Below are 277,647 nucleotides of genomic sequence, written 5' to 3'. Positions count from 1 at the left end.
TCCATAAATAACTAGCACGATGCGGAAAAGAAAAATTACTAGTTATACCTTCTAGAAAGACCTCTTGATCTTCTACCGTATTCCTCTTCTAACCTCGGACATTGTGTGGGCAACGATCTTCCGAGATGAGAAACCACCAACCACCTTCTTCTCCTCCTAGCTAGGTTCGGCCAACAATAAGGAAGCTTCACCAAGGAAGAAGATCAAAACACCAACCAAGCTCCAAGAGATGCTAGCTTTCTCTCCTTCTTCTTCTTCTTCTCCAAGTAGTATCCGGCCACCACAAGAGCTCCAAGGGGAGAGAGAGGTTCGACCACCACAAGAGGAACAGAGGGAGAGGATGATGGCCGGCCACACCAAGGAACAAAAGAGGGAGAGAAATAATAGAGGTTGTGTCTCATGAAGGCACCCTCACCCCTTCTTTTATATTCCTTGGCCTAAGAAAATTAGGAAATTTAATTACAATAAAATTTCCTTAATTTCCTTGACATGATTTAATTGAGAAAAATAAAATAAAATTTCCCCAATTAAATTCTAATGGCCGGCCACATCATGAAATCAAATTAGACAAGTTTCAATCAACAATTAAAACTTCCTAATTTGTTTCCGGAAATTTTAAAATTAAAATTTCTCTTCAAAATCTCTTCATGGTTGATAAAAAGAAATTTCCATAATTTTAATTTTACAACATGTGAATAATTTTTAAAGAGAAAATAAAATATCTCACCAATCTATAAATAAGGAAAGAGATCTAATCTCTTTCTTTAATCTTTTGTAGATCTTTTACAAGAGAGATATTTTAATTTTAATTCTCTTTAATAAATTATTTCTTCCACATAATAAAAATTAAAATTAAAATTCTTTTTAATTTAATTTGGCCGGCCCCCACTAGCTTGGGTTCAAGCTAGGGCCGGCCACCCCAATTTATACCTAGGCCGGCCCTAGCTTGTTTCCAAGCTAGCTTGGCCGGCCCCCTTTAGGTGGGTATAGAAGGTGGGTATAGGTGGGTATAGTACTCTATAAATAAGAGGCTACGATAGGGACCGAGAGGAGGAATTGGTTTTGGTCTCCCGATAAAATTAAGCATCCCGTGTTCGCCCCGAACACACAACTTAATTTTATCAATAATAATTCATTCCACTAGAGAACTATTATTGAACTACCGCACCAATCCCAAATTACATTTTTGGGCTCCTTCTTATTATGAGTGTGTTAGTCTCCCTGTGTTTAAGATATCGAATGTCCACTAATTAAGTGAGTTACTGACAACTCATTTAATTAATATCTTAGTCCAAGAGTAGTACCACTCAACCTTATCATCATGTCGGACTAGGTCCACCTGCAGGGTTTAACATGACAATCCTTATAAGCTCCTCTTGAGGACATTATCAACCTAGTATCTCTAGGACACAGTTTCCTTCTATAATCAACAACACACACTATAAGTGATTCCATTTCCTAACTTATCGGGCTTATTGATTCATCGAACTAAATCTCACCCATTGATAAATTAAAGAAATAAATATCAAATATATGTGCTTGTTATTATATTAGGATTAAGAGCACACACTTCCATAATAACCAAGGTCTTTGTTTCTTTATAAAGTCAGTATAAAAGAAACGACCTCAAATGGTCCTACTCAATACACTCTAAGTGTACTAGTGTAATTATACAGTCAAGATAAACTGATACCTAATTACACTACGACCTTCTAATGGTTTGTTCCTTTCCATTTTGGTCGTGAGCTACTGTTTATAATTTATAAGGTACTGATAACATCATCTTCTGCATGTGGCACCACATACTATGTTATCTACAGTATAAATTAATTGAAGAACTACATTTATCACAAATGTAGACATTTGACCAATGTGATTCTTATTTCTAGATAAATGTTTTATACCAAAAGCTAGGCTTTTAGTATACATTCTAACAATCTCCCACTTATATTAAAAGACTAAGCTGCCATATCTACTATCATACATATGATTCTCATGCCTTTTAAAAAGCTCTTGCCTTAAGGACTTTAGGTTATCATCTGATGTAATCTAGGCGGCAACAACTTCTCCTCGTTATACAATTTCTCGTATTAGGTAGTACTTGCGCTCTATTGTGTTTACTTGCCTTATAGACTCATGGTTTCTTCGAGTTTGCTACTGCACCATTATTATTACAATAAATTGTAATAATCTTTGGACAAACTAGAAATCATATCTAAGTCTATCTTGAGGTTATTAAGTCATTTAGCTTTTATGGCTACCTCAGAGGCTTGCCATATACTCAGCTTTTATGGTGAAGTCCAGAAAACACCTATGCTTATCACTCTTCCATAGTTATGACTTTTCCTCCTAAAGTAAACACAAAACCCCGAGGTTGACTTATTATTGTTCCTATCCGATTGGAAGTCAAAATCCATGCAACCCACAAGAACCAAATTAATTGCCTTGTGAGCTAGCATATAATCTCTAGTGCCTCTAAGGTACTTCAATATATGCTTTACTGCAGTCCACTGTCCTTGTCCAGGGTTACTTTGATATCTGCTAACTATGCCCTTGGCAAAACAGATTTCTGATCTCGTGCGTAGCATACATTAGGCTTCCGACAGCCGAAGCATAAAGAACTACCTTTATTTCCTTTTTATCCTTTGATGTCTACAGAGACATATCTTTAGATAAAGTTACTCCATCCTGAAAAGGTAAGAAACCTTTCTTGGAGTTTTGCATGCTTAAAACGAGCAAGGATTTTTTCGATGTATGAAGCTTGGGATAAGTAAAATATTCTTTTCTTGCGATCCCTTATTACTTTGATCTGAAGAATATATACATTCTCCCAAGTCCTTTATATCGAATTATTTGGACAACCATACCCCTACTTCTGACAACATTTTGATATTGTTTCCAACTACCAAAAATGCTATCTACGTATAGTACAAGAAATACCACCACGTTTCCATCACACCTTTTGTATACACAAGACTTATCCGTTTACTCAATAAATCCATAGGTCTGGATTACTTTGATAAACTGGATGTTCCAAGACCTTGAAGCTTTGCCTCAGTCCATAGACTGATTGAGCTTGCACACAAGATGCTCTTAGCCCTTTGCAATGAACCCTTCTGGTTGCTTTATATGGATGCTTTCATCAAGACTTCCATTAAGGAATGTTGTCTTGACATCCACTTGCCAAATAGATAAAAGAATCCGGATAGACTTAAGCATGGCTACCAGTGAAAAAGTTTCCTTTTTCATCAAGCCTTGCTTTGAAAGTTTACTACTTTCCTTTCTATCCCTCTTTTCCTATTATAGACCTTTTAACACCCAAAGGCTTTTACACCATTTGGTGGTTCTACAAGCTTCCAGATTTTATTAGAATACATATATTCTAATTCTGGTATTCGTTACTCTTTGCCAAGATGTTGCATCTTTATCTTGGAGTATTTCGTCATATGTCCGGAGATCAGGTTCATGTCCTCCAGGGATCGAGTCCAAAAACTCTCCCAAAACATGAATCTTTTTAGGTTGCCTAACAACCCTCCCACTACGACAAGACACTTTCTGCAATTGTGTATCATTTGTGATATATGTTGCAGTTTCCTTGTGGTATCTCATCTTGTACAGTTGGTACTAGATTAGACATGTCTTTTATTATTTCCTTAAGAACAAATTTTCTTATGGGCACATGGTTTATTACATAGTCCTTTTCTAAAAATCGGTCATTGATGCTAACAATGACCTTCTGATTTTCAAGACTATAAACCTACTTTCATTTCTCTAGGATAACCCACAAACAAGTGAATTCCTGTCCAACTTATCATTGTCTCTCTTCTGCATATGTGCTGGACTACCCGAATCCGAATATGCTTCGAAATAGGCTTACGCCTATTCAGCAATTCTATATGAGTAGAGAGTTCTGTCTTTGAAAGGTACTATATTCATTTCTGTTTCCAGAGTATATCCTTAAAATAATTTTGGTAATATTCTAAATAACTCATCAATCTACTTATTTCCATAAGAGTCCTATACCTTCCTTTTTCTATGTAACACCCCAAATTTCACGATTTGGAGTCCTAAAAGTCCTTATTAAAATCTATAAATATTTTAGAAAAATTCTATATATTTTTAGGAATTTATAGAGTATTTTTATGCAATTTTTGGAGTTCGTTTGGTATTTTTACCAAGAGGAAGAAGTTAAAAAAAAAAGAAGAAATAAAAGTGTTAAAGCTGAGTTTTGAACCCAAGACCTCAGACCCGAACCAGATGTTAACCGGACTCAGCCGACCAGCTGGTCTGCGAAAGTTTTGTTAATATAGTATGGAATAAAATCTATATAAGTAGTTTTTTGGGAATAGAAATACCAAAATAAAAGGGAGCCGAGCAGAGTTCGAACACGCGACCTTTAACTCGCGTAAAAGCCGGCTGACCAGGTGGGCAAGCCGTCTTCTGTTTAGAAAATTATTTAACAAGTTAACAGAATATGAAGATTATAAAGAGGGATAAGTTGAGGTGGTAAATTGGAAAACCGAAAACCCTTTTCCTCTCCTTTCCTCTCCCGATCGCGAGCGACGGCGTCGGCTTCTCTCGGGCAGAAACAAAGAAGAGGGCTAAGGGCTTCACCTCTATCTCCTCCTCCCGTGCGCCTTCTCCTCTCGAGCGACAGTGAAGAAGAAGCCCGTGAGCGCGGACACGAAGGGAAGAGGCCGAGATTGTGAGCTCCTCCGAAACCCTAGAGCTACCTTTCTCCTTCGGTAGTAAGCTCAAGAACAGCAAGGTAAGTCGCTTACTCACCTGCAGTAAGATAGCTTCGGATTTCTATTTCTTTTGTGTTCTGAACTTGTCCTGTGAAGAAGGATAGATTAGGGTTGCTGTCGCAAATCGTTTTTCTTGTGTTTTCGGATCATGTATTGCTGAGTAGTTGCAATTTGAGTGTCCTGTTGTAGCATTTCTAAAAGGGATTCGATTGTTTCTTTTAAAGTTTCAGCTGTGCCAAATTTTCAGTTTGTAGTTTAGCAAGCTAGATTTCAGTTTGTACCTTGGTTGTTTCAATGGCTATGATCCGAATTCTAGTTATCAGATTGTCATGTAGTATCAGATTTATATCCAAAGAAACTTAGTTAAGCATTGTCAATTAGAGGAGCAACATGAAAGAGGAACACCAATATAATATACCATACTGCATGTTCTTCACTTCCTTGATGCTTTAATTCTTCCAATAATATGTAGAACTATGGGTTAAGTATAGATAACATTCCAGGTGGCCTATTTCGTAATGTAAAGGACACACAAGTAGGATGGAATGAAATAAGTATTTAAGGAAGAAAGAAGATGATTGGTATAGCTTGAGAATGTAATTTGAATTCATTCACCTTTATGATTAGTACATCAAATTTAGACGTGTTAGGATTGGTTATGCTGTGGTTTCTTTAAGTTTCGGCAGCTTTCTTTTATTATAGTTTTGAATGCATGTGGGATTGATTAATAACACAGATTTAAGTTCTTCCTTGTCACTTTAATGGGCATGATCAGTTTAGGGATATTCCAGCAAATTCAGTTTTCGGTTTGATTTGCTTTATGGATTATTGTTTTAGTTCTTTTAGTATGAGATAGTTCTATGCTTTTAGGTTGCTTGTGACCTTAAACAGATTCAGTTTTGTTTGTTTAAGCATTCAATTCTAGGTTGTTTAAGTATTTACATTTCAGTTTTGTAAGAAGCAATCTTTTATTAGAAGTATTAATAAGAACAAGTATTTTACTTGAACAAGTATAAGAAAGCTAAAGAAAAGAAAGAAAAGGCCGAGGCCTTAAGTAGATACCAAAGTCGAGACTTTAGGGATTTTTAGCACACAAGGTGCCTATTAAAATACCAAGGCATTTAAAGAAGAAGTAATTAAGATTATAAGTATTTTACTTTTAAGAAGAGGCTAGTACCCGACATCCAAGAGCTTGTCGTTAAACAAATCCAGGTGACCATTTCCGAGGTCTTGGCCCTGGTAGACCGATGTCTGCTCTTTTAGGATTGGTGGCTCGCTACCCCAGCCTATTAGGGAACGCGCATAAGATGGTACTATGTCTGGGCCCAAGAAGAAGTTGATTATTATTTTGAAGTATTATAAGTATAAGCTTTTGAACTAATAAAACAATGTGTTTACAAAAGTTTACAAGCATTAAAGAATAAGTTTAAATAAGTGAAATAAAAGAATAAGTTTTTAAGTAAGTTTAATAAGAATCAGAAAGTGTTTAGAATTCAGAAAGTTAAATTCTTTATGCTAGCATGATAGTATAGACTTGTCTTACATGTTTAGCCTTTCAGTATGTTTCTTTACTATTAGAAGAGCATGAGTTAGCTTACTGTTATTTGCTATTTATGAGCATGAGTAGCTTTACATGTTAGCATTCAGTTTTAGCATGTTTTTATTTATATACATGCACATCGAGTTTTTGTGAGTTAGATAGCGCTTACTAAGCAAATTTTGCTTATAGACTACACTTCCTCTTACTGCAGATACAGGAAAGGAAAAGATATAAAAAGGAAGGCGACAAGGAGGTGTTCGAGGGATGTGTGATGCCAGGACTATGGAAGCCTTGGGACTTAGTTTAAGAATTTATTAAGAATGTATTAGATGAGTCATTTAGTCTTCCGCTGTTAGTTAACTGTATGTTTTTATTTTGTTTCCGCTATTTATTACTTGCATGCTTTGATTTCATTAAACTGCGTGGTGATGTTATTCCTTTTGGTTGTGAAAATATATGTTCCAGCCGCCTGTGGCTGAGTATAGTTTGTTTGTATTGTTGATTTGGTCACCGGCACAGGGGAGACTCTGCCGAAATTTTTCGGTAGGGTTTCCATGTGATTTTTAATCATACCGGTTAAGTAGAGTTAGTAGTTAAGTAACGGTCATCCTTAGAGAGTAGTAGTAGTAAGAAGGGTGGTCGTTACATTCTACACCATTCTGTTGGGGTATACCAGGTGCAGTTAGTTGGGATTGAATCCCTACTTCTGATAAGTGACTCCTAAATTCTCCCAAGAGGTACTTGCCACTACGATCTTACCATAGTGACTTTTACTTTAACATTTCTCCGCATCAGCCTTGTACTCTTTGAACTAATCAAAGTACTTAGTCTTGCGGTACATTAAGTAAATTTATTTGTATCTTGAATAGTTGTCTATAAAATAGACGAAATATTCAATACTACCTCTTGTCTGGATAGTCATAGGATCACACAAATCAGAATGAACCAATTTCAACATATCTTTGACTCCATACCCCTTAGACTTAAAAACTTCTTGGTTATTTTTCCTTCCAAGTAAGACTCGTAGGTTGGAAAGATTTCCACTACTAATAAACCCAAAAGTTCATCAGCTACCAATGAATCCTACTCAAGTTAATATAACCTAGCCTTAGAAGCCAAAGATATAATTGGTTCATTTTCGAAGGTTACTTTCTCTTAAAGTTTAGAAGATGTGTTACTAATTACATTTGTTGCATCGTGAGAATTATTGGATTTATAAATTGCCAACCAACGTACCAGAACAGATAACTTCCCTCTTTTTCTTAATAACAACTTTGTTATTAAAAGAGGCAGAATATCAAGTTCTTTGAATAATTTAGAAACTGAAAACTAGTTCTTTCTAAACTTGCTGCGTAAAGACAATTACTCAAAAATCCATGTTTTATTCTTATCAAAAGATAAACATCTCCCACTGTATCAGCTACCATTTTTACAGTAGTGCCCATGTAGACAGTGTTTTAATTTTCATTTAGTTGCCGGGTTTCCTGGAACCCTGCAATGAATTGCGGACATGATTAATGGCATCTGTATCTACACTCCAGGTTCTGGTAGATAACACCACTAAACATGTTTCAACTAATGAATTAAATACACCTATATTGTTCTTAGTTCTAAGAAGACAGTTTACCTTAATGTCCAAGTCCTATTTCCAATCATTACAATTGGGATTACTAAGTTTTTCTTATAGTATGACTACTAGGGGATTGACAAACATTTTAAATCCTAAGAATCACAAAAATACTTGGTCAAGATCAACTCCTTAAAAATCCCCATGAATTTTGTATGCCACGATAGTGTGGACGTATACAAAATCGAAGAGAAGATTTTATTCATTAATTTTATTATCTCGTCAACTTTACTTTATGACGAATAAAATTAATAGTTGATCTGTCTTTGATCAAATATTTGGTCAAAAACTTTTGAATTTAAAAAATATTGATTCCTCAAACAATATTATTTAAATTCACCAACACCTCAAACACCGTGAATTTTGTATGTCACGTTAGTGTGGACGTATACAAATTCAATATTTGTAAAAGGAGGGTTTTAACCCATTAATTTTATTATCTTGTCAACCTAACTTTTTGACAAATAAAATTAATAGTTGGTATCATTTGGTCACACAAATAATAGCAGTGACTCCGATGGGGAGGATACTATTAGATGTGTCTAAGTGTATACCATTACTTGACACTAAGTCCATTAATAAGATTATGCCCCTTCCGTTGGGGAAGATCACACGTTCTTAATTAACTTCCTATAGTCATCCAAAAATGGAAGTTTGCTCTAGTGATCCACAAACAAGCTCATCCGTTATGGAGGAAGGCACTCAGAGCCAACGCGCAAGCTTGTTTGCATCACTTACAAACCAGTAATGGAGACCATGGGATTTACTTAAAAATCCCTCTCCCACTTAGTTATTTATAAATGAGGAATTTTAACTATGCTAGCCTACTAAATATGTAAACTAACATGCACACACAGCACAATATAAAAGCAATAAATAGAAAATCTAATTTTCAACTATTATGACTTTTATCTCTTGTTGTCCTCCGTTTGTTGTCATCCCAAGCTGCTGCCATATTTGGCCACTGCCACCGGGTCTAGCTGTCGCATCTATCTTGCTCCTAGTTTCGCTGCGCCTCTGGTCCTTAGAAGGTTCCACGCTTTGCAAGATTCGATCTGCGACATAAATAGAATTTTACATTTTGATCCTATATTCCTCGAAGGAATGTACATGTAAACTAGATCGAACATAAAATAAAATTTACATCCATCGATCCTATATTCCATAAAAGGAATGTACATATAACTAGATCAAAAATAAAATCCTAATAAAACTAAATACAGCTCCTGCTGTATTTTATAATACAATCATGCACACACAATAAAATGCCATTAACATGTCCAAGGGTCCAATCACACACATAATAACTATAAGCCATAATAGTTGGATCCTGCATCCACAAAGTTAGCACATCCTACTATTATACCTCTATGTATGACAAGCATCTAATTCCAATACCAGATACAAAACCCCTGAGCATACCTTGTTGGTTGCTACTCGGAAAACCTAGAGGTTCCACTGTACAAAAATTTTGTACAAAGGTCTGAACCTTTTCCTAGCTACCATGTGTTCTTTTAAATTAAATTTTGGATCGCCTGCGGAATTTAACACGTTTGATCCAAAACTTAATCTATTTGTTCTTTTAGGTTTTGACTTGGATCTCCTACGGAACTTAACACGTTCGACCCAAGTCACCTTAAGTTATTAATTCCATTAAATATTAATTTCCATAATTGGTTCCCAGTACTGACATGGCGAGGCACATGGCCTTCTTGGATATGGGAGCAACCACCACCGACTAGACAAAACCTTTTATAGAAATCTAATATTTAATTTCCTAAAATAACTTTAGGTTAACCAAAAAGAACAATCAAATCACAAGGAAAAAAAACAAAACAAAAGAACACAACTTCGAAAAATATATTCGAAATACTAAAACGTAAGCCTCTTGTATTTGGTATTATTTCCATAAATAACTAGCATGATGCGGAAAAGAAAAATTACTAGTTATACCTTCTAGAAAGACCTCTTGATCTTCTACTGTATTCCTCTTCTAACCTCGGACATTGTGTGGGCAACGATCTTCCGAGATGAGAAACCACCAACCACCTTCTTCTCCTCCTAGCTAGGTTCGGCCAACAATAAGGAAGCTTCACCAAGGAAGAAGATCAAAACACCAACCAAGCTCCAAGAGATGCTAGCTTTCTCTCCTTCTTCTTCTTCTTCTCCAAGTAGTATCCGGCCACCACAAGAGCTCCAAGGGGAGAGAGAGGTTTGGCCACCACAAGAGGAAGAGAGGGAGAGGATGATGGCCGACCACACCAAGGAACAAAAGAGGGAGAGAAATAATAGAGGTTGTGTCTCATGAAGGCACCCTCACCCCTTCTTTTATATTCCTTGGCCTAAGCAAATTAGGAAATTTAATTACAATAAAATTTCCTTAATTTCCTTGACATGATTTAATTGAGAAAAATAAAATTTCCCCAATTAAATTCTAATGGCAGGCCACATCATGAAATCAAATTAGACAAGTTTCAATCAACAATTAAAACTTCCTAATTTGTTTTCGGAAATTTTAAAAATTAAAATTTCTCTTCAAAATCTCTTCATGGTTGATAAAAAGAAATTTTCATAATTTTAATTTTACAACATGTGAATAATTTTTAAAGAGAAAATAAAATATCTCACCAATCTACAAATAAGGAAAGAGATCTAATCTCTTTCTTTAATCTTTTGTAGATCTTTTACAAGAGAGATAATTTAATTTTAATTCTCTTTAATAAATTATATCTTCCACATAATAAAAATTAAAATTAAAATTCTTTTTTAATTTAATTTGGCTGTCCCCTCTAGCTTGGGTTCAAGCTAGGGCCGGCCACCCCAATTTATACCTAGGCCGGCCCTAGCTTGGTTCCCAAGCTAGCTTGGCCGACCCCCTTTAGGTGGGTATAGAAGGTGGGTATAGGTGAGTATAGTACTCTATAAATAAGAGGCTACGATAGGGACCGAGAGGAGGAATTGGTTTTGGTCTCCCGATAAAATTAAGCATCCCGTGTTTGCCCCGAACACACAACTTAATTTTATCAATAATAATTCATTCCACTAGAGAACTATTATTGAACTACCGCACAAATCCCAAATTATATTTTTGGGCTCCTTCTTATTATGAGTGTGTTAGTCTCCCTGTGTTTAAGATATCGAATGTCCACTAATTAAGTGAGTTACTGACAACTCATTTAATTAATATCTTAATCCAAGAGTAGTACCACTCAACCTTATCATCATGTCGGACTAGGTCCACCTGCAGGGTTTAACATGACAATCCTTATGAGCTCCTCTTGAGGACATTATCAACCTAGTATCTCTAGGACACAGTTTCCTTCTATAATCAACAACACACACTATAAGTGATGTCATTTCCTAACTTATCGGGCTTATTGATTCATCGAACTAAATCTCACCCATTGATAAATTAAAGAAATAAATATCAAATATATGTGCTTGTTATTATATTAGGATTAAGAGCACACACTTCCATAATAACCGAGGTCTTTGTTTCTTTATAAAGTCAGTATAAAAGAAACGACCTCAAATGGTCCTACTCAATACACTCTAAGTGTACTAGTGTAATTATACAGTCAAGATAAACTGATACCTAATTACACTACGACCTTCTAATGGTTTGTTCCTTTCCATTTTGGTCGTGAGCTACTGTTTATAATTTATAAGGTACTGATAACATCAACTTCTGCATGTGGCACCACATACTATGTTATCTACAGTATAAATTAATTGAAGAACTACATTTATCACAAATGTAGACATTTGACCAATGTGATTCTTATTTCTAGATAAATGTTTTATACCAAAAGCTAGGCTTTTAGTATACATTTTAACACTTGCATGCCACAAATGCTCCACAAAAAGAATAATCCTAGAACAAAATGAGAAGTTACATTTAATGTATTGCCCCTTGGATCGAGGAATAGCTCCATGAACTAAATGTCCTATCCAAGCCAAATAACTTACTCTAAAAAATCCTAACAAATGATGATTTAGACGAGATTTTGTATTTTTGAACCATGAAATACTTCATTTCCATTTCGGTTGTAGGTGTAACCAACCCGCTATCAAGGATATAACATAAAAATAAAAATAAAAAAGAGCTCTAATATAAAGATCTTCATTAATGCTTAATCCGATTGTATACCACCATTGATAAATATCGGAATAAGCTGTTAGGACCAAGGGGAGCTAGAGAGGGGTGAATAACTTGTTTGCTTCATTGATGATGATTTGTAGCAAATAATTGAAGTGAACAACTCTTCGATGCTAATACAAGAATTTACTTGGTATCCATCTCAACGAGCTGATTAATCCAAAGATCCACACTCCTCACTCATAGTACACAATGAAATCCTCCTTCTAGGAGGCAAAGAAGCCTCGTACAAACTCCAACACGAGAATAAATGAGAAATACAACAAAAGATATAACAAGAACAAAGAAATGAATACTATAATGAGAAATCTTTTCTCTTGTTGTTATGGATCGCCTCTTGATGCTTGAAAATGGCGCAGCACTTTGTTCCAAGAACCTTCAAGAACTACAGAGAGAGTCGGAGAAGAAGAGATCTAATTTGAACTCGACGAAACCCTTTATACCTTGCGATTTAGAATTTCTAATTGATTGGTCTTATCTTTAATCGATTGTCACGCCAGATCTGATCAAATTCAGCCGTCCAAACCTCTCAATGACTCTTTTCTTCTTCTCTCAATCAATTACTCAATTGATCAGTTGATCAATTAAGAAGCCCACTATTTGTCGTGAGTTTCCTCTCAATCATTACCTAATCGATTGGGAAACTCATTGTTCGTCGTGAAGAAATACTCTTAATTGATCACCTGATCGATTGACAGCTTCAAATGATCACCTAATCGATTCCAAAGCTAATTGTTCACTAACAAACTCTCCCAAATGATTGGGGAAGATATTGATCTATTACTCAATCGATTAAGATACTTTCTGCACTATTTTTCATCACCAATTGATTACCTGATCAATTGAGCCCTCCAATCGATTGCCTAATCGATTGGTAAGTAGTAAAATATGTAGAGCTCTAAACGAACTTTGTTTCGCATCTAAGATCACCTCATTCCGATATCCGAGTCAAAAGTTATGACCTTTTAAATTTTGCTATGTCGGAACTATTGGAGCAATCTGGGTACCCTAAGTTTTGATGTTTAGGCAAAAGTTTAAATTAGGTTTATTGTTGTATTTGATATGTATTGTGAGTGTGCAAGATACAGATACAACAAGGAAAGTCCAAGTGTGATCTTGGCAAAGGAGGATAGTCAAAGGATGAGTCTTGGCGGTGTAAGTCCAAGCATGTAGTCTTGGCAACATAAGTCCAAATGTGACTTGACAATGGATGAAGTCCCGGAGGTGCGACCTCTTGGCAAAGGAAGACCCGACAACAATGACAAGGCCGATGGAAGCTCCAGAAAGCAAGACGTGAAGGATGGAGAGACATCCGAGGGACGCAAGGCTGATGGAGGAGGCTAGAAGACTAGGTCTAGGTTAGTCGGGTGAGGACGAGTGCTGAGTGAATGTACTCGGGGGTTAAATCCTAGGATTAGGGTTTACTATAGCAGTACTGTAACAGTCGACTGGTGGTTTCATCAGTCGACTGGGAGCGAACAGAGGGCTGGTATCGAGCCGTTGGGCTGTAACGATCGAATTTCCACAGAGGGCAGTCGATTGATGATTTTGGTAGTCGATTGGTAGGCGAGATTTTCCAACTCGTGTCCTATATAACCAAGACTTGGAAGCTTGGTTGAGGTTGACGAAATAGAGATGGTTAACCCCTATTAGTAGTCTACCTGTGCCCTAGCGTCTCAAGTGTTCTTGTGAGAGTTGTGGTGAGTTTCTCCACCCAAAAGGAGCTACGTGAGTTAGCTGGAGTTTGCCGGGGAATCATCCATCGATGTATCGGGCTCGTTCACCTTACGGACAACTGTGGAGTAGGAGCCCTAATCTCTGAACCACGTTAAATGATCGTGTAGCTTGGTTTGCATTTCTTGTCTTGTATTTAGATTAGCTTTCTACGTGTTTGTTTGTATTTCCGCTGCATAACTAACAAGTGTAGGAAGAAGCGATCGATTTGGGTGAGACGCTATTCACCCCCCCCCCCCTAGCGGGCGTTAAGGTCCCAGCAGGAACTTCCTCGTTTCATGCTAACTCCCTGTTGGACTTATGACTGCCAAGTGGTCGATCAATCTTTGTCCCACTTGGACTTTCTCTTTGCAAACTTCCCGTTAGACTTTCGATTACCAAATGTGGTTCTCCTTGACCCACTTAAATATTTCTCTTGCCTAACCATAATTAGGATTTTACCTTACCAACATGGGGTCCTCCATGATCCACTTGGACTTTCAAACATCAGGTGTCTGATCAACCTTTGACCCACCTAGATTTTCCAATGTTTGGCTTCACCCACAAGGACTTTTCATCACCTAGCTTCACTCACTAGGATTTTTCAATGTCTGGCTTCACTCACAAGAACTTTTCATCACCTATCTTCACTCACTAGGATTTTCTCACCTGACATCACTTATTAGGGTTTCCACCACCTAGCTTTTACTCACTAAGATTTTCTTATTGCCTAGCTTCGCTCACTAGGGCTTCCTAATTACCTAGCTTCACTCACCAAGACTTCACTACCTGACTTCACTCACCAGGACTTTCCACACCAAGTATCGAGTTAACATGGATCCACTTGGTTTTTCTTCTTATGCCACCATCCCATTGGACTTATCCTTGTCTAACCTCAGTTAAGACTTTTCCAATCAAGTATCCAATCAACCTTGACTTACTGTACTTCTGGTCAACTTTCGACCATCAATCTCCCAGATGGATAATTGCACAAGCAATCTTCATATATTGTCAAATATTAAAACTCAAACATCAAGACTCAAGCTTAAGTCAACTCAAGTTTAATCAACCTGGTCAACTTTAACCTAGAAAAAAATACCCTAATGTAAACGATATTCACTTCCTTGAGTAAAATTTTCCATAGCCGATTGACTAAAATGAGGATCCCAAATTGTATGACTAGGGTTGTAAATGAGCCAAGCCGAGCCGAGATTTAAGGTGTTCAAGTCTGTTTGATAAGGTAACTGAGTTGAGCTGAGCCGAGCCTAAAATGAACCAAACTTTTAAAATGATCTTTTAAGCTTGGTTTAGTTTATTTTTTATGAGCTTGAACTTATTTGAAGCTTGGCTTGAGCTTGGTTCGTTTACGTGTTATCAAGCTCTCAAGTCAAGCTTGGCTTAAGCTTGGTTTGAGCTTGACTTGAGTTTGGTTCAAGCATAGTTCGTTTAGATGTTATCGAGCTCTCAATTCAAGATTGTTTGATTGTTTGAAACTTTTAGTTGTTTATTGGTTATTGAGTTTGATAATTTAAACTTATTTATTTATTTTATTATTTATTTAGCATATTGAAATTTTTTTATTAATGAATATGGTTCACGAACATTGTTCACGAATATTGTTTACAAATATTGTGTTGGTGCGGGTAGCACAAACGATCTAACCCAGGTTTTGATGAATGACAAATAGGTTAAGTTAGTTGTGTTGTTGTCTGACACTTTGATCAAGTGTGCAGGAAAAGTCCAGCTAGGTCGACGGGCTGACCGGATAGCTGGCGAGAAGTCCAAGCGGGTCGACGGGCTGACCGGACGCTTGGCGAGAAGTCCAGCTAGGTCGACGGGCTGACCGGATAGCTGGCGAGAAGTCTAAGCGGGTCGACGGGCTGACCGGACGCTTGGCGAGAAGTCCAGACGGGTCGACGGGCTGACCGGACGTCTGGCAGGTAAGTGAGGTAAGTCACTGGAGGGGAGTGACTGTGAGGACGCGTTCCCGGGAAGGGGACATTAGGCGTCAATCCGGCTTAGATCCATTTCGGATATCTAAGTCGAGATCGTGACTAGATTCCGGTCTCGGAAAGACGGAATCTAAGTCATACTCTTGATGCTAATTTTTATTACTTAGCGTATCTGTAAAAATGTGCTAACAAACTGTGCGCCGGAAGTCCGGTCCCTGGAACACTGTTTTGCAGGTAGGGAACAGTGAGGGTCCGGGCGCCCGGAATGGCTCCGGGCGCCCGGAAGTCCGGGCGCCTGGATCCCGCCCGGAAGGGATCCAGGCGCCCGGAGGCAAATTTTATCCCCAAGACGACGTTGACACTTGGAGCATGCTGGTTGGGAGTGTTACGTCACACTCCAAGCGCCCGGAAGGGATCCAGGCGCCCGGAAGGGATCCAGGCGCCCGGAGCAGCATATAAAAGAAGCCCCAGGCAGGAGCTTCAAGATATCAGTCTTCTGAGAACTCTGAGTCCAATCACTCTGCTGCTCTGCGCTCCAACAACGTTCACAAAGCTCCGACGACTCACTCCGGCTCTCTTTTTAATTCATTGTTTGTCGGTTAGCTTTGTTTTCTTTCTTTTCATTAGCAATATTTGTACGTAAATTGTAATTATCCGAATTGCTAGTGAATTGCCCAACCAAAGTACTCAAGGAGTACGGGCCTTCGAGTAGGAGTCGTCACAGGCTCCGAACGAAGTAAAAATCAACAGTGTTCATCTCTTTACTTCTTAACTTTTCCGTTGCGTCTTAACTCGAGATTTTCGAATCGATATTCACCCCCCCCTCTATCGAATCTAACGGTCTTACAAGTGGTATCAGAGCAGGTACCGCTCTGATTTGGTGCAACCACCAAACAGATAGGGGGTGAAATTTTTTAAAACTGATATTATTATTATCTTCTTGGAAGATTTTTTTGCATTTAAAATCTAAATTGGTGCAACACCAACTTAGAGTTTCTATTTCTCCCGCACTGCTAATCCAAGACGAAGTCTTGGGATTTTGTTTTCCAGTTAATTTAGTGTGTGCAGGATAAGATGTCTCAACAAGAAGGCTTCAGCACAGTACGTCCTCCCCTATTCAACGGGGATGACTTTTCGTACTGGAAGAGGAGAATGGAGGTCTACATGAAGACAGACTACGACCAATGGATGAGCGTCACAAGGGCTTACAAAATTCCAGTAGACAACTCCGGGAACATAGTAGACCCTGAAGACTGGACAAATGATATAAAGAAAAAGGCATCAATTGAAAACAAAGCCATCAATACTCTACACTGCGGACTAACACGAGAAGAACTGAACCGGGTCGGACCGCATCAAAACGCTAAGGAGCTTTGGGATAAACTGATCGAGCTGCACGAAGGAACAAGCGACGCGAAGGTAACAAAAAGAGATTTGCTGTTAAATAAAATTTTTAATATAAAAATGCAGGAAGGAGAAACGGCAAGTCAGCTCCACGCGAGGGTCAAAGATATCCTCAACGGTCTCCACGCGATAGGTCACCAAATGGAGAACCGAGACTTAATCAGGTACGCGTTAAATGCCTTTCCGCGAAACAATTTGTGGGCATCAATCGTAGATGCCTACAAAATTTCAAAAAATTTATCTAAATTAAAATTGGATGAACTCTTTTGTGAATTAGAACTTCATGAGCAAACTAACGCCGGGGTCGAGAAAGGTGTAGCTTTATTTGCAGATTCCTCTAAAGAAAAGAAGAACAAGCCCGAATCTGAAGAAGATTCCGATCAAGACTCTGAAGACGAAGAACACCTGGTGAACCTGGTAAGGAAAATGTTCACCAGGAAAAAGAGAAGCTTCAGCAAACAGGATCTTCAGAAGATCAGTTCGCCAGCCGACTCAAGAAATGTCACATGTTTCGGATGTAACAAAAAGGGGCACTACAAGAACGAATGCCCAAAATTGAAACTTGACAAACCAAAGTCAACAAAGAAGAAAGCCCTCAAAGCAACATGGGACGATTCCTCCTCAGACGAATCGGAAGGAGAAAAGCACTAAAGTCACCTCGTGCTGATGGCTCGTGAAGCAGAGTCAGAGGAGAATCGGAAGACGGGTCCGAACCCGAATCGAGCCACGAGTCCGCACTCGTTTCCGAAGGTTTCGAAGAGGTATACCTAAACTTAAATCGTAAATTCTTTAGAATTATCTCGTGTTTAAATAAAAAATTAGTTAAATTGGAAAATAAAAATAAATCGCTTCTTGAGGAAAATCAAAACCTCAAGGAACAATTAAAAAATTCGAATCCAACTCAAGATCGAACACTTGAGGAGGAGAATTTATCATTAAAAAATGAAATTAATAAGTTAAAGGAAATGTTGGAAAATTCACAACAAGATCTAAAAATTTAGATTTAATTCTAAATAACCAAAAGGCATGCTATAATAAAACCGGACTTGGATATAAGTCAAACTCAAACAAAACCTTTAAATCATTATTAACCCAACACAAAGCAACTAAACAAGCTTGGGTCCCGAAAGCGTGCTTAACCACGCAAGTAGGACTTAATCAATTCTATATACCTAAAGATAAAATACATTATATAAACTTGAATAAATCAGATCAAAAACTAAAATATAAATCTAAATTAAAATCAAAATTCAAAACTCAACAAAATTTAGATTATCACCAAGTTGATTATAACTACAAAAAGAATCGACACAAACCCAAAATCTAAATTAATGGCCAATAATTAGGGGAGGCTCCAGAATAGCGGCACCTCCAAAACTAACCCACCCGATGGGTAACCAAAACAAAACTAACCGGCAGGGTAATTAGGATTAGTTAAAGAGACCAAGTTTAACTTAACTCATGGTACTGGTGAAGTTTTTGGATGATAGTACGTTAGGGAAGCTTGGGCATCGCATGTCTAGAAAGATATGGCTTCGATCTGGTGCATTTGGCCAAGTGGAACTGACCGAAGCTACCCTTAAACGAATCCTAACCAGTTAGACAATGATTTAGTACTAAGTTCCGTGGATAGGACTATTCGGAAAACTTCGAAAGGTTGGTTACTTCTAATGATGTCCATGTGACTCACCAAGCTTAGAAATTTATCCGAAGAATGCCTATTTGTGGAAACCAAAACTAAATCTGAATCTAACACAAGTTAAAACAAAACTCTGTAATCAAACTAATTTCATCTCACAAAATCATAGGATTCCTTGATTGATAATATAGATCGGGTGAGATGAATAAAACTTAAAAATTAATTTCAAAATTTTAATTTTAAAACTTAAATTAATTTCAAAACTTAAATTAATTTCAAAACTTAAATTAATTTCAAAATTTCAAAACTTCAATTAATTTCAAAATTTTAATTTTAAAACTTAAATTAATTTCAAAATTTTAATTTTAAAACTTAAATTAATTTCAAAATGTTAATTTTAAAACTTAAATTAATTTCAAAATTTTAATTTTAAAACTTAAATTAATTTCAAAATTTCAATTTTAAATTTAAAAATTAATTTCAAAATTTCAATTTTAAAACTTAAATTAATTTCAAAATTTTAATTTTAAAACTTAAATTAATTTCAAAATGTTAATTTTAAAAATTAATTTCAAAATTTTAATTTTAAAACTTAAATTAATTTCAAAATTTCAATTTTAAAACTTAAATTAATTTCAAAATGTTAATTTTAAAACTTAAATTAATTTCAAAATTTCAAAACTTAAATTAATTTCAAAATTTCAAAACTTAAATTAATTTCAAAATTTTAATTTTAAAACTTAAATTAATTTCAAAATTTTAATTTTAAAACTTAAATTAATTTCAAAATGTTAATTTTAAAACTTAAATTAATTTCAAAATTTCAAACTTAAATTAATTTCAAAATTTTAATTTTAAAACTTAAATTAATTTCAAATTTTCAATTTTAAATTTAAAAATTAATTTCAAAATTTCAATTTTAAAACTTAAATTAATTTCAAAATGTTAATTTTAAAACTTAAATTAATTTCAAAATTTCAAAACTTAAATTAATTTCAAAATTTCAATTTTAAATTTAAAAATTAATTTCAAAATTTCAATTTTAAAACTTAAATTAATTTCAAAACTTCAATTTTAAATTTAAAAATTAATTTCAAAATTTCAATTTTAAACTTAAATTAATTTCAAAATTTCAATTTTAAAGTTAAATTAATTTCAAAATTTTAATTTTAAAACTTAAATTAATTTCAAAATTTTAAAACTTAAATTAATTTCAAAATTTCAATTTTAAAACTTAAATTCAAAATTTTAATTTTAAAACTTAACTCCAAAACCTAAAACCCAAAAAAAAAAAAATGTCAGTCCAAAACCAGGGGCGGGCGCCCCTGGTATTCCCCTCCGGGGCGCCCGGAGGGGATCCGGGCGCCCCGCCCTAAATCAACCCCGGGCGCCCGGAAGGAATCCGGGCGCCCGGAGTCCCCTATAAATAAGGGGCAGCAGGCGCCCCCAATTCTTGCACCACTTACTCTCACTTTTGCCAAGGTTCACTTCGAACCTCAGCGCGAAAGTATTTTTAACTAAAATTTTCTTACGGTGAAGACGCTGTCGCGATTCAACCGAGGTCGTCAGATCTACATTTATCGATGGCTCCTCGGTAAAACTTCTTCCCCTATCTGAAATTTTATTTGAAATTATCTTTGCAAACTCTCTTAGAATATTTTTTTTTAAAAAAAAACAGTAAGAAACGAACAAATACTGGTGCTGGACCCTCCAATGCTAGTACAGACCCTAGGTTTCCCACAGACGAACTTAGGATTAAGTTTGAGTCCACCATTTATAAGGCCATAAGGACTACCTGCATAGATAGATCGTTCTTTCTAAGGTCATGTCCCTCTGCTTTAGAAGTTATAGGCTACTATAACTTAACGAACCTTGTCGAATGTACCAGTCCAATAAACATAAGCCTGTGTGCCGAATTTTGCAATAACCTAGTAAAAGTAGACGATTTCACCTATACCACTAGGGCAGTAGGCACTGATATCGTATTTTCCCCTACGACTATCCGAGAGTTTTTAGAGTTGCGTCCATCTACTTGCTCCTTTTTGTGCTATCCTCCGAGGGATCTACCGTTCGAAGATCCCTACTCACATATTACTCTCGATACGATCTATTCGTATTTTTTCGGGGGAGAGAGAGATCCCACGGTGACACAGTTTAGGTCAGTAGAACTTCGAGTCCAGGACTACGCTTTTTATAGGGTTGTAGTCCTTTGCATTTTACCACTGACTACTCGGGACATCGATGTGATGCGCCCATTCCATTCGTTCTTACTTTATGCCCTGATTCATAGGTTAGACATTGACATTAGCCTACATTTCTTCTCCACCATTATCTATTCAGCTGGATTTGTGACTGACAGTCGAGTCCATATACCATTTGGTCACGTTCTGACAGCCTATATGTCCTCGCTGCACATTGATGTCACTAGGGGAGACGTTGCCCATATGACTGAGTTCGATGTTATAGCCGCTCGAAACTTTTCTCTAGCCGGCATCCACATAGATAGAGATGACGGGACTATGTCTTGGCGGAGGGGGGCACAGCACCAGCCCGATCCAGACGCACAGGTGGACGAGTTCATGCTCGCACTATTTCCAGAGGAAGCCGCACCGGCTCCACCACCACCCCCAGCTCAAGCACCACGACACGCTCCCCGCACTCCAGCCGACCGTATGACCGGACTAGAGAGAGCTATGGCGAGTCTCCAGCAGGAGAACTCTGACTTTCATCGGGACATGCGGCGAGAGGTTGCCGAGTTACGAGCTGCCGGAGTCACCCGACACACTGAGCTGATGACACTTCTTCTATCCTTGGGATCTAGACCACCCCCTTCATCATCTCAGTACCCTTAGTGATGACCTACGTCTGTAGCTACACTACTTGTAAAATATTTTGGATTTATCTAGTAGCGTTTCAAACTTACATTGAATATGTTCTATCTTAATAGGCTAGAATCTTTCAAAAATACTTTCAAAAATGATTTTACCAACTTATAGGCTAAAATTGTTTGTTTTTCAAAACTTTCCATTCTTAGACTTTCAAAAACAGTTTTGGCCTTAGACTAGTTTTGAATCCTTAGAAAGCATGTGCCCATAGGTCTAGTTCTTGAGCATCTCACCAACACCTTAGGTTTACCTTGCTTGTGTTTGATAAACATAGAAAGGGGTGAGATGCATAGGCCAACTGTCTGGACTTAAGATGCTAATTTCAGTGCATCAACATAAGTCTGGACGTTAAATACAATTCAGATATTAATCAGATTAAAGTTCATCAGTCAAGTCAAACACTGACTGGTTGTAATTAACTTAATTTGACTAACCAAGTGAAAGCTACTATCTTCTGATAGTTAGTTAGTACCTAATTGGTTAGACAGCTGGTTAAAGTTATGTCAGGTTCAGGGGGAGGAATTAATTAAAAATTTTCCTTTATATAAAATATTTTAAATTTTGTTTGAAAAATGTTCTCTTAAAAATTTCTTAAACCTACTTTTGAAAAATGTACTCTTATAAAACTAAGTTGTTTTTAAGAATTGTGTTTTACTTTTTATTGAAAATTGATTTTGAAAACTTAGTTTTGAAAATTGTGGAAAATTAGATTTTTCAAAACTTAAGTTTACAAACTAAGCTTCTCAAAATCATTTCCCTTAATTTTGATTATCAAAGTTTAAAAATCAATTTTCAAAATCAACTTGCTTAAAATTGTGAAAATTTTTTAAATCAACTCAAAATTGTTTCTTTTAAATCACAAACTTTTTATCCATTTTTCTTAGTTTTTGAAAACTCAACTTTTCAAGTATTTTAAACAATGGTTTTGAAACTAGTACTTTTGAACTTTAAAATTTTGATTTTTTGAAAATTAGATTTAATTATTTTACTCTATCAAGTGTTAAAAATTATGAAAGTTAGATTTTTTCAAACTTAAATCACTGTCAAAACTTAAGTTTTAAATTAAATCGTTTACAAACTTAGTGTTGAAAAATAAAATTTTCAAACTTAGTTTTGGAATTCTGGTTTTTGAAAACTTGTGTTTGAAAATGAAAACTTAGCTAGCTTTCTAAAAGCTAAAAGCTAATGCTTTAAACAAATTTTCAAAAGCTTAAACTCCCCCAAGTCAACTTGACTATTTTTTAACTTGCTGTTAAAAATTGTACTTTTATCAGTATCTTTGAATTTTTTATTACTCTACACTATGCTTGTTTACCCCTGCTTACTTTTTGATGAATGCCAAAGGGGGAGAAGGGTTAGGTGGTTAAGTTAGCTAAACCAATTTGAAAACACAAACTGACTTTAAAACCACACAAATGCATGTTGTTTCGTACATATGCTTTCACTAACTTAACCAAGTTGTCATTCCATCAAAAAGGGGGAGATTGTTGGTGCGGGTAGCACAAACGGTCTAACCCAGGTTTTGATGAATGACAAATAGGTTAAGTTAGTTGTGTTGTTGTCTGACACTTTGATCAAGTGTGCAGGAAAAGTCCAGCTAGGTCGACGGGCTGACCGGATAGCTGGCGAGAAGTCCAAGCGGGTCGACGGGCTGACCGGACGCTTGGCGAGAAGTCCAGCTAGGTCGACGGGCTGACCGGATAGCTGGCGAGAAGTCCAAGCGGGTCGACGGGCTGACCGGACGCTTGGCGAGAAGTCCAGACGGGTCGACGGGCTGACCGGACGTCTGGCAGGTAAGTGAGGTAAGTCACTGGAGGGGAGTGACTGTGAGGACGCGTTCCCGGGAAGGGGACATTAGGCGTCGATCCGGCTTAGATCCATTTCGGATATCTAAGTCGAGATCGTGACTAGATTCCGGTCTCGGAAAGACGGAATCTAAGTCATACTCTTGATGCTAATTTTTATTACTTAGCGTATCTGTAAAAATGTGCTAACAAACTGTGCTGCAGGGTTTATTTGCCTCGGACTAACACTGTTTTGCAGGTAGGGAACAGTGAGGGTCCGGGCGCCCGGAAGTCCGGGCGCCTGGAAGGGATCCAGGCGCCCGGAGGCAAATTTTATCCCCAGGACGACGTTGACACTTGGAGCATGCTGGTTGGGAGTGTTACGTCACATTCCAGGCACCCGGAGCAGCATATAAAAGAAGCCCCAGGCAGGAGCTTCAAGATATCAGTCTTCTGAGAACTCTGAGTCCAATCACTCTACTGCTCTGCGCTCCAACAACGTTCACAAAGCTCCGACGACTCACTCCGGCTCTCTTTTTAATTCATTGTTTGTCGGTTAGCTTTGTTTTCTTTCTTTTCATTAGCAATATTTGTACGTAAATTGTAATTATCCGAATTGCTAGTGAATTGCCCAACGAAAGTACTCAAGGAGTACGGGCCTTCGAGTAGGAGTCGTCACAGGCTCCGAACAAAGTAAAAATCAACAATGTTCATCTCTTTACTTCTTTACTTTTCCGCTGCGTCTTAACTCGAGATTTTCGAATCGATATTCACCCCCCTCTATCGAATCTAACGGTCTTACATATTATTCACGAACGTTGTTCACAAACATTAACGAGCTGAACACATATGTGTTCAAGCTTGTTTGTTTAGTTTAACGAGTTATTCAAGCTTGTTTGTTTAATTGATCTTGTATATATTGAACAGACATAAACAAGCTCTTACCAAGCCGAACACCAAGCTTATTCACGAACGACATTTACAACCCTATGCATGAACAGTGGGTCTTACATGTAAAGGGTCATGTATCCATAACTCAAAATTTCCTTGCCAAACTACATGAAAGAGATTTCTGGACGTCCATAGAAAAATTATTGTTAACTGACCAAAGTGAGAAGTAAAAATATTCTGATAAAGACATTCCTCGATAATATCATCATGACTCTTAAAGTCATGTGTGGTAGCAATGTCAAACCAAATATGACAAGTGGTGGGGTGATGAGCTAAACCTTTGAAATCTTAATGTCATAATGTCTTTCAAATCCTCCTAGCTATTATCCTATTGCAATAATTCTTGCTAAGAAGAATGCCCATGTTGTGGCAATTCCACCCAAAAGGTAATGAGTTACTCCTGCAACACATCCTTATATAATGCTCAAGGCTCTAGGTTAAGTAGTAGGAGCAACTTTTAATTTGTTATGAACCCAAACGATAAATTCAATGAATTATTGCCAAAAACCATGGTCGGTCGCTGAATAGAAACATTAAATTAAAAGCTCATACAAAATGAGCATCCAAGAAAAAAAAACCATATGTAGATAATGAAGAACCATAAGATTGAATTACCTGAGATGCTCGTGCCCATAAGAAATCTCAGAGCCACCCATTAATAGTAATGGAACTATACGCAAAGTTTCCTCCTATAATATGAGTTACTACTCCTTGATCACTTATAGTACCCCAAACAACTGAATGCATTTTTCAACAAAAATGGAAAATAACTACTGAAATGAAATTGTGCATATAGAATAGACCTAAGAAGACATGATCCCAGGCGGATACTTGGCATGCCCCCCCCTCTTCCAGGTCCATCACAAGGGAAATGAAAATCAAGATACGCTTTATCAGTGATCAAATAGGAACTACGAGCAAATAGAACATCTTTCAACAGTATCAATATAGTTACGTGGATCGTAAATGCATGAATATGATGGACCAAAAAGTCCACGGTTCCTAATGGAATAGGTAACAAAGTAATTTTGCCACCTAATGCTACCAACTCATCATCTCCCCAAGTTAAGCTTGTACTTGTTGTTGCACTAAGGATGTGTTTGGTTCAAGTCATCGTCTATAACCTTGGTTATGTGATTACCTGGTAATCACATAACCAAGGTTATGGGGAATACAACATAACCTAATGTTATTTGGTTCAATCATAGATTATGTAATAAAAACTTGTTTGGTTGGAGGTTTTGATGTATAACCTAATTTAATATTTACTTTATTACCCCTGATTAGATATTTTTACCGCTACATTTTCACACACCTGGTTTTGTTCTTTCCTCCTTAGCAATCGATGGACCAACTTCCAGAAGTACGACTCCTGAAGAACTAGTTTGTTCCCCTCCAAATGAATCAACTCTACCAACTTCCATGCCACCACCGGAACAGATGAGGCTTTACCCTGCTGATGCACCTCCTTGTGAATTGTGATACTTTACCCTGATGTATCTATTTTGTTTACTTGTACTGCTCAATGAAAATCTAAAAGATCTGGGGTTCAATACGCCACCTCAAAAATAAACCTTATTGCATTGTTTTTTTTATTATTGAGAAAAGAATTACTGGTTTAGATCGAAATACTCCATGTTATTAATCCTACTGAAACATATTCAACATTGGTACCCAAGCATGAACCAAATTGCAGAAACATATGAAATATAGAGCAAGTTATTTTCTATTGAATCTTTTGTGTTCATTGCAGACTACAAATACTTCATCATGTTTCACATACTGTACTACAATTAAGCATCAATTTCATTGAGTGGTATTGAACAGTTCACATTTCACCTCATCACTACAACCAAAAGTTCAACAGGAATGCTATAAACTAGCTTGGTTGATAGCACACATATTAAGCCTATTTTGGTATATCTCTAGCCTCCATGTTTTAGCTCCAATTCTTCACTGGTGGTGGTTGCCCTGGTTTTATGATTAAACACAACTGCATAATGGCTATCAACCTGCTAGCTGAAGCATCATCGTTCCTTCACATCATCACTTTTCTTCAACGCCTACTGCCGAATTGACTGTCGCAATTTGGGCAAAAAATGCCTTGTAGGTAGAACCAAGGATACTAGCACTAGCGATTGCCTAGCCTAAATTTCAAGCATCAGTGTCATCCTTTAGTAGAGCTATTTAAGCAAAGTATAAATAAAAATCAATGCCCTTTTAATGATGAATAAATGGAAATGTTCTAACTATTTGAACTCTACACTATTAGTTGCAATCATCTATTTAACGATGAATCACTAGAAAATAAGACATCTAAATTAGAAGCACAATAAAGAAATATACAACAAGATTCGAATTATAAATTACTATATCACACAAATTTTATCCAAAATAGAAATCATCCAATAAGTTCAATCCAAAATGACATTCATCCAACAAGTTTGTCTTAAATAATATCATAATTGTTCAAAAACATATCAAAATATAATATTCAACGACTTAATTCAAATATCTAATTCATTTTCTAATTGGTCACATATGGGTTGATCTTGGAGAGCTGCTTCATCACATATTCTCTCCTAAATGTCTTTGGCAATACAAAGAAGTTATCAACCTTGTGTTCATCCTTGAGAATGTACTCCTCGACATCCATAATTTCTTGTTGAGAAAAATTAGAAAGTTCCATTAACTCATCATATATCCTCATTTTTCTATCACTGTTCTCAGTTTGTTTCTTGAAGTAGGTGGAAATTCCCTTCATCTCCTCATTCGCCTCTGTAATAACAGTGACATACTTGCTAATCTCTCATACCAAGTCACCTAGAACATCATCAAGCTTCCTTTTTTTTTCTTTCTAGAGGTTGCCTTTTTGTTTGATGGACAAACTGAATCTTGAGTCTCTATCTCAGATTTCTTTGGTTCCTCTCTGATATATTCTTCATCATTGTGAAATTCAGCATGTTCATCTATTTCACACTCAAATGTGTCAGTTTCTTCATCGCATAAATTGATCTCTTCTACTACATCAGCTGGGGTTTCTGCACCAGCTCCTGTGGCACGATCTTTCCCCCACACAGACATTAAGTCGTCAAGGTGGGGGAACTCTTTATTCCTTAAACCGATAGCAACCGGATGATTCTAATTAAAAATATATTATTAGCAAAAAAACCCACAATCATCAAAGAAATGAAAACCTTATGAAATTATGGAAAAAGTTACCTTAACTCAATCATCAAACACATCTGATCCGGTGATAAGGACGAGGGATCCTCGTTGGCGGAGGGTCAACGGCACGTGGAGGTCAAAGGTCAAGAGATTCAACCCAGAGACTGGCCGACCGGACGAAGCAGGCCTACCGATCGAGCACCGCGGGCCGACCGGCCGTGAATCCTCCGAACTGAATGAAAGACAACCCGACTAGGGGTCGGGTTTCCGATGCTCAAGGTAAAAAGGTTTCAAGGGTCGAGCGGGTTGTCCGTTCGTCCAGTGCACAAGGCAACACAGGCAGGAGCAGTCTCATCCGAGCATATGACCGATGCAGAAGTAATATGCCTGCCGAGCGGCCCATCCGCTCGGCCCTGGAGCAGACAAGGAACGCAAGAGGACAAAGGAGACAGGGGATAACATCATCCTCGAGACACCTGCCGCCGACAAGCAGCAGAGTTGGCGGCCGAGCCGTATACAGAATCATACGGTGGAAACTTCCACCGTCACATCCGGGATATGCTCGGACGATTGCGGAATGGCGCCAGAGGTACTTTTCTGACACAGGCTCGTTAAGGCATGTTTGGGGAAGCGTGCACGCATCGGGAAGCGTGCACGCATCGGGAAGCGTGCTCGCGCTTCCCCAGGGTCCTATATAAAGACCCCTAGACGTCGACGAAGGTATGCACACATCTCCACTATAGCCTCGTTACTCTGCCTCTCTCGTTGTCTGACTTGAGCGTCAGAGGGCCGTTGCCGGGAAACCCCTCCTGGCTCGGCTTCCTTGCAGGTTCGTCGAAGGACTACACCACCAGTCGGAGACAGCGGAGCGTGCCACGTCCCCAGCGTCCGTCGACTCAGCGCTCTTACAGGATCAAAACATTGTTCCACCCAAATCCACTGTTATGATTTATCATCTCGTTGATAGCGTGGAACTGCCTCTTCAGTAGCTTGTACCTTGACTCGGTATGAGGGGTAGCCTTCAGATTGCTTGATGACACTTTAACAACCATGAGTTTCTCTAAATGCAACAAGTACTCAGTTCTAAAACCATTCTCGCTCTTCCAAGCTAAATCTTTGCTCAACTCAACTAGACAGTCAACTAATGCAGCATCCTCTTGTTTTGTCCACAAGTGTTTGGTGCTATGAGTTTTTCTTTTAACCTTCATTGGCATTGAACTTTCTACAAGTTCAGGTGGGCTTAATAGAACTGGTTGTGAAGTTGGTACATCCTTGGCTGTTGTTACACCCTTTAGTCTCTTTTGGCTCTTTCCTTCCATTGGAAACTGAAATTAAACAATTCAAATACAACATTGTGCATATGGAAAATATAATATAATTGTTTAAATTGATAATATATAAAACTCAGATACAATCAAATGGTTTAGCATAAACAAAATGTTCAAACATAAACAAATTGTTCAAACATAATTAAATTGTTCAAATTGTTCAAATTGTTCAAATACAAAACAATCAAATAGTTCAAATACATGGAAATGAAACTCAAATTTCAAGAAACAACACTATATCTAATTAACTAATGACTGCCAACTCATGAACATATCATCTGAAAGCTTGTCTCTCCATTCTGTCCAAGCAACACTTGTCTCACAATACCTTATCAAATTATCATCATCGTCATCGTAATCATCATCATCATCGTGACTTTCATTTGACTCAAGGACACCTACCTCAGTCTCTATTGGATCAATTGTCATTTCAAATCTTATGAAATTATGGAGAATACAACAAGCAAATATAATCTTACATTGAGTCTTTGATGAATAAAAAGACCTATCTCTCAATATAGCCCATCTAGCTTTTAAAATGTCAAAACACCTCTCAATGCAATTTCTCGTTTGGGAGTGTTTCATATTAAAGTACTCTTTGGTTGTAGTTGGTTGGTAATCTTGCCTCCATTTGGCCAAGTGGTACCTTTGACCTCTATATGGTGCTAAAAATCCTTCCCCATTTGTGTATCCAACATCACACAAATAATAACAACCTATAAATATTACAAGTGAACATGTATTAATATATAAAAGAAAAGATATACAAACAAAATATTTGTTAACTATATTACAAGTGGATATTCTTTTATGACCATTATAACTTAATTACCTTGAGGAATCTTCAAGTCATTTCTCCTACTAATAGCATCCCTTAAGACTCTACCATCTGCCGCAGATCCTTCCCAACCCAGTAAGACATAGTTAAATTGCATGTTCGGTGTGCATACACCCAAAACATTGGTTGCAATTTCACCTTTTCTGGTTCGATACCTAGGTCTATCATCTGCTGGGACTTTGACATTAATATAAATCTCATCTAATGCTCCCAAACAACCCTACACTCAAAGAAGTATCATAAAATTAAATTAATTTTATTACGTACATTAAAATAATTAAAAACAAATTTATGGAAATTATATACTTATACCTTAAACCATTTCCACCTCTCGTCCGTGTGATTTTCTGGTATTGGTTCTGGTTTCTCAAGCAAAATATTGTGTAACCTTAGAACGGAGTTCAAAACTAAATGAAATTGTCTACTAACTGTCTCGCCGGATCTAGATGTTTGCTGTTTTACGACCCTGTTCTTCACATTATGTGCAATAATGTGAAGAAAAGATATTACAAGTTCACTAACTGACATATTTCTGGTTCCTTGCAATTGTCCACGAGTCATTAGCAAATAACAAAGTTTGCCTAAGTCCTTCTATCCATCCTACAATTATCCACGCATTGTCGATCACTACGAAAAATCATCTCATTTAGGTTTATAGACCTAATATTATATCTACATAATGGTTGATCACCATATGATATGCTCCTCCTGAACCTAGCATTTCTTCTCTTGACAGTTAAGAAAATTGTCAATAATAAAAACAAAAAGATCTTGCTTTCCATCATCTTCATGTGTATAATGAATACATGAATCATTTTCATCTCTTGTCTTACTGACAACCGAGTCATTACAACCTATCATATAAAAAGGACAACGAACTAAATAAAAAATCAACAAGGCGGAAAATCCCAATAACTGATAAGCGAAAAACAAATACAAACATATTGTATTGACAAAGATCTATTAGGCATAGATCACAAAACTGAATGGGATGAGCAAGTAAATTAAAGGTGGGCGATGGAGATTTGAAATGGTCAGAGTAACAACCATTGGACACAAATACAAACACAGTTTATTCATTCTTTGCTTTCGAAGAGAAAAAGGTTGCCCTTAGCAAACACATAGAAAATAAAAGGACCGGCAACAATGTAATGAAATTCCGATCGTGAGGAAGATCTCAAGATTAGCTAATAACTTGAAAACAGTTCGTCAAAAAATTTAACAATTAAATGCAAATAGAATAGACCAACTAGAATTTTTTTATCTCTTTAAAAATAACTTATTTTTACCCGAAAGTGTGATCCTCTTGACGTTGGACTCCAACCGAGGTGGAGAAGCTTGTTGTCACCGCCGATTTGAAGAAGACGAAGCAAGAGAAATTTGTCGCCGTCGATGAAGAAGGCGAAGTGGGAGAAGTCTGTGGTTGCTGCCGATTCGAAGAAGACGAAGAGGGAGAAGTCTGTCGTCGTTGGTTCGAAGAAGACAAAGTGGGAGAAGACAAGCCAAGATCTCTCTCACTGCCGCCGGTTCAAAGAGGATCTGTCGCCGCTGCTCTAGGGTTTGCAAAACAAGAGAGGGAAGAAAAGTGCCCCGATAGGTAGATAGGTAAACAACGAAGCGAACGAAGGTTATATTTGAGAAAAAAAATATACTTAACCCCGGAATCGTCCAAAACCTTACAATATGGAGATTTTCTGATTCAGGGATATAACCTCATTTTGCTAACATTCCGAGAATCAAATATAACTTTGGAATTCCTCATGACCCTGAATCAAACACGGTTAAATAACATAACTTTGGTTGAATAACCAAGGTCATGGAGAATAACCCTGAACCAAACATGCCTAAGAGTTGTTATACCATGTGCTAAAGCATGAATGTTTTGTACCCATTGAGCAAGGATGGATTGTAATTATATAGCGATATCTAAAAATATATCTTGGAAACGTCCTAAAGCACTCTTTATATCATTATAAATATACAAACCAAAATTGCAAAAGCCTAAAAATATACATACCCAATTACGATTTTAGATGATTACATCATGATTTAATAGATTATTGTATATCATAATCTCTTATCCCACCGAAAATTGATCTCTTATTCCATTATAATAAAACAGTCACATTCTAGATAACTGGACACCCTATGGAACATCAATTGACTTGACTATAAAGCAATATGCTAGCATTTGAGAGGGAAAAGGATGATTAAACAAATCAAATAACATGAATAAACTTAAGATTAATCTAATCATTATGATTCACAAATACTAGATTTTTTTTTGGACAAATAGTGGCAAAAAATTCGACCGAAATGTAAAATCTGATGATTTTTTTGGACAAAACGGTAAAATAAGGGTTGATTGGGAAGCAAAATATGCCTACTTCTGTCCCATTTGTTCTATTATAATCATACAAATACAAACATAACCACTACTGAAAAGTCGAAAACTTACATATACTGGTTTCTTCAGCTACTTGCACCTTCTCGCACACGTCAAAAAAAATATATAAAAATAATAAAAGGCGCCAAACCATGACATGCAAACTCAAAGCTTACCAACACCACATTGACATGAACCCCAATTGGTTTCTTTTTTTTTCATTGAACAATTGGGTCTTATTAAGTATATGAACCAGTGAATGAAGTGCGTCGAGCACGGGAAGGTTCATTGGCAACGTCAGAATCTGCAATAGCAGAACTTAGGAAAATCCATGATAATGTACCCGACTATATCAGAAGTGTCTTCCAAATTATGTCGAAGCTGCTGACTGATGGTGTTCTAGATTCCTTAGAACTATCCTTGCGTACATTTTAGCTTCAATCGGGGCAGTGGCTGCTGCGGCAGAAGCACGAAGGACACGCGATGCTCCAGCTTTCTGCAATAAGCCTGCGTGGTGCATTGCATGCCGACCTCCGTGAATAGTGAACTGCATTTCAAAGTAGATAGCAAGTCAAAAAAATTAGTAGGTGAAGGTGGCCTGCATATTATGAATTGTTAAAATCAACAATATTGCTGTGCTTATACGTGAAAAGCAGTCACCTATTCAGTATGTCTAGAGAAAATAAATCAAAAAAAATCCTAAAAAGAAGAATATGAAGAAAAAAAATATTAAAGTTGGATAAGCACACAGTTTTCCACGAGCTTATATGAACGAATACAACCAATAAAGCATAGCCTACCTGCTCTCTCAAAAACAAAAGAGCAATGGTTGTCTGACCATGTCTTTATTATGTTCTTTATCACTTGTCATTCTGCAACTCATATTTGCGGCTCCAAGTGCAAAACAAGAATGTCTATGGTAAGGTCCAGAGTTTCAATAAGTTTATGATTATAATGTTTAAAGAATATTAGTTCATTACGAAGAAATCCATGGGACATGCATTTCTAGAAAAGAATTAGTATGGTTAGGGAACGAGACGAAAGGCTGGAGAGGAGCAGCAAAAAGCTGTGCAATCTGTTCAATATAAATACCAAATACACCAGAAACATGCAGCAATTACCTGAACAAGAGCAAAAGCAGCACAGGCTCGAAGAATAGATGAAGGATTTCGAAGCATTGCAACATATCTCCCGATTTCAGCAGCACTGGAATACAATAACAAAAGGATACAGGCAAAGTAAATTAAGATTTCACTCCTAGGGAATCATGTAAACATGCAAAGTTGAAAAATAGAAAAGAAAGAATTCATGATGCAAGAAAGCAGACTGAATATATAGCGGCATAAATGACGGTAAAAAGTATCTGAGATATGCCCAATCTAAACATCACTTCCAAGTTGAAGGAGATAGTCCTCAAAGCAAATATGGACGCCAGTAAAACGCTAAATCATAATCTTCAAAGCAAATATTTTATCTTTTCATTTCGGCACATTAAGAATTTTTTAAAATTTTTGCAATTTGTTTTTCTGAGTTGCAATGTGAAATATGAAATATTTTGTTGTTATATATATAATAACATAAATTAATATTATTCATTCTTAACTAAATATGTCTCTCTTTTTTATTTCAACATTTTGATTATAGTGTAATTCTTATTCATAGCTATGACACCATGTGTTACAGTTGTCAAACCAAGTTGTTAACTTCTCATCCAAACCTACTTAAAAATTTTAAATTAGTAACAGGAATCAAATGCACACCTGCATCTCAAGTGCCCTGCTTCTTGTATTTGAACTGCTTCTACTACCTGTGCCAACGTTGCAGGAGCTGATGATGTAGCAGTCACTGAGAAAATGTGTGGATCTGAAAATGACAGCAAGAAATCTTCTATCTGCTTCAGAGCCATCCTTCTAGCACCATCGAAGTTAACACTCTTTGAAGAACCTTCTAGTAAAGAACCCACAAGTGCCACTTCATCCATTCTGTGAAACCAATTCAAACTAACGAGTATAGATGCAAACATTAGACACTTTAACATAACTACAGCAGCACAAGGAACTTTGTGCACAATTAAATGACACTTAAGAAAAAATACAAAAAATTATTGTTGAACATCTGAGAATGTTAAGTTAGATGCAGAGTTACTAAATATTTAAATGCACAAGCAGAAAGGTGTAGCCCCATAGACCATCAAAATGATACAAAGTTAAAGGTAGTATACATATGTTTAGTTGGTTCATAGATATAATTAAATTTGATTCAATGATGATTAAGTATATGAGTATGAAGAAAATAAACAAATAAAATGACATCTAATGTCCTTGCATGGAGCTAGATGGCAAGATAACCTTTCTACACAATCACAAAAATTTGTGACTTAAGCTGTCTGTCAATGCTGAATCTTGAAAAAAAACTTCTATTTGTTTGTTCAATATATTAGGAAATTCGACTAAAAAAGCCAACATATTAAATCTGCAAACGTGGTTTTTGAATATCAGGAATGACCAAAAATAAAATTTTAGTACCTCCCATCAAACATGTAAGCAAGTGCCAGTGCAGCCATGAAACGAGCCATTTTTGATACAGATGATGAACATAGTTGTACTAGAACTGGGACTCCCCCTTCTTCAATTATCCGTAGAGCGTTACTAGAATTAAAAGCAAGATTCCAAAGTGCCCCGGCAGCAGTCTCATGAACATCCTGTGCACAAAAGATAACTAAGACTTGGCTGAATTGTACTTCCTTTACATTGTCCATGATGCTCAATGCTTCCTATTTTCTATTAGTTCAATAATTAAGATACAACCACAAGAGTTAACTTTGCAGACAAATTGTTACAGAAAGGAATAGCTTCACATACATATAGACATTTATATCAAGTTATCAAATTGTTCAAATGCACATTTCAATTTCCTATAAGCGATGGGCCAGATTAAAAATTATAAGAAGAGTAACTAGATTATTTCTTATCAGTCAGTGAAAATGAGAACAGCAGAATGCACAAGAGTTAGGCATGTTCGAATGCAGTCAAGGGAGAGGTTAGGAGAAGAAAGCACAGTTTTTGAGGTGCTTTACCTCAGTTAAAAAAAAATCTGAGAGGATGGAGCCCACACACCTCTTCGGAGATTGGTTTTGGACCAAAATCATGTTCATCCCAATAGTATCCATCGAAGGGAAAAAGTCCTATTTATCCCATCCCTTTTGGTGCAACATGGAGTAGCAGGCAAGGCCACTATGACACTATGAAATAAGCAAGATTGTAGCAAGCACGAGAAAGGAAAGTGCAGGCAGCTTCTACAGCAAAAGCAAGATCAACAAGTAGCAGCTATTGGTTAGCCATGAGGATGAGATAGTGCAAGGCAGGGTCAACAGCCAATAGGCAAACTGAACCAGGAGGGCCATAGGCAAGGGTCAGTGGGAAAAACAAGGGTGACAGCATGCAGCTTGGCAGGTACAAGTGCAGCAAGGGCGAGGCACAACAACACAAGCAAGATGAGGTCAATGAAGATAAGAATAATCTTGTAGGTGTCCCTTAGTGTTGGCACACTTACTTGGTATCAATACTGAGCTGTTCCTGACTGAGACTAATGATTCCCAACACTGGATCTTTAAACCTTGGCCTGAAGCATAAGCCATAACTTCCCATCATCTCAATCAGCATGAGCAAAACTTGTTTTACTCGTTGAGTAAAACAAACACTAGGTGCACACAAAGAGATCACTAGTACGGGCCGAAATCATGATGTTACTAGGTCATACTGACGTTGTCTCATCCATATTGGATATTAGTCAAGACAGGAACTTAAGGATACTTTGGGTTTCAAAGGGTGGAGGCTTCAAAAGCATACAAGAAATGTTAACTCCTTGGCGGACTGGAACATTCCAAGTGATGTGAAGGCTTCAACTCAGAAAGAATGTGGAGGTCAAGGAAGTGGAAGCAGCAGCAGCTAAGAATCTTTTGCAGCTTCAGCTGTGTCAGGAAACTTCAGCACCTCACAGAATAACTTACTAAGTTCCTTTGTACGAGCAGAGGGAATAGACTTCGGTTGCAAGGGTGAATAGTGTGAGGGGTGAATTAGTTAACAATTTAATAACTTAAATAATTATATGATACAAGGGAGTTAATAAGTTAACACATAACTCCGGTAAATAAAATTTTAATATACATTACTTATGTTTATGATAAGTAAACAGATTAATAACTTGCGTAACACACATTAAATATTAATAAGTTAGGCTTTGTAAATACAACAACAACAACAACAACAACCAAACCTTATCCCACTAGGTGGGATTAAGTTAGGCTTTGTAAATAAATTATATTAATACTATAGTCAAGTTATGAGGATGTTAATAGTAGAATTTTTTTCTAAAATTAATTAGATAATTAAATATTAACTTTTAAAAAAAATCTTAAGCTACATTATTTAATATCGATAGACTTTAGAAATCATCCTGGGACACTTCGACCAATGCTAAAATAAGCATAAGTATTAGCACGATATAACAGTGAAACCATCTATCCAAAGATCAATACCCTGTCATGGACTAGTACTTTAAATCTTGGTCAAAATAATGATGAATATTTACAACTATGTTTATAATCTTGTTACCCACTACATATGCCCCCGAGGGCATGGTGTGATGGTAAACGGAAGGACGAGTTTTCGAAACAACGAGGGTTCAATTCCCACACAACGCAAATAAAAGCCTACGGTGCTCGAACCACTCATGGTGCTTACCTGATGGCCGGTGGGAAACTTCCGGAGGACCGCCTCTAAGTGAATGAAGGATAGAAATACCGGACACCTAGGCTTTCTTTCTTTGTTACCCACTATATGTGGTCAATCAATGGAAACCATGCATAATAAATTTAAAATGTACGGCATACCAAGTTTCCCATTGTTCAATTTTCATCAGGAATATTGTGCTCTAATAGTGTTGACTCTTGTTTCAACCAGAATATTTTTGCTAGTGCCTTGCAAAGTGCAGATTCTTGGGAATTGGGATGGAAGAAAAAGGAGCTCAATTCATAGTAGTATCAATTAATATGCCACAATCAATAGTCTGAGACAGGAAATGAAAATGCCATGTAAGATTCACAGACACAAGAGCGACTAATCTAGAAATTGCATCTCAAAGCGTTACATCATTCTAGTATAAAAGAAATACTCCATTGTTGCATGCAAGTAAAATTACCTTGAATTAATAGTAAGTAAAGGAAATATATTAAGAGGAGAAGGATGATAGAATAATATTAAACAGAAAATTAAATGATTTCAAAATAATATAAATACTTACTTCAGTATCAGAACGTGCCAATGCAATTAAAGGTGCTACACCTCCTTCCCTTCCAATCGCAATGCTAAATACCAGAAGAAGAAAAATAGGGAATTAGCAAGAGGAAAAATTGAACCACAAAAAAAGGAAATTGAGTTGGCATTTAATAAATTTGTTTAGTGTGAAACAAGGCCAATGAAGCAGTCTAGTATTCAGCTCTAGTCCAGTTACTCTAGTTATTAGCACCAACATGGTTTTTAGTATCAGTGATGTTGGCATTTAACGATTGGTATTTGCCAGTTTTACTAAGAAGGCAATACTGGGTTGCACTTCATAATACCAACCAGTTCTTGGCAAGTCAAATTCTCTTCAAAGACAGTAAGTCATAAAAGCACTATGTCATAGTTATGCTCCAGCCAATGTTGAAGCCAGTAAAAGGGCAAGAGTTTAAATTCTTGGAATCCAAGTTGGCCTATGCTAACGAAACAACTAAAAGAATCAAGATAATAGATAAAATGAATAGGCATGAAATTTTTGCATGTGAAATTTTAGATATATTGGATTTATCATTCAACAAAACAGAGATATATCATCAATAGGATGAAGAATGTGGTTGAAATAAAGAGAAAAATTATAAAGTTTGCATTATTGTCATGTACCTAATAGTATAAAATAATTTTTTCAAGAATATGATACAACTTGACAGATTTTATAGATCAGAGTGTTAGAATTTTAAGAAGCAATACTACTAAAAATATTAAGATGGATGTGTGGGGCCATTAGAACAACAAAATAAAAATTACTAATATTCTAGAGAAACTGGGAACTCTGCCCATGATGACCGGTCATGGTCGGTCCCAAACCTGGATAAAGGAGGAGGGTTGCGTTAGGTTGCCCGCCAGCGTTAAAACTATGATAAATATTCAATGAATGAATCCATTAAACTATTATGCTAATGCTAGGTTGTTCCACGGAAGGAACGCGTTGCAGGGTCCGACTATAACGTCTCGGCAAGGACTGCTACATCTTCATAACTCAGGTGCAGTGCTAAATATGCAAGAGTTCGCGTTACAAGGTCCGACTGTAACATCTCAGCAAGGACCGCTACATCTCCATGAGAACTTGGGTGTAGTGTTAAATAGGCAAGAGTTTTCACACCATAGGTTGGATAAGAACAAATATGATAGGAAAACTAATAATTTAAGATTTGAAACATGAAACATAGGAACTGTCACTGGTAAATCAATGGAGGTAGTAGATATGATGATTAGGAGAAAAATTAGTATTTTGTGTGTACAAGAGGCAAAATGGGTAGGTGAGAAGGCAAAGATGATAGAGAACTCGAGTTTTAAGTTATGGTACACTGAAAAGAATAAAGCAAAAAATAGAGTGGGTATTATTGTAGATAGTTTGTTAAAGGATGAAGTTGTAGGAGTAGTTAAAAAAGGAGATAGAATTATAGTCCTTAAGATAATAGTGGCGAAAGAAACTATGAACATAATTAACAAATATGCACCACAAGTAGGATTAGATGAAGCTACCGAATCAAAGTTTTGGGACGACTTAGATGAAATATTATAAAATATTCCACCAAATGAAATGATTTTAATAGGTGATCTAAATGGGCATGTCGGAGTGAAAAATGAGGAATATGAGAGGGTACATGGGAGTTATGGGTTTGGAACGCGAAATGAGGAAGGGAAAACTATATTAGATTTTGCGATAGTATATGACCTTATATTATCTAATACGTTTTTCAGATCTATTATTGTAGGTAGGCATGTATTGTATATAGATAGAGCGAGAAGGCGAACTCGCAGACTAGCTTTTCGAAAGCGTGGAAGGCCGAACGACACACACCTTCGGGTGCTGCTGCCACACGGGCCTATACTTTAATATTGGGTCAATTTCCCACGAGTGGAAAAGCTGCCATTCACAAAGCGGTTGGCTTGAGAGTGAATGGTGACCGCTGTTAAACGTGAACTAGAAAGGGTGGAGAATCTCGCCTATTGGGATTTGTCCCAACACGAGAACTTTTGTCTCCTACTTACCTTTGGGAGGAGGATTGTAGCTGCTAATGAATAGACGGACTCGTGACGCCTTCCTACAGCTTTGGCATTTTTCCCAGGAGTGAAAACAAAGCCTTCATCCAGCCGCTGGCTTTAGGCTTGACATGGTGACTACTGCTTAGATCAGAGGGAGTTCAACACTTAGATACTGCTAGCTTGCCGAGAAAGGCTTGACTTTAAAGTAAAGGGCTTGCTTCCTTGTCCAGCACTCAGCGAATAATAAATCGTAAATTGACTTTCTTATGATTAGGAAGAAGGATAGAAAGATTTATAAAGATTGTAAAGTCATCTTGGAGAAAGTTTAACTACCCAACATAGGTTAGTAGCGTTGGATATACGTCTCAAACATAGTATCAATAGAAAAAAAATATATACGATTCCTAGAATTAAGTGGTGGAAATTAAATGATGGAAAACAAAATATATTTAAGGAGAAGGTAGAAGTACAAACATTAGGTGAAATATACGATGACTCTAATACAACATGGGATAAGATAGTATCAAAGTTGAAAATAGTAGCTAAGAGTGTATTCGGTGAGTCAAAGGAACATGCACCACTAAGTAAGGAATCTTGGTGGTGGAATAAGAAAGTACAAGAGAAAGTGAAGGAAAAACGAATAGCTCATAAGAAATTTTATATTTGTAAGAACGAGAAAAACTTAAAAAAATATACAATAGCCAAGAAAGAAGCTGAGAAGGTAGTGAATAAAGTAAAAAAATAAAACTTTTGAACGATTGTATCAAAAATTGGATACAAAAGAAGGGGAAAGAGACATTTATAGAATAACTAAAGTGAAAGAAAGGGAAACAAGAGATCTTAGCCAAATAACATGTATTAAAGATGAATGTAATAGGGTATTAGTAAACGATGGAGAAATAAAGAGCGGTGGAAGAGGTATTTTCATCAACTATTTAATAAAGGTTTAGGTGACCAACTTAAATTAGGTAATTTAAGTATGTTAAATGAGCATAAAAATTTTAATTTTTATCATAGAATTCAAACTTAATAAGTAAAAGAAACTTTAAATGAGAAGCACAATGGAAAAGCAATTGGAATAAGAAAGTACAAGAGAAAGTGAAGGAAAAACGAATAGCTCATAAGAAATTTTATATTTGTAAGAACGAGAAAAACTTAAAAAAATATACAATAGCCAAGAAAGAAGCTGAGAAGGTAGTGAATAAAGTAAAAAAATAAAACTTTTGAACGATTATATCAAAAATTGGATACAAAAGAAGGGGAAAGAGACATTTATAGAATAACTAAAGTGAGAGAAAGGGAAACAAGAGATCTTAGCCAAATAACATGTATTAAAGATGAATATAATAGGGTATTAGTAAACGATGGAGAAATAAAGAGCGGTGGAAGAGGTATTTTCATCAACTATTTAATGAAGGTTTAGGTGACCAACTTAAATTAGGTAATTTAAGTATGTTAAATGAGCATAAAAATTTTAATTTTTATCATAGAATTCAAACTTAAGAAGTAAAAGAAACTTTAAATGAGAAGCACAATGGAAAAGCCGTTGGACCAAATGATATTCCGATAGAAGTATGGAAGTGCCTAGGGAAACAAGGTATTGAATGACTTACAAAATTATTTAATATGATATTGAAAATGAAAAAATGTTCGATCAATGGAGAATAAATACTCTAGTTCCCTTATATAAGAACAAGGGAGACGAATAAAATTATGCAAACTATAGAGGTATTAAACTAATGAGTCATATTATGAAATTTTGTGAAAAAATAATAGAAAAAAGATTAAGGAAGGAGACCACAGTGACTAAAAATCAATTTGGGTTTATGCTTAGAAGGTCGACAATAAAAGCAATACATCTTCTTAGACAATTAATTGAAAAATATCTGGAGCAAAAACAAGATCTACACGTGGTATTCATTGGCTTAGAAAAAGTTTATGATAGAGTCCCAGAGAAATTATATGGAGAATTCTAGAAAAGAGAGGTATTAACGTAACATATATTGAACTAATTAAGGATATGCACGAGGATGTAACGACTAGAGTAAAGACTTCAGGCGGAGTAACTGAAACATTTCCAATAAAGATAGGGTTACATCAAGGATCAGTTCTAAATCCCTATTTTATTACATTAATTATGGACGAACTCACTGCGCATATTCAAGATATAGTACCGTGGTGCATGTTGTTTGCAGATGATATTATTTTGGTAGATGAAGCACGTGAAGGAGTAAATGTTAAACTAGAATCTTGGCGGGAAACACTAGAAGAGAAAGGTTTTAATCTTAGTAGATTAAAGACAGAATATATGGAATTTAAGTTTAGCAATATTAGAAGTAATGAGACAATTGTTAAGATAGGAGAGGACGAGTTGCTTGGAACCGAGAAATTTAAATATTTAGGATTATTTTTGCAAAACAATGGAGGGATTGAGAGAGATGTCTTACATAGAATACAAGTAGGATGATTGAAATGGAGGGGAGCGTCGAGTGTTTTATGTGATCGTAAAGTACCTCTTAAACTAATGGTAAGTTCTATAAAACCGCAGTTATACCTGCTATGTTATATGGAGCTGAATGTTGGGCTATGACTCGAGCACATGAGCAGAAGATGAGAGTTGCAGAGATGAGGATGTTAAGGTGGATGTGTGGGCATACAAGAATGGACAAAATAAGAAATAAGAGCATTAGAGAGAAAGTCGGAGTTGTATCTATTGAGGAAAAACTCTGAGAAATGTGTTTAAAATGGTACGAATATATACTTAGATGACCAATAAATTCTCCGGCGATGTGAAACTATGATAAATATGCATATCAAACGAGAAAGAGGAAGATCAAAAAAGACTTGGTTAGCAATAATAACAAGATAAAATTTATTTAAATATAGATAATGATATAGTAGGAGATAGAGTTCAATGGCATAAAAGGATTCATACAGCCGATCCTACCTAGTGGGAAAAGACTTGATTGTTGTTGTTCTAGAGAAACTGGGTGGCTCCAATAGAAGATAAAATTATAGAAAATAAATTTAGGTGGCACAAAATTGTTTAAAGGCGACCAGATATTTGTATATTATGAGTTGAATGTATTAAAGGAGAAGGAATAAGGAAGATATTAAAGATTACTTTAGTTAACATCATGAAACTACTAGATTTGACAATAACTAGTGATATAATCTGCATGTAGCTATCCTCAAATAATTAGGGCACAAGAAATTTGACGATGCTTAAATGGATGACAATTCATGGAATTCCTCAAAAAGGGATTGCATGGTCAACATGCTACTCGACCAGCAACTCAGAATTTCTTGTTGCCCACGTTATAGAGTCACACTTATCAAGATTTGTAATCCTTAACCAAGAAAAATGGATGGAAAAATATCTATAGCTGGCTTCATTAGCAGAACTGGTAATCTTCACCAATCTCCTTTCTCTAGAGTGCATTATTGCTCAAAAGACCATAAGCCACTCTTTGATATTAAACCTCACATATCACATATTAGACAATATCAAAGAGTGCATTGCTATGACCATTACCAAACACAAGCTGCAAGTAACATTTCGTCTATTTGTAATTACAGAATCATCTGGAATAGCTAATAAAACAGAACAAATTACCTATTAGCCTCTGAAACTGATAAACCCCACAAAGCCCCAGCAGCCCTTTCCTGAAGACCTTGGGAAGCATTTGAACAAGAATGTGCAAGAGCTACCTGAAAATTTCAACAAAATAAATAACAGTGTCAAGATTTATTATGAAACAACATTTTATCCTTCTGCAAAGGAAAAGTAGCTAGTGGGACAAACCAAAAGTTTGCAAACAGTGTTAAAGACAATTTGAATCTTCAAATCTAGGATCTACCAGAGAAAAAAATAAATCTGTTACCTAAAGACCATTGTATCAACGAACAAAAATGAGTAGCCACCCAAATGAAATAGAAGGTTTGAATTTAAGGCGAAAAGAAAAATTGAGAACCGAGACTGTAGCCCTTGGCACAGAGTTCAACTTCCAGCAAATAAGAAATTCAAGAGATTATCATTTGTAGATTAGAATGGCATGCTCATGCAGTCAAAAGAATTCTTAAGTTTTATGGTAATATTGCTCTTCTTCCATGTCGACAACATTAAACTATTCAGCATCCCTTCTATGTCCAGCATCCCTTCTAGCGCCCCTTGTTATCACTTTAGTTTAGGATTCTTTACTCATTGTTGATACTTTCATTTACTTGAGATGCTTGATATTTAATGACAATAATTATTGAAAAATTTCTTTTTTGTTAGAGGTGGCTTGCAGTTGAAAGATGACAGCATGTGTTATATTTCTATTTTAATCCAAAATTCATAATTGCTTCATAACTCTTGAATATAGTTCAAATGAACTAGAGTCTTAAATTTAATTGCAGAGTTCTTGCATAGTTCCTGTGAATAACAAATCTCCTGCATAGTTTTTATAGGTTTATTGCCTGAATTTTTTTGTGTATAGTTTGATTTTCTACAAATCACTTTATATTTTGTTACTTTGAATTTGCATTGAAACTAGTATCAAAGAACTGAAATCCTCAAATTACCCAAAAAAACACTGAAATCCCTAAAACTCGAACCAAACCAAAAATTTTGGTAGAGTTCAAGGGGATACAACCACAGATTCACTTAAAAGTTCACTTATGACAATCTGTCTAATAGTCCTATGCTAATTACAATGCATTATACCAACATAATTAACAATTTGGGTGTGTCTGAACTCTGAACAGTTAAGACAGTATAACATTGCATGTTTGGTACGCTGTATCCAATGCATGTTTGGTGTGACATCCATGCAATCTATCACATCCACAACTCTTAGTGATGGAGATGCCATTGTTGCATACATGTTGATTATGAAACATTATTGGCATCATTGGTTATACTTCTTCATTGTGTTTCCTACTTTTCACATTTGTGCTTAGTTTGTTTTGCCTCCCGGTGGGTGTCAAATTAATTGTGCTAGTAGTTTGAGATTATTGTATCTTCCAATTAGATATAATGCTATGTTCTGCTTAATTTTTCTCTAAAACTAACAACTATTAGTCATTTGTTTAAAGGTCATGCACAATGGACTACATCTATTGTTAGGCGGTTTCACCTGGGACGGATGTGAGAAAACTGATTGTTTCTATCAGATGATATAAGTCAAGACATCAAGTTTTGTTGGCAGTAAAGCAAAGTTGTAGCCTTTCATCAAACTCTGATATCAACCTTTTACAGTAATTTTTTTCCCCTTAATGATGCTTGAATTCCTTGCGCTAGCATATTATGGAAGCCAAAAAAGAAGTCTGGGCTACTACAAAGAACTAAGATTAGTGCATTGAATGGATTCATCCCCATCAAGAAATTGCTAGGGTTCTTACTTTTCTGTTATCAAAAATGAACTAAAACTCCTCAACATAAAGAGTGTCGCTAAAGGACTAGTATAACCTTGCCAAACGACTAGTAATAACCATGCCATCTTGGAGATATATCTGTCCGTGCCACCAAATTTGCACATGGGAGAACAATAATTGCCTATGAATACTAGGAAGCCTAGCAAGTGTCAACTGAAAGAAAAGTGCTTTATTGGATAAAAATAATAGTTCCGATGGCCATCAAGGGTGCAGTTTACGGAATATTCATCCTTTCTGCAAAGGATTGCTGCACAAAGATGCCACAAGAATAGCAAAATCAGACCTCAGTGTAGCATTTGAAGTATTGAGCAACATCCAGTTTCCAACAAGTTGATATTTACTTCATCAAGAAGTTGATAGGGTTATTACTTCCCTGGTTTCATAAACTCAAAAACTCCTTAACATGAGAAGTACTTCCACATGAGATAACCAAAATGATACATGGGTATATGTAGATTCGCAAGCAAACCTTAAATTTACAATTTATAATGTGGGATTGAACCCCTAGATCAATAACCTATTAATCTAATACCTGGCATTTTAAATATACACAAAGCACATATATCATTTAATTAGTACATATCATATTGTGTACATCAAAAATAAACTGTTTAAAAATGGTTCCCAATAATTGGGAACTGTGATACACTCTTTCTATCAATTTAATTATAAGTGTCTTCAGAATTTTGATACTATAAATGAAAAGTCATATAACACTAGCATCATTACAAAATATTTGTAAAATATAGCATCCAAAGAGAGAAAGAGAAATGGATCCTTAAAGTTTTTGTAATGGGAGATGCAAAAAGACACTGGATGATTAAAGAGATATACCAACGCTTCAACTCCACCAACTAAAGCAATGGCTTCACGATTTCTATCATCGAAAGATAAATTCCATAAAGCACCAGCAGCTTCTTGCCTGGGTAAGTGACAAAAGAAAATTACTATTATACAAAGCACTGGTAATGTTGAAAAATTGGTGTTCTGAAAAAAAATGAAATTAAGAGCCTCATATTAGAATGAAATATATAGTAGATATACAAAGCAAAGAGGTCAGACATATGTGAAGCATATTTGTCTGAGACAACATAACAATTCAGAAAGTCAAAGGTGACATTGTTACTGAGAAATTAGATTAAAAAATACAAATACCTTACACCTTCGTTTTGAGAATAAGTTAATTGCACTAGCGCCTCAAGTGCACCTGCCTCTTGGCCAACAGTGGCATTGTTGCTGTTGCTGTCGCCATGGGCTGCCAAATTAGCCAAAGCTCGTGCAGCCTAAGACAAGGGGAAAAATTAGAGGAATCCTACAATCTCAAATTACACAACATTAGGATAGACTAAAAGCTTCCACAAAAAACCATGTTTTAAAAGGACTTCTAGCAAAAGAATATAGAAACTCTAGATAGAATAAATGCTAGTCAGCAACATAGGTCTAAATTAAAAGTCCTTAGGTCGTTTGAATCATTGGTCCCAGCAAACAAGCCAATACAATCAAAGCAAACAAAAGAAAGTAATGTTCCAAATTCCAAAAAGTTTCGACTTTTATTTTTTATCGTATTTTTTTTTATATATTTCAGGGTGGTGATTACAAGGTACTACGATTTTCAGAATAATAACCTAAGTGATATTGCATATATTCTGTTTGTGTCCATTTCTGATGCTAGCTTTTTATACATTTATTTTGTTACATTAAATGGCTCACCTATCTCAGAGAACATCTTCGTTGAAACATAAAAAATAGGTTATTATCTCCATAAGTGACTGGTGGAGTGTGTAAATACATAAAGTTATAATAGATACAATAAGCCGCACTCCAAGAAAAATAGGGTGTTAATGTTTTTTGATGCTTCATAAATTGACTAACTGTAACTAGTCACTCTACTCTAGCTACAATAAAATAAACCATATTAATGGCAAGTTGCATCAAATTATGTTTCTTTAACCAATTTCTTTTTGAAATAATTATAGTTAGACTTCCTACCAAGTAACTTTGCCGTTCTAAAATAAATAGTGTATTCCCTCTATCATAAAAGTGATCTTATGAACCATAAACCATCAATTATTTCCTAGCATGGTCAACCAAGGACTTCAGTGATATAGTGAGTTTCCAAATATTTTACCTCAATTGTACCTTTTACACCAATTGAGGAAGAGGGAGACCAAATAAGACTTGGTTAACAATGATAAAATAACATAAAATTCATCTAAATATAGATGAGAATGTATTAGGGGATAGAGACTATTCATGTAGCCAACCCCACTTAGTGGGATAAAGACTTGGTTATATTGTTGTTGTAATTGTACCGTCAACAATGGTACCAATCAAGAGAACCTCACGAACATAGATGGTTGGAAAAGCAGCACACAAGAAGTATTTATGGATCTAGTACCACACAGACTTCCTATTTTTGACAAGAAATGATTTTTCTTTATTCATACATTATTTATAAATGAGATTGTGTTTTTTTCCTCAGTATATGGCTTTTTTCTCATCTTGATAATTTGTAGAGGCATAGGTGTAGCAACATATTAATTGGTGGTGAAGAGAGGAATTAGTGTTAACCATGTGGTGTCCAGACCAGGGCAGGGAAGTGCTGGTCAGTCAGAAATACAGTCCCTTAATACATGAGGTTTTTTAAAGGTGTGTGCATAGCAGGTGGGCTGCTGAAGATGAAGGACTGGTGGTGAGTTTCTTCTAGATGGTGATGAAGTGAGAAAGGAAAGAAGTAGAAAAGCATGTTGAGAAAGTGGAAAAATGTTCGCTAAAATAAATTTAAAAAATAAAGAAATTAATCAAAGGAGATGGAAATTATGCATTCCAAATGGTAAAAGCATGTTCTCAGTGGCGAAAATAGAAAATGGGTATATGTTAGAGAAGATTATGGAAATAGTGTTTGCAAGAGACACAGTCACAACACACTCAGGAGGGGCAAATATGTGATTTGATGAGTTTCAGTCTTAATGATAGGATGTTGGAATTGTGGTGTGTCACAGTAAATGATGAGTGATGGTGAGCAAGCAAACAAGGTATGGATTGTTGTCCAGAGAAGAGAACAGATCGACTGAGAAACAGAAGACGACAAGATGAAGAGAGATAAGAAAATAAAAATAAAACAGGGGGAAGGAGAGGAGATGGATCAAGGTAAATAGCCAGAAGGTTAAGAAAAGGACAAAGGAAGGATAACCAAGAAAATGAGGAAAAGATAGACAAAAAGGCTTTGGTGCTAAATTCGAGAGACAAGAGAAGAAGAAGAAAGTCAAGGGGGACTCACAATTCAACCACACCAACAACATGAGTCGCAAACCAACACCACTGTTAATCACATAAAATTTAGAAAAAGTCATGTTGGGCGCCAATATCATATTTGCAATGGATACAGCTACTGACTCTCATTAACATGGAGTTCAACCATTAGACAACTTTAAACATTAGTGAGGAGACCTTTTAATAAATGCTAGGGCAAAAAAAAAAAAAAATACCACAATGTAACATTAAAACAACCCATGACAACTAATCATACAATATCTTTGAGGCGAAGGGTGGTTTGCCTTGTGGTTGTTGTGCATGACAACTAGGGGAACAAGAAAACAGTGGCTGAGATAAGGATGGTGGGGCAATCCATGATAGTGAAAAGACTGAAAAGTGTGAACATTTAACCTTGGAATGGTGGCTCCAACAATGAAGGGCAATAAGCCACATTGTGGTGTCAGCCTTGTTAGTGGACTAGGCAGTGTGCAACATGCAAGGCTTGCAAACTGTTGTGAGGCAATTAACATGCCTACAAATAAGCCACATTGGTTGGGATGGTGAAACTCCTAATCAGGCATGATAAGAGGTCACAGCCTTAATCACTTATAAAAAGATGGTTGAGTCCAAATGGACAAGTCTGTGATAGGCAATAAGAGGATTGGACAGATTGCACAAAAGGCCAAGAAAATATAGACAGGGGAGTTAGGAAGTGAAGAGAAAAGGAAAAGAAAGAAAAGAGAGAACATGAATTCAATTCCAATACCACTTTATGTAGACCCACCAAGAAGGAGAAGAGAGAAAGATGTGAGGGAATAGAAGGGTGAAAGAAAGAAGAGATGGAAGAAGAGAGGAAGAAAGGGAAGAGAAAGGAGATCCACAATTCATAACCAAAATATGGTGTCAGATACACCAACAAGATGCCTTGTATATGAGTTAGGAAAGGATTAAAAATTGAATCCACTAAACAAAGACACTTTCTTTTACAATTACTAAAATAATCCTACAAACTGAAATCCTATATTCCATCCATCTACTCCATAATGAAAAGAAATAGTGTATGTACACAACTTTCTTTTAAAAGTCTAATTGACTACATCTTTGTCCATATGTTTAAATTTATAATGAATGGATCAATACAGGGGTGTACAAGCTTTCTTTCTTGGTGAAAATTGCAATAAGATTCTGCTAATCTTGCTGCTAACAACAAGCAATCCACAAAATGGCATGGGTTGTTATTGTTTGAACTTTTTCCTTGGGAGTGCTCAGATTGTTTCAAATTTTCAGATGTGACATATAACGATTTTGTATTACTCCAAGTGATGCAGTTTGATGACAGGAAATGTGTTGCTTTCTCACAAAATATATAGAGATTATCCTCAAGAAAATGCAAGAAAAACATAAAAGACACAAAAGTAACATGCTGCTCAGACCTGTTCTTGGACTCCCTCAACTTTGCATGATTTTGCAAGTGTCACCAGTGCACAAACACCACCAGCAACCGCAATCTCCACGCTGCACTTGTCATCGGCAGCCAGATTCGCAAGTGCACCTGCAGCTCGTTCCTAATTTGAGAACATGTGTACTTAAGTAGTTTTTAAATAATTGTCTTTATGTTAAACAGGCAATAGACCAGATAAATGAAGCATACCAGAACTCCATCTGCTCCAGATTGCCACTTAAATATAAGATCCACCAGGGCTTTAACTCCTCCAGCTTCAGCAATAGCTGCCTGAAATCAAAACGACAATTGTTATTGAATAAACCAACTGCGGAAGGCACCAAATGCCCATTGAACAGCAGACCTTATGCTCCTCTCCAACAGAAAGGTTCCAGAGCCCCCCAGCGGCTTCTTCTGCGACCAATCTGTTTGAAGATTTTGCAAGGTTGGCTAAGATACCAATTCCCCCTTCATCAGCAACTGCTTTTGCAACTTTAGAATTCACTGACAAGTTTGCAATAGCCTACACATTCACAAACACAAACATACAAAATAGAATCAAGGCCAGAGTACTTAAAGTATCAATCATGCCAACCCAAATCTCAACCTTTGCAGATTCAGACTGTACACCCTCCCAACAAGATCGAGCAAGTTCCAAAAGCAAAGGTATTCCACCGTTTTGCATCACTGCTTCTGCTCTTGCAGGTTCCACTGCAGTATTCTCATCCTCTGTCACTACAAATGTGGCCAGACCTGTTGCTGCTCTCTCCTGCACATCCTCCTGTGAGCTTTTTGCTAATCTTAGCAACATCGAAGCCCCTTGTCTCAACCAAAAATCATCCATCCCGTGTGGATTACTCTCTGCTATTCGAAGAAGAGAGTGTGAGAGGATCCACTCTAGCCAGATCATGATGTCATTCAGATTCTTATCCTCATTCTGAAAATTTATCCATTGCACAAATATAGTTTGTTCATTCAGAACTGATCCCTTAAACAGAGAAATAATTCCCCTTAAAACATCAGTAAACTGGGTAAGTAGAATCTTCCCCTTAGTGTTGATGAACGTGCTGGGATTGCGGCTCCCTTCCTCATCAACTGCGGAACAGTTGAGAGCACAGAGTACCTTGAGATTCTTTGATGTGGAGAGAAGTCTTGAGACAGCATTAGCAGAAACATCAGTTCTTGAAACATCCAAACCGACCAGGTTCGGAAGGTTACCCCAAGATGAGGCAGCTGTAGCCCACTGTATATTCCTTGAGCCAGCTATCGAGAGAAACCTCAGTGATACCACATTCTCTAGGGCAGCCTCATCAACCTTTCCGCAATCCAAAAATGCAATCTCTGACAATTGCGGGCAGTGTCTCACTAGGGCATTGATGGCTTCTCCATTAACATCCCGGATGCCAGAGAGACGCAACCGCTTCAGTCTAGTGCAGCACATGGCGACATGGCGAACTGCATCACTGGTTACTCGCACGCAGGGATCTGGACCGATCTGGAGGCTCTCGAGGGCTTCGTGGCGCGCGGCGATCACAGAAAGGGTGGCATCCGTTATCTCACCGCAGTAATCCCCAGCAATTTCCTGAAGGCCGCGCGCCTGTAAGTTGATGAGGGCGGAAGCGGTCTTGGATCCATGGAAGCGGAGTCGGCGAAGGTGGACGCATCGCCCCGCGATGGCGCCCATAGTGTCGGGTTCGCAGCGGTGGGCGCGGAGGTCAAGAGACGTCCAGAGGCACGGGGAGGAACCAAGGAGGCGCCAACCGCGGCAAGTGGAGCCGAGACTCGCGCGGTCGCGGTAATTGAGTCGAGAAAAGAGCTGTACCACCGTGTCGTCAGGCAGGGCTGTCCAGTCCACGGCGGCATCGTCGGCACAGCCTCTTGGAGCCCAGGGGCGGGGGATCTCGCAGTGATCAGAGGACTCAGCGAAGGGTGCCGAGACGTCGGCCCTCTCCTTGTCCTTGGAGTAGGAACCTCGCCGCCGCACCCTCCGGCTCATGGCGAGCCAACTACCGATAACAATCCTGGCCTATCAATCAGTTCTTGCGAAATCACCCTGCGAAATCCGAGGGCAGAAGCATGGGAAAATCGTAGGTGGTCCTGGTCTCGTTCGATCAAATTCCTTTCTAGGGTTTGCGGAGTAATCGGTTGGAGCGATTGAGGAAGCTGGGGCGACGGGCCTTTATGCCCTCATCAATCGCAAACGGAAAAAATATATAACGATATTATCTTCAAACAAAACCTAAAATACCTAATTACTATCTAAATTAAAATTAAAACCATTGCGATATCTGATTTATGAAAACCATAATAAATAAACATCTTCTCTAATTCTTTGTAGATAAGAGATAGCTTTGGATAATAATCGTACTTTTTTTTCCTGCAATTGCTATTTGTTTCATTATCTCTTCGCATTTGAGTGCATTCTGAACAAAATCTCAATTATATATTAGGTCTATCCCATTGTCTTTCATGTCATCCTTGTTGCCTTACACCACTGGATTTATTAACATATTGTTTGACTTCACATGATGCATTCCCGTTTCAAGGGACACCAAGTGTGTGTCTTGGTGTTGCACATTCTACACTTGAATCGTGTTACTTCTAACTGTGACATGTTTAACTACGATCAAAACTTGAATCGTTTAACAAGAGAGCTAAAATTTATCTCCTCCACAGAAAAGTTATGCCATGTTTAAATGGGCTCAATTTTTGAAGCAATCAAGTGGCACAAACCTGCCGTTACATTACAAACTTCCATCTTTTTTCCTGAGCTATTGAAAGGAAGGACATGATATTTGCGTTGGAGGCCATTCTGAAACTATAACTCCTGTGTTTCAAATTCTTCATGCTGGTTCTGCTGAGGGCCAGTCTCGGAGATTGCCGAGCTACGATTGCTCATTTCCTGCACGGGTGGTGGGTTAACAGTGGTCATTGGCACAGCAAGGTTCTCGGACAAGTGACTCTTCATTTCCCGGTGCTCCTGACAGATGGCACACCAATGCATGCAACAATGGACAGCGCAAGGGTCACACGGAGAGTTCTGTAAGCAAACAAAAAAAAGCTCAAGACGACAAAGATTTCTCAATACAAGCAGGATGTGAACATCAAGGGAGTTCAATATGGTTGCCACTAAAAGAAGTGACACTGAACCATTAAAAACAAAATCTAAAGAAGAAGAAAAAAAACAAAAGAATTCACCTTGAGGTGGTATTTCTGTTGAAGTGATTTCCTCACTATACCAGTATAGGTACCACAGATCCACCATGCAAAGACCAATCCTTCGCCAATCAAAAATGATGTTTCTGGATCAATACCATGGAAAATTGCAGTAGCAGCAGCCAGAGCAATACCACCCTCAACACACAGAGCATGGCAAATACAAGGATTTGTCCATGGAACATCTTCCCTAAGCCTCTCAACATTGCGCCCAAATAAGACACAAGGGCAGAAAAGTCCAGTCCAACCTGGCATTCACAAGGCTTCTAGCTAAATTATCAGCCATTGTAGACAATACAATGATCTAAAAGACTATACCCATTGATGAGCCATCGTTGATTTTTCGAATCAACCACTATAAGATTATATGCATATAACTAGCATTATAGAACCAGAAATGTTTCTTTCTAAAAGTTGACAATATATTATTTTATGTCATCCTAAAATTATTAGTCTGAAGGAAGTATTTCTTCATTATGTCAGTTTCCACTCTTTCGTGTCCATTTTCTAATGCATTTTGTACCTTCTCTTGGTTTCTATTTTACAGTTATAAATGAATTGGCCAATTTATGACAAGGAGACAAACGTAACTTTCACGAAAATTCCCCAAAAAGAGAACAGTCACATATAAGTGACTGTTAAGAAGTTAAAATGTTATGAAAGTGAATAATAATTTTGAGGGGAAAAAAAAAGGATACAGTCTCTCAGTTATTTTCACAGTAGTAAAAATTAGTTCATGATAAAATAGCAGTCCATTATTTAATCTAGAATCAGCTATATCATTGAAGGGGAGCCTTGGCGTGACGGTAAAGTTATTGCCATGTGACCAAAAGGTCACAGGTTCGAATCCTGAAAATAGTCACTTGCAAAAAGCAGGGTAAGGCTGTACACAATGGATCCTTCCCTGGACTCCGCATGACGGGAGCTTCGTGCACAGAGTTGTCTTTTTTTTTTTAATCAGCTATATCATTTTGGTGTACTATCCTGTTAATTTCAACAGCAGGTCAGCTTTTAAAAAATGAGCGACCACATTGATTATGTTATGTGGAATATAACCATCAAACATGGAATTCTTGCATCTAAAGGAAACAAAATCAACCAAAATAAGGTATCTGCAAAAATAAATTGTATGTTTCTCCCCCATAATCTTGTACGTTGAAAGAAAATAAAGGAAACAAAATCAACAGAAATAAGGTATCTGTAAAAATAAACTGCATGTTTCTCAACCCATAATCTTGTAGCTTGAAAGAAAATAAAAGTGCAACATGTGAATTAAGAATGTCTGCTGATTGCCAATAATTATCTCAGTGTAGGTACAAAATATGTAAAAGACGATATTGATAAGCAACAAAACTTTTCTCAAGGATACCTGAAGAGTTGCCACCTCACAAATGGCTAATCATTTTAGCATGTCAGCCTACTTTGAAAGTTTCAGACTTGCACAAATCAAATTTAATTTGAACGAACCTGTTCTTTATTAGTCAACTTTAGATTTGCTTTATATGTAACGTTTCAAAATTTTTTAACAGACCTTGTTTTCCCAACATAAACCCTCCACAAATAGTAGGATTTATGTTCTTTTTATATATGTGAGGGAGGGCCCGGAAACTAAAATTTTTATCCTAAAGTTTTCGATTATTCTTTATTGAGAAAAATTGAAACGCAGCAATAGGATAGGACTACACAGTGAAAACTGATTATTTATCCAACATTATATCCATCAGGCAATTGAACAGTAGCTGTCTGCTCTTCAATGATTTGGTCAATCGTCTATTCAGCAACAGACCAATGAGGTAATGTTATCAAAAACAATATGAACAATCACATCATATGTTATTAAAAGCAGTACGAACAATTTAACAAGATACAGAAAAGTAATACTAGATCTAGAGGTAGATATCATTCTAGGATTTTGAAACATGTAGATACTGTATAGCTTTAGAATAATGAATCATGAACAAAGAGGGCTTACAGCTCTCCGGATCCTCAGCACAACCACAGATCCCAGTCGTCCACGCCTCATCAGCAGGTGGGTTGTAGTTTTCAGGAAGGGCTTGTCCGCACTCGACACATCGTTGAACCTCCAACTGATCAGACAAGAAAAATACAGTACGCATCGCCATCACCAAAACTACCTAAATCTGAGACAGATCTTGAAGATGACAACAAACATAAACAAAATTCAGCCTCCCGCTTGAGCCACACGTTACAACCCTAACCTGTGGAACACGAACGGGCTGGTTGAGCTCTCCAGGGCGGATCTCCTCCAACGGCGCGTCCTGATCCTTATTGAGCTTCACGTACCTCGACGGGACCGGATCGTCCGACATCTTCAGGAAGCGAGCGGCGACCAAAGGGCAGACCCAAGCGAGGAAATGGAATAGGTGAATGCGCGTCAGATCCCGTGTCCCGTGCGACCAGAAATCCAAGAATCCGAGAGAGCGTATAGAGATCGAAGCAAGAAAACGCTAAATTGGGAGGAGAGATCTGGAAATGTGGAAGGGGCGAATGGGCGATCTGCGTTGCGCATTCACTATTCGGTGAACAACTTCGGAGATTGAACGGCGAAAGCCAAATAAACGGTTCTGCGATGATCATCTTCATATAGTCGAAATTTTTTCCTGGTGGTTGCTTCTTAAACTCGACGAATTTGTACTTTTATATTAAAGTCCTTTCAAAACTATTGTATTTTGTAAAGTTCAAAGATTTATTCATAAAAGACCAATTGATTCACCCAACTTACTCTTACTCACTTTGCCTAATATCTGACTTGCTCGACTCATTTCACTGTGTCCATTTGCTCGATCTAATATCAATCTATATATATATATATATATATATATATATATATATATAGATAATTGATTCACCTAACTTATTCACTTTGCCTAATGTCTGACTTGCTCGACTCGTTTTCCTATGTTCAGTGTGCTGATGTGGCACGTTCCACGTTATCCGCATGAAAGGCAAATAACACAGAGTAATTGTAGAAAAATTTTATCCTATGTCAAACCCTCTTCCTCGTGTTCCTCTCCGTGAACCCCTAGCAGCTCCTCCCTCTCTGAATTATTGAAACATCTCTCTCGCCGCAAACACACCTCCCTCGCCAGAGCTACGAGACCTACGTGAGCTCTCTTGCAGCGAGCGACTCTCTTGCGGCAATTAGCCCTCCGTACTAAATCGCACGCAAGAGATCTCTCCCCTAGCGAGCTTTTCTCTCGACCTCCCTCTCTCACTGTGACTTCTCCACCGCTCCTCCCCAATTTCTTTGCCTATCTGCCACGAGCTCCAATTCCGTCAAATCTAGGGTTTCCCCGCCCACCGCTCCTCCCTCTCTCGTAAGCAAGGGTTCCCAGCCCCCCTCGTCGCGAGCTTCAAAACCACAGAGCTAGGGTTTTCGCTCCCTCTCTGCCGGCGACGCACGAAGGAATCCAGCCTCTCCTTCGACAGATTTTCACCTCCCGCTCTACCCGTGACGCGCAACGATTTTCGCCTCCCCGCCGCCCATCCTTTTCTTGCATCTCACTATTTGTGCATAGAAGCTCCGTGGTTCTGGAATAGGGGGTTGCCTCCCTCTCTGTCGGCGATGTGTGATGAAATCCAACCTCTCCAATCTCTTACAAAGTCATTCCTGTAGCTTGCGGTTTGTTTTGCTTATGAATGTGCTTGAAGCATTTTGTTAACTTCATTCCTGTGCTTTTATGACTTGTGTTTATTGTAGTTCATTGTTCATTTCATATTGCAAAATCTGAAGTGAAACAAAATTTAAAGTTGTCAGTGGTTTAACATTTCACAGTAGTTGACAACAGTTGCATGAGTTGAAACAAAATTCCTATGCTTCTATTATTTTCCTTTTAGAAATTGCATGATTTAAGTTGCTTTCAATCAAGTTTAGAGTTTAGAAATTGCATGTATAGTTAACTAGAACAGTTGTTTATTCTAAAATAAGTTGTAGTTTTTATTTATTTATCTACTTATCTATTGCCAAATATAATGCGAGGGCTCCCAAAAATGGAAGAAAATAGAATTGATGATCAAGATTTCATTCCCCAAGTTGCAGATAATCGAAGGCCAAAAATTGAAATGGAATTCCCATCTCTAGAGGATACATATTCGTTCTATAACTAATATACACAAAAAGTCGGATTTAGTTCAAGGAATAACATGAATAGGAAAATTAAGATAACAAATGAAGTGACATAGAAACAAATTGTATGCTTTAAGAAGGGCATACAGATCTAACGCAGAACAATAAACATCCAAACTCTAATCAACTAACAAGGGAAAGAACACATGACGTAGTTAGAACGGGTTGTAAGTCAAATATTACATTTGTTAAGAAACAGACGAGACCTAATTAGGTTGTCTGTAACTTGATAGGAATCCATAATCATCCACTCTCGACTCCATCAACGGTGCATTTGCTACGCTCACATCATAGTGTTTCGACAACCAAGAAAGTATTGACAAAATAGTTTTCAGAGGCTAATGTACCAATTTGTCAACAAATGCGTTTATTGGAAATTGAGTATGGAGGCCCTGAGCGAGTAGGTTGCACAGAAACTGATATTAGAACTTTGAGAGAAATCTAAAAGATAAATAAAAGTATATTAATACTAAAACACCGATCGAGTTATTTACATTTGAGCAAGAGAAGAATTCAACATTTTTCTTTGATTACGAGACTGATTCAGATAGCAGATTTAGTAGATGCTTTTGGGCTGATCATGTATCAAGAAGGGAATACAATGTATTCGGTAATGCAGTTGTATTTGATACTATATATAACATCAACAAATATGACTTGATTTTGGCATCATTTGTAAGAGTTAATCATCATCATCATCAAACAATTCTTTTTGGTTACGGGTTTCTTAGTGATGAGAAAACTGAGTCTTTTGTTTAGTTGCTTACAAAGTTCTTAAAAGTTATGCCTAAAGGTGCACCAAGCATTATCATACCTTATCAGGATTCTACTATAACAAAAGCTATTGCATAGGTTTTCCCTCAAACAATGCATCGATATTATTTATGGCACATATTAAACAAATTTTCAAATAAATTAGACCCTTTGACTTTTCAAAACCACTATCACAGTATAAAGAATGTCATTGCAAATTCTACAACACCTAATAATCTTGAGAAGTCATGGGAAGAGACTATCAAGTGTGCTAACTTAGAGAAAAATGATTGGTTTCCCTTGATGTATGAATTGCAACATATATGAGTGCCAACATATTTTAGTCATGTATTTTCTATAGGAATGTCAAATAGTCAAAGATTTGAAGGCTCGCATGCATTTTTCAAGAAATATGTCTCAAATAAAAACTCATTAATGGATTTTATCACACGTTTTAATAGAGCACTAAGACACCAAAGACACAATGAGTTAGTTGCGGACCATATTGATATGAATGAGCATCCCAAAATTAATGCAATCTGGCCAATGGAAACTCAAATGGTTAAGCTGTACACAAAAAAGAAATGGTTGGAGTTTCAAAGTAAAATGACCGAGAGTCATAGTTATTATGTGCAACCGACATTTATAGGAGTTGCCTCAGCGGTTTATCATGCGATGAAATTTCAAAGTCCTTCTTCCTCAAAATCAAGAGTGCTCACGCATGATAAACAAAGAGACTACATATCGTGTAGCTGCATGAAACTTGAGTTTGAAGGCATTCCATGTAGGTATATGTTAGCTTTTTTGTATTTGTTAGGGTCCGATTTGTAGCTAGAGGGGTGGGTGAATAGCTCGTTACGCTTCGTTTGCTTGCTTCGGTGTTGTTGATTTGCAGCGAATAGAACTCAAAGCAACACTTATAATGCTAACATAAGGATTTACTTGGTATCCACCTTAAGAGGAGGTGACTAATCCAAGGATCCACACACGACACACTCTCCACTATGAAAAATACTCCTTCTCGGTAACTACCAGAGGTGGAGAAACCTCGTACATCACTCACATAATAAGATACAACACACGCAAGAAGAAAATACAAGAATACAAAGTAAAAACCTCTTCTTGCTTGACCTTGTCGATGTAGATCACCTCTTGAACCTTGGAAGTGCAACAACACTTGTCCCCAAGAGCTTCCAAGAACTGGCGAAGAGTAGGCGGAGAAGTTCGTGCACTAGAAGAAGGCTTGAGAGAAGAACTACTGAGAAGAAAGCTCGCCACGACGCCTCTAGAGCTCCCAATCGATTGGGCTTGCTCCTAATCGATTGCCACGTGAGTGTTAGAGTGTATACTAAAAGTCTAGCTTTTGTATAAACATTTAGAAATAAAGAATCACAATGGTCAAATATCTACATTTATTTGTTAAATATAATTTGTTCAATTAATTTATATAGAATACAACATGGTGTGTGGTGTCACACACATAAGATCATATTATCGGTTCTTTATAAATTATAAACAGTTGCTCGCGACTAAAATGGAAAAGAACAAACCGTTGAAGTAGTTGTAGTGTAATGAAGTATTAGTTTATCTTAACTAATAAATTACACTGATACACTCCAAGTGTATTGAGTAGAACCATTTTAGGTAAATTATTTTTGTACTGACTTTATAAAAGAACTAGACCTTAGTTATTATGGAAGTGTGTGCTCTTAATCCCAATATAATAACAAATCACATATATTTAGTATTTATTTCTTTGACTTATCAATGGGTGAGATTTAGCTTGATAAATCAATAAGCCCGATAAGTTGGGAAATGATATTACTTATAGTGTGTGTTGTTGATTATAGAAGAAAACTGTGTCCTAGTAATCTAGGTTGAGAATGACCCCAAGAGGAGCTCATAAGGATTGTCATGTTAAACCCTGCAGGTGGACTTAGTCCGATATGACGATAAGGTTGAGTGGTACTATTCTTGGACTAAGATATTAATTAAGTGAGTTGTCAGTAACTCGTTTAATTAGTGGACATTCATTATCTTAAACACAGGGAGACTAACACACTCATAATAAGAAGGAGCCCAAAATGTAATTTGAGATTGGTGCGGTAGTTCAATAATAGTTCTTTAGTGGAATGAATTATTATTGATGAAATTAAGTTATGTGTTCGGGGCGAACACGGGATGCTTAATTTCATTGGGAGACCAAAACCAATTCCTCCTCTCGGTCCCTATCGTAGCCTCTTAATTATAGAGTACTATACCCACCTATACCACCTTCTTACCCATCCTATAGGGGTCGACCAAGCTAGTTTGGAGTCCAAGCTAAGGTCGACCAAAGGTATGGTTCATGGGTTCATGAGGTGCCCGACCCTAGCTTGAACCCAAGCTTAGGTGGTCGGCCTTATTAAAATAAAAAGGAATTTTATTTTTCTTATGTGGATTCCATGGTTTTAAAAGAGAGTTTAAAATTTAAAATTTTCCTTTTATAGCTTTCTACAAAAGATTAAGAAAAGATTTGAAATGTTTCCTTATTTGTAGATTGAAAGGTAGATTTTAATTTTAAGAAAACTTTCCTTTTTAACCATGTTCATGATTTAAAAGAGAGTTTAAAAATTAAATATTCTTTTTTATTAGTTTCTACAAAAGATTAAGAAAAGATTTGATATCTTTCCTTATTTGTAGATTGAAAGGAGATTTTAATTTTTAGAGATAACTTTCCTTTTTGGAAATCATCCACATGTTTAAAAGAAAAATTTTAATTTATAAAATTTCCTTTTTACAAACCACCATGAAGGGAAAAATTATTAGAGAAATTTTTTATAAATTTCCGGAGACAAATTAGAAGTTTTAATTATTATTATAATTAAAACTCTCCTTGTTTATAACTTATAGATGTGGCCGGCCATGTAATGTGAGAAGAGGAAATTATTTTTAATTAAATAAATTTTCCTTTTCCTGGCAAAAGAATTAAGGAAGTTTTTATTTAAATTTCCTTATTTGCCAAGACCAAGGATTATAAAAGAGGGGGTAGAGGTGCCTTCATAGCGAACGACTCTATTCTTTTTCTTCCTCCCTCTCTTCCTTGGTGGTGTGGCCGGCCCCCTCTTTTTCTCTCCTCTCCTTATTGTGGCCGAAACTTCTTCATTGGTGGAGTTCTCTTGGTGGCCGGATCAAGTAAGGAGAAGAAGGAGAGAAAGGAAGTCTAGTCTCAAGCATCCCTTGGAGCATTGGTGGTGGCCGAACCTATCCATCAAGGACTCTTGGTGGCCGAAACCTAGAAGGAAGAAGAAGGTGATTGGTGGTTCTCATCTCGGAAGATTGTTGCCCACACAACGTTCAAGGTTAGAAGAGGAATACGGTAGAAGATCAAGAGGCCATTAAAGTTAACAAAGAAAGATATTACTAGTATTTATTTTCGCATCATGCTAGTTTATCTTTCTTTGTATGAATTCCAAACACGAGAGACATTAGATCTAGTTTTTCGAATTTATTTTTCAAGTTTATGTTTTCTTTGTTTTTCGAATTTGTGATTCGATTGTTCTTTTTGGTTAACCTAGAGTTATTTAAAGAAATTAAATATTAGCTTTCCTTAAAAGGCTTTGTCTAGGCGGTGGTGTTTGCTCCCATATCCAAGAAGGTCATGTGCCTCGCCATGCAGTCCTGGAAACCAATTTTGGAAATTAATATTTAATGGAATTAATAACATAGGTGGATTTGGATCAATAGTGTTAAATTCCGCTTGCGATCCAAATTTAAACCATTAAGAACAAATAAGTTAAATTTGGAATCAATGATGTTAAGGTTCATCTACGATTCATAATTTAACTTCTAAAGAACACAATAGGTTATTTAAGGAAAGGTTCGACACTTGTACAAAATTTTTGTACAGTGGAACCGATACGTTTTTCCTAGGACTAACCAACAATTGGTATCAGAGCTAGGGTTTGCCTCTGTATGTTTAGAATTCAAATAGATTATGCACATGTCATAGATAATTTAGGCAAGATAATAGTAGGATGTGCTAACTTTTTGGTTGCAGGCTCCAACTATTATGTATTATAGATGTTGTGTGTGATTGGACCCTTAGACATGCCAAGGGCATTATTGTGTTGTGCATGATTGTATGTAACTAATACAGCAGGAGCTATATTAACCCTAGGATTTTAGAATTTTATTTTTGATCTAGATTTCATGTACATTCCCTCGTGGAATATAGGATCGACATATGTAAAATTTTATTTTTGTCGCGGATCGGATACTTGCGAGGCGTGGTACTTTTGAAGCACCAGAGGCGCAGTGGAATAAGAAGCAAGATGGATGTGACGTGTCGACCCGATGGCGGTGGCTAAAGATGGCAGCAGCTAGGGTTGGAGCATACTGAAGATAGTGATGGAAAAGGCTATAATAGTTGGAAAATTAATTTTCAAATTTATTGTTTTTATTTACTGTGATGTTTATGTGTATGTGATGTATGCTAGCATAGGTTAAAATCCTCATTTTTAAATAACTAAGTGGGAGAGGGATTTTAATAAATTCCACGGTCTCCATTACTGGTTTGTAAGTGATGCAACAAGCTTGCGTGTTGACTTTGAGTGTCTCCCTCCACAACGGATGAGTTTGTTGCGGATCACTAGATCAAACTTCCTTTATAGATGGTTATAGGAAATTATTTAGGAGCGTGTGATCTTCTCCAACTGAAGGGGCATAATCCTATTTAATGGACTAAATTTCATGTAATGGTATACACTTAGACGCATTTAATAGTATCCTCCCCAACGGGGTCACTACTATTATTTTGCGGGACCAAAGAAATACCAACTATTAATTTATCATAAAGTTAGGTAAACCCCCCCTCTTACAAATGTATGAATTTGTATACGTCCACACTAACGTGGCATACAAAATTCACGGTGTTTGAGGAAATTTTATTTGTCATAAAGTTAGGTTGACAATATTAAAAGGGTAATACCTCCTCTTACAAACAATTGAATTTGTATATGCCCACACTAACGTAACATACAAAATTTATGGTGTTTGAGGAAATTCAAGGTTGATAAGATAATTAATGGGTAAGACACTCCTCTTACGAATGTTGAATTTGTATACGTCCATACTAATGTGACATACATAATTTTCGGTGTTAGAGGTGTTGGTGAATTTAAATAATATTGTTTGAGGAATCAATGTTATTTTAAATTCAAAGTTTTGACCAAATATTTGATCAAAGACAGACCAACTATTAATTTTAATCGTCATAAAGTAAGGTTGACGAGATAATAAAATTAATGTATAAAATCTCCTCTTTGATTTTGTATACGTCCACACTATCGTGGCATACAAAATTCACGGGGATTTTTAAGGAGTTGGTCTTGACCAAATATTTTTGTGATTCTTAGGTTTTTAAATGTTAGTTAATCCCTTAGTTGTTATACTATAGAAAAGACTTAGTAGTCCCAATTATAATGATTTGAAATAGGACTTGGACATTAAGGTAGATTGTCTTCTTAGAACTAAGAACAATATAGGTGTATTTAATTCATTAGTTGAAACATGTTTAGTGGTGTTATCTACCAGAACCTGGAGTGTAGATACAGATGCCATTAATCATGTCTGCAATTCATTGTAGGGTTCCAGGAAATCCGACAACTATATGAAAAGAAAAACACTGTCTACATGGGCACTACTACAAAAGTAGCAGCTGTTGCAGTGGGAGATGTTTATCCTCTGATAGGAATATAATATGGATTTTTAGAAATTGTCTTTACGTACTAAGTTTAGAATGAACCTGATTACAGTTTCTAAACTATTAAAGAATAGATATTCTGTCTATTTTGATAACAAACTTGTTATCAAGAAAAATAGGGAAGTTATCTGTTCTGGTACGTTGGTTGACAATTTATAATCCAATAACTCTCACGATGCAATAAATGGAAATTAATAACACATTTTCTAAAAAAGAGAAAGTAACCTTCGGAGATGAACCAATCATATTTTTGGCATCTAAGGCTAGGTTATATAAACTTGAGTAGGATTCAAAGGATAATAACCAATGAACTCTTGGGTTCATTGGTAGTGGAAATCTTTCCAACCTGCGAGTCTTACTTGGAAGGAAAAATAACCAAGAAGCTTTTAAGTCTAAGGGGTATAGAACCAAAAATATGATGGAATTGGTTCATTCTGATTTGTGTAGACTTTTGACTATCCAGGCAAGAGGTTGTTTCGAATATTTCGTCTCTTTTATAGACGATAAGGATACATTTACTTGACGTACCACAAGTCTAAGTGCTTTGATTAGTTCAGAGAGTACTAGGCTGATGTGGAGTAACGTCAAAGTAAAAATATCAAGACACTACGGTAAAATCGTAGTAATAAATACCTCTTAGGAGAGTTTAGAAGTCACTTATCAGAAGTCAGGATTCAATCCCAACTAACTGCACCTGGTACACCCCAACAGAATGATATAGTAGAAAGAAGGTATAAGGCTCTTATGGAATAATTAGATTAATGATGAGTTATTCAAAAAATTACCAAATTCGTTTTAAGGATATATATTGGAAACGGAAGTGAACATAGTAACTTCTAAGTCAGAACTCTCAACTCCTACAGAATTGCAGAATGGGCGTAAGCCTAGTCTGAAGCATATTCGGATTTGGGTGGTCTAGCACATGAGAGACACTGATAAGTTGGACATGAGTTCACTTGTTTATGAGTTATCTTAGAAAAATGAAAAGAGGTTTATAGTCCTTAAAATCAGAAGGTCATTGTTGGCACCAATGTCCAATTTTAGAAAAGGGCTATACTATGAACCACGAGCCCATGAGTAAAAATTGTTCTTAAGGAAATTAAAGGACACATCTAACCTAGTGCCAACTGTACAAGATGAAATATCACAAGAAACTGCAACACGTGTCACAAATGATACACAATTGCAGAAAGTGCCCCATCGTAGTGGGAGGATTATTAGGCATCCTAAAAGATTAATGTTTTGGGAGAGTCTTTGGACTTGATCCCTGGTGGACATGAACCTGATCTCCGGACATATGACGAAGCACTCCAAGATAAAGATGTAGCATCTTTGCAAAGAATACATAATTAGAATATATGTATTCTAATAGAGTCTGAGTGCTTATAAAATCACCAAATGGTGTAAAAGTCATTGGGTAAAAATAAGTCTATAATAGGAAAAGAGGGATAGACAGGAAGGTAGAAACTTTCAAAGCAAGGCTTATTGAAAAAGGAAATCTTTTTACCGGTAGCCATGCTTAAGTCTATCCGGATTCTTTTATTTATGAGATTTAGCAAGTGGATGTCAAGACAGCTTTCCTTAATGGAAGTCTTGAAGAAAACATCCATATAAAGCAACCAGAAGGGTTCATTGCAAAGAGCTAAGAGCATCTTGTGTGTAAGCTCAATCAGTCTATGGACTGAAGTAAAGCTTCAAGGTCTTGGTACATCCGATTTAATAAAGTAATCCAGATCTATGGATTTATTTTATAACCGAATGAGTTTTGTGTATACAAGAAGTGTGATGGAAACGTGGTGATATTTCTTGTACTATACGTAGATAACATTTTTGGTAGTTGGAAATAATATCAAAGTGTTGTCAGAAATAAGGGTATGGTTGTCCAAACAATTCGATATGAAGGACTTGGGAGAATGCATATATTCTTGGGATCAAAGGGATTGCAAGAAAAGAATATATTTTACTTATCCCAAACTTCATATATCTAAACAATCCTTGCTCATTTTAAGCATGCAAAACTCCAAAAAGGTTTCTTACCTTTTCAGTATGAAGTAGATTTATCTAAAGAGATGTCTCCGAAGACATCAAAGGAGATAGAGGAAATGAAGGCAATTCATTATGCTTCGGCTGTCGAAAGCCTAAAGTATGCTATGCACGAGATTAGAAATATGTTTTACCGAGGGCATAATTAGCAGATATCTAAATAACCCTGGATAAGGACATTGGACTGCGGTAAAACATATATTGAAGTACCTTAGAGGCACTTAAGATTATATGCTAGCTTACAAGATAGATAATTTGGTCCCTGTGGGTTGCACGGATTTTGACTTCCAATCGGATAGGGACAATAGTAAGTCGACCTTGAGATTTTGTGTTTACTTTAGGAGGTGAAGTCATAACTATGGAAGAGTGACAAGCAAAGGTGCTTTTTCAGACTCCACCATAAGAAGCTGAGTAAGTGGCAGCCTCTGAGGCAGTCATAGAAGCTGTATGACTCAGATACTTCATGATGGACTTAGACATGTTTTCTGGTTTGCCCAAAAATTATTACAATTTATTGTAATAATAGTGGTGCAGTAGCAAACTCAAAGAAACCATAAGTCCATAAGGCAAGTAAACACAAAAGAGCACAAGTACCACCCAATACGAGAAAACATATAAACGAGGAGAAGTTGTTGCCGCCTGGATTGCATCAGGTGATGACCTATAGATCCTTTCACTAAGGTCCTTAAGGCAAGAGCTTTTGATGGGCATGTTGAAGGGTTGGGAATCAGATGTATGATAGTATTTATAGCAGCATAGTCTTTTAGTATAAGTGGGAGATTGTTAGAGTGTATACTAAAAGCCTAGCTTTTGTATAAACATTTAGAAATAAAGAATCACAATGGTCAAATATCTACATTTATTTGTTAAATGTAATTTGTTCAATTAATTTATATAGAAGACAATACGGTGTGTGGTGTCACACACAGAAGATCATGTTGTCGGTTCTTTATAAATTATAAACAGTTGTTCGCGACTAAAATGGAAAGGAATAAACCGTTGAAGTAGTCGTAGTGTAATGAAGTATTAGTTTATCTTAACTAATAAATTACACTGATACACTCCGAGTGTATTGAGTAGGACCATTTTAGGTAAGTTCTTTTTGTACTGACTTTATAAAAGAACTAGACCTTAGTTATTATAGAAGTGTGTGCTCTTAATCCCAATATAATAACAAACACATATATTTAGTATTTATTTCTTTGACTTATCAATGGGTGAGATTTAGCTCGATAAATCAATAAGCCCGATAAGTTGAGAAATGATATTACTTATAGTGTGTGTTGTTGATTATAGAAGAAAACTATGTCCTACTAATCTAGGTTGAGAATGACCCCAAGAGGAGCTCATAAGGATTGTCATGTTAAACCCTGCAGGTGGACTCAGTCTGACATGACGATAAAGTTGAGTGGTACTACTCTTGGACTAAGATATTAATTAAGTGAGTTGTCAGTAACTCATTTAATTAGTGGACATTCATTATCTTAAACACAGGGAGACTAACACACTCATAATAAGAAGGAGCCCAAAATGTAATTTAGGATTGATGCGGTAGTTCAATAATAGTTCTTTAGTGTAATGAATTATTATTGATGAAATTAAGTTATGTGTTCGGGGCGAACACGGGATGCTTAATTTCATTGGGAGACCAAAATCAATTCCTCCTCTCGGTCCCTATCGTAGCCTCTTAATTATAGAGTACTATACTCACCTATACCACATTCTTATCCATCCTATAGGGGGCGGCCAAGCTAGCTTGGAGTCCAAGCTAGGGCCGACCAAAGGTATGGTTCATGAGGTGGCCGACCCTAGCTTGAACCCAAGCTTAGGTGGCCGGCCTTATTAAAATAAAAATGAATTTTATTTTTCTTATGTGGATTCCATGGTTTTAAAAAAGAGTTTAAAATTTAAATCTTTCCTTTTATAGCTTTCTATAAAATATTAAGAAAAGATTTAAAATGTTTCCTTATTTGTAGATTGAAAGGTAGATTCTAATTTTAAGAAAACTTTCCTTTTTAACCATGTTCATGATTTAAAAAAGAGTTTAAAAATTAAATATTCTCTTTTATTAGTTTCTACAAAAGATGAAAAGATTTGATATCTTTCCTTACTTGTAGATTGAAAGAAGATTTTAATTTTTAGAGATAACTTTCCTTTTTGGAAATCATCCACATGTTTAAAAGAAAATTTTTAATTTATAAAATTTCCTTTTTACAAACCACCATGAAGGGAAAAATTATTAGAGAAATTTTTTATAAATTTCCGGAGACAAATTAGGAAGTTTTAATTATTATTATAATTAAAACTCTCCTTGTTTATAGCTTATAGATGTGGCCGGCCATGTAATGTGAGAAGAGGAAATTATTTTTAATTAAATAAATTTTCCTTTTCATGGCAAAAGAATTAAGGAAGTTTTTATTTAAATTTCCTTATTTGCCAAGACCAAGGATTATAAAAGAGGGGGTAGAGGTGCCTTCATAGCGAACGACTCTATTCTTTTTCTTCCTCCCTCTCTTCCTTGGTGGTGTGGCCGACCCCCTCTTTTTCTCTCCTCTCCTTATTGTGGCTGAAACTTCTTCATTGGTGGAGTTCTCTTGGTGGCCGGATCAAGCAAGGAGAAGAAGGAGAGAAAGGAAGCCTAGTCTCAAGCATCCCTTGGAGCATTGGTGGTGGCCGAACCTATCCATCAAGAAGGACTCTTGGTGACCGAAACCTAGAAGGAAGAAGAAGGTGATTGGTGGTTCTCATCTCGGAAGATTGTTGCCCACACAACGTCCAAGGTTAGAAGAGGAATACGGTAGAAGATCAAGAGGCCATTAAAGTTAACAAAGAAAGATATTACTAGTATTTATTTTCGCATCATGCTAGTTTATCTTTCTTTGTATGAATTCCAAACACGAGAGACATTAGATCTAGTTTTTCGAATTTATTTTTCAAGTTTATGTTTTCTTTGTTTTTCGAATTTGTGATTCGATTGTTCTTTTTTGTTAACATAGAGTTATTTAAGGAAATTAAATATTAGCTTTCCTTAAAAGGCTTTGTCTAGATGGTGGTGGTTGTTCTCATATCCAAGAAGGTCATGTGCCTCGCCATGCAGTCCTGGAAGCCAATTTTAGAAATTAATATTTAATGGAATTAATAACATAGGTGGATTTGGATCAATAGTGTTAAGTTCCGCTTGCGATCCAAATCTAAACCATTAAGAACAGATAAGTTAAATTTGGAATCAATGATGTTAAGTTCCATCTGTGATTCCTAATTTAACTTCTAAATAACACAATAGGTTATTTAAGGAAAGATTCGACACTTTTACAAAATTTTTGTACAGTGGAACCGGTACATTTTTCCTAGGACTAACCAACAGTGAGATCCACACCATCTCAACCATCCAAAGACTAGCTACCTGCGCAACGGTCATGTCCCAATCGATTGGTCAATTGATTGGGGAGGCTTGAATCGATCGACTGATCGATTTAGAGTACCTCTATGCTCTCACTGAAAAAGGTCTGAATCGATCGGCTAATCGATTCAGCCTTTCTCGCGTCACGCGAGAATTCTAACCCCAATCGATCAATCTTTTGGGCTGCATTCTGTGCTCACTATAAACACTCCCAATCGATTGGTTGATCAATTGGGCTGCTGTTTATCGTAGCACTCTCCCAATCGATCGGCTAATCGATTGGGCTTCAGTTCAATCAATCGGCTAATCAATTAACCACCCTTGACTTGCTTAACTCAAGCTCAAGGGTTCCCAAATCCAACATCCGGTCAACCATGACCTATTGGAACACCTCATGCTTAGCATCCTGTCAACCTTGATGTAACGCCCGAAAATTCTCAAACTTGCATTAGAATTATTCTATGATTTTTCTGGAATTTTTAGATATTTTTCCGGAATTTTCCGAGTAGCGGAAGTAGCAAAAATAATTAGAAGAATAAAAAGGCTTAAGCGGGAATCAAACCCGGGACCTCTCGGGTCCGTTAAACCTTTAGTTAGCCTTAGTAACCGGTGAACCCAGCAGGGTCGTGCTGAGAGAAAGGAGAATCAAATATATTTATAATTGAGTTGGGCCAAAGTACCCACTTAATATAAATAGGAAAACATAAGTTGGTTTGGTTTATTGGTGAGTTTGGTTCGGCAACTTTCTTCTCCTCACCCTAACTCACGTCGATCCCCTCTTCTCCTCCCTCTCTCGGCGCCAACCACAAGGAGACCTAGGGTTCTCTCCCTAGGGCCCCAAGGTCACTTTCCGGCGACGATTTCAGCACAAGGACGTTTCCCTCCACGAGTAGAGCACGTGGACGCGAGCGTATCGTCGAGAAGTCGTCTCCACCGGAATTTCTAGCGATTAGATTTGTAAGAAATCTAGCACACAAGGTAAGAAACCCCTCACCTGCAGTATAATAGCTTCCGTTTGGGTTTTTATGCTTTAGTTAGGATGTATGCAGATTTTTATCGATATCTAGGGTGTATTTAACTCTCTTCGCAGATTAGGGATTTAGTAGAGCACCTCTAGATGGGCCGAACATGTTTTCCCTCTTCAGATAGGAGGTTAGACGTTGTCGGGTGCCTAGAGGTGGTCTCCCTAATAGGGAGGAGAGTTAGAGCATCCTAGGTGCTCGATTAAAGGTCTAACTCAGTAATAGATAGTTAAATTAACCTATTAAATGCACTAGAAGCATTTAAAACAGCAAATTAGATTTATTTCGACTTATGTAGGACTACAATCCAATGGGTGGGCTCCCCTAGTAGCCTCTAGGTTCAGACAACCTAGTTCTAGGTTCAGATAACCTAGATTCAGCAAAATAAGTATATATCATTCAGTATTTTATTTTCAGCAGTGGCACTGTACTGGATTAGACATCCACTGGGCTGGACTCCCATAGTCGTCCCTAGGTTTAGCTAACCTAGTAAACCCTACTAGTGTAATACCCCGGTTCTAAAGATTCTGGTTAAGTATGGCTTAAAGGTTAGATGGTACTATCCATATCACCAAGGTGCACCTTCCTTTTCGGAAGTCCAAACTCAAAGAACTCCAAAGTTAAGCGTGCTTGGCTTGGAGGAATCTGAGGATGGGTGACCTCCTGGGAAGTTTTCCAGGGTGCGTGCGAGTGAGGACAAAGCACGCTGAAAGGACCTCCGGTGGTCTGTGGAGCTAGTCATCAACCCGATGGGCAATTCAGGTAGCGTTCCCGGTTCGGTTCGGGTGGGGCCCGCCCGAGTCGGGGCGTTACAGATGGTATCAGAGCAACCTTGCGACCGTGAGTGCGCCTGTGGCAGGAGCACCCAGGGCACCACCTAGCAAGGGAGATTCTGGGATTACCTGGTGTGATTCGTGGTTACACAACGAGGACGTTGTGTCTTTAAGTGGGGGTGATTGTAATACCCCGGTTCTAAAGATTCTGGTTAAGTATGGCTTAAAGGTTAGATGGTACTATCCATATCACCAAGGTGCACCTTCCTTTTCGGAAGTCCAAACTCAAAGAACTCCAAAGTTAAGCGTGCTTGGCTTGGAGGAATCTGAGGATGGGTGACCTCCTGGGAAGTTTTCCAGGGTGCGTGCGAGTGAGGACAAAGCACGCTGAAAGGACCTCCGGTGGTCTGTGGAGCTAGTCATCAACCCGATGGGCAATTCAGGTAGCGTTCCCGGTTCGGTTCGGGTGGGGCCCGCCCGAGTCGGGGCGTTACAACTAGATTTGGAACTGCAATCCCGGGTTTAGATAGGGATGCGCGCGTAATAAGTACAGTTGCCAGGGCCCATCAGCAGCATGTTTAGTATTTTCACCTATTATATATATATAGTTCTCTTTAAACTCTCATAAGTCAGTTAGGTGAACTTAGCATCAGCTTAGTTTCAGCTTCAGCTTCAGTTTAGCTCTTCCTTGTTGATACATTATGATAGCTTATGTTCAGTTCTTGATTGCTATGCTTGTATGATCACATGCCATGCCATGTTTAGCCTAGTCAGTATAAGTCAAATAGCATGTTTTAAAAATCATATCTGCATCGTATGCATGTTTTTGTGAGGTAGATGGTTTCTTACTAAGCTTTTTAGCTTACAGATGCTACTTTTCTTATACTGCAGATACAGGTAAAAGAAAAGTGGATTAGTGGAGGCTGGAGGGCAGTGCGGATCAAGATGTGTATGGAAGGAACCTGGAATAAAGATCCTAGGGATCTAGTTTTATTTTACTACGCATTAGAACTTGTAGCAAGTCTAGTTATTAAAGTCTTGTTCTCTTTTCCTTATGCTTCGCATTCTAGTATGGTTAATGGTATGAATTAGTGAACATGCATTATATTATGTCTTGAATGTTGCCCAATGCATGATAGAATAGTTATTAGTAGTTGTGTAATTGTTGTGTGAGATTTTGGCACGAACTAGTGCTGAAATCAGAGTTTCAGTGCGAAATCAGAAACTCCGATCGATCCATGGATCGATCTGGGATCTTCAATCGATCCATGGATCGATTGAGGGCTGATTCCGCGAACAGAAGGCTCCTGGATCGATCAGCCGATCGATCCAGTCACATTCTGTCGCGAACAGAAGGCTTCTGGATCGATCGGTCGATCGATCCAAGCTATCCCTCGCGAACAGAAAGGGTTTTAATCGATCATTGGATCGATTGACTTATGTGGATCGATCAGCCGATCGATTCAAATAAAGTCCCGTGCACAGCAGCACGCTGGATCGATCACTGGATCGATCAGTGAGCCTGGATCGATCAGCCGATCGATCCAGATTGTCACCCGAGCACAGTAGCGGTCCGGATCGATCCATGGATCGATCCAACAGAGAGCAATCGACCCAGTTCAGTCTAGATCGATTGGGAAGTTCAGGTTCGACCAAGAAACTTAGCAGATCAGCTTCTAGTTCATAGGGGATGTGGGATACACCTTGTATTCCTTAGAGTACATCCTTCAGCACATATAGAACCAAAAATAGTTATCAGTTAGCAACCAAAAATTTGAACAAGACCAGTTTTCCGCATAGTTAGCACAGCATAACTGTAGCGATCGGCCTTGCAGCTTAGTTAGTAGAAGGCGGGTCGTTACAGAGTGGTATCAGAGCAGTGTTCCATACTTCCTACACATACATCAGTATTGTACCTACAGCTTCCAAGTAAGAATACCTCTACTTTATTTATGCTCTCTGTTTTCCTGTTACTACAGTTCATGTTTATATGCCTACTGCTTGTTAGGATGTGATAGTTTTTAAACATGATATCAGTAGTTGTATAACTGTGATTACATTAGTTATGTTATGTTCTCTATGTCTTTAGAAATGGCACGAGGACGCCCAGCTAGAAGGGAACTAGCTACTGAGCCCAGCAAGAGGCAGACAGTTCAGTGCCTCCTCCAGACCTTACAGCATTAGTGGCTCAGTTACAGCAGCAACAAGAAATAGCCACCTTAAAGGCTAACCAAGAGAATACCCCCACAGTTACCGAAACCAAATCGGGACTCCAGTAGTCTTAGAGGTTCCACCACCAGCCTACAGCACCAATCCAGCAGACCAAGCAGATGAGCCAAGAAAGGAAGCCTATCCGATCTAGTGGCAGGTCAAGCCAGAGAACTTCTCGGGCACTAGTGAACCATGGGATGCACAAGCCCTGGTTCAAAACACCGGAGAGCACGATGGAGCTTCCGGACGCCATAACACGAGAAGGTGAAGTGTGCCTCATTCGGACAGAGACGCACGATGTGGTGGGAAAGAATCGGACGGCGCCCAAAGGAACCGGATGTCATGGGTCGACTTCAGAAGGAGTTCTTCGAGGAGTTCTTTCACGACGGGTTACAAACCACCACTACGACGAGTTCACCGAGTTTCGCTAGGGCAACCATTTGAGGAAGCCGTGAAGAAATTCAACAGTTGGCTCGTCTATGCCAGAGCTAGTCAGCATAGAGAAGGAACGAATCCGGTTGACGCTCAAGATGCCGAGGCAGAGATAGCAGTGAACGTGGCCGGTGGCATACATAGGCCACAAACCACGAGGAGTTAGTGAGCGGTGCCTTGACCACAGAGCATTACCAAGCAAGTCTCCTCGAGTCCAAAGGCCAAGGAAACTCTCACACTCAAAAACAACAAGGCCACTAACTGGAAAGGGAACTCCAATAGCAAGCGCAAATCGTGGAGTGACCCAAAGGAGGACCATCTAGCAAGCGACCCTATCCAAAGTGTGCTACTTGTGGGAAATTCCACCTGGGGTTGTTGCAAGGGCACACGAGGATGCTTTGAATGTGGACAAGAAGGGCACATGGCCAAGCAGTGCCCGAACAAGACCGGTCTTCCTCAGCCACAGCAGATTCAGTATGCAGGCCAGCCAGCTCAGTTATATCAGATGCAGGCCGCTCTAGAAGGTCCACTTATCAGCCAGGGCAGATTAGAAGCCCCTCCAGCTATGGCGAATGCGAGGATCTACTCACTCACCAGAGAGGACGTAGCCAATGCCTCGACAGTTGTCACAGGTCAGATTAGCATGTTTCAGTATAGTGCTACTGTTCTATTTGATACTGGGGCAACTCATTCATATATAGCCAGGATGTTCTCCGACAAATTAGAAATACCCTCAGAGGTACTCGGTGGTCAGTTTTTGACGACACTACCTTCAGGAGAGATCATGGCATCCACGCACTGGCTCATAGCAGTGCCGGTCATTATAGCAGACAGAGAGCTCTTTTGTGATCTTATAGTGCTAGAGATGACCGACTATGACGTGATCTTTGGAATGGACTTTTTGATCAGATACGGTGCTACCATAGAGTGCCGTAAACAGAAAGTCATCTTCCAACCTGAGGCGGCAGTGCAATACATCTGAGAACCAAAGAGAAAGGCCAAGAAGTTCCTCTCAGCTATGAAAGCAGAAGCTACTGGATTCGGGATGTACGAGATTCCTAGCACACGTAGTCAACGCCACCAGACAAGAACCAACAAGCAGAGGTTCGAGTCGTATGTGACTACCCAGAGTCTTCCTCAAGAGTTACCATGCTTAGCACCAAGTGAGATTGACTTTGAGATAGAGCTCATTCCTGTACGAATCCTATCTCCAAAGCGCCTTATCGCATGGCTCCGGCAGAATTGAAGGGAGCAACTCAGGAGCCGCTTGACAAGGGTTTCATACGCCGAGTCATTCACCATGGGAGCGCCTGTATTGTTCGTGAAGAAGAAGGATGGAAGCATGCGATTGTGCATAGACCGATCACTCAACCAAGTCACAATCAAGAATAGGTATCCCTTCCCGGAATCGATGACCTGTTCGATCGTTAAAGGGAGCAGAAGTGTTCTCTAAGATAGACCTCGGATCAGGTTATCATCGGTGAAGGTCAAAGAAGGGACATACCGAAGACAACATTCAGAACTAGACACGGACACTACGAGTTCGTAGTCATGCCTTTCAGCGATGCTCCACTACATTCATGGATCTCATGAGCAGAGTATTCAGGAGTATTTAGATAAGTTTGTTATTATGTTTATCGATAACATTCTTATCTATTCAGAACTCGTGGAGAACATTGAGCACTCAAACCGGTGTTCTTCGAGACCCTTGATACGCCAAGTTAACGAAATGCGAATTTTGGTTAGATCGGTGTCCTTCCCGGTCATATCATCTCAAAGGATGGTATTATGGTAGATCCCGGAAGCAGTAAGTAATTGGAAGAGACCTAAGAACGCCAAAGAAGAGCTTTCCGGGATTAGCAGGATATTACAGAAGTTTGTAGAGGACTTCTCCAGATAGCCTCCCCACCGACAGCTTACTACCAGAAGAGCAAATTTCGGTTGATGACTCGGTCAGCGAGCTAAAAGGAGATTGACCAAGTGCTCCCATTTTGGCTCTACCAGACAACAAGAGTTTTGACATCTACAGTGATGCCTCTAAGTTGGGACTAGGAGCAGTGCTGATGCAAAAAGGTGATCGCCTATGCCTCCAGACAACTCAAGGATTATGAGAAGAATTATCCTACTCATGACCTTGAGCTTGCAGCAGTAGTGTTCGCCCTCAAAATTTGGAGACATTACTTATATGGAGCTCAGTGCAGAGTGTATACAGATCATCAGAGTCTGAAGTACTTCTTCACTCAGAAGGATCTGAATATGCGACAGCGCAGATGGTTAGAGCTGGTCAAAGACTACGATATAGACATCCTCTACCATCCAGGGAAAGCCAATAAGGTAGCAGACGCCCTTAGCAGAAAATCCAGTGCTACCTTATTATCTCTTACAGTCATGTCACCACCCCTACAGAAGGAGATCGTAGATTTCGGTCTTGAACTCATCGTTGGACAGCTCTCTACTATGACCTTAGAGTCTACCTTGCTTGGTGATATTCAGTCAGCGCAGGAGCAGGACCCTGAAATTCAGAAAATCAAGCAAGGGTTAGCAGAGACAGAAAGTAGAGAATTCAGAGTGTCCGATAGCGGGGTGTTGTATTTTGGTGACAGACTCTGTGTTCCAGATCAGGAGGAGCTACGGAGACAGATTTTAGATGAGGCTCACAAGACTCCCTATGCGATGCATCCAGGTTCCACCAAAATGTATCAAGACCTGAAGAAACGCTTTTGGTGGCCCGGGATGAAGCGAGACATCGCCAGATATGTTAGCATCTGCCTCACCTGTCAGAGGGTCAAGGCAGAACATCAGCGACCAGGAGGAGTTCTGCAGCCTATACAGATTCCAGAATGGAAGTGGGAGGATATCTCTATGGACTTCATAGTGGGACTACCCAGAACCACGAATGGTTTGGATGCCATCTGGGTAATAGTCGACAGGTTGACTAAATCAGCCCACTTTTTAGCTATCAAGATATCCTACTCCATGGAGAAGCTAGCTCAGTTGTATCTCCAAGAGATCGTCAGACTGCATGGAGTCCCACGTACCATTATTTCAGACAGAGACAGCAGGTTTACATCACACTTCTGGGAGTGTGTACAGTCAGCATTGGGCACGAAGTTAAAGTTCAGCACAGCATTCCATCCTCAGACAGATGGTCAGACGGAACGAGTAAATCAGGTACTTGAAGATATGCTCCGAGCGTGTGCCCTGGACTTCAAGGGAAGTTGGTGCAAATATCTGAGCTTAGCAGAATTTACATACAACAACAGCTACCAGGCCACTATCGGCATGGCACCTTATGAGGCTCTCTATGGGCGGAGGTGTAGATCTCCAATCTGCTGGTATGAGAGTGGTGAACAGAAAGAGCTAGAACTTCAGACATATCTAGTAGCAGATACCACAGCAGCTATACAGCAGATCCGCCAGAGGATAGAGACAGCTCAGAGCCGCCAGAAAAGCTATGCTGATACACGACGTAGACCCTTAGAATTTTCAGTCGGGGATACAGTGTTCCTCAGAGTAGCTCCCATGAAGGGAGTGATGCGTTTTGGGAAGAAGGGCAAGCTTAGTCCCAGATATGTGGGACCATACCTTATCAGTAGAAGAGTGGGCAAGGTAGCATATGAGCTAGAGCTACCCCAGGAAATGTCAGCTGTCCACAATGTATTTCATGTCTCTATGCTGAAGAAGCATACCCCAGATGCCACCCAGGTGATTGAGCCCCAGTCGGTACAGATCCGCGAAGACCTCAGCTACGATAGTCGGCCTATTCAGATAATAGACCGAGCAGTTAAGAAATTGCGGAACAAGGAAGTACCATTAGTCAAAGTCATTTGGCACAGTCACACAACAGAGGAGGCAACTTGGGAGACAGAAGCCAGCATGAGACAGAAGTACCCAGAATTGTTTTAAGTTCGAGGACGAACTTTTTATAAGGTATGGGGGATTGTAACACCCGAAAATTCTCAAACTTGCATTAGAATTATTCTATGTTTTTTCTGGAATTTTTAGATATTTTTCCGGAATTTTTCGAGTAGCGGAAGTAGCAAAAATAATTAGAAGAATAAAAAGGCTTAAGCGGGAATCGAACCCGGGACCTCTCGGGTCCGTTAAACCTTTAGTTAGCCTTAGTAACCGGTGAACCCAGCAGGGCCGTGCTGAGAGAAAGGAGAATCAAATATATTTATAATTGAGTTGGGCCAAAGTACCCACTTAATATAAATAGGAAAACATAAGTTGGTTTGGTTTATTGGTGAGTTTGGTTCGGCAACTTTCTTCTCCTCACCCTAATTCACGCCGATCCCCTCTTCTCCTCCCTCTCTCGGCGCCAACCACAAGGAGACATAGGGTTCTCTCCCTAGGGCCCCAAGGTCACTTTCCGGCGACGATTTCAGCACAAGGACGTTTCCCTCCGCGAGTAGAGCACGTGGACGCGAGCGTATCGTCGAGAAGTCGTCTCCACCGGAATTTCTAGCGATTAGATTTGTAAGAAATCTAGCACACAAGGTAAGAAACCCCTCACCTGCAGTATAATAGCTTCCGTTTGGGTTTTTATGCTTTAGTTAGGATGTATGCAGATTTTTATCGATATCTAGGGTGTATTTAACTCTCTTCGCAGATTAGGGATTTAGTAGAGCACCTCTAGATGGGCCGGGCATGTTTTCCCTCTTCAGATAGGGGGTTAGACGTTGTCGGGTGCCTAGAGGTGGTCTCCCTAATAGGGAGGAGAGTTAGAGCATCCTAGGTGCTCGATTAAAGGTCTAACTCAGTAATAGATAGTTAAATTAACCTATTAAATGCACTAGAAGCATTTAAAACAGCAAATTAGATTTATTTCGACTTATGTAGGACTACAGTCCAATGGGTGGGCTCCCCTAGTAGCCTCTAGGTTCAGACAACCTAGTTCTAGGTTCAGATAACCTAGATTCAGCAAAATAAGTATATAGCATTCAGTATTTTATTTTCAGCAGTGGCACTGTACTGGATTAGACATCCACTGGGCTGGACTCCCATAGTCGTCCCTAGGTTTAGCTAACCTAGTAAACCCTACTAGATTTGGAACTGCAATCCCGGGTTTAGATAGGGATGCGCGCGTAACAAGTACAGTTGCCAGGGCCCATCAGCAGCATGTTTAGTATTTTCACCTATTATATATATATAGTTCTCTTTAAACTCTCATAAGTCAGTTAGGTGAACTTAGCATCAGCTTAGTTTCAGCTTCAGCTTCAGTTTAGCTCTTCCTTGTTGATACATTATGATAGCTTATGTTCAGTTCTTGATTGCTATGCTTGTATGATCACATGCCATGCCATGTTTAGCCTAGTCAGTATATTTCAAATAGCATGTTTTAAAAATCATATCTGCATCGTATGCATGTTTTTGTGAGGTAGATGGTTTCTTACTAAGTTTTTTAGCTTACAGATGCTACTTTTCTTATACTGCAGATACAGGTAAAAGAAAAGTGGATTAGTGGAGGCTAGAGGGCAGTGCGGATCAAGATGTGTGTGGAAGGAACCTGGAATAAAGATCCTAGGGATCTAGTTTTATTTTACTACACATTAGAACTTGTAGCAAGTCTAGTTATTAAAGTCTTGTTCTCTTTTCCTTATGCTTCGCATTCTAGTATGGTTAATGGTATGAATTAGTGAACATGCATTATATTATGTCTTGAATGTTGCCCAATGCATGATAGAATAGTTATTAGTAGTTGTGTAATTGTTGTGTGAGATTTTGGCACGAACTAATGCTGAAATCAGAGTTTCAGTGCGAAATCAGAAACTCCGATCGATCCATGGATCGATCTGGGATCTTCAATCGATCCATGGATCGATTGAGGGCTGATTCCGCGAACAGAAGGCTCCTGGATCGATCAGCCGATCGATCCAGTCACATTCTGTCGCGAACAGAAGGCTTCTGGATCGATCGGTCGATCGATCCAAGCTATCCCTCGCGAACAGAAAGGGTTTTAATCGATCATTGGATCGATTGACTTATGTGGATCGATCAGCCGATCGATTCAAATAAAGTCCCGTGCACAGCAGCACGCTGGATCGATCACTGGATCGATCAGTGAGCCTGGATCGATCAGCCGATCGATCCAGATTGTCACCCGAGCACAGTAGCGGTCCGGATCGATCCATGGATCGATCCAACAGAGAGCAATCGACCCAGTTCAGTCTGGATCGATTGGGAAGTTCAGGTTCGACCAAGAAACTTAGCAGATCAGCTTCTAGTTCATAGGGGATGTGGGATACACTTTGTATTCCTTAGAGTACATCCTTCAGCACATATAGAACCAAAAATAGTTATCAGTTAGCAACCAAAAATTTAAATTAGACCAGTTTTTCGCACAGTTAGCACAGCATAACTGTAGCGATCGGCCTTGCAGCTTAGTTAGTAGAAGGCGGGTCGTTACACTTGACCTGCTGGGACTTCTTCACCAAGTGTCCGGTCAATCATTTGACCCACTTGGACTTTTCTCCTCGTGCAAAGTAATCGGTCAACCTTGACCCACTTAGACTTACCGTCTCGTGCCAAGTGTTCGGTCCTCCATAAGCCACTTGAACTTCCTTCCACCAGATGTCGGGTCATCTTTAACCCATCTGGATTTTCTTGTGCCAAGTATCCGGTCACACCTTTGACCTACTCGGACTTCCCAACACCAGGTGTCCAGTCAACCTTGACCTACCTGGATTTCCACATGTCTGACTTCACTCACTAGGTTTTTTCATCTGTCTGACTTCACTCACCAGAACTTTCCATCTGTCTGGCTTCACTCACCAGGACTTTTACCTAGCTTCACTCACTAGGATTTTCACCTGTCTTCACTCACCAGGATTTTTCCACTGTCGGCTTCACTCACCGGGACTTTCACCTGCCCGGCTTCACTCACCAGGACTCTCACCTAGCTTCACTCACTAGGATTTTCATCTAGTTTCACTCACTAGGATTTTCCCACTGTCCGGCTTCAGTCATTAGGACTTTCACCACCAAGTGTCCGATCAACACTGAACCACTTGGATTTTCCTTTCTGTCAACCTTTCTGTTAGACTTGCCTTTGCCTAACCTCCAGTTAGAACTTTCTCAGTCAAGTAACTAGTCAGCCTTGATCTATTTGACTCTTCTTCACATCAAACTTGGTCAACCCTTGACCATAAGGAAATTGCACTAACAATCTCCATAATCGGATGATTGCACCTGCAATCTCCATATATTGTTAAACATCGAAACTCACACATCAAGACTCAAGCTTGAGCCAACTCAAGCTTAGTCAACTTGGTCAACCCTGACCGAGGGATATTGTACCAACAGTAATAACCAAGTGTTTCATTTGCTTGATACATATATACTCAAATGATGGATACGAGATGCAAAAGTTGGAGGAATATACGCTTTAGGGGAGCAAAATATCATTGATAATCTAGATTCAGAAAGGTATTTGATGTTGAGATCCTCAAGGTTATCCTATAAAGCTTCAGTTTTAGTTGATGATGCATCTTTGAGTAATGAGAGGACAACCTTCTTGGACAAACAATTCGATTGTATCTATAACAAAATTCAAGAGATATCCATTAGTAGAACATGCAGTGATAGAAGTCAAAGAAAGAAATCCATTGATGAGAGTCTTGGTATTATTGATCCTTCTACGGTAAGAACTAAGGAATGTGGGAAAAGATTTAAATCATTAAAGGATAAATCAAACTCAAATTCTAGGCTTTGTCATGGATGCGAACATTGAGGAATGCCGCATGATAAGCGTAACTGCCCCAATTTATAGTAAGGATATGTGTCAATTAATTTTGTATTTATATTATACTTTTTCTTGCAAACACAAATTTATTTTATTATATTTTGTATATGATAGATCAATTGAAGATAGTAATCATATTAGTCTTAACGACACATATGAACCTGATTTGGGATCTATAGATGGTACTATTGAAAATTTAATTTGTTAAATTATAGTGGTTTAGAGTTTATTGAGTAAATGAAATTAATAATTTATCTTTATTGTTGCAGGTTCTAACAACATGTGCTAGGATGTTGTAATTATCTATGATTGGTATTCATCTATTTCCTTTGTTTGTATGTTTGATTGGTTTAGTATATTTCTTATATTGAGGTGTTAGCATACAGTATGCTTCTTATTATTTGATGGAAATTTTGAAATTACACTTGTTTGTTCTTTTTTTATAGAAATGGAAAGGATCTAAGGAACCTAACCGTTGGAGGTTGACCAAAAACAATTATCGGGAACACATACTATTAAGCATGCATTAAATAAAGAAAATATTGATAAATTAATCATGTATTGCCACAGTATTATTTTTGTAAAAATATTTGAAAAACCTATAAATATGAAAATATTTTGAATAATCTTCTCACACTTTATTTGAAAAATATTCTTAAAATATTTTCAAAACTTTTTTTCATTTTGAAAACTATTTTACAAATTTATTTTATATATATATATATAAACGCTCTATGCTTTTCAAAAATCATTACGACTTAACATATTTTGAAAAATTATTTTGTTACTTAGTAAACATTTTAAAACTTAAGTTGACAGGGTCTTCTTAAAAGGTTTTGGTGCATAATCACTTTCAATTTTTTTAAAAAAATATTTTGAAAACTCACCTTCAGACTTTGTGTTCTTTTAATTTGAGTCAACCCCCTTGACACATAAGAAGTTTTACTTATGGTTAACAAGAAGTCCAAAGAATGTGTCAAGTTAAGGGAGAACCCTGATTGAAAGACTAAAAGTACTCTTTAAAAATTACTTTTGCAAATCTTTGAAACTAAGTTTGAAAAATTATTTTCATAATCTTTTACAAAATATCTCTTTACTTTACAATTTTTTTTTTGTGAAAACACATTAAAAAATATTTTTTTTAAAAAAAAATATATACTTAAACTTTCAAAAGTCATTAAATATGTTAAAATATACGTTGAAAGATGTTTTTACAAACACTTTTGAAAGTTTTTTTTCGCACATTGTTGGTGCAAAACCTAATAGAAACTAACCTTAAGTTTATATTCTTTTGATGTGTGCCAAAGGGGGAGAGTGATATCTTAAGTTAGAAAAATCTTAAGTTAGAAAAGTTAAAACATTCCTAACCTCTCTCAAACTTTTTCGAATTTCTCACATCTTGAGAATTAACCCTTAAAGGACCCAAGCCTAACTTAAGAAAATTGTCAACATCAAAAAGGGGGAGATTGTTGGTTGAATCGACCTCTAGGGTTTCGATGTTTAACAATATGACCAAGGGTTGACCTAAACATGACTTGATGTTTGGAGAGAGACAAGTCTAGTAAGGACTAGATGACTAGCAAAAGTAAGTCCTAACCAAAGGTTAGGCAAAGTGGAAGTCTCGGTGAGTGAAGTCGGACCCTAGTGAGTGAAGGTAGGTGGTGGAAGTCTTGGTGAGTGAAGTCAGGTCCTAGTGAGTGAAGCTAGGTGGTGGAAGTCCCGGTGAGTGAAGTCAGACCCTAGTGAGTGAAGCTAGGTGGTGGAAGTCCCAGTGAGTGAAGTCGGACCCTAGTGAGTGAAGCTAGGTGGAGGAAGTCCTGGCGAGTGAAGCCAGGAAATGAAAGTTCTAGTGAGTGAAGCTAGGCAACCTTAGGAGGTAACCTTAGGTTATACTTGAATTCTGTTAACACTGTTTTTATTTATTGTGCTAACTCAGTGTTGCAGGGAAGTTCAGCTAGATCGACGGGCTGACCAGGTAGCTGACATAAAGTCCAGACGGGTCGACGGGCTGACCGGACGTTTGGCGGGTAAGTGAAGGTAAGTCACTGGAGGAGAGTGACTGTGAGGACGCGTTCCCAGGAAGGGAACTTAGGCGCCGATCCAACTTAGAACCATCTCGGAACTCTAACTTGAGATCTCGACTAGATTCTGGTCTCGATGAGATAAAATATAATTAATATTTTATTTGATCATAAACTGTGCTAACACTCTGTTTTACAAGATATATAATTGCCTTGGACTAACGTTTTCTTGCAGGAAGGAAGCTTCCAGAAAATAAGGGTTCGTGCGCCCGGAGGCAAACTTTATCCTCGAACGAGCTTCGCCACGTGGAGCACCTTGGTTGGCTCGGCTATGTTACATTCAGGGCACCCGAAGGGATCCAGGCGCCCCAAACATCCTATATAAGGATAGTGAAGGCTGGAGCAAAAAAAAAAAAGATAAGATCTCTCATCGATTGCTTTGTTATGCTCCTGCGACGTTGCGAAGGCTCTTCGACAAGCGTTTTGTTTTCTTTCTTCTAAGTTATTGTCGGTATTATTTTTACTAGCATTTTTGTACCTTACTTTTATAATCAACGTTTCAAATTGCTAGTGAATTGCCTAATGAAAACACTTAACGAGTGCGGATCTTGGAGTAGGAGTTGCTGAAGGCTCCGAACCAAGTAAAAAATACATGTGTTAGCATTGTTGTTGATTTTTATTCCGCTGCGTACTCTCGTTAATTTTTTAAATAGATATTCACCCCCCTCCCCCTCTATCAAATTTACGATCCAACAATAGCTACTACCCTTAAGCACTAAATAGAGAAGATCCCTGTGAAATCCTGTTACAGTTAACCCCTGTCACTAGGGCACCTCGTGTTGGAGTGTATACTGAAAGCCTAAGCTTTTGTAAACATTTATGTTAAATAAAGAATCACATTTGGTCAATTTATCTACATTTGTTTGTAGTTGTTCAATTAATTTATATTGTAGATAACATAGTATGTGGTGTCACATATAGAAGATGATGTTATCAGTACCTTATAAATTATAAACAGTAGCTCACGACCAAAATGGAAAGGAACAAACCATTGGAAGGTCATAGTGTAATTAGGAATTAGTTTATCTTAACTATATAATTACACTAGTACACTTAGAGTGTATTGAGTAGGACCATTTGAGGTCGTTTCTTTTATACTGACTTTATAAAGAAACAAAGACCTCGGTTATTATGGAAGTGTGTGCTCTTAATCCTAATATAATAACAAGCATATATATTTGATATTTATTTCTTTAATTTATCAATGGGTGAGATTTAGTTCGATAAATCAATAAGCCCGATAAGTTGGGAAATGGTATCACTTATAGTATGTGTTGTTGATTATAGAAGGAAACTGTGTCCTAGAGATACTAGGTTGATAATGTCCTCAAGAGGAGCTCATAAAGATTATCATGTTAAACCCTGCAGGTGGACTTAGTCCAACATGATGATAAGGTTGAGTGGTACTACTCTTGGACTAAGATATTAATTAAATAAGTTGTCAGTAACTCACTTGATTAGTGGACATTCGATATCTTAAACACAGGGAGAATAACACACTCATAATAAGAAGGAGCCCAAAAATGTAATTTGGGATTGGTGCGGTAGTTCAATAATAGTTCTCTAGTGGAATGAATTATTATTGATAAAATTAAGTTGTGTGTTCGGGGCGAACGCGGGATGCTTAATTTTATCGGGAGACCAACACCAATTCCTCCTCTCGGTCCCTATCGTAGCCTCTTATTTATAGAGTATTATACCCACCTATACCCACCTTCTATACCCACCAATAGGGGGCCGACCAAGCTAGCTTGGGAACCAAGCTAGGGCCGGCCTAGGTATAAATTGGGGTGGCCGACCCTAGCTTGAACCCAAGCTAGTGGGGGCCGGCCAAATAAAATTAAAAAAGAATTTTAATTTTAATTTTTATTATGTGGAAGAAATAATTTATTAAAGAGAATTAAAATTAAAATATCTCTCTTGTAAAAGATTTATAAAAGATTAAAGAAAGAGATTAGATCTCTTTCCTTATTTGTAGATTGGTGAGATATTTTATGTTCTCTTTAAAAATTATCCACATGTTGATAAAATTAAAATTATAGAAATTTCTTTTTATCAACCATGAAGAGATTTTTGAAGAGAAATTTTATTTTTAAAATTTTCGGAAACAAATTAGGAAGTTTTAATTTGTTGATTAAAACTTGTCTAATTTATCTCTTTTGATGTGGCCGGCCATTAGAGATTAATTGGGGAAATTTTATTTTATTTTTTCTCAATTAAATCATGTCAAGGGAATTAAGGAAATTTTATTGTAAATAAATTTCCTAATTTGCCTAGGGCAAGGAATATAAAAGAAGGGGTGAGGGTGCCTTCATGAGACATAACCTCTATTATTTCTCTCCCTCTTTTATTCCTTGGAGTGGCCGGCCATCCTCTTCCTCTCTCCCTCTTTGTGGTGGCCGAAATTCTCAAAGGCTTGGAGCTCTTGTGGCGGCCGGATACTACTTGGAGAAGAAGAAGAAGGAGGAGAGAAAGCTAGCATCTCTTGGAGCTTGGTTGGTGTTTTGTTCTTCATCCTTGGTAAAGCTTTTTGTGGCCGAACCTAGCTAGGAGGAGAAGAAGGTGGTTGGTGGTTTCTCATCTTGGAAGATCGTTGCCCACACAACGTCCGAGATTAGAAGAGGAATACGGTAGGAGATCAAGAGGTCTTTCTAGAAGGTATAACTAGTAATTTTTCCTTTCCGCATCATGCTAGTTATTTATGGAAATAATACCAAATACAAGAGGCTTACGTTCTAGTATTTCGAATATGTTTTTCGAAGTTGTGTTCTTTTGTTTTGTTTTTTTTCCCTTGTGATTTAATTGTTCTTTTCGGTTAACCTAAAGTTATTTTAGGAAATTAAATATTAGCTTTCTATAAAAAGTTTTGTCTAGTCGGTGGTGGTTGCTCCCATATCCAAGAAGGCCGTGTGTCTCGCCACGTCAGTACTGGGAACCAATTATGGAAATTAATATTTAATGGAATTAATAACTTAAGGTGATTTGGGTCGAACGTGTTAAGTTCCGCAGGAGACCCAAGTCAAAACCTAAAAGAACAAATAGATTAAGTTTTGAATCAAACGTGTTAAGTTCCGCAGGCGATCCAAAATTTAATTTAAAAGAACACATGGTAGCTAGGAAAAGGTTCAGACCTTTGTACAAAATTTTTGTACAGTGGAACCTCTAGGTTTTCCGAGTAGCGACCAACACCTCGATAGATCACAAGAATGCAAATATGATCGGTATCATTAAGGATAGAAATAGGGGTTTGGTTTGGTTTCTTACTTCCTTGTGGAGGAATTACCTCTCCTTTCGAGGGAATATCCTAGATGTCCGTGAACGGGTTACCCCTGTCACTAGGGCCCCTCGGGTATACGATTTAATATCCTCTCTTTACGAAATTAGCAATCCCAACACAATCAATTAATACGACATGACAAACAAGTCTTATGCATATCAAATTGAAACAAGACAAGCGAAATCATTCAATGGGTGAAAGCATAAGCATGAATCTTACATCATAACATATCCACAACTACTCCCTGGTCCTAGAACAAACAATCTACTCCATAGACGCGGGGAAAAATCCAAAGACATAGTATAATTAAACATTCAATCCCCAGATAAGAAGAGAGAGGGAATAGAGATGCTTATTCAATGTCATCGAGTGATCTTTGAATCCAATTCTTTGCTTATAGAGTTGATGGGGTGATAGAGGCGATCTCGGATCATCGAACAGAGGTCCGGGATGACGTGGAGCGACGCCAAGGTGTATTTCTCTTTTTTGGCTATTCCCTCCCCAAGGGGAAGGGTTAAGAGCCCTTTTATAGGCTAGGGCACAAGCGCCGCACAGCCTGTGCCACGACCATGAGAGATCTGTACGGCTAGCTCCTCTCCTTCTTCGGGTCGAGTGGCACGACCGTGCAAGATCCACATGGCCATGTCTTCCTTCGACTCTGGTTGTGAGGCACGGTCGTGCAAGGTTGCACGGTTGTGTGCTGCTCTCTCTCAGGAATGGCCACACGGTTGTGCAGGGTTGCACGACCGGTGCCAAGTGGTTTTCTACTTTTGCTCCGATACGTTGACAATCATTATTTTCGCTCCAAAAGTTATTCCTATCAACACAAAACCAAACAAAAAGCATATCTCCGACAAAAGTGTAATTAATACTGAATAAACAATAGGAGAGATGATCGTGCGAAAAATATATACAAATAAAACAAGTGAATGTGCATTAAAACATACATAAACGATCATAATATCTACGCACATCACACCTCCAGACTTGAACTTTTGCTTGTCCTCAAGCAAAACACTGCAATCTATGTTTATGAGTTCCTATAGTGTATCATAATTCCTAGTGCATTCGCTTAACTCTATCAACTAATTTCATTGATAAGCATGTTTGTGGAGTAACCTAAGTATGACCTAAGCATAAGTTCTTTGTTCTCGGTGTAATAAGTGACTCAAGCTCTTCAAGTTTCAATTTTCTGTCCTAGTCAAGTCGTCATACAATTGAGTTCTTAATGTTCTCGGTGATAGAAACTTACTTGCCACACACTTGGTTCGTTTCCCTTAAACTACACAAGGTCTCAAAGGATACTACTCAGAATCAAGAGAAACATAACATTTATTTCTCCAGTAACCTAACTCGGTCTTAAAGGGGTAAATTATTAGTTTCCACTCATGACAACTATTTTTTATCCCTTATTTAACTTTTTTTTGGGTGCTATAAAAGTGTATCATTAATCACAAATACAATATGCAAATGTTGGGATTTAGATTTTTCCGAATGAGCTTCCATGATCCGAGGTCATCCAGTATCCAAAATGTAATGAAGGAATCCCCATGGGAACACAAGTACTAAATAAATTGGATGAATCATAACTATTTCAAAATATTTCTACTATTCAATCTTAAGTGAAGTGAAAGTAAGATCCTTAAGGTTATGCCAAAACTTATACTAAACTCCGTACAATACTTAGCTTATTTCATACTACTAAAAATAGAGAAAGGAGGTACACCAAATATACTAACACTATCTCTATGACACATGAACTAAGAAAATACACGTGCTAGTCATTTTGCTATTAGACAAGTCAGCAGAAGAAGTAGAAGATTCGATGCTCTCAAATATGCCTCAAAACTATTTTTTATTATTTTTTTTTCAAAATAAATACGATGAAAAACTACAAGTGGGAAAAGAAAGTGCAATATGAAATTGAAAAATAAAATGAAATGCAAGTAGATAAAGCAAAATAAATAAATATGTAGAAAGACAAGGAAAAAAGACTCGACTCGACTCAGGTTGTGCAAACACAACACCCCCAGACTTAGACTTTTCAACGCCCCAATGAAATCAAAACGGTGGTGGGGGAGGGGGATAAGGGGGTCCCTATTGTGTGCCGGAGGGAAATCTAGGCATACCAGGGAGATGGCCAATGTGTTGGTGATATTGGTAAAACACATCTACTTGTTGTCTAGTAATATCCATATCATCCATGAAAGTCCTCATTCTTTCCTAGTCAACCTCATAATCCTGAACAAATCCGGTCACCTGGCTATGAAAGCCTCTAGTAAACTGAAAATGGTCTTGTACCTCCTTATACTAGTCGTTAGACAACTTGAAGCGACCCTCCAACAATTATTGTTGGGTAGCGTGCTTCTCATGAAGCGAGTCTAAGTTGCATGAACACATAATACTAAACTTATTTACAAACGTTTGATTCATTTATAACTCTAGTCTAAGTTGAATCTAAACAAAGTCGATTTGGGATGAATCAAATGGGACACTAATTGATCTTCACTTCTACCCAATTCTGTAAATTTATCACATAGTTACCGGCTAGACTATGCCCTAGGGTGATCTCCACTTCTACCCAAGATAAGAAGTGACTTAATTGGCTTGTGTTATCTTTGTGTTCAAGCTTAAGATATTGGTATTGTTGACGCCGACTAGAGGGGGTAAATAACTTGCAAGTTAGATTACAAAGTTATTTTGCTTTCCAAATGTAGCAAAGATAAACACAAGTTAGTTAAACAAGAAATAATAAACATAAATTAAAAGACTAAGCATAATTTACTTGGTTTGCAATCGAGAAGGTTGTTAATCTAAGACAGTAAAATCTCCAATAGAAAGATCTCCTTTTGATGAAGGTGGAGTAGCCTCTTACAACATTAAAAGCATAGAAATGTAAAAACAGAATTAGAATTAAAAGCATAGAGTTCGTTAACAAGTGTTGTTCTAAACTACGAGAACTAGAACTCTATTTATAGCCTACTGGTCGAGTTTAGCCTTTGGCGGACGTGGCGGCTTAGGACAGCTGGACTAGGTCTGGGCACCTCCACCATGGTATCTTATTTGCTTCGCAACGACTTTGCACCTGGACACAGTCTGGGTGCCTGGAGTTTTGCTAACGTAGACTCCAAACATCATCCTCGTAGCAACATCTTGATGGGGTGCCTATGCTGGCCCAAGGTGATTCGAGAGCCTGGATAAGTTAACTCTATGTTGACTTGTCTGGTTGTTCCGGTCGCTTGGGTGATTCTCCGGCCATCTAGAGTTGAACTCACCTGAATCTAACTCCAACCTTCTCCTTGAGTAGTCTTTCGCTCCGGCTTCTCGTCCCTCGGAAGCGTTGCGACGTCCTTCTCGTTTGCCAGTGTACTCTTCCGTAACTCATCATCTCTCAAATGCATCGAGTCCGCCGACTCATTTCCCGTGTCATCCTTCTCACCTGCTGGGTCTTCTGCTCGACCTACTGTGTTCAAAAGTCTCTGTACACTTAGACACAAGACATCAAATACGCAGAACCTAACTTAATTTGGTTAATCATATCAAAACCAACTGGGATACTTATAATCTTCTCTTTTTTTGATGTGCATCAACCCCAGTTAAGTTAGGGTTTAAAAATAAATAAGAAAATAAGGAAATACTGATCTTGCAATTTACAACCACAAGTTTGCAATTTTTCTAAGTAATAAATTAAACCTCCTCCTAAACTTAATCATTAACTTTTCTCCCCCTTTGATCACATTAAAAAATCAAGTTAGGGGAAAAAATTGAAAAAATGGTTAGAAAAATGTTGAAAATTTTCTAGAGGTGTTGAATAGAATCCGCAGCAAGCTAACTTTTATGAAATTAAATTAAGAAAATGGTCTAATTTTACCAATTATTTTCCTATTTTGACAAAAAAAAATTATTTTTTTTAGATTTGAAAAATCCTAAATTTTTTTTGTCAAAGTCAAGTAGAAGTAGTTAGATCAGGATAAATTATTTTACAAAAAACAGATATTTATTTTAATTGTTATAAATCTTTTTGAATAGATAGAATTATTTTGAAAAGAATTTATAAAAATAGTTTTCAAATCCTAACAATCTTGTTGATTTTTCTCATCATCCAAAATACAATGACAACTTCCAGAATCATGTTTTTTAAAATTAATTTCTAAAAAAATTTAAGTTTTAAATTACATTTTTCGATCAAAAATTCATAAAAAATTAGATAATTGTAGAACAATTCTAAATTTTTTTTACTTTAATAAAAACATAACTCATGATCATTGAAAAATTATGTTTTTGAAAAATAAATTTTTAAAATATTTTTAATCATCAAAAACTTATTTTTTGAATGAAGAATTTTAAAAATAAATATAACAAAAAAAATTTGAAAATATTTTTGTGAGTAGATCATGTCTTTATTTTACACACACAAAAAAAATCAATATAAATCGTTAACCGGAGGCATGCAAAATAATTAATTTGATAAACAAAGTTAAAAAACTAAAGCATGCATAAAAATTAATTTAATTTAGATTAATCATGATTTAGAAACCCAAAATAAGTTTCTTACCTACTAGTTTGTCAAAAATTTTCATATGAATATATTTTCTTTCCACTTTTGTAATTTGGCCCCTATGGCTTCATAAATACCAGTTAAGCCTTTTATAGTTTTTAAAATTTGGAAGATGAGAATTTGAGCATGCAGAATTTTTAAAACATTCTATTTGTTTTTTAAATTTTGCATATTCATTTTTAATTTTATCAAAATTTTCTAGTGGACATGTTTTTCCTAAGATAGTTTTCAAATTTACATTTTCTCTTTTCAATTCGATATTTTTAGTTTTAAGTTTACATAAAAATTTAGACATTAATTTTATACCTTCATAAAGTTAGTTAGGAGGAAGAAGACATACCTTACTTAATATGTCAGTCTCGAAGTTTGACTCTCCCCCTTCATCGTTGTTTTCCTCTGACGTAGATCCCCTTTATCGATGTTTTCTTCCATGGTTGCTTCGTCATCTGATTTTTAGTGACTAGTCATCAGTGCTAGTCATGCATATTATTCTTTTTTGGACTCAGATGATAATGCTTCGTCCCACGTAGCCTTGAGGTTTTTGTGTTTGGACTTGTTTGCCCCTTTATTTTTCAGTCTTGGGCAGTTGTCCTTTAAATGCCCCTCTTCATCACAGTTGTAGCATCTAATCTTTCTTTTACCTCTTGGATTTTTCTTACTTTGAAACTCATTAAACTTGTTAGAAACTTGCTAGATCTAAAATTTTTTTTGAATTTCCTTACTATATACACTTCTTGATCCGCGTCGAGTGATGAGTCTAATTCTTGCTCGATCTTCTTAGCTTTGAAAGCTAGGTACAGAGTTGACTCCTTTTTATTTCTTAGACAGGCACATCGAGTTTAATGTAATTCTAAAGTTGAAAATAGACTTTCTAATATACTTACCTTAAGATCCTTAGAGATATAGAAAGAATCTACTATGGATGTCCAGTCTGGGGTTCATGGGAATGCATTGAGAGCGTATCAGAGAGAATTCCGATTTATTACCACTGATTCGTGTTGGTTGCTACTCGGAAAACCTAATGGTTCCACTGTACAAAAATTTTGTACAAAGGTCTGAACCTTTTCCTAGCTACCATGTGTTCTTTTAAATTAAACTTGGATCGCCTGCGGAACTTAACACGTTTGATCCAAAGTTTAATCTATTTGTTCTTTTAGGTTTTGACTTGGATCTCCTGCGGAACTTAACACGTTCGATCCAAATCACCTAAGTTATTAATTCCATTAAATATTAATTTCCATAATTGGTTCCCAGTACTGACGTGGCGAGGCACATAACCTTCTTGGATATGGGAGCAACCACCACCGACTAGACAAAACCTTTTAAGGAAAGCTAATATTTAATTTCCTAAAATAACTTTAGGTTAACCGAAAGGAACAATCAAATCACAAGGAAAAAAAAAACAAAGAACACAACATCGAAAACAAATTCGAAATACTAGAATCGCATGCCTCTTGTATTTGGTATTATTTCCAAAAATAACTAGTATGATGCGGAAAGGAAAAATACTAATTATACCTTTTAGAAAGACCTCTTGATCTTCTACCGTATTCCTCTTCTAATCTCGGACGTTGTGTGGGCAACGATCTTCCGAGATGAGAACCACCAAGCACCTTCTTCTTCCTTACAAGTTTTGGCCATCAAAACTTCTCCTAGGATGAAGAGGTTCGGCCACCACCACCATGCTCCAAGGGATGCTAGAAAAGAGGCTTCTTTTCTCTCCTTCTTCTCCTTCTTAGTTCCGGCCACCAAAGCTATCTCCACCATGAGAAGGTTTCGGCCACACAAAGGAGAGGAGAGGAAAGAAAGGGCCGGCCACACCCAAGGAAGAAAAGAGGGAGAAAAAATAATAGAGTTGTTCATCATGAAGCCTCCTCTACCCCCTCTTTTATAATCCTTGGTCTTTGGCAAATAAGGAAAATTTAATAAAAACTTCCTTAATTCTTTTGCCATTGAAAAGGAAAATTTATTTAATTAAAAATAATTTTCTTTTCATCATGATAATGGTCGGCCACCTTTAATCCCTTAATCAAGGAAATTTTAATTCACACAAGAATTAAAACTTCCTAATTTACTTCCGGAAATTTAAAAAAATTTCTCAAATAATTTTTTCCTTCCATGGTGGTTAATAAAAAAGAAATTTTATAAATTAAAATCTTTCTTTTAAACATGTGGATAAAAAGGAAGTTATCTCTAAAAATTAAAATCTCTTTCAATCTACAAATAAGGAAAGATATCAAATCTTTTCTTAATCTTTTGTAGAAACTTATAAAAGAGAATATTTAATTTTTAATCTCTCTTTTAAATAATGAACAAGTTTAAAAAGGAAAGTTTTCTTAAAATTTAAAATCCACCTTTTAATCAACAAATAAGGAAAGATTTTAAATTTTTAAACTCTCTTTTAAACATGTGGATGATTTATAAATAAGAAAAGTTTTTAATAAAAATTAAAACCATCATTTTAATCTACAAATAAGGAAAGAGATTAATCTCTTCTCTTAATCTTTTGTAGAAAGCTATAAAAGGAAATTTTAATTTTTAAACTCTCTTTTAAATCATGATATCCACATAAGAAATAATTTTAATAAAAACCCCTTTTAATATTCTAGTGGCCGACCACCTAAGCTTGGGACCCAAGCTTTGGCCGGCCACCAACTTGGCTCAACCATTTGGTCTTGACCGGCCCTAGCTTGGGTTCCAAGCTAGCTTGACCAGCCCCATTGAATGGGTAAGAAGGTGGGTATGTGGTGGGTATAAATCTCTATATACAAGAGGCTACGATAGGGACCGAGAGGAGAAATTGGTTCTGGTCTCCCGATGAAATTAAGCATCCCGTGTTCGCCCTGAACACACAACTTAATTTCATCAATAATAATTCATTCTACTAAAGAACTATTATTGAACTACCGCACCAATCCCAAATTACATTTTGGGCTCCTTCTTATTATGAGTGTGTTAGTCTCCCTGTGTTTAAGATAACAAATGTCCACTAATTAAGTAAGTTACTGACAACTCACTTAATTAATATCTAGCTCCAAGAGTAGTACCACTCAACTTCATCGTCATGTCGGACTAAGTCCACCTGCAGGGTTTAACATGACAATCCTTATGAGCTCCTCTTGGGGACATTCTCAACCTAGATTACTAGGACACAGTTTCCTTCTATAATCAACAACACACACTATAAGTGATATCATTTCCCAACTTATCGGGCTTATTGATTTATCGAACTAAATCTCACCCATTGATAAATTAAAGAAATAAATATCAAATATATGTGCTTGTTATTATATTAGGATTAAGAGCACACACTTCCATAATAACTGAGGTCTTTGTTCCTTTATAAAGTAGTATAAAAGAAACGACCTTAAATGGTCCTACTCAATACACTCTAAGTGTACTAGTGTAATTATATAGTTAAGATAAACTAATACCTAATTACACTACGACCTTCCTATGGTTTGTTACTTTCCATCTTGGCCGTGAGCTACTGTTTATAATTTATAAGGTACTGATAACATGATCCTCTGTGTGTGACACCACACACCATGTTATCTACAATATAAATTAATTGAACAACTATATTTATCATAAATGTAGACATTTGACCAATGTGATTCTTATTTCTAGATAAATGTTTATACCAAAAGCTAGGCTTTTAGTATATATCCTAACAATCTCCCACTTATACTAAAAGACTAAGCTGCTATATCTACTGTCATACATCTGATTCCCAACCCTTCAACATGCCCATCAAAAGCTCTTGCCTGAAGGGCCTTAGTGAAAAGATCTATAGGTCATCATCTGATGCAATCTAGGCAGCAACAACTTCTTCTCGTTTATACGATTTCTCGTATTGGGTGGTACTTGCGCTCTATTGTGTTTACTTGCCTTATAGACTCATGGTTTCTTCGAGTTTGCTACTGCACCACTATTATTACAATAAATTGTAATAATCTTTGGACAAATCAGAAATCATATCTAAGTCTATCTTGAGGTTATTAAGTTATTCAGCTTTTATGACTACCTCAGAGGCTTGCCATATACTCAGCTTTTATGGTGGAGTTCAGAAAAACACCTATGCTTATCACTCTTCCATAGTTATGACTTTACCTCCTAAAGTAAACACAAAACCCCGAGGTTGACTTACTATTGTCCTTATCCGATTGGAAGTCAAAATTCGCGCAACCCACAGGGACCAAATCAACTGCCTTGTAAGCTAGCATATAATTTCTAGTGCCTCTAAGGTACTTCAATATATGCTTTACTGCAGTCTAATGTCCTTGTGAAGGGTTACTTTAATATCTGCTAACTATGCCCTTGGCAAAACAAATTTCTGATCTCGTGCATAGCATACATTAGGCTTCCGATAGCCGAAGCATAAAGATCTGCCTTCATTTCCTCTATCTCCTTTGATGTCTTCGAAGACATCTCGTTAGATAAAGCTACTCCAAGCCCAAAAGGTAAGAAACCTTTCTTGGAGTTTTGCATGCTTAAAATGAGCAAGAATTTTTTTTTCGATATATGAAGCTTGGGATAAGTAAAATATTCTTTTCTTGTGATCCCTTATTACTTTGATCCCAAGAATATATATATTCTCCCTTAGTCCTTCATATCAAATTGTTTGGACAACCATACCCTTACTTCTGACAATACTTTGATATTGTTTCCAACAACCAAAAATGTTATCTACGTGTAGTACAAGAAATACCACCACGTTTCCATCACACTTTTTGTATACACAAGACTTATCCGGTTACTTAATAAATCCATAGGTCTGGATTACTTTGATAAACCGGATGTTCCAAGACCTTGAAGCTTTACCTCAGTCCATAAACTGATTGAGCTTGCATACAAGATGCTCTTTGCCCTTTGCAATGAACCCTTCTGGTTGCTTTATATGGATGCTTTCTTCAAGACTTCCATTTAAGGAATGATGTCTTGACATCCACTAGATAAAAGAATCCGGATAGACTTAAGCATGGCTACTAGTGAAAAAGTTTCCTTTTTCATCAAGCCTTGCTTTGAAAGTTTCTACCTTTCTGTCTATCTATCTTTTCCTATTGTAGACTTATTTTCACTGAATGGCTTTTACACCATCTGGTGATTCTACAAGCTTCCAGATTTTATTATATTCTAATTCTGTATTCATTCCTCTTTGCCAAGATGCTGCATCTTTATCTTGGAGTGCTTCATTATATGTCCGGGATCAGGCTCATGTTCATTTGGAATCAAGTCCAAAAGACTCTCCCAAAACATGAATCTTTTAGGTTGTTTGACAACCCTCCTACTACAATGATGCACTGTCTATAATTGTGTATCAATTGTGATACGTGTTGCAGTTTCTTGTGATATTTCATCTTGTACAGTTGGTACTAGATTAGACGTGTCTTTTATTAAGAACAAATTACTTATGGGCTTATGGTTTATTACATAGTCCTTTTCTAAAAATCAGTCATTGATGCTAACAATGACCTTCTGATTTTTAAGACTATAAACCTACTTTCGTTTCTCTAGGATAACCCATAAATAAGTGAATTCCTATCCAGCTTATCATTGTCTCTCTTCAGCATATGTGCCGGACTACCCGAATCCGAATATGCTTCAAAATAGGCTTACGCCTATTCAGCAATTCTATATGAGTAGAGAGTTCTGACTTTGGAAGGTACTTTGTTCACTTTCTTTTCCAGAGTATATCCTTAAAACGAACTTGGTAATTTTCTGAATAACTCATCATCAATCTAATTATTTTCATAAGAGTCCTATATCTTCTTTCTACTACACCATTCTGTTGGGGTGTACCAGGTGCAGTTAGTTGGGAGTGAATCCCTACTTCTGATAAGTAACTCCTAAATTGTCCTAAGAGGTACTTGTCACTACGATCTTACCATAGTGACTTGATACTTTTACTTTAACGTTCCTCTGCATCAGCCTTGTACTCTTTGAACTAATCAAAGCACTTAGTCTTGCGGCACATTAAGTAAATGTATTTGTATCTTGAATAGTTGTCTATAAAATAGATGAATATTCGATACTACCTCTTGACTGGATAGTCATAGGATCACACAAATCAGAATGAACCAATTCAATATATCTTTGGCTCCATACCCCTTAGACTTAAAAGCTTCTTGGTTATTTTTCCTTTCAAGTAAGACTCGCAGGTTGGAAAGATTTCCACTACTAATGAACCCAAAAGTTCATCAGCTACCAATGAATCCTACTCAAGTTAATATAACCTAGCCTTAGATGCCAAAGATATAATTGGTTCTTTTCCGAAGGTTGCTTTCTCTTAAAGTTAGAAGATATGTTACTAATTTCCATTTGTTGCATCGTGGGAGTTATTGAATTATAATTTGTCAACCAACATACCAGAATAGATAACTTCCCTATTTTTCTTGATAACAACTTTGTTATCAAAATAGACACAATATCTATTCTATAATAGTTTAGAAACTGAAATCAGGTTCTTTCTAAACTTAGTATGTAAAGACAATTTCTAATAATCCATATTTTATTCCCATTAGAGAATAAACCTCTCTCACTGCAACAGCTGCTACTTTTGCAGTAGTGCCCATGTGGACGGTGTTTTAATTTTCATTTAGTTGTCGGGTTTCTTGGAACCCTGCAATGAATTGCAGACATGATTAATGGCATCTGTATTTACACTCCAGGTTCTGGTAGATAACACCACTAGACATGTTTCAACTAATAAATTAAATACACCTATATTGTTCTTAGTTCTAAGAAGACAGTCTACCTTAATGTCCAAGTCCTATTTCTAATCTTTACAATTGGGACTACTAAGTCTTTTCTATAGTATAACAACTAGGGGATTGACAAACATTTTAAATCACAAAAATATTTGGTCAAGATTAATTCTTTAAAAATCCCTATGTATTTTGTATGCCACGATAGTGTGGACGTATACAAAATCAAAGAGGAGATTTTATCCATTAATTTTATTATCTCGTCAACTTTACTTTATGACGAATAAAATTAATAATTGATCTGTCTTTGATCAAATATTTGGTCAAAACTTTTTGAATTTAAAATAACATTGATTCCTCAAACAATATTATTTAAATTCACCAACACCTCAAACACCGTGAATTTTGCATGCCATGATAGTGTGGACGTATACAAAATTTAAACATTTGTAAGAGGAGGGGTTTACCCATTAATTATCTTGTCAATAAATCTTTATGACAAAATAAAATTACCTCAAACACCGTGAGTTTTGTATGCCACGATAGTGTGGACGTATACAAAATCAAACATTTGTAAGAGGAGTTTTTAATTTTATTATCTTGTCAACCTATTTATTTGACAAATTAATAGTTGGTTTTCTTTGGTCACACAAATAATAGCAGTGGCTCCGATAGGGAGGATACTATTAGACGTGTCTAAGTGTATACCATTACTTGACACTAAGTCTGTTAATAAGATTATGCCCCTTCCGATGGGGAAGATCACATGCTCTTAATTAACTTCCTATAGTCATCCAAAATGGAAGTTTAATCTAGTGATCCGCAAACAAGCTCATCCGATATGGAGGAAGGCACTCAGAGCCAACGCGCAAGCTTGTTGCATCACTTATAAACCAGTAATGGAGACCATGGAATTTATTTAAAAATAAATCCCTCTCCCACTTAGTTATTTAAAGTGAGGAATTTTGACTATGCTAGTCTCTTAACATGCATACTAACAAGCACACACAGTCACAACATAAAAAGCAATAAACAGAAAAACTAATTTTCAACTATTATGGCTTTTATCTATTGCTGTCCTCCGTGTGTCGCCAACCCTAGCTGCTGCCATCTTTGGCCACTGCCACCGGGTCTAGTTGTTGCATCCATCTTGCTCCTTGTTCCGCTGCGCCTCTGGTCCTCAAAAGGTTCCACGCCTTGCAAGATCCGATCCGCGACATAAATAGAATTTTATATTTTTCGATCCTATATTCCTCGAAGGAATGCACATGTAAACTAGATCGAACATAAAATAAAATTTACATCCATCGATCCTATATTCCATAAAAGGAATGTACATGTAACTAGATCAAAAATAAAATCCTAATAAAACTAAATACAACTCCTGCTGTATTTTATAACACAATCATGCAAACACAATAAATACCCTTGACATGTCCAAGGGTCTAATCACACACATAATAACTAAAAGCCATAATAGTTGGATCCTGCATCCACAAAGTTAGCACATCCTACTATTAACCTGCCTAAATTGTGTATGACATGTGCATAATTAAACTAATACCAAATACACAGAGGCAAAACCCTAGCTCTGATACCAATTGTTGGTTGCTACTCAGAAAACCTAATGGTTCCACTGTACAAAAATTTTGTACAAAGGTCTGAACCTTTTCCTAGCTACCATGTGTTCTTTTAAATTAAACTTGGATCGCCTGCAGAACTTAACACGTTTGATCCAAAGTTTAATCTATTTGTTCTTTTAGGTTTTAACTTGGATCTCCTGCGGAACTTAACACGTTCGATCCAAATCACCTAAGTTATTAATTCCATTAAATATTAATTTCCATAATTGGTTCCCAGTACTGACGTGGCGAGGCACATGACCTTCTTGGATATGGGAGCAACCACCACCGACTAGACAAAACCTTTTAAGGAAAGCTAATATTTAATTTCCTAAAATAACTTTAGGTTAACCGAAAGGAACAATCAAATCACAAGGAAAAAAAAACAAAGAACACAACATCGAAAACAAATTCGAAATACTAGAATCGCATGCCTCTTGTATTTGGTATTATTTCCAAAAATAACTAGTATGATGCGGAAAGGAAAAATACTAATTATACCTTTTAGAAAGACCTCTTGATCTTCTACCGTATTCCTCTTCTAATCTCGGACGTTGTGTGGGCAACGATCTTCCGAGATGAGAACCACCAAGCACCTTCTTCTTCCTTACAAGTTTCGGCCATCAAAACTTTTCCTAGGATGAAGAGGTTCGGCCACCACCACTATGCTCCAAGGGATGCTAGAAAAGAGGCTTCTTTTCTCTCCTTCTTCTCCTTCTTAGTTCCGGCCACCAAAGCTATCTCCACCATGAGAAGGTTTCGGCCACACAAAGGAAAGGAGAGGAGAGGAAAGAAAGGACTGGCCACACCCAAGGAAGAAAAGAGGGAGAAAAAATAATAGAGTTGTTCATCATGAAGCCTCCTCTACTCCCTCTTTTATAATCCTTGGTCTTTGGCAAATAAGGAAAATTTAATAAAAACTTCCTTAATTCTTTTTACATTGAAAAGGAAAATTTATTTAATTAAAAATAATTTTCTTTTCATCATGATAATGGCCGGCCACCTTTAATCCCTTAATCAAGGAAATTTTAATTCACACAAGAATTAAAACTTCCTAATTTGATTCCGGAAATTTATAAAAATTTCTCAAATAATTTTTCCTTCTATGGTGGTTAATAAAAAAGAAATTTTATAAATTAAAATCTTTCTTTTAAACATGTGGATAAAAAGGAAGTTATCTCTAAAAATTAAAATCTCTTTCAATCTACAAATAAGGAAAGATATCAAATCTTTTCTTAATCTTTTGTAGAAACTTATAAAAGAGAATATTTAATTTTTAAACTCTCTTTTAAATAATGAACATGTTTAAAAAGGAAAGTTTTCTTAAAATTTAAAATCCACTTTTTAATCAACAAATAAGGAAAGATTTCAAATTTTTAAACTCTCTTTTAAACATGTGGATGATTTACAAATAAGAAAAGTTTTTAATAAAAATTAAAACCATCATTTTAATCTACAAATAAGGAAAGAGATTAATCTCTTCTCTTAATCTTTTGTAGAAAGCTATAAAAGGAAATTTTAATTTTTAAACTCTCTTTTAAATCATGATATCCACATAAGAAATAATTTTAATAAAAAATCCTTTTAATATTCTAGTGGCCGGCCACCTAACCCTGGGACCCAAGCTTTGGCCGGCCACCAACTTAGCTCAACCATTTGGTCTTGGCCGACCCTAGCTTGGGTTCCAAGCTAGCTTGGCCGGCCCCATTGAATGGGTAAGAAGGTGGGTATGTGGTGGGTATAAATCTCTATATACAAGAGGCTACGATAGGGACCGAGAGGAGAAATTGGTTTTGGTCTCCCGATGAAATTAAGCATCCCGTGTTCACCCCGAACACACAACTTAATTTCATCAATAATAATTCATTCTACTAAAGAACTATTATTGAACTACCGCACCAATCCCAAATTACATTTTGGGCTCCTTCTTATTATGAGTGTGTTAGTCTCCCTGTGTTTAAGATAACAAATGCCCACTAATTAAGTAAGTTACTGACAACTCACTTAATTAATATCTAGCTCCAAGAGTAGTAACACTCAACTTCATCGTCATGTCGGACTAAGTCCACCTGCATGGTTTAACATGACAATCCTTATGAGCTCCTCTTGGGGACATTCTCAACCTAGATTACTAGGACACAGTTTCCTTCTATAATCAACAACACACACTATAAGTGATATCATTTCCCAACTTATCAGGCTTATTGATTTATCGAACTAAATCTCACCCATTGATAAATTAAAGAAATAAATATCAAATATATGTGCTTGTTATTATATTAGGATTAAGAGCACACACTTCCATAATAACTGAGGTTTTTGTTCCTTTATAAAGTCAGTATAAAAGAAACGACCTCAAATGGTCCTACTCAATACACTCTAAGTGTACTAGTGTAATTATATAGTTAAGATAAACTAATACCTAATTACACTACGACCTTCCTATGGTTTGTTCCTTTCCATCTTGGCCGTGAGCTACTGTTTATAATTTATAAGGTACTGATAACATGATCCTCTGTGTGTGACACCACACACCATGTTATCTACAATATAAATTAATTGAACAACTACATTTATCATAAATGTAGACATTTGACCAATGTGATTCTTATTTCTAGATAAATGTTTATACCAAAAGTTAGGCTTTTAGTATATATCCTAACAATTCGAGGTTGGTGATTCGAGTGATTAGTTCTTTGAGTCTGGCATGTAGCTGAGCAACCGTTTCCCCTTCTTTAAGTTGGAGGTTGCTAAGTTGGTTCTGGAGCAGATCTCTTCTTGCGTGTTTGACCTCCAAGGTTCCTTCATATAACTCCAAAAACTTCTCCCAGACGTCTAGAGTTTTGTTGACATGGACTCCGAATGTCATCCTCACAGCAACTTCTCGACGGGGCACCTGTGTTGGCCCAAGGTGGTCCGAGTGCCTAGACCTAGTCCGGGCGCCTAGAGTCTGGGCACCTAAACAAGTCAACTTGTGTTGACTTGTTCGGTTGTTCTGGTATTTTGGGTGATTCTTCGACTATCTAAAATTAAGCTCACTCGAACCCAACTCCGACCTTCTCCTCGAGTAGTTTTTCTCTCTGACTTCTCTTCCCTCGGAAGTGCCACACACATCCTTCTCATCTGTCGATGTACTCTTTCACAGCTCCTCGTCCCTCGGATATACTAAGTCCGTCAATTCGCTTTCCGTACCATCCTTTTTGCTTGTTGTGTCTTCCGTTCAACTTCCTGTATTCCTAAGTTTCTACACACTTAGACACAATACATCAAATACGCAGAGCCTAACTTAACCTGATTAATTACATTAAAAACCAACCCGGGTACTTACACATGTCATTTGAGCGAATAAAAAAATAACAATGAAAACTAATTGAAAACAAACTAAAACCTAGAAATATTAAAAAGAATAAGTGTGAATTATAATAAGATTTTAATTTTTAAACCTCTTAAGGGATAAAAAAATAATGTAAAATGAAATCCATATAAATTAAACTATCTAGGGGAAAACACATGGATGATAATAGTTTAGTGAAAAAAACACAATGTAAAATTATGAAATTAAAAAAAACATATTTAACTTTCAAATTTAGTAAGGACTTCTTCTTGTCAATAGGAATGTAAGCTGAGTCGATATTGAGGGTATTCAAATGTATTTGATAAGACAACCGATCCAAGTCAAGCCAAACTTAAAATGAATCAAACCTTTGAAATGATTGTTCAAGTTTAGTTTGGTTTATTTTTTATGAACTTGAGTTTGTTTGAATCTTGACTTGAGCTTGGTTCATTTAGATGTCATTAAGCTCTCAATTCAAGCTTAACTTGAATTTGGTTCGAGCATGATTCATTTACATGTTATCGAGTTCTCAATTCAAACTTATTTGATTGTTTGAAACTTTTACTTGTTTAATTGATTATTGTGTTTGATAATTCAAACTTATTTATTTTATTTTATGTTTTATATATTTAACATATTGATAACAGTTTTATGAATGAACATGGTTTGTGAATATTGTTCACGAATATTAACGAGTTAAACATATATGTGTTCAAGTTTGTTTCTTTAGTTTAATGATATGTTCAAACTTCTTTATTTAATTATTGTTGCTATTGAATGAACATAAGCAAACTCTTACCAAGTCAAATATCAAATTTATTCATGAATGTTTCATTCATTTATAATTACTCGTCAATAACATTATTGTAATATATATTTTAAAAATTAACATCATTATTATGTTGATTTTAAAGGATCAATACCTTAATGATATTATATTTTAAAAATTAATATAATTTTGATGCTATATAAATTATAGAATTAATGTTGGACTTTTAATTACTTTAAATAAATTTTGTGGATTTTAAAAGTGTATTCAATTTAGACTTTTATAAATTTTATAGAAATCTAATGATATCCAAATTAGATTTTTATATAATTTTAAAAAGTCATGTAGTATTTAAACTTGACTTTTTAAAACTTTATGAAAATCTTTTGGTATACAAAATTTCAATCGATTTTCATGGATTCTTTTAGAAATCCTTAGATATAAATTTTAACCAATAAGAACTCTTAAAAACACTTGGTACAATTTTAAAAATAAAATAAAAAGTCTTCTCCTCATCTTTGAGATTTCTATAGACTTCAAATCGCTTTAATTTTTTTACAAATAAGTCCTTTTTTTCCGCTCCTCGATTTTGATTATTTATTTGATCTTAAAGGCCATGTCCTTGTTCAACCTCTCGGCGGCCTACATCAACCTCTCAGCATGCATTTCATGCGAAGTTGAGAGTCTTCTGAAATGTCATTCTCCGACGTTATAACGACAAAAGAATGGATCAAAATGGCTGGAACAACCATTTGCAGCCTTTTCTTCAGCAGCGGCTCACTGTGGCGCCTCATGGCGACGGGCTGTAAGCGGAGATTTCTTCTCCGATTGCTCATGATAAGAAACAATGAGTGTCATCAAATGAAGCATGCGGTGCACCGAAATGGAGGAAAACAAATACAAAAATTGTTTGAGGTGACCGGTGATGCATTCGTCGGCTACTTGCGAGCAGGTTGAAGTCAAAGTCGATTTGGACGGCGAAGCTGTGCGTAAAAAGAAGAAAAACTTGAGATATTAGGTTTTAATATAAAATATATATTAATAAATCAAATTAATTCTCAATTTAATTAATAGATAATTTAATAAAGTCTAATGAAATTTGACCTAAAAATATTCTATAAAATTTATTAAAATTCCTAAATAAATTTTATATATTTATATTTATTTATTTAATAATATTATTACTAATCAAATTTATCAATTCAATATTTTATTAAAAGTTTGCCCAAATTAAAGGGTTGATCAACATTTTAGATCAAAATTATAAATAAAAATATTTAAAATTATTATAATATTATTGGATTTAAAATTATATTATTAAATTTTTTTAAAGTGAGACATTATTTCTCTTTGTTTTTAACCAAAACAAGATAAAAATATAAAAAATTGAAAAAGTTTTTTATGGAATAAATTTAATTAGGTATTTTAAGTTTTCTTTGAAAATAAATATTGTGTAGACCATGACCGCCTACACTTTTCCAGGATTGAATTCATCCCATTAAATCCATAAGTTTCTATGAAATTTATAAATATATGTAAAAGTTTTGCAAAAAAGTTTATCGGACTCCGTGGAATTTTTTTCACAATTATATAAGATTCTATAAAAGTCAATAAAAATCTATCAACTTCATAAAAATCTATCATTAAAAAAAATTTAATAAAAATCATTTAATCTTTTGATTGAATACGCCTCCATAAGATAGAGATTTTTAAAATGTAGCACCATAATAGATGACAAGAGATACGCTCTTTGATAAATTTGAAAATAAATGCCTCTCTTGAAAAATCTATAATTTTAAGGGTACTCTTTGATAATTGCATTAAAAACACCGATAAAATTTCATTGTCTTATATTTTAATATTTTTTAAGTTTATTAACAGTAATATCAAAGCCCTGGATATTCATCGTGGCAATCTTACCTAATGCTAAATTATGAAAGAGGGATAGATTTATTATAATAGAATAAGTCTTTCATTTTTATGAACATATATTTCTGAGAAAAAAAATTTCATCATTTATTTTTGTTTATATAATTTAGAAAGGAATTATAAGAGTAGGAAAAAAATTTAAAACATTCATATCAGTTATCCTATTTAAAAATTCTACTATAAATTTTAGATAAAATAATTTAAAAAATCTCTATATCACCTATCTTATTTATTCTTTAAATTTTATATTTATAAATACTACTTCTTAAATTAAATTTAAGAAGCCGATCTATATATAATAAAAAATAATTATTTAAATTTAATAAAATAATTTTTAATTTAAATTATAATTTTAGATAAGTAAGGTGATGCACTTATAACTCACGCTGAGGCGAGAGTTTGGAATTCCGACCGAGAGATCGTTGGTCGTGAGAGCATGCTTACTTATAATTCGCGCTGGGGCGAGAGTCTAGAATCCCGATCAGGAGGTCGTTAGTCGTGAGAGCATACTCACTTATAACTCGCGCTGAGTCGAGAATCTGGAATCCCGACTGAGGGTTGGCCTGGAAGCCCGACCGGGAATTAGCTTGGAAGGGCAGCATTTGTGGCTTGAAAGAGTTGTGCTCGCGGACTTAGCCTAATGCTCCTGCGATCACAAAGTGCATTACATAAGGCTTTAGTCAAATTTTGAATCTTACTCTGATTCTGATAATGGGTGGAGGTGCCAAATTTTGATCAACATTTTCCGCCATCTCTTGCTTCATTTCCTGAGGTCGTCGCTTGGAATTTTCGATCCTTGATGCATGGTCTTCATGAGGCAGGGTGCTCCTGTTTGCATATCATCTCCATGATTTCCCTATCATGCCCATCATAAATACTCTTTCATTGGGAGCTGACACGTGCCCCCTGAACTTTACTTGTGATGATGTCTAACACACGCTTTCTACACACGACCATGGTGCTTTTGTCTCTTGATCTGACGGTCATAATATGCTCTGTCGTTTCGATTGTCCGGTTTGACTTCTGATGCTCCTTAAGGGTTTTAGTTTAAAAACCCTAAAGGTCTCTCGTAGTGGCTCACTAGCACATCGTCTTCCTCCCATCTCTCTTCCCTTACTCATTTCTGCTTGCTAACATTCCCTTTTGTGTAAGTACTTTGCCTTCTTCCTTCATTACACATTCATTTATTGATTAGATAATGGTCGGAGATACGATAGTGCTCTGGTATGCCTATTTTGGTTCAGATTTGGACATGAGTGACCTTAAAGCTGTATGATCCAGCTTGAGGTTGTCCGAAGCATATCAACTACGTCTCTCTGGGCCTGATGACCATCCATATCCTCCCCCCACCGGCTTCGTGACATTCTTCAAAGATCAGCTTCTTGGCGGTCTGCGATTTCCCATTCCCTCCTTCTCATCCTTAGAGTCAGTATTTTGGTATCCCTTTGTCCCAATTCGCTCCCAACGCCTTCCGCGCCATGTGTGGAATGATGATTCTTTGTCACTTGTATCAAGTTCCTTTGACTCCTCAACTTTTCCACCACTTTTATTCCCTCAAGCATTCTGAACCTAGCGTATTCATGGTGCAATCTAGGACTGGGTATAAGTTTTTTGAGGGCATGCCTTCTTCCAATAAAGGCTGGAAGTCCCACTTTTTCTATATCCAATTGCCTGACGTCATGACCTGGCCTGTCAAATGGTGCCTCCATCTTCCTTCTCCCTTTGAACTGCGGGATCATCAACATCAATCCGCTTGCTTGATCGCCTCTGAAAAACTAGAAGGAGTGCAATTGCAGCTCCCTTCTTTGCTGTGGGAGAGTGTGTTATATACCTTTGGGTTAAGCCCCATTCAGACACCCTTGAGCGCACCTTTTGGTAAGATTACTTGACTCTCTTTGTACATCTCCACTAACTAGCATATTCTTTTTTGCTTGTAGAAGTCGTCATGTTTCGAGCCTTCTCTCTTGACTCTTCCGCGATGCCTAGCGACATCTTACGAAAGCAAGGCTGAGAGATTTTGGTAGGCCAGGAAGTTCCTCAGGCCAGTGCCTCAGCGGAGGCTTCCTCTCAACAATCTAGGGACCCCGAGGCCCCTGGCACTGAATCCCTCCCCATCGAGGCAGCTGTTGGTGAGAGGGATCCTTTTCCAGCTCTAGAGCAGCGATTATGCCTTCAACGCAAAAGGTTGCGCGCTACCCCATCAGTCCAGTCATCACCTCAGAGGCTGCCTGTGTCCCGAGCTTCCACCAAAGCTAAAACCCCTGCTCGGGCAGACACTCCACTTACCACAGAGGTTGCGGCCTCCTCCCCTGCTCAAGTCCCCGCCCAGGAACGGACCATCTCCGGAGCGAGAGACTAGCCCGAGGCTTCTACGCCTTCCACTCTACCATCCTCGAGCCAGCTACCCACTTCGGCTCCTGCTCCTTCTCGTCCTAAGGAGCGCTTCAAGAGTTGGTACGCCTTCACCTCTACCTTCCAACTGCCCTCCTTACAAGTGTTGGGCTCCATTCCTTCCGCCAGCACGTCTCCCAACTACAGTCAGGTGCAACTCCATGGGGCTCTGGCTGACTTGTGGAAAAGTACCGCCGACCAGGTTTTGGAATGCCCTCAGCTGGAGTTGGCTGACATGTTTTCTCAACGACCGGTGTTGGTAAGTTTTATCTACTTCTTCTACTGCTAATCCTTCTTCTACTTTTGATAGACCTGTGTCATGGGGCAAAGCCTATCACAGTATATGACCGGCTTGCATCGAGAGAATGAGGTCTTGAGGGCTCATCTTCAGGAGACGACATCTCCTACGACCGCCGACCACATTTTTGACCTGACCACTACCGACAGCTCGATTCAGTCATATCTACAGACTGCAAAGGAGAAGACCCGAGCCGCCAGAGGCCTGGCTCATGTGGAGTCAGAGAAAGTGCAGTCCCTGCAAACCTCCCTGAGGACTAGCGAGTCCAAACTTAAGTCTAAGGGAATGCGGCGTGCCCAGATCTTAGCCGATCTAGAAGAGAGGGAAGCAGAAGTGACCACCCTCTATTCGTAACTGCAGGAGCTTCAAGAGGCGCACAACGCTCTGGAGAGGTACCTAGTGGCAAAAAAGATAGATCTGTCAGCTGGCGCTGATCAAGAAGCTGCCTTTGGAAGTAGTGGGAGGCGTCAGAGGTTGCTTTCAAGTCTCCGCGAGAGGAACTCTTAGCGGCTAAGGCAGAGACCACGACCACCGGCCTAGAATTAACTGAGGCATAGGCTACAACCCTCAAAGCTGGGGAAGAGCTGAAAGAATATCAGAAAGGCGAGAGCTCTCATCTGGCAACTTACATGTCTTACTACCTAACCTCCAAAGAATTCGAGGCGAAGATAGACAACCTCATCGACCATATAATTTGCTACGGTGGCGTAGGGGCCTTGCTGCAACTGTAGGAACAAGGCTTTCTCTGGTCAATTCCCCTGGACACCTTCCTAGACAAGGCACGCCTCCTGAAAGAGCTTCCTGATGAAGCCTTCCCTTCTTTTGACTAGTCCGTGTCCACCTTGTAATTTTCTTCTTTCTTTTGACAAGAGTGTGAGGCCTCACCTCTCTCAGTAATCTTGAAAATTATGGAAGACATATGATTGGGCAGACTATTCCTACTATTTACTTCTTATGCCCGCCCCAAGCCTATGCTCCTTTCACTTTGTATGCCTAAGTAGTTTGTTAAGTGTCTATATACCTAAGTAGTTTGTTAAATGTCTATCCCTTTTTCATGTGCTTAGTCAATTTAAGGCTTAGTTAAGCGTCAGCGGCCTACCCGTTTGACATCCAAGTAGGCTTTAATTCAGGGGTTTTGCCTGGTCAGGCCTGATCCGCTTAACACTTTTGCAAGCGTCAGGGCATGCGCTCGGGAAGATCACTTTACCTGACCGGGCATCTATCCTGGCTGGCTGATTCAATCCCTGACTGGGTTGAGTGAGTTAGCCACCCGATTAGTCGCGAGCCCCCATACTCTAGGAACCCTGACCTAGTTTTGCGATCTAGTCACTCAACTAGTCGCGAGCCATGATACTTAAGAGTCCCCTTGCGGGTTCGAGGGGGAGTTATTGTAGTCTCGCTTATTCCCGAAGCCACGATAGCTCCCTTCTGACACGACATTCTAGCACGATTTTCTAAGACAATCCTACGACTCATGTTGCTTTTAAGCCTGTGGATGACAGCAGCTACCTGTGTATGGGTCGTATGATGGGCGCTGATGACGAGGCCTTCTGCGCCCCCTTGACAACTATAAATATCCTTCTCCTTTCGCTTCACTGAACCTTTCACCTCTAACTTAAGTCTTCCTCTTGTTTCTGCTACCCTCTGCGTTCTGACCCTTTCGCTTTGTGTTTGCAATCTCTCATGGACTCCCCTGCGCCTACATATGCTCCTGGAGTCTCAACCTTCACCGGTGTGGATCTGGATGATCTCTGCTTCACGTATGAAGTCCCCATGGCCATGCATATCATCATACCCTCTGAGGTTCATAGGGTCTCCTCCCCTCCGGTGGGTTATGTGACTTTTTCAAAGAACAGTTTGTCGTTAGCCTCCATTTTCCCATCCACCCTTTCTTCTTTGACGTGAGTCGCTACTTCCGTATTACTCTTTGTCAACTTACTCCCAATTTCATGCGAATCTTGTGTGGGTTTGTTCTCCTTTGCGAAATGTGTGAAGTCCCCTGAACTCCCTGTCTATTCCACTACTTCTTCACCCCTCGTCGCCATAGTGAGGGTCTCTTCCGTCTCCAAGCTCGTACTCGTACTAACTTCTTCGCTCCCCTCTCATCCTCCGAATCAGAATGAAAGGATAAATATTTTTTCCTACGTTTCTCCATCATCGTGGAGTGGCCTACCCAGTGATGATCAGCTCTTCCTTTGGCGCCCTATCTAGGAAATTTTCAGACAAACCCTAACTTCATGGAGGCATCCGCGCAACTGGCAGGTTGGAGCCTTGACTTCATGCTTCTGATAGAAGACGTACTGTTTCTGTTTAGTTGACTTGTATGCCTTCAGAGCTACCGCATTCTTTAGGTAAGGGTTACCCTATCCTGTCTTGCCTTTGCCATCTTATTCTGATTCTAGTGCTCTCTTGCAATGAATACTCTGACATGAGTATCCCTGACCAGGCCTCTCCTACTAAGCAATTTGGAAATAAACCGCCAAGGACATATAATTTTGGATAGGCGGGTTCTTTCGCATTCTGCTCTGCCCGCCCTAGGGGTGGCCGCCCCAACTGTTTCTCGTCCTGTCGCTCAGGCAGCAATGCATGCCCGACCTATTCCTGGATCTATAAGGTGTGCTCCTCCAACTCCTCTCACTCGTTGACCTCGGACTCCATCAGAGGAGTCAGACTCATATGACCAACCGCTCTCGCGCAGGCCAAGACGCAGACCCACTGGACCATACCTAGTACTTGAGGCCCATACTGCTACTCCATCGTCTCGACCGGCCCCAGCTTTGGCTTCCGATCCACAACTCCAGAACGACCCTATCATGTCGCCAAAAGTCCGAGCAGGAGATGATCGAGGGAAAGTCCTGATCGTTAAAGAAGAGATCGCTTCGAAGCGGCAATCTATACCCAACACCTCAGTCAAACCCTCTCCCCCTCAACCAACCACTTCTTCTCGACATGGCCTTGCTACTCAACCTAGACCTACCTCTTCCCAACCTGGTCCTTCTACTCAGTCGGGGCCTACTTCCTCTCAGCCCGACCCTAGAGGGACCGCTCCCGATTCATCCCGGTCTCGCTATTCTCGTTTTCGGGCTACTCTACCCTCAAAGTGGGGATTACGTCGCTATCCTGTCACCCCTGCTCGCTCCGTCCTACTACAGGGTCGGCTAGCAACTTAATGGGAGCAGACCATGAAGGTGATAGATACCTTCTCACTACTCGCCCAGGTGGACATGCCATCTGAAACTGCCACCATAGTAAGTTTACTCTCTACGGCTCCCCTCCTCCTATTCTAACTTTCTGTTCTTATGAATAGATGTTTGCCCAGTCGCTCCGTTTAAATCAGACATTTCTGCATATATATCGGTTGAATAAGATCTTAAAGAATCGAGTTGTTGACCTAAAGTCTCAACTCTCTGACCCTTCTTCCATCGTGTTCTAACTAAAGGTAGAGGTGGAGACCTTAAGGAAGGTGAATGCCTCTTGGGAATAGACCCTGGGCGAGGCTCAACTAGAGATTGACTGGCTCCGAGATGACAAAAAGAGACTAGAAGCGCTCCACCAGACATCTGAAGATAAGTACCAAGAGGAGCTAACCCTGAAGGAGAAGACACAATCAGAGCTGATTTAGCAAACTTAAAGAATCGACATTTCTGCATATATATCGGTTGAATAAGATCTTAAAGAATCGAGTTGCTGATCTAAATTCTCAACTCTCTGACCCTTCTTCCATCGTGTTCTAACTAAAGGCAGAGGTGGAGACCTTAAGGAAGGTGAATGTCTCTTGGGAACAGACCCTGGGCAAGGCTCAACTAGAGATTGACTGGCTCCGAGATGACAAAAAGAGACTAGAAGCGCTCTACCAGACATCTGAAGATAAGTACCAAGAGGAGCTAACCCTGAAGGAGAAGGCTAAATCAGAGCTGATTTAGCAAACTGCAGCCTTGGAGGACTTCAAGCTTATGCATAGACACAAGATGGATCGCCTGACCCAGGAGCTGAACTCCAAGGATATGCTCCTTATAGACCATAGAAGGGATTTAGAGTCTCAAGCAACAAAGCTGGTCTCCTTGCAGGCAGAGCTGTCTCAAGCCCAGTCTGCCCTATCTAGCTCCGTTATTGCCTTAGAGACTTATAAGGTCGAGGAGAGCGATCATCTACAAGCGAGTCGGGACGAATACTTACGCTCGTCAGAGTTTAGCTCTCAAGTGGGGGATCGCTTCATCCGGTCTGTGGCCTATGGTGCAGTAGGAGCGCTCCAACAACTCAAGGAGGGAGGGTATCTGTCCCTTGACCCTCCTAAGGACTTCCTGGATCATCATCTGTACTTTATAAAAATTAATTGTCACTATCCTCACTACTACTTCCTTTTTAGATTTTATACATTTTCCTTAACCCTTACTTCATGGAGCTCGAGCTGTTTAGCACTAGCACGGGGACCTGAGCGGGTCTTAAAGAAGATTCGCACGTATTCTAGACTGATTTATCCCGATCGAGTATTTCACGCCCCGACCAGTCATGTTGTCTCGATCTCAAGTCTTACAAAGGAGTGATCTATTCAGGTACGATAAGGTTGGAGGTAATTAGCACTCCATGGATGGTTCAACCTCCTACCCCGATAATCCTGCAGGTAGTAGGCACCTGATGTTAACCTTTTAACAACTTTATACGACCCGTCCCATTGAGGTGCTAACTTGGTTACTTCTCCTACATGCTTCGTCCTCTTCCACACTAAGTTCCCTTCTCCGAAGAATTAGGGAATTACCCTCCTATCGTAATTTTGACGCATCCGCTGTTGATATGCAGTTAACCGGCCAGCTGCTCGTTCTCAAGTTTTACTGATAAAGTCAAGTTTTAAAAGTCACCGCTCAACATTTTCTGCATCATACAACAACCTTCTGACGGATGACACCCCAACTTCTATGGGTACAACTGCCTCACTACCGTAGTGTTAGAATGTATATTAAAAGACTAGCTTTTTGTATGAACATTTATATTTTGAAATAAGAATCACATTGGTCAAATGTTTGTATTTAGTAAAATACAGTTGTCCATTTAAATTATATTGTAGATAACATGGTGTGTGGTGTCACACAGAAGATAATATTATCAATTCCTTATAAATTATAAATAGTAGCTCACAACCAAAATAGATTGGGACAAACCATTGAAATGGTTGTAGTGTAATTTAGTACTAGTTTATCTTGACTATAAAATTATAATAGTACACTATGTGTGTATTGAGCAGGACCATTTGAGGTTGTTTCTTTTATACTTATTGCATAAAAGAGCATAACCTCTGTTATTATGGATGTGTGTACTCCTAATCCTGATATAATAACAAGCACATATACTTAGTATTTATTTCTTTAATTTATCAATGGGTGAGATTTATTCATTAAATCAATAAGCCCGATAAGTTAGAAAATAATATTATTTATATGGTGTGTTGTTGATTATAGAAGAAAACTGTGTCTTAGTTATCTAGGTTGATGATGCCCCCTTGAGGAGCTCATAAGGATTGTCATGTAAACCCTGTTGGTGCAATCGACCTCTAGGGTTTCGATGTTTGACAATATGACCAAGGGTTGACCCAAACATGACCTGATGTTTGGGAGAGAGAAGTCTAGTCAGGACTAGATGACTAGCAAAGGTAAGTCCTAACTAAAGGTTAGGTAAAGTGGAAGTCCCGGTGAGTGAAGTTGGACCCTAGTAAGTGAAGCTAGGTGATGGAAGTCCCGGTGAGTGAAGTCGGGCCCTAGTGAGTGAAGCTAGGTGGTGGAAGTCCCGGTGAGTGAAGCCGGGCCCTAGTGAGTGAAGCTAGGTGGAGGAAGTCCTGGTGAGTGAAGCTAGGCCCTAGTGAGTGAAGCTAGGTGGAGGAAGTCCTAGTGAGTGAAGCCAGACAATGGAAGTCCTAGTGAGTGAAGTTAGGTAATCCTAGGAGGTAACCCTAAGTTATACTTGATATTTGTTAATACTGTGCTAACTCAGTATTCAAGGGAAGCTCAGCTAGGTCGACGGGCTGATCAGGTATCTGACACGAAGTCCAGACTGGTTGAAGGGCTGACCGGACGTCTGGCAGGTAAGTGAAGGTAAGTCACTAGAGGGGAGTGACTGTGAGGACGCGTTCCCGGGAAGGGAACTTAGGCGCCGATCCGGTTTAGAACCATTTCGAAACTCTGAGTCAAGATCTTGATTAGATTCCAATCTCGGAGAGACGGAATCTAATTAATACTCTACTTGTTAAACTTGATCTGGGCTAACACTTTGTTTTGCAGGATAAATGTATTATATATTTGCCTCCGGACTAACATTTTCTTGCAGGAAGGAAGCTGCTGGAAAACTGGGGTCCGGGGGCCCGGGATGGATCCGGGCGCCCGGAGGCAAAAACTTATCCTCAACGTCATTTCACCGCGTGGAGCTCATTGATTGGTCCGACTACGTCACAACTAGAGCGCCTTGAAGGTTCCAGGCGCCCCGAACCTCCTTTATAAGGAGGGTCAAGGCTGGAGCCAGAACAACAACTCAAAATCTGCTTTCTTGTGCTCCTGCGATGATGCGAAGCTACTCCGACCACATGCTGTTATGTTGTTTTCTTTCTTTTGTCGGTATTGCTTTCCTATTAGCATTCCTGTAATTTAGTTTGTAATCAAATATTCGAATTGCTAGTGGATTGGCCATCGAAAGCACCCTTGCGTGCGAGCCTTGGAGTAGGAGTCGACAAAGGCTCCGAACCAAGTAAAAATGACTCTTGTTAGCATTGCTTTATTCTTTTGCATTTACTTTTCCGCTGTGTACTTTTGACAAGTTTTAAATCGATATTCAACCCCCCCCTTTATCGAACTCATCGATCCAACAAGTAGTATGAGAGTAGGTACCGCTCTGATTTGGTGTAACCACCAATCAGGCAAAGGGAGGTCTTTTTAAAGAAAAATTTTTAAAGAGCAGGTATACGCCTTTCATTTTTTCCCTCCAAAAATATTTTTGAAAAATTCATTTTTATTTTTTCACCGTTGGTTAATATTAATAAAATATCGCATCTACCAAAATTTGAAGTAATATTTTTTTTATTTTTTTAATTAGTGAAATATTATATTATTTCTCCAGTACTGCTAATCCAAGATCAAGTCTTGGAATTTTTTGTTTGTTTCCTTGTGTGCAAGATCAATGTCTCTTCTAGAAGGATGGGACATCCACGAACCACCTCCATATGAGATGTACGAGAGACATGAATTCAATCTGTGGAGGATGCAGATAGAAACCTTTATTCTTATGAACAACCTCGATGGTGGCATGGCATTGAGAAGACCAACACAAAACTCAGAAGCAAACCAAAAGGTAATAAAGTTAGTTTTAGATTTATTACCTAACGAAGTTACTTGCAGGATAGGGAAGTTCAAGGATGCCCACGAGTTTTGGACCTACCTGACCAAGCTTCACGAGGAGCCGTTGGAGTTAGACGATCAAGTCGAAATCAAATCCAGACTCGAGTCATATCCAACGGGAAAGCCTACTGAATTAGGGGATGCACTTAAGGTTAGTATAGTTTACCAAAATACCCCTATCAGTAGTATGTTAAATAATCTGCATGATGATTCAGATAAGTATGAAATTATCCCAAGTATGGTGCCTGATAATCTAGATCTATATGATTTAAATTCAATATCACAAAATAATCTAGATTCTGATCAAGTCAATCAAAACTCTGATCAATTTGACATCAAACTTGACTTGGTCAAATAGAACAATGACCAAATCAATTCAAATAATTTAGTTAATTTAGAAAATCAAAACCAATTTCTCCTCTCGGTCCCTGTTGTAGTCTCTATAAAGTTTTGTATCCACCAAGTCCACTTCTTACCCAAGTAATGGGTTTGACACATCCTTGCTTGGAGCAAGGGGGGCAGCCAAGCATTAGCTTAGAGCCCAAGAGGTGGTTGGCCAAGCCTTGCTTGGTGCCCAAGCAAGGGGCCGACCACCACAAAGAATAAAAGGAGTTTTTAATTTTGTGTTAAAAATTTTCCTTCTATAACCATCCACATGGAGTTAAAAAGAGAAATTTTATTTGTTAAAATATTTCCTTTTTTATAGTCATCCGCATGGAGTTAAAAAGAGATATTTTATTTGTTAAAATCTTTCCTTTTATAGCCATCCACATGGTTTTAAAAGAGAGTTTTAAAAATTTAAAATCTTTCCTTTTATAGCTATCTACAAAGGATTAAAGAAAGATTTTAATTTTGTTAAAATCTTTCCTTATTTGTAGTTATCTATAATGTTTAAAAGATATATTTTAATTTTTAATAAAACTTTCCTTTTTTATAACTATGATTTAAAAAGAGAAGTTTTAATTAATCTTTCCTTTTTGTAGTTTTCTACATATTTTAAAAGAGAGAGATTAATTTTTAAAACTTTCTTTTATTGTCATGCACAATAGGAAATTTAGAAAAGAGATATTTTAATTGTTGTTAAAATTTCATTTTTTAAGGAGTGGTCACAAATAAGGAAGTTTTAATTATGTTTAAACCCTTCCTTTTTTACCATGACCAAAGATTATAAAAGAGGAGAGGGTGCCTCATGAGACACAACCTAAGCCTTGCCCCCTCTCCTCTCTTCCTTGTGGCCGACCCTCTCCCTTCTTCTTCCTTCTTTGTTTTCTTTCCCATAAGAGCCGGCGACACCTTTCTTCTTGTCTCCTCTTTTGCTTCCTTAGGGTCGGCGACATCAAGGATGGGAAAGTCCTTGTGGACGGTTGCTTGGAGAGGAAGAAGAAGAAGAGGAGAAGCACTTGGTGGCCGGTTGCTTGGAGGAGAAGAAGAAGAAAATTTCCTATTTTGGCATTCCTTGGTGGCTCGAGAGTCTTGGAGGAGAAGACGTGGTTCGGGTGGATTTCATCTTGGTAAATCGTCACTCACACAACGTCCAAGAGGAGGAGAGGAGTACAACAGAAGATCAAGAGATCTTTTGTCTACAAAGAAAGGTACAACTAGTCTATTATCCCGCTGCATACTAGTTTGTTTTCTTTGTGTGAATCCTGAAATACCAACACAAGAGGCTATCATTTTTAGGTTTTTGATTTCGTGTTTCAATTTCGTGTTTCGATCTTGTGCTTCTATTGAGATCTCTTTAGTTAAACGTAGGGTTATTGTAAGAAGTTAAAAATCTAATTTCTTTGAAAGCCTTTGTCTAGGAAGTGGTGGATGATCCCATAATCAAGAAGGCCTAGTGCCTCTCCATGTTTAACCTGGAAGTCAATATTTGAAATAGATGTTTAATTAACTTCTGTAATATGGTTTAACTTCTGAAGAACACATAGATTAAACTTGGAGTAAAAAATGTTAAGTATCGTTTCCAATCCAAGTTTAGCTTCTGAAGAGCAACTTGGATTAATAATGTTAAGCATCGTTTGCAATCCAAATCTAACTTCAGTAGAGCACATGGGTAGTTAGGTTAAGTTCTGTGCTTGTACAAATTTTTGTACAGGGGAAACAGAACGGTGTTCCAAGTAGCAACCAAAAATTGGTATCAGAGCGAGTTTTCTACCTCTGTGTTTGGTTTTCAGTTAAATTATGCACAAGTCATACATAATTTAGGTAGGATAATAGTAGAATGTGCAAATAGACTAACTCTGTGGCTACAAGCATCCTAGATTCAACTATTATGACCCTATTGTGTTTTATGTGTGATTGGACCCTCGGATATGTCAAGGGCATTTTATGTGTGTGCATGATTATAATTATTAAATACAGTAGGAGCTGTATTAGTTTTAGGATTTTACATTTTTGTTCGATCTAAATTACATGTACATTCCTTCGTAGAATATAGGATCGATAAATGTAAAATTTTATTTTGTTGCGGATCGTATCCTTGCGAGGCGTGGTGCTATTTGAGGACCAGAGGCGCAGCGGAAAAGGAATCAAGAAGGACGCAATGAAATAAACCCTAGGGCCAGCAGCCAGAGTTGGCGACAGCTAGGGTTAGCGGCATACAGAGGACAGCTATGGATGAGGTCATAATAGTTGGAAAATTAGTTTTCATATTTATTGCCTTTTATGTTGTGATGTGTGTGTTGTGTTGTGTGTGTGTGTGTGTGCATATTAAAATTTCTCATTTTTAAATAACTAAGTGGGAGAGAAATTATTTAAATTCCACGGTCTCCATTACTAGTTTGTAAGTGATGCATTCAAATTTACGCGTTGGCTCTGAGTGCCTTCCTCTACATCGGATGAGTTTGTTTATATATCACTAGATCAAACTTCTTTTATGGATGATTATAGGAAGTTATTTAGGTGTGTGTGATCTTCTCCATCTAAAGGGGCACAATCCTATTTAATGGACTAAGTATCAAGTAATGGTATACACTTATGCACATTTAATAGTATCCTCCCCATCGGTGTCACTGCTATTACTTGTGTGACCGAAGAAAAATCAACTATTAATTTTATTTGTCATAAAGTTAGGTCGACAAGATAATAAAATTAATGGATAAACCCCCCTCTTACAAATGTTTGAATTTGTATATATCCACACTATCGTGGCATGCAAAATTCACGGTGCTTTGAGGTGTTGGTGAATTTAAATGATATTATTTGAGGAATCAATATTATTTTAAATTCTTAAGTTTTGACCAAATATTTTGTGATTCTTAGGATGTCAAATGGTCTTCAATCCCCTAGCTATTATATTAGAAGAAAACAAACTTACTAGTCCTAATTACAATGATTGGAAACAAAACTTGGATATTATTTTAACTGCTGAAGGTTGTAAGTTCGTACTTCTTGAGGTCTGTCCTAGCGTGCCTGATAAGGATTCTAGTGAAGAGGAGATAGAGAGACATAGGAAATGAGTCAAGGCAGATGAGATGACACGGTGTTACATTTTGGCTTCGATGTCAAATGTGTTGCAACATCAGCATCAGGTCTTACACACTGCCTATGACATGATACTCAATCTCAAGGAACTCTTCAGACACCAGAATCGAGCTACCAGGCAGGAGGCCTTAAGAAACTTAATAACGACCAGCATGATTGAGGGGATACCCGTAAGGAATCATATCCTCAAAATGATGGCTCATTTAACGGGCTGTCCTCATAGAAACTAGAACAATGAAGGTATATATTATTCATTAGTTGTTGAAACATGTTTAGTGGTCTTATCTACCGGTACCTAGTGTGTAGATACGGGAACCACTGATCATGTCTGCAATTCATTACAGGGGTTCTAGGAAACTTGATGACTACATGAAGGGGAAATCACCGTTTACATGGGTAATGCTACGAAAGTGACGATTGTTGCAGTGGGAGATATTTATTTATCCTTTGATAGGAATAAAACATTGATTTTGAGAAATTGCCTTTATATACCAAGTTTTAGAAAGAATTTGATTTCAGTTTCTAAACTATTTGAGGATGAATATTCTGTTTCTTTTGATGACAAAGTAGTTGTCAAGAAAAATATGGAAGTTATCTGTTCTGATACATTGGTTGGTAATTTGTATACTCTAAATCCAATAACTCACACGATGCAACAGATGGAAATTAATAACGCATCTTCTAATTCTAATAAAAGAAAGCATCCTTCGGAAATGAATCAAACATATCTTTGGCATCTAAGGCTAGGATATATTAACTTGAGTAGGATTCAAAGGTTAATAGCCGATGGACCTTTGGGTCCATTGGTGGTGGAAAACTTTCCAACCTGCGAATCTTGCTTGGAAGGGAAAATGACCAAGAGACCTTTTAAGGCCAAGGGGTATAGAGTCAAAGATGTGTTAGAATTGGTTCATTCTGATTTGTGTGGACCTATGAATATCCAGGCAAGAGATGGTTTCAAATATTTTGTCTCTTTTATAGATGACTATTCGAGATATGGGTACATTTACTTGATGCGCCATAAGTCTGAGTGCTTTGATAAGTTTAAAGAATACAAGGCTGGTGTGGAGAAACATCATGGTAAAAGTATCAAGACACTACGATCTGATCGTGGTGGCGAGTACCTCTTAGGAGAGTTTAGGAGTTACTTATCAGAGGCCGGGATTCAATCCCAACTGTCTACACCTGGTACACCCCAACATAATGGTGTAGCGGAACGAAGGAATATGACTCTTATGGAAATGGTTAGATCAATGATGAGTTATTCAGAATTACCAAATTCATTTTGGGGATATGCTCTGAAAATGATAGTGTACATTCTGAACTTGGTACCTTCTAAGTCAGTACCCTCTACTCCCACGGAATTATGGAATGAGCGTAAGCCTAGTCTGAAGCATATTCGAATTTTTGGTAGTCCAGCACATGTGCTGAAGGGAGACACTGGTAAGTTGGAATCACATACAGAAGTTTACTTGTTTGTGGGTTGTCCTAAAGGAACGAAAGGCGGTTTATTTTATAGTCCTAAAGATCAGAAGGTCATTGTTAGCACTAATGCCCATTTTTTAGAAGAGGACTATGTAATGAACCACAAGCCCATGAGTAAAATTATTCTTGAAGAAATAAAAGAAGGCACGTCTATCTTAGTTCCAACGGTACAAGATGAGATACCACAAGAAACTGCCACACGTGTCACAAATGATGCACAATTACAAGCAATGTCACGTCGTAGTGGGAGGGTTGTTCGGCAACCTGATAGATTCATGTTTTTGGGAGAGTCTTCGGACTTGATTCCTGATAAACATGAACCTGATCCCTGCACATATGATGAAGCATTCCAAGATAAAGTGCATCATCTTGGCAAAGTGCAATGAACTCTGAAATAGAATCTATGTATTCTAATAAAGTCTTGGAGCTAGTAGAACCACCAAATGGTGTAAAAGTCATTGGATGTAAGTGAGTCTACAAAAGGAAAAGAGGGGTAGACGGGAAGGTGGAAACCTTTAAAACGAGGCTTGTTGCAAAAGGGTATACTCAGAAAGAGGGAATCGATTATGAGGAAACCTTTTCACAGGTAGCCATGCTTAAGTCTATCCAAATTATTTTATCTATTGCTGCTTATATAAATTATGAGATTTGGCAAATGGATGTCAAGATAACTTTCTTTAATGGAAGTCTTGATGAAAATATCCATATGAAGCAACCAGAGGGATTCGTTGCAAAGGGAAAAGAACATCTCGTATGTAAGATTAATCGGTCTATTTATGAACTAAAGCAAGCTTCAAGATCTTGGAGCATCCAGTTTAATGAAGTGATCCAGTCTTATGGATTCATTCAGTATCCAGATGAGTCTTGTGTATACAAGAAGAGTGACGGAGACGTGATGGTATTTCTTGTACTATACGTAGATGATATTTTGTTCATTGGCAACAATATTAAAGTATTATCAGACGTAAGGGTATGGTTGTCCAAATAGTTTGATATGAAGGACTTGGGAGAATATGGACATATTCTTGGGATCAAAGTAATAAGGGATCGCAAGAAAAAGATGTTATGCTTATCCCAAGCTTCATACATCGATACTATCCTTGCTCATTTTAGTATGCAAAACTCCAAGAAAGGTTTCTTACCTTTTCGGCATGGAGTACTCTTATCTAAAGAGATGTCTCTTCAGACATCAAAGGAGATAGAGGAGATGAAGGCGGTTCCTTATGCTTCAGCTGTATGAAGCCTAATGTATGCAATGCTATGCACGAGACTGGATATCTGTTTTGTCGTGGGCATGGTTAGCAGATATCAAAGTCATCCAGGATTGGGACACTGGACTACCGTAAAGCATATATTAAAGTACCTAATGTTGGTTGGTCCTAGGAAGATCGTATCGGTTCCACTGTACAAAAATTTTGTACAAGTGTCGAACCTTTCCTAAACAACCTATTGTGTTCTTTAGAAGTTAAATTAGAAATCGCAAATGGAACTTAACATTATTGATTCCAAATTTAACTTATATGTTCTTAATGGTTTAGATTTGGATCGCAAGCGGAACTTAACACTATTGATCCAAATCCACCTATGTTATAAATTCAATTAAATATTAATTTTCAAAATTGGCTTCCAGGACTACATGGGCACATGACCTTCTTGGGTATGGGAGCATCCACCACCGCCTAGACAAAACCTTTTAAGGAAAGCTAATATTTAATTTCCTTATATAACTCTAGGTTTAACCAAAAGGAACAATCGAATCACAAATTCGAAAAACAAAAAAACACAACTTCGAAATAAATCCAGAAAACTAGAATCTAATGCCTCTTGTGTTTGGAATTCATACAAAGAAAAATAACTAGCATGATGCGGAAGAAAATTACTAGTTATACCTTCTCTTTGTATGCTAATGACATCGAGATCTTCTGCCGTATTCCTCGCCTGACCTTGGACGTCGTGTGGGCGACGATCCTCCAAGATAAACACCACCCAAAGAGCTTCTCCTCATTTTCTATGTTTCGGCCACCACCACCACCAAGGAGCAAAAGAGAGAAAGGGAAAAGAGAGGGAGAGAGGGGCCGACCACAAGAGGATCACCAACAAGAGAATAAGAATTGTTATCTCATGAGGTCTCCCCTCCCCTTCTTTTATATTACTTGCCCAAGGCAAATAAGGGAAGCCTTTTTACAAAAATTAAAATCTTCCTCTTGTTTTTCTTTTTCCCTTTTTATTTTTCCTTTTCTTTCCTATTGATTGATTCAATCATCAAACATGGTTTGATTGTCTTGATTGGCCTACCCCTTGCTTGGGCACCAAGCAAGGGTGGCCGGCCACAATAATAAGGAAAGAAACAACCTTTGTAAAAATTTTTTAAGCAAAGAAAAACTCTTATAAAATTTTACAAGCTCTCTTTTAATTTCCTAAAGTGAATGTTAAAAAGGAAAATTAAAATCAAGTTTTAAAATTTAAAACTTCTCTTCTAAAATTTCCATTTTTAACATGGTTAGAAAATTTTCAAATTTAAAACTACTCTTCCTTTTTTCTTAAAACCATGAGGATGGTTAAAAAAGGAAAGTTTTAAAACTTTTAAAATTTCTTTTAAACCATGTGGCCTAATTCAAATAAGAAAAGTTTTATATTTTAAAAACTCTCTTTTAAAACTTGTAGATATCTACAAAGAGAAGATTTTAAAAATTCAAAACACCCGTCCTTATTTGAAATATGTAGCCGACCCCCTTAAAGAAGCATATGGCCGACCACCTCAAGGAGAATATGACCTCAAGGTATAACTAGAATTACTAGTTATACCTTTCTTTGTAAGCAACAATCTCTTGATCTTCTATCGTATTCCTCTTCTTATCTCGAGCGTCGTGTGGGTGACGATCTACCGAGACGAGAACCACCCAAGCTTCCTTCTTCTCCAAGCAAGTTTCGGCCACCACAAGAACTCCAAGAGAAGATGAGGTTCGACCACCACCAAGCTCCAAGGGATACTAAGAAATAAGACCTCCTATCTCTCCTTCTTCCTTTAGCAAGATCCGGCCACCAACCAAGCTCCTTGAGATGAAGATGTCGCCGGCCAAGGAAGAAGAATAGGAGAGGGAGAGGAAGAGAGGGGCCGGCCACCAACCAAGGAAGAGAGGAAATAATAGAAGAGATATTATTATGAGGTGAGACACCTTTACCTTCTCTTTTATATTCCTTGGTCTTGGCAAATAAGGAAAGTTTTATTAAAACTTCCTTATTCTCTTTGCTAATAAAAGGAAAGTTTGATAAAATTTCCCTTTCAAACTATATATGGTCGGCCACCTTAATCCATCCAAATAAGGAAAGTTTTAAACACAAAATTAAAATTTCCTAATTTGTTTCCGAAAATTTTTAAATAAAAATTCCTCTTTTGAAAATTCCCTTCATGGTTGGTCATAAAAGGAAACTTTTATAAATTAAAATCTTTCTATTAAAACATGTGGATGATTTACAAAAAGGAAAGTTTTCTCTTAAATTAAAATCTTCCTTTCAATTTACAAATAAGGAAAGATATCAAATCTTTTCTTAATCTTTTGTAGAAACTATAAAAAGGAAAGATTTTATTTTAAAACTCTCTTTTAAAATCATGAGGATGGTTACAAAAGAGGAAAGTATTATCAAAAATTAAAATATTCCTTTTAACTACAAATAAGGAAAGATATCAAACCTTTCACTTAATCTTTTATAGAAAATTATAAAATAAAAGATTTAAATTTTAAATTCTCTTTTAAAACCATGGCTTCCACATAAGAAAGATTTTAAAAAAAATAAAAACCTTTTAATTTATTGTGGCCAGCCACACCAAGCTTGGGTTCAAGCTAGGGTCGGCCACATAATAAAACCAACTCACCTTGGTTTGGCCTGCCCTAGCTTGGGCTCCAAGCTAGGCTTGGCCGACCACCTTAAGGTGGGTATGGGTGGGTATAATACTTTATAAATAAGAGGCTACGATAAGGACCGAGAGGAGGAATTAGTTTTGGTCTTCCGATGAAATTAAGCTTTCCGTGTTCACCCTGAACACTCAACTTAATTTCATCAATAATAATTCATACCACTAAAGAATTATTATTGAACTACCACACCAATCCCAAATTATATTTTGGGCTCCTTATTATTATGAGTGTGTTAGTCTCCCTGTGTTTAAGATATAGAATGTTCACTAATTAAATGAGTTACTGACAACTCACTTAATTAATATCTAGTCCAAAAGTAGTACCACTCAACCTTATCGTCATGTCAGACTAAATCCACCTGCAGGGTTTTCATGACAATCTTTATGAGCTCCTCTTGGGGGCATTATCAACCTAGATTATTAGGATATAATTTCCTTCTATAATCAACAACACACACTATAAATAATATTATTTCCCAACTTATCGAACCTCTTGATTTATTGATTAAATCTCATCCATTGATAAGTCAAAGAAATAAATACTAGATATATGTGTCTGTTATTATATCAGGATTAAAAGCACATACTTCCACAATAACAAAGGTCTTGTTCTTTTATTCAGTTAGTATATAAAGAACTTACCTTAAATGGTCCTGCTCAATACACTCACAGTGTACTAGTGTAATTTTATAGTTAAGATAAACTAATACCAAATTACACTATGACTATTCCAACGGATTGTTCCTTTCCATCTTAGTCGTGAGCTACTGTTTATAATTTATAAGGAATTGATAACATGATTTTCTGTGTGTGACACCACACACCATGTTATCTACAATATCAATTAATTGAACAACTACACTTAACATATAAATGTAGATATTTGACCAATGTGATTCTTTATTTATAAAATAAATGTTTATACAAAAGCTAGGCTTTTAGTATACACTTTAACACTATCTCCACTGATGTGGATATATGTTAAAGAGCTTGGAGGAATTAGGGGAAAAGGGAGGGGCACTTTGGTCATTTGACGGTAGCACCCCTTTAAGGTAACTGTTCATGAGAAGGAAGAGGGGGAGACACCGCCACGAACAGGGGAGGAGGGTTTTCTGTGTCTCGCCGCCACCAACGATCGACACTGCCACCGTTGTCTTCCTCTCCACGCCGACAACCTCACGCACCCTCCACTCCTCTGCCTCTGGCCGCCGTCGATGGCAGCAGCCACCTCCCCCCTTTTTTCCTCTTTATCTCTCTCGATGCTCGATGCTACCTTCTTCTTGGAGCCGTCATCGCCAACCTCCTTCTCCTCTCTCCCTCACCTCTCATCGGCGAGCACTTCCGATCGCCCCTTCTCCTCACCCACGCGACCCCATCACGAATGGTGTCGCCGCTTCCTCTCGTGATGTCGTAGTCATCGCCTCTCCACCTAGGATGTCGTTGCCTCCGTCTCCCTTTCTCCGCGTCGACGCCCTCGCGAGTAGGCTCCTCTTCCTTTTCCTTTCGCTGGCAGCTTGAGCGAGCAACCTAGCGCCGACGTAGTCTTTAGCGTTGGGGACGCTACCACCGTCTCCTAGCATAGGCAATCTCCAGTGCCATAGCCGCTTCACCAGTTTCGTTCCCTCGTGGTTGCCACCTCCAGCAGCCACAGGAAGACCCATGGCTTCGGCCAACCTCACAGCATCACTGCTGCTTTCGGCATCCCCATCGTCAGATCCGATCATCCAACACCCTTGCCCTTAGGTCCAGCACTAATCCAGCCCCCAATCCGCATAGTCATGTACTGTTGATGCGATACCACCTCCCCCGGACTACTGCCATTGAGCACCTCGCCAGTGTGTGCCAGTTTCATGCCAATGTAGTGTTCCGGCTTTCATGTCGTTATTATTCTTCCGACCCGCGTGTCGATATCATATCCCGGCCTACGTGCCATTATTATATCCTGGCATGTGTGCCGCTATTATCTCTCGGCTTGTGTGCCGCTATTATCTCCTGGCTTGTGTGTCGCTATTATCTCCCGGTCATATGTCGTCTTCCGGATCCAGGTCGTATTCAGCTCCGTGGCGGCAGATACTGTTGGAGCAATCTATGTGCCATAGGTTTTGATGTTTGGGCAAAGGTTTAAGTTAGGTTTATTGTTGTATTTGATATGCATTGTGAGTGTGTAGGATACAAGTACAACAAGGAAAGTCCAAGTGTGATCTTGGCAAATGAGGAAAGTCCAAGAATGAGTCTTGGCGGTGTAAGTCCAAGCATGTAGTCTTGGCAACGTAAGTCCAAGTGTGACTTGGCAATGGATGAAGTCCCAGAGGTGAGGAGCCTCTTGGCAAAGGAAGACTCGACAATATGGACAAGACCGAAGGAAGCTCCAAAAGGCAAGACGTGAATGATGGGGAGACATCCGAGGGACGCGAGGCTGATGGAGGAGGCTAGAAGGCTAGGTCTTGGTTGGTCGGGCGAGGACGAGTTCTAAGTGATTGTACTCGGGGCAAAATTCTATGTGTTTTTAGGATTATTGTAGCGACACTGTAGCAGCACTGTCGTGACAATGTAGTAGTACTGTAGCAGTCGACTGGTATACTGTAGCAATCGACTGGTACACTGTAGCAGTCAACTGGTAGTCGAACGTTGGGTAACTGTCGGCTTCACTTAAAGGACCAGTCGACTGGTGCATACACCAGTCGACTGGTAGCGGGAAAACAACTTAGTGTTTTCCTCTCGAGCTCTATTTAATAGAGCTCGAGGTGCTTGGGCATGGTTAATGAAATAGACTTGGTTAAAGCCTATTAGAGTCTCCCAAGCCTTCGTGTGATCGGTGTGCTTGTATTCAAGTATTTGTGGCGAGGTTTCTCCATCGACAAGGAGCTTGAGCTAGCCGGAGGTTTTCCGTGGAGTCATCCACCGACGGATCAGGATCGTCCACCTTACGGATAGCCGTGGAGTAGGAGCTTTATCTCCGAACCACGTTAAATCAACGTGTTAGGTTTGCTTTCTCTTGTCAGTATTTATTTTTGTATGTCCGCTGTGAACTAACATTATAGGAAGCGATCGATTTGGGTGAGATGCTATTTACCCCCTCTCCCCTCTAGCGGACGTCAAGGTCCCAACAGATACAGCTCCACATCTGACTCCCGTTCACCTGCTCTTCCGGGTCATTTTCGGGTCATGACAACTCGAGTAGCGTCCCATCCGAGGGCGCCTCCTAGGCCAGGGTACGCTCTCAATTCATGTTTTATACGCATTTCATTATTTTATATCTTAGTCTGTTACTTATATACTCGTTGGATCTGCCTCGAGAATCGGGGTATCAGGGGCTGGGGCGACCCGATCATTGGTTGCAAGTAGCGTTGACTAAAGAACTTCTGACAACTTAGTCAACATAGAAGCCATCTCAGTATACCCCCCCCCCCCCTCCGGGATGTCGCGGTTCGGTCAGCATTCCATCTACCTCATCCGACGGTCTGTCTAACTCAGATTTCGGACAAGATCATCCACGTTAGTAAGAGTTTTCTCCATGGTAATATTGGTCAGGACTGTAATGGGGTGTGCTAGAAAGTAAGGTCTTAAGCAGTGAGCTATGAGCACCAATCCATAAACCAATTTTTCCAGGGCCATGTATTGAGACTCGACCCTTTTCAATAAGTGACTGAAGAAGTACACTGGTCGTTGTACATTATCCTGTTCTTTCATCAACACTGCCCCCACGACCTCAGGGATAGCTGACAGATAGACCCACAGCAGATCCCCCGTAATAGGTTTAAAAAGTGAAGACCCAGTTCATTTGCGCGCTGAGAATCACGGTCGAACTGAACACAATCCCCAGTGGCATGAGTGTGAGACATGTGGTAAGTGCAATAGTGAGGTCCCCACTAACCGGGTCTTGGGGCTTGGATAGCTACCCTTTGGGGCATCCGAGAGTCTTGTTGGGGCGGGAATCCTGGTCAGGAATCCCTGGCGTGCGGAAGAGGCTGAGTTGGCGCTTAGGGCGGCCTCTTCGCTGGTTTGTTGGCAGGGGCAGGTGCCTTATCCGCTTTCCACTGAGCCACCTGGGCTTCCTCTACATTGATATAATTAGCGACCTTCCCTAGCATCTCATCGAAGTTCTTCACAGGCTCTCGAATGAGGGTTTGGAAGAACTCCCCTTCTACCAGACCATGGGAGAAGGCACTCATCAGTATTTCAGAGGTAGTGGACGGGACGTCCTAAGCTACCTGTTTGAAGCGTTTGATATAACTTCTTAAGAGTTCAGTAGACCCTTACTTGAGGGCAAAGAGACATTGGTCTGTCTTCTGGTACTTCATGCTACTAGCGAAATGGCACAAGAAAATAGTTTTAAAATCATGGAAGCAGGTGATGAGCCCATTCGGCATCCCATCAAACCATTTTTGTGGCGAGCCAGACAGAGTGTTTAGGAATACTCGGCACTTGATGGCGTCGCTGTATTGGTACAGCAACGCAACATTCCGAAACATCCGAAGATGAAAGTCTAGCGTTTTGTAAACATTTTATTGAGAAATAAAGAAACACATTGGTCAAATGTCTACATTTATATGCTAAGTGTAATTGTTCAATTAATTTATATTGTAGATGTTGGTTGCTACTCGGAAAACCTAAAGGTTCCACTGTACAAAAATTTTGTACAAAGGTCTGAACCTTTTTCCTAGCTACCATGTGTTCTTTTAAATTAAATTTTGGATCGCCTGCGGAACTTAACACGTTTGATCCAAAACTTAATCTATTTGTTCTTTTAGGTTTTAACTTGGATCTCCTGCGGAACTTAACACGTTCGACCCAAGTCTCCTTAAGTTATTAATTCCATTAAATACTAATTTCCATAAAAGGTTCCCAGTACTGACGTGGCGAGGCACATGGCCTTCTTGGATATGGGAGCAACCACCACCGACTAGACAAAACCTTTAATAGAAAGCTAATATTTAATTTCCTAAAATAACTTTAGGTTAACCAAAGAGAACAATCAAATCACAAGGAAAAGAAAGAAAACAAAAGAACACAACATCGAAAAACATATTCGAAATACTAGATCATAAGCCTCTTGTATTTGGTATTATTTCCATAAATAACTAGCATGATGCGGAAATAAAAATTACTAATTATACCTTGTAGAAAAACCTCTTGATCTTCTACCGTATTCCTCTTCTAACCTCGGACGTTGTGTGGGCAACGATCTACCAAGATGAGAAACCACCAACCACCTTCTTCTCCTCCAAGCAAGGTTCGGCCACAAAGGAAGAACTTTACCAAAGAAGAAAATCAAAATACTAACCAAGCTCCAAGAGATGCTAACTTTCTCTCCTTCTTCTTCTTCTTCTCCAAGTAGTATCCGGCCACCACAAGAACTCCAAGAAAGATGAAGTATTCGGCCACCACAAGAGGAAGAGAGGGAGAGGGTAATGGCCGGCCACAACACCAAGGAAAAAGGGAGAGAAAACAATAGAGGTTGTCTCTTGAAGGCACCCTCACCCCTTCTTTTATATTCCTTGGCCTAGGCAAATTAGGAAATTTAATTACAATAAATTTTCCTTAATTTCCTTGACTTGATTTAATTGAGAGAAATAAAATAAAATTTCCCAAATCAATTTCAAGTGGCCGGCCACATCATTGGAAAACAAAAGAGGACAAATTTTAATCAACAATTAAAACTTCCTAATTTGTTTCCGGAAATTTTAAAAAATAAAATTTCTCTTTAAAATCTCTTCATGGTTAATAAAAGGAAATATCTATAATTTTAATTTTATTAACATGTGAATAATTTTAAAGAGAAAATAAAACATCTCTCCAATCTACAAATAAGGAAAGAGATCTAATCTCTTTCTTTAATCTTTTGTAAATCTTTTACAAGAGAGATATTTTAATTCTAATTCTCTTTAAATTATATCTTCCACATTATAATAAAAATTAAAATTAAAATCCTTTTTTAATTTAATTTGGCCGGCCCCCACTAGCTTGGGTTCAAGCTAGGGTCGGCCACCCAACCTAGCTTGGTTCCCAAGCTAGCTTGGCCGGCCCCATTGGTGGGTATAGAAGGTGGGTGGTGGGTATAGGTGGGTATAGAACTCTATAAATAAGAGGCTACGATAGGGACCGAGAGGAGGAATTGGTTTTGGTCTCCCGATAAAATTAAGCATCCCGTGTTCGCCCCGAACACACAACTTAATTTTATCAATGATAATTCATTCCACTAGAGAACTATCATTGAACTACCGCACCAATCCCAAATTACATCTTTGGGCTCCTTCTTATTATGAGTGTGTTAGTCTTCCTGTGTTTAAGATATCGAATGTCCACTAATTAAGTGAGTTACTGACAACTCATTTAATTAATATCTAAGTCCAAGAGTAGTACCACTCAACCTTATTGTCATGTCGGACTAAGTCCACCTGCAGGGTTTAACATGACAATCTTTATGAGCTCCTCTTGAGGACATTATCAACCTAGTATCTCTAGGACACAGTTTCCTTCTATAATCAACAACACACACTATAAGTAATACCATTTCCCAACTTATCGGGTTTATTGATTCAACGAACTAAATCTCACCCATTGATAAATTAAAGAAATAAATATCAAATATATGTGCTTGTTATTATATTAGGATTAAGAGCACACACTTCCATAATAACTGAGGTCTTTGTTCCTTTATAAAGTCAGTATAAAAGAAACGACCTCAAATGGTCCTACTCAATACACTCTGAGTGTACTAGTGTAATTATATAGTCAAGATAAACTAATACCTAATTACACTACGACCTTCTAATGGTTTATTCCTTTTCCATTTTGGTCGTGAGCTACTGTTTATAATTTATAAGGTACTGATAACATCATCTTCTGTATGTGACACCACATACTATGTTATCTACAATATAAATTAAATGAACAACTACAAACAAATGTAGACAATTAGACCAAATGTGATTCTTTATTCATAATAAATGTTTACAAAGCTTAGGCTTTCAGTATACATTCCAACAATCTCCCACTTATACTAATGACTGTTGCCATATCTTCTACCATACATCCGATTCCCATTCCTCCACATGCCGATCGAAAGCACGGAAGGGCCTTAGTGAAAGGATGCCAGGTTATCCACCGATGCAATCTTGGTGATGACAACTTCTCCTCGCTCCACAATATCTCGTATCAGGTGGTACTTGCGCCCTATATGTTTACTTGCCTTATGAGCTCGTGGTTCCTTCGAGTTTGCAATCGACCACTATTATCACAATAAATTGTGATGATTTTGGGCAAACCAGAATCACATCTTAGTCCATTAGAAAGCTCCTGAGCCATACTGCTTCTTTAGCCCTTTGGCTGTCACATATTCAGCTTCCATGGTTGAGTCCAAAACGCATTTCGCTTAACACTCCTCCATGAAATGGCTCCACCTCCTAAAGTAAACACATAGCCCGATGTAGACTTACTATTATCCCTATATGATTGAAAATCTGTAACCCACAGGGAGCAGATCGTTTGCTTGGTAAACTAGCATATAATCTCTAGTCCTTCTCGTGTACTTCAATATATGCTTTATCCAATGTCCTTGTCAGGTTACTCGATATCTCACGACCATGCCCAAAAAAGATATCGTGTCTCGTATATAGCATTGCATACATTAGGCTTCCTACACCAAGCATAAGGAACCGCTTTCATGTCCTCTATCTCTTTGATGTCTTTGGAGACATCTCTTTAGATAGAGCTACTCCATGTCTAAAAGGTAAGAAACCTTTCTTGGAATCCTGCATGCTAAAACGAGCAAGGATTGTATCTATATATGAAGCTTGGGATAGACACAACATTCTTTTCTTACGATCCCTTATAACTTTGATCCCAAGAATGTGTGCACATTCTCCTAAGTCCTTCATATCAAATTGTTTGGACAACCATACCCTTACGTCTGATAATACCTTGACATTGTTGCCAATTAACAAAATATCATCTACGATAGTACAAGAAATACCACCACGTTTCCGTTATACTTCTTATATACACAAGACTCATCCGGACTTTGAATAAATCCATATGACTGGATTACTTCATTAAACCGGATGTTCCAAGACCTTGAAGCTTGCTTCAGTCCATAAATGGACCGATTGAGCTTGCACACTAGATGCTCTTTGCCTTTTTCAATGAACCCTTCTGGTTGCTTCATATGGATGTTCACTTCAAGACTTCCATTAAGGAAAGCTGTCTTGACATCCATTTGTCAAATCTCATAATCCATATGAGCAGCAATGGATAAGAGTATCCGGATAGACTTAAGCATGGCTACCGGTGAAAAGGTCTCCTCATAATCGATTCCCTCTTTTTGAGTGTACCCTTTTGCAACAAGCCTAGCTTTGAAGGTTTCTACCTTCCCGTCTGTCCCTCTTTTCCTTTTGTAGATCCACTTGCATCCAACGGCTTTTACACCATCAGGTGGTTCTACAAGCTCCCAAACCTTATTAGAGTACATGGACTCTATTTCAGAATTCATTGCCTTTTGCCAAGATGTTGCATCTATATCTTGGAGTGCTTCGTCATATGACCGGGGATCAGGTTCATGTTTACCCGGGATCAAGTCCGAAGACTCTCCCAAAAACATGAATCTTTCAGGCTGCCTCACAACCCTCCCACTACGACGAGGCACTGTCTGTGGTTGTGTATCATGTGTGACACGTGTTGCAGTCTCTTGTGGTACTTCATCTTGTACTGTTGGTACTGAAGTAGACATGTCCTCTAAGTTCTTCTAAAACAACTTTACTCTCGGGCTTGTGATCCATTGTATAGTCTTCTTCTAAAACCGGGCATTGGTGCTAACAATGACCTTCCGGTCTTTAGGACTATAAAATAAACCACCTTCGCTCCTTTGGGATATCCTACAAACACGCGAACTTCTATACGAGATTCTAACTTATCAATATCTGGTTTCAACACATGTGTCGGACTACCCCAAACCGAATATGTCTTAGACGGGTTTTCGCCATTCCACAATTCTATGGGAGTAGAAGAAACCTGATTTAGAAGGTACTAAGTTCAAAATATGCTGTTTTCAGAGCATATCCCCAAAACGAATTTAGAATTCAATAACTCATCATCGATCTAACCATTTCCATAAGAGTCCTATTCCTTCGCTCTGCTACACCATTCCCAGGTGAGCACAATTGGGATTGAATCCCACCTCGATAAGTAATTCCTAAACTCTCCTAAGAGGTATTCGCCACCACGATCCGATCAGTAGTGTCTTGATACTTTTACCTAGTCATTTCTCCACATCACCTTGTATTCTTTGAACTTATCAAAGCACTCGGACTTCGGCGCATTAGGTAAATGTATCCATATCTTGAATAATCGTCTATGAAATAGACAAAATATTCAAAACCTCCTCTTGCCTGGACAGACATAGGACCACACAAATCAGAGTGAACCAAACCTAACACTTCTTTGGCTCTATACCCCTTGGCCTTGAACGACCTCTTGGTCATTTTACCTTCCAAGCAGGATTCACAAGTTGGAAAATTTTCCAACTCTAATGAACCCAAAAGTCCATCGGCTATAAGCCTCTGAATCCTACTTAAGTTAATATGACCAAGCCTTAGATGCCAAAGATATGCTTGGTTCATTTCCAAAGGTTCTTTTCTCTTATTAGAATTAGAAGATGAGTTATAAATTTCCATGTTTTGCTTTGTGGAAGAAATTGGATTTAAAGTATATAAATTGCCAACTAATGCACCAGAACAGATAATCACTTTATTTCTTTTAATAACTACATCGTTACTAAAAGAAACTGAATATCCATCTAAAAACAGTTTAGAAACTGAAATTAAATTCTTTCTAAAACTGGGTACATAAAGACAATTTCTTAAAACCAAATTCCTATTTCTACTAAAAGATAAGTAGACGTCTCCCACTGCAACAGCTGCCACCTTAGTAGCATTGCCCATGTAGACGGTAATTTCTCCTTCAGATAGTTGTCGGGTTTCCTGGAACCCCTGCAAGGAATTGCAGATATGATCAGTGGCTCCCGTATCTACACACCAGGTGCTGGTAGATAACACCGCTAATCATGTTTCAACAACTAGAGTATGAGATATACCTTTGTTTTGGTTCCTACGAGGACAGTCTGCCTTCCAATGTCCTGCCTGCTTACAGCTTCATTCCAGCTTTAAATCCTGTACTCGAGATTTATTCACTTTCTTTCTGAACCAAATTGTTTCTTCTTCTTCTTTCCTTTCGGTTTAGAAGTAGAACCATTTTCAGCATAGTGAATTTGAGCATTGTGACGAAATAATCCTTCTGCTTCTTAACAAGTAGTTCCGCTAATGAATAAACCTCTTATTCATATTATAGTTCAAGAAACCGCTCAAAACTTCTAGGTAGCGTTGGAGGATCATATCGATCCGGGTTTCCCATCAATTTCTCCTCCAAGGATCAGTTTCGTTCGGATAAGCCATCATCTTTAGGATATGATCCTCACAGGAGTACCCTCTTGCATGGTGGCCGTCCATTATCTTTCTCATGGCTTCTTGCCTAGAGGCCCTATCTTGATGACCAAAGAGTTCCTTGAGATTGTTCATAATATCATAGGTCGTTGGTAAATCTTGCTGATGTTGTAATACATTCGACATTGAAGCCAAATGTAACACCGTGCCATCTCATCCGCTTACCCATTTCCTATGATATTCAATCTCCTCTTGGGTAGATTCACCAGATGGGTGCATCAGGCACCGTCAAGACATATTTATAGCTTTCAGAAGAAGAACAATGTCCGTGTTTCTTTTCCAATCTATGTAGTTAGGTCCAGTAAGTCTATTCTGTAAGTATGATGGACAGTAGGTTGAAAGACATCCTAAGAATCACAAATAACTTTTGGTCGAACTCTAAATTTAGAATAATATTGATTCCTCAAACAATACTATTTTAAATTAACCAACACTTCATAACACCGTGAATTTTGTATGCCACGTTAGTGTGGACGATACAAATTCAACATTTGTAAAGGAGGGTTTTAACCCATTAATTTCATTATCTTGTCAACCTAACTTTTGACAAATAAAATTAATAGTTGGTATCATTTGGTCACACAAATAATAGCAGTGACTCAGTTAGGGAGGATACTATTAGATGTGTCAAGTGTATACCATTACTTGACACTAAGTCCATTAATAAGATTATGCCCCTTCCGTTGGGGAAGATCACACGCCTTAATTCTTCCAGTCATCCAAAATGGAAGTATGTTCTAGTGATCCGCAAACAAGCTCATCCGCTATGGAGGAAGGCACTCGAGCCAACGCGCAAGCTTGTTTGCATCACTTACAAACCAGAGTAATGGAGACCATGGGATTTATTTAAAATTCCTCTCCCACTTAGTTATTTATAAATGAGGAATTTTAACTATGCTAGCCTACTTAAACTTGTAAACTAACATGCACACACAAAGACAATATAAAAGCAATAAATAGAAAATTTAATTTTAAACTATTATGACTTTTATCTCTAATTGTCCTCCGTGTGTTGTCATCCCAAGTTACGCCATATTTGGCCACCGCCACGGGTCTAGTTGTCGATCCATCTTGCTCCTAGTTCCCCTGCTCGTCCTTAGAAGGTTCCACGCTTGCAAGATTCGATCCATGACATAAATAGAATTTTACATTTTGATCCTATATTCCATAAAATGAATGTACATGTATCTAGATCAAAAATAAAATCCTAATAAAACTAAATACAGCCCCTGCTGTATTTTAATACATGCACACACATATAAATTGCCCTTGACATGTCCAAGGGTCCAATCACACACATAATTAACTAAAAGCCATAATAGTTGGATCCTGCGATCCACAAAGTTAGCACATCCTACTATTATCCCGCCTAAATTATGTATGACATGTGCATAATTAAACTAAATACCAAATACACAGAGGCAAAACCCTAGCTCGATACCAATTGTTGGTTACTCGGAAAACCTAAAGGTTCCACTGACAAAAATTTTGTACAAAGGTCTGAACCTTTTCCTAGCTACCATGTGTTCTTTTAAATTAAATTTTGGATCGCTCATGGAACTTAACACGCTTGATCCAAAACTTAATCTATTTGTTCTTTTAGGTTTTAACTTGGATCTCTGAACTTAACACGCTCGACCCAAGTCTCCTTAGTTATTAATTCCATTAAATACTAATTTCCATAAAAGGTTCCCAAGATCGACGTGGCGAGGCACATGACCTTCTTGGATATGGGAGCAACCACGACCGACTAGACAAAACCTTTAATAGAAAGCTAATATTTAATTTCCTAAAATAACTTTAGGTTAACCAAAGAGAACAATCAAATCACAAGGAAAAGACAGAAAACAAAAGAACACAACATCGAAAACATATTCAAATACTAGATCATAAGCCTCTTGTATTTGGTATTATTTCCATAAATAACTAGCATGATGCGGAAATAAAATTACTAATTATACCTTGTAGAAAAACCTCTTGATCTTCTACCGATTCCTCTTCTAACCTCGGACGTTGTGTGGGCAACGATCTACCAAGATGAGAAACCACCAACCACCTTCTTCTCCTCCAAGCAAGGTTCGGCCACAAAGGAAGAACTTTACCAAAGAAGAAAATCAAAATACTAACCAAGCTCCAAGAGATGCTAACTTTCTCTCCTTCTTCTTCTTCTTCTCCAAGTAGTATCCGCCACCACAAGAACTCCAAGAAAGATGAAGTATTCGCCACCACAAGAGGAAGAGAGGAGAGGGTAATGGCCACAACACCAAGGAAAAAGGAGAGAAAACAATAGAGGTTGTCTCCCATGAAGGCACCTCACCCTTCTTTTATATTCCTTGCCTAGGCAAATTAGGAAATTTAATTACAATAAATTTTCCTTAATTTCCTTGACTTGATTTAATTGAGAGAAATAAAATAAAATTTCCCAAATCAATTTCAAGTGGCCGGCCACATCATTGGAAAACAAAAGAGGACAAGTTTTAATCAACAATTAAAACTTCCTAATTTGTTTCCGGAAATTTTAAAAAATAAAATTTCTCTTTAAAATCTCTTCATGGTTAATAAAAGGAAATATCTATAATTTTAATTTTATTAACATGTGAATAATTTTAAAGAGAAAATAAAACATCTCTCCAATCTACAAATAAGGAAAGAGATCTAATCTCTTTCTTTAATCTTTTGTAAATATTTTACAAGAGAGATATTTTAATTCTAATTCTCTTTAAATTATATCTTCCACATTATAATAAAAATTAAAATTAAAATCCTTTTTTAATTTAATTTGGCCGGCCCCCACTAGCTTGGGTTCAAGCTAGGGTCGGCCACCCAATAATATACCTAGGCCGGCCCTAGCTTGGTTCCCAAGCTAGCTTGGCCGGCCCCTTATTGGTGGGTATAGAAGGTGGGTATAGGTGGGTATAGAACTCTATAAATAAGAGGCTACGATAGGGACCGAGAGGAGGAATTGGTTTTGGTCTCCCGATAAAATTAAGCATCCCGTGTTCGCCCCGAACACACAACTTAATTTTATCAATGATAATTCATTCCACTAGAGAACTATCATTGAACTACCGCACCAATCCCAAATTACATCTTTGGGCTCCTTCTTATTATGAGTGTGTTAGTCTCCCTGTGTTTAAGATATCGAATGTCCACTAATTAAGTGAGTTACTGACAACTCATTTAATTAATATCTAGTCCAGTAGTACACTCAACCTTATTGTCATGTCGGACTAAGTCCACTGCAGGGTTTAACATAATCTTTATGAGCTCCTCTTGAGGACATTATCAACCTAGTATCTTAGGACCAGCTTCCTTCTATAATCAACACACACCTATAAGTAATACCATTTCCCAACTTATCGGGTTTATTGATTCAACGAACTAAATCTCACCCATTGATAAATTAAAGAAATAAATATCAAATATATGTGCTTGTTATTATATTAGGATTAAGAGCACACACTTCCATAATAACTGAGGTCTTTGTTCCTTTATAAAGTCAGTATAAAAGAAACGACCTCAAATGATCCTACTCAATACACTCTGAGTGTACTAGTGTAATTATATAGTCAAGATAAACTAATACCTAATTACACTACGACCTTCTAATGGTTTATTCCTTTTCCATTTTGGTCGTGAGCTACTGTTTATAATTTATAAGGTACTGATAACATCATCTTCTGTATGTGACACCACATACTATGTTATCTACAATATAAATTAAATGAACAACTACAAACAAATGTAGACAATTAGACCAAATGTGATTCTTTATTCATAATAAATGTTTACAAAGCTTAGGCTTTCAGTATACATTCCAACAGTAGATAACATGGTGTGTGGTGTCACACAGAGAAGATCATGTTATCAATTCCTTATAAATTATAAACAGTAGCTCACGACTAAGATGGAAAGAAACAAACCATTGGAATAATCGTAGTGTAATTTTGTATTAGTTTATCTTAATTATAAAATTACACTAGTACACTCAGAGTGTATTGAGCTGGACCATTTAAGGTAAGTTCTTTTATACTAACTTAATAAAAGAACTAGACCTTTGTCATTATGGAAGTGTGTGCTCTTAATCCCAATATAGTAACAAGCACGTGTACTTAGTATTTATTTCTTTGACTTATCAAAGGGTGAGATTTAGCTCGATAAATCAAGAGGCCCGATAAGTTGAGAAAAATATTATTTATAGTGTGTGTTGTTGATTATAAAAGGAAACTGTGTCCTAGTAATCTAGGTTGATAATGTCCCCAAGAGGAGCTTATAAGGATTGTCATGTAAACCCTGCAAGTGGACTTAGTCCGACATGACAATAAGGTTGAGTGGTACTACTCTTGGAGCTAAATACTAATTAAGTGAGTTTTCAGTAACTTATTTAATTAGTGGACATTCTGTATTTTAAACACATGGAGACTAATACACTCATGATAAGAAGGAGCCCAAAATGTAATTTGGAATTGGTGCGGTAATTCAATAATAATTCTTTAGTGGTATGAATTATTATTGATGAAATTAAGTTGGGTGTTCGGGGCGAACACGGGAAACTTAATTTCATTGGGAGACTAAAACCAATTCCTCCTCTCGGTCCCTATCGTAGTCTCTTATTTATAAAGTATTATACCCACCTATACCCACCTTCCTACCCAGCCTTAGGTGGCCGACCAAGCAAGCTTGGAGTCCAAGCTTGGGTCGGCCAAGCCAAAGGTTGAGCCAAGTAAAGGTGGCCGACCCTAGCTTGGAGCCCAAGCTTGGTGTGGTCGACCATATAAAATAAAAGGATTTTATTTTTAAAATCTTTTTTTATGTGAATACCATGATTTTAAAAGAGAGTTTAAAATTTAAATCTTCCTTTATAGCTTTCTACAAAAGATTAAGAGAAAGGTTTGATATCTTTCCTTATTTGTAGTTAAAAGGAATATTTTAATTTTTGATAAAACTTTCTTTTTTTGTAACCATCTTCATGATTTAAAAGAGAATTTTAAAGTTAAATCTTTCCTATTATAATTTCTACAAAAGATTAAGAAAAGATTTAATATCTTTCCTTATTTGTAAATTGAGAGGAAGATTTTAATTTTAAAGAAAACTTTTCTTTTTGGAAATCATCCACAGATATTTTAATTTATAAAATTTCTTTTATAACCAACTATGAAGGGAAAATTTATTAGAGAAATTTTTATTTTACAAATTTCTGAAAACAAATAAGGAAGTTTTAATTTTGTGTTTAAAACTTGCCTTATTTAGAGCATATGAGGTGGTCGGTCATGTAAAGGGTTAAAAGGAATTTTTAATTAAATTTTCATTATTAACCAATGACAAGGAGAATAAGAGAATTTTAATTATAATTAAATTTCCTTATATGCCAAGACCAAGGAATATAAAAGAGGGGGTAGAGGTGCCTCACCTTATACAACATATCTTCTATTCCTCTCTCTTTTCTTCCTTGGTGGTGGTCGGCCCTATCATCTCTTCCTCTCTTCTTCTAGTGGCCGAACCTATCATCCTCTTGGAGCTTGTTTTGGTGGCCGGATTTGCTTGGTGAAGGAGAGAAGGAAGGCTTTGTTTCCTAGTTTTCCTTGGAGCTTGGTTGGTGGCCGAGACTTGCTATCTCTTGGAGAAGGTTGGTTGGCCGAAACTTGGAAGAAGGAAGAAGGCGGCTTGGTGGATTCTCATCTCGGTAGATCGTTGCCCACACAACATCCGAGATAAGAAGAGGAATACGATAGAAGATCAAGAGGTTGTTGCTTACAAAAAAAAGGTATAACTAGTAATTCTTTTCCGCATCATACTAGTTTTCTTTGTATGAATTCCAAACACAAGAGACAAATGATTCTAGGTTTCAAATTTGTGATTCGAGTTTGTGTTCTTTTCTTTTCTTTTTCGATCTTGTGATTCGATTGTTCTTATTGGTTAAACCTAGGGTTACTATAAGGAGATTGAATATTGAATTTCTTTAAAAGGCTTTGTCAAGGAAGTGGTGGATGATCCCATAACCAAGAAGGCCTAGTGTCTCGCCATGTTTAACCTGAAAACCAATTTTAGAAATAAATATTTAATCAACTTTGTAACATAGGTGGACTTGGATTAATAATGTTAAGCATCATTTGCGATCCAAGTCTAAACTTCTAAGAACAGATAAGTTAAATTTGGAATCAATAATGTTAAGTTCCGCTTGTGTATTTAATTTCTAAAGAACACAATAGGTTGTTAGGAATGGTTCAGGACTTGTACAAAATTTTTGTACAGGGGAATGTTGGATCGAAAGCGCTAGAGGGGGTGAATAACGCTCGTGGCTATTTTGCTCGTTACGGATTTGTAATATAATCGAGAGTTAAAGCAGCGGAAACAAAAAGACAATCACACAAGAACTCGAGGAGTTACTTGGTTTGGAGCCTGTGGTGACTCCTACTCCAAGGCCCGCGATCGTTGATCGCTTTTGGTAGACAACAACTATAAGCTCGTTAATGTGTTTACAAGATGAAGTACAATGATTAAAAGAAGCGACTAAATAATACCAACGACAGTAGGAAAAACTGAAGATTCGGAGCTCCGGGTCATCGGTGTCAATTCGCAGCACTTCTAGGTCGTCTCGTTGGTAGCACGTTGAAGAAAGGAAGCTTAGAACTTGATTTTTTTGAGTTCTGCCTCGAGACCATCTTTTATACTGTGCTGGAGGCACCTCCAAGCCTGTCCAAGGCACCTCCAAGCCTGTCCAGGCCGTCGAGTCGCACGCGTGGATCAGCACAGAATTGGTCGCACCTTATCTGCTTTAAGGGTCCTTCAAGCCTTGGTCCAAGGCGCCTCCAGTTACGTCCGAGGCGCCTCTAGTTACGTCCGAGGCGCTTCCAGCTCCTCTGGACAGCTGGCTTCGGCTTGCACCCGAGGCGCCTCCAAGCTCCATGGAGGCGCCTCGGACATTGTTCATCCGAGGCTTAACTTTGGTTTTTTGTACCTATAAGATGTGTTAGATCCAAAACAATAACCTACACTGCAAGACAAATATTAACACACATAAAATATTGTAAAGACAGTAAATGACAGTCTTCGAACTGTCCGGGTCTGACTTCAGATTTTTGACCGGAAACCCTAGGTCGACCCGATACCTACTGTTCCCTCTACGAGGAACGCGTCCTCACCTACTCCACTCATGAGAGTTACCTGATGTCAGTCCGGTCCTCCAGACTGACTGGTCTTTCTGCCTAGGGTTACCACCCCCTAGGACCTAGAGTTACCGCCCCCTAGGGTTTTTCTCCACCTAGGGTTACCACCCCCTGGGACCTAAGGTTACCACCCCCTAGGGTTTTTCACCTGTCTAACCACAGTTAGGACTTTCCTGCATTCTCATTTGAGCACATCAGATAACAATCAACCTTAACTTTGAATCTCTTTGCCATTATCAAAACTAAGGTTCGATCGTCAGATGCTTCCCGCACCAACAGGGAACCGGTACGATATTCCGAGTATCAACCAACAGTATTGGTACAGCAACGCAGCATTCTGAAACATCCGAAGATGATCGTCTGAGTCCTTGCTACCGTCATACTCTCTAATAGCTGGGAGCTTGTACCCCTTCGATGGCTTCTCCTCGAGTACCCTTAGAGAGAAGGATACTTACTCCTCAGGCTCCTCCCGGGCTCCTCCCTGAGGACTATGACTTTCCCCTTCTTTGAATCTCTGGACGGGGAGCTCTCCGCGATAGAGGCTTGTGGTTGCTTTTTCTTATTGTAACAGTCTGGGCCCTTGTGGTACTGGTCCGGGCCAGGCTCCCGATAGAAGGTTGGAGGGAAATACTCAGGTCATTTCCTCTTAGACCCCCTATTCGCGACGCAAGTAGGATTCTTGGAAATCGCAGGCATCTTGTACGGTCATGAAGTAATGGTTTGTTTTTCGGAAGCCACTCTCGCCTCTTGGCCTCCTTGAACAGTTCATATTCTCCTGCTGTCATAGTGACATTGATTCTTCCGGTATCCTTGATCTTCACATTCCAGAATAGGTGAAGGAGATTCCCACAGACGGTGCCAAATTGATCCTATCCAAAATCTGAGTCAGACGAAGGCAGGATGAGTTGTTGCTGGGGTTGACGAAGAGATGACTAGGACGCCCTTATCGCACGTGCCCAAGAGAATGGACCCTAACGTGGCGTTGACGAACGATGGTCACTGAAGCGGTGGTATTTCAGTACTTAGAGCTCTGCGCACACTCATACAAGCACTCGGAATGTTAGAAGCCAGACACCAGGGAAAAAGTCCCTGACACAGACCCTCCGACGCTCAAGTTAGGTACTTTTTCCCTAGAAGAACAATGTACGAAGGAGAAAGAAAAGTAGAAGACAAGTGCGAATGTGCGAGAGAGCGTACTTGCTCAAGGGAAAGGATCTCCCTTTTTATATGACAATGCGTACCTCTGGAGTCTAACCGATGTCAGGGAATGTCGGGTGTCAGGACCTATCTAGTGATGGAGGACGTGTGACACCCTCTCGTGGACTGGAAGAAGGTTCTATTCTCAAATGACCGCATACCATTGGAATATTCCCTGACATACAACAGTTATTCTCGGACAGACGGTTACGATTCTCTGATCTTGTTGTCGCGTAGCGCCTTCTGTCCCGTCCAGGTATAACTAGGGGGCAGCTCGGGGTGATCTGTCAGGTATAACACCTAGCCTAAGTCTTGAGGAGCAAGAAGAGCTATGGAGAGATCGCCCAAGAACTGACCGGGAGTTGGTTTATTGAGAGAACCATGCCTGAATATGACTGCGCTGTGAAACCCCGACCAGTCGGAGCAGGTCGAGCATCACCCTAGTTGTACATCCTGATTCAGGTCTGGGATCTTGATCTGTAATCGCTCACCCAGGCATCATGCGCCTGATGACATCAGGCGATCCTATATCTTCTTTTCCCAGCTGCTAACTGTCACGTCCTCCTAATTGTTGACTATCACGTCTTCTTGACGGTTAACTATTATATCCTTTTAACTTTTGACTATCATATATTCTTAATTTATTATATTTTTCTAACTTTTGACTGTTACTTTTTCTTTATTTTAATTTTTTAATTTTATCGGATCTTATTATTACGTATCATATCAATAATGTATACAGATGTCAGAACATAGAAAAAAAAAATACAGTAGTCATTAAAGTTCATTTATATCGGCCACTGCATCTGATCTCCAGCTTCCCTGAATCATTTATTGCGACCCTAAACTCACTCGCAGTCATTTATGGCAAGATTGCACCATGCATGGCTGAGACCAAGATTCCTTTCTTAATTCAAAAGGGTTGCCGAAAGTCAAAGAACATGTCTTTTGTCACAAAGCAAAAAAAGAAATCTACATTATTTGACCAAACAAGAAGGAAAAAACAGGTCTACAAAGTGATAAAACCAGAGCATTTTCAGGCTGGAAAATCTCTCTTAAACTTGACCCTCACAGTTCTATTCCATGGAAATGACCAAATCAAATGAAGCTTAGTAACACAATGAGCTAGAGATCTACAGCACAATAAAGAACCATCAATCATTTGTTCTTGAAGGCTCAAGAGTTCCAGTGGGTCACTTTCTCTTGCCATCGATCAGAGAAAAAGCAGAAAGGCAGAAGCTTGTTCAGGTATGTATGGCCATGTCTTTAACGTGATTTCAGGGTTTTCTAATGGCTGGCCCATGTGAGGACTTTGGTCTCTGACCTCTGGTCCTTTTGCATATGCTGTGTTCATTAAAATCCTCAGGAAGGTATCTATCTATCTATCTATCTATTGTGGCCTTCTTGGATCAACTTGGGGATGTGTATTATGGATGTTTGGTAGCTTTCTCTTCTTCTTTGTTCTTCCACTTACAGGGAAAGGTTGGTCATACGATGCAAGTGTGTTTAGGGTTTCTTCTTGCTCTCTTGTTGTTGTTTTCTTTTCATTGCTGAGCATGCTTGTTTCTGCTCGTCCTGGACGTGTTTGTTTAATTGTCTACGTGGTTTCTTAGTTTGATAATTGAAGGATCTACTGATGATGGATTTGTTTCTTCTCTTAACCAAATTAGGGTTCATCAAGTCTCTTCTTATGCTTCTTGGATATGAACCAGCGCCTTTTCTCTGGAAAACTATCATTGACACCATTACTGTTCTTGCAAGATTATTTTGTTTTTCTTCTTCATCACCATACCCAAATCATAGGGCAGTTACCCTTTGTGCTTGATCTTTTGAGTTGTTTGCTTTGATCTAAGAGTTAGGACTTTGGTTCGAAATATGATGAATCATTTCGCGATATGTTACAGTTCTGATGGCCAAAGACAGCTCTGGATCTTTGAACATTTTTCAGATGGAAATGAAGAAGCGACGCATAACTAACATCTTGGTTGTAACTGGCCTTTGTATGATCTTCTACATACTCGGTGCTTGGCAAAACTCCTCGACCACAGTCAATCCTAAATCGGATTTGGATATGAAAGTGGGATGTGACACCTCATCTTCCTCGCTTGCTACTCTTGATTTTGACTCTCACCATGCATTGGGCCTCAATGAAACATCCATGGTGGACATGAAATTCCCTCCGTGCAACCTAAACTTTAGCGAGTACACTCCTTGCCAAGACCGAACTAGGGGAAGGAGGTTCTCGAGGGAAATGCTTGCATACCGAGAACGACATTGCCCTGGAGAAGATGAGCTCATCCAGTGCCTAATCCCTGCTCCACCGAAATATAAATCGCCCTTCAAGTGGCCTCAGTGCAGGGACTATGCTTGGTATGACAACATTCCTCACAAAGAACTCAGCATCGAGAAGGCTGTTCAAAATTGGATCCAAGTAGAAGGTGATCGTTTCAGGTTCCCCGGTGGTGGAACAATGTTTCCACATGGAGCTGATGTTTACATTGATGACATCAATGCTCTCATCTCGTTAACTGATGGTAACATTAGGACTGCCATTGACACAGGCTGTGGAGTAAGTCGATTTCTTATTCGAGTCTTTGGTGTTACTTGCTCTTGAATCAATCTGATTACCGAGAGGTTATTGTAGGTTGCAAGTTGGGGTGCTTATCTTCTGAAGAGGGATATCATTACAATGTCATTTGCTCCAAGAGATACGCACGAAGCTCAAGTTCAGTTTGCTTTGGAGCGAGGAGTTCCTGCCATGATCGGGGTGATGGCAACACAGAGACTGCCTTACCCAGCTCGAGCTTTTGATATGGCTCATTGTTCCCGATGTCTTATACCCTGGCAAGCTTATGGTAATTCAACACCAAACAAATCCAACAACCCGTTCTTACTGGATCAAATAACATATGCGTGAATCTATCTATGTATCAGATGGTTTATATCTAACTGAAGTTGATCGAGTTCTGAGACCGGGTGGTTATTGGATTCTTTCGGGTCCTCCAATCAATTGGAAGAAGCACTATAGAGGCTGGGAAAGAACTCAAGAAAACTTAAAGAAAGAGCAAGATTCAATAGAGGATGTCGCTAAGCGTCTATGCTGGAAGAAACTAGTTGAGAAAGATGATCTTGCGGTTTGGCAAAAGCCAATCAATCATATTGAATGCAAAGAAAGCCGAAGGATCTATAAAACACCTCGCATTTGCAAGAATGAAAATGCTGATGCTGCTTGGTAAGAACAACTAAACCCTTAAAGAGATCCTACATATTGATTTCGCTTGATTCATGATCTTTTCAGGTATAAGAAAATGGAGGCTTGCATAACCCCTCTACCAGAAGTGAGTAATCAGGATGAGGTTGCAGGTGGTAAGCTCAAAAAATGGCCTGAGAGGGCATTTTCTGTTCCACCAAGGATAAGCAGTGATTCCATTCCTGGATTAACCGCTAAGACATTTGAAGACGACACTCAATTGTGGCAAGAACGGGTAGCTCACTACAAAAGAATCATTCCAGGATTGTCTAAAGGTCAATACAGAAATGTGATGGACATGAACGCGTATCTGGGTGGATTTGCAGCAGTTTTGACGGAGTATCCTGTGTGGGTGATGAATGTGGTACCTGCAAATTCAAAACTTGATACTCTCGGTGTGATCTATGAAAGGGGGCTTATCGGAACATATCATGACTGGCATGAAGCCTTCTCCACTTATCCTAGAACTTATGATCTGATCCATGCTAATGGAATTTTCAGCACTTATCAGGGCCGGTAACATTTAGTTTTTCGTTTAAGAAAAATGTAGCGTTCGTGTTGTTGCAGAAGGTGTATCGTTCATAATTTCTATTTGCAGGGGTAACTTCACATACATTCTGTTGGAGATGGACAGGATACTAAGACCAGAAGGAACGCTGATCATACGGGACGTCATAGAGGTCCTTATAAAAGTTCAGTCGATAACAAATCATATGAGATGGAAGAGTCAGATCATGGATCACGAAACTGGACCGTTCAACCCTGAGAAACTCTTGGTGGCTGTTAAGACATACTGGACTGCGGACACCTCTACGCGGCAATGATGAGACAATGATGAGACGATTTTGAGTGTACCTTAGTTTGCCTAGTGCAGATAGGTTATGATGCAGGTGCTCTGTTGCTATCTCAGTTCTCACTGTATTCTATTGATGCAGAACCTGTATGTTAAATTTTGTATAATATCAGTAAAGATGGAACTTTTTGTGGATTTGATCAACTTGCTACTTCCAGTGTGCACTATGACATTGTACATTCGGTTTCTCCTTTCCACTTTAATGAATTAACGCAGATCGTCAATTCATCCTAGTTGCAGTCGTCTTGCTCCGTCTCAATAATGTAAATAAAACAAAGATGAAACTTAAAAAGTTTAACCAATGTGAAGAGTTACAAACCCTTTCCACTAAATACACACATACTTGAAGGTCTCAGCACACGGATGAAGATAAAACATAGTCTACAATAGAGAAACAACAGAGAAGACTTGATTCTCTTGTTTCGATAGAACAAAAAAGCAAAATTAGCTCCTATTTTTCCATTTCTGTTTCCCTTGATCTCTGAGGAAAAGCTGATGCCTTATTCTTGCTTATGGCATAATTTATATTTCGAAGGAGATGAATTCATATCGTAAATGGTTTCATGTGCAAAAGCATGGTGTGTGGTGTATCTCCAGCCGGTTTGCTCGTCTCTATGAACCAGCTACAAACTTCATGCAAATAGGAGGATTGATCTTAGCCAAGGCAAGCAAAGATGATGGCAGAATCCACAATCCGTCTCCACAGATCAAACCAGATGCAACAGCAGGCACCATCAAAGTGGCAATTTTGCTGTTAAGCTTATGCCAGACGAAAACTATCACACTTCCAACAAACATGTCGATGGCGAAGCTAGCACCGACGAGAAATGGCACTGCCATGGCCATTGGGAGAGGTACCCAGGATCCATACTTTGCTGGCAAAGCATCTCTCAGCATGTTGGCTATCAGTGCAACCCCGAAGAAAGCGTAACAGAGCAGTAGGCAATGACGAGGGAGGGCCGAGAAGCCCTCCACGCCAAGTATAGCCATGTTTCTGTAAATTAATGCGTAAGGAGCCTTCCAATTCCCATCTGGATTCCCCACGTCGAAGGCCTTGTAGAAGAGGAAGAAGGTCAAGGGGGCAATGACACAGCCCATGGCTGTTCCGATGGCCTGACTGAGAAGCATTGATCTCGGGGATGTCAGTGTGAGATGCCCAGTTTTGAAATCATGCATCAGATCAGCACAAATGTACACGACCGACTTTATTAGCCCACAGCCAATAAGGCCGGCAACTACACCGGACTCCTTCCCAGCACATGCAGCGAGTATGAAGAGCGACACTTTGCCATAGTTGTAGGCCATGTTCATGTCCGTCAGGCCAGTGCCGTAAGCATTGCAGAAACCAAGAGCTGGTGCAAGAATGTAAGCTACGACCACATAGTACCATTTCAACTCTGGGAACATAAGAGGTATCGAGATAATGGAAATCACAGCGAAAAGGACATATCCAGAGTAGACCAGCCACACCGGTATGTGTTCTTTTACGAATAACTCATTGTGCAGCTTATCATCAAGGATTTCATTGTCGCGGTCTAAGTCTGCCACTGGATGAACCACAACATATTTGAATTCTACAATAGGAAAGTAGGAAAAAAAAGGCTCCTTGTGTGAATAGAATAGTCAATTTTACCTTTGTTAGGATTGTTGCATACTGCTCTAGAATGCATGCTTCTCACAGTGAAAGCTAAAACTTTTAAGAAATTATAGAGACCATCTCCGAGGATCAGCGCAATCGATATGAACACCTGTAAAAGAATGTACATGAGCAAATGATCTCTCATGGATCTTTTCTTTTCACAAGGAATTTTCTTGTTTCATCAGTAATTTACCTTGTATCCTTGTAAGCTTCTCATGCTACTCGCCGGCAAGCTATCGGAATACCAATCACCTTTAAGGCTGCTTAATAGTGGCCACATTATTCCCCAGGAAATAACTGCTCCAAGAAGGAGTGAGAGATTTACGATGTGCGAGCAAATCATGCCAGCTCCAACATATGTCAGGCTAAAATCAAAGAAAAACCTGCAACATGATGAAAAGTTTATGATCTTGTGTAAACTGATCGTGATGATAAAATGAACGAGTAAACTGATAGCAGCTTAATTATACGTCTGTTGCCATGCTTTTAGACCGAAGGTCGGAAATTGTGAGAATCCACAGGCAACTCCACCTGTGAAGAACCACTGGAAAAAGCTCCACAGGAAACTCACTGTGAAATACTTCGCGAATCCATAGACCTGCTTCCTGTCAATGAAATAGGAAACACAAGGCTCATTACGCTGTGTCAATCTAGATCTTAGTTTCCGGGATGGATGGATATATACTTAGCCAATTTGTCTCCTCGAGGAGTATGGAAACCATTGATAAGCACAGCAGTTGCCGTCCCGCTTGGATATGCCAACTTATAATCAATGATCATGATCTGCATGATAGCTGAAACTTACAATTGATTGAGCATCTAACCAATAATCAAGATCTTTAAAGTGTTGAAAAAGATGCATATATCTAAACAAACTTTCTTGCCCAAACCTATGTTAAACTTCATAAGATATATGCAATATGCCACCACTAATGTGAAACAAGGATTAGGATTAATTCTACCAACTAAGCATCAATCATTGAGTGATAATTGGAAGATCAATTCCTTTCAGCGTGATCGAGAAACCTAGTCGTGCAAAATCAATTCTGTTGCTCAATTGCAAATTAAGAGCCAGTGTAGAGCAAATAGAAGGATTACCTTCCTTAGAGGAACCAAGGCCAAGAGTCCAACAAAACTAACAGTAAAAAGAAATGCAGTCATCCAGCCAATCCCAGGTTCTTTATAGTTTCCTGGAGAATTCCCTGGTGTATCCACCCCTGCTTGCTCGTAGGTCTTCCTGTTCAGCCCCAAAAGATAAGATCCAAATCCACCTGCAACCTCATAAACATCAGCACGAATCAAACCAACACCAAAACGCATCAACAATAGCAAAAAAAAAAAAAAAAATCATGAAAAATTGACTCAAAATCGGAGCTTTGGCACCTCCAACTGCAATGCTATAGCAAGCCACGGCGCAGGTCTGCACCACGGTGTTCTCCTGCCGCGTGAAGGGGGTCGTCGCGACGCCAATCTTGTGGAGCAGTTTGGTCCAAGACTTTAGGACAACGAAGGCGAGGAGGGCGGCGGAGACGTTGAGAGTGGGGACGAGGCCGGTAGTGAGATTGAGCTTCATCACCACGAAGCTGTAGATGATCCCGATCGCGAGGCTGGCGGCGATCCCGCGGACGGTTATTTGCTTCGACCATGGAGGAATCGTCCCGTTGGGCCCGAGGACCGGCGCCTCCATTGCCTCCTCCAGGTCCTCAACTTTCTCGATCTCTTGCAGCTCTTCAAGCTCCCCCATTTGCGCGATCTCGAATCGGCCAGTCGCAGGCATTCCCTTCTTGTTCCTTCTCCGTTCCTCCATTCAACGACGAGATTCGACCTGGAACAACGTCGTCAAAGGGGCATTTTGATGGTAGGGCAATAGTCATGGCGATATCACATCGTAGGGTTTCCACAAACCCATCAAAGCAAACGGATCAAAAATACTTAAGCAGCGAGAACAAGAGATCTCACCCACGCGGAAGAAAACCTCAAAATCGAAGGTTTCATCATCTCGATCGAGAGACAAGGAGAAACATATACAGTGTTATGGTGTCTTGATGATGCAAGTACCAGTAGTACAACCAACCAAATCATGCAGTACAAATCGAGAGGACCGCAACTTTCCTAATCAAGCGATGCGCGATCGATCGGGGGGAAAAAAAAAAGTAAAATCAAATCAAATCAAATCAAAATAACGATCGCATATCAATATGAAAGAATCATACTTGTGCATGCCAGTCTGATCGCTTGGATGCTTATGGAAGATGGCTGACGCCCATTGTCCGCATCAAAACAGCATTCCCTTGTCCGGTGCTTTCGCTTGGAGCCGCTATGAATCGAGTTGAAATAAGAGAGCGAGCTGACCTCCCTGCTCGAAGTCGAAGACGGCATCTCTCGATCACAAACGTCTTCATCACATCTCTTAGCAATTATGGACGAGAAATTGAAATTGGGTACGAGTATCAAATTCAATCATAGAAATCGATTAAATGTCATGTCATTGTGTATGGGCAACTTCCTCAGTCACTCGCTTTCCAAATTTTGCTTCGAACTTCCAATTTTAGTTCCTTTTCCACTTTTTTTTTTTTTTTGTTCTTTACTAAACTCAAAAAGCTGATCTCAGTTTTGAAAATATTCTTCTTTTTATAAATATTTACTTTTAATAATTTATTATTAAATTCTACTCAAGAAGGACGATTACCCATTTTTTACCCGATTGCTTGTTTTATCCAATCACAACTCACACGAAGAAATTTTTGTTCGTCACTTGTGAACTTGTCCGATCTGAAACAGCCCTCGAAGGAAAGCGAGCGACGGCGTCTTGTCTCAGTCGCAGGCGACGAGATGATCGCCTCCGTCGCCTTCTGCTTTCCTGCGCCATCCTTCTCCTCCACTGCTCACTGCCCTCGCTCGCTTCCTTCGCTCAAGGTCGCGACCCGGAAAGCAAAGAAGTCGACATCGAGGACACTGGAAAGGAGTCGCCGCGAGACTGTACTCGACCTAATTCTGCCAAGTTTCCCCTTTTTGTTTCTCTTTTAGCTGAAGAAAAGGATTGCGCAGGGAGGGAGGAGGAGAAGCGGCGTTTGCAGGGCGGAGCTCCTCCATGACGCCCCTTTCGCCTTCGCTATCGGCGCCTGTGTGCTTAATTCGCTTATATTCCCGGTCCCGGCCGGCGAGTCGGAAGACGAGGAAGGAGGTGGAGGAATTGATTCGACGGATACGAGGTTCGCCGTGATGGGAATCATCAGCTTCATCCCTTACTTCAATTGGCTGGTGAAACTGTTGGACATTGTTCTTGGTTCCTTTGTTATGCCTGAAATGATCCTGCTGAATTTTTGTTTCTCCTTTTCTCTTTCCTCGTCGCAGAGTTGGGTGTTTGCTTGGATGGATAGCGGAAGACAACGATATCTGGTCTACTCTATCGTCTACTTGGCTCCTTACTTGAGGTTAGTGCTCCTTGAAACTTTCAAAGTGATGAAGGTGCCAAAATTGTGTTGTCTGAGTTGCATGGAAGTGCCAAAATTTTAGAGGAAGCAGGAGGAGAACGAAGTAGTTCCAGTGATGGAAAATAAAAAGGAAATGATAATTTTTATACTTCCGCACTATTTTATTCATCTTGTTTAGTTTCAAATCAAATGGAAAGAGGTAATATCACTTACTTCCAGCTAAACACAAAATTGTTTTAGAATCCTGATTCTAGTATGAGATTCGTTGGCATTCTGTGTATCAGCTCACACCCCTATAATATCTGTTGCTCGAATAAATGCTTATTCAAAGCAAAAAGAAGCTAATAACACCTCTTAATATTTAGCTCAACTATCCAAATATGTTTCCAGACAGTGCACTGTATGTAGAGTAAAAGAACTGAGTTTCAGGACTAGTCATAGAGTGGTGCTGAAATTTGCTTCAATCTTAACTTCATTGTGGTACAATATGATATATATAGAGAGAGGAAGTAAATGTTTGTGTAAAGATATCTTGAATCATCTTTAAAATTCAATTTCCAGGAATGGCAAAGAGATAAAATTGTAGGTTGCTAGTAGCATAGCTGAAATGTCGAAGGTTTCAATCAACCTAAGGTTAGAAATGTACAAGTGTAGTAGTTTAGATGTTTGTAATTTGCGTTTCTATAGCTTTGGAGATAAGGAAGTTTAGAAAAGAAGGTAAGGTTCTAGGAAATTTCAGAATAATGTGTATAAATTCCTTTAGATTTATTTTTATTCTTTTTTACATATTGAAGAATTTCAACTTTCATATCACTTAGTTTAGAATCTTCTTCAATCAAAATTATCATAGTACTTAATTCTTGATAAGCTTGGCAGTCAAGGTGTAAAAAAACATTAGTCTGTTAATTTTACCATTTAAGCGTATTGAGATATAGACAACACACTTATGATTTTAGTTGAGTTGATGGCCTAGAACCATAGTTAGAGAATGGCATGCATTTTGTATTATAATCTAGGTGGAAGGCAAATATGGTGGTCCAGATAAGGTTTGATAATATATCTTGATTCTTTGTTGTAGGAAGTTAAAGGAGTTTGATCAAGGTTGTTTCTCATTTTCCCAAGCCATGAGAGGAAAAAAGTTTTGGCAGCTGGGTTGAATAAAAATTTGGCAAGCAAAGTGTTATCCAATTTTAGTATTTCAATATTAACTAATTACATAGAAGTTCTAAACCTTGTTGAATGTTAGGCTATTAGCTCTCTTTTACTAAGGCTTTAATGGTCAATTTCTTACTTCAATTTATTGGGTCACTTCGGGAGCTAAGGGGGGTGAATAGCTCGTCGCGCTCGTTCGCTTGCTTTGAAGATGATGATGATGCAGCGGAAAACCTCACAACAAGCTCACAACGCTAACACCAGGATTTACTTGATATCCACCTTAAGAAGAGGTGACTAATCCAAGGATCCACATGCACGAGCACTCTCCACTAAGAAAGAAACTCCTTCTCGGTAACTACCGAAGGTGGAGAAATCTCGTACAATCTCCTAACAACAAGATGCACTCAAACAAGAAGAAAATACATAAGTGTATAAACTAAAAACCTTCTCTTGCTTGATCTTGTTGATGTAGATCGCCTTTTGAACCTTGGAAGTGCAGCAACACTTGTCCCCAAGAGCTTTCAAGAACTAGCGGAGAGTGGCGGAGAAAATCGTGTGAAGATCGGGAAGAAGACTTTCATGTAAGCACTACTTCATTTGAACTCGTTGTCACCTATATATTCCACAATCTAGGGCTCCCAATCGATTGGGCTTCCGCCAAATAGATTGGCACGTCAGATCCCAACGATGTCAGCCGTCCAAAACATGCATCCTGTGCAACGGTCATATCCGAATCGATTGGAGAGGCTTGAATCGATCGACCGATCGATTTAGAGCGCCTCTGTGCTCTTGCTGGAAAAGGCCTGAATCGATTGACCGATCGATTCAGCCTCTCACATCCTTGCGAGAAATCCAGCCCCAATCAATCGACCGATCGATTAGAGTTGCCCAATCGATCGGCTGATCAATTGAGAATTTTTCTGTGCTCGCGAGAAGGTCTCCCCAATTGATCGGCTGATCAATTGGGCTACCTTCACTCGCAACCATCCAAAACCTGCATCCTGCGCAACGGTCATATCCCAATTGATTGACCAATCGATTGAAGAGGCTTGAATCGATCGACTGATCGATTCAGAACGCCTCTGTGCTCTCGCTGGAAAAGACCTGAATCGATTGACCGATAGATTTAACCTTTCTCACATCCTTGTGAGAAATTCAGTCCCAATCGACCGATCGATTGGAGTTGCCCAATCAATTGACTGATCGATTGGAACCCTTCTGATCGATTGGGCTGCCTTCACTCGCAGCAGACTCCCAATCGATCGGCTGATCGTTCGGACTCTGGTTCAATCGATCACCTGATCAATTGACCAACCCTAACTTGCCTAACTCAAGTCTAGGGTTCCCAAACTCAACATTCAGTCAATCTTGACATGTTGGGACTCCTCATTACCTAACATCCGATCAACATTGACCTGGGATTTTTTCACCAAGTGTCCGATCAATCCCTTGACCCACTTGGACTTTTCTCCTTGTGCCAAGTATCCTGTCGATCCTTTGACCTACTTGGACTTCTAATCACCAGATGTCCGGTCATCCTTGACCCACCTGGATTTCTATTGCCCGACTTCACTCACTAGGGCTTTCACCTAGCTTCACTCACTAGGGCTTTCACCTAGCTTCACTCACAAAGATTTCCATCTGCCTAGTTTCACTCACTAGGTCTTTCACCTGGCTTCACTCACCAGGATTTTCATCTGCCTAGCTTCACTCACTGGGTATTTCACTTGACTTCACTCATCAGGATTTTCTCACTACTTGGCTTCACTCACCAGGACTTTCCTTCTGTCTGGCTTCACTCACTAGGGTTTTTACCTAGCTTTACTCACTAGGATTTTCCTTCTGCGTGGCTTTACTCATCAGAACTTTCGACACCAAGTGTTCGGTCAACAATGACCCACTTGGATTTCCCTCTTCTGCCAACCTTTTCGTTGGACTTATCCTTGCCTGACCTCCAGTTAGGACTTCTTGACCTACTTGACTTTTCTTCTTATCAACCTGGTCAACCTTGACCAATCTCCTAAACGGACGATTGCTTCTGCTATTTCCATAGATTGTCAAAACAATTTTCATATATTGTCAAACATCGAAACCCAAACATCAAAACTTAAGCTTGAGTCAATTTGGTCAACCTTGACCCAAGGGATATTGCACCAACATAATTCACAGCCCATTTGCTTTTCTATTGTGAAGCCAAAAACTCTATAGAATTGAGAAGGGAGTTCCCTGAAGAAAATGTTTCTGTCGTTTATAATGTATCTGGTAGTGGCATACATATATCAGCAACACTTTTTATTATTATTATTATTATTATTATTATTTTCACTTTTGGATTTGAGTAAGTTTAAATCTTCAGGCTGTAGGAGCAGAAATTTTGCAATGAATTGTGGTATCCATATATTTTCATATCATTTGTTTGATGTGATTATGCAGATCGAATCTATCATTATCACCTGAAGAAAGCTGGTTGCCAATTGCTAGCATATTTGTTTGCATTCTTCACATTCAGGTAAATTAGTGAGCTTTCTTTACTCATGCCTCGAAGCTCCTCTTTGGTACCAAGGTTCTTATTTTCAGCTAGAAGTAAGTATTAAAAATGGAGATGTTCAAAGCATCAAGTTCTTTGATGAAGCACTAAAACAATTTTCGCAAATGATAAAGAAGAGAGACATTGAATCCAAAAGACACCAACACCGCCCCAAGGTAACCTACGGCCGGCCGTAATGTTTTATCTGCCAATTGTAAAGATATCCTTTGCTACATATTTAAGTGAGTTGGATTATGCATTTAGAATTCTGAAATCTTGGTTTCTCTTCCACCTTCTTCAGGAAGATGACTCCAAACACATGAGATTACCTTCTTCGCATGGATTGAGAGAAAAGCCCAAGGAGTGGGACAACTCTAGGAAAGAAAATGAAGAGTTGGAGGATGAAAGGAAAGACAAACAAGGTTAAAACAAAGTGGCAGTGAATTAACTACTGCGAGTTCCATTCTTCTTGAAGCGACTTGATTTTGTTTGTAGCTCGCACAGATTCACTTTTAAAATAGCGTTTCATATAGCAAATGATATGCTCGATGAAACCTTGGATTATGCTCTTTATCTCCCTTATGTATCGCTCTAGCACATTAAAAAGTTTTGTTGAAAGCTAATACCATCACAATTGCACTAGGTTTAAAATTTACATTGTGGCAATCCCAAAATGGCATTGGCTATCTAATATAACGATTTGCTAATTAAAAACTATCATATTTCTTTCTGAGATATTTGAGCCTGAAGTAGTATCTATGCTAATACTTCACAAATCCATACTGAACTTGATCATAGCCTTGTGTGATTGCCTATTCTGCTATCTGTTAGCGACTTAGGTGGACTAAAATAAAGGGAAGAGTTTTCTTAAGTTGCTAAATATTCGAATACTGAGTTAATACTGTGAAATATAACTACCACATTATTATCCATTCTGAAGTGTGGAAATATTTGAATGTGAATCTAAATAACTAGTTCCAATGATGCTAAGTGCAAGAAATGCATGCCTTCTCTGTTACTCATAATATCATCTGCATCCTAACATGAATGCTTATTCTGTGGTTATTGATGCTTTCATCAGCTATTCTGAGACAACAATCACTATTTAGCCAAAGCAAGAAACAGCTACAAATTTGAATGGAGCAACTTGTTTCTTCATGATCTTTGTGAGATCCAATCCTAACTTTGCACTTAGCTTCCTTATTGTCTTCTCTTTGTAACTTGAACTGGTGCTTGAGATTTAAGATGGAAAAAACAACAATTTGCTTTCTTGAAGTGCAGGCAAGATCCGCTGGTCCGCACTTTGTGGATCAGAGAATGGAGTACAAAAGTTTATTGATTGATTTGAATGGCAGGATCCGCTGGTCCGCACTTTGTGGACTAGAGAATGAAGTACAAAAGTTTATTGGTGGATTTGAATGGATCTCATCTATTTAACAGATAGGATCTATGTAAATCAATCAATCAGTATAGTGGTTCATCCTTTGGACCGTACTTTGCGATTTACAGGATCTGTTATCCTTGAAGTGACACCACTTACTGTTCACTCTACTTATTTAACCATTGATTTGGTGGACCTTAATGTTTGATTGAGTCCTGCAACCTACTTCTGTTTTATTATTGAGATGGATATAATTGATCATGTCATGATTTGATCCTTTTCAGCATTGGTATATACTTAATTTTTCATGGCATATTTGATGATCTTACGTTTCTTCCTGTTGCTCACTTGGCAGCCCTGTTACGTGACAGAGATGAACTCACAAATGTCAAATAAGTATCTACATATTGATTTGGTGATTTCACCTTCAGTCAAGATTGAAATTAACATAAACAATTAGTCAACTAATGACATCCTAATATGCTAAACATACAAAGCTTCCAATTCAGTAGCAGTATTCCTTTCCCAGTTCATCCAACGGCGTCCCCGCCGCTGCGGCTGCCGCCGCCACCTCCACCGGCATCACCCCATTCTTCTTGCTCTTTGTCTTCACTAAGCTGTACAGTTTCTTCAGCTCCTTCATTGCTGTTGGTGTGTCTTTCTCCAACTTTATTGCACCGGCGCTGTTTCCTCTGTTGACGTTGCTGTCGGAGTCTATGGATTTCTCCGGTGGCAATGGGCGCTGCTGCTGCAGAGCGCCGATCAACGACTTCAGCGCTCGGTTCGGCGATCCTCGGTTCTCCATCATTAGCTCGCTGACCTCTGCTGGGCTCATCGTCGCGCCGCCCTTGAACATCTCCTCCACCTTCGGATACATCTTGTGGTCTTCGAGACCCAGATAGCCGCTCGCTAGGGCCTTAAACGCCGGGAAGTCGCACAAAGGGAAGTGGACGCGGACGTCGACCGTCAACTCCGGCTCCAGCTCCGCCGCGACTCCCTCGCTGGTCAGAGTGTACACCACCACCCGTTCCTCGCCGATCCTGTCTGTGAATCTTAACATTCCTTCTCCGCCGCTATTCGCATGGATGTGGCGTTCGACGTGCTCGACGAGGATCATCGACCGGGGTCTCGTGGCGGCGAGGAGCGCCTTCAGCTCGCCGGCGCTTGATACGGCCTCCAGGTCGAGGTCGTAGATGTCGTAGCCGAGGAAATTGGCCATGGCGGCCGCGAAGGTAGACTTGCCGGTCCCCGACGGGCCGTGAAGCAGGTAGCTCCGCCGCCAGACGCGGCAGAGGCGGTGGTAGTAGTCCCGGCCCTTGAGGAAGGCTTCCAGGTCGGCGCGCACCCGGGCCTTCTGCTCCGCGTCCATGGCCACCGCATCAAGCGTCGCCGGATGGTTGAACAGCGACGCCGACTTCCAGTTCGGACCAAAATTTGTAAAGATCATGGCCTCGCGCCGGCGGAGGTGGATTTCCTCGGCGACGGACTCGACGTGGCCGAGGTAGGGACGGAAGACGCTGGCGCGGTCCTGGCGGCGGAGGCGGAGGAGGAGGCCGCCGGCGTCGTCGACGGTCCAGGAGAGGCGGAAGCCGCGGAAGGAGTCACCGACCGCGTATCCCGTTACCGGTACAAAGGAAAACTCGTTGCCCTTGTTGGCGGCGGAGAAGACAGCGGCAGCGGGTGCGCGTTCGACGGAGGGCAGCGAGGCGACGTAGGCGGCGGCGTGGCGGTGGAGCGGATTCTCCAGCCCCCGGTCGTCGAAGCGAGGGATTCGAAAATTCTGGTAGTCATGCGTGCGCTCGTCGACCCACCTCCGGCACCGGAAGAACCAGTACAAAAGCGACTTGAACGAGAGCAACGCTCGGAGGAGGCCGGCGAAGAAGAATGCGGCGACGAGGAGGGCATCGCGCGGAATCATCGCGGCGGCTGTTGGCAGATTGGAGGATTTTTTTTTCTCGTTTTGGTAATCAGTGCAAGGCTTTAAACAGGACCCGCGGGACCGACTTTTTCGCTTCCCCCAATTGAACCGGCTTCCCCCAATTGAACCGGGTCAAATCAACCGAACCGAACCGAATCCTCTTTATTTAATTATAAACCACCAGTCCGGTTCGAACACATTTCCATTCCGTAATCGTAGTGTGGCTATGGCGGTGGCGGATGAGGAATTACCAGGCAGGAGAGTGAGAGGCCACCTGGCTGTTTACTTCTGGTGGTGGCACATACGTTAATGATGGTGTTTATAAGGGAGGAGAGGCCACCTGTTTGTTTACTTCTGGTGGCACGTAACGTAACGTATGTTAAATTGTTAATGATGGTGTTTATCACGGTTGAGTTGATAGAGAAATCGACCAACTCGCTGCTATACACGCATATTATTTATTTGCCAATATTTCTCCTTATAAAATAAAACAAGTAGGTGTTAATGAGTTTATTAAATAAATAAAATATTTATTCTAAGATTTGGATGTGTTTATTTGGACAAAATTTATTATTTTTAATTTTGCCTGCTAAGTATGGAATAACATGTAGCCAATCCCACATCAGTGCCAACAGGTAAGGCGAGGATTCGATCACAATCTCATGCTATTAATTATGAGTTGTATTAGAGATAAAACCTCGCGGAGGGTGGGTAAGGGAGTTGGGCTATTTGATCTCATTTGGGATTAAAAATTTCCCAACTGTGAAGTTAGAACTTGGTTTAGGCAAGTTTATATACTTAACATAATATTTTGTTTTTTGAACTCTACTTAAAAAATTGAAAATAGAAACGTAATATTTTTTTATTCAATTTGATTTAAAAAAAAAAAAGTAAGCAGTGTTTCGAAAATCAGGTGGCCAATTAAGGAACTTGATGAGAGGAGTTTGGCGGGTTGTTGATCCTGTTCAATTAGACTAAGTCAATACCACCAAACCATTAATCGGACTCTTAGGGTGGCTGCAATGCTGGGTTTACAAAACCCAAAAAGTTGGGTTTTGTAAATCCAATAGCATTGCAGCTTTAGTAAACTTAGAACCCAGCATCCAAAATTGGATGCTGGGTTCAGAATAAAGGCTGTCAGTTATTTTATTTTATTTTATTTTTTTTTTTTTTTTTTGACTGTCAGTCATTTTTTTTAATAAATAAATATTATAAATAAAGATAATAAATAAAAAATATAGATAATGATGTGTGAATTAGTAGGACCCAATATAAAATTGTTTTTGGATTTATGATTATAGGAAGAAGTTTATAAATATTATGAGTTTTTTATTTTTGATGTGACAGTGATATGACACGATAGGTCCCATAAGTTTATATATTCAGAATTACAAACATCCTTATTGTTCTTCTCTTTTAAATTTTTTAATGTCAAAACCGTTGACTCGTCTTGTACTTGTCAAAAATTGCAATTGGAGTTGGAGCCAAGTCAGCACCTCAATCTAAATCCAATTACCCGGGTAAGAGCAAAAGAGATGCATGAATCTTAAAATTCTAACGAAAAGCGTCTGATAATCTTATAAATTTTCATAATAAAAATCTTGTTAGTGTTGGAAATATTGCCCGAGTTACAAAATTTTTCTTAATTGAAATTATAAGAAAAATAATTTAGATTTATCTATAAGATGACTTAAATTAATAATTTTAAATTATTCAGTAAAAAAAAGATATATTTATTGTTGTCGAGTGCTTAAGTTGATCTTGTAACCATTGACCGAACTACTGAGTGAAATTGTCCAAGTCTGAGTGGGTCGTCGTTGCCAGGTTCGAGTGCCCTGAGTGCTTCCTTAGCTTGAGTGAGATGTCGAGCGCTCTTGAGTACTGAGTACGCTAAGTGCCAAATCAACCAAGTGTTGAGCACTTGAATCGTAGTATCGCTTGACTATTGAGTCGGTTGAGTTTGAGTAGGTTGTCGAGTCGGGAAATCGAATCATCCGATTGCCAAGTCTGAATGAGTTGTTGTTGCTTGAGCGCCGAGTCGGAAAAGGTAGTTGTCGAGACCTACATTTGATGCAATTTTTTTAAAACAGATTCGACCGCTTTGGTTGTGTTTCGAGATTACGTTAGACGTTTATTTCTCTGGATATCACAGAGACCACGTGAATAGCCAAGTACTAGTTGGTTGTGATGAACGGAATGTGTACTCAACGCTATTATGAAGATTTTGTTGAATAACATACAACAAGAAGACCACATGGACAACCAAACACTAGTTGATAATGACAAACCAATGTGTACCCAAATGTTATTACGGAGATTCTGTTGAACTAAATGCCGGACAAAGAGAAAAAGTTGGGAGAATAAAGGTGAAAGAATATCTTTGCTTTTGCCTCTACTAATTATTTTCTATATCTCATGGCCTTGAAGTAAATAGCCGTATAAAGGTCATTTTGAGATGTCTGCATCTGGTAAGTTGTTTCAGTCGACAATTACAGATTCTGCATTGATCACAAATTAATGCATCAATTACATTTGAACAACAAGAAAAAAAATGATTCAAACAGTAAAATATTGATTGATTCGCTTAGGTAAATTTTACTTTAACCAATTTGACATTCGACGCACATAGCTCATACTCGCACATGAGTCACCTTTGGTTAAATATAATATGGAGTTCTGGACCTGCATTTGTAGCCCTTGCACGGATGCGCATGAGAGAGTCTCTCCTAATATATATGTTCACAACTTCAATGCTTGTAATACATTATAAATCAATCATAATACAATAAAACTCTCAATATGGACTTAAACTCCCCCACACAATGAGATCTCTTTTTTTCTATCATTTTTCATTCACATTTTCAACCCTTGGAACATGTCTAGTCATGATAATCATTAATGTGATAATTCAGTTATCTGAGCCTTTGGTCGAATTAATTTTAGAGGTGGATGACCCGATCCCATAAACTGACTATCAAGTAAATCCGGAAGTACGTGTGACTCCTCGTCTAATAACCAATGTCCTAAATTTTTCATCCTACTCGAAGATAATTTCCTATAATACATCATAGTTGAGTTTTGAACTAGAAATTTCTTGAGCTCCTTTCTGTTACACAATTGGAGATGATCGAAACTTACTTGAAAATACAACAATTCAAAAGAAAATTAACAAGCCTAAAATTTCCATATCATGTGTCTTTGTAGTGAGTAATCTTAGCGACATCTAAGCGTGTTATTACTTGACTCTCCTTTCAGCCTGAATTCGTTGTTTCTATTATTTTCCCCCAATTCCGATTCTATTGTTAACATCCACAGACAAGGGCCTTGAAGGTAGATTTGGAAGCATGAACATGATTTCCTAAAGTTTTTTTCATGTATCATCACATAATGGATCTTTCAAGAGCTCAAGTAATGTAATCTTTTGATCTCGTCTGAAATCGTTGAGGGCTAAAATCAGGGGCGGATCTAGGATTTTAGATTTGAGGGGGCCACATCCTAAGTGACGAAAATAATTATTATACGTTGTATTTAAATGCCGCATGGTTAAGACGACGGGAGAAGAGACGAAAGGTGCTTACAAGCAAGCGGACAGAGCTAATGACGGAGTTGGGTCCTGGAGAGGTTTGAGCCGCCAAAGGAGTGCGTAGAACTCGATGGACACGACCAAGTGCCAAAGGAGTAGAACTCACATAAAAATAGAGTGAACGACCTGTGAACGACCCACAATCCACCTAATGAAAAAAAATCATCTCAATTTGACCAAAATCTATGAACACATGAAAACCTTCAAAAGTCTTATTTATGCGCTAAGTAAATGCTATGAATTTATATAAACTTATTTTGATTGCTCATCTAACATAAAAATTTTCTTTTCTTTGGAACCAAAGTTCTATGAAATAAATGTGATACTCATTTTTCATTAATTTATTTAAGAAGTTTCATATTTCTTACAAGTATTGAACCAAAACTCTTTCTTGTATCATTAGGTTTTAGGCAAATTATTTCAATGAAAATTTTCTCATAGTTTAACCTCTTAAAATTCTCATAAGGATTTGTATTCTCTTTTAAGAAAACTATCCTAAGTTCTTCTATAATATCTTTTAATTATTTTCTAACCTCATGTGCTAAAAATAATTTATGACAATAATCATTAATATAATAAAATATAACGTTTATACCATTCTTAATGTGTAATATAATGTCGGTAAATATATGTAATTGAATAAACATCACATGATAAGTAAAAAGTTCTGTAAAAAAATAAATTATATGTGAAAAAAGGTAATTCGTTCACTCATCACTCTCGTCAACCCGTTCCTAGACCAACATAGAGAAAATAATCACGGATGACTACTAACCATTAGTGCAGTAGTTAAGGCATAAAGAAAGGCATGCTCAATCGCAGACATAGACAGACATGGACGAAGGAGAACATAGACGGGCATGGACGAAGACGGGGCCGGGGGGCCATGGCCCCCCGGGTCCTAGTGTGCCTCCGCCTTTGGTTAAAACATCAATGAGTTGGTCGGAGTGTTGACTGGAAGAAGGAGACCTCGCGAAGGTGGAGACTACAGAGAACACCAAAGGGGAAGGAAGAAGAAACGTTAACAAACAAACTATGAGAATCCTGGCGCAGCCACTCCGATACTCAATTTAACGAGGTGGAAGAAAATGTGTAAGTCGGGACGAAACTATTTTATAACACTTTGTAATCTTCACATTAAATAAATGTCATGATTTAATATCATATCAAAGTAAGGAACATATCTTATCATTGTATTTTTATAGTATTGAACAATCACATCGCTCATATATTACAAGTATTCCATATCTATATCAATATATTGTTCCACACGCTTCCAACAACACCACATGGAGCATTAATTGTAGCATTGGGCTCTCTAGGGCTTGACCCATCTAAGGGAATGATGGATCAATAAAGAAGCCCAGTTTCGATTAACGAGTTAGCAGGTCAGGATATAACTTGTTCATTTTATAAAGAGCTTACGGGTGTTTGAGCCCTAGAAGTGGGTCGTCATTTAGGAGTTGTCTTAAGGAAGCAGAGCCCAACAACTCGGATAATTCGATCGGGAGTCTTAAGGGAACAGAACCCAATGACCCAAAATCCGATCAGGAGTTTTAATGGAGCAGAGACCAATGGCTCAGACAAATCCAATCAAGAGTTTAAGGGAGCAAAGTCCAATAACTCAAACGATTCGATTGAAAGTCTTAAAGGAGTAGAGCCCCCAGGACATAACGTAGACGATGAACGCTTGATATATCTAGCGTAATAGCCAGAAGTTGATTCTCAAGAATCAATAACCTGAGGTTTATTTTACTATACGCCTAACATTTGTGTATCTATATTTATCTCCCTCCCTATTTGTGGGGCATACATTAAGAGGACTGTTAAGGTAGAAGATCTACCTTTAAGGGAGTAGAGCCCGATGACTCGAACAATCCGATCAGGAGTATTAAAGAAGTACGAACCAGTGACTTAGAGGATCCGATTAGGAGTCTCTCAGATGGACCAATCGGTAGTCCATCCCGATGTTCTTCACAAATCTTAATCTTTACAAACTTTGACCTCTACCTCAACTCGACGACTACACAGGGATGACCCCCAATGTTTGCCGTATCATCGTTCTCGATAAATTACTTTAGCAATTGAAAAACGAATCATAACAAAACTAACTCAAGAGAGAAAATTCATATGCTTTAATGACATTAGCAGATAATCTTTCAGAATGCAAATGTTCGATCTCCCATCAATTCTCACCTGATTCCAAGCCACTTCGATCCCATCAGCCTCATCCAATGCTTTGTACCTACAAAACATAACCATTCTGTAAATACTCAACCAAAAACGACTAAATGTAGCAGGGTCAAGCAATCTAGCTCCAAACATACCGAGTATACTTAGGAGGCGTTTGGTTCATTCCTAAGAATAGGAATCGGAATGGGAATCATTATATTGTGGAATGGGAATGGGTATGAATATGGATATCACTCTTAAAAGTAATGTTTGGTTAGTTGCATATCTTCTATCGGAATAAATCAAAATTTCCTTTTTTACCCTTAAAGGAAAATAAGAGAAAAAATTAGATTTGAGATAAAGATAAATGTAAGAGAAAAATATGATGAAAGAGAATGATGAGAGAGAAAGTATGATGAGAGAGAAAGTGTGAAAGAAAGAATGAAGAGAGAGAAAGTGTAATGAGAGAAAATGAGAAAAGAGAGTATGATGGGAGAAAGCATGATGAGAAAGAAAATATGATGTAAGAGAAAGTATGATGAGAGAGGATGAAGAGAGAGAAAATATAATGAAAAAAATTGAGGAGAGAGAGTGTGATGAGAGAGATTAAGGAGAGAGAAAGTATGGTGAGAGAGAAAGTGTGATGAGAAAAAAAGAGAACAGTGAGTATGATGGGAGAGATTGAGGAGAGAGAAAGAATGATGAGAGAGAGAGAGTGTTGAGAGAGAAAGTGTGTTGAGGAAAAAAGGAGGGAGTGTGACAAGAGAGATTGAGGAAAGAGAAAGTGTGATGAGAGAGAAAGTGTGCTGAGAAAAAAGAGAAAAGAGAGTGTGATGAGAGAGATTGAGGAGAGAGAAAGTGTGATGAGAGAGAAAAGAGAGTGTGATGAAAGAGATTGAGAAGAGAGAAAGTGTGATGAGAAAAAAAGAAGAGAGTGCGATAGAAGAGATTGAGGAGAGAGAAAGTATGATGAGAGAGAAAGTATGATGAGAAAAAAAGGAAAGAGAGTGTGAAATGAGAGATTAAGGAGAGAGAAAGTATGTGATAAAATGATGAGAGAGAAAATATGATGAGAGAGAACAAGGAGAGAGAAGTGATATAAAAGAAAAAAATAAATAAATATATTTTGATATTTGATATTAATGGAGAAAATTTTAGTTTTAAGTGAAGGGTATTTTGAGAATAAGGGAATATTTTGATTGATGAAAATAGGGTAATGGCTCATTGAAGGGGAGGTACATGAGAATGAGTCATTACCCAATTTCAAGGATTCATTCCCTTATTTGTATTCCTATTCCTATAATTCAAACATTAACAATGACAATCAATGATTCTCATTCCCATTCCCCACTCCTATTCCCTTAAACCAAACGCCCCCTTAATGTTTAATCATATATATAGATATTCTAAATAGTCCTTCGAAGAATCCACTTTATTAGATTCTCCACTCAATGTTCTAAACTTAGACCTTCGAAACTACGATCACGTGAGTGAAATTTACATACAATAAACACACAATCATTCTATGACAACTGTTGTCCATCAGAACAATTAACTAATTCCTCGCAAAATCACTTTCCTCGCAAATTACTCTTAATTTAACTTTTTTTTTTTTTATAGAAATCTTAAAACTCCCGTAAGTGCCTTCGGCGTGCACGTGACCTGGACATTTCGGGCACGTGCTGTCGCCGTTTGACTAGTCGGCGTTTAACGGCGACCGTCCAATGCCGTTACTGATCTCCGAGCTTCTTCGTGTCCGGCGACGATTTCGAATTCGCGCCTCCTTCGACGCGGTTCCTCTTGAACCCGATCGAGACGCCGAAGAGCCTCGTGCTCGTCGAGCACACCTCCGCCTTCATCTTCTTCTTCGCCGCTGCTTCCGACTCCGCCGTCTCTTCCTCCCCGTCCTCCTCCATCGGCGATCCCCGCAACGCCAGGTCCAGCTCCTCTGCTGCCGCCGAGGTTGATCCATCTCCGCCCCCGCTGCTCGTCGCCGCGTTGTGCCGACAGCTGGGAGCGTACCTGGACATGAGCTGCAAGATGCTGTTGCACAGACTCTTCATCTGGCACAGCTCCCGGCACAGGCTCTTGTTCTCGAGCCGAAGCCGGTCGTTCTCCTCCTTGAGCTCGGTCGGCTCGGCGGCGGGAACATGCACGCCGCTGGGAGAGGAGGTCGAGGAGATAATCGGCTCGTCCCCGGAGTTGACCGGCGATCCGACGGGGTTCGTGGGGGGCGGCGCCGACGGCGGAGTCGCCGCGGTCGTTGGAGGCGTCGGCGAGATTTTCCGACGGTGAATCTCGCAGAGCAACCGCTTCTCGCCGCGGCGGAAACACTCGTTGGCGAATTCCCATCGATCTGGTACGATCTTCCGAAAACCCTAAAATAAAAAAATCGACCCACCATCAGAATCAAATCTCAAACCGATCCATCGGAGGAGAGGCGATCGAGAAAAATCAAATCAAATCAAATCGAAACAGGGGATGAGATCCGTGACGCACGTAGGTGTTCAGCTGCCGGACGAAGCTGGAGAAGTTATTGTGCTTGAAGTATTTGGGGAGGACGTCGCGGGCGAACTCCGCTGGCCGCCAGACGACGAAGGTGGAGCCATCGTCGTTCCACGAGATGACGTCGTCCATGGAGGGATCGTCCACCAGCTGGTACGTCTTAGTGAGGAAAGGCGTCGGAATGGAGCGCTGGTGCCCTTCGAGTGCCGGCGGTTGAGGAGGCGGAGACTCCTCCTCTGCCGCTGCCGTCGGCGATGACTCCGCCCGGTGATTCATGGGATCGCCGCACTGGAACTGCTGGATCGGAAACCCAAGATTCTAGAAGCTTCGCAAAGGGGAGAAACTATAAAGCGCGTATAAAAGAAAGAAAGAACGAAAGAAAGAGGAGGAGGAGGAAGAGGGAAAGGGAAATCAGATAAGGATGGTAATTGGAATGGAAGGGAAGAGAAGGAGTCGACGAAACCGAGGGAAAGAGGCGTAAAGGAAAGTTACGTTTCGAGAAGGTTCCCTTCTAGTAACCGCAGCTCTAACGAACACGTGTCAGTCAAACGGAATAAGGTTACTTTATTCTGATACTTACGCCTTACGGTGGTGCCGTTGTACCAACGTACCATCTTTTTGCTCCTCAAAATTTATTAAAATTTTCATTTAATCCTCATAATTTAAAAATATTGATCTACCATCTAAATAATGCTATAAATGAAATATACTTTCTTAAATAAACTTATTTATAATCAAATAAAAAAATTTAAATAATTATTAATGTACTAAGCTGGTTAATCTTATAAAAAATAATACATAATATGTTAATGAATGTCCATTTAAAGATTAAATTTATAAATCTATTATTAATGTGAATAAAGTAATAAATATTTTTCTATGACTTTTTATTATATTTTTAAAAATATACTACAAATTTATTATTATAATAAATAATTTCATTTATTTTCAAATTATATTATTTTTATAATCAAGGTTCCGTTTGTACGGAAATTTCTCATCCGTTCTTAAAGATAAATTTTGAAAATGTCTCAGAAAGTATGCCGACAGTTGACTTACGTAGTTTTCATCATCCCTATAAAACTATTTCAAAGCCGAATCAAATACTTTGTTTGTGAAAATAAATTCAAGTGTTTTTTTCGGTCCATAGACCGATTTGAGTTTTCCGCCAAATCCAAGCATATATCCCAACAAAGAATCGAATCCAGGAGAGAATTGAACCAGGATCTTCATATGCCTTGCCGCTGCACCCAACTCTGGCACTATTTTCTATATTATGTCGATAGTAAAGACTTTGGATAAATTATCTAAAGTTTGTAAGGCAAAAACTGCTATTTTCTTAAATTCTCAAAGTGAAATGAAAATATCCATAAATCTAGGGGGCATAGTGGAATTGTCTGCCGTCGCCGACCCGTCGGTTCACGTGGCCCGTCAGGGTCAACAAGAGGGCAGATCCTCTGGACCGCAAAAAGCGGTCCAGGGGATGGTCCCTTGATTTGGATTGGCTCAAAGGATGGTCCCCATTCATAAATTAGGTGGGGACCATTCATCCCCACCAATCCAGATCAAGGGATCATCCCCTGGACCGCTTTTTGCGGTCCAGAGGATCTGGGCTGGGGTCAACAAGTATGGAAGGGGGCGCGAGATCTAGAAGCTTTCCACGCCGAAGCGCGCCGTCCAGGGACCATTCGCGTGGTTTCCAACAGGAAACAGGTTTTGTCCAGCGAATAGAACGCGTCGGTGCACGCCGCCTGGCGGTTGGTGGCCCGTCGCCTGCAGCAGATCTCGAGAGGGACGGGCGGATCTGCTGCTGCTGCGTTTGTCTTGGCTGTAATTCCCTAATTATTTTCTAAAAACCTGTTTATTAGACAAATCGGGTACAAGTACGATTTGCAACAGTTAATTGGAGCTTCTAGAAGATCGATATGAAAATACACACCGATTCCTTATTTTACTCCAGACTGGAGAGAACTTGCAGGTTGAAATATGACTTATTTCCAAACCTTTTTTTTCTATTTTTTGAACGAATTTTATTTGTTATGTTTTGTTGAATTTAATTGGAATTAAAGGCTTAGATTTGTGGGTTCGAGCAATTCTCTGTCCAAAGATTAGTCGGCTGCGGAATTGAACCACGAGGCGGAAAAGAGTTGATCAAGGAGAAGCATGGCCCGAGTTGTGGGAGCGAAGTCGTCGCAGTCGTCGTCATGGTAAGCGTGAGGCGCGGCGTCCCAAGCGAGGTCGCTGACCAGCGGAGCACGGCAGAGGGGGCAGGTGCTCCGGCCATGCTCCACCCAGCGGTCGAGGCAGCCGCGGTGGAACACGTGGCGACAATCGCTCAGTTTCCGCACCGCCTCCCCCTGCTCGAACTCGCACAGACAGATGGCGCAGCCGCTGCCGCGGCCGTGGCAGTCGCCGTCGTATCGCGTGGCGGGGAGCGCCCGGTCGACGGCCAGCGCTGTGGATTGACGGCGGCGGACGCGCAAGCCGTCGTCAAAGAGGAGGACGCCGAGGCAGGCGCTGAAGGCGTCCGAGACGAGGCGGCGCAGGTAGCCCAGCAGGAGGGTGAGGCCGAGGAGCGTCCGAGGGAGGAGCAGCTCGGAGTAGCCGCCGACGGGGAACCCCATGTCTCTTTCTTCGTCCTCTACGTTTTCCGCTTGCTGGCGAGCTGTGGTTTGACTTATAAATAGATTTTATGGGTAGATTTGTAGTAATCCAATGAGAATGCATGACGTAATGAATGTTATATGTTTTTAAACCGAAGAATGTTTTTGATTAGGATAATCAAAAGACATGAGTTGGTGCCATTGATGATGCTTTAAAGCCTGAGGAGGAGGAAAGGTGTCCCTAGGAAAAGAAACCAGATCCAGGAATCAAGGTTTCTTCACAATTCATCTTTTTGTTTGTGTCTGCTTCTTGTTAGTGTTTTGATGATTTAAGCTTGCTTTGATGGTTACCAGTATACACCATGAATATATCAACTTTTTAACAGAGAATTAGGAGAGAAAATGATACAATGGGATTTTCTCATAATCATCAAGTTTAATGCCGACTAGGAACAATAGTAACTGCTTGAGATAAAAAGTCAGTAACACGTTAGATCACTTTCTGAGATGTTGCAAAATCTAAAACAAGCATTAGGATGCATATGTTAGGTTCAAACAGGCACATCAGAAAATCTATGACTGAGTGTTCAGAATGCTTACGATCTCTTGAATATCTTCAATTTTTGCAGGCAGCCCTACAAAACCATGCAAATTAGTGCCTCAGTGAATTTTGCAAGGTCTGTTTAAGTTGGATCGAATTAACCTTGAACTTGCTGGTTAAGTCCGGTTGAAAAAAAACATGGCTATTAAATTACCTTTGTAAGGAACCATGTGATTCTCTTGGCTGGAAAAACTTGGCATCTTCATGTTGTTGGACCTCTCACGATGCATTTCTGCCACTTTTTTTTGCAGTTTGGATGCAGTTTCTGCTAACTCTGTAAGAATGGCAAATAGATTGTCGGATATAAGAAGAGAGTAAAAGAATCAAAAGCCAAGTAATGCAAGGTAGCTCTCCACACACTAAAGAAGCACACTGATGGAAAAGGTATCAGTCATTACATGCCACACCATTTCTCACTATATTAATTTTGTGACTATTTGCAAATTGAAGTGAATGTAATGGTTGTTTAGTCCCACTCCTAACCAAGAAGTTGCAATGCAAGTGCACATGATCAAGTATATTCAACTTCCAAATGAATAGATAGTTGTTAAATTTCAGACATTAATATCACATATGATAAATATTAATCGAAATGCCCAAGTTAAGCAATTCTCGCTATAATCCAAATGCTAGATTCTGCCACTGTTCTCCCCTAGGGTGATTTCACGAGATCTAATTGAAGGAAAAAATTTAAGTTCAGATCTAATGCAACACATTTCCTTTTGACACAGGCGACAACAAGAAAGAATCTACAATCAGGAATACAAGGTTTCTGGTGTCATTAGTATGACAATCATAAAAGATACGAGTAATCTGTCAAAATTTCTTACAAGTCTTTCTTGATCATTCATAGAATTTATATATTGTTTTCCTTTCCGTAACAAAACATTTAAAAGTTAAAGAAAGAATATAGGCAAAGATGAGAGCATTGATACAAGAAGAGAGAGGATGAAGTGGTAGCAAGCAAAAGCAATTTGGTGAAAAGAATCTAAATGAGTTGGGTAAAAACCTTGAAACATTTGATGCACAGAGGGTTCCTCAAGCATGTGTTGCACTTCAGCCACAGTAGCATTGAAATTTTTGCTAGCAGTTGACTTCTGCTCCAACAAACTCATCTCTCTACCAAGTCCATTGAATTCCCTCCCAGCCTGATGAAGTCAATTTTAGCACTTTGAAACAAAAGGAAATAAGAAAAAAAAAAGATGGCACGTTCTTTACAGCTGCAAGTTTGTTTCTTAAAGAGTATATTTCAGAATCAAGCTCATCGTCAGGGCAGCATTCCCGAAGCAGCGTGACAACCGATTCTTTCTGTAATTAGATCAAATAATAGACACAGATTAACTATATCAAATTTTTATTTGACAAAATTCAAAATAAAATTCAGAAGCAAATGCATCTGATTTATGATCCAATGGTTTGTGTATAATCCTGAAAGAAAGGGTATCAATGACAATCCCATTACTTTATTTCATGGCTATTGTCAAGATCTTAATGAACAATGAGTTCCTGACGATAGGACAGCAACTATACAAAGATCATAAATAATAGGCACATAATTGCAATAGTAATTAAGAAGACAACATGATAAGCTTGGGATTTGTTTTAGAAATAGAATAGCTGATATATGAAATGTCGTGTCCAAGACATGCTGAAGCACAAACAAGCCTTTGTAAGAAATGATACTTGTGCATAAATGACAACAAAGCATAAATATCGATTGAAGAAAAGACACTTGACATAACAGAGTTCAGTTCCTCAACTTTGATTAACATAAAATTGGAAGACTTACAGAATTGGGCAACACAAATCCATCTGGAACAGAAAAACAGGTTTGAAGGCAGTACTTCTCCCACATGCTCATACGCTTGTCTAAAACTCCTTTCATCAAGTATTGAAGGGAAGAAACACCCTATCAATAAAATGAAAATACATAAAAATTAACAATAACATCATCACAAACTTCCTGCTGAAGATATTGAATTCATCTAGTTTCTTACTTTGCTTTTCAAAAGTATTACCAGGTATGTATTACCACATCCTACTATTCAGTTGATTATTAGTTGGACATTTGAAGTCACTCTAACAGGAAGTAGTGAGGATAAGATTGCTTTAATACCACTTTATTTTCATAGGCTTGGAGATTGAATTTGGTATTTCCAGAATGGAGTGTGGATACTTTGTTCTGAATCATAAATTCCCCTAAACCTCCACCATTGTTGTATAAGTTATTATAATCAAAATATAAAACAACATGATTAGGTAGATGCTGCAAAGCAATCTTAGTAGAAACTATTTTAAACATGAACATCATTGAAGTGCAAAGAATGACACAAACCGCAGGAACCAACTTCATTTCTTGTGTGATCCTAGGAAAAGTTAACTGTCAGATTAATGGACATTTATTAGAAACAATCTTAGCCTTTGGTAGATCAGATCATATAGCTTCTAGTACCATCAAGCCTATAGGCACTTACTGTTCAAATGACATACTAACAGTTGCAATCACACAAAGACATGTTTAGAATCGTTAGATACAGAGAAAAGAATCACACAAAAAACTAGTGAATAAAATCAAAGCCAATCAAAGTAAATACAACTTGTTAGTTCTTAAATTTGTATCAACTATATCAAGAAAGCATAAGTTTTACAAGAAGGCTCCTAATTACTCAAGCAGACACGTCGATGAAGTCAAACTTCAAAACTGAAAGAAGATTAACCCAGATAATTCCAAGCAGTGCATTGGTTTTCATTTCATAAATCCCAACGAGCAAGGTTATTTACCGCATAAGGTAGCAGGTTTTCTAATTGCACAAAATTTCACCTTGCTCACGAACGGTTGAAAACGTAAAGCAATCCGGCACCATAGAAAAAAAAACACGAGACTTACGGTTAAGCAGGCACTCAACACACTTACCCTGACCAACTCTTCGGACTGATCGGCGCCACTGCGGACGATTTCTGTTGCTTGCCTGGAAGGAAATAAAGAAGCGAGCTTTCAAGATCGGAAGAAGTGAAACGCGACGGATCGGGAAATGGGGAAAACGAGAGGGGGAGCGAAGGGCAGGAGACGGAACTGGAGACACAAATCGAAGGCGGAATCGGACTTGCCGTCGACGGCGTTGAGTACTTCGTTGAGGAATAGCTGCGGATTGACGTCGAAGGCTCCAAACACCACATCGCTCTCGCTTCCCTCCATGGATCTCCCTTCTTCAAACCCTCGTCTCTGTCGGGCAAATCGAGGGAACTGATTTGGCCAATACGATACGGTTTCAAAATCAGTGATTTAAAAACCGAACCATGGCTTCAACCGGTTCATCGAACCGGTTTTGTTTGACGCCTAATGATGCCGTTGCTCTTCGAATTCCAAATAAGGCTCCCTGATCAAATCACAACCGTTGAATTCCTCATCGGAATTCCATATAAACCCTAGAACTCCATTCCTCTCCTTCCTCCCATGCTCATCCCTCTCCGATCCGCTCGTCACTCTTCGCTTCATTGCTAGGGTTTGCGTCAACTGCTCTCATTTTCCCGTAGATATCGATCATTTAATCAGTTTTTTTTTAAAAAAAATTCTAATCGTTCATCGGATTTCTTTTCTCTTGTTCTCCAATCGAATCGAGCAGTATATCGCAGAGGGAGATCGAGATGAGGCAGATCCAGTACTCCGAGAAGTACTTCGACGACATCTACGAGTACAGGTAGCCATCTATTTTCCCTCTTTTAGTTATCTTACTCACTATAATCTGATTGTTTTATTCCTTCGCGAATAGTTGTGGATTTTGTTCCTTTCTCACGGGTTGCTCCTTGTCGCCTGCAGGCATGTGGTTCTACCACCGGAGATTGCCAAAATGCTGCCGAAGAACCGCCTCCTGTCTGAGGTTAGTCAAACGCTGTTTGAACGCTATACCTATCTGTAAAATCGATTTTTGTTTTTTTTGGGGTGCACTTGACTTGTGATCGGCGATTAGAACGAGTGGCGGGCGATCGGAGTGCAGCAGAGCAGGGGATGGGTGCACTACGCGATCCACCGCCCGGAGCCGCACATCATGCTTTTCCGGCGCCCGCTCAACTACCAGCAGCAGCAGCAGAGCACCCAGGCTGCGCCCATCGCTTACCCCGCCCAATTCGTTCCCAAGTGACGGCGTCCGTGCTTCCGATGGTAAACAATAGACCGAGAAGCTCTCTTTACTTTTGAGGGTTTTCTAAACTGGTCCTCGAACTCATTGCGAGTAATCTCTCGCGTTACTTTCTAGTATCTGTTTGTGAGTTGGAAAAGGTGACTGCTGATACCTGCAAACTGAGTCTAAACCAACTTTAGTTTCGCATTACATCATTTCAATCATAACGCTTTAGCTGTTGCATTCCTTGTTGTTTATATGTGTTATGATGCATAATAACTATTTCTATAGAATGGAAAAGACAGAAAATTTTTTTGACAAAAATAAGAGAATACAATTAAGCAACTGTTAATTTGGTTTATGAAATATGTAATTTTCTTAATTAGTTATTGATATTCCCATTTGAGTAGGCGAACATAATGACTAAGCTATTCAAATTGATTGTATCATTGGGACAAACTAACTAGATTGCTCAAGTGGACCAACTTAATTGATTGAATTTGCCTACTCATCTGAACTAAACTATTTAAATCACTATAATTGATGAGCTTACTCGAATTGACTAATGCACCTAGTCTCTTGGGTCGCCTAAACTAATTGGCTCAATGACCTATTCGGACCGACTAACTTTCCCAACTTGTTAATTGGGTGTAGGAACAAGAAATTATTTTCTCGTCCATACACTAAATTTTAGAATTTTCTTTGGCACTATTTTTAAAAAATATTTATAAAGTAAATCTCAGACCTTACCTTTATTAGTGTAAAGCAATCTAAAGTATCCCAAAGCAGCACTTAAAGCGTAGCTAGAGCTATTAATTTAGATTGTGCTTATTGGTTCGTTCTGTCAAAAAATTTAAACGGATTTAATTAAAATTTTATTAATCCATTGAAAGAGGAATCTAAATCGGGGAGTCTACACGGATTACAGATGTGTGTATGTATATATTGGAAATTATTATTTACTAAAGATTTTTCATTATTTTTATTTTTAAAATTTTAACAGACTGACCTAAATAAATAACAGGCTGATAGATTTTTGACGGACCGACCCGTTCTGTCACGGGCCGGCCCAACTGAAAGTTGCAATGCCAAAAAAGGTAACGGATTCAATTGGTATATGGGATCGGCTTTTTAACCGAATTTGGCGATTCTTTGCTTTTGGCACTGCAATGCCAAAACGAGTCCACGCTCCTAATAAAAAAACCTTAGCAAACAAAGTAACTAACACTGCGGTTGGTTGGCTTTAGGAGAAAAAAAGAAAGACACTTGCCTTTCTCTCCCTGCGGCCGTCCCCACCATCGTAACCTCCTCCGAATTCGATGCTGCGCCCACCGACTCGTTTTATGCGCTCCAAAACCCGAACCCTTCTCTACTTCATCAGTTCCGCCAAATGCTTCACCTGCTCCCATGGCAATCGCGCCGTTGCCGTCCGCCCTCTCCTTCCCTTCCCTCCCCAGATGCCGACAACTCTATCTCCCTACGATCGCCGCTCCGAACCTAGCTCGCAGGACCCTCGCGCACTGTTGCTTTGCCAAAAGATCTAGGTATTCAGTTTTCCTCTATTTTTTTTCAAGTAATTTACCTTTCTCGGACCGCGTCATTTTAGCAGAAGATGGGTTTTCTCACCTGGTTTCGCAGGAGGAGCAGGGCGATCAAGAGTAACGAGGAGCTCTGCGATGAGCTGCGGGAGTTCAACTCCTCTGTTGGACTACCTGAGGATCGCGCGCCATCGATGAACAAGCTTAGGGAGAATGGAAGGTTCGGTGTCATTATTCTTTTTCCCCTTCGCTTGCTTCTCTTCGTTTTAACTGGTTTATGGTTGTCGTCAATTGATCCTTTAGAACGCGCTTTTAGTGAACACTTTTAGCATTGATTACTGTAGTTTTTGTCTCATATTAGTTTTTTGTTGATGATTTGTTGTTGGCTTTACCCTCATTGAAAGAGGGCGTGTGCTTAAATCTCACTTATGATTTTTATTAATTTTGTAGCTTTAAGATATGATAAAATGAGAAAAATCAGTAAGATGGTATGCACATTAAGCTAACATATATGTACATGTTCAAAGATGATCTATATATTTTATAGTTAGATAATTTAGATCGATTAAAGTTGAAAATGGAAGCAATAAGTGGATACAAAGAAACTTTGTTAGCTAAATTAAGAGTGATTTATATAGATTGAGTATTAATGATTATATAATGCTACATAGATCAACATGAGTTGTAGATGTTTATTATTAGCATCATTCTTGTTGATGTAATTTGTGACATAGTTTAGATCTAGTACCATATTGAGCAGAATATGTATTACACACCATTCTTATCTAATATTGGCACATATAGCATCCAATTGTTCGCAGTACATGTGTGTATTGGTATGTCATCAAGTATGGGCATTCTGTCCCTAGATCCAACTGTAAAAATGCCTATGTTACCTTTTTTACTTCTTCATGGTCTGTATAATAATATAAATATGTTGTATGTAAAAATTTTACAAGCAGTATCATAAGAGATCATAAAGCTCTAATATTAAAATGTAGTCACTTGAGTAGTTGAGTTAAAATTCTCAAATTTGTTCCAGTAGTAAGGATGTTGCACTCACACCCTAGCAACCCATTTCTATAACCCACCCCATCACACCCAATAATCTCTGATCCACACACTTAAAACTTAGTTTATATAACTATCATATGAGAATAGTAAAACCTATGAGTTTCCATACATTTTTGTTATAGAGTAAACTAAAATACTTAAATTTTGTCGAGAGTGGGTAAAATCTAGTAACAATTGGGCAAAGAATGAGAAACCATAAATGACTCTTCCGGCAAGGAAAATAAAAGCATACTATTAAATTGCAAGTTAGAACAAAAATAATACAATATATTATAACTATAAGCTCAAAATATCTGTACTTGTATAAGTTAGTGAAACAAGAAAACAACTAGTAATTTATTTTGTTTCATTTTATTATTATTAATATATATATATACACACACACACACACACACTTAAATGAGACATGTAATTGACTCTCTGTGCTGCAACCACCTTTGCACACCAAGTGCTATAGGTATGTACTAGTTCAACCAAGGATGGGTATTTGAGATTTTGAACTTTGTCGGGATTAATTTCTCACCTGTACCAATCAGTCGTATGATTGAATTTATCTTACCTGATGCAAGTGAATTTAGTTAAACAAACGAACTTCCCCTTTGTACTGTAAGCATTGTATTAACTAGAAGCGAAAAACTTATTTCATGCATGTTCAGATGTAAATCATTATCAAGCCATATTTGTCCTAAGTATTTGGGCTGGCTACATGAATCTTAACCCTTCTTTATGTTCTATGCAGGGTTGTATCACTAATAATATTCAAATTAATATATCATTTTTTTATTACTTTGATGTGAAAATAAATGCCTACTTATCTAAGAAGTTCCTTGCATTTCTATACTTACATAGCTCCCATGCATTATTTGGTGGTCTCTTTTCATTCTTAAGAAGCTTGCTGTAGAAGAGAAGTTTCTGTTGAAGATGATTATGTCAAAGTAAATGCCTTCCTTGTAATTCCAATAGGACGGATCTTGCAAATATTGTGAGGCGTAGAGGATATAAGGTAATCACAGAGCTTCTATTGAATTCAAATGGGAAGAACCACTCAGAAAAAAGTTCACTTAAAGATTCTTTGACTGCAAAGATTTGCAAAACTGCAGGTCTTTCTCTATCCATTTTGGTTATTTTTTTCTAATTTTCTTTTCGTCACTCATATTAACTTGAAACCTTAGGAGATCTAGAGGACACAAACTCGTCTATTGATTGCACGTACTCATCAAACACTTTGGAGAAAGACATGATTGATTCAAATGGGGTAATTCTTGATGTTTCAGAAGAATCTTTGTTACCAAAAGCAGCGAAGTTTGTTCAAATTGGAGATTTGGATAAAATAGGAGGTATGCATCAGGCTTGTAGTCTCTATTCAAGAGGTCAATTGAGAGTTCGATATCTTTGGTTTAGGGTGTTGTCTGAAATTGTTCTCTCTTTTTCTTTTTTCACACTTACTATTTCAAGCCTTTTCAAATGGATTTTTTTGGGCCTCAACCTTGATAGAAAAATATAAACAAATGAAATACTCGCAAAGTTTCATGTTCATTACTCAATCCACAAAAGATTATGACAATAGTATTTGAACTTATAAGTAATCAATAAATTCAAACCTTCTCTGTTTTCTGAATTTAACACATTGACAATGACATGGAATGGCTACATGTGTTATTGGTGTTTGTCATGCTTAATTTCATTACAACTCAACCTTCATTACACCAAACGCTATATACTTAATATACTTAAAGAGAATTTTGCAATTAATGACGTGTACTAATGAGTATTACATTTGAGTCGGTACTATATCTATGTTAATTAATCAACACTCCTAGACGGATGATATATCCTATTGTCTAAGATTTGTACGATTGAAACTCAACTTATTCTTAGCTGCCTTAGGGATTCAGTACATCAATGTCAAGATTTCTATCCAGACCTTTAGGATCCTATGATCCTATTAGAACACCAAGGATCCACTACCTAAAGGAAGGATAAACACCTGTGAGTCTATGATTGCCATTTCCTATGGAGATTACTCACCGCAAAGGAAGTGAATAACAACCTAAATCAGTTGGTTGGCTTGTTACTTGGTGTGATCTCACTTGAGACATAGGTTAGCTAAAGAATAGTTATTAGTTCAAGGATGCAAGGCGACCTTGCTTTTTAGGATAAAAAGGAGTAGTTGAAATGCCTCAAGCCATGTCCAAGTTCGAGGCACTATGGCATGGAAGTAACAACCATAACCATTAGAACTTTGAATCAATTAATTGAAGAACTTAGATATAAAATAAACAACCTAGGGCTACCATCAATATTAGAATCAGTAGATAACATCTCATATCACTCTCACTTCTTTCCAATATCTATTTTCATTGAAAAGACATTCACAACCTCTTCAAGATATGCTGAGTTGATTGCAGAGAAGATATGCATAAAAGATTGATCTAAGTATAGGGCTGTCACTAGATCTGCGACGACAGATCCACCAAAGGAGCTGAGAGGGCTAAAGAGACCTTTGCTTAAGATGATTACATTGAGGTTGATAAGAGCTATTGATAAACAAATGATATGAGAGTGCCATTCCTTACTTCTTTCAGTTACTGCCCTCAGCTCATGGCATGTGCACATCTCCCATTTGTGATGTGTGACATTATTGACTTCACTAAGAGGAGGCAACAATAACATGCATTGCTATCGATTATATAGAGTACTCAATAGCTTGACATTGGTCGTGTAGGAGGCCTTGATATCAAATTATGAGGGTGGGCCTAATGATGTAGGTGGAGATGGAGAAGATGATGTCTTTAATGGTCAGTTGGGTGATAGTTTAGTCGACAAAGATAATAGTCGGCTCAAGGCTCTCATACCATGACGTATGACATTGTAATTGGCTCATTGTTGGTCACCATGATCATAAGTTATAGCGTGTTTTTTTGGTGCATTTTAAACCTTCATGCTCATGATTAATTCTATGTCAGGCACACTATTATACATGACAAACATCCTTGTCGGATGACATATCAACAATATGATATAATTTTTTTTGTTCCAAACAAAGAACAGGAATCTGTAAGCTGGAACTTTTATGCAGAGTCTGCTTTGTCTGTGGTTATCAACCTCAGATATGTAGACCTTTTTTTGCAAGAATTATGCGTCTGTTAATATGCTATGCAGTTCTAGATGTTCCTTTGCTGCAATTAACTTTCACCAATTAAAGGACTGACTGAAATATGCTTGGAATTATAACTGGTGAGACCTGAACTTATAAAAAGTTATTCTTTTAACATTGAAGTTTTTCCACAATAAATTTGAAACTGTCACTATGAAAAAGTTGAAAATATAATAAATTTCCATTTATTTGGCCTTTCTGTGTGTTTCAGAGTTAATTTCAATTTCAATTTCTTACCTATGATTCCACAGGTGAAGACAGTGAGTTATGTCAGAATTTGACTTTCAAGGTTGTTTCAATTACATCTATTGATTTGATGTTGACGTAGCTAATTGATGTTTAACTGTGTAATTGCTTTTGTTCTAATCTGTAGGCTTATGAACAAGACTTTCAGAATGAAATTAATCATCTAAAAAACTTAATGGTAAGATCATTTGCCATTTTTTTCTCTTGAATTATTGATTTTGCAATATTGATCACTCTGCTGAAATTTTTTCAGGAGCAAAATGAAGTGGAGCTTTCACAAATAAAGCAACAAGTTGAAGATGAAAATGTACTAAAATACTTCAGTAAAGTATACTGTTAATACTCTTCCAGTCTTCCTAGTTCATATCTTCCACACTAAATGAAATTCATTCCTGCCGGTGAACCTAGTTTACCTTTTCACAGAAACTTTGTTATTAAAAGATTAGTTTGGTAAAGCTTCAGAAAATCACTTCAAAGAATAATTACTTGTTAAGGATATCAAGAATATTTGAGCAGAATATTTATTTAGTCAGAGGCATCACATTTCTTTAGGAGATGAGAAATTTTTAAACAAATTTGTTAGGGAATATCAGCAACTAATATGCTAGGTGTATCTACTGGAATGAATTTCCTATAGTGAGTATCATCACAGTTTATTACAATTTGTTTCCTTTAAAAAAATTATAAATCCCAGATTAAGTACATACACTATGCAGAGCTATGTTGGAAGCTCTGATACTAGTATCCAAGTCAATAGGAGTGTCAAATGTTAACTCAAGAGTGTTCAATTAGAGTTCTAGAAGATCCAAGATAGAAAAGTTGGCCATTCCAGATGGCCAGTCCTAGTTATCACTCCGTAAAACTCAGACACTGATCTATTTGGTCCTATCATAACTGTCAAGCCAGCTAGCAACTTCTTTGGCTTGCCGATATATCCCTTCAAAGGATTGCGTAAAGCAATACAACTTCAAATAAAACATTCTCATATTCCAAGCACATCATTTGTGCCATCAACAAAATCCAGTGAACCCAATTTATTAGTATATAACAAATAAAATCTCTTTCAAATATGGAGCTATTACAGTATCAGTGTGGTTTTAAGATACTTTGTGATTATACATGCACACAATATGGCTTTATTCCAAAGTTCAGTTCCAGTTTTTTATTGACAATCCAATTGCAATGACTTTTCCATTTCTTCTGGAGATTTTTAAACCATGATATAGAGGAATTTCATTTATTTTTATCAGATTGCATTAAATAATCTCTATGCGAAGGGAACAACTGAGCTTGGTGATATGAAGAGAAAGATAGCTGAGAAAGATATGGAGCTCCATATGGCTGAGGAAAATTTAAGTGAACTAATTGAGGTCTCTGCCTTGTATCTTTCTTCTATTTCTCTCATTTACCTTACATGTATCCTTAGCCATAATGGAAATAATGAAAAGCCACATAAGCACGCATGTTTTACTCTTTCAATTGTTCAGGTATCCAAATCCCTTTTTCAAATGCAACAGTGCATTGCTTCAATTGGAATGTAATTTGCCCAAACCCATCATAGAATGCAGATGTAATTACTGACTTCAAACTTTTCATTATTTGATGATACTACAACTGTTCCTCGGTGCTCTTAAGTGACCAGCAGCATGGTGTGTGCCTATTTGATTATTTTCTTTTAACTTCAAATGTGATGAATGTGCTAAGATTTGTTTATGTTATTGTTAATTTGTTAATTCATGCCACAATAGGTTAAGCCTTGTGAGAAGCATGAACTACATTCTGTTAGAAGAAAGAAGCAGTTTTGCTCTTATAATACATATTTGATATGCTATAACATAGTTTTATTAACATAGGTTCATATAGATTACTGGACAGATGGTGAAATTATAGAAGTTGCTGGTAGTTTCAATGGTTGGCAGCACAGAGTCAGAATGAATCCTCATCCTTCATCTGAACACATAAACCCACATGGATCCAGGTTGGTAATCAGCATTATTATGAGCTCTTTAAATAAGATGTTACATTCTTAGATATGCTGTTTTTTTTGACGAGGCCAACCTTATGAATTTGTTCATATTAATGTGTTCTTGTCAGTTTAGTGACATTCTTTCGATATGGTGTTGTAGCGTACTTCTTTAGGCTTTATCTTTTTTAATCAGATTTTTTTTCTTCAATTCTCATGAAGTAAGGTGACAGATGCCTGTGTCCAAGCAGCTTATTTTAGGTGAATGGAAACAGCTTAGAAATTCTCAGTAGAATTTGATGTTGACTCTTCAATGTACAAGGCCCTCAAGACAATTTTTTTAAAAAAATGAATTGGGTATCTGGTATCCGATAATTTATTGACATTCCTGATCAAAGAAACAATAGTTTCCTACTTTATGCACATACATGAAATAGAAAGAGAGGGTGAGCTTTGTTTTTTTAAAAAAAAAGCACTTCAAAATAGCTTGTTTTGATTCAGGTATATTTTGAACTTGCAAATTTGAAGAGTGTGTTTTTCTACAATAAAAATATTGTGTTTATTGTATGGTTTGAAATCTCATACCGTGCCAAGCGGCATAGTTGAAATATATCGATTGAAAAATTATCAAAATTTGATATTGCTTGGTACACAAACAATTTCTCTCTCTTGTACCTTTGTGCCAACCATGTTGATGAGTTTTGTATTGTGCCAACACTTGCATCCCTTGGTATGATATAAGACAGGTCAAGATAAATTAAGGTGATTTTATTTTATTTTAGCTTCTGCACATATAGGATTATGTTAAAATTTTATACAAAGTTCAAATTATATAGTTATATAGTTGTGTTATCTTATCCTTTTTCTTCTTCATCACCTTCATCCTTTCACTTCCAATTCACCACATGCACCACACATCAAAATGTCAATATGTGATCGAAACACAGCCAAATCTCCAGCATATTTCAAAATTTTGAACCTTGTTTATCCGCAATATTAAAGCTGTGTTTATTCAAATAATGTGTAAAACTAAATATTAATTTCTCTATTTCTCTATACACTGACAAGGAAGCAATGTAGTGAGCAATCATAAGTGTGTCTCATGGTGTTTGAAGTAATACTTTTATGTATATCTCAGTGATATATTTTCAGCCTTAAATTTTTCTTCTTTTTTTTTTGAAAAATATAATGTTTTACTTATGGTGTTATTTTAATTATTATAATTTTTCCTAGAAAAAACATAGTCTAAATGTGCTTAGATGATTGTTTTTCAAATTATTGCAAAATGCTTTTTTCTTTGTGAAGTGGTATGATCATCTTCGGGAACACTTATTAATTTGTCCATAGGAGACAACTCTAGTTAAGCTATTGGAAAAAATCAAGTGGTTTTCAGTTCATGCCTCTAAATTTAATTATTTATCTCAAGTTAAATCACCTAAAATCCACCTCAGTTGAATATGTTTGGCGTCTCTACTATTAAACTTGTCTACTCCTTTGATAACCTGGACTAAGTACCTTATATCATTTTGTGTTGGGGTTTCCAGTAAAAATGGTAGATTTAAATACCGTATTGAACCAATAGTTGACTCATTTGGGCACTTGCCAAAGCATGCCTAGATGAATTAGTATTGATTTTACATTTTAACTCCTCTAATCCCTTCTACTTAGTTAGATACTTTTTTGGTAATTTATCTGGACCTAGTAAATTTCCATTGTGCCACCCGAGGACATGAAATTTCTACCCATGTGTAGAGTGTCATACTTTTTTCAACTTCTCTGCTTTAGTCGTGTCTGCAATTGCATGCTTTGGGATTTCTAAAACATATACATCTTATTTATCTGCTTTATTGTACAGGAGACGATTTCTATGGACAGCAGTGTTGTGGCTTTATCCTGGAGTTTATGAGGTGCAGGGGATCAATGATTTTTTTTCTTTGCAACATGATATTCCAAGCATAGAATAGATGGACAAGTGTTCTTATTAAAATTCTTTTACATTTTTTATACTTCAGTTTTTTTTCCCGCTATCATCTATTAACTCATGTTCGAATCCTGGAAACAGCCTCTTGCAAATAGCAGGATAAGACTGCCTACAATGGATCATTCCCCGAGACCCCGTATAACAGGAGCTTCGTGCACCGGGCTGTCTTTTTATCATCTATTAACTCACACTCCTTTTGTCAATTAGATATTCTTCATTTTTGTATGGATTGGTAAGCAGAGCTTAGTTTTTATAACATAGGACAACAAAACAAGGCGACATTTGGAACAAGAATGAAGATGGGCTAGTGCCCAGCCCCTGATTTTGAGTGGAGCTTGAGTGATGTGCTATAGTAGTTAATATGAGGTTGAGTTCCTGAGTGAATTCACGTGGGGCTGTAAAAACACAGGTTATGTTGATGCTGGGAAAACACATAAGTTGTTTGAGACGAACCAGTCTATGCATTGGTATTGGTTGGAATTTAGATACCTTTTCACAGAACCCTATCATCATGTTTAAAATGACTTTGAAATGGCTGTTGCACTTCTGGGTTGACAGACGCTTGTATTTAAAATCGGCAGTAAGGAACCTTTTCCATTAATGTTGCTTATTTTAATCAAGTTACAAAATCATTTATTGTTTGGAATCTTGCAATTGTTTCGGTATTGTTTTTTAGGATTTCATTACAGCAGCATTGCAACTCAGGTACTTGTTAGTCACCTACTTAAGCATTCGTTCTTGCCTATTCTATCAGTAGAAGCTGTGGTTATTTCTAAATGCACATTTAGGCTCCACTTTGTGAAAATTATTACAGTGAATCATCATCATCATCATCATCTTCGTGAACTTGCATTTCAGAAACTTATGTTAAAGATTCACATATCGCTATGATGTATATTTTTTGTATATCATTTGTGTGTTGTTTCTTGACAAACGTCAATTTAATGGCATCATTCTTCTTCTTCAGTATATGTTGTAACAGCTTGATCATTTCTTCTCAGATAAAGTTTATTGTTGATGACCATTGGCAAATAGACTATCAGCGAGAGATCATTACCAGTGGCGGCATAGTCAATAATGTGCTTAAGGTATAGAGGCCAATGAGGCAGCTCGACTAGCTACTAAGCTGAGGTAATTTGATACTAAGCCAAAATTCTCATAAAACTAAAACCGTTCTTGTTGGCCAATAGAATTTAATCTTTTTAGTTAAAAAAAAATCATTGTATTCTTGTTTGTTACCTTCGAACTCACTGATTCCATGTCTTCCTTTGTTGCTGAATGCAGGCTGCAATTTGCATAGAGGATTAGTAAAAAAGAGATCAGAGAGCCCATGCTCCTTGCTGTCTTTAGAGGCAGTAATTTGTAGAGGATTTTGAAGTATAATTGTATATTGTAGAAGCCGAGTAGAAAAGATGATGCATTTTCCCGAGTAGTAAGTACAAAAATGTTAACTGGCCAACGCAATACACGGTTCAAACAAGCACACATTTCATATTTTTGAATTTAATTGTCTAAAGAATTGATTTTCTAATCCTGTTCTCCACTTAAATTCACAATGACATTAAGATAGTGTTTGGTTCTTTTTGGGAATCGGAATGAGAATAAGAATCATAGTATTGTAGAATAAAAATAGGTATGAATATGAATATTATTTTTAAAAATAATATTTGATTAGTTGAATATTTTTTATTGAAAAAAATTAAAAAATTATTTTTTATACTTAGAAAAAATAAGAAAAAAAATTAGATATGAGAGAAAATTGAATGTCAGAGAAAAATATGATAAGAGCGAAAATGTAATGAGAGAGAAAGTATAATGGGAAAAAAAATGAAGAGAGGGAAAGTGTGATTAGAGAAAATTAGAAAAAAGAGTATGATGGAAGAGTGTATGATGAGAGAGGATGAGAGAAAATTTGATGAGAGATAAAGTGTGATGGGAGGGAATGAAGAGAGTGTGTGATGAGAGTAAATGAATGAGAGTGTGATAGGAGAGAAAATATGGTGGCAAAAGGTGAATATGTTCGTCCCTAGTGTCCTCGCCAATCCGTCTAGGTCAACACGGAGGAGGTAAATCACGGGTGGTTACTAGCCTTTGGAATAACGAATAACATATAAGAAAGGTATTTACTTTGGCTTTGTCGAGATTTGAACCCCAAATCTTATGGTGATATCTCATGCGCTAACCATTAGACCGCCCCGAGGATACTGATAGGAGAGAAAACATGGTAAGAGAGGATGAGGAAAGAGAAGGTATGATAAAAGAGAAAGTGTGATGGGAGAAAATGAAGAAAGAAAGTGTAATAAGAGAAAATCAGGAAAGAAAGTATATGAAGATAGAGATTAGGGAAAAAGAAAGTACAATGAGAAAAAAAATAATAATAGAATAAGTAAAGAGAAAGTATGATTAAAAAAAATTTAAAGAGAGAGATATAAAAAAAATGGAATAAATATGTTAAGGTTATTTTCATAAAAAAAAATTTAATTATCATTCTTATTTTCATCAAAATCTAAGGAAAAAGATGAATTTTATTAATACTTAAATTTTAAAATTTTAATTTTATTCTCATCAATTAAATATAAAAATTTAAAATAAATTCATTTCCTCATTACTAAACTCTTAAATCAAACACAGTCTAAAATCATCCTTATTCCAACATTGCCATCCTAAGGCTCCAGATTATAAATTGTCTAAATATTTTTTTTGTTAGAATTTTTTTTTCCTCTACCGATGCCAAAATAAATTTCAATTTTAATTTTAGAAATATATTTGGCTAAAATATTGTACATGTACAGCTGTGTTTTATTAGAACACGAGTTTCGGAGTAAAATATTATAATATTATGCTGCGCAGGAATACTACACGCCAACATTCACGACAGACAGGGGCGTTCATATGGGGATAGGATCCTCTTGATCGTAACCCTTAGTCTGTTTTTGAACCAAGAGTTGTTGATAGGTAAAATTTTATGAACCTTACTTGTATAATAAATAAGGTTCATGAATTTTCATCTATAAATAAAGTGGTCCATCCTCTGAATCGTACTTTACGATCTAGAGGATCCGGCTTTGTTCATGTGAAAGTAGGTCATGTGATAATTATTATTAGTATTATTTTTTTTTAATTCTCCCACCCTCCTTCCTCTATTTAAAATGTGTGGCCTGTTTCACCCTCATCATCATTATCATCATCATCATCATCCGCTCATATTAGCAAGTAAAATAAAATAAAGACACTACAAGCTAAGCATAATTTACAACCACATGATTATTCTTAAACTGGCTGAAAGCTCCCTAAACTACCACTACAAATAAAGTTCACGCTGTTTTACTTAGAACCCCTCTCTATTCTCGACTGTAAGCCTTTATACTCTACTGTCCGTTTTTCAACTCTGTATAATATTTTTTTAATTAAAATTTGTACTACGACATACAAGCTAGTTGTGTAGCAGCTATTTGGATAATTAGCTATTTCAATGTGTAGCAGCTATAGTACGAGTTCTAGTTACTATAATGTGTAACAATTATTTGGACAATCTAAAAAACCTTTTCTTATAATAAAGTAAGAATCTTAATTTTTTTAGTTATAAAATTTACAAAAAAATTGTCAAACATTATTTCTCATATTTCATAACCAATGATAAGTCGTTTTATTTTAAATTGTAATTTTCTCTAATCCTAATATATTATTTATACGTGATTTTAAATGATCAATTTAATATAGAAGAAAACATATGTTATCTTTATTGTGAGTCAGCCGAGTGTTTATGGTACTTGGATAGAATCATTTGTTGGTGCAGTTAGCACCAATGATCAAACTCAAGTTTTTATAAATGACAATTGAATTAAAGTTAGATGTTGTGTTTTCTAACCCGTTTATTAAGTGTACAGGACTGAAAGACTTGATGGGACATAATACCATGCTAAAGCCCAGTTAGATCTGGAGGACTTGATAATTGGCACGGGAAGACCAGATAAGTTGATATATGACAGGAAGTCCAGTTGGGTCCGCGGGACCTGATAATTGGTTGAAGTCCAAATAGGGCATTTGACATGAAGTCCTGGTGGGTTAAGTGTCAAATAAGTTTGCAATGGTAAGTAAGGTAAGCATTAGAGGAGAGTGCATCCAGTGATGATGAGTCCCAGTGGGACTGTAGGCGTCTGTCTAGCTTAGATCCGTTTTGGAAGTTTAAACTGAGACCATGACTAGATCCTAGTTTTAGGAATACAGGATCTAATAAATAATCATTTTATTTTATTGTGCTAACTTTATTTTGTAGGTTATTTTTTGTTATTTGGACTAACATGCATTGAATGAGTTAGTGTGCAAAATCAATCTCGAATGAATACTATCTGAGGTACCTCAGAGTGCTCGGAGGCACCTTGGAGTGGCGCAGAGGTGCCCCGGATCTAGTGGAGGTGCCCTCGCATGGATGAACTTTGAGGATAAAGTTCTCGCGGCGAGGATGCACCCTAGAGTGCGCTGGAGGCACCTAGAGTGCTTTGGAGGTGCCTTGGAGCGTCTGGAAGGCACCCTCGAGTGGATAGAAGTCGTAATTTGCCCGACTTATCGCAACTGAAGTTTTGGCGATCAATTTTGTGATTGAAGACACCTTCGAGGAGGTTGGAGGTGCCCTCAACACTACTTAAAAGGCCTATTCAACTAGTAATAAGGACATATTTCTTTTATGAGCTACTAGGATCAGTTTACGACCCCAACTATTCCGTGCTGCTACCGTGCTACTGCTCCGCTATATCTAACTATTGCCAGCAGACTGAACACCGACACATGAGCATTCCACTTCGACTTCCAAGTGTCGGTTACCATTTAATTATAGTTAGTTATTTTATTGCTTAGGCAGTGTAGGTTTATTACACTATCCTATTCTTTGTTGTGTACTTGATTTTCTCTTCTGACAGTTTTAGAAGAGATTTATAATAAATTTCCCATCGATACAGTTTAGGGATCATGAGTTTTGGAGTAGGAGTCACCGAAGGCTCCGAACCAAATAACTGCCCGTGTCTTATCTTTTTCTCGTGTTTTATTTTCTTTCGCTGTGCACTTGTTTTATAAAACCGAAAAAGATTATTTTTTAAAATACATGTGATTCACCCCCGTCTCACGTGCAATAATTCTACAAATGGTATCAGAGCAAGATACACTTTGAATTGGTGCAACCACCAATCGAGAAGGGGGTTCTCTTATTTTCCTTTTCTTTAAGCTTCGTTCGATTTTAAGCTTTTCAATCTAGTTGATATTGGCTCAATCACCTCTTTTGGACAAGTTTTCTCATTGCAAAATACTCTGAATTGTTGCAATACCATCGAGTCTTCTTATTTTTATCATCTCCCACACTACTAATCCAAGACTCAGTCTTGAGATTTCTTTATTAGTTTATTTTTTATGTACAATGTTCTCTTTCTAATAGCTTAAAACTAAGGTTACATCATTGCTCGACCTCTACTCTTCAGCGTGGATGATTTTTCCTATTGGAGGAAAAAAATATAGGTATACCTAAAAAATGATATTTATCAATGGTTTATCATTCGACGAGAATACAAGGCATCAATAGACGAAGCAATAAAGTACTTTTCGATCCTGAGAGATGGAATCCAAAAGACAAGAAGACCCAAATTGACTTAAAAACTAAAACACTCTTCAATGCAAACTAACCAAGGAAGAACTTAACTAGGTTGGACAATTCGAAAACACTAAGGAATTCTGGAAAAAATTGATCGACTTACATGAAGGCACAAGTGATGCAAAGGTAATGAAGCGTGACTTATTGTTAAATACTCTGTTTAATATTAAGATACATGATGGAGAAACAACAACTCAACTACGTGTAAAAATTAAGAACATTTTGAATGAGCTCTACCTAATTGGTCACCAATTAGAGAATAGGGATGTAAAAAGGTATGCCTTGAATTCTTTCCCTCAAAATGCACTATGGACATCTATAGTAGATGCCAATAAAGTTTCGAGGAATTTAAATAAATTAAAATTAGATGAGTTGTTTAGTGAACTTGAACTCTACGAACAGACTAATTCAAAACAGGTCAAGAAAGATGTGACTTTTCTTACAGGTTCATCAAAGGAAACGTAGACTAGAACTAGAGTCAAGTCTAAGTCAAAAGATGAATCTGACTTAGAAATAGATGAAGAAGAACAACTAGTGAATATGGTAAGAAAAATGTTCACTAGAAGAAAAAATAACTTCACAAAGAAGGACTTATAAAAAGTGGTCAAATCAACATCCAACGACGCAAAGGCAAAGATCATGTGCTTTGGGTGCATCAAGAAGGATCATTTCAAGCATGAATGTCTGAATCGAAAGGAAGATAAATCCAAGAAAACAAAGAGAAAGAAGGCACTCCAAGCCACCTGAGACAAATCTTCCTTCGAAGAATCGGACACAGAAGATTGAAAGCAAGTAAGCTACCTCGCGCCTGGAGAAGGATAAACTTTCAGAGATAGAGTTTCGCTGACGAGCTGCATGATTCAAATTTTCATGATAATCTAGATTTGCATGATTCAAATTTAATTAAAAATTCAAAATTACAAAATAATCTAGATTTTGATCAAGTCAATTAAGACCTTGACCAAATCAACATCAACCTTAACTAGGTCAAATAGAACAATGACCAAATCAATTCAAATAAATTAATTAATTCAAACATTAAGATAAATTTGAATTTAAAACTTAAAAATAAAGAAATAGATCTAGATAAAATTAATAAATATCTTAATAAAATATTTGATAATCTAGATAATGTCAATTTATAATCTATAGTTTCTATCTAAAATAAAGATAATTTAATTAATAAAAATTTAAATCTTAAAAATAATGATGAAACCAATCTAATAAATTCAACTAATAATATAAACTTAAAAGACAAAGAAAATATAAGGATAAAATCAAAACCAAATCTAATAAATTTAAAATTAAATATTAAAAATAAACCTTTCAAGAAAGATAATTCAAAAAAATTAATTAATTTGAGATGTTTGATTCCCGATGGGTTGACGTCTGGATGTGCGATTCCGACAGGAGGTCAAGATGTTCGATTCTTGATTGATGAACTCCGGATGTGTGATTTCGACAGGAAGACCTGGTGGGTCAGATTGAATGTCAATGAGATAACTTGACATTTGGTAAGTGAAGGTAAGTCATTGGAAGAGAGTGACTCGGTGAGAACGTGCCCCATTTGAGGGGACAATAGGCATTGGTCCAGTTTAGGTCCATTTTGGATCCCTAAACTAAGACCTTGACTAGTTCATGGTCTTAGAAGGGCAGGAACTAATTATTACTGCTATTTTATTATTGTGCTAATCTTGTTTTGCAGGTTAGATATTTTGTGTTGGACTAACACATTTTGCAGGACGAAAAGATCACAAATTGCCTCGGGTGAATAGTACTCGAGGCGCTTTCCATGCGACAGAAGACGCCTTAGGAAGCTTAGAAGGTGCCTTCAGTCAAATAACGTAGAAGACCTTGGCAACTATAAGAGTAGATTTTTGGGGGAAAAGAGTTGGCAATGAAGGCACTTTCAGTGGTGTTGAATGTACCTTCCATCCCCCTTAAAAGGACTACTCGACCAAGGCATTGAAGACATCTCTTCTACAAGCTTCTACGCGTCCGTTTAATGTTCCAACTGCTCTAGCTTCATGCTACTGCTCTGCTACGATACTACTGTGCCTGACTACTATTGAGGAGCCATCCAACATGGAGCTTGATTCAATCATCTTCGAAGGTATTGGATAACAAACATTTAATACTGTACTTAATTGTTGCATAAATGAAAGTGTAGCTTTTTACACTTTGCCTATTCTTTTGTGTACTCGATCCCCTCTTGCGGCAGTTCCAAAAGAAGTATTTAGTGGATTACCCATTGATAGGTCTCCCGTCAATAGGTCTGCGAGACCTGGATCTTGGAGTAGGAGTTACCGAAGGCTCCGAACCAAGTAAAATCGACCAAATTCTCATACTTGTGTTTTTTTTTTTCTATTTTTGTGTTTAATTCCGATGAAAACTTTTGATTAAAAAAAAAGTTTTTAAAACCACCTGATTCACCCCCTCTCACGTGCGTCTTGATCCAACAGTTACCCACTTAGGAGATGTCAACGTTGAATGCTCGTGTGTTGGAGTTGGTCTACTGACAACGGTTGGACGTCAAAGAGTAGTACAACAATAGCTCAGTGAAGTCAGAGCAGCATAACAGTCGTGTGATCACGTAAATCATTGTCGAAGTTGATGATAAAGGTTGCTAGTTGAGTGCTCTTTTATAGGCATTTCCAGGCACTTGGACCATCCTTGGACGCTTGAATCGAGGCCTATCCTGCTTCGTTGCTGACTTATCCATGTTCGGGCGCTTGGACCTTGACTTGTGCTGTCAATCAGAGTCCGCCACCTCAGCTAGCCAACTGAGTGGATCGGTCCATTCCTGAGCACTTGGACCAACTTCGGGCATCTGGTCCTTCGGGCGTCTGAACTACCTATTTATAGCTTTTTTTATTTCCTGCATCACAAGGTTAGACTAGCAATAACATGGAAAGAAGAGTAGTAATATATTTGACAGTCTCCAGACTGTCCGGTCCTGACTTTGAGTTTTGGTAAAACCTTAGGTTGGACCGACGCTTACTGTTCTCTCAACCAGGAACACGTGCTCACTGGATTTCTCCTTCAGTTGCTTACCTATATCATTTGTGGACTTAATTGACCTTGATCTCATGACCCACTAGGTCTTCTTACCAGATGTCTCATCTAGACTTCAACCAATTGTCTGGTCCTCCCTAATCCGACTGGACTTCCTACCAACTGTCTAGTCCTCTTTGACTCAGCTAGATTTTCTGCCAATCGTTTAGTTCTTCTGACTCGACTGGAGTTCAACCTAGTGTTTGGTCCCTATTGTTGGGACCTTAACGTCGCTAGAGCGGGGGGGGGGATGGGTTAATAGCTTGTCACCTAAATCGTCGCTTCTTACACTCGTTAGTATACAGTAGAAATACAAAATAAAAATACTAATAAATATAAAGTTAAACCCAAAACAATACAAAGAAGAAAACCAAGAAAACCTTAACACGTTTGGTTATGTAGTTCGGCGATAACTTGCTCCTATCCACGGCGTGTCTGTAAGGTGGACAAAACCTCAATCCATCGGTGGATCAATCCCCAGAAAACCTCCGGCCAACACTATCTCCTTGTGGGTGGAGAAACCTGGCCATAACCTTGATTACGCAACACAGATCACACACAAGATCTAGGAAGAATACTAATAGGGGTTAACCACCTCTATTTTATCACCTTGCTCAAGCATCCTGAGCTCCATTAAATAGAGCTTGGATGGAAATATCCAAGTAATGTTTCCACCACCAGTCGACTGTCATACTTACCAGTCAACTGACTTTCATGGATTTCGATCATTACAGGCCAACGAATCGATACCAGTCGACTGATGAAAACATCAGTCGACTGCTATAATAACGCTATAGTAATGCTACAATAGCGCTACAGAAATACTACAATACCTGGAATTTTACCCTGAGTACAGTCTCTTATATACTCGTCCTTGCTCGCACAACTTAGACCTAGTCTTCTAGCCTCTTCCATCAACCTCGCGCCCCTCGGATGCCTCCCCATCCTTCATGCCTTGTCTTCTAGAGCTTCCATCGACCTTGTCATTATTGTCAGGTCTTTCTTTGCCAAGAGGCCATGCCTCCAGGACTTTGTCCATTGTCAAGTCACACTTGGACTTACGTTGCCAAGATTACATGTTTCGACTTATACCGCCAAGACTCACCCTTGGACTTTCCTTCTTTGCCAAGATCACACTTGGAGTCTCCTTGTTGTACCTGTATCCTGCATACTCACAATGTATATCAAATACAATAATAAACCCAACTTAAATCTTTGTCCAAATATCAAAACCTAGGGCACCTAGATTGCTCCAATAATCTCTCCCCTTTTTGATGTTTGGTAACCCCTTTAAGTTAGGGAAACATAAATACAATAACAATGTAAATAAACATGCATATCTACTCATGCATGATATCATCCTAATTGTGCCAACCAACTAGGTTAAAGACTTAAGTCTGTTTCCTAACCATTTGACACATTTGAAAACCCATCTACCATGGGTCATAGAGGCTCTTCCTAACCTTAGTAATATTAATCTTAATCACCTCCTTAGGTGACTCATCTACCATGACTACACCCACATAGTGTACCTTAGTAGATTTTTTTTTTAACCTTGGACACCTCATCCTTTCCATAATCATATGTGACCCTTGCAAATATTTTATCATGGACCTTGGATGATTCTCCCTTGCCTTTGATACTCCTCCCTTGCCATTGTCATGTGCCACCCTAGCACTTGATATCCTCTTGGCCTTGGAGGGACCCAATTTGATATTTTTGGATCTTTGACTACCCAAACATATGTAAAGTCCTTTAGGTCCAATAATGAACCTGTCTAGGACTTTCTCTATTTCCTCAAGCCTTGACTTCAAGGCTTGATTTTTCAACTCTAGGGTTCTAACCCTAGAGTTAACTCATCCACTTTGGACATTCTTAGACCTACCGACCATCTAGGCATATGTCTCTCATTCTTAGGATTAATGCCTAGGTTTTCAATCACTTTCCTCTCCTTAGGCAAGATAGGTTATTTCTTGTTAGGTCTAACCTTACATGATTTCCTAGAGTTATCTACCGTGTTAACCCTATTCTTATCATTGTACCTAGATCCATAATTATGCATGGACACATAATTTTTAATATTTCTAACAAGTATGAAAGAATTTGAACTTAAATTAAACTTCAAAATAGGGATTACCTTCCCTTTTACCTTTGAAGCTCTTATTTGACTTAAGCTCCTCTTTTTTTCCCATTTCTTCAAGTGCGCCAATTTCTTGAGCTCTCCTCTCCTTGGGAATTTCGTGTGGTAGTGCCCCCACTCATCACATGTGAAACCCCTAATGTACTTCTTCTCCTTGACTCTATGCCTACAATCCACATTAGTTCTTAAAGTAATTTTACCGAATTTAGGGATTATCTCCGTTATCTTTTTGAGTGAAAGATACTTATTCTTATAGTAGCATATCTTACCACACTCAAAGCATTTGATGTGGTCCTTTGTGATCTTCTTGGTATTTGAGGTGGAGGGTTGAGCTTCCAAGATCTCATCTTCCTCAGATTGCTCTTCTTCCTCTTCACTTGAAGATGTGGATGGTTCCACTTCTTCCTTTCTTGAAGATGTGGATGATACCTTCTCATTTTTCTTCTCCTCCTCGGATGTTGAGCGCTCCTCAACGCCCGATTAGTCATTCTCTTGGACCAATGAACCCTTCTCCTTGGGTTCCTCCGCTCCTTGCAGTTGTGTAGAATCTTCATGGAGTGTAATCACCTTGCTCCAAAGCTCATGAGCACTCTTGTACTCACCTACTCTACACAAAACATTAAGAGGTAATAATTTTACTAAAATTTTGATTACCTCCTTATTTGCCTATGCTTGCTCCCTTTGCTCCTCGGTCCAATACCGAGGATGGAGGCATTTCCCCTTCTTGTTTGTTGGAGTCTTGAATGGCTCTTCCAATGCCATCCAATGGTTCCACTCTATTTAGAACCACGTCTCCAACCTCATCCTCCAATACTTGAAGTCCTCCTTCTCGTATGGAGGTGGGATCCGGATATCCCATCCTAAAGGTCCTTCGGACTTCATCTTCCTCTAGCACTTTGCTCCCTCGGCGATTAGTTCATAGAAGAGTGACCCGCTCTAATACCAATTGTTGGGACCTTGACATCGCTAGGGGGGTGAATAGCTCATCATCCAAATCGTTGCTTCCTATACTCGTTAGTATATAGCGGAAATACAAAACAAAATACTAACAAATATAAAGCTAAACCCTAAATATTACAAAGAAGAAAACCAAGCAAACCTTAACACATTTGGTTATGTGGTTTGGAGATAACTTGCTCCTACTCTATGACGTATTTGTAAGATGGACGAAACCTCAATCCGTTAGTGAATCAATCCCCGAAAAACCTTTGGCTAGCACGATCTCCTTGTGGGTTGAGAAACCTCGTCACGACCTTGATCACGTGCACACAGATCACACACAAGAGCTAGGAAGACTACTAATATGGGTTAACCACCTCTATTTAGTCACCTTGCTCAAGCATCCCAAACTCCATTAAATAGAGCTCGGATGGAAACATCCAAGCAATGTTTCCACCACCAGTCGCTGTCATACTTACAATCGACTAGCCTTCATTAATTTTAACCATTATAGGCTAACGGCTCGATACCAGTCGGTTGATGAAAACACTAGTCGACTGCTATAGTAACACTGCAGTAGTGCTACAGGAGCGCTCTAGGAACTTCTATAGTGATCTAGAATTTTACCCTGGGTACATTCTCTCATGCATTCGTTCTTACTCACACAACCTAGACTTAGCTTTCTAGCCTTCTCTATTTGCCTCGTGTCCCTCGGATGTCTCCCTATATTTCACGTCTTACCTTCTGGAGCTTCCATTGACTTTGTCATTATTGTCAGGTCTTCCTTTGCCAAAAGATCACGCCTCTAGGACTTCATCCATTACCAAGTCACACTTTTATTTATATTGCCAAGACTACATGCTTCGACTTACATTGTCAAGACTCACCCTTGGACTTTCCTCCTTTGCCAAGATCACACTTGGACTCTCCTTGTTATACTTATATCTTGCACACTCACAATGCATATCAAATACAACAATAAATCTAATTTAAACCTTTGCTCAAACATCAAAACCTAGGGCACCTAGATTGCTCCAACACCTATCAAGTCTTTTAGTCCTGTACACTTGGTAAGTGGATTAGAACACAACTCCTAACTTTAACCTTTTATCATACATCAAAACATGAGTTTGATTGTTAGTGCTAACTACACCAATAGGTATTCTCTTTCTCAAGAATATTTCACATTGAAAAGGTACTTGTGTTTGCCATCTAAAATATAATAATTTAAAATAGAGTTTTAGTATTTATAGAAAATATTTAATAAAAATTTTTTATGACTCCTATTATTTTATTCAAGTCCAACAACCCCCACTATTAGAATCAGAAATTGGTTGGTAACAATTCTTAGTAGGGCTGAAACCTGAAATCATATAGTATGCACACATTTGAGTTGTACCTACATGCTACATTATATTCATCAAGTAGGCCTTAACTTGCAAATCACAAATCTATATAACTTTTAGTATATTCTTATCAAATCTTATATTCTCAACACTTGTCTCTCAAATCAATTGATCTTAGCTAAGCTAAACAAGTCAGAGAATTCAAGTTAAGCCAACCCACTAATAATTATGATAAATTATAGATGTTTTGACATAAGTCCACGACTGAGCTATACTGATTTATATAAAAACTCTAACTATCATTATATTAGTGGAGGACTTTTAACAAATATTGACTTTAATATACTTAAAAGATTTTATAATTATTAAAAAATGTTTCACCATTAAATTAACTTATTGTGCATTCATACAATCTCATTACGAGACTTAGCTCCATTATGTCTTGATTCTTGGTTTATTATTCAAAATAATCCTCAATAGTATTTTAAGACAAATAAGCCTTAGAGATTTTAACATGTTAATATAATTATGTCATAAGGAATTTATATCTAAATTACAACATGTATTTCTTTACAGATTGTTGGACAAAATTTATTTCTATCATGAAATGTTAAGACATATAACTTGAAATGAAGAAATTAAAATTTCTTTGAAATCTCTTAAAACATTGATTTCATATTTTTTTTTTGAAGAAGAAGAGATTTCATACTATATGATCTAACGATGAACTTTGCTCTAATACTACTATTGGAATCGGAGCGCAGCGAATACTTATATTAACATCAAATGTTTTCCTTAAATCGTGTATCTCTTCATGGTACATATAATTTAAATAAAATAATATGAAATAAAATATATCTCGTAGTCCTCGTTAGACGTGAATGATATCACAAGCAAATGAGAGCCTCATGTGTGACTCCTTTAGCGGTATCAACATGCACTAGATCATGAACTTGACATGATCCGTTAGGTGCTAGTCTCGTGGATCAATAGAACCTTTTGGAAGCATTATGGATATGAAGATTTTCCTTCGAGGAGTAGGTTGCCAAAATCTTCAAATGAGAAGTGGAGAGAGAGTTCCATGAAGAACTTTCTAAGGATGACTACTTATAACCTCCACGGAAGATGAAGAGATATGACTCTTCAAATTCTCTATTAATCATCATGATTGTGATTGTTTAAATTCTCCATTAATCATCATAGTATGGTTGTTCAAATTCTTCATTAATATCATAATTGTGGCTATTCAAATTCTTCATTATCTCTTCTTGGATCAAATAAATACATATTTAATCTTGATCTATTATAGCTTTTGATATTTTAGAATTAATTAATAATCTAATAATTCTAATTCAAAAATAGTAAAATTGATTAATTTTAGTATTCGCTAAAATAAACAATTATAGATAATGTTTATATCTACGTGCTATATGTGCGACCCTCAAGATTTTATACACGAAGGTAGTGTAAATCCATACATAGACTAAGATAATTGTCTAACAATAATTTTTAGTCACCCAATGTGATAAAATATTAGTTATAAACTATAAATTACCTGTATAATTCAATCTCTTCATCTAGTCTATATCCCAATTAATTTGGTGCACTGTGCATCAACACCAAATTAATTATTTTACTTGATTTCTAAGATATAATAGACTCTTCTTGAATGATAAATCATTCCTCCCATGACCATAGATTTTGAGTTACTAATATCTCTACCAAGCGGCTAGGATGTTAACTCATAATTTAAGAGAGCAATGAATCCTCTATTGACTCACCACTATTCTCTCTATGCTTTGTCATACACTCAACTACCGTATTAATTATAATCCGATTAAAGACTGCTTTTAACGGTGCCAAAGTACATAACTATACACATAGAATAAATGAATGTTTCAAGTCAAAAGATCAATCACACTCAGTGACTTTGCTTCTCGACTGAGGGTAGCACTTGAAGTCGCCTCTCGACTGAAGCACATCACTTCCACTCGGCAACCAATCGAGAGAACTCATCTTGACTTAGTTGCACTCGACATCGACTGCGACGACTTGCGTCTCGACTTGACATTCGACCGACTCGACTTGCCACTTAGACTTGTTGGGACTTGGATTCGAAGATACGAAGCATCTTCTGGATAACCTAGCAGCTTGACCTAACTTTCAAGGCTGACAACCTGAGATTATCTGTTTAGTTCATATCGACAAATAAGTTGACATTGATTTTGTGTAATTTCAATTCAACCAAAATTCCCTAATATCTTTAGCTGATTGTTTAACAATCTTGAAGCATATTCATTTTTGTTGAGATAGTCACGGAAATGGTTGAGATGCAATAGGCTCAACGTGTGAAGGCTGTTGGTGCGGGAAGCATCCAACGATCGAACCCAAGTTTTGATAATGTCAAAGGGTTCAAAGTTAAGTCGTGTTGTTATCTAACATATTGAATCAGTGTTTCAGGAAAGTCCTAACTACGGTTAGGCAGGTGAAAACCCTAGGGGGTGGTAACCCTAGGTCCAGGGAGCGGTAACCCTAGGTGGAGAAAAGTCATAGCTGCGGTTAGGCAAAGGGAAAACCCTAGGGGGCGGTAACCCTAGGTCATAGGGGGTGGTAACCCTATGCGGAAAGTCTTGGCAGGTCGATGGCTTCAGGAAAAAGTCCTAGGGGGTGGTAACCCTGGTGGAAAGTCCTGGTGTCGCGAATCAGGTGAAAGACTGGACTAGCCGGGAAGCGGATGTCTAGCAGAAAGTTCGGAAGCGTCGAGTGCTGAGCAAAACTCCAGTCGATCTGGAGGATCGTACTGGCAACAGGTAAATCTCCTGAGTGGAGTAGGTGAGGACACGTTCCCCGTAGAGGGAACAATAGGCGTTGGGTCGACCTAGGATTTCCGGTCGGAAATCCGAAGTCAGACCCGGACATTCCGGAGACTGTCATTACTTCATATTCATAATATTATTTTGTATTAACTTTGTGGTGCAGGTATTTTTGGATTAACATACTTGCAGGTACCAAAAACACAAAGAAGAACTCGGATGAACAGTGTCCGAGGCGCCTCCATGGGGCTTGGAGGCGCCTCGGGTGCAAAACCTGAGCTAGCGCGAGAAGCAAGCTTAAGGCGCCTTGAATGGATTGAAGGCGCCTTGGACAGCTTGGAGGCGCCTTGAAGGGTATGAAGGCACCTTCAGGTCGCGGCAGTCAAAGGGTTATCGCAGCGAGCAGATCGGGATAGAATTCAAGCTTCAAGGCGTCTTGGAGCTTGTTTAAGGCGCCTTGAACACTGTTTAAAAGCAGGGTTCGAGCAGCACATCAGAATATCAACTTCCAAGCTTCCATTCTGCTGTATTCTGCTCAAGTACTGCTTACAAAGTGTTGTTGCAACATTCCGACGACCCGGAGTTCAGATTTCTTTTCTACTACAGTTGTCGGTATAATTTTAATCACAGTTACATTTGTAATTAGATTGTAATATTCATCGAGCTTATAGTTGTTGCCCACCGGAAGCGATCAAGGATTGCGGGCCTTCGAGTAGGAGTCGCCTTAGGCTCCGAACGAAGTAAATTCCCTATGTCTCTGTGTTTGACTGTTTTTATTCCGCTGCTTATTACTCTGTTAGTTTCTCATACGATTTACGGATTCGAAAAATGATTTAGCCACGAGCGCTATTTACCCCCCCTCTAGCGCGTCTCGATCCAACAAAGGCCCCTCTCCTATTAGAAATGTTCCAATCAATCATGGGGAAAGACTAGCAAAGTTCATTGGGTTGAACTTCAAGATGTGGCAACAGAAAATGCTCTTTTACTTTACTATGCTTAATTTAGTTTGGTTCTTGATCGAGGACTATCAGTGCAATGGAGGCATGGACTCATTCCAAGTACTTATACAGAAACTACATCATCAACTTACTGACTAGCTATAAGTTGTGTATAAAACGAAGAGAACGACTAAGAAGTTATGGAAGTCCCTGGAGAAGAAGTACAAGACTGACTCCAAGACTGTGATCAATCAAGTCTAGAAGCTTCAGGTGATCGTGCACAAGATCCACTTAGAAGCAATGGTTCTGAGTGAAACCTTCCAATGACAGCAATCATTGAGAGGTTGTTTCCCAGCTGAAAGGATTTCAAGAACTACCTGAAGCACAAGTAAAATAAGATGAATGTGGAGGAACTCTTTGTTAGACTTCGTATCGAAGAAAACAATAAGAGATTAGAGAGAAGGCTATTCTCTTAGGCTTCTGTAAAAGCCAACATGGTGGAGTATGATCAAAACTCGAGGCGGAAGAATTCCAAGTCTTCCAAGATGGGATCCAGAGGACTCACAAGCAAGAAGTTCTTTATGAAGTGCTTCAACTGTGACCTACTCGATTACAAATCTTCAAAGTACAAAAAATTCACATATCGCTATGATGTATATTTTTTGTATATCATTGCGTGTTGTTTCTTGACAAACATCAATTTAATGGCATCATTCTTCTTCTTCTTCTTCTTCTTCTTCTTCTTCTTCTTCTTCATCATCATCAATATATGTCGTAACAGCTTGATCATTTCTTCTGAGATAAAGTTTATTGTTGATGACCATTGCAAATAGATTATCAGCGAGAGATCATTACTAGCGCAACAACATAGTCAATAATGTGCTTAAGGTATAGAGGCCAATGAGGCAGCTCGACTAGCTACTAAATTGAGGTAATTTGATGCTAAGCCAAAATTCTCATAAAACTGCGTTTGGTTTAGGGGAATAGGAGTGGGGAATGGGAATGAGATTCATTGATTGTCATTGTTAATGTTTGGATTATAGGAATAGGAATACAAATAAGGGAATGAATCCTTGAAATTGGGTAATAACTCATTCCCATGTACCTCCCCTTCAATGAGCCATTACCCTATTTTCATCAATCAAAATATTCTCTTATTCCAAAAATACCCTTGACCTAAAACTAAAATTTTCTCCCTTAATATCAAATATCAAAATATATTTATTTATTTATTTCTTTCATATCACTTCTCTCTCCTTATCCCCTCTCATCATATTTTCTCTCTCATCATTTTATCACACACTTTCTCTATCCTTAATCTCTCCTATCACACTCTCTTTCTTCTTTTTTTCTCATTACACTTTCTCTCTCATCATACTTTCTCTCTCCTCAATCTCTTTCATTGCACTCTCTTCCTTTTTTTCTCTCATCATACTTTCTCTCTCCTCAATCTCTCCCATCACACACTCTTTTCTCTTTTTTTCTCATTACACACTCTCTCTCCTCAATCTCTTTTGTCACACTCCCTCTTTTTTTTCCTCAACACACTTTCTCTCTTATCATACTTTCTCTCTCCTCAATCTCTCTCATCACACTCACTATTTTTTTTCTCACCATACTTTCTCTCTCCTCAATCTCTCTCATCACACTCTCTCTCCTCATTTTTCCTCATTATATTTTCTCTCTCTTCATCCTCTCTCATTATACTTTCTCTCTCATCTTCTCTCGTCATGCTCTCTCCTATCACACTCTCTTTTCTTATTTTCTCTCATCATATTTTCTCTCTCATCATTCTCTTTCATCATATTTTTCTCTCACATTCATCTTTCTCTCACATCTATTTCTTTCTCTTATTTTCCTTTAAGGGTAAAAAAGGAAATTTTGATTTATTCCAATAGAAAATATGCAACTAACCAAACATTGTTTTTAAGAGTAATATCCATGCTCATACCCATTCTCATTCCACTATACAATGATTTCCATTCCGATACCTATTCTTAGGAAAGAACCAAACATCCCCTAAAACCTTTTCTTGTTGGCCAGTAGAATTTAATCTTTTTAGTTTGAGAAAAATATTTGCATTAATTCTTGTTTGTTATTTTCAATTCATTGATTCGATGTCTTCTTTGGTTGCTGAATGCATGCTACAATCGGCATAGAGGATTAGTAAAACAGAGGTGCCAGAGTCCATACTCCATTGAATATCTATGTATCTATATTTATCTTTCTTTATATTCATGAGATCGGTATATGACTGTTAATGTATCGAATCTATATTTTTGAAGTATAATTGTATATTGTAAAAGCAGAGTAGAAAAGATGATGCATATTCCTGAGTAGTAAGTACAAAAATGTTAACTGGAACGACCTTTGCTACTCTGATCCAGGATCTGCAAATTCTGATGAGTCAAATTTGATGCTTAGTTCGTTTCAACGCCTCACCGACTCGCTCATTTACTTATATCAACATTTTGGGTAATTTTCAAAATACCCGCTATTTAATAACTTTTTAAAAAATACTCAAATATTTGTTGATATTACCTCTAAAAAATGCATTTTACTATCAACATACCATTATCTAAGGTAAAAATATCTATTGTACTCAACTAAATTACTAATTAAATAATTTACGGAACCAAATATGGAGCATTTTGATATTATCGAACCTCAAAAATATTTCAAAGAATTAATAAACTCGATAATAGATTTTTACCTTTCTATGTGAATTTATCGCGTAATCATGTAGTATCTAACATTTACAATAAATAATCTTTGCTCACCACCTTTAAGTAAAATTCACACACAAATTAGGCTTGAAATCAGGAGCAAAAGCTCAATATTACATAGATTCTGTAATTCAGACCTATTTAAGACTGAGTTTCGATTACAAGTGCTCATGCAAAGCAGACACAAATTCTATCGATGAGTAAAATGTATTTAATCCTTGTGCTCTTCTTAATCATAACTGTAGCCATGAAACCCCAGAAGCCAAACACAAATCCAAGAGCAAATCCAATCAAATACCATATTCTTTCATACTCATCGTCTTCATGCCTGTCCTCTTCTTTTGTTACTCCGTTATCAATGGTCGAGTTGTCGCCAAGGCACTTGTTCTGCAGTGGCTCCCCACAAAGCTTAGGGTTGCCAATGTAGGACCAGTTAGTAAAGGTTCGAAGCTGAGAGCCTGTTGGTACTTCTCCAACAAGATTGTTATAAGATAAATTTAAGACGCTGAGAAAATTTAAAGCAGAGATGTTGGAAGGAATTCGTCCTGACAACTGGTTCTTCGAAAGATCAAGCGATTCTAGTTGATTCATGAACCCGATGTTTTCTGGTATATTTCCTGAGAAATGATTCGAGGACAGGTTGAGGAAGTGAAGGCCACGGAGATTTGTCAACTCTCTAGGAATTGGGCCGGAGAGATTGTTATTAGAGAGATCAATGCTAGTGACAAGAGCAAGCGAAGTGAAATGAAGTGTTAAATTCTTGGCAATTAAGATAATGTTATCCTCGTTAAAGATTTTAAAGATGATGTTCTCCAAATGAAGGCCATTGAGCTTTGTTCTGAGATAGATCCAATACATCTAAACTTGTGAGATTGACGAAGTGAGCATCCGTGAGGACTCCAACGAAATAGTTTGAGAACAAAGTTAGGTACTCTAATGCGGATAACTTTCCCAATGATGTTGGAACTGAGCCATTCAATTGATTGGAACAAAGGTCGATGTAAGTTAATCTGCTTTTGCATCTAGATAGTTCAAAAAAATCAACAAGCTCCCCTGCTATTCTGTTATGAGATAGAGTGATTCTACTCAGGTTGCAGAGACTGCCCAAGGCACCAGGTATGGCTCCAATAATTTTGTTATTAGACATGTACAGAAATTGCAAGTTTTTAAGGTTTCCAATACTTTCCGGTATCTCTTCGCTGATATAGTTATGACTTAGATCCAAGGAAAGAAGATTGGAGAGATTGCCTAGCTGGTGGGGAATTTTTCCACTAAATGCAGTAGAATAGAGATGCAAGTATTTCAACATAGTCAAAGATCCAATCAACTCAGGAAGTGGAGCTCCATAGAAGTTGTTGCAACTTAAGTCCAACTCATGTAAATGCTTCAGATCAAATAATGAAGAGTGTAGTTTGGCAGGAGCTCTGGGTCCAATTACAGGACAAACAGAGAGGTCAAGTGTTACGACGTGACCTGTGATGTTGTTGCAGCCGACACCTTCCCAGCTGCAGCAATCATGGCCACTCCATGGAGGCAGCTGCTTATCGGCATCGGGGACGCCAGCTCTCACGCTGAGGAGGACCTCCCTCTCCTTCTCGATGCAGAGATCCATGGATTTAGAGGGAAACAGAAGAGTGATGATCAAGAAGAGAGAGAGAAAAGGATTGGGCGCAGTAGCATCAGCAGGGGAAGCCATGATCTTACACGGAGATGAGAGACTTGCGTGCCTGGCAATTTATGAGCATTGGCAGTCCATTTCAGTCACGTTAAAAGCAATCAAAAGAGGAGAGACTTGAGTTGGTGTCCATTTCATTCACATGAAAAGCAATCAAAATATGAGCAACTTGACTAGGTGTTTGTCAGCAATTTATGAGCATTGGCCGTTCATTTCATTCACATTAAATGAGAGACTTGACTTGGTCCTTGATATTGTGCCATGAAAAAAGGCTCCATGGAAGATGGATCAAAACAGGCAAGATCAACGTAAAAATAGTAAAACATAGAACCAATGGTTGGACGTAGTGAGCCGAATAGGATACATGGCCGGTCGAACATGGCTGTTCAGACGGTGAGTCTGCAACGATGATAAGAGACAAGGTGTAAATCCCCGACCCTCATCTCGGCTGAACGTCATGGTCGGTCGGATGAAAGGCAGTCCTCCGACAGTAGAAAAGTCAAACAAAGAAAGATAACTTTGTTCAGTATGACCAAACAGGGACGTCCTTGCGGAGCAGCCTTAGGTCGGTCCGATCAACCTACCGTGGGACCCAACTGTGTATCTTATTATACTCTTTTGGAGACTTGTGCCACTAATAACAGAGCATGTCCAACAACCAGACTATTCTTTAGAAGCTTCCAGTCTGTCACATCAGAAATTTGTGTGCTCGCTTAAGAAAAGGTATCAGGGATATTTTTTAACTTATCTTTTCCTAAGATGCTTTGGAAAACGTGTATACACTTTGAAATACATGTGTAAACACTATAGTTGCAAGCGTCAGACACCCTTCCAGCTGATCCAGCCCGTGCGTAAACACTATAGTGACACTATAAAAGGCGTTCTCATCTACAGGAGGAGGTATGCGTAACTTTATAATTCAACACATTCTTTGCTACAATATTCTTATTATTCTCCACTGTGTTGGGAACTGACTTGAGCGTCGGAGGGTCAACACCGAGAACCCCTTCCTGGCTCGGTACTAACGTCTTTTATGTTGCAAGACCACACGGAGTCATCGTTTAGTCAACCCCACAGCTAGGTCCCCAGCTTGCCATCTTCTTCGCTTTCGCACAGAATCATATTTGGCACCTCTATGGGAACTTCACCTATAGTCGAAACGTGAAGATGGAGGATGTTGGATGACTCACCATTGTGAAGTTGACCCAAGAAGATTTGGAAATGTTGATAAGTGCCCGAGCTGTAAAGATGGTGCAGCAACAGTAAGAAATAGCAGCTGACTGCCGAGCACCGAACGATCAGGCCATGTCGGCGACAGACCAACGAGTTGACTCGAGAGACCGAGCAGAAGACCCCGCTAGCTATAAGCCAAACAACAAGCCAACTGGTACCTTTCGAGAAGCACCAAATGCACCAATCCCATATCACCGGGCGTTATTCTGCACACCCTCGGAAGAGCAAGGTCAAGCAGAAAGGACACAGGGATCCTCTTCGAAGAATGCACCCATCCGGGATGGGCAGAAAGGCAAAGCATGTCGATGCGACGACTCTCCCAAGCGGGTCAACAAGCAATTCTCCTAAGAAATTTTTGATGATCAGTTTCCACCTCACTACAGGCCTTCAACAATCGGAGAGTGCACGGGGGTGATAGACCTGAAAGACCATCTCACCAAATTCGATAATGTGGCCACACTCCATCAATACACCGACGGAGTAAAATATCGAGTATTCCTCACCATGCTCTCTGGATTGGCATAGAGGTGGTTCAGGCTCTTACCGATCAGATCCAGCTACAGCTTCAAAGACTTCCGAACAATCTTCTTATAGCATTTTGCAAGCTTTCGCCACTATTAGAAGACGAACGACAACTTGTTCACGGTGAAACAAGGGCCAATGAAGCATTGCGGGCCTACGTCAAGAGATTCAACCAAGTGACCATGGGTATCCCATCGGCCACCCGGAGATTTTGGTAAGTTTCTTTTCCCAGGGACTTACATATGGAAACTTCTTTCGATCTCTCATCCGAAAGCCCCCAAGAGACTTTGACTAGCTGCTCGGACAGGCTACTAAGTACATTAATGTCGAAAAGGCTCAGTCAGCAAGGAAGAAAGAAGTGATTTTTGAGCCGGCAGTGGCCACGGAGAGCTGAGAGGCAGTCGTCAAAGTGGCCCCGAGCGGGCCCCACTCAGCAACATTAGGAGCCTAGAGCTCATACAGTCCATCATGCGGAGGCAGAGCGGCCGAAGTTCTTTGATTCTCGACCATGGAAGCCGCTCTTCTACTCTTATCACCGCTCAACAACTCACAATACTAACGATTATTATCATCTTAAACCACGACCACGACGACCGACTCCTCTAAGCTGTCGTCGATCTTCGTCTCCTGATCGCCACCATCATTGCCGATCGGGAGGATAACATGATGAGGGTAGGCTGGCATCCAACCAGCATCCGCAAGTGGTCACGCTTGTTAGCTTGGGAAGAAGAGAATCACAGCAACGTCGCTCGGGGCGACATCAGTATGATCATAGGAGGTCCGACTGACGGTAATTCCAACTGGGCTTGCAAGTCACATACCTAGTGATTGGAAATCCATGTTGTCGGATGCAATAAAGAGAGAGCAGAGGGGCTAGAGATCAGTTTTGACCCTCAAGATTTGGAGAGAATAGAAGTCCCTCACGACAATGCCTTGATCATCCAAGCGGTAATTGCTAACTATGATATTCACCTCACTTTTGTAGATACAAATAGCTCTATGAACATTATATTTAAGAAGATGTTTGATCAACTACAAATCGATCGGAGCAAGTTGTAGCCCATGCCAACACCCTTATATGGGTTCACGAGCAATGAAGTGTTGCCAATCAGTGATAGTGTTAAGCAACTATCACTCGCTCACATCAAATTTGATTTGATTTGATTTTAATATTATTTGATTTAATTTAGTTTAATTTAGTTTATTTTTATTTTAATTTAGTTTAATTTATTTTAATTTAGTTTATTGTTGATTTATTTTATTTAAATTGAGTTAATTTGATTTAATTTTTAATTTTTATTTGGTTTAATTTAAATTTGGTTTAATTAAATTTTATTTCATTTAAATTTGATTTAACTTAATTTTAGTTAATTTAAGTTTGATTTAATTTGATTTAATTTAATTTAAATTTGATTTAATTTAATTTAATTTAATTTAAATTTGATTTGATTTAATTTAAATTTGATTTGATTTAATTTAAATTTGATTTGATTTAATTTAATTTAAATTAATCCTTATTCATCTCACCGATCTATGTTTTCACTGAGGGAATCTTATGATTTTGTGAGATGAGTTAAGTTAAATTTCAGAGTTTAGATTAACTTGTGTTAGATTCAAGTTTAGCTTTAGATTTAACAAATAGACATTCTTCAGATAAACTTCTGGGTTATGGTGAGTCACTTGGATATCATTAGAGGAACCATGCCTTCGAGATTTTCTAAATAGTCCTATCCACTGAACTTAATAACAAAACTCTGGTCTAACCAGTTAGAATTCGTAAGGGGTAGCTTCAGTTAATTCTACTAAGCCAAATTCATCAGGTCGAAGTCATATCTTCCTAGACATGCATAGGCAAAGTTTTCTTAACCTACTATCATCTAAAACTTCACCAATACCATTATTCAAGTTAAACTTTTGTCCCTTTTTGACTAATCATAATTACCCAGTCGGGTAAACTATTATTTTGGAGGTGCCAACTAATTTGGAGCCTTCCCTGAGTTATTTGCACTACAACAAAAACCCTCATAGACATCGGTTTTCCACCGGTGTCTATTACATTTTTGACCGATGTCTATGAAGGCGATGTAAAAAGTCTGTCATTTTAGACATCGGTTTAAAACCGGTGTAGTACCACTTAACGACACCGGTGTTCGAATCGGTTATTAACCGGTGTAGTATCACTTAACAACACTGTTTCATCAATGGTGTAAAACCGATGTAATATTATCTGTTAATAACACCAGTTTGGTAGCGGTATACAACCGATGTAATATTAGTTAATAACACCGGTTTTGTAGCGGTGGAAAACCGATGTAATATTAGTATTTTTTAATAGTACAAATTTGATTTCCGAAACAGTAACCAAAAAAATACACAAATATTCACAAATTACACAAATATTCTTCATTCAACAGTATCTATAAAATACACAAATATTCACAAATTAAATAAATATTTTCTTACAACAGTATCCATAAAATACACAAACTAATAAATTAGTTACTTTGGTTTTGCAAAGTAACTAATATTCTTCTTACAACAATATTTACAACTAATAAATTAGTTGCTGCCTGAATTCTTGTAATTCTGTATCCTGTTCGACTAATCTTTCTTCTGCCATTTTCTTCTGAAGCAAGGCATCATCCAATTATTTCTATAAAGCCAGAGCTCGAGCTTCTGTTTTTTCCCATCCTAACAAGTAGATCATGCATGGTTTGTTCTTAAAACAACATAGTTTCTGTGTTGGGAAGAAAATGAAAGGAAAAAAAAAATCTAACCTGAAATTGCTTCCTCAGCTACTTTTGCTTGCTTTGCCAAAAGATCATCTTTAGCATTGGACTCGCTGTGGACAGAAGATAGTTGTTCGTTCAAGTTTTCTACAGATTTCTCCAACTCCAGGGTCTTCCCTTTCTGAGAGAAATCATAGGCATTTACAAATTGATTCCCAACATAAGAAGAGACATATGCTCAGTCTAGAAGAGCTAAAAATTTGTTTGGTACTGATGAGTTGTTGCCTTCTTTATTTATAATCCAAAAAATTAACAATAAAAAACCAGTAATAAACAATCAAAATCAGTAATAGAAGATATCGATCTTTAAGTCCGAGAATTGTTTATACTGAAACATTAGTTGTGCAAAAATTAGTAATAAACCATCAAAAAGATGATTTGATTACTGCTAACCTCAATGTTCTTCCCTGTGGACTTCCTATTCCATATCCACGTCTTGCTCTCCATGATTCCCACAAATTGCTGAAACATAGAAAGAGCTTGAATTAAGAGGCCAGTGGAAAAAATGTCTTGTTTAAATTAAGAATGAAATTGAGAAATCCTTTGACTCTTCAACAGTAATATGTCAAATAACTTATACACCACTTGATACACCAAGTACCACAATTCACGTCACATCTAATTTATTGCGAAGTTCAACTCTTCAGATATTTACAAATATTAGCTCCAACACACGTTGAATTTTACACGTTGGTTTTGTAAATATTCTTCTTACAACAGTATTCTTCTTACAACAGTATCCATAATATTCATCTATCTATCATTTCAACCTAATAAATTAGTTACTTTGGTTTTGCAAAGTCTCCCAATTGTGTAGGAGCCTCAGTAGCTTTTGTCCCAAGTTCAGAGAAGAAGAAGAATAATGAGGAAAATCAATTTCTGTATTTACAACACTATTTTGATGTTAAATGTTGTTAACATGTTTGTTTAACATTGTTGTCTCCTTGTTTAGGAGCATTCTTCATAGCCCGCATGAATTTTTAAACAAAAATCATGTCTAGTACTGTTTTCCATTTTTCTTATTGATGAAATTGAACCCAAATCCATCGCTAAGAATTAATTTGTCTCTGGAGCACAAAAAATTATGAATTTTTATAACCTCAATCAAAGCATTAGTTTGCTTTTTGTTCTAGCATCTAATGCAAAAGAAAGTACATAAAGGATAGAGGATAAGGAATAACCATGACAAGAAACCAGGAAAATATATAATAACAGTAGTCCTTCAAAGACAATGAAAATAAAGGAACTAACTTAAATCTGAAGGTGATGCGTAAGTTCAAAAATCTTAATAAAATACTTTGAGTGAGGCCATATTGATAATAGGTAGTCGAAGATTGTAAACCTCAAATTTCATTCCCATGCTCTGATGAATCAAGGTATAGCAAGATTTCAAAATTTACGAACTACTAAACAAAAATATCATGAGGAAGAATCTATAGAAGTACCTGGACAACATGGGAAAATTCCTTAAGAAGTACCTTAAGGCATTTCTAAAAAAACACATAAAGCTTATAAATTATCAGAACGTTTGTTCAAGTTTGCAGACACACTAGCCTCATTAAATTTGCAAATGCACAACACTTGTACATACAGTGAGAAAGGAACTGCAAATTCTATGGGTACATGATTAGAGTGTTAGTCCTTCATTGGCAATAATAGTTAAAACTTCATACACTGATAACCGAAGCTAACAAAATTAAAGATTTTAGTAAAAATTAAAAAAATTAACATATACACTGACCGGGAGAGTGAGGCCACCCAAGATGCCATCAAGACTAGACAAGAAAGGAAGTGCTACTCCAATGAAGAACGAGATGAAGCCATAAAATACTCGGAAGCCAGATCGAACCCAAATCGAGCAGGGTCGATTTGTTCGGCTTGTATAACCTGCTTCAAAGATGTCAAAAACAGGCATGGAGTATATCTGAAAACTGCTGAGGCAGTTAAACACAACCAAGAGGAATGTTGTTGCTCGAAGCCCTCTTGGGATATCATGGTTGTGATATATATAAAGGGCATTTAGTATTCCTCCTTGAGGCATCTGGAAAACATATAAAGGTGTAAGAGGCAAATCATAATTCAAAAAATCTTTTAACAAGATGCAATATTCATTATCGACTGGCATACTTACTAGGTTACCATAAGCCCAGAAGCCTCCAATGGCAATAGGGAATAAACACATTGCTATTAGAAGATAGGCGACCTTGGCTCCCCTCCACATTGGAACATGTGCAGGGTGTTTGAAAATTGATGCCATTGTTGCCTGAAAACCAAGATATAACAATTTCTATAAGGCAGTAAAGAGGGTAAAGAATCTGTACCTTTCAATCCCACCACACTTTTACTAAAAAACTAGAAACAATGTGACTGAAGCAACAAGAGCTCCATCTGTTCAAATGATTACTTGAGATCAGGAACTAAATACCTGGATTTCTAAAGCAAGATTGTGTCCCCTGAATGCAAATGCTATTATTCCAAAAGCATTCAAGATCAAAAAAGCAGCGGAACAATAGGAAGATGAGGGCAGTGGCTGATAGGAGATGGAAGGGGGTCTTTCTTGGCTAACAGACAGTACCAGGAAAACGAACTCTAGAGGGTGGAATTAGGCATCGAAAACTGAATTAAAAAAAACCTAGAGGGTGGAAATTAAATTACAAAAACCTGGAGGCGGTGGAGAAGTTGAAGAGCTTGCCGCGGCTGGAGAAGATGATGAGGGAGAGTTTGACGTCGCAAAGAACAGAGAGCTCGTAGGCCTTCTTCAGCGGCCCGACCTTCCTCTTGGAGAAGGTCACCTACCTATTGATCTTGTTCTCTATTCTCCTCACCTCAACCCTCCCCCGCCCCATCCTCAACCTTTAGCAATCAAACGATTAAGAAGAATGAAAAGGGGAAACGAGAGGTTTTGAAGATGACCGTGTACCCAGCGAGCGAAGAGGCCGAGAAGGAGAAAATGAAGCACGGAGAGCCCTTTATGCCTGCAATTTTAGGGTTTTAGCAGGCAGACATACTTCGTTATTCTCGTACTGCACTCGATCTCTCTGCTTCAGAAGAAGGAGACCCCTTTACACAAGATCAGAGATCTCGGTGTTGTTCTCTCTTCCTTCGGATTCCCTCACACTGCCGACCAACCATGCCATGGTGGTCGTGGGCGTCCTCTCGCTGTTCGGATCTCGTCTGCCCCTACCTTAGCCGGGAAGAGCGAAGAGAGGAAGGAGGAGGAGGAAGAGAGGATCGGACGAGGAGGCAGAATGGATTTTGCTTAGGACCGAAGCAAGTGGTTTTGATCCTAATCGGGAGAGGAAGGGGCGTCGATCTAGGAAGGGGAAGAGATCCAAGAAGGGGAAGAGGGAGATGAGGCTGAGAGAGATGGTCGGAGGTTTAGGTTTAGGTTTAGGCTGAGAGAAGGGGCGTGATATTGGTTTAGGTTTGGACGGAACTTTGTGAAGTGTTGTAAATTTTGGCTGGTGGAAAAATTAAATTATTTTTTTTGGTTCATTAACACCGGGTTTTAAAAACCGCTGTTAAAACCGGTGTCTATTAACAAAAAAAAAGGTACTCATAGACATCGGCTAAAAAACCGATGTCTATGAGCGAAAATCTGCGCTCATAGACACCAGTTTTTGGAAAAATCGGTGTAAAACACTCAAAAACATCGGTTTTTGCTTAAAACTGTTGTTGTTCCACCGATGTCTATGAGGGTTTTTCTTGTAGTGTTGGCTAGGTTTTAAGTTTTAGATTTGTGTCAATTACTTTTATAATTATAGTGAACTTGATGGTAATTTAAGTTATCTGATTTGAATTCATTTTGTTTGTTTGAGTTTGACCTTATTTTACCTTTTAAATTTAGGTTTGATTTATTTAATTTTATTTTAGAATTTACCTTTTTATTTTGGTTTGGTTTTGAATTACTTTTTTAGGTTTAGTTTTAAATTTTTAGTTATAGTTGGATTTCATTTTAGATGGAGGATTTCATTTTTTGGTACATAAAATTGATTGAGTCTTACTTGCGTGGTTAGACACGCTTTCATAACCCAAGCTTTATTTTGATTTTTATTTTGATTTACTAAGGATATAAAGATTTTGTTGGTTGATCTGGACTTGTATCCGAGTTCGAACTTGTTGCACGCAGTTCTTTGTGATCCAAGTATCATGTCGAGATACTTTGATCTGGTTGTAAATTTCTCTAGTAGTTGTTTTAGTTTAAGTACTTTACTTATCAACCTAGAATTGTCCTCCTCAAGTTTTGCAACTTGAGTCAGGATTTCAGGTTGAATCGATTTAGTTGTTGAGTTTAGTTGTTCATTAAGTGATTTATTTTCTTTACTTAGTTCGCTTATTTGATTTTCATAAATAGTTAATTTCCTATTTAAGTATGCAATGATTTTAAAAAACTTTTTGCTTAAATTAAATTCTACCCCATCGAAACTTTCAGTGTGAGGTAGTTGTTGTGCCTTGGTTCGTCGTTGTCTGATTCCTCAGCGGACGATTCATCCCAGGTTGCCTTGATGGATTTCTTCTTCTTGATATTCGGGCAATCGGTCTTGTAGTGCACCTTCTTGTTGCATCCAAAACATGGAATGTTTATCTTGTTGTTGGATTTAGATGAGGAGTTTATCTTCTATAGGTTCTTTTTGGTGAAGTTCTTCTTTCTTCTAGTGAACATTTTTCTTAACAAGTTCACCAGGTATTCTTCATCATCTGAATCTGGATCAGACTCGACTTCAGGTTCTGATTTAGTTCTGGTTTCTTTTGACGTTCCTGCAACAAGAACAATATCTTTCTCAATTTTGGCGTTAGTCTGTTCGTGTAGCTCTAATTCACAGAAAAGTTTATCTAATTTCAATTTAGATAAATTCCTTGAAATTTTATAGGCATCCACAATGGACGCCCACAGTGCATTTCAAGGAAAATCATTTAGGACATACTTGATCAAGTCTCGATTTTCCATTTGATGGTCGATTGTGTAAAGCCCATTGAGGATATCTTTTATCCTCGCGCCTCGTGTAGTTCAATGGGCTTGTCCCATAGCCCCTAGGCGTTTTCATGTGGGCCGACGCGATTTAGCTCCTCTTTTGTTAATTCACATTGGATTGTGTTGAGTGCCTTGAAGTTGATCTGGACCTTCTTCTTTATTTCCGAATTCTAATTTTCTGAGTCTATTGGAATTTCGGTGTTGTGGTCGATTAGTGCCTTGTATCCTTTAGTGGCGTTGAACCATTGGTCGAAGACAATCTTCAGGTACACCTCTATGCATTTCTTCCAATATGAAAAATCATCCCCGTTGAAGAGTGGGGGACGAACGATGCTGTACCCTTCGTTTTGGGCCATTTCAGTACTGAAAAGACAAGACTAAAGAAGGTACTAAGACTTGGTTTTGAATTAGCAGAGTTTGAGAAATAAGATGGAATATCGAAGAACTCGAGTGGTGTTGCACCAATTTCGAGTTAAACCCCAACTAGAAAAACTAAAATATGTAAATGAACTGATTCCCCCTGGCTAGATTGGTAGTTGCATCAATTCAGAGTAGAACCTCGCTCTGATACTAATTGTAGGATTGATACACATGTGAGAGGGGGTGAATCACGTGGTTTTCAAAAACTTATTTTTATCATTTTAAAAACACGAGTACATGCAATGGAAAGTACTTACAAATTTGAAAATAACAAAGACAAAAAAACATGGTCAGTTTACTTGGTTCAGAGCTTTCGATGACTCCTACTCCAAGACCCAGGTCTCGTGGACCTATCAACGGATAATCCACTAAAAGCCTCTTTCGGTACCTCCGGAAGAGGAAAACGAGTACAGAAAGCCAGAACAAGTGCAACACATGCACTTGTTCTTTTACAATAATTAAGTACAAATAAATAATTCCATTACCAACACTTTTGATGTGAATGAGCTCGTGTGTCGGTCTACCGGTCGTGATCCAAAATCCTCAGAGTAGTAGTCGGGTGCAGCAACTTCGCAGTAGAGTCGTAGCAGGAGCTCGGAGCAGTTGGAAAGCCTTTTGGATGTGTAGAAGCGTGTATAAGTGTTGTTTTTGAAGCTTTGGGTGAGCATCCATATAAAGGGTTTGGAGGGCTCCTTCCTTAACCATTGAAGGCGCCTCCAACCCAAGAAATCTGATCCCGTTCAAGGCATGGAAGGCGCCTTCCATGAACAGTGAGAAGGCGCCTTCCATGAACAGTGCGAAGGTGCCTTCCATCAGTATTGAAGACGCCTTCGGGTATTGTTCATCTGAAGGCTTTTTTACTCTTTTGATCGGCCTGGTCCAGCAAATGACCTGTCGTGCACGCACTACAAAAATTCTCAAGTTTATCAATGAATATTTTCATCAGAAATCCATTGGTAAACCCTTATACCGACAGATTCCGACGTGAAAACATCTGTTGCAAGAATATTCATCGGCACCTTATTTTCCAACAGAATTCAAATTCTGTAAGTATATTTCCCAACTGAATAAAATATTCTGTTGGTAAATACCACCGAGTATACTGTTAGTCGCAACCAGCTTCATCGACGAAAATTATTTTTTCGTCGGTAATCACCGAAGGAGGTGTATTTCCATCGGAGATTAGTTTCAGGGATTACTGACGAAAACAACCATTCCATCAGTGATTATCGATAATTATTGATGGAATTACTTTTTCCGTCGGTAATTACCAACGAGATTTCTATTTCCGTCGATAATTACCGACGGAATTGTCATTTCTGTCGGTAATTATCAGAACACAATACCGACGGAATAGGAATTCCATCAGTATTCCGTCAGAAAAAAAATTAAAAGAGACCATTTGTATTCAGAATCAGCCCTGTTTACAATTTACATATCCTTATAAAATCATCACAATCGATGGTACATACAATCACATTTTACACATACTAATAATCTATACAATCACAGTTTACAAATCCTAACAATCCATACATACAAACTAACTAACACAATTAAGGTAATTCATATATCACAAATAAACAAATAGTATTGTGAATAGAAAAACATATAAAAACAAACATAATATAAGCAAAGCATAACCTAAACAAAATACAAACACAATAATAGAAATTTATTATCCATATATAAATCTAAATGTTTACATGCTCAAATATATAAATCCATACCATGATAACAAATTCTCCAAAAACAACTAATTGTATAAAATCCTACAGAAAGTAAAATACAATAGATTATAATCAGATTGATGTATAATTCAAAATATTGCATATATGTATAGTAAATTTTACATGTAAAAAAAAATACCTAGACAAAAAGAAGATGATGATTGTGATGAATATGTACACCTTGATGCCTGAAACATATAGTAATATAATATTTAGAAATGAGCAAATTAGAATAAAGCAATTAAAAATATTTTGCATTTAAGTTGTATGATAAATAAAAATTTAAATTATAGTTGAACAAACCTCAAAGCAAGCTAATCACCACGGTCTGATGGGTCTTGAGTCTCCTATGACTCAAAACCATGTGGTGTCTGGGTGTGGGCGAAATTAGTCACGATCGCTCACATACGGGCAAAGAGAACATCATTATCCACATCATGTGCGGCTCTGATACGATCCTCCTCGGCTCTCCTCTACTCCTCATCAGTCCTCCTCTTCTCCTTAGCGGTTCTCCACTGATCTAGAGAGGTCATCCTCTCATCCATTGCCTTCAGTTGAGTGCGTAGTTCTTCATTTTTGTGTCTTAAAGGCTGCATCTCACTAGAAGAAGAGGTATCAGCACAGTTCCTAGGAGTCCTCAAACGATCAAATGTCACTTTGGCCTGGGAGCCAAGACCGCAGAGGGTGAAGTTTCTTGTCCTTCTACCGACAACATCATAATATATCTCATTTAGAGCATAGATGGATATAGATTGCGGCCCCCCCCCCCCCCCCTCCCTTTGATAGTGGCTGAGAGGCTTGAGTCACTCTTTCTGTCATTTGCTCCTATGTGAAAAATTATAATATTGATCAATATCTAATTTGATAACAATTATTAAAGTTAATCAGAATAGAAATGAACAAATATAATAAAGTTAATAATCTTATGTGTAGGACCTGTAGGACCTGGGATTGAGAATCAACAAATGACCCATCTTTCTTCTTGTGGGTCATCAGAAAGACTTCCATGCATATGGGTTGTCGAGCAAGATCATGTTCCTACATACACAAATAATTTGGGACATAATTATACATACAAGTGTGATAATAAATTCAAAATTTGTTAGAAAGTATAACTTTAAATTAAACTCACCAAATCCATAGCATGCTCAACAATAGATTTCGATCCTGACGTATGTCGAGCGGTTCCGGTGCTCGGGCCACCTAGCTCTATATTTCTATTAGATCGAGCCTTTTCAACATTTTCTCACCATCTTTCTGCGGCCCAGGTGGTCATCCATGCACTCCATGTCGTCTCAAAAATATACGTCAGCCTAGTGCCCTTTTTCCTTATATAGTACATGAGGTCTCTATAAAGTTTAGCACAATAATTTTTCTATGTAGCTTTAAAATGTTCTTCTTGGTTATCTTCCCATGAATATCTTTTCTGCAATTATAAGTTGAGAATTTAGTATATGAAAGGATAAATGTATTATGGAATACCAAATATATTAATTTTACTTACTACTAATTTATTGTAATAACATGTCTTCATCTCCTAGTCTACACGCCTCTATGTAGTACCAGAAGTACATACTCGAAGTACATACTCGCTCTTTAAAATTTTCAGTGATATAATAGGCAACCTGGTGTCCATCAAGAACAAATCTACAAAGAAAAAATTTAGGTATGAAAATTATTGAAGAAATATATGAACTTGTATTACTAATAACAACAAATACATATGTATCTCTGACAACTCTAATAACCTTGCAGCCATGGGATGCTATTGTCTGCTACTCAGCCATAATAATATATGTGCAAAATAACATTACAACACAACATATTTGTTGGCCCAATGAGGCCGACAAGAGGAGGTGAATTGCCTGTAAAACGAAATGTCTTTCTCGATCTTTCAACTCAGATTAGTAGCAACAGTATAATTATAAAAATTAAATTAAACAACTACAAAACGAAAGAAGAGACACAAGATTTACTTGGTTGCAACCTAGGTGGTTGTTAATCCAAGACAAATGAAAAACTCTTAAAAGTCTCCTTCGATGAAGGCGGGGAAGCCTCTTACACTCGTTGAATGCTCAGACAGTTGCTAGGAAATGAATACAAAAGTTGATCATTAATTCCTAGGTCCAGGTGTTTTTTTATAGCCCCTGGAAATCTTATTCGAGGCTAGAAGGTGCCTCCAGCAAGGCAAGAAAGGATAAAACTTTATCCTTCGCCAACGATAGTATTTGCCCAGTCAAAGGCGCCTTCAAGTGATTAAAGGTGCCTTCCATGAAGGGTTGAAGGTGCCGTCAATATCTTGAAGGCGCCTTCCACCAGAAAGGCGCGAGGGCGCCTTCAATCCACTTGAAGGTGCCTTCAGCAGCTACTACTGAGCTCCAAGTCTTCTCCTTTGGCTCTTTCGCTGCTCCGCTCGTTTGGGTGATTTCGGCCAACTGGAATAGGGCTCACCCGAGCCCATTTTCTGGCCTTCTCCTCGAGCAGTCTTCCTCCCCGACTTCTCGTCTCTTGGACCGCCGCGCGCGTCCTTCATGTCTGCCGGTGTACTCTTCCACAGCACCTCGTCCCTTGAATGCACTGAGCCCGTCAACTCTCTTCCCATGTCATCCTTCTCGCTAGCTACATTTTCTGCTCAACTTCTTGTGTTCCTAAGCTCCTACATACTTAGATACAAGGATCAAATACATAAAATCTAACTTAACTTGGTTGATCATATCAAAACTATCACGGGATACCAACAATACTAAAATCTACAAACATGCATAACATTAACATTAGCATCACAACACAAAATAATATAGAAATTAATTATTTCGACATCACATTAGCGTCTGTTTAATCAACATTAACAGTTTCAAATTCTTCATCGCTAGACTTTGTTAGTATAAATTCATCCTCACTATTGGACATCTTTCCATCATCTATCTCTTCGTAAGTGACATTAATATCTACAAGTAATTGAGATGTTGATTCGAGTTGCACATCAACTGAATGTCTCTCCACTTCGTCATTTTGAAATACATAAGGAATTTGAGCAGTGATGGTGTTCTCCACTGAGCAGTGAGGCTTTATTCGACAAACAGACAACTATTCACTAGCTCTTCTTATCTTTGTAGGGTATTCAAGATAGAAAACCTGGCCCGCTTGTACCCTGAAAATGAAAGGTTCAAACTTGTTGAACCTTTTGTTTCCATTAACCTCAACTAAATTATAGTTTGGATATATTTTGATATCTGTTCTTGGGGTAGGATCATACCATGAACATTTAAATAGCACACACCTTTTTATAGGTAATACAGAATATTCAACTTTTATGATTTCCTCAAGTCTACTATAGTAATCAAGCTGAGTGCTATTGTTATCCATAGATCCTTTGACTCAAACACCAGAATTATAGGTTAATCTTCATGAATCTCGTTGTGCCACGTGGAATTTGAGGCCATTAACATAGTAACCTGAGTAGACCTTTATTTTACAGAGGAGTCCTGATGCAAGATTTATTATCCTATTATCTACCACATTTGATATTCTACGGTCTTTGACCTATACAATTAGTAGACATTAGAACACTACTTAATACATATGAACTTAAATATTTGATAAAATCTCCAACTTACATATATTTCAAACCATAATACAAATTCAACCTCTAACTTTTCAACTACTCCACCTGCATCCATTGATGGATTTTTGTAGATATAGTTATTGTTCATACAAGGTGGCAGTAATACAAATTCAACCTCTAACTTTTCAGCTACTCCACCTGCATTCATTGATAGATTTTGTAGATATAGTTATTGTTAATACAAGCTGGGAAAGAAGGTAATTTTAAGATAATTGAGATATCAAGCAACAAATTAAACAAGGAATAATTTTTTAATTAGAGAAGTAAACTTACTTTATGTATGTTTTGATCTCATCACAATTTAAGTGTATGTATGTTCTTGCAGTATGATATTCTTCTAGAGTTAAGAATCTAGAAACAGATGTACCGATTAGCTTGCCAGGAAACTTAAAAATAGAAAACATTGAATGGTCTATTGCTTGAGCATCATCATAATTTCTAGGATACTTGTGATGTCTGGTTTACGCATTATCGGCAAAATAATAGGGGCAGAAAGAAGATGCTTCTTCAACTAGATAAGTATTACATGTTGAGCCCTGAACTCTTGCTTTGTTACAAACATTATTCTTTAATTTTCTCAAAAATTGTTTAAGTGGATACATCCATCTATATTTCACAGGACTAGCTATTTGTGCCTCGTATGACAAATATATTGGCAGATGTTCCATTGAATCAAAAACACTGGGTGGAAATATGCGCTCCAACTTACATAGTATGAGAGGAATATGTATTTCTAGCCAAAGCATATCATCCATCATAATACACCTCGTTGTCAAATCTCTAAAAAGTTGACTCAATTCTGTGAGTGTTTGCCAAACATTATAAGAAAGTAAATCATGGAAAGCTACTGGAATAAGTCTTTGCATGAATACATGACAGTCATGATTCTTCATCCCAAACATCTTTAATTTGTTCATATCCACACATCAAGCCATATTTGAGGCATACCCATTTGAGAATTTTATTTCTTTCAACCAACTACCTAAAGTTTTCTTCCCATCTTTGTCTAATATACAACAAGCTTTTGGAAATCTATTGGTTGTTTCATTTTGATGTAACTCTGGTCTGTTTATTAGTTCTGTAATTCCTCATAAGATTTTGCAGTGTCTTTAGATCTTCCAGTGTAACGCCCGAAAATTCTCAAAACTATATTAGAAATATTCTATAATTATTCTGGAATTTTTAGATATTTCTCCGGAATTTTTAGGGCAGCAGAAGTAGCAAAAATAAATAGAAAACGAAAACGGCCTAAGCGGGGATTGAACCCGAGACCTATGGTTTACGGATAATACTAGTAACCAGTTGAACCCAGTAGGGCCGTGCTGAAAGGAAAGGGAGACAATTAAATTTATATTAGAGTTAGGCCGGAATTATCACTTAATATAAATAGAAAATAATTAAGTGAGGGTGATATTTTTGGTTTCCACCGTGAACTTCTTCTCCTTACCCTAACCTCACGCCACCCCCCTCCTTTCCTCCTCCTTCTCTCGGCGCACCAAGCCAAGGGCCCTAGGAGCACCTCCCGGCAACATCAAAGGCACGAGGACGCTCCCCTCCGCGAGAGGAACGCATAGACGCGAGAAGATCGTTGAAGAGATCTCTCCTCCGTGAAACCTAGCGATTATAATCGTAAGAAATTACGAACAGGAGGTAAGAAACCCCTCACCTGTAGTATAAGTAGCTTTCGTTTGATTGCATGCCTTTAGTTTAGCTATATGCAGATTTTTCGGCGCCCAGGGTGTGTTTAAACCCTCCTCGCAGACTAGGGATCTAGTTGAGCACCTCTAGATGGGCCAGACACATTATTCTCCTTCAGTTGGAGGCTCTAGATGTTGTCGGGTGCCTAGAGGTGGTCTCCCTATTAGAGGGGAGAGTTGGGGCACACCAAGTGTTCGACAAAATGATTAGTGTAGCTAGATACCACCTCAGATATTTTTAACAGCTCAGTTAAATGCATTAGTAGCATTTAAATCAGTATATTAGTCTAGTTTCAGCTTACATGGGATTACGGTCCAATGGGTGGGCTCCCACAGTCGCCTCTAGGTTCAGATAACCTAGAAACAGCAAAATAAGCAACTAGTAGCTATATTCAGTATTTTATTTTCAGTGGCACTGTACTGGATTAGATATCCATTGGGTTGGGCTCCCACAGTCGTCCCTAGGTTCAGACAACCTAGTAACCCTACTAAATTCGAGACTTGCAAACCCGGGGTCTAGTTAGGGATGCGCGCACAGCAAAGTACAGTTGCCGGACCCACTAGCAACATGATTGTGTATTTTCACTTATTACGATAATAGCTTTCAAACTCATAATCTAGTTATGTGATTATAGTTTAAGATCAGCACTAGCTCAGTTTTAGCTCAGTTTCAGTTACAGTTTCAGCTTATTTTCTCCTAGTTGATATCGTGAGATAGCTCCATGCTTAGATTTTATTATGCATGTCATGTTTCAGTGTTTATGCCATGTAACTATAGTATGCCATGCTTTAAAAAATTCAGTGCATGTTTTCAAATAGCATTCTTTAAAAACATGTTTGCATCGTTGCATGTTTTAGTGAGGTAGATGATTTCTTACTAAGCTTAAAGCTTACAGATACTATTTTTCCTTATACTGCAGATAAGGGTAAAGGAAAGATGGACTAGCAGAGGAACTTGGAGGTCAATGCAGTGATGGTGTGTGTGGCAGGAACCTGGAATGAAGATCCTTAGGGAGTTTAGCAAATTGAGAACTTAGTTTCTTTTCTCAAGTACCTTTATGCACTTTCAGACCTTAGAATGTTTAAACCATGGAAGATTTGTTTAAGTTGTTAGTAATTATGTTGGAATGCTAGTTAATAGATGTTAGAACTTATTTCAATTACTTTTAGAACTCTTATATGAGATTTTGGCACGAACTAGTGCTGAAATCAGGGTTCTGATTCGAAATCAGAAACCCAGACCGATCTACAGATCGATCAGAGTTGGGTTGTGCCGCTGGATTGGTCAGCTGACCGATTCAGTCGCGAACAAAAAGTTTATGGATCGGTCAGCCGACCGATCCAGATGCGAACAGTGAGTGCAGAAGCTCACTGATCGGTCAGCCGACCGATCAGTGAGCCACTGGATCGGTCTACCGACCGATCCAGCAGCATACAGAAGCGAGATGGGTTGTGGATCGGTCAGCCGACCGATCCAGAGCTTTCTCCGTGCCAGTATTAAGCTGGATCGATCACTGGATCGATCCGACAGCCCAATCGATTCATGGATCGATTGAAATGCCTGATTACAGCTAGCAGGACATCCAAGAGGCATAGATTATCTTCCCTAGCATGTGTACAACTCCTAGGTACACCTAGAGTATTAAGTTCAGATTTTACAGTAATCAGTTTAGTAAAATTTTAATCAATCCAGATTTCCGCAATAGTAATTTAGCACAGCATTACGTAGCGATCGGCCTTACAGCTTAGTAGTAGAAGGCGGGTCGTTACATCCAGGCACATTAATTACAGTGTTGAAGATATTATCGAAGAAATTTTTCTCAACATACATGGCATCTAAATTATGTCGAATGAATAGATACTTCCAATAGGGGAGCTCCTAAAAAATTCTCCTTTTTTTCCAACCAGACTTGCACATCCGAACAATGTATTTATTTATCTCATTGGCACTAGATTGAGATACTTATAGAAATTCATAACTATCTATTTGTTCAATAATTTCTTCACCTGAAGTATGATATGTTGGAGGAGGTTTTTTTACTACAACATTTTTTAGGATTTTTTTTTATTTCACCTGAAAAGGTGATCAACAGGTAGAAATTTATGGTGATTATCAAACCAAGATACTTTCCGACTGTAAGGTAATAAAAATATATCAGAATCTCTCATGCAATGTTGACAAGCTAATTTACCACCCATGTTTTATCATAACAACATTGAATATGCTGGAAAATCACTGATCATCCATAATAATACAACATGCAATCTAAAATTGGTTTAACTTGTAAAATCATAAGTCACTGACCCTACATTTCATAAATCATTTAATTTGGCAATTAGCAGTTACGAGAAAACATCTATCTTCTTCTTGGGATTGGTTGGATTAGGAATAAGCACAGTAAGGAACATAAATTCATCTTTCATACACATCCATGGTGGTAAATTATATGGTATTAATATAACTGGTCATGTGAATATTGTTGTCTCGACTGACTAAATGACTGAAATCCATCTACGGAAAGTCTCAATTTCACATCACGTGGTTCCATTGCAAAGGAGGGAAATATAGTATCAAGATGTTTCCATGCAGAGGAATCATAAGGATGACACATAATTCCTCCTTCATGCTAATATTCATGATGTCACATCATGTGACAAGCTGTAGCGACAAATGTATACAAGCATTGAAGTCTAACAGTTAAATGAAAGTAATACATCACTTTCCAAGTAAGATTTTTCTTCTTCTTCCCTAGTATGTGAGTACGATACATATAACGAGGGTGAGTACAAATTTTGCATTCACTCAGTTCGCTGTCTTCATTCCAAAATATTATGCAGTTGTTTACACAACAATGAATTTTCTCTACATGCAAGCATAAATCTCTAACCAATTTCTTTGTACTGTAAAAACTATCCGTCATTATGTTGTCAGCAGGAAACGACTCTGACATCAATTGACCTATATTATTGTAATATCTTTCAGAAAAATGATGTTCGGCTTTCATATTCAATAACCTTGTAGTAGCTGATAATTGCGAGTGACCTGAGGGAATGTCTTCCCATACTTCTCTTTCACTAGAGGACAATTCTGGGCTCCCTGGAGGAAAAGTCAACCCTATTGACTTTTTCCAGCCCGGATCTTCTCTCCGGCTCCGTTTGCCTCAGACCGAGTCTTCCGTTCGCTTGGGTGATCTCTGCCATCCGGAAAAGGGCTCACCCGAACCCAACTTCCGGTCTTCTCGAGCAGGCTTCCGCTCCGGCTTCTCGTCCCTCGGAATCGCCACGTGCTTCCTTATCGTCTGCCAACGTACTCATCCGCAGTCTTCATCCCTCGGTCATACCCCGTGCTGACCTTCTTGCTAGCTGCGTCTCTTGCTCCTCGAGCGGTCTTCCGCTCCAGCTTCTTGTCCCTCAGAACCACCACACGCTTCCTTCTCGTCCGCTGGTGTACTCTTCCGCAGCGCCTTGTCCCTCGGACGCACCATGTGCCATCCTTCTCGCTAGCTGCGTCTTCCGCTCGACTACCTATGCTCCTAAGCTCCTGCACACTTAGACACAAGGTTAAAAATACACAGGACCTAACTTAACTTGTTGATCACACCAAAATAACCTTGGGGTTCCAACAATCTCCCCCTTTCTGATCTGAGCAACCCAAGTTAAGATAGGGTAAATAGACAAAAAAAAAAAATAAACTAACTAATTTTGCAATAAAGTGCAAAAAGATAGAAAATTTAAATTATGGTCTACCTCCCCCTAGACTTAGACTTTTTTTCTCCCCCTTTGCTCACAAAAAAATGGGGTTCCGAAAAAAATCTAAGTGTGAGAAAAATTTCTAACTTTCTTAACAAAAGTTTAAGTTGAATAAATTCTAAGTTAGAGTATTTGCAATAATTTTCAGCAACAATATTCTAAGTTTAAAAAATAATTTCTAAGTAAAACTTTAGGTACGAAAATTTTCTAAGAAAAAACTCTAAGTAAAAAAAAATTCTAGGAAAAGCTTTAAGTAAGAAAATTTTTAAAAAAAATTGACTTAAGAAATTTTACAAAAATTTTTGAAAATTATTCTAAGTAAAGGTTTCAAGCAGAAATTTCAAGAAAACTTTTAACTTTTATGTAAAAGTTTTATTCAAAAAAATTTCTAAGTAAAAAAAAATATTACTTTAAAAAAAATTTTGAAAATTTTTCTAAGTAAATATTTTAAGCAAAAATTTCTAATTTTAGAAAAACTTTTAACTTTTAAGTAAAATTTTTACGCACAAAAAAATTTTTTAAAATGTTTAACAAACTTTTCAAAGCATTATTAAATTTTAATCTAAGTATTTTATCAGAAAGTTAATTAAACATTTTATTTCAATATTTTGGCTTCCAGATCGTGGCGAGAGACTAGGCCTTCTTGGTTATTGGAACAACAACCACTTCCTTAGAAAAAGCCTCATAGAGATATTTTAATGTTTAATTTTCTCACTGAAAGCTCTAAATTCGATTAAAGATTTAAGTTAAACAAGACTTAGGAACCCAATATAGGTTCCGACCTACTGGATTAACTAGAAATTTCTTAGGAATATTTTTCTTTGAAATAATTCTAATCTATCCCTTATGATATCGAAAATACCAATTTAAATTGTTAAGTCTTCTAAAATTTGTATTAGATGAGCATACATGGTTTTTCAAGTTATCTACTTGAATTTTCAAATTTTCATTTTCAGATTTCAATTTTTCATTTTCTAATTTTGATTTGTCTAAATCTTCTAGAGGGCAAGATTTAACTAGTATTACTTTTAAATTTTTATTTTCTCTTTCTAATTTGCAGCAATCTTTTGTTAATAATTTAACGAATTTAAAAAGTTTATCGGGAGGAAGAGATCGTACCTGACTGACCTTGTCGATCTCGTAGTCCGTGTCTCCCCCTGAACCATTGCTATCTTCCGACATGGCTTCCCCTTCATCGATGCTCTCGATGCTCATTTCAAAAGAGCTTGACTCGCAGTCATCGTCTTGATGACTCGCCATTAATGCAAGTCCGGAGAATGCCTCGACTTCCGATTCGGACGACGTATCGTCCCACGTCGCCTTTAGGGCCTTGCGCTTTTAGATAGGCTTCTTACCTTTATCCTTGTCCTTGTTCTTTAGCTTGGGGCAGTTGTCCTTGACGTGCCCTTCCTCGTCGCAGTGGTAGCAACGGATGGTCCTTTTCTTTTTCTCCTGCGGATGGTTAGATTTCCTAGATTTACAAAGATTCTTAAACTGTCTTATCATCATTACCATTTCCTCGTCATCGAGAGAAGACTCCGACTCAGGTTCGTCTCTCGATGCTTTGAGGGCGATGTTGTTCTTGGGCTCCTTGGTACCTGCACATCTTAATTCGTGCACTTTAAATGTAGAAAAGAATTCTTCTAATGAAATTTTTTCTAAGTCTTTTGAAATATAAAATGCATCTACTAGTGACGCCCATTTTGAATTTCTCGAAAAAGAATTCAACGCGTACCTGAGTGAATCTCGAATACTTACCTTTTCTCTGAGATTCGAAAGTCCGGTGACGATTTCTTAATTAATTCTCGAGTGTAGATGTGCAACTGTCTCGTCTTCCCCGAGTCGCAGGCTGGTGAGCTGATTGCGAAGTAGATCTCGTCTAGGGAGCTTGGCTTCAGACGCCCCTTCGTGCAGCTCGAGGAACTTCTCCCAAAGTTCCTTCGCGGAGTTGTAGTTGCCGATTCGGTTGACTTCTTGTGGCGGAAAAACGCTTAGCAGATGGTATTCTGCTTTTCCGTTCGCCACGTAGTCGACCTGCTCCTTTTTCGTCCGTTGATATTTTTCTTTACCCTCTAGAGCTATAAAACCAAATTCCATTATTAAAATTAATTCAAAATCTGTTGTAAAAAAAATACCTGCATTCGCTTTTTCCAGGTAGCAAAATCCCCTTCTAATTTCGACGGGTAGATACTTAGTCCGACCATTATCTTTGCTTCGATTGGCAGTTAGTCCTCCTGAAGCGCCTTGGCTCTGATACCACTTATTGGACCATTGCGGCCGGCTAGAAGGGGGGTTGAATAGCCTGAAAAATTAAACGCAAAACCTTTCTCGAACTTTCTTAAACTAACACTTGCATAAATTAGCTAAGCAGAAAATAACAAAAAGAAGAGGCACCGGATTTGACTTGGTTACAACCGGAAAGGTTGTTAATCCAAGAAAGATGATCGTACTAAAAACTTCTTTAGACGGATAAGCTTCTTACAACATTGAAGCGCAGAAATAAAGAAGCTAACAAGAAACTGAGCATACAAGTGTTGGAAGTGAATTGCTTGAGTTGTTGAAAAACTTCGGGATCAAGACTGTATTTATAACCTTGTTTGGGCGCCCCGAAGGAATTCCGAGCACCATGGGGGGATAAAACTTTATCTCCCAACGTTCAGATCGTGTTTAAAGCGATCTAGTCAAAAAGTCAACTCCGGGCGCCCGGAAGGGTTTCAAGCGCCCCGGAGGGTTCCGGGTGCCCCGGATTGTTCTGGGCGCCCCGGATTGTTCCGGGCACCCCGGACAGTTCCGAGCGCCCCGGAGGAAAAGTCAACCCCATTGACTTTTTCCAGTCTAGGTCTTCTACTCCGGCTCTGTTTGCCTTAGACCGAGTCTTCCGCTCGCTTGGGTGATCTCTGCAATCCGAAATAGGGCTCACCCAAACCCAACTTCCGGTCTTCTCAAGCAGGCTTCCGCTCCGGCTTCTCGTCCCTCGGAATCGCCGCGTGCTTCATTCTCATCCGCCAGTGTACTCATCCGCAGTCTTCGTCCCTCGGTCGCACCCCGTGCCGACCTTCTCGCTAGCTGCGTCTCTTGCTCCTCGAGTAGTCTTCCACTCCGGCTTCTCGTCCCTTGGAACCACCGCACGCTTCATTCTCGTCCGCCGGTGTACTCTTCCGTAGCGCCTCGTTCCTCGGACGTACCACGTGTCGTCCTTCTTGCTAGCTGCATCTTCCGCTCGACTACTTATGTTCCTAAGCTCTTGTACACTTAGACACAAGGTTAAAAATACACAGGACCTAACTTAACTTGTTGATTACACTAAAATAATCTTGGAGTTCCAACAGGTATGACATGGGAAAAACGTTCCCACTAAACATATTAGACTTGCTTGAAATGGAGGAAGTCAACCTTCACTCATCTCGACTGATAAATTATTCATAGATAGATCCAATACATCTAAAGTTATGAGATTGAACAAATTAGTAATCGTGAGGACTCCAACCAAGTAATTTTATAACAGCCCTAAGTACTCAAATGCGGTTAACTTTGCTAACGATGTTAGAACTGAGCCATTCAATTGATTAGAACTAAGATCGAGAAGAGTCAATTTGCTTCTGTTGCATCTAGATATTTGTTCAATGAAATCACTAAGCTCCCTTTATTTTGTTTTCCAATAGAGAGATTAAATTCAGGTTGCAGAGATTGCCTAAGGCCACGTAACAGATATGACTCCAACAATTCCGTTGCCAGATGACATGTACAAAAGTCATAAATTTTCAAGGCTTTCAGTACTTTCTGTGTACATGTCTGGTTACAGAATTACCTGATGTCTTGGAGAGTCTCTGCAACCTAACTATAATTAATCTCTATCATAAATGAATAATAGGGGAACTTGCTGAAGCATGATAACTCTGATTTTTTTTTTTTTTTTTGTGTCCAACAGACTAAATAGCAACATCCCATCCTTTATTTGTGCAGCAAAGAATCTGCGAATTGTGGACTTCGCCAACAATGATTTATCTATAGCATTCCCAAATTATTGAGACAATTCATAAAGTTTGAATATCATTGGCATTTCCAACAACAAATTTTCCGACACATCCCAAAACATTCATGTTGATCACTGTAATTGAACAACAATAATTTATCTAGTATAACTTCACACTATAGGCAACTCAAGGTTATTAATTTCAGTGAGCATGATTTGTTCGGTGCTATACCCAATTGGATCGAAAGGAGATTGTCGTCCTTATGAGTCCTTTCTTTGAGGTCTAATAAGTTTATCGATCGGTGAAATCTTCTTGCGCCTATCATTGATCCATTCTCTCCAAGTGTAAGATCTTGCTCACAATCTTCTCTCTAACCCTTTACCTCTTTACTTTGCTAATTTTAATACTAGTAAAATCGATCTAGCAGATTCTGATGAGTATTATATAAAAAACAACATTTTTGTAAAATTTCACAAGAAGAACATCTTTGAAAACTTTCATATAGAGAACATCATCTTAATAGAAAAGGATTTAACACTTGATTTCACTTCTTTTGCTTTTGTCACTAGCATTGACCTCTCCAATAACAATCTCTCCGATACCAATCCTAGAAAGTTGATAAATTTTCATGACCTTCACAACCTCAACCTTTCATCAAATTATTTCATAGGAAATATACCAACTAACATCGAATTAATGAGTCAACTATAATCACTTGATTAGGAGGAATTCCTTCTGGTATGTCTGCTTTAAATTATCTCAATGTCTTAAATTTATCTTATAACAATTTTGTTAGAGAAACGCCAACAGACCTTTGGCTCCGAACATTTCTAACCAAGTTTCATTTCATTCTCATTCCAAACCCTCCAAACAAGCAGCCCCTTACTAACTTGTCCTACAGTAGCAACCCTGAGCTTTGTGGGGAGCCATGGCAGAGTAGGTACCCAAGCGACAATAACCTGATCATTGATAACGGAGTTACAAAAGAAGACATGGACGAAGCTGATGAGTATAAAGGAATGCCACCATCTCCAAGTGATCGAGCCATGTACTAGATCGTATACGATACCGCTAATCCTGCTCATCGTCTTCTAAGAAACTAGCATGTTGATTTTATGAATCTGAATTGAATCATGTCGACAACAAACCAGATGAAACAGAAGTAGATCAAAAACACAATCCTACCTTGGTATCAAAGGAGTGCAGCTTTACCATCTGTGGGTTCCTGATCAACTTTGCATCGCTCTCGATCTAAGAGAATGGAATGGCGACGTCCATATCAGTGAAGACCAACAGATCGAATACACCTTCAGGAGTAACACAAGCAAAAGAAGTAAAAGAAGCTTTGCCAAAGCACAACTAACTGACTGTTCCAAGAAACCAAAAGCATATTGAGCACCCACAAGGTTACCTCCATTTATTAAAAAAATTAAAAAAAAAAACAATGGTCCCGGCGGGGCTCGAACCCGCGACCTTCGGCTCATAAGACCAACGCTCTAACCAACTGAGCTACGGGACCACATCTGTTTAATCAAACGTTTTAAAAATAATATATAAAATAAAATTGGATAATAGTCAAGAGAATTATAAAAAGTCTGTTGAGAGTGGGATTTGAACCCACGCCCTTTCGGACCAGAACCTTAATCTGGCGCCTTAGACCAACTCGGCCATCTCAACACGATATACGTTTCTTAAAAATATTAGATTATAAATATATTATTGTTTATTTGTTTCTCTCTCTAAATCTAACTTTTAATATTCACGTAAATTTTATTTCTTGCGGATCTGAAAAACGGGAAATTCATTTTATTCTTATTTTTATCTCAGAATTATATCGATCGGTCAAATTTATTTTAACTGCTTTTATTTATCTCCTTATAATTTGAGGGACTGTCAGAATGATGGATTAGGATAAAATATATGATTTTACTATCACATGAGTTATAAAGTTGAAAAAAGAAATAATATATTTTTAATCAGACATCTACCGAATCTTACGATAATGTTTTGTAAAATAATTTTCTCCAATTGGATTTGGGAATCTTGAATTCGAGTTAAGTAAGTTAAGGATGATCAATCAATCGATTGATTATAATTAGATCAAAATTCAATCGAGCAGCCGATTGATTAGGAGAATATTACGATAAACAGTATCTCAATCTATCGGTCAATCGATTGGGGGGTGTTTATCGCACACACAGAAGTATTCTCAATCGATCAGACAATCGATTTAAGTCTCTCCAATCGATTAATCGTTTATTGTGCGCACAGAAGCATTCCCAATTGATCAGACGATCGATTCAAGTCTCCCCAATCGATTGGGATACGACCGTTGCATAGGATGTAGGTTTTGGACGGCTGAGATCGCTGGGATCTGACGTGAAAATCGATTGAGAGGAGGTCCAATCGATTGGGAGCCCTAGAAGGGCAGATATAAAGGCGACAACAAGTTCAAACGTTGCAACTCTTCTTCTCCACTGCACCCGATCTTCTCCGACACTCTCCGCCAGTTCTTGGAAGCTCTTGGGGACAAGTGTTGTTACACTTCCAAGGTTCAAGAGGCGATCTACATCAACAAGGTTAAACAAGAAGCGGTTTTTATTTTGTATTCTTGTATTTCCTTCTTGCGTGTGTTGTATCTTGTTGTGTGAGTGTTATACGAGCTTTCTTCAGCTCCGATAGTTACCGAGGAGTATTTTTTATAGTGGAGAGTGTGTCGTGTGTGGATCCTTAGATTAGTCACCTCTTCTTAAGGTGGATAAAGTAAATCTGTTGTGTTAGCATTGGAGAGGTTGCTTTGAGTTTTATTCCGCTGCAAATCATCACGAAGCAAGCCCATGAAGCATGATGAGCTATTCACCCCCTAGTTACAAATCGACATAAATAAGTGGTATCAAAGTGAGATCGCTCTTCACTAGAATCATCATCGAAAAGGGCAACAAATTAGAGGGAGAAGAAGTTAAAGCAAGTTTGACAAAGTCAAAGACTTCAAAAGAGCTCAATATTCCAAGATGAATTTGGATATGACACAAGGGTGCCTCCACCATACACATGACAAGCTTCGATTCTTGGAAATCAAGAATCGAAAACTTCTTTATGATGGAGATATAGCAATGGTTTGCTCTCATGGAAGGTTTTGAAGCTCCAACAAATAGCAAAGGTAAAATTCTCAAGAAGAGCAAGTGGAGCCAAGAGCAAATCCAAAGATGTGAGGCCAATGATAAAGTGACAAAGCTATTTGTCAATCTATTGCCTAGCAACATCTTAAAGCAAGTGGGAGAATTTGAGGATGTCAAGGAGCTATTGAGCAAATTGGCTAAAATCCATGAGATCCCCTCCACTGTATTAAACCAAGAAAAATCCAAAAAGAGCGACTCATTGGATCAAGACCAAGAGAAAGAGAACTGCGAAGTTGAGAGATGCTCAACTCCTGAAGAAGAAGTCCAAGAAGCTTCATCTTCAAAGGAGTGCAACCAGAAGAGCAAAGAGGGAGCATACTCTTTGTTTCATGTGCAAGAGGATGAAGATGAAGAGGCCTCCACCTCTAGAATTGAGAGGGAGCGTCATTCATTAACACCGAAGAAAGAAGAAGCTTCTACTTCCGGGTCAAATGGAGAGGAAGATGATACCGCCTCCACAAGTCAAGAAAAATCATATGAAGGATCATGTGTCACCCCTACAAGGAAAGGTATAACAATTTCAATTGTTAATAATAAAAGTCATATTATTTGCTTTGAGTGTAGGGAAAAAGGGCACTACAAGAGTAAGTGTTCTAAATTGGCCAAGAAGAAGGGTCAAGTGATACCCAAGGCTAAAGAGAGGGCCAAGGAGGTCGGCCCCATGACAAAGAAGAGCAATGAGTACATTGTGTGCTTCTCTTGCAATCAAAAAGGACATTACCGAAGTCAATGTCCTATGGGGAAGAAATCGGCCAAAGTCAAAGGAAGAAACTCAAGTCAAAGGGGAGCTTCTGAAAAGAAACTCAAGGTATCATTTGTTGAACCAATTCCTTTGACACATGATAAAAGATATGCTAGGTCTAGTTTATATCATTTTAATGTTATTTATCATGAAAATAAGAATCATGATAAAATTAAGGAAAAGCATGTAGCTTATCATGCTTAGACTACCACACCTAGGGTTAGAAAGGTAGATAAAAACTTGGGCAAGAACTCTAAGAATTTTGAGTATAGGTCTAAAAATAAAAATGTTCATAGGAATCAAGAAAAAACAAAATCTAAAGATTTAAGGTTGTGAAACTAAGCCTTGAGGTCAAGGCTTGACAAATTGGAAAAGACACTAAAAAGAATGGAGAATATCAAGGGGGGAAATGAGCATAACCAAGGCTTAGGAACACAAAAGCCATCAAATGGCTGTAGAAGTTTGGGGTACAAACCTAAGACTAAGAAGGATGTGGCTTCATATCATAGGGTTTCATATAGTTATAAAATCAACCCTAAGTTTAGGGGTTAAGTCAAAGATACTAGAAAAGTTATCCCTAGAAGTATTTTTGTCAAGACCAATATGACTAAGACTTTTAGAAAGTAAACGAAAGTCACCAAAAAGATCACAAGGGAAGCTATCCCTAGAGTTGACCTAGAGAAAGTAACCAAGACTTCCAAGAAGCCTAGAAAGGTTATTAGAAAGGTATTTAGGGAACTCATCCCTAGTGAATACCTAGAACGCACAAGAAGCACCAATAGGTTTTAGGTTCTTAGGAGCATATTCTGTACACCCTAGATGAGTTTAGAGAGTGTCAACTCTAAATGGGTAGGGTGGTTAACCCAACCTTGATAAACTTGGAGGCATTTTCAAGGTTTTTGTTAACCTATGAAAATGAAAAGGATTAATTGTTTACTCTTTGAAAGAATAAAATGTGCCAAAATTTGAGGAATTAGACTTAATTTTAATTGACACAAATAGAAAAAAGCAAAAGAAATATCAAGTTGGGTTTTGATATTTTCTTTAAGAAGATAGGGGTCATCTAGACTTAGATAGATTATCTAGGTATATTTTATTTTTACTAAATTGTCATGCTTTGTTTGCCCATCATATGCCATGACATCATATTTTATATTCATATTTATTATGAAAAATATACAAAAATATCATGTCATATTATACATACATCATGTAGCTAAAGCATATTTTTCTTTTAAAAATTACTTATTTTGATGTATGACATAAAATCATCATGCATTATTTTAATTTCCTTATAATTAAGGACAATGTCATTTACTAACAAGTGACATCCTATGTGGATGATCATAATTTAAAATGCCTGAATAGATATACATGATCCCTAGTTTAGGGCAAAATCAAAATCTACATCTCACATAGACTATAAGGTGACTTATATGTATTTTAGTGCACATTAGATACCAGTGAGATATTGGGATGATGAACAAGACTTAAGATGTTGATTTAGTTCATCTATTTGAGTTTTGATTTCATCAAAACACATAGTTATGTGTACTCCAATCATTGGGAAAGCTAATGTATAAGTCATATACATTGAGCCCAAATAACATAGTTGGAAATTGATTTTGGAAATCATTTTAAATATACTTTGGAAAATCATGGTGAATGTTATCTTTTGATAGTAATTATCATTAAAAAGTTAAACACAAACTTGGAAGAAACATTGAAGTTTTTACAAGTTTTTGATTTTGTGTCAATCTTTGAAAATAAGGTGTATTTTCTTAGAAAACTATTTTTCATGATAATATATGCATTAAATAATGTCTACAAGAAGTTTCATGATTTTTAGAATTTTGTATAATTCTTAGGGCATTTCTGAATTTGGACTGAAATTGGATTTCAGAAATTTAGAAACCCAATCAGTCGATCGATTGAGAAGCCTCAATCGATCAGTCAATCGATTGAGAAAGAGTTTCTAGTAAGCAGAGACTCGCGGAATCGATCAGCCGATCGATTCAACTCTACTGGATCGATCAGTCGATCGATTCAAGCAGTTTTTCCACGAGCAGAAGCTTGTAAAATCGATCAGTGGATCGATTGAAATGACGTCAATTGATTGAGTCCCAACCCCAATTGATTGAGAAGGCTGATTTTGGTTGGGAAAGTCTGATTTCAACACTTTAAGATATTTTTAGCTCTTTAACCACTCCTAACCCCTTGGAATATATTTATATACATTTAAGGGTAGTTTTTGTGATGAAAACAAGGAGGAATAGTTAAGGAACAATAGTTTAAAGTTTAGGATGAGGTTGGTTTCAATATTGAATCTTTTAAACCTCAAAACTTTAAGTTTTGGGTTTCCTAAAGGTTTAGGGATTCCAAGTCATTGTTGGTGCAATGATAGAAATTTGGAGCATGTCTTTAGGGGTAGTCACTCTTTAAGGACATGAAAATTAATTTTTTTCAAACACCATAAAAGGTGGTTAACCTTCGTTAGAGTAAATGCTCAAGGTTGAGCATTGAAAAATAATGGAGAGTAGATATCTTCATTGTGAGTTATGGATGCTCTAGAATGAACATTATGAAGTGGATTAATGCTCAAGGGTGAGCATTGAATATAATGAAGGGTATGTGATGTTCATTGTTGGAATGATGAATGCTCTAGGATGAACATTGTTAAGTGGTTAATGCTCAAGGGTGAGCATTGAAGACAATGAAGGGTATGGAACCTTCGTTGTGGTGTTGTGGACAACATGTGAGGTTGTGAACAACGTATGAGTAACTCTTCAGGAGGAGAGTTTTTGATGTGTGCCAAAGGGGAAGAATGTAGAGTTTAAGTTAGACTTTCATTACCTAAAGAGGGCATTTACCCTCTAGGAAAGGGAGAGAATAAAGGAAACCCTCATTCATGCTTTTGCATGAAGAAGAAGTTGAGGCTATGAGATTAGCCTAACTTAAAAGTATTATCAAATATCAAAAAGGGAAAGATTTTTGGTGTAATATTCCCTGGGTCAAGGTTGACTAAGTTGACTAAGCTTGAGTTGGCTCAAGTTTGAGTCTTGATGTGTGAGTTTCGATGTTTGACAATATATGGAGATTGTAGGTACAATCGTCTGATTGGGGAGATTGTTAGTACAATTTTCCTCTGGGCAAGGTTTAACCAGTTTGATGTGAAGAAGAGCCAAGTATGTCAAGGTTAATCGGATACTTGACTGGGAAAGTTCTAATTGGAGGTTAGGCAAAGGCAAGTCCTGGTGAGTGAAGTCAGACAGATGAAAGTCCTGGTAAGTGAAGCCAGGTGAAAATCCTAATGAGTGAAGTTAGGTGAAAGTCCTGGTGAGTGAAACCAAGCAAGTGAAAGTCTTAGTGAGTGAAGCCGGACAGTGGGAAAATCATAGTGAATGAAACCAGGTGAAAATCTTAGTGAGTGAAGTTAGGTGAAATTTCCAATGAGTGAAGCTAAAAAGATGGAAAGTCTTGGTGAGTTAAGTCAGGCAGGTGGAAAGTCTTAGTTGTTGGAGCAATTCCAATGGTCCGTGCGACAATGTATTTTGGTGGTTGGACAAAGAGTTTAAGTTAGGATTACCCTTGTTATTTGATATGTGTATGTAAGTGTGCAGGTTTGCAGGATACACATATGACTCAGCTTGATGGCTTCGGGTCCGGTGAAGGATGGGGCATCTGAGGGACCATGGACAAGGTAACAAGGACAAGGGCTGAGGGAAGTGACTTCGAGGCATACGCGAAGGATGACATTGGGGATGAGTCGTGGGCTTGAATGCATCCGAGAGATGAGAGTCAAAGGAAGTAGGCTTGCAGGCAAGAGGTCAAAGCTGTAAAGAAGAGTCAAGTGAGTCGTGAGGATCCGAGTACGAGAGAAATATACTTGGGAAGGGGAACCCTAGGCATAGGGTTGTACCAGTCAATTGATACTGGGATCAGTCGACTGGTGGCGGGCACAGAGAGGTTTTATGCTCGAAACGGCTGGGATTAGTCGACTAGTTCATGGTATCAGTCAACTGGTAGAGAATCGTTGGGCTGGCACTGATCGACAGGTGCAAGGACCAGTCGACTGGTAATGGTAAAACAACAGGGATATTTTCTTCCAAGCTCTATAAGAAGGAGTTTGGGATGGCCGGCCAAGGTGATGAAATTAGACTTGGTTAAAGTCTAATTATTAGTCACAAGAGTTCTCAAGTGCTTGTGTAATCCAAGAGATCTTGGTGAGTTTTGTGGTGAGGTCTCTCCACCCACAAGGAGCGACTTGAGATAGACGGAGTTTGTCGGGGACTAATCCATTGACGGATTGAGGGATTGTCCATCTTACGGACAGCCGCGGAGTATGAGCAAGTTATCTCCGAAGCACGTTACATCGACTTGTATTGGTTTGCTTATTCTTTCTTTGCTTTTAGCTTTTGTATTCGTATTTAGTTTTGTATTATTCCGCTGCGCAACTAATGAATACGTAGGAAGCAATCGAATTGGAGGCATGACTATTCAACCCCCCTTCTAGCCGGCCGCAAGATCCTCCTATACTAGTGAGTGAAGTTAGGTAGATGGAAATACCTAGTGAGTGAAGCCAGGCACGTGGAAATCCAAGTGGGTGAAGGTTGACTGGACACCTGGTATTGGAAAGTCCAAGTAGGTTAAAAGAGTGACCGGATACTTGGCACAAGGAAATCCAGGTGGGTCAAGGTTGACCGAACATCTGGTGTTGGGAAGTCCAAGTAGGTCAAAGGAGTGACCGGATACTTGTCACAAGGAAATCCAAGTGGGTCAAGGTTGACCGGGCATCTAGTGTTGGGAAGTCCAAGTAGGTCAAAGGAGTGACCGGATACTTGTCACAAGGAAATCCAGATGGGTCAAGGGTGATTGGACATCTGGTGGAAGGAAGTCCAAGTTGGTCATGGAGGACCGGACACTTGACACGAGACGGTAAGTCCTAGTGGGTCAAGGTTGACCGGACACTTGACACGAGGAGAAAAGTCCAAATGGGTCAAAGGATTGACCGAACACTTGGTGAAGAAGTCCCAGCAGGTCAAGGTTGATCGGATGCTAGGCATGAGGAGTTCCAACAAGTCATGATTGACTGAATGTTGGATTTGGGACCCTTGAGCTTAAGTTAAGCAAGTCAAGGGTGGTCAATCGATCAACCGATCGATTGAGAGAATCATGCGATAAACTACAACCCAATCGATCGACCGATCGATTGGAGGTGTTTATCGCACGCACAAAAGTCTTCCCAATTGATCAGTCGATCGATTGGGCACCGCCAATCAATCGAGCGATCGGTTGAGGCTAGTTTTCTCGTGCAAATACGAGGAAGTATGAATCGATTGGTCGATCGATTCATGCCTTTTCCAGCGAGAGCACATATGAGTTCTGAATCGATCAGACAATCGATTCAAGCCTCCCCAATCGATTGGTCAATCGATTCAGATACGAGTGTTGCACAGGATGTAGGTTTTGAACGGCTGAGATCGCTGGGATCTGACGTGGCAATTGATTGGGAGGAGGCTCAATCGATTGGGAGCTCTAGAAGCGCAGATATAAAGGCGACAACAAGTTTAAACGCTGCAACTCTTCTTCTCCAGCGCACCCGATCTTCTTCGACACTCTCCGCTATGGGTGAGCAGTCAACCCGCTAAACCGTCCAACCCGCTTATACCGACCCGAACCGAACCAAAAAAAATAATCCGCCGGATATAGGGCCGGATGTAGGGTCCTGATATTGCATTATCTGATCTAGTAGGGCCGGATATGATTTTATCCCAATAACCGAACCAACCCGATCTACGATCACCCTTACTTGTAGCAACTACTGTTGATAAGCTACTACACGCTGTAGCAGCTACTGCCGATAAGCTGCTACATGTTATACTAGCTATTTCCGATTAGCTACTACAACATATAATGAATAATGTCTATTATCATTTTAAAATATTTTATTTTTTTGTTGTACTTATATTTATATTTTATATTTCATTGGATATAGGGTTGGATATCCAAATAACTGACAACCCATCCGATATCTTGTACATAAGAACCGCTGGATATAGGGCCAGATGTAGGTCTTGATATTACATTATCTGATCTAGTAGGGCCGGATATTTTTTTATCCTAATAACCGAACCAACCCGATCCGTGATCACCCCTACTCTCCGTCAATTCTTGGAAGCTCTTGGGGACAATTGATGTTGCACTTCTAAGGTTCAAGAGGCGATCTACATCAACAAGATCAAGTAAGAGGAGGTTTTTTACTTTGTATTCTTATATTTCCTTCTTGCGTGTGTTGTATCTTGTTGTGTGAGTATTGTACGAGGTTTCTCCATCTTCGATAGTTATCGAGAAGGAGTATTTTTCAATCGACCCTAACAACTACTAACCATTAATACATGTGGTAAGATATAAAAGAAGATATGTTCAAACATGTTAAATTTTAATCCTAAAATTTCATACGATAACATTCCACGCATCAAAATATATATAATCCTTCCATCCACCTTAATTTAGGTGTTAAAATGAAATTAATCCCATTAAAGATCTTTACTTATTTTTGAATTCCGGATTTGCCCAAATCAAAAGAATCTCTCTCTCTCTCTCTCTCTCTCTCTCCTTGGGAGGATTTGGTCCGCTCGAGTTCCGGCGGTTTCGGGTTCCTCTTTCGATGCCTTCCTCCTCGCCTTCCTTCTTCTCCATTCTCCTCGATCTCCTATTGCTCTCCATCTCAATCCCCTAATACCCATGAGTCCACAGGCGGATCCCGCTCCGGAAGGTGACGCCGGGGTGGTCGAGCGGAGGAAGAAGTCCAAGAAACCCAAATGTATGTCTTTTGTTGATGTAATCCTTGTTTGTTTCTGTAGGTAGGTTGATCGGATATTGGATTGTGCGATAATTTTGATGGTATAAAACAATGTATCGAGGTTCGAGGAAGATATTTCTTTCCAAGAAGTTTATATTGTTGCTTATGCATTTTCACTTGTATAATTATATTGTTCTGTTTCAGTGTGTTACAGATTGAAATTCTGTAGACAAAATTATATTGGTTGTTCTAGAGTGAATTGGATCATGGATACGCATCTTGGTTGTCTGTAGACAAAATTGATTCAGAAGTTAAAATTCTTGTTTGATTTTTTTTTAATGCCGTGGGTCATTAACTTAACTGAGATTTAGTTAAATTATGTGGTATGGGACAATTTCCTGGGCACCGAGTAAGAAAATTTTTCTAGTGGTTTGGCATTGGATTGATGTTAAAGTGCTTTATCATGCCTGAAAAGTTGGCAATTATTTTCCATGCACATTCGGAATATACAACGTTAGTCTACACCGACCAAAGTTACTATGACGAGTAGAATTCTTTACTAATTGAAATGAAAGTTCACTGTTGATTTATTTAGCTTTATAAAGCAAGCAACTCATTTAGTTATTTGAATCATCCTTCTGTTTTTTGCCATGATTTGGGAAGTTATATCAAAGTTGCTTTATATATATATATATAATGATTTGTTATCTTGCCCAACTCATCTTGCACGACTGTCGTGCGTGATTGTCGTGCGCGACTGAGTGAGTCGGGATTTCTGGAAGTGAATCGGGCGTCCGGAATTGAGTTGGGGTGCCCAGAATTGATCCGGATGACCTTATTTTTCAATGAGTCACGGATGCTATTGCGCACGGGGAGTCGGGCAGGATATCACCTCTCTCTCTCTCTCTCTCTCTCTCTCTCTCTCTCTCTATATATATATATATATATATATATATAATTGAATCACATTAGTTACATTTGTTCATTTTAAGAGTTTATATGTTGAAACTAGCCATTTATCTTTCTTTCATACCTTCTCTTCATGTTTGATTGACATTGAATGTTTTCCGAATTCTAGATTCAAGATTTACACAACAAGAGCTTCCTGCTTGCAAACCTTTATTAACTCCAACTATTGTAAGTAAGCATGCTGATTTCACAAAATTAAATTGAAAGGTAGAGAAGTGCTTTTGAATATCTAGATTTTCTCTTTCGTTCTTTCAGGTAATATCAACATTTTCTCTCATTGGAATTCTCTTCATCCCAATTGGACTCACTTCTTTGTCTGCATCAGATATTGTAATTTTTCTCGTCTGTTATACTTCAGACCTCAAAGAATTGTTGTTAATCATGCTTGTTTGAGATGTAGGTGGTTGAAATTGTGTATAGATATGACACAGAATGCATTCCACAACAGTCACAGAATGACAAACTTGCATTCATCCAAAGCAGTGAGACTAACAAAATTTGCTCAACTACTTTGACTGTAAGTGTATCGGATTGTGATATAATTTAGTTTTATTCTCTTTTTTTTTTGTGCAAGAACTTGTACAAATTGAGCAATAATTCATATTTCAGGTGCCTAAAAACATGAAGGCTCCTGTTTATATTTACTATGAGCTCGACAACTTCTATCAGAACCACCGCAGGTTATTGCTTCTGTTTATTGGAATTTTCTGCAACATTGTATTGACTAATATGTGCCTATTTTGATTCATTAAAGGGGTCCATGATTTGGACCAAGGATGCATTTTGACTAATTGCTCCTGTTTCTTTTTAATTATTTGTAAATATCTGCAACTTCTAATTAACTATTGATCTACCCCTAATGTATCAAGCATTCCAACCTAATTGTGTCAATACATATTTATACTTGTATTGGCTTATATTTTCCATGTTATCATCTCCATTTTCAAATTTAGCATCATTAATTAAAGGTTGTTGTTTTGGTTGTGTATGAAACTAATTTTGTTTATTTTCATAAGCCTCTCATCAGTCGTCTGTCTGCCAATCACTTTAAAAAATAGTTGCCGAAATTCATAAAACTCATAGTTTATATGCGATCATATTAGCTATTCATCTTGTACTCTCACTTTTGATTTGTATGTTGCATATGCCTAAAGTCTATATTCTAGCATGAATAGAACGTGCAGCACTTTAGATTCTCTCTTCAGCCTACAATGCAGTCTCTGTTTTTTCTTCCTTATTGCTTATTCAAATGTGATATAGGTATGTTAAAAGCCGAAACGATAAGCAACTAAGAAGTAAGGCATACGAACAAGAAACTACTAATTGCGCACCTGAAGCCACAACTGCCAATGGGTCTCCCATTGTTCCTTGTGGCCTCATTGCTTGGAGCTTATTCAATGACACATACTCATTTGCAATACAAAACAAAGTCATTGAGGTGAACAAGAAAAACATAGCCTGGCAAAGTGACAAAAATAACAAATTTGGAAGTGATGTTTATCCCAAGAACTTCCAGCAGGGAGGTCTAATAGGAGGTGCCAAGCTCAACGAAAGCATACCTGTAAGTGTTATTCTTTGCTCAATTTCCTTGTGTTTTGTTTTATTGAATGTGGCAGTGATAGTTGTAATAAAACTCGCAGTTGAGTGAGCAAGAAGATCTCATTGTTTGGATGAGAACAGCTGCCCTCCCACAGTTCAGAAAACTATATGGGAGAATTGAGACAGATCTTGCAGCTAACGAGCAAATCTCAGTGACAATAGAGAACAACTATAACACCTATAGCTTCGAGGGGGAGAAAAAGCTGGTGCTTTCAACTACCTCCTGGATAGGTGGGAAGAACGATTTTCTTGGTGTTGCCTATCTCGCAGTTGGCAGCCTTTGCCTATTTCTTGCGCTGGCGTTCATAGTTCTTTATCTGCTCAAACCCCGGTAAGTGTTGTCAATGGGCAAAATTTTAAGTTGACAAAGGTTTGAATTGGAAGTGATAAACCTGTTGAGTCGTAGTATCACACTAACAGCATGCATTGTGTTCTTCCAGGACTCTTGGAGATCCTTCATATTTATCCTGGAACAAGAACCCTGATGGACATCAGTAAACTTTCAGCTCAAGTTGCATTTCCTAAGTTGGTATGATCTGTGCAAGTGTAATTGCTCCCTTATCCATGTACGTTCATGTATATAAGATTTAGAAATGCACACACTGGATTTCTTCATGATTTTGGCACATTCAATGGAAATACGACCTTTCTTATGTTACCGTGCAAGTTGTAGATTGATTAATATTGTGTTTGAAATGATCTTGATCAGTGGAGCTTGTTGCGAGCATGAATCTACTATCATAAACATTCCAGCGCTTTGCTTTATTTGTAAGCAACAATCTATTTTCAGAAGTTAACTTTAAGGATTCCACAATTTTCACGCAGCCAGTCATGTCAAAAAAAAAAGAACTATATCTGACTCACCATCCAGAATATATGTGAGCCTCGAGGGAACATTAACAAGCCCTTCAAGAAATGGGGTGACAAAACAGCCACCACGAGTTATGCCTTGTCTGATGCTGATCACCTTCGAGAAGGCTATCCTGAAGGCCCCTTCATCCAAGAGCTGTCTCGTTAAAACAGAGTCACTCTCAGGAAGGACAGCAAGGAGCCCAACAGCATCTGCCTTCTCTTCTGAGATCCCATTGTTCTCTGCAATGACATTAATCAAGTTGCTGAGCTGGTCAGCAGTGCCACGAAGAGCATCAGCTAGCTCTTGGCCCATGAAAGGAGAGATATTATGCAAAAGCTTTATTGAGGCTACTCGAACATCTCTTTGCGGTGCTTCGACAAACTGAATGATACTAATGGTAGCACCAGAGCTTCTTATGGCAGCAACAATATCAAGAACTGTGGTTGAAGAACTTGTGAGGCCGACAAGCACCTGAAGAAGTCTGCATGCTATTGCAGGCCCAGTGTTGCTGATAAGATGAAGAAGATTGTGAACAATGTCTTCAGAAACCAAGGTACAGTGATCTTGATCGAGGGGGATTTTCTCAAAATTAGCACCTGAGGACACGATGTTGGCAAGAACCGTTGCAGATACCTCTTTCAACCTCATAGGTAACTGGTTCATGCCTACACTGAAAAGGTCTTTCACAAGTGGTGGAAGGATGCCAGCATGGATAAGTATTTTTGCACTAGTCTCATAGGATGATATCTGGTTCAGAGCCTTCCGCTTCTCATGACTTCAACAAGTATTGAACCAGCTGTCTGGGCAACAAAGATTTTCACATCATTGCTCAAAACAAGCTCTCCAAGATAGGCAGCCATTGAGAGTTGTGTTTCAGGAGACCCTCCAAGATTTGCACAGAGTTTAATTATAGGATCGCCTAGAAAGACACCATCACTAGTAGTCCAATTACAAAATGAAAGATTAGATATTTGGATATAGTCTGTTTAATGTCAACAATGCCAATTCAAGGTTTAAATTACTAATCAGACAAAAACAGCATAACTAGAGCTGCACTTAAACATTCTTCTTAGAAGATTGCAAGATGAAGGAAGATGCACATTAGCAGAAGTGGAACTCTAAAGAACTAAAAACAAATGGGTTAATTGATAAATCTATTTTGTGCTTTAGAGGTCATAAAACTAATGAGCCAACAAAACATGTTGTCTTTGGCTTTGATTAAAATCGTCATTATAGTTGCAATGGCGTTTAAATACTAAGGTAGTAATATTATGTCATTGAAAGCCAGCTCAAAAAAGTGTCCTCTGATACTACATCACACTGCTCAACTTTGGATGATGACTCACGGTAAATTTACAAAATTAAGAACTAGTCAAAAAGAAATTTAATGCTAAATCCTTTAAAAACTAACAAAGCATATGCTAGATTTAGTAATTAACCCAAACAAAATGATCCCTTCAGTATGACGAACCAACAAAGATATTCATGTAAGAACTTTTTCTTTTTGTTCAAAACTGAATCCTTGTTTTTTAATAAGAAGAAAATAAACTAATATGGAAAAGAAAGCAAAACAATAGAAATGTTCAGGGAAAAGCTGGAACGAGAAAAAAACTTGCTGCTGAAAAAAGTGAGACATGCATTCACTGTAATCAAAATATCATATTATTTACAAAACATAAAACATAAAAGAGAGAACAAATAGCCTTAACAAGAGTAGAAAATCACCTTCAAGAAGAAGGGTAAGAAGTGGCTGCAACCTGCCATTTTCAGCCATTTGCCTCACATTGTTTTCACATTTTCCTAAATTTTAACCAAAGATACAGATTTTGAAAGCTCATATAATAATGAGACAGCTTCTTCTCTCTCTTGTGAATGCTCATGTCACAAAAATTTTACAGTTGTTCGAATGGTGTCCCCTGCAGCTATAGCTATTGTAATGACCCGACCCATTTGGCGGTCCATTTAGTAACTCTTGGGTCGTCGACCGTAGACCGTCGGCCGTGCCGTTACTCACTAGGACTTTCCACCCCTGGCCAGTGGATTTTTGCCTCCCCCAGGATTCAAACTTTAGACCTCCAGGCTTAAGTACTAGAGTTTATGAATCCTGGTAGCCAAGTGAGCGGCTACCAGGATTCATAAACTCTAGTACTTAAGCTTGGAGGTCTAGAGTTTGAATCCTAGGAGAGACAAAAATTCACTGACCAGGGGTGGAAAGTCCTAATGAGTAACGACACGGCTGACGGTCGACGACCCGAGAGTCGTCAATTTGGGCCGCCAGAAGGGACCGCCAAGGGGCCGCCAAATAGGTCGCCAGTTGGGCCGCCCAAGGGGCCAAGGGGTCGGGTCGTTATAATAAAAAGGCGTCTTTTTATTGTAACGACCCGACCCCTCAGCCCCTTGGGCGGCCCAACTGGCGACCCATTTGGCGGTCCCTTAGGCAGCCCAACTGGCCATCCCTTATGTCGTCGACCGATAACCCTCGGCCGTGTCGTTACTCACTAGATCATCCCACCCCTGGCCAATGGATTTTTGTCTTCCCCAAGATTCGAACTCTAGACCTCCAAGCTAAGTACTAGAGGTCATTGAATAAGATTGGTGTGCTTAGGTGAAAATTCAAACCAGAAGGTATTTTCACTAAAAGTTCATTGCAACCAAGCCTCAGGACAAGTTTTTGTTTTCAACCAAAATAATTTGAATTAGTGGGGGATTGTTGAGTTTTGTGTTTTTAATTCAAACTATTTTCCTTGGTTTTTGTTGTTGTTATGGTAATGCATATGTGTATGCATTTAGTCTCACATTGCTAAGCTAAGAAGGTTGGAAGACCTTATATATGGAGCTCTTCCATCCTTACTTAGCAAAGTTAATGGGACTTACACGCATACGCAGGCCGAGCCTAAATCAGGAGGTTTCGGGGGGTTCGATCCGGAAATCCATAAACCGGGCGCGACGCATTCGATCATCGCGCGCAGGGGGGGTGCAAATCCCCAGCTCGTGGGCCTCACGCTTGCCGGCGGCCTGGTTTGTTTTTGTCAGTCTTTGGTACGCTTTGGTTCGTGTTTGCTGGCAAAGCAGTGCTTCATTTCGAAGTGAATAAAACTTGCGCTCTCAAACAGTCTGTTTCACTCTTCTTCACTCACTGTGTGTGCGTTGCCTTCTTTGCCTTTTCCGAGAATTTAGTTTTCCTTGTCCTGAGGCTGTGTTCCGCGATCTGAGGTTGAGTTTGAGTGCGACGTTCTTCTTGGAGTGCACCTACGGACGACGCGAGTGATTGTCGGATCTTGGGAGAATATTGCCGGAGAGCCTCTGCACCGTGGGCGGCAATATATTCTCTAAAGAGAGTCGGCATGCCGACGCTTCAACCGGAGGAGATAACAATTTCTGGACCTTACTCTTTTATTTACCTGTTTATTGCATGCTTGCTATTTTGGTGCAAATACAGTGCTCTCAATCAACAACAATTTTAGAGAATATAATACCAACATCAATAGACATGATGAATGATTGGGTAACGGGGTCTGATGAGGATAGCGTCAGACCCGAGAGATTTTTTGGGCAAAACTTCAGACGTTGGCAACAACGGATGAAATTTTGGCTTACTACGCTAGGGCTATTCTCCGTTATAGAAACAGATCCTCCTTCACCTGATGAAGAGGAACTTGCCTATAGTGTTGCCTTATAGAGGTTTAAGCAAAGGGATTATCTCTGCCATGGGAGGATCTTGTCTGCCCTCTCAGACGCACTATTTGATGTATACTGCTCAATGGCTTCGGCTAAAGAGCTGTGAAAATCTTTGGATAAAAAATATAACTTCGAAGATTCTGGTTTAGAAAAGTATACTGTGGCAAAATTCCTAAACTTCAAAATGGTTGAAGGCAAATCTGTGCTTGAGCAGATACATGAATTCCAAGTTCAAATTCATGGTCTTGCTGAAGGAGATATGCCATTACCCAAAAAATTTCAAGTCTTGTCTATCATCGAAAAATTGCCTCCGAGTTGGGAAGATTTTGGCATGACTCTTAAACATAGGCGAGGTAAAATCTCTCTAGAAGATTTGATGATTGCCTTAAATATCGAAGAAGAACATCGGAAGCAACATAAAGATGATGATAAAAGCATGCCTATGGATTTTATTCCAAAGGCAAACGTAGTAGTCTCATCTGATAAGAAAAAATTCAAAAATCAGAAAATGAAGAACAAGATAAAATCCAAACCAAAGGTTCAAAAGAAAAATGGAACCAAGCCGTGCTGGGCATGTGGACAAGTTGGACATTATGCCAAATTCTGCCCTAAGCAAAAGGACAAGAAGAAAAAACAGAGCAATATGTCCAACACCAAGGCACAAGCAAATGTTGTGACTGCTAGTGATGGCACCAGCAATAGGTTTGTTACCTTCAAACCTGAACTAAACTTGATCTATCAACCCAATGAATGGTTAGTTGATACAGGTGCTAATGTGCACTGTTGTGCTGATCGCTCTGTCTTCCTTACTTATCAGATAATTAAAGGCACTTCCGTGAACATGGGGAACCATTCTGCAACCAGGGTGTTTGGGATAGGACAAGTTGACTTGAGGTTCACCTCTGGAAAAGTTCTGTCATTGCATGAGGTGCATCATGTTCCAGCGGTCCGTCGGAATTTGATTAGCGGGTCAAAGTTAGTCCGCGCTAGTTATGAGCTGAACTTTAAATGTAATAAAGTTGTAATATTACATTTAGGAACATTTATTGGAAAAGGTTACCTTAATAAAGGTTTATTTAAACTCAATGTAGAAAATGCTACCTTAAATAAATCTACTGATATTGGTTGTTCATATAACATTGAGTCTTATGATATATGGCATGACATATTAGGACATGTCAATTTTAATACCGTAAAAAGGATGATGAATCTAGACATGATTCCTAAGCATGTTATAAATGATAAGAAAAAATATGAAGTTTGTGTGTAATATAAACAACCCCGTAAACCCTTCAAATCAGTTGATAGAAATTCTGATATTTTAGAATTAATTCATACTGACTGTTGTGAGTTTAACGGTGTAATAACAAGAGACCATAAAAGGTATTTCATTACCTTCATTGATGATCACTCTCGTTATTGTTATGTTTATTTGCTGAAAACCAAGGATGAAGCTTTAGATAAATTTATGGTTTTTAAATCTGAAGCTGAGAATCAAACAAATAAATCTATTAAGAGGTTAAGGTCTGATAGGGGTGGAGAGTTTACCTCGAACTTGTTTCAAAAAGTTTATCAAGATGCAGGTATAATTCATGAGATAACTGCTCCATATAGTCCTCAATCCAACGCTATAGCAGAATAAAAAAATCGAACCCTTGAAGATATGATTAATTCCATGTTAGGCAGTTCTGGGTTACCCAACTTCATGTGGGGGGAGACTCTATATAATGCATGCCATGTGTTAAATAGAGTCCCCATGAAGTCTAGGGATAAAAGCCCATATGAGCTTTGGAAAGGCCGGAAGACAAGTTTGAAATACCTTAAAGTGTGGGGGTGCCTTGCAAAGGTACTAGTACCTTAACACAGAAGGAAAAAACTTGGTCCAAAGACCGTAGATGGTATCTTCTTGGGTTATGCTCAAAATAGTATTGCATATATGTTTCTGATTATTAAATCAGAAATTTCTGGAATAGATGCAAATACTATTGTAGAACTTCGCGATGCTACATTTTTTAAGAATATATTTCCTATGAAGACGAGAACACCTCAGTCTATATCTGGTACTCCTACTAGAGATAAGCCTTCTTCCGTAGAGGTCCCATTATCCGTAGTAGGTACACCTTCCTCAAGTCACTCTAGACTAGATGAATCTAGTAAGTATACAGAACTGAGAAGGAGCAAGAGACAACGTGTGTCTACGGATTTAGGCCAGGACTTTATCACCTATAATATAGAAGGTGAACCTGTGACATATAGAGATGATATGACTTCTCTTGAAGCTAAGCACTGGAAAGAGGCCATTAAAAGTGAAATGGACTCTATTATCTCTAATGTCACTTGGGAGTTGGTAGATTTACCTCTTGGGTGTACCACTATAGGATGTAAATGGGTGTTTAAGAGAAAACTAAAACCTGATGGGTCAGTAGATAAATTCAAAGTCCGCCTAGTTGCTAAGGGATTCAAACAGAAAGAAAGGATTGACTATTTTGATACTTATTCTCCTGTTACCAGAATTATTACAATCCGAGTGTTAATAGCATTAGCATCCATATATTATCTTGAGGTCCATCAAATGGATGTCAAAACGGCATTCCTTAATGGAGATCTTGAAGAAGAGATATATATGGATCAGCCTGAGGGACATGTAGTTTCTGGAAATGAGAATAAAGTCTGTAGGTTAGTCAAATCTCTTTATGGTTTGAAGCAAGCCCCAAAGCAGTGACACGAAAAATTTGATAGAGCTATGCTATCGTTTGACTTTGAAATGAATGACTCTGATAAATGTGTGTATGTTAAAATGAAAGGTGATAATTGTATTATATTATGTTTATATGTAGATGATATCCTACTTTTTGGTTCTAACATTTCTATTATTAATGAGACTAAGACCCTCTTAAGTGGTAAGTTTGATATGAAGGATATGGGTTGTGCTGACATGATTTTAGGACTGAAGTTGACTCGTTCAACTGAAGGAATAACAATTTCTCAGTCACTCTATGTTGAGAGAGTATTAGAGAAATATGGCTATAGCCAAGTTAAATCTGTCGTCACACCCTATGATCCTTCAAAAACTCTCCACAAGAATAAGAGTGGTGTGGCAGTATCTCAATTAAGATACTCACAAATAATAGGTAGTCTAATATATTTAGCAAATTGTTCTAGACCTGATATTTCTTTTGCTATAACGAAATTGAGCAGGTTTACCAGCTGTCCGGACAGAACTCATTGGGATGCATTAGACAGAGTACTCAGATACCTAAGAGGCACTATATCCTTGGGCTTGTGGTATGGGAAATTCCCTGCAGTCCTGGAAGGATATAGTGATGTTAGTTGGATAGTTAACACTGCTGAGTGTAAAGGCGTTACTGGTTATGTCTTTACACTTGGAGACGGTACAATTGCTTGGAGGTATGTTAAACAAACGATTATAACCCGTTCTACATCTGAGGCAGAATTGTGTGCTTTGGATACCATAGTAACTGAAGCTGATTGGCTTAAGGGTCTTCTTTCTGAAATTCCCTTGATGATAAAGTCAATACCTTCTATTTCAGTATACTGTGATAATCAAACAACAATAGCTCAGATTAGAAGCTCCAAGTATAACCAAAAACAGAAGAGACATGTACGAATAAGATTAAAGTCTATTCGTGAGTTAGTGTCTCTTGGAGTGGTGTCATTGGACTTTGTAAGTTCCAAGGATAATATTGCTGATCCACTCACTAAAGGACTTGATTCTGAGAAAATCAAGAGATCCAGTAAGGGAATGGGACTGAGACCTATCCTGGTTTCATTTATAGCGGCAACCCAACCTATCTGATTGGAGATCCCAAGAAGTAGGTTCAACGTGATATAAACAAGTTATAAGGGTGAACCGTAAGCATCAAATTGATTGAGATGTAATCTCATAGTCTCTTCCCTGGATAGATGTTTGACTGCTAGTAAGGATGAGCTTAGGAGCTCTTAATGAGTTCAAGGTCTTAACGACAGGATGCTCGCAGTACATCCTTGGAGAACTCACCTATGTAAGTGTAACTGTGGGGCCGCGGTGTGGGGGGGTCTAGGCAACTCTCCTTAGCACTTATGAAACAAGATTCGATGGCATGGCCATAATGCACCAACCCAGAAGGATTCAACCGTCGTCCGTGATGAGTTATTACCAATTGATTTTCACATATAAAAGGTTTAAATTCAATACTGAGTTCACTTCAAACCTATGTGAATAAGATTGATGTACTTAGGTGAAAATTCAAACCAGAAGGTATTTTCACTAAAAGTTCGTTGCAACCAAGCCTCAGGACAAGTCTTTGTTTTCAACCAAAATAATTTGAATTAGTGGGGGATTGTTGAGTTTTGTGTTTTTAATTCAAACTATTTTCCTTGGTTTTTGTTGTTGTTATGGTAATGCATATGTGTATGCATTTAGTCCCACATTGCTAAGCTAAGAAGGTTGGAAAACCTTATATATGGAACTCTTCCATCCTTGCTTAGCAAAGTTAAGGGGACCTACACGCATGCGCGGGCCGAGTCCAAATCAGGAGGTTTCGGGGGGTTTGAGCCGGAAATCCATAAACCGGGCGCGACGCACGCGATCATCACGCACAGGAGGGGGGCGGGTGCAAATCCCCAGCTCGTGGGCCTCACGCTTACCGGCGGCCTGGTTTGTTTTTGCCAGTCTTTGGTTTGGTTTTGTCCCGAACCGACGCACGCTTTGGTTTTTGGTTCTGTCCCGTGTGAGAGGGAATCGACGCACACTTTGGTTCGTGTTCGCTGGCAAAGCAGTGCTTCGTTTCGAAGTGAATAAAACCTGCGCTCTCAAGCAATCTGTTTCACTCTTCTTCGCTCACTGTGTGTGTGCTGCCTTCTTTGCCTTTTCCAAGAGTTTAGTTTTCCTTGTCCTGAGGCTGTGTTCCGCGATCTGAGGTTGAGTCCGAGTGCGACGTTCGTCTTGGAGTGCACCTACGGACGACGCGAGTGGTTGTCAGATCTTGGGAGAATATTACCGGAGAGCCTCTGCACCGTGGGGGATAATATATTCTCTAAAGACAGTCGGCACGCTAACACTTCAACCGAAAGAGATAACAATTTCTGGACCTTAATTTTTTATTTATCTATTTATTACATGCTTTCTATTTTAATGTAAATATAGTGCTCTCAATCAACAACAATAGCTTTCTGTGGAACAATAATACTGACAGTTATCTACTCATAGAGGATTTAAAACAATACCAGAATGCCCAGAAGCTTCTGGAAATTCAACAAAACAAATATACAATGCAACCTTATTATCGTCGTCATCTTCAGCTACAACACGAAGTGTTTCTAGTGCTTTAAGTCGTACTCTCCTACTGCCACTCTTCAGCATGTCAGAAATCAACGGTATTAACTCTGCATTACGCACAGCACATTTCTGAACCTACTTTTCTGGCAAATATATGTGATGTCATTAAGTGACTGCAAAATCTCAACTTCAGGGCTCCCAAGCACAGTGTTCTGCATGCTTTATCAAGCTGGGCCGCTTCATTTCTTTTGGTCCACTCTTCAATGGTATTCCTCAGAGCTATACTGGGGTTTAACTCAGTGCTCCTTAATTCTTTATGTGTTAATGGACAAGTTGGCCTCCTTCCACTGTCCTTGCATTTCTTGAACCATCCCTGAATTGCTTCTCTCTCAAATGTCTGCCCATTCTCTATGATAACTGGATCTCGCATTATTTGTCTTGTTAGTGGACAAAGAAATGCTTCATAAATAAGATCAACATGTGTCCCCTTGGGGTGGTGCGATGGTTAAGACATGGGGTATTGTCACATGAGGTCTTGGGGTCGAAACTCGGCGTGACCGAGCATAACCTCCCTCATGTCTTGGTCATTTGTACTAATGACTAGTAGTCATCCGTGATTTACCTTCTCCGTGTTTTACCTTCTCCGTGTTGACCTAGAGACGGATTGACGGAGACGCTAGGAGCGAACGAATCGTATTTTGCCACATCAATAAGATCGACATGTACATTATCACGATGGCTCTCCTCTGAATGACTATCAGAATCCAAGTTACCATCCCAATTCTCTGCCATTTCTATGGAGAAACCTGACATACAAGAAAGCAATGCCTCCATGATGATCAATGATAAAGCATAATAGATGAAAATATAAATGGTAAAACAAAATCTTTGACTTCCTTTGTTTTACCTTGATGGATTTTGGGGGAAAAAATATATATAATTTCAAATGGAACTGAAACCTAGCCACCAAAAAAAAAAAAAAAAAAAAAAAGAGAAACATTCCTTTTAAACCTAACAGGAAGCTGAGCATCGATCCAGCTTAATCCGCTATCAGTTTCAGCTAGCTATTGACTAGAAATATATCTATCACCAAAGGAATATAGTAATTATATTGCATGTGTACCACTTAAAAAAAGATTGAAGGAAAGAATACAAGATACTGGTGATAGTGCTCCATCTAACCCATAAATATGCACATGTTTAGGTTTTTTTCTCATGCTCTAAATAAATTGGGAGGTTTCATATTTTAGAGCTTGTAGGGATTGGCTTGTTGTTCTTGCTAATGACATCATGGTTAAGTCAGACAGTTGGAAAATCTTGGTGAGTAAAGCTAAGTAAAAGACCTAGTGAGTGAAGCTGAACAGGTGAAAGTCTCGATGAGTGAAGTCGAGCAGTGGAAAAATCCTAGTGAGTGAAGCTAGGTGAAAGTTCTGGTGAGTGAAGCCAGGCAAATGGAAAGCCCTGGTAAGTGAAGCTAGACAGATGAAAAGTCCTAGTGAGTGAAGCTAGGTAGATAAAAAGACCAGGTGAGTGAAGCCAGACATGTGGAGATCCAGGTGGGTCAAGGTTGATCGGACACCTCGTGTTAGCAAGCCCAAGTAGGTCAAAGGATTAACCGGATACTTGGCACGAGGAAAAAAGTTCAATTGGGTCAAATGATTGACCGGACACTTGGTAAAAAAGTCCTAACAGGTTAAGGTTGACCAGATGCTAGGCTCGAGGAGTTCGAACAGGTCACGCTTGACCAGATGTTAGATTTGGGGACACTTGAACTATTGGTTGCTACTCGGAAAACCTAATGGTTCCACTGTACAAAAATTTTGTACAAAATGTCTGAACATTTTCCTAGCTACCATGTGTTCTTTTAAATTAAACTTGGATCGCCTGCGGAACTTAACACGTTTGATCCAAAGTTTAATCTATTTGTTCTTTTAGGTTTAGACTTGGATCTCCTGCGGAACTTAACACGTTTGATCCAAATCACCTAGGCTATTAATTTCCAAAATTGGCTTCCAGGACTGCATGGCGAGGTACATGACCTTCTTAGATATGAGAACAACCACCACCGCCTAGACAAAGCCTTTTAAGGAAAACTAATATTTAATTTCCTTAAATAACTTTAGGTCAACCGAAAAGAACAATCAAATCACAAGAAAAAAAAAACAAAAAAAAACACAACATCGAAAACAAATTCGAAATATTAGAATCGCATGCCTCTTGTATTTGGTATTTTTATAAAGAAGTAAAACTAGTATGATGCGGAAATTAAATACTAGTATACCTTTTCTTTTGCAAGCAAAAACCTCTAGGTCTTCTACCGTATTCCTCTTCTAATCTCGGACGTTGTGTGGGCAACGATCTTCCGAGATGAGAAACCACCAAAGCACCTTCTTCTCCTTTCTTCAAGTTTCGACCAAGCACAATGCTTCCAAAAGATGAAGATCTTTTTCCACCAACCAAGCTCCAAGGAATGTAAGCTTTCTCTCCTTCTTCTCCAAGCTAGAATCCGGTCACCACTTGATCTCCAAAAAAGATGTGAGGTTCGGCCACAAAGGATGGAGAGAAGAGAAGAAGAGGAAGAGGCCGGCCACACCAAGGAAGAAAAGAGGGAGAAAATAATAGAGGTTGTTCACTTTGAAACCTCCTCTATCCCCTCTTTTATAATCCTTAGTCTTGGTAAATATGGAAAATTTAATAAAAACTTCCTTAATTCTTTTACCATTGAAAAATAAAATTTATTTAATTAAAAACAATTTTCTTCTCATCAATTCATATGGCCGGCCACCACAAGCTATAAATAAGGAGAGTTTTAATTAATTAAAACTTCCTAATTTATCTTTAGAAATTTATAAAATTTCTCCAATAATTTAATCCCTTCATGGTTAGTAAAAAGGAAATTTTATAAATTAAAATATTTCTTTTAAACATGTGGATAAAAAGAAAGTTATCTCTAAAAATTAAAATCTCTTTTAATCTACAAATAAGGGAAGATATCAAATCTTTTTTTAATCTCTTGTAGAAAACTTATAAAAGAGAATATTTAATTTTTAAACTCTCTTTTAAATCATGAACATGGTTAAAAAGGAAAGTTTTCTAAAATTTAAAATCCACCTTTTAATCAACAAATAAGGAAAGATTTCAAATTTTAAACTCTCTTTTAAACATGTAGATGATTTACAAATAAGGAGAGTTTTTACCAAAAATTAAAACCATCCTTTTAATCTACAAATAAGAAAAGAGATTAATCTCTTCTCTTAATTTTTTGTAGAAAGATATAAAAGGAAATTTTTAATTTTTTAAACTCTCTTTTAAAAACATGATATCCACATAAGATATAATTTTAATAAAAATCCTTTTTAATATTCTAGTGGCCGGCTACCTAAGCTTGGGACCCAAGCTTTGGTCGGCCACCAACTTGGCTCATCCACTTGGTCTTGGCCGGCCCTAGCCTGAGTTCCAAGCTAGCTTGGCCGGCCACATTGGATGGGTAAGAAGGTGGGTATGTGGTGGGTATAAATCTCTCTATACAAGAGGCTACGATAGGGACCGAGAGGACGAATTGGTTTTGGTCTCCCAATAAAATTAAGCATCCCGTGTTCGCCCCGAACACACAACTTAATTTTATCAATAATAACTCATTCCACTAGAGAACTATTATTGAACTACCGCATCAATCTCAAATTACATTTTGGGCTCCTTCTTATTATGAGTCTGTTAGTCTCCCTGTGTTTAAGATGTCGAATGTCCACTAATTAAGTGAGTTACTGACAACTCATTTAATTAATATCTTAGTCCAAGAGTAGTACCACTCAACCTTATCGTCATGTCGGACTAAGTCCACCTGCAGGGTTTAACATGACAATCCTTATGAGCTCCTCTTGGGGACATTCTCAACCTAGATTACTAGGACACAGTTTCCTTCTATAATCAACAACACACACTATAAGTGATATCATTTCCCAACTTATCGGGCTTATTGATTTATCGAACTAAATCTCACTCATTGATAAATTAAAGAAATAAATATCAAATATATGTGTTTGTTATTATATTAGGACTAAGAGCACACACTTCCATAATAACTGAGGTCTTTGTTCCTTTATAAAGTTAGTATAAAAGAAACGACCTCTAATGGTCCTACTCAATACACTCTAAGTGTACTAGTGTAATTATATAGTTAAGATAAACTAATACCTAATTACACTACGACCTTCCAATGGTTTGTTCCTTTCCATTTTGGTCGTGAGCTACTGTTTATAATTTATAAGGTATTGATAACATGATCCTCTGTGTGTGACACCACACACCATGTTATCTACAATATTAATTAATTGAACAACTACATTTATCATAAATGTAGACATTTGACCAATGTGATTCTTATTTCTAGATAAATGTTTATACCAAAAGCTAGGCTTTTAGTATACATCCTAACATGAACTTGAGTTAAGCAAGTCAAGGGTGGTCAATCGATTAGCCGATCGATAGGGGGCTAAAAATTACGTGTGACGCGAGAAAGCTGAATCGATCAGCTGATCGATTCAGCCTTTTCCAACGAAGAGCACAGAGGCGCTCTGAATCGATCAGCCGATCGATTGAAACCTCCCCAATCGATTGAAATACGATCGTTGTGCAGGGTGCAGGTTTTAGACGGTTGAGATTGTTGGGATCTGACATGGCAATCATTTGGGAGGAGCCCCAAACGATTGGAAGCCCTAGAAGCACAGATATAAAGGTGACGAAGCGTTCAAACGTTGTAACCCTTCTTCTTAAGATCACGCAATCTTCTCTGACACGCATCGCCAATTCTTGGAAGCTCTTGGATACAAGTGCTATTGCACTTCCAAGGTTCAAGAGGTGTTTTTTAACAACAAGGTCAAGCAAGGAGAGGTTTTTCTTTTTTATACTTGTATTTCCTTCTTGGGTGTATTGTATTTTGTTGTATGAGTCTTGTACAAGGTTTCTCCACCTCCGGTAGTTACCGAGAAGGAGTATTTTTTATAGTGGAGAGCGTGTCATGTGTGAATTCTTGGATTAGTCACCTCTTCCTGAGGTGGATACCAAGTAAATCCCTTGTGTTAGCATTGTGAGAGTTGCTTGAGTGTTTTCTGCTGCAACAACATCATCAAAGGAAGCAACTGAAGCGCGACGAGCTATTCACCCCCCTCCCTCGCTACAAATCGACCATAACACACACCTTGTTATATTTGATGCACACCCATAAGGCAGTTTGACTCCCTTTATGGCACGACAAAAAATATCTTTTTCAATTCGAGACATAACATAACATGCCTTTTGCAAAACAACATGCTCACCATCAAGCGATAGCTCAGGGTGAAGTTTTTCTTTAACCTCCAATTTTATAAGGTCAAATCGAGCTTTTGCATGATCCTTTGACTTACCAGCTACATCCAACAATGTCCCTATCAATCTATCATAGATATTTTTTTCAATGTGCATCACGTCAAGATTGTGCCAACATAAATTGAATTTCTAATATAACAATTCAAAAAATATTGACTTCTTTTTCCAAGGACATGTAGCATCATTTTTTTTTCTTTTGAGTCTTCCCAAATTCATTCTTAAAGCTAGACAAGTCTCTCAAAGCCTCAACCCCCGACAAAGGGTTGGAGGTGGCCTATTGGTTGCTATCAAATTTGATGTCACAAATAAACTCCCAAATTAATGTTATGATCAAAAACCCATAACTACACAAGGAAATGTTTTAGTATAAGGCCCGAGTCGAATTTTTCAAGGATTATGCTAGAAATATGCTTGTCTTGGATTAAGAACACTCTTTTTGGGTTTTCTAGATATAAAATGGGGGTTTGGTATTAAAATGCAAAAGAGAACAGAATTGAACTTGCTGGCAATAATTAATTTTTCAGCAATGAATTTTAAATCAAGCTAGGAATGAAACACTTAAACCACATTTGCATTAAATGGAATTCAACCAAATTGCTCTTATGAAAACCACATATTCTAAATTATTCCTAAACAAACTTAAGAACTAACCTTAGGTACTTAGAAATTAATCTAAACTTAATGCACTTAACTAATTGGATTGACCAAATGAGAACCAAGTTGCATAATTCAATGTAATTAACTACAGAACAAAATGTTCAAGAGCTTAACATCACATCTACTCATCCTACTACAAATTCTCTATTCTATAACTCCAACTAACTTATCAATGGATAAAAGGCTAGATCGGAAATGCTAATAACAAACAAAAGAAAACAGAATTGTAGCAGTTCTGCTGCACGAACAGAACTAAACAGCACATAAAAACAAAACTAAGCATATCAGATTCATGTAGAAAATGAAACGAAAACTAAATCCAAACTGTAAACTATCAGATTCAGAAACAAAAGCGTATAAACAAGAAAACCTAAACTAGAAACAAACTGTAAAGAAAATCTAACATCCCTACACACAAATCTCGGACAAAACTCGTCTTCTCCTTGCCACCGCACAAAGAACCGCAGAGAACACTCCAACGGTATCAGAATGGAGTCTCCCAGCTACTGGCTAAGCTCAGGTTTCCTCGAGTGCTCACAGAAATCGTAAACGAGCTGAAACTCTGCAGCGCCGCCTGGAAAAGGAATCGCGAGGCTGGAATGGAAGCTACGGTTGATGGTTTGGTGTCGGGATTGGACCAGAGCCTTCGGAGGAACACCGCCTTCGACTCTGTGGATGAACGGAACCCAAATTGGAGGACCACCCCCGATGAGGGATGAAAAATCGTGACTCTCTGCTACAGTGCTGCGGCTGAGAAATCAACTCGCCGGCGACGCCTGATGGTCGGAATCTGATCGCCGGCAGCTCAGGAACACCACGCCGATGAGGACTAGCTGAATCTCGGATCTGGATGAAGGGAGGGAGCCGCGTCCGCGCCGTCACGAAAACTGGCACGATGAACAGTAGCGCAAGCTCACTGTTCACCGTGCCAAATATTCCCTTTTATACCTAGGGTTTGGTCCAGCTAGGGTTTGACTCGAATCCAAGCTCAATTGGGGTCATTTAGGGTTTTGGGCTCCATTTGGTTGAGTGAACCATGCCTCCACTTGAATCATGAACCCATTAGTACCCTACAAGACCAAATTCACATAATGAAAAATAAATCATGCATAAGATGGAAAAACATCATAAAGCTCATAAAAACCTTGTTTGGGGAAATATGATCAAAATTGGAATTAAACACATGCAAATATATAAAGAACACCAAATATTAACCCAAAATTAATGTGTCAATTCATAGCTTATCACCTATCCTCAGTATGTCCATTAAAAGAACTTTGGAGCAAAGCAGAGCTAAGAGGAACTCTATAGTTGTTGAGGGGTCTGGGTCGTGTGACTCTAACCAGCCCTACCCGTGAAGGGGCATGTTATGGTCGTGTGGTGATGACCGGTCGTGTGGCCTTTCCAGACCCAAGTTTGGGCACGACCGTGTGTACCACACGGTAGTGTAAGGCCTCCCCTGCTGGAGCAGGGCACGACCGTGTGGCTTCCACACGGCCGTGTCACCTTGGCTATGATGAAGGGGTGCACGACCGTGTGAAACCACACGACCGTGTCATCTTACTCGAAAAGAAGAGGTGCACGACCGTGTGCTTCACACGCCCATGTCACCTTAACCGAGACCAAGAGGAATGCGCGGCCGTGTGAAGCCACACGGCCGTGTCACTCCGGCCGACAGAAAGAGGTGCACGACCGTGTGAAACCACACGACTGTAGCACCTTGGCCGAGAGGGAGCAGGTGATGGCCATGTGAATCCACACGACCATGTCACCCTGGCCGAGAGGGAGCAAGTGAGGGTCGTGTGAATCCACACGACCATGTCACCCTGGCTGAGAGGGAGCATGTGAGGGTCGTGTGAACCCACACGGTCGTGTCACGGGTCGTGCAGGAGTCGCACACAGCACTACAAAGGAGGTTGGTTCTCCCCTTTGTACTCCCTCTTGGTTTACCGTTCTCTCCCATTTCTTTAGGAAGAGTCTTTGACATGCTAATTACTAACAAATTGTCAATTTCATCATACACAATTCTTAATAATATTTTTATACTAAGCGAAATAAGAAAATAGGTCCATCAGTACCAAAACCTAACACATTCCATGCACTAGTAAGTTTCAAGATCACTTCCCACTGTTCCATCACACACATCAGCAAACATCGCTCCTACTACCCCTCCTTACTCGAGCTTTCCTTTACCTTTATCTGTAGTATAAGGAAAAGTAATCTATAAGCAAACGCTTAGTAAGTATCATCTACCCACAAAACAATACATTAAAAAGGGAAAACATGCTTTGCAAAACTGCTTGAAAGAACACAAAACATGCACTCAATAATTACTCATGCTAAAACCCATAATTTGGAAATATGTACATAGCATGTATTTTTAAATAGACCCATCATGCAAATATCAACATTTTTAAATAGGATTATCATGAGACGTCAATATAAAATCATGCTTGTATTGAAAACAAGTAATGAAAACCATAAACCTTGCCATACAATAGAGTTCATCAATATTGCACCTTATAGTATCTAATTCCCAAACTTAAGAATGCTTTCATTTGAATAAACAATGAACTTGGGAAAACCTTCATATTTCGTACTAGTGAAAATAATAATCAACTTGCTTTGGGTCCGCCATTGTACCACTTTGCACGCATCCTTAATAAGATCCGAGGTAGCTAATCCCGAACCTATTAAGGTACTACTAGACGATCTAGGGGCCTAGGGGTGATCTAAGAGTCCACCCATGGACCTTGTGTCCAATACATGCCATCTTAAAGTAAAATACTTTCTTTTTAATACTTCTTTCTTATACTTGCACTAACTTGTCATTTCAACAAATACCTTGTGTGCACTTAATCCTTCATACTTATAGGGAAGCACCTTGGGGAACTTGATTATGCTTCTTAGTCCCAAAACTTAATGGGAAGCAAATCAAATACTCTAAACGTGCTCTTAATCCCAACCTTTAGAGGGCATCTTACAATCATAAAATCTATCTCCTTTAACATACATAAAACATATCATGGCATGAATCTTCTTTTAACTTACATAGATACATAATATAACATGCATCGACGAAGCAACTTATACCGCAGGTGAGAAGTACTTACATCCTTTCGCTAGATCTTACTGTTATAGAGGGTGTAGGGAAGAAAATCCTCTCTTGAACGCCTTAATCTCAAAAACCCTTTTCAGCACGTACTACTTCCTTGGGAGAGACCCTCCCCTTAGATTCTCCTCTTGAAAACCTTAAGAATTGAAGCCTTAGGGTTCCTTGGCCGAAACTTAAAAAGGGGTAGAAGAGAATTTCGGCTAGGGAAAGGAAGAGAAGATGAAAACTAGGGTTTTCTCTCATCCATCCCCTTTTATACTAAGTGGAAGTTGAAACATCACCTCTCACAAAATCTGCTTATAAGGAATTATTTCCTATTTCCAATGTGATGCTTTACCACCACCTAATGGCTACTTAAACTAATTTCAAGTAAGAGGTCTAGGGTTTAATCCTAGCCCAAGCCATTTATGATTGTATTTTTATTTCTTTTTCTCTTCTTCTACTTCTTTTTGCTTTATTTAAATAGAGAAAATTTATGGGTGTTACAATTGATCACCAAATAATCCAACCACATTTTGCCAGAACATAAAAAGACATTTGATGGCAATTGATTCACCCTACGTAGGTACTCATCAAGATCGTCAACAAGGACTCTATAAGCCAATTGACATATAGCAACCATGCATTTTTATAGTGGTGTCAATCCTTTTCTACTAGCGGCATTGTTCCTCAGTTGAAAAACTGAATGAGTAGGGATGGCAATGAATCGGGTTTAAACCCAGCCCTGTATTAAATCCGCCCCGTTCGGGGTGGGTTACGGGTTCAATCCTAGCCCAGGTCATTTATGATTGTATTTTTATTTCTTTTTCTCTTCTTCTACTTCTTTTTTATTTATTTAAATAGAGGAAATTTATGGGCATTACAATTGATCACCAAATAATTCAACCACATTTTGCCAGAACATAAAAAGACATTTGATGGCAATTGATTCACCCATACGTAGGTACTCATCAAGATTGTCAACAAGGACTCTATAAGCTAATTGACGTATAGCAATCATGCATTTTTATAGTGGTGTCAATCCTTTTCTACTAGCGGCATTGTTCGTCAGTTGAAAATACGCTGAATGAGTAGGGATGGCAATGGATCGGGTTTAAACCTAGCCTTGTATTAAATAGGCCCTATTCGGGGTGAGTTACGGGTTTCAATAAATCCTCCCTTAAATCCGCCCTTTTCTACTAGCGGCACATGCTATGCGGTTTGGTGCGGTGCACATCAAAATTAATGCTGGATCGATCCACTGATCGATCCAGCGGGGCTGAATCGATCAATGGATCAATTTAGCGCTGCTTGTCTTCTTGCATCGGTCGCCGCTGATCTTCACGGGACGCTGGCGGATCAGCCCTCGGCTAGATCACAACGCGACCGGATTCCAATCGGATTCTGGTCGAATCGCGACCAGAATTGGCAGCGCTGTGTCTGCTAGCATCGCGATCGATTTTGGCCACGAAACGGTCGGATTTAAGCCGCCATCTGGCCGAAATCCGATCACGATCCAGCCGTGAGAAGATTCCGGCCGGATCGCGGCCAGAATCGGCAGCCCCGCGACCGCCCCGCTTCGTCTTCTCATGCCAACCCCGCTTCGTCTTCTCGCGCCTGCTGGATCGATCCAGCGGGGCTAAATCGATCAGTGGATCGATCCACCGCACCGATCCGCATGGATGTGTGCCACAGGGTAATATTTTCATATATATATATATATAAAGCTTAGCGGGTTGGCGGGTCCAACCCGCTGGGTTTTGGGCTAATTCAAGTTCAGGTTCATTTTTTCTAGTGGAGCAAATTCTGAGATTGCCCAAACTCAGGTCGAACCTACCTCGTTGTCATCCTTATGAATCAAGTGCATTCACAACACGAAGGAATAACTTTCTTTGCATATGAAATCATCTTCAAAAAATATGATCTAGATACATTGGGTTTGTGAAAAAAAAATCATTGATGAGCCTCAATTGATAGGTTTCACGATTTCTTTGGATGTACTTTCTGTAGGACCCTTGGCGGCTAGCTAGAGGGGGGTGAATAGCTCTGCAAAGAAAAATGAACCTTCCTCAAACTTTATAGCTTTATTAAACTAACACTTGTATAAAATAAGTTTAAGAAGTAAACTAAGAGTAGAGGCACGAAGGGATTACTTGGTTATAACCGGGGAGATTGTTAATTTAAGGAAGTTGAAAGCTTAATAAATAGTCACCTTCAGGTGGAGAAGCCGCTTTACAGCGTTGATGGCTCACAAACAAATAGTAGAACAAACTAGAAGTGTTTACAAGTGTTGTTCTAAACCATTTGGACCGGGGTTGTATTTATAGCCTGGTCAGGGCGCCTGGAAGGGTTCCAGACGCCTCCAAGGAATACAACTTTATCCTGTCATAATGGATCACGTTTGACGCAAACCGGATAAAACTCTTGGTCTGGATGCCCAGACCTAAGTTAACATTATGTTAATTGTTTGGTTCGGGTTCTTGCTCCGACTCCGTTCGCTTGGGTCCGGGTCTTCCGCTCCAGCTTCCGCTTGCTTGGATGATTTCAGCCATCTAGAATAGGGCTCACTCAAACCCAACTTCTGGCTTTCGAGCAGTCTTCTACTTCTGCTTCTCGTCCCTCGGAAACACCGCGCGCCTCTTTCTCATCCACCCGCGTACTCTTCCGCTGTACCTCATACCTTGGACTCACCGAACCCGTCGGCTTTCTCCTGTGTCGTCCTTCTCACTAGCTACGTCTTTTATTTAACTTCATGTACTCCTAAGTTTCTGCACATTTAGACACAGGGGTTAAATACCAACAAGACCTAACTTGACATGGTTGATCACATCAAAACTACTTTGGAATACTAACACTTTCTTCTTCGGTACATGTCATTATTACTTTGATTTACTTCGCATATTAGTCTTCTTAGTTGAAGCATGCATAACATTATTTCTTCTCCTAGATCATAAATTTCGTCATGAACTTCAACTTGTACTACATCTTTGCTTGTTGAGATAGAGCTAGATTTGCTCAAATAATGAACATTTGGATAAAAATTAGAATCCAAGAAATTAACATTGAAAATGAAATTGATAATATGAGAATAGTAGAAAAGAGATATTGAGTGTGATTGTGAGTATATATGTGTTGCGTGTTGGGACCAAGGGAAGTTCGATGAAGATGATTTACAGCGGAATACTCGAAGCGAAGAACTTTCCAATGCTAACGCCTTGATTTACTTGGTATCCACCTCCTGGAGGTGATTAATCCAAAGATTCGACCCTCTCTCACATATACACTATTAAAGAGCTTATTCTCGGAAACAATCCGAAGACAGAGAAGCCTCGTACAAGTTCAAAAATAAGAATACAACTTGAAACAAGGAAATAAATGCAAATACAAATCGAAACACGACTTAGCACTTTGAATCTTGATTTTCTTGAGCTTTTCTTGCTTTGGAATACCTCTTGAAGGTGGAAAATGTAGCAACAATTGTCTCCCAGAAATCTCAAGAACTGGCCATGGAAAGCTCTACAGAGAACGGTCACAAAAATAACCCTTTTATAGGGTTACCTCGAACACCTTAATCACTTAAGCTTCTCCTTAAGTGATTACCACAACAGCAATCTACTCAAAATTTACAAAATGGCTATATTTCCAACCTCAAGCGATTAGTCCAATCACTTAAGAGGGACATAATCAATTAGCCTGATCTATTCTACTCCATTTTGCTTGATCGTGAGAAATGTTGTAAGTGATTAAACTTCCCTACTTAATCACTTACCACAGCTTCTGTTTTAAACAAAAGGTTTCTTAAGCGATTATCTTAATCGCTTAAGGTCTACTGAATCACTTACCCTAAGTGATTCTACACCCTTCTATTCTCATGATTTTGAGCCTTAAACGATTAAGCTCTAGCTTAATCGCTTAAGATTTGCCAAATCGATTCCCAATCGATTTAGCAACCCTAGCTCCTAAACTCGAGTCCTAAAGTTCTTTGTCCAACATCCGGACAATCATGACCTATTGAAACTTCTCAGTGCCTAGCATTCGGTCACCTTTGATCTGCTGGGACTTCTCCACCAAATGTCTGGTCAATCCTTTGATCCACTTGGACTTTTTTCATCATGTCAAGTGTTCAGTTCTTCATGACCCGCTTGGACTTTTAAATACCAAGTGTTTGGTCAACTTTTGACCCACCTGAATTTTTCTTCTCGTGTCAAGTGTCCGGTCCTCCATGATCCACTTAGACTTTCAACACCATGTGCCCGGTCAACCTTTGACCTACCTGAATTTTTCAATATCTGGCTTCACTCATTAGGACTTTTCTCCACCTAGTTTCATTCACTAGGATTTTCCCACCTGGCTTCACTCATCAAGATTTTCTTATTGTCTAGCTTCACTCACTAGGATTTCCTAATTGTCTGGCTCCATTTATCAGGACTTTCCAATTGTCTAGCTTCATTCATCAAGACTTTCTATCTACCTGGCTTCACTCACCTGGACTTTCTATCTACCTAGCTTCACTCACTAGGACTTTCCATCACTATTCAACTTCACTCACCAGAACTTCTCAACTGTCTGACTTCACTTATTAGGACTTTTCACACCAAGTGTCTGGTCCTCCATGATGCAATTAATTTTTCTTCTTCTACCAACCATCTCGTTGGTCTTTTCCCTGCCTAACTTCCAGTTAGGACTTTTCCAGTCAACCTTGACCTACTTGACTAGGCACTTATATCAAATTGGTCAACCTTTGACCTATGGAGAATTGCACCAACAATCTCCCAAATGGGCAATTGCACCTGCAATCTCCATATATTGTCAAATATCAAAACTTAAGTTTAAGTCAAACTAGTTAACTTTGATCAAGGGATAATTGCACCAACAATCTTCACTTTTTGATGTTTGATAATATTTTTAAGTTATATTAACTCATATTAGCCCAACTCCAACTTCACCCCATGCTCGAAGCGTGAATGTGAGTTTCTAATATAAACTCCACATTTTCTCTCCCTTTGATAAACATAAAAAATTCTTCCCCTTAAGAGTCAATTTTGTCAAAGTAACTCAATGAAACTCTCATACCCTTTATTGTACCCTATGCTCACCATTGAGCATATATTGTATGCACACTTTAGAGCATTCGTTCATTTCAATGAAGATTTCCAATCTTCCAAAAAAAATATCTAAATCAAGCTTTTAAGGAGAAATTGTCCCTTAAAACATGATCCAAAATTCTATCATTGTACCAATAATGATTTAGAATTCCTAAATCTTTAAGAAATCTAAAATTAAAGTTTTGAGGTACAAAATTCAACTTTAAAACTAAACCTCCTTCTAAACTTCAAGTTAGTTTTCCCTAGCCATTCTGTTCTTGTTTTCATCAAAATAAACTTTTCTTAAATACTTATAAATGCATTTCAGAGAGTTAGAGATGATTAACTCGACTAAACATGGCTTAATGGACTAAAATCAGATCATTTTAGCCAAAATCAACATTCTTAATCGATTGACTTTAGCTACTAATCTATTAGAACCTCTCTAAATCGATTGAATTTGGATTTCAATAGACTACCGCAGTGCTAATCGATTGACCTAATCGATTAGACCTTTTAATTGATCACTTGATCGATTCCACATCCTCTGTGCTCGCAGAAATTTACTCCAATCAATTGTCCTAATCGATTGGGGTGTGGTAATTGATTGATCCAATCAATTATCATAACTGAATTTCTGATTTTAATTTTAGACCGAATTTCAGAAATGCATATATAATTCTATAAAAAATTTAAAAACCATGAAACTTTGAGTAGACATTACTTATGTCATATACTATCATGGAAAAATAGTTTTCTATGAAAATAATCTTCATTTTTAAAGATTGACATGTAATTAGAAATCATTGAAAACTTCAATGTTTCTCTTAAGTTTATGTATAACTATTCAATAGTAATTGCTATCAACATGTAAAATACCGAAAATAGGCGAATATTAATAAGGGAATTTTCTGGAATTTTTGGAAATTTTTTGGAGCTCGTACGGACGAGTTAATGGGGATAAAAACGGGGCCCGGAAAAGCCTGTTTAGGCTACCCCGCTTTAAAGAGGAAAAGTTTTATTTTTATTTTTCTTTTTCTTATTTTCTCCGCAGTTTTCTTTCTTCCTCCCCGCGTGTCGCGTGCCCGAGCCCTCGCCGCGCGCCCGACTCCTTCGAGCCCTAACCGCCGGCTCCGGCGGTTTCTTCCTCGCCGAAACCTGAAAATCCCTCGGCCACTTCTCCTCTCCTCTGCCTCCCGAATCTTTTCTCCCTCTCCACAGCCGAGTGACCCCGAGCCCTAGCCATCGTCTTGGCCGCACTTTCTCCACCCGACAGCGACGCTGCCGCACGGGACAACGCCAGCGACACTCGAGCCAACGCAGCCGAGGACCCGACTCTAGCCTCTACCCCGACTCCAGCGACGCCGTCCCTGTGCCCTAGTTCACCACCGCCGTCCCTTCTCCTGGCCTCCAGCCGCTGTGCCCTAGCATTTGTCGACATCAGTTCTTCTCATTGTGCCCTAGCCGAATTCCTTCCATCTCTGCCGACTCCTCCCTCTTCCTCATCTGATCCTTCAGATACTTCTACATCATCAGTTGCCGGAAGAGAGGATATCGAGTAGGTAAGGCTTATTGGGTATTTGGGATTTGATTACTTTAGTTTTGCCCTAATTTGGGAGTTTGGTATCAGATCTCTAATTTTGTTAATGGGAAGTTCTGGACTTAGGTTAATGTTGGATGTGGATTCAAGCATCACCATTTGTAGGGAGTTAATTGGGTTTCCAGCAGCTACTCGGTTATGACAGCCTCTCCATTCAGTGGCTACTGGTTCCTACGACGACTGTGAATCTAGGTAAGATGTAGGGTAACAGATCTTTGTTGTAGATGAGAATGTTAGGATCGACGGTCGAGGCTAGAGAGGGGGGGTGTGAATAGACGACCCCAAATTCACGTTTCTTCTTACAATTTTAGTTAGCGCAGCGGAAATACAATGTAGAAATGAAACAAAGAATAGCAAACCTTAAACTCGACGATGTAACGAGGTTCGGAGATGAAACTCCTACTCCTCGGCGTGTCCGTAAGGTGGACGAAGCCTATCAATCCGTCGGTGGATGAGACCCCGGAAAATCGGCTAATAGAAACTCCTTCTGGGTGGAGAAACCTCGCCACAATCCCTTTTGCAACAGCAATAAAGGAGTACAAGAAATAAAACAAGAAACAATGGATAATCTGAATGTAACTACACTCTACCAAGTTTGCTTGCCTTCTTCTCGTCGACTAGAGTCCGTTGATGAAGCAGCAACTTCACGGATGATGCCAGCAGCAGCTGATCAACCAGTCGAGGGAAGCTCACACGAAGGTTCAGCAAAGAGGAGCTCAGCAAAGCTCAAATCGCAGTGAGAAGGAAGAAGAAGAAGCACTGTAGCATTCAGTTGATCGAACCCTTCCCTGTAGAAACCCTCTTATATGAACCTGCGAAGAAGACAAAGAAGACACAGAGAGAAATCTAGCCGTTGTGTCTCAACGGCTAGACCTGGACCGATCAGGCTCCACCCTGATCCGTCCAGACCTTCTCTGATCGGTCTTGGGGACCGATCAGGACCTATGCTGATCGGTCCCCAGACCGATCAGCACGCTTCACAGAGAGTTGCCGAACTCTCTGATCGGTCTGTGGACCGATCAGGACTCAGGTGGATCGGTCCACAGACCGATCCCCCTCTTTCTTCTCCCGATCTTCTTCGCTTCTGTATGATTACTGATCGGTCACCAGACCGATCAGGTAATTCACAGAAACACACTGTTTGGTTACTGATCGGTCACCAGACCGATCAGTCAACCAGCGTATCACTGGATCGGTCACCAGACCGATCCAGGTTTAGAGCTCCCAGCCCTAAACCCTACCTGGTCTTGAGAACGAGCTACCGAGCTCTCTCAGATCTAGTCCGGAGAACGAGCTACCGAGCCCTCTCTGACTTCCCATGTCCGGTCCAGAGAACGAGCTACCGAGCCCTCTCTGACCTAGTCTGGAGAACGAGCTACCGAGCCCTCTCCGACTTCATCCGGTCCAGAGAACGAGCTACCGAGCCCTCTCTGACCTAGTCCGGAGAACGAGCTACCGATCCCTCTCCGACTTCGTCTGGTCCAGAGAACGAGCTCCCGAGCCCTCTCTGACTTAGTCCGGAGAACAAGCTACCGAGCCCTCTCCGACTTCCACGTCCGGTCCAGAGAATGAGCTCCCGAGCCCTCTCTGACCTAGTCCAGAGAACGAGCTACCGAGCCCTCTCCGACTTCGTCCGATCCAGAGAACGAGCTCCCGAGCCCTCTCTGACCTAGTCCGGAGAACGAGCTACCGAGCCCTCTCCGACTTCCCATGCCAAGCTTCCATACTTGGACTTCTCCCGTGCCAAGCTCCCTGCTTGGACTTTTCCGTGCCAAGTCTCCATACTTGGACTTTTCTCGTGCCAAGCTCCCTGCTTAGACTTTTCCGTGCCAAGTCTCCATACTTGGACTTTTCCCGTGCCAAGCTCCCTGCTTGGACTTTTCCGTGCCAAGTCTCCATACTTGGACTTTTCCCGTGCCAAGCTCTCTGCTTGGACTTTTCCGTGCCAAGTCTCCATACTTGGACTTTTCCCGTGCCAAGCTCCCTGCTTGGACTTTTCCGTGCCAAGTCTCCATGCTTGGACTTTTCCGAATCAAGTCAACTCAAGTCGGGTCAACCAGGTCAACCTTGACCGAAGGTTGCACCCACAATCTCCCAAGTTTGTATTCTTGTCAAACATCAAGATACAACTTTTCTATTTTCATCAAACATCAAAATACAACTCGAGTCAGGTCAACTCGAGTCGGGTCAACCAGGTCAACCTTGACCTAAGGTTGCACCAACAGAGAAGTGTTAGCAAGAATTGTTAACTTGGATTCATGTGTAGGTTTTAGTGTAATCGAGTAATGGAATGATTAGGGTTTTACCCTAAATTAATTTAGAAGATTTTATTTAGCTATTCGTTTAAATTTGTAGCTAAATAAAAATGTACATTAAATGGTTGACACAGGATTTTGACGCGAGATGAGTATCTCGATTATCGGATTGGACCTTGTCGATTGGAGGCGGGTACTTTGACTTATGTCTTTTGATATGCATACTAATGTGTTTAACATATAGCATGATTGTGTTTCCATTTGTTTCGGTTGGTCACTACATGATCTATTACATGTTTGCTTGTTTACTCGTTATGCACTGCATGTTATTACTTACCTGATCATACCTGCTTTATAGGTAGTGACCCAACCATATGATACATTATGTTCAGGACCTAGGGTTTATTTGATACCCTATCTGTTTGTGTACCTTCCATCTGATACATTGACTTGTGGTACACCTTTTATTTATGTATGGATCATGCTATGCTATTCGTGATATTGCCATGTTTAGTGTCATGCATCATCTTGCATGATTGCATGCTGTGCGATTGTCTGCTCCATTATTGTTGAGCACATCGTCAGTTACATGTACTGTACACACCACCACTCATGGGTTAGTGGTATATCGGACTTGTGTGTTAGGCTTTGCTGGTCCGGTGACTCAGCGTGGTAGCCGGCAGAGCTCTGTTTGGCTCCGTTGGTTTAGTGTAGCAGTATGGCAGGCGATTGGACTTTGTTTGGCTCCGTTGGTCCGCTCATGGGTAGTGTGACTCAGCGTGGTAGCCGGCAGAGAGTCCTCCCGTCATCGTCGGGAGATGAGAGCATTGCGCTCCCCATTTATTATTTCGGTAGGAGTATGTGTGTACTCCAACAAAGATCCCGTCCACTCGGTCACTCATCAGGGGCAGTGATGTCAGAGTGCACGGTTGTCACAGTTCTACCCACTCGGACTCACCATTGTGTGTGAGATGGCTGACTGGCGTCAGGGGTGACCATGTCATTGGCATCATATGCATGATGCACTTATTGCTTGTGTTTGCTGCATTTACTTGCTACATTTATATGAATGCATATGATTGACATGCATACAGGATTATGACACTCTCGGTCTGACGACCCAGTTATCTTTATACCTTGGTCCTGGTTAGTACAGTTTCTCCTGTTTTTGTTTCAGTTGCATTTATTCTTCTCGTATTCAGGAGACTGTACGCATGATTAGTGTTGTCTGTTATTTACTTTATTATGCATATCAGTTGTACCTGCTGAGTGTTGGACTCACCCCGCCTCCACTGTTGTATTTTTTTTCAGGTTGAGGATGTTCGGAGCAGTTCCAGTCGCTAGTCCCCATTGCACGTAGTGCTAGTCCTCTGCTGATCACGAGTTGTTGTTTTAGTTTTCTCTATCAGACTATGTTTTGGTCTTGTAATGTTTTACTTATGGATCTTGTATGAATTTTTATCGTTGATGGATTTTGGTATGATTTGGATATGTTTTACTCCATGCCTGCCTGGACGGCAGAAGAGGTGAGTTTGTCGGATTTGTGTTTTATGAGTGTAGTGGAGTAGGAAAAATCGGATTTGAGCTTTACGAGTGTAGTTGAGTAGGGTTGTTTTCGAGTCATCATATTACTGTTCTATTTGTTTACTATTAAACTGTGTGGTTGTGTCAGCCAGAGGCTGAAATTGATATTAACTGCGTGGTGATTGTTTTATTATTGTTATTATTCCAGCCGCATATGGCTGAGGTATATAGTGATTGTAGAAAGTTTCAGATTGTCCGCCGTACAGGAGAGATGCTACCAAAATTTCTTCGGACAGGGACTCCTCCGGGACGTGACACAACAAATAGTCTTTACCAAGGTTTTCAAATATGTTTTTGAAATTATTTTTCAAAACCAATTTCCAACCATGATCTTTGGGCTAAATCAACATGACTTGTACACTTATTTTCCCCATGATTAGATTGTAAGGTAATAGGTTGCTAAACACGCAAACGCGCAGCGGAAAAACATATTACCCCAGAAGATCCATGCGAAGGGAAACAAAACTTTATACTAAGTTAGATCTAAAACATGATGAAGTATACCTTTCGTGCGTGCTCACGGACTCCCGACAGCTCGGATCACTGCACAATCTCACGTTCGCGCCTCTACGGTATCCACACGAACAAGTGTTCGTTTGTCTCACAAACTCACAAAAGGAGAAAGGTTGTGCTAGCAACCTTAAAGGTGGATATCGGCCAAGGAGAAGAGGAGCACGAAGAATGAAGATTAAGTCCAAAAACGAAGAGCAAAAAGCTTATGTATTTTCATCCAATGAAACACTTAATTAGCATTAATGACCTTAATGAGCATTTACACTTCATTAAGGACCAAACTTGTAACTCTTCATTTTGAATGAGTGTAACTCCTCATTTCAATTTCGAAAATTGAATAGGATAAATAATCATTGAATTTCAAAATTCAATGATTATTTCCATTAATCTTCACTTGAGTCTAACTCAAGTCTAATTCACTCGAGTCTAACTCAAGTCTAATTCAATCGAGTTTTACTCAATTGATCTCATGCAATTCAAATTCAATGAATCACTATTTCATTAATTCGAATTGACTCCTTGAGTCTAGTTTGAATTGGACTAAATCCAACAATTAGATCCACTTGAGTCCAACTCAATAAGTCCAATTCAGATTAGACCTAATCCAATGATTCATCATATGAACTCATCTCTAAATCTACTTGTTCTTTGTGTGTGACCCAATAGGTTCTCGTAACGTTGGCAATGTACCTAAATCAACATTTAGATATATAAGCAATGAGTGGCATCTAGCAAGGTATCATTGTTACCCAAATGACGAGAAGGTCAAGATCCGACCTAACATGTCCGTGGCTATTATCTTGTATGACTTTGCCCCTCTATCCTTGATATCTAGGTTGATCAATGAGGCATAGACCGTGTCATCCTCTTATCAACCTTTGTGTTTCTTGATCTCTAAGTAGACACACTCAATCAAATAAACTCAATATCTCATATTGACTCATTTGTGCATGACCATACTTTCTTGTGTCCTACTAATCAAGGGGCCCACCGATATCACTTCCGTCATATGGAAGGGATAGATCTCATCTACATCACTCATATCCCTCCGCATAATTCATTGCTTACCCAGTGATCGACTTTATTGTCCACTTTGTTACAGGTGACATTTGCCGATACCAAAGTACACAACTCCTTATGTAGGGAACCGTAGTGACTTCAGGTCCAAGGACTATTTATACCAATAGTCACATAAGAATGTTTATGACACTCATATAATGATCCATGAAATATTCTCATTGCGGATCATTCAGTATATATTCTCTAATATATACCCATGTGCCAACCTGATATCTCATATTCACGACTTATGAGATTAAGTCATCCGTTGACCTACATGCTAGTCTCAACGCATTAATATTGTCCTTGTATATTAATATTTGACTAGAAATAGTTAAGAGTAGTGTTCTATATATGTCTACATATCTCACTATCAATTCAACTAATTGATATGTTGTAGATAAGAACCTACTACCCAATGACATTATTATATTTATTTAATTGGCACTGAACTGAAATAAATATAATAATCAATTTTTCCTTTTATTTATAATGAAATATGATACAATAATGTGCCCTTTACAATCATCTCATAATTGACACTAGGGTTAATACTAACATAGATAACATATAATTTATGTGTTTTGATAAAACTAAAACTTAAATAAAAGCACCAAATCAACATCTTAAGTTGTGTTCATCCTTCTAACATCTCACTATTGGGACCTTGATGCTGCTAGAGGGGGTGAATAGCGTTTCACCCAAGTCGTCACTTCCTACACTTGTTAATACGCAGCGGAAAATAAAATACAAACTAACAAGAAGAAAGCTAAATCCTATAAACAAAAAGGAAAGATAATAGACCAACACAAATCGTAACACAAGGCATTTACTTGGTTCAGAAATTAGGGCTCCTACTCCACGACTATCTATAAGGTGGGCGATCCTGATATGTCGGTGGATGAATCCCTGAAAAATCTCCGGCTAGCTCAATCTCCTTGTGGGTGGAGAAACCTCGCCATAATCTTGATCACGTACACACGGATCACACATAGGAGCTTGGAAGACTACTAATAGGGGTTAACCACCTCTATTTCGTTAACCATGTCCAAGTACCCCGAGCTCTATTAAATAGAGCTTAGAGGAAAACACCAAGCTGTTTTCCCACCACTAGTCAACTGGTACAATCACCAGTTAACTGGTCCTAAGTGAAATTCGACCGTTGTAAGACAACGGTCGGCTACCAGTTGACTGATGAAAACATCAGTCGATTATTACAGTACTGCTACAGTAACACTAAAGTTTTACCCTGAATTTAGTCTCTCATGCACTCGTCCTTGCTCACACAACCTAGACCTAGCCTTCTAGCCCCCTGCATTAGCCTCGCGTCCCTCGGATGCCTCCCTATCCTTCACATCTTGCCTTCTAGAGCTTCCATCGGCCTTGTCATTGTTGTCAGGTATTGCTTTGCCAAGAGGTCGCGCCTTTGGGACTTCATCCATTGCCAAGTCACACTTGGACTTATGTTGTTGTACCTGTATCCTACACACTCACAATGCATATCAAATACAACAATAAACCTAACTTAAATATTTGTCCAAACATCAAGACCTAGGGTTCCAAGATTACTTCAACAATCTCTCCCATTTTGATGTTTGGCAACCCGTTTAAATTAGGGAAACATAAATGTAATAACAATGTAAAGTAACTAAGTAAATCACACATGCATTAACATGGAATCTAACCCTAGGCTCCCCCTTCACCTAAACTCCCCCTTGAGCTAAGTTTTCTTACAAGGATATGTAGGTTTCCCACTTAAACCAACACTTCTCCCCCTTTGCCATACATAAAAAAGAGCTCCAACAATATCTCAATTAATGGACTCTTTGACCTCTAATGACCATAAACATCATGTATTAATCCCCCATAAAATTACATACATGTATATCATCCTTTTGGTTAACTTCTAATGCTGAAAAATAGTTTCAGACTGTATCAATTGATTGACATTGGCCCCAGTTGACTGCCCTCATAAAAACGAGCTTACAGAGACATTCTGTGTTAAAAAATGTTGTTACCAGTCGGCTGGTATAAACCCTAGTCGACTGACCTCATCAAAATGAGCTTACAGAGACATTCTATACTCAAAAATACTGTTACCAGTCGACTGGTACTTTATTTTAGCAAAAATCAACATTTCCGACCCAACTTCAGAATTACATTAGAAATTCCACAAACCTCCAAAAATTCTCAAATTTTGTGGAGATGTTTGTTTTACCAATGTCTACTTGGTAAAAATATATACAAAAATATATTTATCACGGATCCTAAGATTGACACAAACTCGAAACTATCTAAATGGTTTAATTGAACCTTGACTTAAAGTCATAGTTTTGGTTTTCTCTTGATGTATCTGTCTATACTAAACCATAATACATCTCTAGCATTAGTTTATATGACATCTATACAACAAAAACTAATTTTTATGTAATATAAACCCAAATCATATTTTCATGCATGAAACTCAATCCAATTGTGCTAATTTCTTAGATTTGAGACTCAAATCCGTCTCCAAATCACTTTGGCAC

At 38.5% G+C, this 277,647-nt stretch overlaps 13 protein-coding genes, 2 non-coding genes and 1 pseudogene across 24 annotated transcripts; 5 read left to right on the top strand and 11 right to left on the bottom strand.

The window, feature by feature from the left end:
* Positions 1 to 32,097: 32,097 nt before the first annotated feature.
* Positions 32,098 to 51,760, bottom strand: LOC121981110 (protein ARABIDILLO 1-like). 2 transcript variants are annotated; one of them, XM_042533466.1, is made up of 12 exons: positions 50,169 to 51,760; positions 49,926 to 50,084; positions 49,772 to 49,852; positions 49,554 to 49,685; positions 46,021 to 46,148; positions 45,700 to 45,787; positions 43,064 to 43,158; positions 37,424 to 37,487; positions 34,648 to 34,823; positions 33,883 to 34,122; positions 33,244 to 33,328; positions 32,098 to 32,669 (listed from the first exon to the last, which is right to left on the bottom strand). In XM_042533466.1, exons 1-12 carry the CDS (start codon positions 51,555 to 51,557, stop codon positions 32,493 to 32,495), a joined length of 2,814 nt encoding a protein of 937 aa, XP_042389400.1. In that variant the 5' UTR covers positions 51,558 to 51,760; the 3' UTR covers positions 32,098 to 32,492. The 2 variants fall into 2 exon arrangements, with proteins under 2 accessions (XP_042389400.1, XP_042389402.1); XM_042533468.1 differs by having other exon boundaries at positions 33,883 to 34,104; positions 50,169 to 51,759.
* A 442-nt stretch (positions 51,761 to 52,202) lies between these two features.
* Positions 52,203 to 55,390, bottom strand: LOC121981109 (cell number regulator 6-like). Its single transcript, XM_042533465.1, has 4 exons — positions 54,997 to 55,390; positions 54,750 to 54,864; positions 52,760 to 53,025; positions 52,203 to 52,601 (listed from the first exon to the last, which is right to left on the bottom strand). The coding sequence occupies exons 1-4, from the start codon at positions 55,105 to 55,107 to the stop codon at positions 52,380 to 52,382; spliced, it is 714 nt and encodes a 237-aa protein (XP_042389399.1). The 5' UTR covers positions 55,108 to 55,390; the 3' UTR covers positions 52,203 to 52,379.
* Positions 55,391 to 144,142: 88,752 nt separating this feature from the next.
* On the top strand, positions 144,143 to 147,377 carry LOC121981105 (probable methyltransferase PMT17). 3 transcript variants are annotated; one of them, XM_042533460.1, is made up of 6 exons: positions 144,143 to 144,378; positions 145,035 to 145,699; positions 145,775 to 145,985; positions 146,065 to 146,362; positions 146,429 to 146,896; positions 146,979 to 147,377. In XM_042533460.1, the coding sequence occupies exons 2-6, from the start codon at positions 145,040 to 145,042 to the stop codon at positions 147,202 to 147,204; spliced, it is 1,863 nt and encodes a 620-aa protein (XP_042389394.1). In that variant the 5' UTR covers positions 144,143 to 144,378; positions 145,035 to 145,039; the 3' UTR covers positions 147,205 to 147,377. The 3 variants fall into 3 exon arrangements, with proteins under 3 accessions (XP_042389394.1, XP_042389395.1, XP_042389393.1); XM_042533461.1 differs by lacking the exon at positions 144,143 to 144,378 and adding an exon at positions 144,386 to 144,500; XM_042533459.1 differs by lacking the exon at positions 144,143 to 144,378 and adding an exon at positions 144,501 to 144,612.
* Positions 147,378 to 147,501: 124 nt separating this feature from the next.
* On the bottom strand, positions 147,502 to 151,421 carry LOC121981104 (probable metal-nicotianamine transporter YSL9). Of its 3 annotated transcripts, XM_042533457.1 has the most exons (9): positions 151,086 to 151,421; positions 150,832 to 150,984; positions 150,256 to 150,697; positions 149,971 to 150,143; positions 149,558 to 149,655; positions 149,343 to 149,477; positions 149,066 to 149,255; positions 148,867 to 148,981; positions 147,502 to 148,780 (listed from the first exon to the last, which is right to left on the bottom strand). In XM_042533457.1, the coding sequence occupies exons 3-9, from the start codon at positions 150,677 to 150,679 to the stop codon at positions 147,846 to 147,848; spliced, it is 2,070 nt and encodes a 689-aa protein (XP_042389391.1). In that variant the 5' UTR covers positions 150,680 to 150,697; positions 150,832 to 150,984; positions 151,086 to 151,421; the 3' UTR covers positions 147,502 to 147,845. The 3 variants fall into 3 exon arrangements, with proteins under 3 accessions (XP_042389391.1, XP_042389390.1, XP_042389392.1); XM_042533456.1 differs by having other exon boundaries at positions 150,256 to 150,984; XM_042533458.1 differs by lacking the exon at positions 150,832 to 150,984.
* A 163-nt stretch (positions 151,422 to 151,584) lies between these two features.
* On the top strand, positions 151,585 to 157,570 carry LOC121981108. Of its 2 annotated transcripts, none has more exons than XM_042533464.1 (8): positions 151,585 to 151,851; positions 151,921 to 152,133; positions 152,227 to 152,306; positions 155,895 to 155,970; positions 156,039 to 156,164; positions 156,290 to 156,410; positions 157,070 to 157,154; positions 157,270 to 157,570. In XM_042533464.1, exons 1-7 carry the CDS (start codon positions 151,705 to 151,707, stop codon positions 157,123 to 157,125), a joined length of 819 nt encoding a protein of 272 aa, XP_042389398.1. In that variant the 5' UTR covers positions 151,585 to 151,704; the 3' UTR covers positions 157,126 to 157,154; positions 157,270 to 157,570. The 2 variants fall into 2 exon arrangements, with proteins under 2 accessions (XP_042389398.1, XP_042389397.1); XM_042533463.1 differs by having other exon boundaries at positions 157,265 to 157,570.
* A 136-nt stretch (positions 157,571 to 157,706) lies between these two features.
* Positions 157,707 to 159,314, bottom strand: LOC121981106 (AAA-ATPase At2g46620-like). The gene has a single exon (XM_042533462.1). The coding sequence runs from the start codon at positions 159,285 to 159,287 to the stop codon at positions 157,875 to 157,877; it is 1,413 nt and encodes a 470-aa protein (XP_042389396.1). The 5' UTR covers positions 159,288 to 159,314; the 3' UTR covers positions 157,707 to 157,874.
* Positions 159,315 to 166,529: 7,215 nt separating this feature from the next.
* Positions 166,530 to 168,007, bottom strand: LOC121981100 (heat stress transcription factor B-2b-like). The gene is made up of 2 exons (XM_042533449.1): positions 167,542 to 168,007; positions 166,530 to 167,420 (listed from the first exon to the last, which is right to left on the bottom strand). Exons 1-2 carry the CDS (start codon positions 167,821 to 167,823, stop codon positions 166,773 to 166,775), a joined length of 930 nt encoding a protein of 309 aa, XP_042389383.1. The 5' UTR covers positions 167,824 to 168,007; the 3' UTR covers positions 166,530 to 166,772.
* A 1,648-nt stretch (positions 168,008 to 169,655) lies between these two features.
* Positions 169,656 to 170,171, bottom strand: LOC121981102 (brassinosteroid-responsive RING protein 1-like). Its single transcript, XM_042533451.1, has one exon. The coding sequence runs from the start codon at positions 170,169 to 170,171 to the stop codon at positions 169,656 to 169,658; it is 516 nt and encodes a 171-aa protein (XP_042389385.1).
* LOC121981103 (cyclin-dependent kinases regulatory subunit 1-like) lies at positions 170,105 to 175,112 on the top strand. 3 transcript variants are annotated; one of them, XM_042533453.1, is made up of 6 exons: positions 170,105 to 170,243; positions 170,324 to 170,422; positions 171,003 to 171,135; positions 174,375 to 174,449; positions 174,569 to 174,629; positions 174,720 to 175,112. In XM_042533453.1, exons 4-6 carry the CDS (start codon positions 174,397 to 174,399, stop codon positions 174,888 to 174,890), a joined length of 285 nt encoding a protein of 94 aa, XP_042389387.1. In that variant the 5' UTR covers positions 170,105 to 170,243; positions 170,324 to 170,422; positions 171,003 to 171,135; positions 174,375 to 174,396; the 3' UTR covers positions 174,891 to 175,112. The 3 variants fall into 3 exon arrangements, with proteins under 3 accessions (XP_042389387.1, XP_042389389.1, XP_042389386.1); XM_042533455.1 differs by lacking the exons at positions 170,105 to 170,243; positions 170,324 to 170,422; positions 171,003 to 171,135 and adding an exon at positions 174,045 to 174,281; XM_042533452.1 differs by lacking the exons at positions 170,105 to 170,243; positions 170,324 to 170,422; positions 171,003 to 171,135 and adding an exon at positions 174,174 to 174,254.
* Positions 170,541 to 174,026, bottom strand: LOC121981101 (protein MIS12 homolog). Its single transcript, XM_042533450.1, has 7 exons — positions 173,826 to 174,026; positions 173,666 to 173,720; positions 172,541 to 172,660; positions 171,970 to 172,059; positions 171,761 to 171,899; positions 170,906 to 171,025; positions 170,541 to 170,785 (listed from the first exon to the last, which is right to left on the bottom strand). The coding sequence occupies exons 1-7, from the start codon at positions 173,945 to 173,947 to the stop codon at positions 170,724 to 170,726; spliced, it is 708 nt and encodes a 235-aa protein (XP_042389384.1). The 5' UTR covers positions 173,948 to 174,026; the 3' UTR covers positions 170,541 to 170,723.
* A 1,047-nt stretch (positions 175,113 to 176,159) lies between the features above and the next one.
* Positions 176,160 to 186,337, top strand: LOC121981099 (protein PTST homolog 3, chloroplastic-like). 2 transcript variants are annotated; one of them, XM_042533447.1, is made up of 12 exons: positions 176,160 to 176,413; positions 176,508 to 176,627; positions 178,445 to 178,581; positions 178,654 to 178,818; positions 180,890 to 180,927; positions 181,012 to 181,062; positions 181,138 to 181,212; positions 182,135 to 182,254; positions 182,738 to 182,862; positions 184,703 to 184,754; positions 185,830 to 185,959; positions 186,113 to 186,337. In XM_042533447.1, exons 1-11 carry the CDS (start codon positions 176,277 to 176,279, stop codon positions 185,920 to 185,922), a joined length of 1,113 nt encoding a protein of 370 aa, XP_042389381.1. In that variant the 5' UTR covers positions 176,160 to 176,276; the 3' UTR covers positions 185,923 to 185,959; positions 186,113 to 186,337. The 2 variants fall into 2 exon arrangements, with proteins under 2 accessions (XP_042389381.1, XP_042389382.1); XM_042533448.1 differs by having other exon boundaries at positions 176,168 to 176,413; positions 181,138 to 181,191; positions 186,113 to 186,336.
* Positions 186,338 to 204,590: 18,253 nt separating this feature from the next.
* LOC121979812 (probable leucine-rich repeat receptor-like protein kinase At5g63930) lies at positions 204,591 to 206,118 on the bottom strand. The gene is made up of 2 exons (XM_042531803.1): positions 205,370 to 206,118; positions 204,591 to 205,260 (listed from the first exon to the last, which is right to left on the bottom strand). Exons 1-2 carry the CDS (start codon positions 206,116 to 206,118, stop codon positions 204,591 to 204,593), a joined length of 1,419 nt encoding a protein of 472 aa, XP_042387737.1.
* A 26,136-nt stretch (positions 206,119 to 232,254) lies between these two features.
* On the bottom strand, positions 232,255 to 232,328 carry TRNAI-UAU. Its single transcript has one exon. It is a non-coding gene; the product is annotated as a tRNA-Ile (tRNA).
* A 77-nt stretch (positions 232,329 to 232,405) lies between these two features.
* TRNAL-AAG lies at positions 232,406 to 232,486 on the bottom strand. Its single transcript has one exon. It is a non-coding gene; the product is annotated as a tRNA-Leu (tRNA).
* Positions 232,487 to 241,301: 8,815 nt separating this feature from the next.
* LOC121983039 (ALA-interacting subunit 5-like) lies at positions 241,302 to 244,753 on the top strand. The gene is made up of 8 exons (XM_042536026.1): positions 241,302 to 241,553; positions 242,611 to 242,669; positions 242,757 to 242,831; positions 242,902 to 243,018; positions 243,111 to 243,181; positions 243,762 to 244,062; positions 244,142 to 244,431; positions 244,541 to 244,753. Exons 1-8 carry the CDS (start codon positions 241,475 to 241,477, stop codon positions 244,596 to 244,598), a joined length of 1,050 nt encoding a protein of 349 aa, XP_042391960.1. The 5' UTR covers positions 241,302 to 241,474; the 3' UTR covers positions 244,599 to 244,753.
* Positions 244,754 to 244,929: 176 nt separating this feature from the next.
* Positions 244,930 to 254,701, bottom strand: LOC121979811 (annotated as a pseudogene).
* Positions 254,702 to 277,647: the final 22,946 nt, after the last annotated feature.

The sequence above is a fragment of the Zingiber officinale genome, chromosome 5A (assembly GCF_018446385.1).
Source record: "Zingiber officinale cultivar Zhangliang chromosome 5A, Zo_v1.1, whole genome shotgun sequence".
NCBI lineage: Eukaryota > Viridiplantae > Streptophyta > Magnoliopsida > Zingiberales > Zingiberaceae > Zingiber > Zingiber officinale.
The sequence above is the reverse complement of the archived record's forward strand: the minus strand, read 5'-3'. Positions and strand labels throughout refer to the sequence as shown.

Excerpts from the sequence above, each read along its gene's own strand:
- LOC121981110 (XM_042533466.1), bottom strand. The coding sequence starts at position 51,557 with ATGAGCCGGAGGGTGCGGCGGCGAGGTTCCTACTCCAAGGACAAGGAG. Across the intron at positions 46,149-49,553 it reads TTGAGGGAGTCCAAGAACAG|GCTGCACGAGCTTTGGCTAA; the intron begins GTCTGAGCAGCA and ends CCCTTGTCTTAG. Across the intron at positions 37,488-43,063 it reads TCAGTTTCAGAGGCTAATAG|CATTGCGATTGGAAGGGAAG; the intron begins GTAATTTGTTCT and ends TCTGGTATTTAG.
- LOC121981109 (XM_042533465.1), bottom strand. The coding sequence starts at position 55,107 with ATGTCGGACGATCCGGTCCCGTCGAGGTACGTGAAGCTCAATAAGGAT. Across the intron at positions 54,865-54,996 it reads AGCCCGTTCGTGTTCCACAG|TTGGAGGTTCAACGATGTGT; the intron begins GTTAGGGTTGTA and ends TTGTCTGATCAG. Across the intron at positions 53,026-54,749 it reads TGCTGAGGATCCGGAGAGCT|GTTGGACTGGACTTTTCTGC; the intron begins GTAAGCCCTCTT and ends TGTGAATGCCAG.
- LOC121981105 (XM_042533459.1), top strand. The coding sequence starts at position 144,564 with ATGTTTGGTAGCTTTCTCTTCTTCTTTGTTCTTCCACTTACAGGGAAA. Across the intron at positions 144,613-145,034 it reads TCTTCCACTTACAGGGAAAG|TTCTGATGGCCAAAGACAGC; the intron begins GTTGGTCATACG and ends GATATGTTACAG. Across the intron at positions 146,363-146,428 it reads GAAAATGCTGATGCTGCTTG|GTATAAGAAAATGGAGGCTT; the intron begins GTAAGAACAACT and ends TGATCTTTTCAG.
- LOC121981104 (XM_042533456.1), bottom strand. The coding sequence starts at position 150,679 with ATGGAGGAACGGAGAAGGAACAAGAAGGGAATGCCTGCGACTGGCCGA. Across the intron at positions 150,144-150,255 it reads CTATAGCATTGCAGTTGGAG|GTGGATTTGGATCTTATCTT; the intron begins GTGCCAAAGCTC and ends ATGAGGTTGCAG. Across the intron at positions 148,982-149,065 it reads GAAGCTTACAAGGATACAAG|GTGTTCATATCGATTGCGCT; the intron begins GTAAATTACTGA and ends ATTCTTTTACAG.
- LOC121981108 (XM_042533464.1), top strand. The coding sequence starts at position 151,705 with ATGATCGCCTCCGTCGCCTTCTGCTTTCCTGCGCCATCCTTCTCCTCC. Across the intron at positions 152,134-152,226 it reads TCCCTTACTTCAATTGGCTG|AGTTGGGTGTTTGCTTGGAT; the intron begins GTGAAACTGTTG and ends TCCTCGTCGCAG. Across the intron at positions 156,165-156,289 it reads GACACCAACACCGCCCCAAG|GAAGATGACTCCAAACACAT; the intron begins GTAACCTACGGC and ends CACCTTCTTCAG.
- LOC121981106 (XM_042533462.1), bottom strand. The coding sequence starts at position 159,287 with ATGATTCCGCGCGATGCCCTCCTCGTCGCCGCATTCTTCTTCGCCGGC.
- LOC121981100 (XM_042533449.1), bottom strand. The coding sequence starts at position 167,823 with ATGAATCACCGGGCGGAGTCATCGCCGACGGCAGCGGCAGAGGAGGAG. Across the intron at positions 167,421-167,541 it reads TCCGGCAGCTGAACACCTAC|GGTTTTCGGAAGATCGTACC; the intron begins GTGCGTCACGGA and ends TTTTTATTTTAG.
- LOC121981102 (XM_042533451.1), bottom strand. The coding sequence starts at position 170,171 with ATGGGGTTCCCCGTCGGCGGCTACTCCGAGCTGCTCCTCCCTCGGACG.
- LOC121981101 (XM_042533450.1), bottom strand. The coding sequence starts at position 173,947 with ATGGAGGGAAGCGAGAGCGATGTGGTGTTTGGAGCCTTCGACGTCAAT. Across the intron at positions 173,721-173,825 it reads GCCTTCGATTTGTGTCTCCA|GCAAGCAACAGAAATCGTCC; the intron begins GTTCCGTCTCCT and ends ATTTCCTTCCAG. Across the intron at positions 172,060-172,540 it reads GATTTGTGTTGCCCAATTCT|AAAGAATCGGTTGTCACGCT; the intron begins GTAAGTCTTCCA and ends ATCTAATTACAG.
- LOC121981103 (XM_042533453.1), top strand. The coding sequence starts at position 174,397 with ATGAGGCAGATCCAGTACTCCGAGAAGTACTTCGACGACATCTACGAG. Across the intron at positions 174,450-174,568 it reads GACGACATCTACGAGTACAG|GCATGTGGTTCTACCACCGG; the intron begins GTAGCCATCTAT and ends TGTCGCCTGCAG. Across the intron at positions 174,630-174,719 it reads AGAACCGCCTCCTGTCTGAG|AACGAGTGGCGGGCGATCGG; the intron begins GTTAGTCAAACG and ends ATCGGCGATTAG.
- LOC121981099 (XM_042533447.1), top strand. The coding sequence starts at position 176,277 with ATGGCAATCGCGCCGTTGCCGTCCGCCCTCTCCTTCCCTTCCCTCCCC. Across the intron at positions 176,628-178,444 it reads AAGCTTAGGGAGAATGGAAG|GACGGATCTTGCAAATATTG; the intron begins GTTCGGTGTCAT and ends TAATTCCAATAG. Across the intron at positions 182,255-182,737 it reads ATTTAAGTGAACTAATTGAG|GTTCATATAGATTACTGGAC; the intron begins GTCTCTGCCTTG and ends TTATTAACATAG.
- LOC121979812 (XM_042531803.1), bottom strand. The coding sequence starts at position 206,118 with ATGGCTTCCCCTGCTGATGCTACTGCGCCCAATCCTTTTCTCTCTCTC. Across the intron at positions 205,261-205,369 it reads GTTCCAACATCATTGGGAAA|AACAAAGCTCAATGGCCTTC; the intron begins GTTATCCGCATT and ends GATCTATCTCAG.
- LOC121983039 (XM_042536026.1), top strand. The coding sequence starts at position 241,475 with ATGAGTCCACAGGCGGATCCCGCTCCGGAAGGTGACGCCGGGGTGGTC. Across the intron at positions 242,832-242,901 it reads CTTTGTCTGCATCAGATATT|GTGGTTGAAATTGTGTATAG; the intron begins GTAATTTTTCTC and ends TTTGAGATGTAG. Across the intron at positions 243,182-243,761 it reads TTCTATCAGAACCACCGCAG|GTATGTTAAAAGCCGAAACG; the intron begins GTTATTGCTTCT and ends AATGTGATATAG.